This window comes from Seriola aureovittata, chromosome 7 (assembly GCF_021018895.1).
Source record: "Seriola aureovittata isolate HTS-2021-v1 ecotype China chromosome 7, ASM2101889v1, whole genome shotgun sequence".
NCBI lineage: Eukaryota > Metazoa > Chordata > Actinopteri > Carangiformes > Carangidae > Seriola > Seriola aureovittata.
The window spans coordinates 26663102-26949668 of record NC_079370.1 but is presented as its reverse complement, the minus strand read 5'-3'; the positions used below and the strand labels follow the sequence as shown (position 1 = coordinate 26949668).

The window sequence follows — 286567 nt, the reverse complement described above, 5'->3', positions numbered from 1 at the left end:
GCTACATCCTCTCTGCGCGTTGAGGTTTTAGGAATGAGCAGAGGGAGGGAGGGAGGAAGGAAACAAGGAAGGGAGGAAAGAAGAGAGAAAATGGAAATGGGAGGAAGTGTGTAAATGAAAGGGTGGATGAGAGAGGAGAGGAGAGGGATGGGAATGAAAGGAAAGATGAAAAGATCGGCTGGGGGGAGGGATCCCCCGAAGGGTTGTGGACTGAATCAATGAAGCCTCTTAGCTCAGGAAATATTTTTAAGTATAGGAATCATATGTATGATAAAAAAAAACCAACAAAGAGCCTGGTCATGAATTTGTGATGCTCTACACTTTAGGTTACAACCCAGCCACACAGCTGGCGCCACTGACTGTGTGTCAGTGTGTTTTAAACAGACAGGCTGGCAGGGAAGAAAGATGGAGGTTAGGTGGAAGGGTGATTGACCGGTTGTCTGCCTCACTGTGACCTGTCATCTCCCCCACAGTTCATCCATTCATCCTCACTCTCACCTTCACCCCCTCAGGAAGATCTTCATCAGTCAGACTGTTGGAGCTTCGCATTAAATGAATTGACCGTGTTTATGTTCACTGAATGATTCCGATTTATTTGTTCTACGTGAATCATAAATTCATTTATGTCGGTCCAGTGGGAACGAGCTTCTCCAGCTATTGCACATGATAGTAAAGGTAAGAATCTACTGTATATCTACATGAGTTAATCAGCTCAGTAAGATCAGTGATTAACAGCTGCTAGTTTTCTGTAAATCATGAGTCACACTCATTCATTTCAGCTCAACTTTGCTCTGGATAGTATTCATTTATTTACACTGCAGGTACATTATCTCTCAAAACAGCTTTTTTTCCTGGTGGTGGGCCGATCGCCTGTGTGATGATGGTGCACCTGGTTACTTGTGTCCATTGTCGGCGCTCAGTGTTGGCGTAGAAAGCAGTGTGAATGGTGGTGGATGGACCTGTGGCGATTAGAGAGGCCGGGTGTTGGACCGTCCTATCAGAGGCTCCACTGAGTGATGCTGGTCCGGGTCGGATGGGCGACATTGGGCGAGGGCGGGTGACTGAGCTCTGCCTATATATTACAGTAGGCTGCTTCTAAATGCTGGAGACGGATATGCTAATGTGGCTACGTCAATGTGTGTGCATGTGTGTTTGGAAGAGTGTGATTGAATGAATAACCAGTGAACCATGAAGGAAGGTGAGCCAGAGGTGTGTGTGTGTGTGTGTGTGTGTGTGTGTGTGTGTGTGTATGTGTAGGAAGTCTTGAGCAGCACTCTTAAGCTGGTGTGAACTGTATGGTTTCGTCTCTGAATGAAAAGCACAAAAAAGCTGTTTCTATTGCTAATCCCTCATTATTACTGATGTGTGTTCAACGTAAATAATTTCATCATAATTCTGATATTCCTCAGTTTATTTCGCTGTTAAATGGTGAGAAATCCATTCAAAAAAGAAGAACCATATACCAACCATTACCGTTTCAAGAGTGAGAAATGAAAGCATTTATGCAGGAACCACGGAAGGATGTAGAATAGTAAGAAAAGTACACAAGCAAACAGTCTTTGGTGTAAAGACGGCTTCTTTTGTGGTGGATGAAAGATTTGAGCAGGAGAAGAAGACGAAGCAGCTCACAGCGTCCACAGCTCCGTCCTCCATTTACATCTTGAATGAGAGAAGCAGGCCTCCAGTTTGAATGGATTTCAGTGAAGGGGAAGTTTTTTCTTTTCTAATGTGCTGCGCTGGAGTTCATACCCCTGATACGTGTCACTCTTCAGACCTGCAGCGTGCGCCACATATGGAAAGAGGCAAATTCACAGCTGTCGTCGAAGAGTGTGAGCTGTGCGATAGAGATGAGGTATTGATTCCCATCTCACCGGGGGCTGTCACAGTGTGGACAGTGAAATTAGCACCTCCATGTTTAACTGAACCTTCAGCTCTTATACATTTAAACAAATGAATTTCATCTTTATTCCCATGAAGTGAGATTCAGAATATTTAAGTGCAATACTGTGTTGAAAACTAAACAAAGTCTTTGTTATTACTCAGGTAAGCCACGAACCAGCCCGTAGTTATGCTGCTATAGGCTGAGGCTGCTGGAGGAACTCCCATGATGCACTGAGCATTTCTTCTCTCTCCATGCATTCATATCACACTGACACTACTTCACACTAATCATCATCATCATTCCTTTTGTTATTGTTAGTAGTAGTAGTGGTAGTAGTTGGTGCTGCTATCATTGTCCTTGTTATTATTAATAACACTTTAACACCTTTAAGTGTCACTATTATTATTATCATTATCATTATCATTATTATTATCATTATTATTATTATTACCAGTGTGAGGCTTTGTCCACATTAATACATTTTAGTTTTAAAAGTCATCGCTTCCGATACGTTTCCTCCTGGTGTCCACTCACAAGAGACTTTCAGATAATCTGCTGGACCTGTTTTATTTTAGAAAACTCTGGGGTTGTGTTGTAGTCTGGACAGGAACTATGAGCTTTGGAGACGGTGACACGGAGAACACACGGTCGCTCCCTGAACGGGTCTTATCTGCCTCGACTACCAGCGCTGAAGCAACAGGATAATGAATCACAGGTGTCACGGACCTTCTTGACTTTGCTAGCAGCTGCGGTTCAGTTAAATTCTACATTCTAATGCGACAACTGTCTTTACTGCTGCTCGTCCAGAGTTTTGACTGTGACTAACCAACAGCAGAGTAGACTGCAGTTTACACCGGTACGCACATGCCCAATGTGATGTGTGTTTTCTGGTGTGTTATTCTGTATGGGGGTTATTTCTGTTACAGAGCTGAGATGTTTGCCTGGACACAGATCGATTAAGGTTTAAAACACTGGTTTGAAATGAAAACATATTAGTGTGGACGTAGCCTGACGGAGACAGTATATACAGCTGTTTGGCTGTTCCTGGTGTCTCTCTCTCTCTCTCTCTCGTCTTTCCCCTCTTTCTCCTCTCAAGCCAGCCGAGCCCCCTCCACCCTGATTCTGGTTCTGTTGGAGCTTTTTCCTTGTTGATTGGAGTTTTTCCTCTCCACTGGCGCCAAGTGCTGCTTATTGTGGAACTCTTGAGTTTCTCTCTATAATATTGTCTCAACCTGACCCTGTAACGAGCCTTGAGATAATGTATGTTGTGATTTATAATATTCCATTCTCACTAAAATGTAATGTACTGAGAGACATTAGTCTCAAAAGTCATGACTGTCTGTGGATTATTTATTATGTTCACAAATGCATCCTATAACCCATCATGAATAAATGTCAATACTCCATATACAATCTCCAAGTTCATCAATATCATCATATTTGCTAATACTTCCTGTGGATATGTATGTGTGTGTGTGTGTGTGTGTGTGTGTGTGTGTGTGTCTGTGGGCGCGCGCACAGATCACCTGACACATGGTTACATACTGGGTTACATTTGTGTGTAGTGTTTTCAGAGTCAAGACATTGTTTGATCCAAAAATGTTGCATTCAAGTGCAGGAGGAAAACTCAGATGTCTTACCCTTACTTATGTTTTCCTCCTAATTATCTCATGGATTTTACAAATGTCACTACATTGTCATCAGAAGCCAGTATTTATCCTGCATATGTTACAGATTCATGTCTCTCTTTTTATTTCAAAAGTCGAAAAACGTGCATCAGAGCTTCATATTTTATCAAAACATCATTACTGATGTGTTCCGTCCTATTCTTTTCTATTTTCATTATTGATTCATTTACATATTGTTTTTCAATTGTTTAACTCAGTCAAATATCAGTGCCCACCTCTAGAGACCAGGATGACGCCTTTAAATTATTATTGTTATTACTAATAAATTAAACTTGATTTGTCTGACCAACTGTCCAAAACAATATATTCAATATAAATTAAATTTACGAGGGAAAAATAAAACCTGCAAATCTTCACATCTGAGAAACTCCAGCCGGTGAATGTGTGACAATCTTTCTGTATACATGACATTAATGATTAATTATCTAAACTGTTCACTCAATCATCACACTGATTAACGGTTTCAGCTCTATAAATATTCATGCTTACATGTAAAAGCACTCAGATGCAAACTGTACAAACAGAAACCTGCAAACCTTTGTCTCATTTTTTAAATCAAAACGAGAAGCAGAGCTTCACTCACCACACATATGAAAACACATACAGCAGATTCCCGCAGCTTCCAGCACCATACGGTGAAGCTAATGGGTGCTGGGGCTCGTATCGACAGGCTGCGTGATTGACAGATGCACAAAGAAGCCCTGCAGTCAAGGCTGAGCCGGCTGCAGCCATATTCCATGCGGTGCCATTTACGTGCCGCCATGTGTAGTAACAGGCAGCTCGGAGACCCATTTTTTTGCCACTACTCTTGTGTAACAAATTGTGTCATTAACCTGTTTAAGCTTGGTAAACGGCGTGGTAAGGTAAGCGGCTCTCTTCGGTGGAGATGACGCTGTTGGACGACGTTCAAAAAAATGTGAAGTGTTTCCTAAAGCCTTAAATTCATTTACACATCGCTGTGGCGTTCTGCTGCAACACAACATTCTGTATGTAGCAAGCTGTGTGTATTCTGTGTGTGTGTAGTGTGTGAGGAAATGTGTACATGCCAGGTGTGTGATTGTGCACATACATGTCATCATCCATGTGACCCTGTGTGTGGTTGTAGCTGCAGCAGTAGCTTTAGTCTCAGTGTGAGTGAGTTGGTATGGGTGAGGTTGGCGAGACAAGGCGCTTCCTGATCCTTCGTCCTACTATCAGCTACTGTTATTAACTGTGCGTTTTACATCTTTCACTGTGTGTGTGTGTGTGTGTGTGTGTGTGTGCCCATTCAGGTATGGATGTATGTAATACAGTATGACTGTGCAAAGCTGAGATATGAGCAAAGACCAAAACATTTGCACATTAAATGGTATGTGTATGTCTGGTCACACAACTGAACTCACATATCTGCACACACACACACACACACACACACACACACACGCACACACACACACACACACACACACGCACTTGATCAAGATTGGTAAAAACATGTATCAGTGACTCAGATAAAGCATAGGTAATCTGTGTTGCAGATCACTTCACGTTAAGGATATGTGCTTAAACAAACTGATAATCATGAGTAAACTGCATTCAATTACTAAGTAAAACTATTCTATATTCTATTTTCATTTTCAAGTATTTACAGAAACTAAAAAAAATATGCTGTGATGTAAAACACTGTCAAGTCAAAGCCTGTTTAATCATCTTTTGTAGTGTTGTGATCTTTAGCCTTTGTAACTATAGGCTTAGCTACATTATTACCTGAAGCTTCTTGGTGGTTAACATCATCATGGTAATTATACAATGTACAAAATATCTGATTCGGCAGTTTTTAAGGGCTGAGACATGGACACTTCTCCTGATACACACATACACACACACACACCTCTAACTTTCTAGGCAACATTATATCCGTGCACATGCTCTTGTTTTTTTTCATGCGGCCATGATCCACTCACCAGGTTTGGCTGTAAAAATAATCAATTCTTTGCTAAGCAGCTATTGTGCAGTTATATTCACGATTTTAATGCCACAGCCTCTGCTGTTCTTTGTTTATAGTATTTTCTGCAGTGTAGACAACTTGCTTCCTGTTAACACCAGCACACATATGCCCAGTGTACGTGGATGGTCATGTGATGTGTGTTTTCATGTGTTAGTCTGGACCGAGATTATTTTTCCGAAACAGAGCGAAAACAGTTGTTTGGTCAAAGATCGTTTGAGTTTTCTAAAACACTGTTTTAAACGTAGTAGTGCGGACGTAGCCTCTGGGGGAACTACTGTTAACCCACTTAATTGCATTGCATGTTACCTCTTTGCTCTTTGCTGTGCACTGCAGGAAGACAGGAGGGATGACAAACCACTGGAAGCTAAAACATTACACACCACGCTGCATTCAGTGAGTCTTAACGGGTAACACAGGAAAGAAAACAACAGTTAAAGTCTCAAATGTTCCTTCAAGGTATAAGACTCCAAATAAACATTTAAAACCAGTTCTGATGGTGGTTCTTTGTACCTTGTGACGATTGCGTCGTAAAACCCTGGAAGAGAACTACTGAAGTTGAAGAGGCTCTGAGGAGGGAGAGGAGGAGAGAGGTGTTATTTTTACGCGTACCACTGACACTGATCTATATACAGCACTGAACACTGCTCCCCGGTGTCTGCCCATGTACACATATGGTACGTAAAGGTTTGAGTGAGTAAAAATTACCAAAATTATAAGATTAATAAATTTTGTATTATGCAACATTAGCATTTCAGTACAACTACAAAGCAGTTTAATTGTGTGATGTATTTACAAGGTAAACACCTGAATTCACCCGCAACATATGGACATAGGAAAATGAAATGAACACATAACAGTGATTTTGGATGTTGAACACCAACGGTACCAAGACACCTCAAACATAGAAATGAAAATTGCTTAAAAAGAATGTTATTTATGTGTTTTTAGCACCAGCTCAACAAATACATAATAGCAATGATCGCAAACCAGGAAGTTGTGTGCCTGATTCATTTTGTGCAGCATCAGTTTGAGTGTGTAGCCACATTTCATCTCATTATTATCCAGGAGATTTACATTGATGAGGCCATTAGGATGCTGTAAGCCCACTCCTCTGCCTGTGTTATGATTACATAAGCTAGCCGCTATATTAACTCACCCATTAGGAACAATGCTGACGGGACAGAGAAAAGAGCAGCAGGATACGTAAAGATCCCACCAACCCTGTGATGATGGTCTGTTTGTGTCCCTGTCTCATATTTACTAAATGTTGCTTTTAAGTAAAATAAGTGTGTTGCTGAATTGATTACATGGGCTTTATTGTGTTTAAGGGTGTGCAGTCTAAAAGGCTTTCGCTTACTGAAATGAACTATTCCTTGCACTGAATACGGTCAGCAGGTTTACTGCAGCCTTAATGCAAAAACCAAAAAAAAATAATAATCTGCCTTTTAGCAGCGGAGACAGCGTTTTATTTTGGTGCATTTTCATCTAGCTTATTTGCTACAAGTTTTAAGACTGAGAAAATTTGAGCTACAAAATATTCCTCTATTCTTGATATGAAATAAAGTCATGTTAATGTTACCATTAATTAGACCAGAGCTGTGTCCCAATACAGGAGATGTGTGGCCTCAGTAGCCTTTGTTTTGTTTTTTATATAGGTGAAAAAACTGAAAGTGACAAACAGAAAGTGATTTTAGGAGTGTGGGTTTGTGTTCTAATAAAGTTGATTATATACAATAATAATAATATATAATAATATATGATGATAATGATAACACAATAATAATATAATATATGATAATGATCATCGGGATGGTAGAAATCTCATTCATGTAGTAAGGGAACACCAGGCATGGGGGCCCCAACCCAACCACGCATCAGACAGCCGGGGCAGCCTAGCACAGGTTGGAGGTATTGTAAATAGGGTGACCAGGTGTTTTCATAATGATTTGATGTTGTTTTTCAGAGAAGCTGTGAGTTTTTCTAGATTCGAATGATTTGTTAGTAAATTGAGCCAGTCGGTTGTGAATATTTTTGTTCTGTATTTCCAGTTCAGTAGTATGGTCTTTTTGGCGAGGGTATATGTAGTGTGGAGAGGTTACCAAGTAATGGTAGTCATGGAACATGCCCGGCAGGCAATCAATGTTCCCGGCTCCTGTCAAAATGCTCAGTGTTCATACTTAAAAGTCCCCGAAAACAGTTAGCGTGCCACGCTAGCTTGTCTGGACGTGACCCCTATCTCCCTACCGGCAACCATGCTGTCAAGCCCGCAGAGGAGAAGGAAGTCATGGTGCAAGAGGCACTCGAGGCTAGCATCAGCTGGGGTTCCTCTCACAAGGAAGACGTCCTAGAACTGGGCTATGGGGAAGATGAAGATGAGACCTCAGATATCCTCACATCAGAGGACGAGGAGAAGACGATTTCTTCATCACACCTGGAGCTGCAAAGCCTGAGCCCTTCATCGCACCTAGGGATGGGGATGACAGAAGCATGCCAACTTTTCCTCTCCCCATAGACCTGCTGGACGTGTGCAAATGCGCAGACCCTGGCCCGCTGTCGTAACGGAAATCAACAGATCCCGTTATGAGGGGGAAGAGGTTGCCCCTGGCTAAGAGCGCGACAAGACAACTTCTGCCAATCTTCCCGGAAATGCTAAGTGATGGCGCATCCGGCGAAAGGCAGCCTGTATAGCAGCAGGAAGACGATACCCGGCACCTTGTCCCTCAACTGTGAAGCAATGGAAAGCCTGGGTCTCTTGCGTATGCTTCGGATGGAGCCGCTGGTCACGGTACACCTCCATCCTCGGCTGTCAGTGTCAAGTCGGACCGGTTACAGTGAGGGCACTCAATGTTCTCTCACTCCTCATTGCGTACCAAGTAGTGATATGTGATGAGTATGAGAGAACCCAAGACCCAGCTTAACTGGGAGGAAACTCTTCATCTCTGATTTATGCCTCCGTGTTCAACGTTGCGCAGTCCAGGCCACGGGGAAAGCACTGGGAACCGTGGTCTTACAGGAATGAGCGTGATGGCTTAACCTCGCCAACCTATCTGACAAGGAAAAAGATGATACCCCAGAGGGTATCTTCGGCTCTGCGCTGCCCTCCAAGTAGCAATGATCTGACGCCAAGAAGAAGGAAGATAAGGTGCTCCAACTTTGTCTCCCTCGCTAAGCCCCTATTCCTCCCTCGCCTGTGGAGCGAAAGCTACAGAGGCTACTTCTCAAGTGCTGATTCTCCAAAACGGCCAAAACCTCAGCCCGTGCTGCCCCCCTCCTCCAGGCAGAAGAGCAGACCTGACTGGCCCAGGAAAGCCCCAGCCCCTGCTACAGCTTTGCTGTTTCAACCTGCCTTAGCCTGCCGGCCTGGCAGACTCTCTCCCGGCCGGTGAGGCAACTGGCCGTTCCCTATTTGCCAGAGCCGCCTGCTTGGCTTTCAAGTGTTCCTCCCCGGGGTCCTCCAGGCCCACGATGTCCAGCTGCCACGGATTGTACCAGAGCGAGCCGGGAGGAAAAGACACATTGCTGGCGAGGGTTTAGCTGTTGCCCCTCTCTCATGTCCGCAAGCACACACACGTTTTCAACAAACTGAAAACGAATGTTGTGCTGCTGTCGCAACCAGACCAAATGCCGAGGGCGCAGCTTATGAAAAGGCAAAACAAAAAAATAATAATATAAGCAGTGCGGTGGCCGCACCGCCTGATTCCCCCTCATGAAAAGCTGCGGCTTAGCCAGGGAGATGAGCCCCGCCGCCAGAGCCTTTCGGGGTTTCATGGGCTCTGAACAAAATTCTCAGGAAATACAAGTTCAGGATACTCACGCATGCATCCCCACTGCGTTTAGCACGGCGAGACGATTGGTTCAGCTGCATCGAGCTCAAAGACGTGTTTACACATTCCCTTTTAGCCCCACACAGAAAGTATCTCAGACTTGCTTTCCAGGGGATTTGTACCTCGTTCTTCCTTTTGGCCTGTCTCTCAGTCCGAGGGTGTTTGTACGGTGCACAGAAGTGCCCATCGCACCGCTGAGACACCAGGGAATCCGCTTAGCAATGCATCTGGACAAATGGCTCCTATTGGCACAATCGGAGTTTCTGTCTCGGGCACTCTTGATTTCTGCTCGGTTTCTCTGCAGGCGGTCGTGCAGAGGTGTTATCTGCCGGTGTCTCTTGCAGGTTGATGCGAAATAAACTCTAATGCTCTTCACTTGACTATAAACTGTCAAAAAGCTTGAAAAAATGAAATGTGATAATAATTAAAAGTTACAAAATTACTCTGAGACACTCCTTTTTTTTTCTTCAGTTGGTTTTGACTTGGCTTATATATTAAAAGATCGCACATGAAAACAAAAGGAATGTTACTTGCAGCACGTTACAAAGAAAGAACAAAGGACACGGACAAAACGATAAAAAAAACAATGGCTAAGAGCGGTTGCTAAGAGCTGACAACTTAGAGCCAATAACTTTGAGCCCGTGGCTAAGAGCTGGGAGCTAAAAGCCATGTGTGAAATTATCACGACTGTTTTATCCCCTGGGGGCTGGTGCACGTTTTCGGGGCGTCACCCATCTTCTCCTGTGTTTCAACTTGGATAAGAGAGTGATTTTCCACGGAACAATTGTTTAATTCTACAGTTTACCTATAAACTTGCACATCCATCTTCCACCATGACCATAAAACATTAAATGAAATAACATATAAACCTAATGGCACTAATAAAGACAGACAGGAATAATACAAATTTACAAATTTCATACTTTCAAAACCTGAAATTAATCATAATACAAGTGGTTAACTGATCAAACAACACAATAAACATTTCCTAGAGCTAACAGTCTATAAATGTGGATTATACATTATAATAATGATAATAAAGACGTGGATGTCTATAATGTCTGCTGTGTGAAGGATGTTGACAGTATGGTCACATGAAAGATATTGTCTTGAAACCTATATTTAACCTATATATATACTGTAACTCAGCCATTCCACAGGATAGACTGGGCATTGACTTATTGCATAGAAGCATCACATGCTTTACAGAACAGTTAGATATTAAATTCTATATTCTTCCTCAGATTTGTGTCTGTGAAGAGAGTTCTGCTGGTCACTGCTCAGGATTTGAATGTGGGTTGTAGTTTATGACTCAGTTATTTAACAGGGACAGAGGGAAAGGGGGAAAGACTAGTTTGTATGTGAGTGTGTATTCATATATGGCACAGAGAGTCCAGGATTCACACCTTTAGTGATAATCAGTCCTTTTGATGTTACCTTTCTATATACGAAACAATCAAATATCATTAGACAGAGTCTTATTGTTACAAACTGGAGATTTTGCCTATATTCTCCACTTGCCTGGTGTCCATTGGTTGATCCTCTGGAGCTGACCCTTTGACCCTTTGTCTGGTTGAATGTCTCTCTGACATGCTAACAGCATGGACTGTTGGTGAGAGAAAGGTCCTTTGTCTCTGTTTCCTATCAGTTTGATAGTTTGATGGTGGGAAGAGTCACAAAGTGTCAATTTTGGATCCATAACTCTGCATGTCCTTACAATGAACTTCTTTACTGGCTGGTGACTGATGCCAGGCCAGATATGTACGCTACAATGCTGACAGGTTTTGTTCAGCAGGATCATCTTCACTAATGAACACACCTTCATGATGTTTGAAGCCTAAATACAATCAGCAGAAGTAAAAAGCTATTGTTAGACTATAAACCAACTACACCACGGTCACATGACTTCAACATCACCACCACTAAACTTGATTCAGACCTTCTACAAAAGCCTTTCCTCTTACAAAGAAGACATCAGGACTGGGGTATTTACTAATGTGTTTTATGTTGTAGAATAAAATGTGAAAATATCTTGAGCTTGTGTTAACCACAGACCTTATTTCAGACATTGGACCAAAAAAACAGGAAGTGCAAAAATTCAACTAATTTCCAGCTTTTAAGACTCATTCCTGCAGCACTCTATATGCCCCTCCAAAGCACAATATCAACTGGCTTGATAAGGAAGGTCTTATTTCATTACACTATCTCGAGTCCCGGCCTTGAAAACAGGTCCTCTGTCAAAACCTTGCTTACAGATCATCATTATTTCACATCCCTAAATTACCACACGGCAAATCTGGGGTCATGTAATAATCCAAAGTAGGAATACTCTTCACATTGCACAGAGAGGAGAAACCAGACACATTTTTTCCCCAGGGTCTTTAAGCAGGTTAATCCAGCCATGACCACATGTGTTCATATTCATTTTACAGCAAGTCTGCTCTTCTATTCATGTGGACACAAAGAGGTTGAGAAGAGAAAATACTCAGGAATAAAACCTCATCACTGCCTCTCATCGAGGCTCGAGTATGAACCCATAAGAGTCTCTTCATAGAGAGGCTGAGTCACACAGGACACTCAGGAGGAAGACTTGTACTGGCAGAGCAATTAAAGATGAGGGAGATAAACTGGAGCAGTATGAAGTGGACGTTCTCATCGGCGTGATAACTGATTGTCTCATGTCCTACATGGCTACAGGCAGTAAGCAAACAAAGAACCTCAATTACTTTCTCTGTGAATCAGATCAGGTGTTTGTGTATTTTGTTATATTTGTTTACGACACCAACACCACGAGGTGATAAAGTGAACATATTCATATTAATCAGTGTTGTCTGGGCACATATGATATAAAAATACATATATGAGAATTCATATTGAAATTGCTGGTGTATAATGCATCATGTACCATGTATCATGTAAGATTGTCCACAGCAGCTACAGTATAAACCAGCACACGTGAAGGCTGGATGGTGGGTACTGTGTTTTCAGTGAAAGCAGGTAGAAGCAGCCGCTGAAGCACGTATAGCTGTTTAAGTCAACAACAGCATTTTGCAAAAGCGTGTATAGGTGTGTGGTTGATAAAAAGCTAGTCTGGATGTTGCTAACGGCCTCTCGTTCCTACCTGTTCACTGTCTAACATTAAAACTGTAAAATCATCTTAAAAATGTGCTAAAATCCGCAAGAGACTTTTGAAGGTAGAGAATTGTCGTTATAAATCGTAAACCCACTGTGCAGCCTACAGTAGAGAGGAACTCCTTCCTCATGTTTTTGAGAGACAAGAAGATCAAAATATATTAAAAAATAATAATAATGATAATTGGTTAAAATAAACCATTACCATATCTCAGTATCATTTATGAATTTTAAATACATTTTCCCCCCTTCCTTGGAGAATATTCCCTATTGAAATTCTGATTAAAAAGCTCCAACAGCGACACCTGCAGGAAAGGAAGGAGGAGGCAGGATCTCTTATATCGGTTTAATGTAATTCATTTTTACGCTAATCTCTTATTGGATAAAACACCTGAAAGCAGAGGACATCCTCCCTGACCAATCAACAACAAGAACACATTATTGACATTGTGTTGGTCCAATTATGATTTGTTACGAACTGGTGGTAAAGCGATAGATAGATTCATACAGGAGTAGCATATTAGAAAATTAATTGTAACGGGTAAACACATTACAAAATGTTTTAAATTTTTTTATTTAGGCCTCTTCAACAGAATGCAAAATTCCTTTTTGCAGATTGTTTGGTTTCCATCAAGCAGTAGCTGGGTGAATGGAACGATATTGAATACTCAAACATTGCCTTCAACCTGCTAAGCTGCTAACCAGCTAGTCCAGGCTCAGGGTGAGAGACATGTCGGAGGAGGAGGAGGATCCAGTCACACCGCTAGCTAGCTGATGCAACACTTTCACTAAATCGTTTATTTCTCAGTGTCTGAAGCAGATAGAAACATGAAATAAAATGATTTGATACCTTAAAACCTTTGGCCTTTATTGTAAATCATTACCTTTACCCTAATGTTCATCATAAAAAAAAAAAATCAATAAACATTAAAAAAATTGAACTAAACAGAATGTTGATAAATATGCTTGTTTTTACCAGCCATATCCATTTTCCAACAAAAAGCCAATGATTTACAATAAAGGATGTATAAAAGATGATTCATGTGTCTATTTGCTTCAGAGGCTGAGAAATAAAGGGTTTAGTAAGTGTCAGTGGTTTTCGAGGGCGCCTTAAATTGTAATGGGTGAAGCTAACCCATGTAACCTCAGCAGGATCATCGGTTTACTGCTACATATGTTTTTGGCATTCTGTATTCTGTTCAACAAGGGCTTAGTGGAAATAATATAGTATTTAAGCCACATCAGCACATGTGGATAACTGCCCTTCGGGTATTTCATTAGATTCTGGACTCATGCCCTTTAAATATGTTTTATGATTATTCATAGCACCAGTTCAATAAATAAATGATTGCTGCTGTGGAAGCACTGTGTTATATCAGTACAGTGTGACCACAGCAGTGTCATAAAGTTGACAGTGAAACACAGAGAATTGCATCAGCTGGGCTCATTTTACATGTATAGCTATTCTGGACTTAGCTGACCCAGCCCTTAACAAGGACTCATTACTTCCCATCAGTATTACCAGTGTTGGTAACTTTCCATCTGTGCTGCATGAGTGTATCTGTGTTTTGCAAACACCCCTCCAAGAGGACTGCAGGTGGAACTATCCTGTATCTCTGAGTCTCCATCGCCATTAATATGACAGCCACCAGACACCAGCATCCAGCCACCAGCTGTCCACTTGTCTTATCCCGTACCTTCCTACATAGTGGTGAGCCCCCCCCCCCCCCCCCCCCCCGTTCATCTCTCTCTTTCTCTTTCTGTGGCTGACCACATCAGCCTCTGTCTGTGCATATTTTATCATTATTACACACAGTGTGATTCAGCAAGGTGGTGATCAGTGTAACCGTCATAAGAAATATCTGCATTGTCACTCATCATCATCATCATCATCAGCAGCATCATCATCAGCATCATCATCATGACCAGTCACAGAAACATCATCATCAATGAGTCAGGTCACTGTGTCATCATCCTGAAGAATACAATACAATCAATCTGGCCTTTAAATGTATGACTCGTCCTGAAATGACATTTGGGAGTCATCCAGAGACCCAAACCTTGCGCTTGTGAGCTCATGTCAACATCTGTCTCTCTCCACAATTTAGTGTCTAATGAAGGAAATGTGACACAAAATACTTATTAATGACTAATTTGTATGAGCAATTACTATTCATCAGTTACTGTGGCATTCTTCAAACGATGTTCCTCAAACAAAATTAACACATGTACAATAGACCTCTTTCACAGCAGACTAAATAATAACATTGATGGCTGAATTCCATTCAGCTGCTTCAGTTTCAGTGTCCTGGTTTGTGCACACTGGCTCACTGTCACACTTTTCATTGCCCAAGGCCTGGTCACAACAGAAAGTAGCATCACATACTTAATCTGCGTCTTTGTGAAATATTTGGTTCCAGAAGCCTGGTGATGTAGTGATGATGGTAGGGACTTTAAGCAGTGACAGTTTAAGTGACGGCTACAGTGCCTGTATACATTCCAACACGTTGCCGTAGTAATGGAAATCAAAGATTGCAAAGCAACATTTAACTATAACAACGGCTACTTCACTTCTTCAGGAAACCGAGGTCACTCTGAACATTGTTACAATATGTCTCTTAAAATGGCCTGAGAGCTCTTGATATTTGCTTTGGAGACAATTTAAAAAGGAGTTTGTACAGCTGTCTGTTACTTCAGCACCATGGACAGCGTCATGGTTTTATCGATACACAGCACAGTTAGGTTGTGGGCTGGAGAAGGAGGATGGCAGATTAACAACAGTTTGTGCAGTTTCGTCCTTTTTTCAGTGGGGTTAGCATCACCCACCCCCCACCCCCAAATTGCATACTGGAACATGAGCCTGACTAGCTGCTTACTGTGGTTGCCTCTCAGCATCTGACATGTCAGCTGTTGCCAGTGCTACTAGAGAAATCGCAGGTATCTGTAACAATATACAAATAATCCATAAAACATATAAACGAAATGACAGTGTGAAATATGAGAAAAAACGTATAATTACCAGCTAATTCTTTAATGTATCACAGGGTACGGCAAACTAGTCTGTAGTAGACAGTTGGGCTGCAACAGTAGGAGGTTTCGATGTAGAATCTACATCATTGCTTCATGCCTTAGCCATCTCTTCAACCATTGCTGTGTAAAGTCCATACTAACAGGGCTAGTGGGTGAAAAGTGGGGCTGACAAGTTAATTGCTAACAAGCTAGCCATCCAGAGTAGCACCAATCACTAACAATAGTTAATACTTTTTACTCCTGGCGTTTTGTTCACCATTGTATCATTTCATTCAGTAAAAAGTTATTTAAAGGCAAACTATGAAGGCTTAGTTATGAACCACTAGAAGTGGGTGGCGGTGTATGTATCTACAGAGACCCTGCATTTTGCCTGTATTTTCTTATTATCTTCTTATTTTGTTATGTTTTGTTGTGCTACCTTCTTATTTTCTTGTTTGTTGTTGTGTAGCATCCAAGTCTCCATCACTCTCTGTCTGTTTCACGGATGTATGCGGAGCTGCAGGTCTGTGTGTGTCTGTGAGTGTTTACAAGCAGCAACTGACAAATCCTGCATAGTATACCTTTAAGTGTAAAATAAGGCTCTCCAAGCTAACAAGTTTGCTATCAGTCAGTTAGCAAACTTTCTAGCTCCTTAATTGAGTTATATATTCACATCTCATTACTGTCTGCAAACCATTGCTCTTTTGTGTTATAGTTTTTACTTTAATAGAGAAGGTTAAATGAAACCGGATGTAGCTGATAAGATACAATTAGCATCCTCAGAGATCAAAGATGCTTTCAGAAGACAGGCTCAGACCTGCACCCACAAAGACAATATGGAAAAGCAAACTGCATACTCAAAAGACCAATCTAAAGATCCCGAAAATCAAAGGAGAAGATCAAACATAAGAATCCTTAATATTCCAGAGAAGATGGAAGGATGGGACACTGTTGGCTTTCTGGAGCTGCTCATACCAATGGTCTCCAGAACAGAAGAACATATTGACTCTTGTCACAGTGGAAAGGACTCACTGCACTGGCAGAATCTCTGACACACCTCGACCCAGGAAACAGGAAGATTTGATTTTACCTGGATTAGTGCTAAATTAATGAAAAGGATTAATTCATTGGTGTGAAAAATATACGAGAAAAGACCATGTACACCCTGTTCTACTAGGCCAAGCCATGCATCCAGTCACAAATTCTTCTCCTCAGCCACTGACCCTAAATCCCTACTCTTTCTGGTTTGGGGGGCCTTAAAGTAGACTTGAACTAGTTGCACTATTGAGGACTAAATTGGTCCATGCCGTGTTCAATGTTAAGTACATAGTAACGTATTGCAATCCGTGCATATGATGCCACTGTTTTTGTTGTGGGGTGTTGAAATCATTTTTGGGAAACTTCATTTCTATTTTTGTCGATTTGGGTCCAGGCTTTGTTCACCAAGATTTAAGGTTCTGTCTTCTACAGCAATACACACAGACTAGTTAGCACAGATGAGGTGGTGTTTGTTTTTTGGTGGACTCTTGTTGGGGCATGGTTGTCTCTGTATTTCCATGTATTAACACTACTCAGCATACACTGAACTCAGAACAGTTAAAGTCCACCCTTTCTTTCTCCCCCAGGAATTTAGTTTAATCATTCTAACAGTGACCTAAATTCCACCTCAGACAGATTAAGTTTGGGCACTGGACATTTTATACAAGATAATGAACAATGTAGAGAATTCTCATCCAGATGCTGTTTTTATCGTGGCTAGGGACTTTAATGGGTTAGGGTTAGATATACCTAGATACCAACACATTTATTTTAAGGGGCCAGTTAATGAACACACGTATTGGGGAAAAGTATTAACTGAATTAACTGACATGAGCAAGATGAAGTCAGCGAGAGGTTCTAAATGTCGGTTTTGATACTTTTTTGCTTAATTACCCAGACCTAGTTATAGTGCGTGTTGGTTTACAGGCCAGTCATGCCCGGTCCAATATGGAGGCAACATTAGCTGTGTCCCAATTCAGCATCCTTCAGAGGACATGGTCTACTAAGGTATGGCCCTTCATAGCCATTGTAGACCATGAAAGCCAAAGCGAAATGAGATGGTCTGGCCCACAAAGGATTCTCAACTTGCGTCACCAGCTGTGCCCTTCCTATTGTGTCACAAAGTGTGGCTCCTGTCGCCTAGCAACCTGGACAAAACATAACTTTTTTTCACAGAAACTTGGAAACTTAAAACCTGGTTTTAATAGTTGTTCCATTAGCTGTTGAACTGAGCTGAAACCCAATACTTACATTTAAAAGTGTAATCCTCTCTGTCAGTGCTTTCATTACCAGTGTGCGATGAATCTTGGGATAGGTTGGGCCACACAGAAGAACACATCTCTCAGTCGCATCTGAAGGAGACTTCAAAATGGGACAGTCTAGCCACTGCGCTGTGACGCAATTGGTCTTCAAATGCAGCCTCTGAAGGATACGGCCCCTGAATTACTAAACTTTTTTAATAGATCAAGTTTCTGCAGCTGCTGTTTCAAAAATGATCAACTCACTTATATCTGCAAGTCTTTACATAACGGAGAGTCCTTCGTATTGCTATTGAGCTAAGCTGCTGCCTGCCACGTTTACTCTCACTTTTGCTTGGCATATTACAATAGTACGTATCATTATTATTATAATGACTCCAAATCTTCAATATGTTCATCCACAGACGATTCCACTTTGTGTTTTGTATTTGGCTGATCACAGATCGCACCCAGTTGGTGAGATACTAGGGAAGATTGGCACAGAGTATTGCTCAGAACCTCCCGGCTTCAGCCATGTTCCTGTCGGCCCCTGAAGTTGGACACAGCTATTGTTTGATCAAAGCTTGTTTTTGTTCTTCTTCTTTTGTTTACTTCAACAGTGTTTGGCATCATTAAATGTAGAATCACTGCCATCAACCAGAAAGAGCTTGGTCCTCCTGCATTTGTGAATTTTGTTTCAGTCTGAAAAGGAAGAGATTCACAAATCTATACTTTACAAATAAATGAAGATAATCACAAATATATGTCCATTGAAAAACGCTAAGCTGACGTACAAATGATGATATATACAAATACAGATTTAGAGAAGAAATCACTCTGTACTTATTTTTGCATTGTGTTTAACAAGTTATCTAACTTGTCATTTGTTTGTGAATAGTAATAAGTAATAAGTAAGTAATAAGACTGTTTTAACACCATAATAATCACCTGACTCTGCAGTTCCCCTTAGCTATATGGAGCATTGTAGCATCTGTCAGCTCATCGTTTTGGTTTTACACCCTGTAAAAACGATTCTCATCAACCTTGTTTCTAGTTACCTAGCTGTTTTCAGTGCTCTGGACCAAACAGCAGGCCGAGTTAGCAAACTTAGCAACTAGCTGATAAACATAGTGGAGCATTTAACCACTTAAGAGCCAGATGTTTTTCTAATAAATTGGTGGAGAGAACAACGGAGGTAAAAGAGCATGAGTAGTGAAACAGGTGGACATGTCCACATAATACCAATGACCGTGTTGAATGTGTAAATAACTCAAACTCAAAATAACTTTATTTATCCGTCAGGAACTTCATTTGTGTAAAAGCGTTGCATAGTTAGAAAAAGGAAAAACACAGAGTAGACAACAAACAAGTACAGCTTAGCTAATGTAAAACAGTTTAAGATAGTAAGTGTGGTTAAAATAGTCCGATAGATAAAGGTGACTGGGGTCATAAGGTCAAGCCCCAGGCTAATTCAGAAATTAATGAGTTGGATGGATGTGGGCATAAAAAATAAGGTTATATTTTTGCTAATAGGTTTGCCATTAAGTGACCAAAACTTCTGTTAATGCAGTTTTAAAGTAGAGATGACAGCAGACAAGAGTTACAGCAGCACCGCTACAGAGTTTCTTCAGTAGCCTGCTGATTGCTCAGTCTGTTCTTACTTCCAGCTGACACTGTGAAGTAACACAGCATCGTTCATCAGTGTGTGTTCATCAGTTATAGTTTAAAGGAAGTATATCAGAGGGTCAAAAGAACAAGTCACTATACTTGCTCATCCTGCATTTACAGTGTTTACAATTGTTGATTGATTTCTGATGTTGTTAGCACTCCATCTACTGCTTATTACAAACGTTATTATTAAAACTTATGTGGTTGTTATTGAATAATACTTTGCAAAAAGCAATTGAAAGAATACTGCATATTCTGAAGATATTCATTAATTCTATCAGCAACACTCCTCCTGTAATGCATGTGCGCATAATCAATCAAATCACATATTTATATATTAAAATCACTTTTTTGCTACAAGTCCTGAGTTGAAAAGTCATCAGAAAGTGGGAACCATATGCCTTCATGACACAAGACATGCTATAGTCTCAGGATTGTACAGCATTAAACAGTTGCAGCAATCAATGTCAGTCAGCAACTTGAGATATTTTGCATTTTGCTGCTTCATGCCTGAATGTGCATCAAGAAACGCCATGGAAACAATCAATCAAGTCTGGCAACACACAGGGCTGCAAATTACCCCACTGAGAAGCACACTGCGATTGACTGCATCTGTATTTTTCATGATCTAAACTGTCAGTTGATTTGAGAGAGAGAGAGAGAGAGAGAGAGAGAGATGACATCTCGGGTTCCACCCTCCTGCATGTTGTCTGGACTGAGTTAAATCTCAGGATTTACAAAAAGATAACACAACATGCTGGAAATCTTGGTGATGTCTGCAGTGATATCTTATTTGCTTTTAGCATTATGGTGCTCGCACCATGGAGTCCAGAGAAGCCAGACTGTACAGTGATCTATTCAGTGATCTGCAGAGTCATCGCAGACTATCTAAGTCTCTATAGTTTTGTTCTGTAATATAATAAACCATATTAAAGGAACAGCACATGTACGTTTTACTAAGGTATTTCCCTTGGTGTTGTGCTTCATCTGTTTGTTACTGCGAGGCTTCAGAGTGTCTGTGATTCTGAGAGACAGGAACACAGGATCAGCGCGGGTCTGACTGCCTGGCACCAAGAAACGGCTGAATCACCGGAGCGTGTCCGTGGGCCAAACACGTGCTGGAGAACACACACACTCACACATGCACTCTCTGTCTCTCACAAACACACACACACTCCTCGTGCATACTATTAATTTTTACTTTTTGTAACCACATCCTTTTTTTTTGATGATGCACAAATATCAGGAAAAACATTCTTCTTGTGTGGTTTTGTTTTAAAGGAAAATATGAGAATATTATACAGAATGTATTTAAATTAGATAATCTTAAATTTAGTTTCAGTTTACAACAGTAGTAGTAGTAGCTTTTTATAAACACTTATCTCTGTGGTGTTATGTGAGAAAACAAAACTTATTACATAAAAAAGTGACTTGTCTCATTCAGATAACGTGATTTTCTCATCATAACACGATACATTGGTCATTGTTATAAAGAGAAACTTCCATATGTTATTACAGTCTGTCTTAAATTCAGATTGGCTGGGTTATGATTTTTTTAGTTATGTCACTGCAAGAATTTCTCTAGTCTGCCAGACCGAAGAAGAGTTATTATTTCTGGTGTTGTGTCCAAATCTGTTCCTCCATCGATATGTGTTTCCCTAACCTTAGCATGTAATCTTATCCTAAACCTAACCACAGAGGGGGATGTTACTCAAAACATAGCTGTAATGAGAGGGAAACACTATCCTGACAGGGGAACAGATTTGGACAGAAAACCTGTATGTGCTGCATCAACTTAACCATCTCTGGTTAAGTCAATGCATTAAATTAAAGCCTTGGTAGCCAACCCAGTAGCTAGGTAGTTCATGGAAAATGGGAAGAAGCTCATTTAAAGCTTTTTGTAAGTTTTGCTATTGCTACATAGCTAACATTAGCATTAACAGACGTTTACCTACCAGACTTGCCAAGAGCTTCAGCCATTGTTTTGTTTACAAGACAAAAAGTTATGATACGTTCTCTGAGCAGCGATACTGTATCGGAAAGTAACGAAAGTCGAGTCAACAGGGCCAGAGCTAGCTGGTTAGCATTCTAACATCATTAGAAGAGAAGAAGTGATAGAAATAGAAGCAAAACAAAAGGGATGATTTCCACCTCTACAGACAGAGCTTCTTCTAGACTGATAAGTAAAGAGCTGTTAATGCTAACGTTAGCAATGTAGCAATAGCAAAACTTACAAATAGCTCCTTAAACGACAAATGGTTGAAAATAACGACTACATGTGGTGGTTAAACCCGGGACAAACTTCGGATAATGGGAAATCGAACATGCAGAGCAGGAAGCACATTGACAATGCAAAAACCTGCCAGCAGATTCCAATTAACAATTTCTGCTCCAAACTTTCCACTTCTAGCAAGGAGGTTACAATGGGTAATTTACAGCCAACGACGCCATCATCTAACCTGTGACAACTTTGCGGTTCTACGCCAACACAGCAGAGCCGAGGTTATTTGGGTGCTGAGGACTGTGACAGGCCACAACTCATTCAGGTCAAATAAACTGTAAGAATAAAAATATAGGACAGTGATGATATTCTTGCGTGTTCTTTTCAATAAAACACATTTGGACAATGTTCCTAAACTACTAGCTATTATTTCATGTTATTTTACCTTGCATGTCATTTTGAACTGACATCAATGAGTGTCATTGGAAAGAGTATATTCCCACTTTTGGTGTGTATTTCCATTGCATGTTTGGTCTTAAATTATTTTAAAGTGGTATTAAAAAGGTCTTGAAATTAACTTGGTTATACCTTTAGACACCAAGTGAACACAGGACAATGCTGTCTGACTGCCTCACAAGCAGGGCACCATAATGTTGTTCTGTTGTCATAAATATTTATATTAAAAATATTAATATTAAGTAATAACTTTAAATTAAAGCCCTCGGGGCACTAGCCTAAAAACATAGGCAAAAATAGCCAGTATTGGTTCAGTCTCAATTTATTACTATTAATCTGGAACTCTAATAATTAACTTAATAACTATAACCAAATTACCATATCGACAGTAAGACATAGTTATAGGACTGGAGTTCTAGTAGTAGTAGTCTGAGTAGAGGTTGGCAATACTAACATTTTTACAACATTAACCACACCAGTAGTTAAACTTAAAGACACTTATTTACAGCATAAAATACACAATGTCTGCCGCATGCAGGCCGTAGAACTGAGACGTACTACAGGTATGTGTGTGAACGTAACAAGTACTCAATTGACTGTGTGACTAACCACAACCTAAGAAAACATTACAACAGCAATACATTTACTAATATGTATGTACACGTTCATTAACGAAGGTCAAGAGTTTGGCTGCTTAGCTGTGCTAGGTGAGGTTAGACACAGTCCTTGGAACAAAAGAGAGAGGTCCTTTCTAGTGTTGTTATAAAGTCCAGTGGCTTCCTGGTGGAGTGAAGTCCTGTCTGGTTGTGTGGTCTCTGTGTTGGAGAGGAGGTTAGCTGGTTTCCTCTCTGTTCTTCTTACAGAGTTAGCTGTTCCACGATAACTCTACTGTGGCTACTGTTGCTTGGAAAATCAGCTGGTAGACTTTGGGTGGTAGCCGCTGACGCTGAAGTTAACTTGTTCACTCTGTGTTGAAAAGTAGAGTGAGGGAGGATGTTGTAGTCTGCTGTGGACAGGCCTGCAGAAAAGCTGGTGCAGAAAAGCTTCCAGGTAGCCTCGTGTTGACCTGGTGCTAGGAGCTTTGTTGCTCCTCGAAGAGCCAAGAGGGAAGAGGAGCTGCTGCTTTTGAGCCAAGCCAAGGAGAGAAGACGAGAGAATAAATAAGGGGATCTGGTTTTGTCTGGTGACACCCTGGGGGGTCACGTCACATACTGACCAAGACTGACTGATCAGTGAGGTCCCAGGGGGAGGGTCCTCCCCAGTGAGGAACCGTATAAGTGAGTTCCTTTGTCTGTAGAACAAAAGAGCATGTGGTCACCAACAACTTGAATGTACTGAGTCCCAACATCAGTTATCATGGTTTCACTGACGAACAGACACTTGTTCGCTTTCCTGCTGTAAGTTAGATGAGAAGATTGACGCTAAAAACAAGGCTACAGCTTAGCTTAGCATAAAGACTGGATAATGGGACAAATGCAGAATTGTAAAAAGGACAAATTGTGATTTTATAGGGGCTATATGTTGGACTATTTCCCTACTGGTTGCTTGACAACAAGAGGCAGTCAGGCAGTCTGGCACATAACCTCGAAGAACTGCAACTTGTTTTTGCAACTCCGCTTTTGTAGAGATAAAACACACGAGATCTGTTGTGTTAATTAGTGCGCTGTAGAGGTGGTGGTATGCATTTTGTTAATGTTAGGCAAGGGTTTGTGCTAAGCCAAGCGCGGACTGACGGGAGAACAGTGAGTTTCCCCAGTGGGCCGCCGGACAGTTGGAAATCGATTGGTGTGTGACTTGATTGACTGGCCCTTCGTGTTGTGTGCTTACTGGGCCAGATGGGGGTGGGGGGCGGGGGGGCCGTTTTACAGTGAGAGAGAGATAGGAAAGTCGGGGGGGGGGACTGATGGCACACGCTCTCGATCAGGTGAGCCCAATGAGACAGCCCTCAGAGCCCTGGCAAAGCACCAGTGACATGTTAAGGTTGATGATGATAAGCCTTATTTGGCTACCTTGCTTTTTAGCCACATCAGTCTCAAATGAACAGTTACACAGGTATCAAAGAGACATTAATATGATGGCTGACTGATTTTTGTTTGATTAACTTAGAGACTAACCTAAACTCTACGAAGAACAACAAAAATGATAAAATGATAAGCTTGTCCTCGGATTTCTCAACATGCTGTAGCTACTGTCTAGTTGAAATTAGCCTGTCATACCTTTTTAAATACAATATCTATTGAAATGGTCTTTAGAGTGGTGTTTTGTTGCCCTCTCGTAGTTGGCCACTTTTTTGCCCCAGTCCGCCCCTGTGCTTAGCTAAGCTAAGCAGCTGCTGGCTAAAGCTTCTTATTTACTGTACAGACGTGAGCGTGACTATTATTTATGACAATTTATCCTGTTCAGGGTCCCAAGGGTGCTGGTGCCCATCCCAGGTCAATATGGGGTACACTTGGAGAGGTCAACTGACTATCACTGTCAATCAATCAATCAAAGTCAAGATACACACCTGACAAATGTCAACAAATGTGATACTGTGAATAAAAGACAACTAATAAGTAACATACAGTCCTTTATGACTGTATACACTGTGATTACACAGATGCAATATCTCATCAACTTTTTTTTTTTTTTTCAGCATTTATTGATAAACCAATGTAACAGCAAACAAAACTCAAAGCTCTGCTTCTTCTTTCTCACATAAATTACAGAAACAAACCATGCAGAATCCTGGATGAGCTGCAGTCATGATCATAAATGTGACAAATGTTTATAGTGGCAACACCCTAAAAAAGCAAACCCCCCCGAGCCCTCACCATAAAGCAGGAAATCAAAACTGCAATCATCAGACAGAGCGCGGGAGAAGGGAGACGTTTATATACAGAGATGAGGGTGGATTCATAGAGAGAGAGACTCAGGGATGTAAACGGAGAGGTGGAAACACAGAGAAACAGAAAGGAGACACAAAGAGAGAGGGGGAGGTGCAGCAGACTATAGGCTAAAACCGACTGCTGTGTTTAATTGCTGTAAAATAGGCAGTAAGCTTCTCTTCCCACCTACTCTTAGCGTTGTTAATATGCTGTTAGCCTCTTCTCCTCCTCCTCACCGCCAGTCCCCTGACACACACACAGACACACACACGCACACACACACGCACACACACACACACACACACACACACACACACACACTCACTCTGCATATTTATGTGCATCCACTAATGCACACATGCATGAACACACATACTGTACACTGTAGTAGTGACACACTACAGGCTTGGATGTACAAGTGTGGAAAGTCAAAAGGGTCAAATTCACATGCTTAGTGTTTCCATACAAACACATGCACACACACACACACACACACACACACACATCGCGTCTATGTGTGTGTGTGTGTGGACCAGGCATTAAGCAGCTGGGGGTTTGAGAAGCTCTGACAAGTTTGGGCTGTTCAGTAGCTGCTTCCTGCCTGAGAGCAGCCGTTACGCAACAAAGGTGGCTGCTGCTGCTTCTGTTGTGCATCTACATAAAGTCTCATACGGTTAACTTTCTGCACACATACACACATACACACACACACGCACACATAGGTGGATGCAGATTTTCAAACATGCATTCAGTTCTTTTTCTCTCCCCCTCAGGTTGCTTCCCCTACCATCCTCCCTCCCTCCCTCTCCTCCCTCGCTCCCACTCCCCTGCATGTTAACTGAGCCACAGGATGCTGAAGGCTTTAATCAACGTCGCACAATGCACATTGGGCTCTGTGGTGAAGATCGCTCTCCATTCCACTCGGTCCTCTCTGCCTGTCTGTCTGACGACGGCTGCAGCTGTCTGAATCATAGGACCTTGCTGCACGGGACCATAAACAAAAAGGAATCACATTTTCAGATAAATGTCACATCAACATCGATAAACTGAGGCAGTAGAAGCTGTAGAGTTCATATAACCAGTCAACATGGCATTAACACAGAGCTGACTATCAGCTGGATAAATCTAAACATTTATCAACAGCTTAAATTTAGTGACAATGCCAGTTCAAGAATCAGATCATCAACCTTTAATCAAAGGTGAAATGAAAAATACTCTAAGCTGCTGTTATATCACCATTACACTACATTTAATGGTTTTGTTTTTACCTTTGTTTGTAATATGTGTCCTGCTTTTAAAATCACTCACTGAACTATTTATAGAGATCTTCACAAAATGTCTTCACTTTCAGGAAGAGCCTGGTGCAGGGTCAACTGTCACTCTTTTATTTAAAAGAAGATTTATTTATTTATTTATTTTACTACTGTGCCACCTCAACCCTGTCTCCTAAAAAAGATGCTTATATATGGCTAATTTACAACAGCAAATACATTTTGAAAGACAGAGATGTGCAGTCACATATGACAAGACATGTTCATTGCCAGTGAACATAATCCATGCAGCAGTTATGTGGTAAAACATTTACAGAAACATAATCTCTATGAGGCAGTTGGACACATGCTGTAGTTGCTCCTTCACCTCTAATTCTTAAAGGCAGAAAAGTTGTGAGTTGATCCTTCTTGATGCTCAAAGGTAAAATTACAGATTAAGAATACCAACACTAGTTATTTTTCTTGTTTAGAAATTTTGTTGTTCTCATAGTTTTTTGCAAACCACGAGAACAAACTATGCAAAAGAGGATTAAACTATAAGAACAAAAAAAAATATTATAATAATTGCACTGCATTTATGTAGCTCTTTTATAGTCTTCACAACCACTCAGAGCGCTTTGCACTACAAGTCACATTCTCCCATTCACACACACACACACACTCACACACCGATGATGCATCAGGGGCAATTTGGGGTTCAATATCTTTGCCCAAGGACACTTCAACATGCGGACCAGAGGAGCCAGGGATCAAACCACTGACCCTCTGATTAGTGGACGATCCACTCTACCTCCTGAGTGCTATTATGTAACATAAGAAAAATGAATGTAACATTTCAAAGTTACTCAGTTTCATTCTGCAGTCCATCTTTTCACTTTAATGTATATATTGAATTGTATCTCACTAACAGACAGAGGTCCGTGATGGTAGATTAGGACATTTTATCCCCTGAAATGCTTTTATAATCAACAGTGATTAATACTGTACATTTCACACAACACAGATAGAACAGATCAATCCTCCTCTCTCTCCTCGGGGGTTTCTGGGACAGTTCCCAGCTTCTTTTGATTCATCTCTGATTATTGGGCAGAAACAAAGACAAACAAAACACTGAACGTGGAGAGAGAAGTGTGAGGGACAGCTGGAAGGCACGAGGAGTCACAGGTGTATTTTGAAAAATCAAGGGTTTTATTTTACCCAAATCAGACAAATTATTTTAGAAAAACAAGCAAAAGGTTCTGGGCCTTTAAAAGAGGTCAGATTAACAGAACTAAACTCAGGCTGTGATAGCAAAGTAACAACTGATCTAACAGAACTCAACTGACCTAACAGACAAAGAACAAAAGGGAACATACAGTATGTATGTACTGGTTGATCAGACCAGCTGTACACACTAAGGGCCTAACATAAACACTAGCACCTTAACTAGGTGTGTGTTAGAAGGAACGGATCATAGTCATAGTCAGATTAAAACTTGACACCATCGTCTTCATTGTGAATGAATCATGCCACCTTCACATAAATAAATTAAGTTGATATGTTAGAAAATATGCAACATACGTTACAAACATTACAAACTGATACAGTGAAGATACTGAAAATAACCTTTGACACTTCAAGGTGCTTCCAGATTAATGCAGCCAGTTAGTGGTTAGAGGACTGTGTCACTTCAGTTTCAGTTAAAACGATAATTTAGTGTTGAATACCCACCTATAAACAATGGATACATTTATTATAATCATATTGTGACCATAGTAACAACTCATATGCCTGCAAAGTTGCAAAGCAAGATGGCTTTTGTTTGTCCTGTCTCTGCTTGTTTGTCAGTTTTCATAACATGTGGTAAATGTGCAGTGTAATAATACTAATGATGTTCATAATCACTTATTTCTTAATGTATTTCTTAAGTTGCAACTGATTCTTTACTTCACTTTTACTGTGACATCAGAATTAAGCTCATTTAACTTATTAAATTGATTAGTGTATTTTGGTTAAGTCCTCAAAGGTAAGTCTTTCCCTTCGGCAACCATCTTGGCAACGCCCTCAGGCAGTTATTTCAGGGCAACGACTCAACTTCCCTTTCAATGGTCACCGGGACCTTAAAACTGCATGTATTGAATCACCAGCCAAATCTGATAAAAAAACGCTTTCGTTACTTTGCCCTGATTTATATTTTTTCCACAGGTTATACTTCTACTAGTTCAACTGTGTAGTTCCGTCAGTGCAACAACACAAATGGCTTGGTATCAGCTGTTGTATAGCAGACAATAGGGATGTTGCCGTAGTAATGGAAATCGCAAAGCAACATTAAATTCTAACAACGGCTGCTTTACTTCTTCAGGAAACCGAGGTCGCACTGAACATTACTACAATATGTCTCTTAAAATGACCTAAGAGCTTGTGATATTTGCTTTAGAAACAATTTAATATCAAATGAGGAGTTCGTATATCTGTCTGTTACTTCAGCACCACGGACAGCGTCATGGTTTTTTCAATACACAGGAAAATCATCCAGATCATTTTGTGTCTTTTTTTCAGGCAAATTATTAGATTCAGTCTTTTGTAGTAATAACCCTAGCCCTAATAACATACACTGTAGTGATCCTAACTTATGGAAGTGTTGTTCTCATGGAGTGAAAATCACATCTTCAGTGATTTCAACTTTTGCAATAAATAGAAACTTTGGAATCGAATCTTTGGAGTTTTGTGGAATATTGTACATTTCTCACTACTATCTAAAATGTGTTTAGTCCCAAAAAATCTTTAGGTAGACAGCTGAGCTAAGAAGAACAACTGTGGGTTACCAGCTCCCAAACCATCTCCATTGTTGTTTTACATCAGCTCTGACATAATAAATAAAAGCTGGAACATTTCCAAGACTGATACCTTAAAATTCGTTTGCAGACACTGCACAGTGTTTCCTGCAAAGAGTAAATAATCACGTTTTTGTGCAGTAGTGACAATTCATCATAACCTAAACCACAGCTCCTTAATGCCCCCCCCCACACACACACACACACACACACACACACACATCTCTGCTACCTTCAATCACTTTCCCCTCATCTGCAGCTCTAACAAAAACAAGTCATGCTCCTTAACAGTGAGCTGTTTCAGATTTAACTTGCAGTCTTTAGCAGACGTCTCCCGGGAGAAGCCTCTTATTGTGTAACAGGCTGTCTGCCCGTCACAGTGCTGCGTGTAGGTGTAAAATGCTGCGGCATAGGCCCACTTCCATATATACGACCAACATCTCAGTGTAGACGAAGAGAAATCTTTTCTTTCTCTTTGTTCATTAGCATTGTGATGCATGATGTGCGCTGCTTGACTGAAGTGCTCAAATGAAGCACGTGTGCAAAATATTCCACCGAGGCTTTTTTCAAAAGCACAAAATAGGCTTCGACAACGCCGCTCCTCGCCGAGGAGATGTGCCCAGACCTCAAACAAAGCCCTAACAATGCAATCAAAACACCATTGCTTGCTTCAAAGCCAGCTGGTATAAAATGCCTCATTGCCTCTATGCCTGTAAGTCCTGTCTAAATATGTGCCGCCACATTTGCCCCCTCCTTTTTTTTTCTTTCACCCTGCATCTCATGGATCTCCTCTCTTTCACACAAATCTTATTCACAGTTTGCATTCAGTGATCTGAAGGAAGATAAATAGAATATTTGGCTCCTCGTCAAAGCTGTGGGGCCGAGCGAGCTGCAGCAGTGCTGCTGCCACTGCTACCGCTGCGCCTGTGATTTGTCACCATTTCACAGCAGCAAGGGCAGCTATTTGGGTGAAATTATGGGGCTATTGATTGCAGAAAGAGAGCAGTTTTACTGAGAGCAGCAGAGCAGGACCAGAGGCAGGCTGGAGGAGTACTCCCACTTCATTAGCTTATAGTGTGTTAGCTACCTATCTCCTCTAGCCTGCTCTCTTCTTCCCCCTTCTTTTTTACTTGCATCCATCTTTTCCTTTCTTTACCCTCTCTACCACCTCTCATTTCTATCGGAGTTTCACATTAGCATTATTCCTGCCTTCATTTGCTAAAACACCTCCTTTTTCTTTCTCTTGAAAAGCCATTATGATTCATCTGAGCCTGGAGACATCAGCTGTGTCTGTCTCATTTCTCTCTCGGTTGCTCTCAACTCTGCTTCCTTTTCTTTATCTCTCTTCTTTTACTGAAAACTTTAAAGCTGTGATTTGTGCATCATTGCCAAAAAGCTTCTCTTATTAAATTCAGCCTCTTTTCAGTTGTTCTCGCATTCCTTCGTCAAAGGACACAATTTTTGAGTCATGCCTCAAGGTATAAGCTAAATCGTGGGGACACACACTGATGAAGACCCTCACACCAAGCCAAACATTGGCGTTTATTGCTCCCATATTTTTTTAGAAAGTGCTCCAACCCAATCACAGCGTGTGGTGTTTTCTGTGATGGACTGGAGGACTGCTTAGGGCAGCAGGGAAGCAGTCAGACAGACATTCTCCGTCAGTGTCAGATGCTGAAACCCAATTGTCTGTATCCTCCAGATATTGCATAACATGCAGCGAGAGAGCTGGAGCAGCCACAGTAATTAGCCCATTAACCCTAATGTGTCTAAATCATCTGGACAGGGAAATGGCTTAATGTAGAGCACAAGCAGACATTCCACTTTACAGGACCTGCTCCAACCTGCAGACACACATTATGACAGACATAAACCAACCTTTACTTTATGTGAACTAAGATTATTCCTCTACATTCACCAGAGCTGAATAATAATTTGTTGGGAAGTTGATTAGCTCATTCGCAAAGATTTTACAGTATAAAATGGAATAATTCTTTTTTTCTAATTGACAAAAAAAAAAAAACACATGGATGGACACAAAACCAACAATGTGTTGAATTCAAGACCTCCCTAACCTGTCTGTGACAAACGTCATTCAGACAGGAAGAAATAGGGCATTTGTTCGGGACTATTTTCAGCCTTAGACATTTGGTGTTTCTAGTTCGCAGCAGGACGGTGTGTGTGGCACTGAATCAAAATAAACGACAGTGTGTGTGTTCATGGTGCTGAAGGAACATGTCACTCAGTACAATGGTGTGGTTTATTGACGATAGATATAGTGTACTTAGATCAACAGACAATACATTTTAGTTGGATCAAGTCATTGCTGGTTTTTGCGTCATGTCTGCCTCTTTGTTTGGACTCTTTACGTTTGGATGTTTGTTTATTTCCTGTTTTATTTTGGAATTTCTTTCCTTAGGTGTCCATTGTTGTTTTACTTCCTGTCTTTGTCTTGTTTTTCCTCCAGTGTGATTGTCTGGCCTGCCCCAATGTGTTACACCTGTGTCTTGTTATCTTTTCCCCTTGTTCAGTCTCTGTGCTCCCAGTTCTTCATTTGGCTCCATAAGTCCTAAATGGGCTTTTTGTAAGTTTTCTCTGCTACCAAACGTGGTTTCTTGTCAGGAGATTCAGCGATTGTTGCATTTACAAGACACAGTTACAATATGTCCTCTGAGCAGCTACGTCTTCATTGCAGATTGGAGGCTACAGTGAGTCAATATCAGACAGAGACAAGACGGTCCAGGACTAGCTGGTTAGCATGCTAACTTCAGTGGAAGAAAAACTGCTGTTCATCCCAGTCTTTTTGACTTTGAGGCTTCATTGATAGGTACAATTGACTGTCTTCTGCATAACAAGTGAGTGTGAGAGTGCTTCCTATTAATACGTAAAGGAAGCAGATATAAGGTGAATACAATTGGTCCAAGCACAGAACCCTGTGGAACTCCGTGAACATGTACAAACTGAAATCAATCTGATAAATAGGACTTAAACCAGCTTAGTGCAGTTCCTTTAATGCTAGTCAAACATTCCAGTTTCTGTAATAGGATGTCGTAGTCAATGGTATCACATGCAACACTAATACTTAACAAGACAAGTACAGAGCCAAGCCCTGTCTGATGCTGTAGAAAGTCATTTGTACCAGTGCTGTCTCTGTGCTATGATGCTGAAATAAACTTGTTCTGTAGAAAGTCGGTAGAAAGTACTGACAACTGCTTTCTCAAGGATCTTGGAGATAGAGAGGGTTAAATATTGGTAATAGTAGGCTTTTTAAGAAGAGGTTTAATAATGGCTACTTTAAAGGACTGTGGTACACATCCTGTTAATAAAGAAAGATTGATCATATCTAGTAAATAAGCGCTAATTAAGGGTAAAACCTGATTAAGCAGCCTAGTTGGGATCGGTTAATGGTTTAGATACTTGATGGAGGCTGATGGGAGAAAGACTAAATATGTATCAGGTTTACTGCTGTTTCTAAGGATCCGGTGTTTGAGGATAAATCGCTGCTGTTTGAGGGCAGAACGTCGTGAATTTTGTCTCTAATAGTTAGAATTTTATCATTGAAGAAGCTCATGAAGTCATTACCACTGAGAGCTGTATGAATACATGGATCGATAGAGCTGTGACTCAGTCAGCCTGGATACAGAGCTGAAGAGAAACCAGGGGTTGTTTATTTTCCTTTATTATGATGAATAATTGGCTGCTCTGGCATCACAGGGTCTTCCTGTATGTTTGGAGACTTCTTGCCAGACTTAAACTTTCTGTTTAAGTGTCAGATAGAAAAAATAAAAGATGCAAAGAGAACTTAAACAAAATGTGATTTTAGGCCTGGGACTTAAAGGAACAGGTAATTTATCAATCAGCAATACCAAACATCTGCTGGCTCTAGTCTTCAAATGTGAGGATTTGCATCTTTTATTGATCTTATATACATTTAGAATGAATCTTTTTGGTCTTTTGTTTTGTAATTTAAAGTTGCGAAACAGCAGTGGACATATTTGACTTATTTCATAGATTATAAACTACTTGAGTAATCAGAGAAATAACAGATTAACCCATTAAGACCTGAGTCTCCCTCTAAAACCTCAGCACTGTTTGAAAACAGCCTCCTAAAATCTGAAGGTTTTCTTTTTTTATAATGTTTTTTTTTTAGTATATTTTTTGGGGCTTTTTATGCCTTTAATTGATAGTATAGTGGAGAGAGACAGGAAACGGGGAGGCAGAGAGGGGGAATGACATGCAGCGAAAGGCCGTCCGATGCGGGATTCGAACCGGGGCCAACTGCAATGTGAAATAAAAACCATTGTGAGCTTGAACCTTTGAGTTCTATTGTAAATCATGGGTGCCTTGGAAATTGTATATGGCTGGAAGAAGCAAGCATATTTGTTAACATTCTCGGTTCAGTTCAAATTTTTTTTAATGCTTATTGATTTTTTTTATTATTGATGTACATAAGGGTAAAAGCAATGATTTATAATAAAAGTCAAAAACCGTTTTTAGTTCAAGTCTCTATTATCTGCTTCAGAGGCTGAGAAATTAATGTTTTAGAAACAGCATTGCTTCAGATTGCTTAGATAGATAGTTCGGTAATACTGGCTCGTTGATCCTCCTCCTCCTCCTCCTCCTCCTTCATGCCTCTCACCCTGAGCCTTGACTAGCTGGTTAGCAGATTAGCAGGTTGAAGTCAGTGTTTGAATCTTCTAAGTCATGTTTTTATCCAGGTAACTGCTGTAATCGGCTTCAATATTGCTCCCTTTGGCCAGGTCATCAGCCATTCTCCGAACTGTGACATTAAAAACGTTTTTACAGGTAAAAGGCAAAAGAAATACATTTCCTATAATGGATTTCACCTTCCTGACCCAAATTCTAATCACAATGGATTTCATCGATCACATCTTAAAAATGACAAAATGATATACTATGCTTGTACGTCTCATTTGGTTTTAACAAATTAAGGCATAGTCTAAGTTTATCTGTGAGGTAAAACTATAGCCAGCCTTATTTCACTGAGATGTTTCTACAGCCAGACCACTGAGGCTGTTCTCAAAGTTAACTGTTGATTCAAAAGCATCTACAGAGAAAAGACAGACTGACGAGTTTTGGCCTGAGGTAGATGGAATTTGACATCTGATGTTATCTAACAGAAGTTATCTAACCCAATCACCCCTGTTAGTTAAATGATGTTATCAACTGTGAATTGCATATTGATCAGCACATCCACACTGATCAAGATGTAGCAGGAAAAGGATGATAGTAAAACCTATTTTCTTTTAAGTATTATTGCACTAACAGACCCCCCCCCCACCCCACTCAACATCCCCGGCTTCTATTACATCCCGCTCTAGTAATACATCCACTACCACCCCTATTGCTCTCCTCTTAGTTGGGGTGTGTCCATCCATCTCAGCGTCTGGCAGGGCTCTTGGTGGCTAACGGGGGCTTCCCATTGCATTCAGCAGCAGAGCTGTCCAGCCAGCACTCTCCCTCATTACCCCCATGCTTCTTCTTCCTGAAAATGCACTTTTAAAGCACCTTAATTGCATTGGGGAGATAACCCCGTGGGCGCAAGACAGGAAGCCTTGGCCATATAGAGCTTTAAGGGGCTGAATGGGTGGAGTGTGTGTGTTTGTGTGTCTCTGTGTGTGTGTGTGTGTGTGTGTGTGTGTGTGTGTGTGTGTGGTGTGTGTGTGTGTGTGTGTGTGTGTGTGTGTGTGTGTGTGTGAGAGAGTGTTAGGATGGGAGGGTGGAGAGCTGAGGCTCTTTGCGTCAAATCAATGGCCCATCCAGAGGCTAATGCAGCTCTGGGCAACTCCTCAGGAAGCATTAAGACTATTAGTGCAGGCCTGGCAGGAACACACACACACTCTCACACACAAACACACACAGATGCAGTACACACACACTTTGCCTGTCTGTGATGGGCACACACTGATGCATTCACATTATCTGAAGATGCAGAGGAGCTGAAGCAATTTGGATGTCGGTCATAAATGCACTTGCAATATGTTTTCATGCTTGTTCTTGTGTTGTATCAGTGTGTGTGTGTGTGTGTGTGTGTGTGTGTGTGTGTGTGTCTCAGTGTCTCACAGTGGTTAATGGCTGGAAATGTGTGAATAGCCCTGATTTTTTTAAGCTTAGATGCTATAAAAAATCATATGGGGAGAAAACTGGTGGACTGTTAGTGCAGTGTTTCCCATACATTGATTTATATACACCACCACGTATTAATTTCTATTCATTTTTTTACTATTTCAAATGGGTAAAATCATTTCATTGTATAGCTGTGCGCAGCGCATTGACTCGCTCAGCCCTTCCTTCCCCCGCCCTCTCTCGCTCACATAAACACACAAAGCCGCTAGGTGTGTGTGCTGGGACTGGGCTAAACTGTAGACTGTAAATAAAGATGGATGTAGCCTCTGTGACATCACCCACAGGTTTCTGAAGAGTGATTTTGAAGCTCTGCGTGAGCTGCTCCACTGTTGCCATTTTGGCAGTTCCTGACCCCACCCCTGACTCCCAGCTAATCCCAAAATGGACAAAGAGGTGGGGCGTGTGTGGAGCTGAGACTTCGGTGCACGCCAGTTTGTGGCAAGCATACGCTCACCTCCCTGTCACTTAAAGAGGCTACACCCTCAATTATGCTGAACTTGTGGTGACAGGTTATAAACAGTTGTCATGAAGGAGGAAATTAGCTGCAGAGACCAGAACTGTTTTTGTACCAGGCTGTAAACATGTTTATTTCTGCTGTAAAGTTGGACATTTTAACATGGGAGTCTATGGGGACTGACTCACTGTTGGAGCCAGACTCTAGTGGTCATTAGAGGAACTGCAGTTTTTGGTTCTTCGGTGTTGGCTTCATTTTTCATCCTCAGAGGTTGAGGCTTTGGCTAAACCCTCACTGACCCAACTCCAGCTGGTGAGAGTTGTTATTTGTCGGGAACAGCGGGAGGTAATGGATCTGTTTATATTGTTCAGTTGTTCATTAATCACATATTACTTGTCAATTAAAATATTTGCAGTGGAGCATCTTATTCGAGAGTATTATTTAATAATTAAGAAAGACCCCATCAGCTACAGCCACAAACTAATTCTGCCGGAGACACTTGTGAATTTTATAGTGAGAACTGGTCATTGAGAATGGACTGTACATCAGTAAATACAGCACCACGTTTTAATTTTAGTAGTTTTTCTTCCTTTATTGGATCTTCCTGTAATAAAATTGTGTAGATCTGAGTTGATGGCACAGACTTTTAGGACTTTAATTAGAATTAGAATTTCAGATGCAACAAGAGCAGAATTTAATGGGGCTATTTGTAAGTCTCAGTCGCCAAACTTGGTTTTCGGCTGGGAGTGGGTGGTGGTGATTGTTGCTTCATATGAGCTTCTGTCACCTCTGGAGACAGCTGTTGGTGAGTAAAGGAATGATGTTTGATGCTGAACTCACATTTCCTATAGACTGGCAAGTAAATAGTGGTTAATGCTAACATTAGCTATGTAGCAATAGCAAAAATTACAAATAGCTCCTTTAATGTCTTTCAGCTCATTGTTTTGGTTTCATGGCCTCAAATGTACTGTTATGGTTTACTCTCACTGTTCTCATGAGCATTATTTCAGATCAGAAAAACAGAGATATCACCTTTTTTATTCAACACATTTGTCTTCCAAAACTTGGCACCTCCATTACCCACAGTACAGCTCAACTGGCGACGGAGATTTGGGTGAGTTATAAAACTAGCAGCTAACGTAGCTTTGTGTCATTGGTCTCATGCTGAAATGAGAGCGGGATTCAGAGGTGTGGCAAGATGACGTCCTTCTACCCCCAGATTATTATTTTCATACTTGTATCATACTTTCATGTGTGAGTAAGTTCCCCTTTAAGGTTGTTGTTGGTGAGTACTGCCCCCAAGTGGCCAAAAACAAAAAAAGATTGGTGCAGCTTTAAGCTAGTTCTTATAAACCCAATGACCAAAAAACGGTACGCCTGGTTGCCAGACTCCTGCCGGTTTTGTGATGATTGTTACACAATAACATTATTAATATTTATTAATATTTTAATGAAATAATAATGTAATTGGACACCATGAAACCACCATTATCAGACATCTTCCTGTCTGACTCAATCCAGGTTCTTTATATGGCGCATGATGTTTCCAGGTATTCATCTTAAATCGAATTCACAAACGCATTAACTGTAACCCTTTCTTAACCCTAATTGTTGTTTATTGTTTTTTGTAGTTTCCATGGTAATACCTACTGTTCCTCGGGTCCATATTATGTGCACATTATTATAGACAGTTAGTGGAAATTATTCTCCCTCTCTCTCTCTCTCTCTTGCTCTGTGTGTGTGTGTGTGTGTGTGTGTGTGTGTGTGTGTGCTGGGTCAAACTGCAAAGTGTGGAGCAGCATCATCATGTCTCATTGTTTGTTGAGACTGGAAATTCTCACAGTCCAGTAAGCATCTCCCCAGATACCAGGATCCTGCCTGCAGTCTCAGGAGTGAATCATGTGTTGGTGTCTTAGCCAGTGCATGTGTCTGAACATGTGTGTGTGTGTGTGTGTGTGTGTGTGTGTGTGTGTGTGTGTGTGTGTGTGTGTGTGTGTGTGTGTGTTATGTATGTATGTGAGTGTGTGTGCTGGTGTGGGTGGGTGGGTGTTTCTCTCTCTCTCTCTGTTGGTGGTTTGTCGCCCCTCGTCTGCCTCATCACAGCTCAATACTTGCAGTGTCGGGGGTTGCGACATAGAAAACCATGCAGCTATTAAATATGGACACTGACTCACTGGCACAGCAAATTAATAAAGTCTGGAGAACACACACACACACACACACACACACACACACAGAGCTGAGGGTGCTCAGACATTGATGTCTGGAACTGCTGTTTCACTGCCAGTGGGTGAAACATCTTCCAGGTGAATGCATTTCCAGGTTTTTATTAAAGAAACTCTGTCAACAGGTCTGCTGGCGTTCTGTTTGTCCCTCTCTGGGAAGGTTAATTGTGCATGAACACTTTTTTCCTACAATGCCTTGCTGCACATTTGAACAGTTATATGTATTCACACCTGACTATGGTACAGCCAGCAGCAGACTGGAGTCCAGACATACATTTCTCTGTGGCAGAGCCGCTCTCGATGAATTTATTGTGATTACCAAATTTGGATGTAATGTTTTTGTCCTTCGTGGCAATCTGACAGTGCACAAAATTTTTTGTGTTAGACCCCTGATGAAATTCAAGTGTTTAACCGTGTTCAGATCCATATGATGTTTTTCCACCTAGAGCTGCAGTGTAGCAATGACAGTCTATTGAAAACAGATTCAGGGTTTCCTACGTCAGCAAGGATGTATTTTAAGAACAGGAAACGGTGCCTCCGCTCTGCCTTGCATCCAATTTTTCCCAGTGGCCACTGGCAGTATTGGACCAAAAAATCCCCTGCGGCCCAAAAAGCATTTTTCCCATAGACCACAATAGCAAAAGGTAACAGTAGCAAGAGTAAAACTGTTGACAGGACACCAATTATTAATCTTTATATTGTATATTTTTAGGCGATGGACTTTTAATCTTTGTAAAAGTTTTCGAAAGCCCAGAAAAGTTTTTTCACCGCTGTGTACATGCACCCTACGCGCAGTCGAGTTTTTCTCAGGAACGAGGATGTTTGCTAGGTTAATGCAAACGTCGCATGGATGTACAGAAGTTTGTGGGAAAACTAATTAGCGACATAAAGAAGAGTCTTTGTTTTCACACGTCAAGATATTTAGATTTTGTGATTTGCGTGGCAGTTACTGGTCACTTGTCAGCCTTTGTTCTCCAACGTTATTGTTTTTTGCCGCGTAATGACTGGATTCACTGATATGACACTGTAATATGGTAAGTCATTTACCTGATAGGTGATCATTCCTGTGACCTGTGTGCCAGCAGTGTCTCATCCTGACTGAAGTTCACCAGCCTGTCTTCTGCTCACAACAACCACATTCATTTAGTTTATGGCTTAAACTGTCTCAGTGTGGTAAAATTATAACTAACCACTGGGTTGGCGGTGGTGGCTTGAGATGGTGAACCCTGCTCCCCTTCTCCCACCGGTCCCTGAGGGAAGGAACTGTCATGGACGTCCTCATCATCGTCTCTCTTACTCCCCACGTCGTCGTTGTGTTCAGTACACAATATGCTAAATGTTTAATGTCATTTATTATCATTTAAATTAAATCCTTCTAACAAAATCCTTTTGATTTATTTGACTTCATTCAATCCAAACATCTGGGACAGTAATGTACTTAATGAAAATACCTGGGTTCTGTGACAGCTACAGTTGTGGACACTGAAATTCTGCAGTGTTGTGGAAATATTGTGTTAATAAGAGTCACACCATGCAGCCTGAAAGAATTTGTGTATGAAGCTGCCTATAAACTCATCCAATAAGGACAATTATTAAAAAAGAAGAATTTTGCTGACTTAACTAATTCCATAGAGTTCTGATTTCCATTTTAGATGGAGAATGTTCCGTGATGAACCCACATCACAGTTAGTGTCCTTCTGTCCACATACAGTTAACATACGTGGTACAACAACAGGCTGTAACAAACTACATGTGGCTCAGTTTGGCAGAAAGCAGTCACAAATACAAGAGCTTCACTTTCACATTTTCTGTACTAATTTTACTTATACAATATGGTTTTTAACAGTGACTTAATGAATACATATATGTAAATACGAATAAAACTGAAAGGCTTTGGTGGATCAAAGTGGTGAGACGACGAAAAATAAATCATCATGGACAAAATATCAGTGTAAAAACCAAAATCAGCACATATTTATTTGATATGTTCCACTATAAATTCGTAAATGGTTTATCAGGCAGAGATAGGAGGGAGAGGACAGTGTTGTACTGAAGGGTCGGCTTGTGATAGTCGAATGGAAACATGTAACATATAACTGTGGAAGACAGTGAAAATAGACAGATGTCTAAGTAATCACACTGCAATTTATAGTTAATGATAGCACTGCGCAGCTTTAAAAAAAAGAAGAAAAAGACGTGCTGTATGAATATGCTTTTCAATATAAAAAGGTAAGAGATTAAAGCCCTCGTAATAATTTTATCTGAATCTGAATTGTAATTATCTGTCACATGCAGCATCAACTTCTTATTAAAAATGCACAAGACAGTTCAAGTACAAATAAATTAACTTTCAACACAAATTATCCATGACGATTGTAGCTTTAACATTAACATTATCTTCATTGTTTGTTGCTGTTGTCATTTGTATAAATCCATGGTTTCAAGCCCCAAGCAAGTCCTGTAGAAGTCTTATTCCTCGTCCATGAAATTCACTAGCATAGCGTTCACAAACACGTAGCGCCAGATCCAGAATGCTGTTTGCTCATCCTCATAGCCAGAGGCACGGTGGGAGTTGACGCTACAGCGCATATTCAGTGGCCCGAATAACACGGAAGTAACCCGGAAGCCAGAAACGTTTTTGGTGTATGCGCCAGGCGGGCAATTTCTATAGAACTGAATGGGCGCCAATATCAATCCAGGATCCAGGATCTTATAATACATCCATGATACAAAGAGCCAGAGTTTGCATTAGCACAACCACTGACACTGTGTCAGCCACTGCCAGTTACAAGCTAACAAACAGAAAGCTTGTGTTTTTATGACTTTAAACCTGCTGCATGTTTTATTACTGTCTATTCTAATATACAACAAAAGACTAAACTTGATTTCCTTGTTAAACTTAAAAAGAAAAGTCACAGAGGCAACCAGCTCACCTGCTGTGGAGTCAGCAGGTGCTGTGGAGGTCTGCTCTGTAGTCAGGGGTTGCAGTGGATGTCGTCAGAAAAGACCCCTCTACTTCCATCAGGAGCATCATGAGAAAGTCTTATCTTGACATCAAAGATCACTCCGACCCCTGGCAACAGTCAGCTTTGTACTTGAGACTTTCTTTTTCATTTTGTCTTATTCTTCAGTTTGCATATGTATAGTTTATGAACCCATATTTTGTTGACCAAATTTACAGGTTCCAAAAATATGCATTGGTATAAAAGTTAAGAAATGTAGGTTTAACATTTTAGCACTAAAACCAAAAGCTAGAGTAAACATGTGAAACACTTAGGGCGGTTCAGACAACTCCCACATCATTTGATCCAAACACTTGGTATTTATGGGAGTAAATTACAGCTGGCAGAACAATACCCACCTGCAGGCCCAATCCTCACTCATGTCAGAGCTGTGTTTGGTCAGCGAATAAAAGCAGGCTGACCAGGGTTTTTCATGATGGAGGACGTAGCAAGCAGCGGGTTTTGACTGGATAGTTCAGATTTCACAAGATGAGCTCCAACATCAGCATCATCTGAAAGCAAGTTAAGGGGTAAAATACGTAGAGCGCATACCATTAAGGGTTAGTCCTAACCGGAGTGGCTTGGGCTTGAATCTGACCCATGGCCCTTTTTTCTTTTTTTTTTAAATTATTTTTTTGGGCCTTTTTATGCCCTTATTGGTAGTACAGTAGAGAGAGACAGGAAATGGGGAGGTAGAGAGAGGGGGAATGACATGCAGCAAAGGGCCATTCGATGCAGGACTCGAACCGGGGCCGACTGCAGCGAGGACCTTAGCCTCTGCACATGGGACGGACTGAGCTACCAACTGACCTACTCGACGCCCCGACCCAGGGCCCTTTGCAGCATGTTATCCTGTTTGCTGTGCAAGCAATCCCACTATATGTTCTTGGCGACCATTGTAATAATAAGAATAAGAATAATAATAAGAAGAAGAATAGTTTATTTGTATGGGACTTTTCAGTACAAATAACAAAGTGCTTCACATTAAGTCAAATACAAAACATCAAAACAAATCAAAGTGAAATGCAAATGAAATTAAAAAGACATCACACAATACATATTTTAATAAAAATGTGTCTGAAGAAGTGAGATAAAGCAGGGAACTGACTCAGAACCTGATCTCCTGTGCTAGCTGGATTGAAACTTTAGGGGCCCTAACGGCAAATGCCCCATCTCCTTTGGTTTTTAACCTAGACCTTGGAACAGCCAGAAGTGAACTACCAGAATATCTCAGACGGCAACCTGACTGAAATGGGGATAAAAACTCAGACATATAGGGAAGGGTCAGCCCAAACCCGGTCATTAAAAGAATTTTAAAATCAATCCTAAAATAAATGTGTAGCCAGTGTAGAGATTCTGACACCAATGATGTGGACACAATTTCTGGACTGGTTGAGTAGCCAAGCTGCAGTGTTCTGAACTAACTGTAGGTGGTGGATTGATTTTTGACTGAGACAAGTGTGCAGACAGTTGCAGTAATCAAGGCAGGAGGAAACAAAAGTGTGGATCAGTTTCTCTAGATCTACAGCAGAAATAAAAGCCTTGTCCTTGGCTATGTTTCTCAAGTGATAAAAACATAATTGAACAACTTTCTTGTAAAACACAAATCTTGATCAAAGATTACTCCAAGATCTTTGGCTGAGTTTGTTAATTGACCTAAGTTTTAGCCAAAGATTTGAATGCTTTTAGCAGGTGGACCAAGTACAATGACCTCTGATTTTGTAAGATTTAATTGTAAGAAATTGTCTGATATTCAGTATTTTATTTCAGTAAGACAGTTGTTTAGGGTTGCTATGTTGGACTGGTTACCAAGTCGGATTGGTAGGTAAAGTTGTGTGTCATCAGCGTAGCAGTGAAAATGAACATTGAATTTATGGATGTCCCCGCCGCGCTGGAGCATATAAATGGAATAAAAATCGGACCCAGGATTAAACCTTGGTGGACACCGAAGGGTGAGTTAGTGGAGGATAAGACTGAGCCAGCCATCAACACAGAGAAACATTTATTAAATAGATAGGACCTGAACCAGTTTAAAGCCACACCACTGATTCCTACCCACTTCTCCAGTCTGTTGATTAGTATGTTGTGATCTACTGTGTCGGAAGCAGCGCTGAGGTCTAACACAACTAAAATCACCCAGTAAAGAATCATTCTAAAGCTTAAGAAGAGTTGTCTCAGTACTGTGGAATGATCAGAAGCCAGACTGGAAGATTTAAAATAGATTATTATTTGTTAGGTGTGCTAGTAACTGCTTGAACAAAGCTTTTTCTAGGATTTTAGAAAAAAATGTTTAGAGACAGGTCTGTAGTTTTCCAGAGTGGTGGGATCCAAGTTAGGTTTTTTAAGGAGAAGTTCAATAAGGCCAGTTTTAAAATAGGCAGGGACAGAGCCAAGGTCAAAGAGCTATTAACAATTGATAAAAATAGAAGGACCAATAGCAGGCATAGTCTCCTTCAGTGGTCTTGTAGGGACCTCATCCAAAGGGCAACATGAAGACTTCATTTGTTTAACCATCTCAGTGAGTTTGAACAAAGTATTTTGTTTATTATTATATCTTCTGCTCACCTAACTAGTCCCGCCCCGATCGTTGTAGAAACTGCATTCGAATGCTTGATCGGGAGATTCCAGACATTACTTTTCTCAATGATGTGTAATTGTTTCCATAGAAATTAATGGATGGAATGTTCAGAGGCAAGAGTGATTGACATCACACAGACAGTGGGGAGAAGCTGTTCAACTCCTCTGAAAAATATCTGTATAACTCGTCCTCACAGCCACAAATTTCACTCTTCACACATCATTTACTCCCACATCATAGACAAATATGTCCTCTTTCACACAATGTGACTACCGAAGCACAGACACTTGAACTATGAGCTTCAAAGTGGCAGGAGGACCATTCAACTGCCCTGTTGACTCCAATGTTAACTGGGACTGGAAAATCAGAGGGAAAACTGGAAGTGGGCCATTTTTGAAATCTTTGTACCTCTCATATTTTTGACACCACAAATAAATACTTTATATCACTGTGTTCAGCAGAGTCTTCTCTCTCACATTATATAACACTTGAGTGATAGGAGTTAAAGTCTCTGACTGGTAAGCATGAATGCAGTTGGGCCAAACAGCTGATTCAAATCAGCTGATTAGATTCTGAGGTGTTTATCACACTTTACTGACATTTCTGTCAAAGTGCTGCTACAGACTCTTCATGCACACCACGTACAAGACACATGGATTTACACGCATTGCAACAGTTTTCACTGGAAATATGTTTCAGAACAGTTTTAGTCAGGAAGTTCACTTCTAGTTGACTCAATACACACAAACAGACAGTCATGTGTAGATCATTTCAGAGGACATTAAATTGACTTGCATTCATTTGTGTGATACATACAAACACACAAATACCAACACACACACACACACACACACACACACACTGCTATTTCGCTGTAATTCAGACTCCACTTGAAAAGGTTTTCACAATATAAACAAAAATAAAAGATGGTGATGTGAGGATATATAATATGTCATTTAAAGCATTTTTTTTAGTAGCCAGCAACAGTTCCAGAAGACATCACAGCTTCTGCAGAAATGGCATTGTCTAGTGTAATTTAATAATTACAAAAATATTGATTGATTATAGCCGCTTTAAAGAATATCAAACAAAATTAAAAAAAAAAACAGCATGTGCAGTTTATTTGTAATTGGGGATGTAAACTAAAATGTGACCGCCTGTCCTCAGTGGTACAACTCTGTCTGGTTGCCAGGCACAACTGAGGGACTGTCTTTCAGGTGAAACAGTTTGGACGCTGTACCTCCTGCTTCGGACACAGTTGTTGGGAAGAAAAAAAAAAATTGTTAACGGACTCTCACCAGCCTCTGTGATTTCTTCCTCTCTTCCTTCCCTTGCTGCTGCCTCGCTGCCTCTTCCTCTACCTGCATATCTTTCTCCACACCCACCTGTCTTCCTGTCTGTCTGTCACCAGCCAACATCCTTGCTTTCAGCAGGGACTACCTTGGTTGCTATGGAAACCCAACCCAGGGGCTCTGAGTGTGCCTCACCTGAGTGGTTCCAGACTGACAGATGTACAGACGGACAGAGAGACAGACACGCTGTGGGCAGGTGTGTATCATCATCAGCGCTATCACCGCCGTGAAGATATCACCATGGAGACCTGCGTGTACGGGGGTGTGTCGTTGTGGGTGCTGCCTCGCCTGGCAGATGCTGGAGTGGGTGACTACACACCTCCCTACCTATACAATATCATCGCCATCATGTATTATGGATACCCCCCCCCCCCCCCCCCCCCCCCCTTTGCTGCTCCCCTGCTGTCGATCGTAGCCGCAGAGTATTTTTAGGTGTGTATTTCTGTTTTCTTCACATAACTTGACACAGCCAGCTTCACATTGATTTTGGCATGCAAGATCTCTCCCGCTCTTTCTCTGTCTTCTCCACACCTCCGTCTGCCTCTTTTCAACGTTCCCTCTCCGTTTCTGCTCCTTAGATTTTCCCTCCATCTGTTTCCCTCAGCTACTATCCCTGTCCTCTCTATTCATTCTCTCCGCTCCTGGCACTTTGCAGTCTTTCCAGCGCTCTTCCTTTTCTTCTATTCATCTCTCTCCTTCCTCCGCTTTCATATTCCCTGTGCCATGTCACAGCAGCTGAGGCCTGCCATGAGCAGAATATGTGGGTACCTGTTTGTGCGTGTGTGTGTGTGTGTGTGTGTGTGTGTGTGTGTACAATAGGACCAGCAGTCCTGTGGGGTGGGAGGCACAAACAACGTCCACCGGGCAACAAACAGTATTTTTCCACTGATGCTAAAACACACCACCATTTGGAGAAGAAAGAACGGATGTGGAGGGTGGGGGTGGTGAGAGAAGGTAAGAAAATGAAAAGAAGATAAGGGGGGGGGGGGGGGGCTTGGATGGTGTTAAAAATACTTCTCTGTTCCAGATGCTTTTTATGCTTCTCTTAATTCTTGTGTCGCATGTTTCTGTGTTCAGGTTCTTACAGGCATCTATGGTTCTTTTCAGATGGTAAAATTTCACCCAGCGTGGTCTCTGGATAGTTCAGTCTCTTTTCATGCTGCAGAAGTCAGCACAGGACCACAGACTACAGCTGTGTTGATACCTGGGCATGTTGGGGTTAAAGGAAAAATCCATTCAGCAATACTTGAACCACAAATTTCAAGAGATCAAGAAATATTGTGTCCACAAGAATGGGACAAATGGACAGACAACCTGAGAACAATACGTCAATATTCTGTCGCCGGCACGGAGGCATAAAAATATCCAGGCTATAATAGTTCAGCATTTTTACAGAACACACCTTGTCCAAAATATAAAAGCAATGTTTTAAAAATCATATAAAATAAGGAATCGTTCAGGAATCGTAATCAAGGTAAAGGTTTGTAGTTGTGATATTGATTTGAGCTCATATCATCCAAACCTCACACATATTCAAGGAGAAATCCATGAAGAGGGGATACAGCTCCTCCGACAGACTAGAACACACTGCAGCATCTCTGGCTCAAATGACTGAAGAACAAAAGCAACCGAGTAAATTCAAATTATCTCCTTTGTCTCAGTTGTGCACTAATTCTAACTTTATGTTTGGAGGATATTCACATTAGACAAGATCAAGCACGTTCTTTAAAATACTTTAAAATTTGACATGTTGCTGCTCTTTCTAATGATCTAAGTCTTAATATTGAATTCTGCAAAGGTGCAGTCAAAGATAAATTTCAACTACAGGGCACAATAAAGTTGTGTGGTGCAGGTAATAAAGTTACATGATTTTTAAAAATGTGAAGTCAATGGTTACGAATGCCAGCTGGAACAAAGAGGAAAGAAAGTGTGATTTGAGGAGTGGTGCTTCAGACAGGGTTTAAAAAATTAACAGGCAATAACAAGCATATCTTTCAATATGAAAGGAAAACATTTTTGCAAACTGTTGTCAAAGGTTTCTACAGAGCCTGGCAGGTGTCACAAGAAGACTTTGTTCATTTTAAATTAAGGTTTTGGAGCAAACAATAGTGTTCAGACCCAGAAAAGAGGCTGTTCATTAGTTTCTTTGGGCTGGTTGGACCGGAGCCCGGGACAGGCAGGAGGACAGGTAGCTGGACCAGGAGCGATGGTTGACGCTGTGTACAGGAAACAGGACACAAACACAGAGAGAAGGGGACACAAGGGGACGATGGAGAGGTAAAGTAGGTGAACTAACAGAGGTGCAGTTGACAGATGTGCTAGCAGCTCTATGAGGCTGAACCACATTAAATGAGCATCAATCATAGTACAAACAAAGACGATGTAAATATGACATTTATGTTTGGTTCATGTATTAATCTGAAGAAGGTTACGCTCTCCTCACTGGTTTCCTCATGATTCTGTTTTTGATGATACAACCACATTTCCAGTTCATCCAAGTACAACATCCTTTTTTTTTTTGTTTCCACTCCAGGTGGATGGAGGCAAACTTAAAGCCTAGGAACCATGAATGTCTATACAACATTTTAAACCAATCCATGTTGTGGATGTTGAGATTACCTGCTCATGGCAGTGAAGGGATAGAGGGGCTGAAGGCATGTTATGCTCCTTTGATATGGACATGCTCTGCTCTGTCACATATATGTGGTATACAGTGCAAATTTATGTATATTATGTTAACAAATTGACTGATGACTGACAGTTTATGCAACCAGAACTGAGCTGTACTACTGAGAAAAACTTCCAACATGGCATCACAGCTCTATAAAAACAAGTATGGACGGGATAGGACGACTGTACTGAATGCATTGACATACACAGTAGATGATACTTTGAAACAATGAATGCAGTTTTTGTAGTCATCTCAACACCAAAATGCTCCATTTGGGAAATGTATAGGACACTCATGAGGAAGTAGACAAAGCTAGTTAAAGGAAAATACCAAACAGATAAATAACAAAACTATATCACGAATGTAATGCACTAAACACCCTTATTGATTTTTTTCAATGAAACCATTTACACATGACAGTTTGTTAAACCCAGGGTCTATTCTGCTGAAAACATTCAGTCTGTAACTTTTCTCACATATTAGCTGTCGCCCGTCCAGCCTGCCGTTTGCCGGCTCTGTTTACATCCAACAAATCACGTCTCACCACACATTCTGTAAAGCAGCTGTCTGAATCTAAAACTGTAAAAAACCACTAACTGTCATCTCACTGGTGCTGTTTGTGTGTCCACTGACACCACAATACCTTTGTGCCGCCGAACAAGACGGGGGCCTCGAGAGAAACGACTGCGCTCCATCAGTCATCTTGGCAGGAAGAAGATCTCCAGTCTTCTCGCCACCAGCTTGGACTCCATCAGGAGACTTGAGCTGTCATTTATTGAAGTCTCTAACTGCGAAAACCTTTCCTGTAAAAGTGTCTCTCAGAAATTTCAATCATGTGATAAATGCTTGACATCCATCGCTCAGTCATATTCTGACTAAACCACAGTAGTGTATTCAGTGTTTACGGATTCATTTTTCTCCTTTCCTAAAACCACTAAACGCCTTGATAGACTAAAGTTCATTGAGAAAAAAAATGCCGCTCCATAACTCCATAACTTAGTTACTGCGGATGCCAACTGAACATTTGCTGCTGTTGATGCTTCACATTAAAAACTCTCCACTGATGAACCGGTGTGATGTATCTATATCTTTGCAACCAGCAGCCTGGAGTCTTTGCTGGTTGGTAACATGTGGGTAACATTTGTTTTGCTATGTTTCACAGAGCCAATAGATCAGTATTATTTTGTCCTGTTTGCTAATGTTTGTGATAGCTAGCATAGATTTGACCAATTCCAGTTCAGTGGTCAATATTAATTAATATTATTTTATATTAAAAAAGTCCAATGTGTTTATCTATGAAATTAAAAATGGGACGGTCCTGGTCTCATGTATGTGTGTTTTATTGTGATAAACTATGGTGAGGGACAACTGACAAAACTACGAATCCCTGCCTTGAAGCAGTCATGAAAAGCGATTGTCTATCTATTCCTCGATTATTTATATTCCTTTAATCAAAAGAAACAAAAGCATTTTTCATAAAGGTATTCCAGGTTGTGAATATTGTCATGTGAAGTCTATTGCAGACAGTTGGGCAACTTCTTCATCACTTCTTCCGACATAAAAAAATTCTATTTCGGCTGGGGGGTTTTGGGTATGTTTGTTTTCGTTAGTTTACTGCCTGGTTATGAACTCCTAACCAATGAGTGAACCAGCTGACCTCTTCTCTGCCTAGAGACGACAAAACAAAGGAAGAAATATGTGATTGGATAACTCCATTTTGATGATATTCACTTAATTTCTGAAGCAGCTATAGCTAGCAGCCAGCTTCTGTGTTGGTCAAAACAAGCGCAACGCTAGACGTCTGTTTTTAATTCACATTTGAAAATGGGGAATTTTTCAGGGGCAGCTTCTCGTTATTGGTGGCATGTCCCCCGACATTCGTGAACAAGAAGCACAAGGCTGCAGGGTGTTGCAGAGTCACTGAGGTTTCATACAGTAGGAGAAACAGTACTGTGTGACAGTTTGCCACTGACAGGACACACCATGAACTGAACGTGATCCCATTTGCATGAAATGGATGAAACCTGATACAAAGTGACATGGCAGCTCAGCTGTCCTGCTGCTTTCTCCCGTGGGTCGATGCAGAGACGAGACCAGAAACTCCTGCATGTGAATTTCAATGCTTTTAAACAGAACTGAAAGTAGCAGCGTGCCACAAAGTCAAAGCTTAAGACAAGAGACAGGTTTGTGTTAATGTGTGTTTGTGTTATTGTGTGTGTGTTATTTCCTGTGTGTGTGTGTGTGTGTGTGTGTGTGTGTGTGTGTGTGCGCGCGCCTGGCAAACTAATTCATTAATCTGGTTGACAGTTCTCTGTGAACTTGGCAGTACTGTCGGTGGTGAGGAATTACAATGAGACAAACTAGGTGTTGTTCAGCGGAGACGTGATGCACCTCTGACATCCTGACGCCATCAGAGGCGTTTAAAAAGGGCAAGATTGTGTTTTGGAGGAAACGAGGGGAGACAAACATGAAAAGAAACTAAAAGAACAGCAAAGAAAAAACACCAGAGAACACCGGACAAATCTTAACAAATAAAATAATCTGTCCATCCATCCATTACCTGTACTGCCTATCCTTTTGAGAGTCACAGGGGGCTGGGCCTAATCCCAGCTGACACAGGGCGAGAGGCAGGGTATACCTTGGCTGATACATAGAGACATTCACACACACAGGCAATCTAGAGTCACCAGTCAACCTGCATGTGTTTAGACAGTGGGAGGCAGCACGTAATTTTTTCGCTTGTTTCCCATCATGCTTTCTACTTTTCAGTTATTTCTTTCCCATCCCCAGTAGGCGCGCCTCCCCAGCCAGTGATTGGCCAGCTTGGCACTCCCAAATATAAAGAAAAAAGGAAAGTTGTTCTGACTTAAAGGTTAATTTCATCATTTGTGTTCATATAAATAAAAGTGAATAAAGAAAATAAATCAATAACCACAAAAAGATAAAGGGAAAGAGATGAATAATAGAACCTAAGTAGTTGAGTGACTATATAATATGAACTATTGGTCAGTATATGCTTTTTTTTCTTCCCCCCTCCCTGCGCTCCCCTCCATCCTTTTCCCTCTCTCTTCCTTTTTTTCCTTTTCCCCTCCCCCCCTTTTTTTAAGGGGGGGGAATATTTGTGATGAAACCAAAGTGATCATTCTGTAGTTCACTTTCAATTCTGTGAAACTTTTTAGTGTCTTTCTGCTCATTGTTTTGATATTTACGGCCTGAAACTGTTTTGGTTCAGTCTTACCAACTGACCGTGTGCTGATTGAGACTCTAACCGATCTAACGCGGTACAGCCTGTCTATATTGACAAAGGTTTAAGCATTCACTCCTTCAAAATACATTTAGAACCTTCAATGGCGGGCCGGTGGATTTTTTAATAACAAATGTATAATTTATTTGAAATGTCCGACTTCTAAACGAACAAAGACATGTCACATGTCGCGTGTAAACAGCTCACAAAGTAGAAACTGCATTTGGCATTTGGCAAGGAAACATCAGTATAAAGTCTGTATATTGTTTCTCTGCAAGTGGCATTCATTTTTAAACAATGTATTATTTTTGTCAGACGGAGCATTTTGTAACTATGCAAATGATTTTTTAAAGAATATTGAAGCAGTTTGTATTTTGTATAATTGCATTTCCACACAGATCCATTCCTAAATGTTGAGGTGAGTTAAATTGATATTCTGTTGATTACACTTATTTTTTAAGTCACTGTCATCACTCTTGATAAGAAAATAATGTGGATGTGATTATTTATATACACTGTTGCTCATAAAATTAGAATAAAATATTTTTTACCTCTTTCCATGAAATGATTGTGACAATGTGATTTATTCTTTACAGATAAAGTGTATATCTTCTCAAAACTTTAGTAGTCAATCTCTTCCAAACATATCACAATGAAAATTAAACCACAATTAACCTTTACAAACTGTAATCAGGCTTAAACAAAATTGGGGCTTTGTTTAAACTTTTCAGCCTTGGTCAGTTTAACAGGAAACACATATTCGAGAAGATTTCATGCATATGAATGTCCAATATTACTTTTTCAAATGTCACACAGTCACTAATATTGAGTATGGCCACCCCTGACACAGATCAGTACATTAAGGCGTCGTGGCATACTGTCCACAAGCTTGTTGATGTTGTCAGTGGGCAGGGCGTCCCACTCTTCGGTCAGAGCCTGGGCTAACTCCTGTAGAGTTTAAGGAATATTGTCCCCCTCTTTGATGACTCGGCCTAAGGCATCCCAGGCATGCTCGATAGGCTTCATATCAGGGGAACTAGCGGGCCATGGCATCTGCTGCACCCCCTCTGCATCAAGAAATTCTCTCACTGCAGCTGCCCTACGTGCTCTGGCGTTGTCGTCTTGCAGACGAAAGTTGTTCCCATAGACCCGTCTTGCATGTGGGAGGCAATGGTTCTCCAGGATCTCCCTGTACATGACGGCGTTGACGTTTCCATCCAGCACCACCAATGGTGTCTTTCCTCCATAATGAATACCGGCCCATACCATCACTGAGCCGCCACCAGCTTGAGTGGTTTCCTGGATGCAGCCATGGCGAAGGTTTTCGCCACGCAATCGCCGAACCCGTTGTCTTACATCTGTATGGTTAAGGATATAGCGGCTCTCGTCCGCAAAGATAACATGTCGCCAGTGCCCAAGCTGTAATCTTTTGTGCTCCCTAGCCCAGCGAAGTCGAGCAACTCTGTTGAACAGTTAGGCGAGGACACTTGATCATTCGTCTTGCTTGGTAACCATGCTGAAGCAACCTTCGATTTACAGTTTGGCGGGAAACGTTGATTCCATGGTGTCTTCTCCAGAAAACGACGAAGGCGGTTCGCTGGCATTTTCCGGTTTCTACGGCACAGATTAAGCAGTTGCCGATCATCTCGTCTGGTAGTCAGTCGTGGTCGTCCTGGAGATTCTCGTGGCCTCAAATGACCCTCCTCTCGATGAACTTTGAGGATTTTACAGACTGCACCCTGGGATATTCCAAGCAAATCAGCAATATCGGCTTGTTTGTGTCCATCCTGTCGGAGTGCAAGCACTCTTTGGAATATTGCCAGTGGCGTTGGACGAGGCATAGCCAAGGGAAGTTCTGTGTCAAATTTGGTTGAAAATTATTTCAGACAATTCTGAAAACGTGGACCTATTGCATACAGGCTTTGAGCAGGAAATGGACAACACAGCAAATGTCTTGTCTTTTATAGCGCCAAACAATTGTTATGCATGAATTCATTTCACCTGGGTAATTGGGACACATAATATAATCATTGCACCTGGTCAAAAGTGATTACTGATGCATTTAAATAGGAACAAACAGAGGATTGTGTCTGAAAACCAAATTATTCCAACTTTATGGGCAACAGTGTATATGTGGCCTGAATATTAGCGTTAAAATACTTCTTTGGAAACTTGCTCTTTTGGATTTGTTAGTAAGGAATTTATTGTGATATAATGATGAAGTAGTTAATGAAGGAATAAAAGCATACTCAGTAACAACTCTGTTTGATTTATCACTTACAAACTATAAATACAACCACAATATGCAGGTGGTTTTCACTTTAGTTTCCAGTACAGTTCTGTTCTAATGTACCGCTAATTACCCTGTAAGGAAGAGTAATAAGTGCTTATTAGATTCTAATAAGCTCTAATGATTGTCCAGCAGTGGGAAATAAAGGTGGATTATTTCACTTTAGTTTACATTACAGTTCTGTTGTAATGTGCAGCTAATTACCCTCAAAGGAAGTGTAATTAGTGTGTAACAGTGGGAAATAAAGATGTAATGTGCTGGCAGCTTCTATAGCCTAATGTTTGTGACATATGGGAGTAGAAACTACCACTACCTACAACCTGCACAGCACTGTGGACAACATCCAGGCTGCAAAGGCTTTGACCTTAGTTTACACAGTTTTCTTCTAATGAGCAACAAATGATCAGTAAGAAAGTTAAATGATAAAGGGCAAGTGATATATGCCAGATATAATATTGCATTACATTCCTCTAATTACAGCTGTCTAATGAAGCTGTAGGTCCATGAAGGAAGTATTTAATGTGAAGTATTACAGCATAATTTTTAGAATAGTGTCTAACTGTAGCATATTTTTGATCTGATATGACACTGTATTTTATTTTTCATTAGACTAGGATCTTGTAAAACGATGCTAATAGTATATTAATTAATTACGATATAATTTGTTGTAATAGTGTCTAAGAATAATTTATTTTGGTTCTGATATGTAATTATAGGCGGTTTATAATTGCAGCATAATTTAGGTGTAGTCTCTAAAAAGGGTATAACTATGTTTGTTTAATGTCTAATAAAGAACATATTTTTATGGTGTTGTCTGATTTGACACAAACCACGGATTGTTACATCTTATTATTGTACTGTAAAATAAAGCGCGGCCCATTAATGTCACAGCACACAAGTGTGCGTTCTTACCCATCAACTTCCTCCCACTCCCACTAAATCTAAAAGTATCTCACCAAATTCTAGGTAAATGACAACACAACACAGACTTTTTTCTTTCTGCAGACAACAGCCGGTCCTCCCTGTTTCAGTGCCATTAAGCAAACTGTCAATCACAAGCCTATAGCTTACTGCTCGTCTGTCATTTTTAGCTCAAAGAGAGGAACAAACACAACAAAAATCATGCCATCTGACTGAGTACACACCAGCAGAAAAGACTTATGTGACCGTTTGAGTTCCCTTTACCTAGTCAGAGTTGTGGATTGGCAGCACCTCTTAATTACAGCGGTAGAATGCAACAATTCACCTTGTGAGTAAGCTCCATCTGTAGAGATACAGATGTGCGGGAGGAAACATAAGGTACAGCTTTCTCCACTGTGATCTGTAAACATCAGTTATAAAGGTTCCACCTCCGTTCAGTTAGTGGCAGTGAAGTGCCCACTTTATTGCTTTTACATCTCCAATCACAAGCATACGCAAATACACACACGGAGGAATGGAAGCACACCCACACAAGCTACTACATCTTATTCAAATTTTGTTCAAGCCTCCTGCTCCCTCGGGGCAGTACAACATTACAACAGTGGGTGGTTATTATTTCTCTTCTTCATCACCCTCTGATGCTGTCATACATAGAGGAGCACCTGAGGGGGGTGATGATTCATAGAGACCCAGACTGCGGTGGAATAAAATGGGTGAGGGAACATCTAAAAATTCAGGTTTAACAAGCAGTTTAATGCCCTTATATTTTTATTCCTGCAAGCTGCAAGCGGATAACAGTACCTCTGAGTAACACGCTACCTCTCAGTCTGCTGTGTCACTGTGTCTGACAAAATGATGACTGGAGCTTACAGCAGTGCCACTGATCTCATTCTGATGAGGTCACAATCAGCTACACCCTTGATGGTCAGAGGAACCACATTTCTCATGGGGGCACCTGTCTTCTTTCCTGGCAGCAAAATGCAGAGGGTGACTGGCTGACTTCAGTGATGATCTTTGCTTGTAAATTTCAATTATTATATTCATTCCAGCCTCTGTGTGAAGTATGGACGTAGCCTCCATGAGATCACCGACAGGTTTCTGAAGAGCGGTTTTGAAACTCAGAGTGAGCTGCTCCACTGTCACCATCTTGGCAGTGTCTGACTCTATCCCTAACTCCCAGCTAAACCAATTGGGCGCCGAGGTCAAACTCCAGGTTGTTGGCTAATGTCAGTGGTAGCATTAGCATCATGGCCAGTTCCCGCAATCACTGGCAGTGGCTAGCAGTGCTAGTCCCTTCCCTGCTCCTCCTCCTCCTGCTCCATCACCTCTTGTCCTAGCTTGTCCTCATCTTCGTCTGCCTAAACCAGGCAGGTGGAAGAAGTGGGGGAAGTCCTCTTCCCCCGCCGGTGTCAATGAAGTGTCGGACTCGGACTCGCCACCAGCCAGGGCAGCCGCTGCGTCACCACCACCAGCCAAAGGGTCCTGCCGACATCTTCACAGCCAGAGATGAGGATTGTACACACACCAGTCTGGTACAACACAGCATCGACACCAGAGATGCACACCCTATCCGCCTCCACCCCCGTCGCCTGCCCTTTGCTAATTGGGCTGCAGCTGAGCACTGGAGTCGCTGCATTGTCTATTTAGACATCATCCTTGCCCGTGCTTCAGATTTTGATAATGCCCTGGCCAACTTGAGGGATGTCATACAGGCCATCTGCCAGGCTGGTCTGTGCCTTCATCCCAAGAAATGTCATTTGTTTTTTGTTCCTTCTTGAGTCATGTTGTCAGTGTAGCAGGGTGTCCACCGACCCAGCTAAGGCAGCTCTAGTGAGGGACTGGCCTGTCCCCCACAACGTCGGAGAAGCACGAAGCTTCCTCGGCTTGGCTTCCTACTAATTGCATTTTGTGAAGGACTATGCCACCATTGCCAGCCCACCACACTGACTGACTCAAAAAGGCCAGGCATTCCAGTGAGGTGATGATTACACCACCATCTTTATGCGGCTTCAATCAGCACTCATTGAGGCTCCTATGCTGTCCTATCCAGACCACATTGACGCCAATCATGTGGGTATGGGAGTGGTGCTATCCCAGGAGGGGGAGCATGGTGAGCAGGTTGTCGCCTACTACAGCTGCTCTCTCAACCGACCAGAGAGGAACCACTGTGTCACTCACTGAGAACTGCTGGCTGTCGTAAGAGTGCCCTGCCACCTCCGATCCTACCTCTACAGACAGAGATACCTTGTGCACACTGACCATGCCTCCCTCACCTGGCTCCTGAACTTCAAGGAGCCAGAGAGGCAGTTGGCACAATGGCTGGAGAGGCTACAGGACTACGACTTTGAGATCCACCATCTGGCTGGCTGTCTTCATGCCAATGCAAACACCCTGCCCTTGCGAGGAAGCAGGGTGCAGGCACTGCCAGCCGGGTGAGGACATAATGCAGTGACCCCTGTGGTGGCAGCCTTGCGGACCCCCCAACTGGATGACAAGAACATTCCTCTGGTGGGTAGCAACAGCAGCCCCTAGGTTTCACATCCAGCCGCAACTGACAGCAAGGGAGGCATGGAAATCATCAACCTCCAGGGGAGGTTCAGACTGAACCCCTGGTCTACTTATTCCAGCGTTTTCCAGCTTGTCCACGACTTGGTGGGGCCAGGTCTCTTTGGGGTCCTCAAGACCCTACACCGGCTCTGGTCCCAGTTCTACTGGCCAGGATGTCGCCAAGACGTGGAGCTCAATGTTCATTATTGTGACTCCTGCACTGCTCAGAAGGGACCAACCTGGCGCGCACACACACCCCTGCAGCAGTACCAGGTGGGGGCCCTGATGGATCGTGTGGGTGTAGACATCCTGGGCCTGTTTCCTACCACCGACCAAGGGAACCGATATGTCCTCATGGCCATGGACTACTTTACCAAGTCACTGAGATGTTCTGTCACTTCAGTGTGCCTGAGGAACAATATAGTGACCAGGGGTGGAACTTTGAGGCCGAAGTGTTCGACAAGGTCTGCCAGCAGCTGGGCATCAAAAAAACCCAGACAGGGTCCAGTGACGGGATGGCAGTGGTTAAGCTTATTTGATTTAAATAATATAAGATAAGAATAAGACTAAATCACTGACTTGGCTTAAGCTTTTAGTGTTCATGTCTGGACAAAACAGGAGGATGACAATCTTTAACATACAGCTAAGTTCTTTATGGCCCAACAGTCAGATGGATGTCTACTCAGGTTACCTGACCTCAGTCCAGTAGACTTCAGATAGTAAAGACTGAAAAGATTTGACCCCAGATGTTACACATTGTGGCTAAAGTTTAATTACCTGCTCAAATTATCTTTTGTTCACTGAAACCGACAATTTCATACTATTTGTGATATGCACAGCATGTTTCTATCTGGAAAGAAAATATGAATTTATTCCCTGGCAACGGCACTCAGATACTGCCTAAAATACATGGACTGGGTATTGGTGAGTAAACGAGTCTATGCAACGATCTGATACCACATAATTTATCAATAAACTTTACTCTTTCACAAATGAATGCCATGCAAGGTCAGGGATTAAATCAATATTGTAAAGAAAATATGGTATTGGAACATCTCTAATCATTGATTGGGTTGAAGATAGCAATGACGATGTTGAATAATTCAAGCAGAGCAATGTGCTTTGCAGAAAAAGGCTGATGCATCAACGTTTATGAATCTAGACTCCAGAGCAATGCGAGGCAAAGTCACAGTCTAAATGGTAATGCAGTTTGTGCATGTGTGTGTGTGTGTGTGTGTGTGTGTGTGTGTGTGTTTACATGTGTGTGTTTTGTGCGCTTGGTAAGTCACAGAAGGTCTGGCCTGCCTGAGGGTGGTACTCACGGCTCGGTGTGAAAGATATGGGGGTGGCACTGCTGAACAGCCTGAGAGGATACTCTGTCTGAGGTCTGAGATGGAGGGAGGATGTGAAAAAGAGAGCGAGAACGATATATCCACACATACACATAGGCAGCTGGGGAGTGCCTGATAGAGTGAGGGGGGAAAAGAGGAAGAGTGAAGAAAGGAGAGGAAGGGAGGGAGATAAGCGCCTTAGAGGGTGGGAAAGATAATGACAGATAGGGAAAGCAGGAGGCCGAAAGTGAGCGAGCGAGACAGAGACAGAAAGAGAAAGAGAAAGAGGGAGATATAGAGGAGGCGAGAGGCTGAATTTAATAAATTAGATCAGGCGCCTTGCCGGTTTCCTAGCAACCCAGACAAGACGAGCCAGGTCTGGCCTGATCTGTGCTCCAGAGTAAAGGTCTTTTTCCTCCGCCTCTTCTTCCATCTCCCTATGCTTTTTCTTCTTCCTCCTGCTCCTTCTCCTCCTCTGCTCACTATCAGCACCTGACACAATCACTGTTTCAGTCATTGTTACAAACGAGTATATTTAGAAGCAGATTCATGTGCGACTGATCTACAACTCAGAGACTCAGAGGAAACAGGCTTTTGTTTGTTTGTTTTATTAAGATCCCCATTAGCTTTTGCATAGCAGCAGTTATTTTCCTGGGGTCTAAATCATTCCGATGTGACAATAAAAAAAAATATACACAATCACAATAACACAATATAGTGACAAAGATACATACACATCACAATACAATAACTCAAAAATAGACACATACATCATAATACACAATACAATAACACACAGATACAGTATATTCACACACACTCCCTCGCATGAGCACTCACATACCTGTATGTGCGTGTACATGCACACTCCAAAAAAACGCTCAAAAAACATATCACTGTATATTCATTACGCTTTTATAAAATAAAATTACTCATTTGTCCTGCTTATTTAATTTGTACTGTACTATTTCTAAGGGCACCTCCAAGAATTGCCACCTTAACATGGTTGAAAATTGGTCTCGGGGAGGGGCCAAACTCATTCATACAATTATTCACATATCACCATCATCTAACCCGCATCAGGGAAACCGTGGCCCCCTCTTGGAGTCTGGTGGCTGTGCCTTGATCCATGGTGTCCGGTTGGGCACAGCCCGAAAAGAATTACATAGGGATGCCATCCTGTGGGCCCACCACCAGCAGGGATAGGAATCGGGGTTGGGTTCTGCTATCTGCGATAACTGAAGTTGGACTGTGTTCTGGAGTCTTATTTTTAAGCACTAGATAAGTAGATTATGCCTTTAGCATTCTGTCGTTCTCAGGTAACTTTGAACCACGTGTCATTTCATTATTCCAAACTATGTCACCAGTTCATTTGTCGTTCAAAGTTCAACTTTACTCATCTGTAATGTGTTCATAATTAACGCCTCATTTATTCAGCTGCTTGTACACAATTAGCTATAAATAAAGTCTTCTTTATCACCAAGTCATGATCTTGTTTATTCCTTCCAAACAGAGAGGGAAATCTCTGTATCGAGAGTTCAGAAAGTTCGGATTATTTGGTTTGTCTATTTTCCCTCAATTGAAGGTGGTGCCCCAATTTTCAACGAGTGCAAACTTAAATTCAAGTGTAGTAGTTGCTAGTTAGATCAGCTGTTTGGGGAGGCTACTGACCTGATAGACTCAAATGTGTAGTGACCCCTGTCAGCAAGGATGTCTCATGAATCCCAGGGGAGGTCAGGGAAATGAAATCCGAGTGGGCCATGATTAAAGCCTCTATTGTGGAGGCGACTGCAGCGTTGTCGTCAGAAGGTTGTAAGTGCCTGTTGTAGCAGCAACCTGAGAACCCGTGGGTGGACAATGTTGAAAGAGGGTGTCAAGGTGGGGAAGGAGACCTTTATGGTCAGTTCTCAGGGTTCTCCTAAAGCAGCAGATGGGTACCAACAGGGGCTGTGGCTGCAGTGGTCACAGATGCAAAAACGTAGGTGTGGGAGGAGTTTGGAGAAGCTATGAAGAAGGACTTTTGGTTGGCCTCAAGGAAGTTCTGGCAAATCATTGGGAAGGGAAAGCTGTACTTTGGCCCAAGCTGTGTTCAGCAGTGCAGAAGAACTGCTGACTTTGAGTGGGGATATTGTCAGGCGACTAAAGGAACACTTTCAGGAACTCCTAAATGCAACCAACATGTCCTCTAAGGAATATAAAGAGTTTGGAGACTCGGGTAAAGCATCACTCATATGTCTGACAGCGGTCTCTGAGTTAGTCAAGAAGCTCCGCAGAAGCAAGGCGCCATGTATGGATGAGGAGTGCCAAGATGCTGAAATCTCAGGACATTGTTGGGCTTCCTTGGCTGACATGCATTTTCAGTGTTGCATAGAGGTCTGGAACAGTTCCTGTGGACTGGCAGACTGAGGTGGTGGTTCCCATATTTTAAATGGGGGAGCAGAGGGTGGCTTTAGTTATCACTTAAGCACACTGCTCACCTGTCCGGGAAAGCTTATGCCAGGGTGCTGGAGAAGAGGCTACGAACGATTCACGGAACTCAGATCCAGGAAGGGCAATGCAGATTCCGACCTGGGTGTCGAAAAGTGAAACAAACTCTTGTTCCTGGAGTGGTCATGGGAGTTTGCCCATCCAGTCTACATGTATTTTGTGGACTTGGAGAAGCTTATGACCATATCCCGCAGGAGGTTTTGTGGCGGGCACTGTGGGAGTATAGGGTGCCAGGGACGCTGCTACAAGTCATCTGTTCTGTTCAATGAGGATGAATTGCTCCCTTCGGGTTGGGAGTGAGTTGCTGGGAGCTTAAGATCCTTGGGATCTCATTCACGAGTGGAGGTAAAATGGAGTGTGAGATTGACAGTAATGTGGGTGTGGTATTGGACCATTGTGGTGAAGAGGGAACTGAGCCAGAAAGCAAAACTGTTGGTTTACCAGAAGAATGAGATCGCAAATATAAGCAGCTGATATTAGTCTTCCATAAGGGGGCTGGGCTCACCCTTACAAAAAGGCTGAGGAGCTCAGACATCTGGAGGGAGCTCGGAGTACAGCTCTCTAAAAATAGATGTAAAAAGACGATAGACTACATAAAAGGAAACATTATTGAAATCCTTTTACTCAATGAAAACCCTTTTTAGGTGACAAAGTGGCAACAGAGTCATACACATTATACATGTATGTACCATAACCACATGCTTTGCAGAGCCCTAATTGTTGGTTGAAATACTGTCAGTTAAACTCATCTATTCACAGCAGTCCAGTAAGATGGCATTAGTATCTCTGTCCATACACCACAAAAATCACACATTTCATGTCATTTTTTGTCAATTATACTGAATTATACCAGTGCAGCAAGATCATTTTAACCTGTTTCCAGGACAAATCTACTTTTTCTGGAATCAAGGACCATATTTATGTATTGTGTTGCAGCTGTGTGCCTTATTCTGTGTTGCTTGAAAATACAGAAAATACTTACTAAATACTAAAACAAATAACATATTCATACAGAAACATGACTCAATAACACAAAAAGTATTTGATGGATTTTTTCACTTTCAGTTTTTAATCAGACCTATTTATTGTGGCTGAGTTTTGAACAGTGCGCAAGTAGCTGAGAAAGAAAACGAATCAGGCTGCATGCATGTTGCTATCAGCGCTGTCCTGGGGGCTCATTGGAGCATCGAACCTGCACAGTTGCAGTGAGTCACAGCAGAGCTGGGGCAGACTGTGGCTCAGATCTGCATTTTTAAAAGCTGTTTGATAGCTATCTGCTGGAGGAGCTACAAGGCATGACACAGCGAAACAGACAGTTTGTAAATGACTGGAGCTGCAGTGCATTGCTCTGCTCTCTGCAGTGGCACCAGTATTAGAATATATTCTCTGTGCCCTCATGCCTGCTCCCTCATCAACTCAGAGCATCGGTGGCCTTCGTATGGACCTGATGTTCTGACAATGATGCACCTTCCATCTGATTTGACTGTGACTGGATAAGTGAAAAAACTCCGGTAATCAATCCTGTGATTCATCAGTGGGAGATTCTGAGTCAGTGGAGTGGCTCACAGGTCTGTGGAGGCCCCACCCTGCCATTTTCTGTTTAATGGGCTCATGTCAGAGGAAGGATGGCATTGCAGTAGCTTTATAGTGTGTACCCTGAGGTGTCATCTAAAGTTAATTGTTTGATATGCAACTAATGATATTGATAAACCGCCAAAGAAGGCTCTGGTTTCACAGCCTCAGTGGATGGTGATGTATTTTCATGTATAAGCCCCCAAATAAATACTCCTCAGTGTGCGGTATATACTTTGTATGATGTAGTATTCCTTTACAAATCCTGATGGAGCACCTTAAAGAAATGAATGAGATTCCTTCAGTTTCCTCATCAATAGAGGAAACTTCATTATACTCACCTCAATGTCCAAACAGCTGAGAGGGACAAAACTGGCTCCACTGGCTTCACGTGGCTCAGAAATACTTTCACATGAGCCTGCATCCTCCTCCTGCATCAATATATATATATATATATATATATATATATACATATATATATATATATATATCTTTGGCAATTGCTAAAATGGAACCGTGTCATATTATATGTTGGTTTCAGTTTGTTGTCTTAAAATGAAATAACAAAGGTGCGAGATATTAGTGCAAAAAAGGGGGGAGTGCAGCTGTTCCCACAAGCTCCACATCTCCTCTTCTACACTTGAGTGCCCTCCGGTGGTGGTGTTGGGGAACTACATCGGCCCTTTACTGAACACAGGCGCGTAGGAATCATTCCTCTCTCTGGCAGAGGGCTGACAGCTCTGAAATGATAAGGGGAGCTGGAGGAAAAATATTGATTCATCTGTCACTTTTTCTCCATTAAAATGAAAAGCAAAAGAGGGGGAGAAGCAGAATGAAAGTGTTGCATCGCAGATTAAACATATGATGCAGGCGCGAGTCTGAGCTACATTATTCATGTGTGACAGAAGACAGAGCAGCGAGTGGACCGTGGTTATACTACAGCAAACATTTTATTTGTGTTTACACTTAAAATAAATAGAATCAGGAGAGCTGTCACAACAATTTTAGGAGCAAAATAATTTATGCAATACAAGATTTTTTCATATTTACAATCACTGAGAAGCAACTGGCTCATGAAACTAAACACAAAGTCCTATTTCCCTGTGTCAAATTAGCTCCAACATTAATGCTGCTGTGAAAGACTTCAGTTAAATCAGTTAAGCATCAAGCTGACTTTCTTCCCTCAGCCTCTTTAAACTCTGCCTTTTATATTATACACAGATTAGATCAGAGCGTTTCAGTAAGGAAATCACTAGGCCTCAATCCTTCCTTTCAAAACTAGCCCCAGAAGAGGAAGAGATATTTATAATATATAAAATGATATATATATGTAATCATTATATCATTTTATATATTAAATATATAATATAAAATCATATGATTATTTATATATTATATATAATGATAACATATATATATATATATATATATATGATATTATTATATATATTATATATATAATGATACAATGATTATATATATATATATATATATATATATATATATATATACACACACACACACACACTTATATATAAATATATATAAAGGTTTAGCTTAGACTTTCCAACCATGAACCTTTTCATGCTTGGTCACCTCCACACCCCCAGTTTGCTTCTGTTAGTAATTTGTGGTGCACAGGCCTCCACATCATCAGGGCTCATTGATTCAGACTTCAGAGAGAGACCAAGTGAAACCGGAACTAGTTCTAGTTACACAAATATACTTGCTCAGCAGTTTGTAGTGTTTAGTTTACTCCATTTGTCTAGTAGTTCTGTTTATATGGGACTTTAACAAAAAGCAGTATGCAAAAATGTCACCTGGTTGACATATGCAGTTTTTCTGCTTTTATATTGAAAACAGTCTGTTAAATAATTAGAATTACTATGTACACTGTAGGATCGTTAATATATTATTGCCAATTTCACGATAGACCAGTGCTGTTCTTTACTGGCAAATATTTGAATAAATTAAAAGATGTTTGTAGGAAAATATTGACTATAAACAAAAAATATAGATATACTGTTTTAATTTTTTTTTGATAGGGAGGGTTAGATGTTGAAGCTGTGATGAGAGATTCCAGCTAAAAAGAGATATCATGTATCTGAACATCATGTGTCTGAACTTAGACCCTTTAAACCTTAATGATTCAGAAACCAGTGACATATGAGATCTGTGTGAGTGTGAGTATTACACCACATCCAGCTGATAATATCTGTACAGACAGACATCTGCATCACTGACAGTGACATGTTCAGTCCACATTAACCTGGGAGAAAGACAGAAAAGTGGCTTCACACCAACAAAGTCATTTAGAGTTCCAGTTCAGTTTAACAATAAGAAACTTCAATTCACTGGTTTTTCCAAAATGATTTTAAATGATAAAGTTTGAACTTAATCTTCATCTGAGACTCAAAATCGACACATAAATAAACAAAGGCAAATCTCTTGAGGCAGCTCATTGTTACAATAACAGTTTGAATCACCTCTGTGCTGACACACTGACACACAAACATACTCCATATAAAAGCCACATGTCTCGTAGATTCCAGTTTATTCCTGCTCTGGACCAAAGCTGATCTGGTTTATTCAGAAACATTAACAACACAAACAATCAGAGAGCACAGCTGCTACAGAGCAGAGCAGATCAATATGGGCAGCAGATGCATTTATAGCTGCTTCCTGGTGCTGATACTACTGGTGCTGGTGCTGTATACTGAAGAGTGTATACACTTCCTGTCTGTGTCAGCATCATATGGAAAAACCACAAACCACAGGTGAAGCTCTGCACAGAAAAAACCTGACACACGACACTGTAACTGAGCTTTCTGATTCTTTTTCACTCTGATATCATTTATCTGACTATATTAATCATATTCCTATTGTATATAAAATTATAAAATTAAACTGTTGTTAAATGCATATTTACCAAACATATACAAACACCAAGAATATGATATCAATTCACCTTTGAAATATCTTCACGTTATTAAAAAATACTTTTTAGAAGGTATTTTTTACATATTTGGGTCAGAGAGTGCGGGCAGCTTAAGGCAACGTATGGACAGTGATGTGATGAACACTGAGGCTCTGTGGTTGCTCATGTGCTCAGCAGAATTTCATTGAATCGATGAAATTCAAAATGCCTCATTTCCTGGTTTCTCGGCTACACTGGGAAAAGGCAATTCTGAGAAAACACTGTAGAACTAATGCTCAAATTATAAACCAAGAGGCTGCAGCGCCACCCTCCTCTGTGTGTGTGTGTGTGTGTGTGTGTGTGTGTGTGTGTGTGTGTGTGTGTGTGTGTGTGTGTAATTAAAAAATAAAGAAATAAAACAAAAATGTGATTCAGGCCGGTCTCATCTGCGTGTGAATGCTGTTAAATAGCATGAAGTAGGGGACTTGGTGAATGATATAAAGCCTGTATTCACAGAGTTTCTGAGAACGCGACTGAATCACTGCTCCGTTAATGCGACATGTGAACATCAGCGTGTCATGAATCGAACTCAGCTCTGCTCCTGTTAGAATATTTATTATGTTCCATCTCCTGGTTCCTGCCTCGAGAACGTGAGATCCTGATCCTGTGGTTCTGCAGCAGCTGCTGAAGTGATGCTCCCCTTTTTCCTCCAGAGTCCGGTCCCACAGGTCCCCCCCCCCCCGGCCCTCCGGCTTGTCTCCTCCTCAGGCCACTTTAACACACACCTGCAAAACTCGCTTGTTGAAGTCGTCTGGCTGGTCGGCGTACACGTAGTGTCCGGCTCCGTGGATTGTCTGCAGGAGTGAGGACAGTAAGAGAGGCAGGTGATTAAAAACATGGCGGATTAGGTTTATTGATTCAATAAAACAATGATGGAAAGGAATTCTCAGTTTTAAAATTAAAAACACAGTTATCATTCACAAATCAATGCAAATATCAGATAAACAATGTGGTTGGCAAACAACATGGCTGCTGCTGTTTGTTTATGAGGGCCCAAGCACTGAACGTTGGGAGAACCCTATTGAAACTGTTGTTTACTGCACACACGTCAGGCCTGGTGAAAATGTTGATGTTTTGATGTTTTTGTTCAATCGCGCTCCCTAAACAAGTTCAACAAGCCCTATGTTTCACCTACATGTACGAGATGTGGTAGGCACATGTCACATGTCACATGCGAAGACCTACAAAAAAGCTTTCGTTATATATGATGTCACATTGAAGTTGACCTTTGACCTTTTGGATATGAAATGTGATCTCTTAATTTTATCCTTACAGACATTTGAGTGTCATAATTAACGTGTGAATTTGTGAGTTATGACCAAAAACATGTTTTGTGAGCTGATGGCGCTCAGTTTAAAATGGAATCTGCCGATGCCGGCTTTGCTTCGCCTCTTCCCCGGCTCACAGCCCGACCGTGCAGTTCTGAGAACTTTCTAAAAAGCAGTTGTGGTATCTGTAAGTGAGAGGCCTTTTTTTTGTGAATTCTTTTTTCTTTTTCCGTTAGGGAGGCAGGTGAGAGTCCTGTATTTTACTTTTGTTTTTCTGTTAGAGGAAGTTAGAGGTAAAACTCCAGATGTTTTGTTTGATTTTTTTCCGCATTGCTCACCCAACTCTTGAAAATTAAAATACTTCTGTTGGACTGCAAATTATTAAGTTAAAGTTCAAAAATCTATCAAACCCAACATCAACTCTAAACAGGAGAAATGTAGGAAAACTTCATAATAACGTACAGAATAAAGTATTTTCTCTCATCCCGGACGCCATGAACTTACTATGATCTCCACACGAGACTGTGGTCTCATCTCTTTGATGGTGCTGCCGGAGTTGCTGTCAATGCTGGAGCGGGAGCCGTAGACGATGGTGATGGGGATGTGAGGCTGCAGCTGCTCCATCCTCTGCAGCATTGGCCTCTTGGCATAGCCATAGGGAATGGTCATGCTCTTAAAAGCTGTTTCTCCACTGTGACAACACATGAGAACAATCATCACAACCGGATAGCTGATGTCAAGACATGATACTAGGTAGTAACTAAGGTAATGAATAAATTGTCTTCATTGCAGTTATTAACATGAGCAGCAATAATGAGGCCTGACAGGGGAACAGAGATGGAGGAAGACCTTGGGGTTTGTGCGTTCAGGTGGTAGATGTACTCTGACACCGTGTTGTCACTGAACATGGAGGAGAACTTCCTCTTGAAGTCAGGTCTCAGAGTCTGGACTAGAGTGGGACCTGCAGGGGCCAGACAAGCAGACGCCGACATGTCAAAGCCAAGCATGACGAGGCCGCTTCATTATGTTACGTGATTATGAACAAGGCGGGTGAGAGCGCACACACACAGGAACCAGACTTCATTTGTCTTCTGGACCAAAATCAGCCTCAGAAGAACATGTTTGAATTAGCAGCCCAGTCATATTTAATTTAAGCAATATCACATGAGAGGGAGTGATGTTGTACTGAATATCAGCACGGCTGTGATTCGGTCATAGGTATGAGGCCGCTTGCTACTTTGTCTAAACGTTACCTCAGGTGTGCGCTGAAGTATCCAGGCTTCTTCTCTTCATCCTCTTCTGACGACCAGACATCATTTAATTCAAATGTTATTTCTGGAAATATTTTCATCTTCCATCTCAAGTTTGTTACAATCGAAGACAGATAACGTCCCAGTGCTGTTGTGCTCTATATCAGCACTCATGGAATCAAATTAGTGGGTCGGAACTAACTGTTGTATAATCAGTCCTATAGCCCAGTGGTTCACATCAAGGACCCAAAACTGACACAAGTAAGACCACGGACCCCCATCTGATAAGATTTTGTCCCAGGGTCCCACATCTGCTCAGGCTTTTGCATTTAGATGTTTGATTACAGAAAGTGTTTGAAACCCACGGCCAACATAGTCATACATTCTGTCATTAGCTGTCTCTTAATTCAGGGGCATCATCCGTCATAGGCTGCATTTGAAGACTGACTGCGTTAGAGCAGCGCAACTTTCAAATGCTCATTAAAAATGTGTCCCATCTTTTGCTGGGTAATGAAGGCTCCAACAGCTGGATCCTTCATGGCCCAACCCATCCCAAGATTCATTGTGTGCCAGTAATGAAAATAATATGGCAGCAAAACAACAGTGACAGAGAGCCTGAGGATTAGACTGTTAAATGTAAGCATTGGGTTTCAGCTCAGGTCAACAGTTTACAGTGGAACTGTTAAAACCAAGAGCCTTTAAACCTCAAGTTTTTGAGAAATTTTTTTTTTTTTTCAAGGTTGCTAGGCGACAGGAGCCATGCTTTGCAATAAAACAGTAAGGCCGGGGACAGCTGGTGACACAAAGCAAAAATCCTCTATAGACCAAACCGTCTGATTTCAGTTCGGCCTTCATGGTCTATGAAAGGCCACACCTTGGTAGACCGCGTCCACTGAGGATGCAGCCTCTGAATTGGGAAACAGCTCTCATTTATGGAGGGAATTATAGTGAAAATAAATAATACTCATAGAACCTCCTCAAGAACGTCTGGGGGTCCCCGGACCCCACTTTGAGTGTAAATGTGCTCATCATGGTGTTGGGTATAACAGTGGTTCTCAGTTTTGTGTTTGATATATATTGTTATTTGTCAAACATTTTCTCTCTCTAAGCTTCAAATGTTGAGTCATTATTTTACCCTGCACTCTAATTTCCAAACTCCTCATTTTAACAGTCAGTCCTATTATGGCTGATACTTCTGTTTATTCCATTTTTCTGGATGTTCTGTGCCACTGAAACTACTTCATCTCTGGGAATATTAAGATTTCATCTGCTCTAATTGATAAAAATCCAGTTGTGTCTTTGCTCTCCACTCTCACCCAGTGGTCCGACCAGTCGGAGGCCAGCCAGCGGGTTGAAAGGACTGAACATGGCCCCGAGGGCTTTGATCCACACCGGGATGGGACGGTCGGCCTCTACTGTGTCCGGGCGCTCGGGGAAACCCCAGGGCTCCACCAGGAAGATGTGCTTCACTCTGCAGACCAGAGACAAAGACAAAATGAAGTTCACCTGCTGTTTGGCTTCTCTAACATTTTGTTACATGAAATGGGTTTTTCAGGCCCAGAAATATATCTATATATTACATGACTAAAGGACATGGCTCTGTCTAAAACCTGCCTCCGAGTGCCACTGAGCTAACAGACAAGTCACATCTTGTTTGTTCAATCTGTTCAAAAACCAATGTGTAAAAATGACACATCTTATTGTCTCCCCGAGGTTGCCAGGCAAACATGTAACATCTCTAAGAAGTCATGGGCAAGGTAAGCTAATGAAGTCCTTGTTCCAACTTCATTATTTACAGAAAAGAGTGTGAGTTCAATCTTTTCATCTGATGCACAGTGAAAAAAGAAATAATTCCCAAAATGTTGAACTCTTCCTTTTAATATTTTTCATCTTGATTTTATCTCCTATAAAATGATCTGAACTGGAAAATATCTCTTGCATCACACATTTTGTGTGTGTGTATGTGTGTTTTTGTCTTTTTTTGTTAGTTTTTCTACAATCTAGGTCATTGTTTCAATTGCTTTATCCAACAGTCACTGAAGGTATGATGCTATCTCACATAAGTTTCAACTAACAATGCTAATGGGAGCATATGCACCGAGGCCTCAGCTCCACACACGCCCAACCTCTTTGCCCATTTTTGGATTACCTGGGAGATAAGCGGAGTCAGGCACTGCCAAGATGGCGACGGTAGAGCAGTGGGTGATGTCACGGAGGCTATCTTCATTTACAGTCTATGGTTTTACTTCCATATAAACTGGTTTAGATGGTTTGTTTACAGCCTGTCTGATTATCTGACTGCTGTATCTTGCCCTGTCTGACTTTGCTGTAGCCATGTTACTGTGCACATAGATTTCAAAAATGACTTTGGTGAATACAGTGCTGTTGTAACCAATAAGGATGATTGGAGAAGCTCTGCAAATATGTTGGTTGGATATCAGTAAACCCATCTTCAACCATCCTCACATCCACAGGGTGACAGACAAAGAACACTACAGTAAAGACACACTAGCCACACGCCAGAAACTATCCAAAGTCTATGCCAACTGCACCACATTGACCAACATTACACCCAGTACAAATAGTTTCTATTATGTCTCGTTATAAGTAAACAGGAAGCTTTCTGTTCAGGCCACAGCATGAACAATGAGCACAGTTTAGCTTGAAAAAGGACATATGTCCCTGATCAAGAGCATCTTGTGTTGTAACTTAAAGTCCGTTTGGAACACTCAGATATTATAGGGCAGGAAGAAGGAATATTTTAGCGTTAGTGATGAAGGAGGCTGATAAGGGATTGAGGACATTTTATCAGACATCCCTCGGGTAGAGCTGAGCGCATGCTGGACGCTCGGCGCTGGAGACGCAGCAAGAGGAGATGATTCAGGAGAGATAGGGGCTAGTGGGAGGAGAGAGGCTGCTATTATCACTGGCTGCCAGCACCTACATCGACACAACTATATCCTGTACAGATGCTGGCATGTTCTGCTACAACCATGTTGACACTAAGAGGGCAGAGTCACTATTCAAAACACTGTTCAATGCAGAGTCATTTTATCCTCTGGGCAGCTTCTGCTTCATTTGTTCTTTTTTCTGTGAACCGTTAAAGGTTAATTCTAGTTTATTACAACTTGGGTCTCCAGTTAAAACTCCATATTTTCCTCTTCTGTCTTTTATTTGAAGTACTGATCCATAAGAAGATATATTTGTAGTTTTAAGAAAAAATACTATCACAGTGTAGTTTTACATCTCCTCTCTCAGGCTTCTCTCTGGAGCTCTAGTGACAACAGGTCAGTGAGCCAATCAGAAGAGAGGAGGCTCTGAACCTCTCTCCTGATTGACTGACTGTTTTCTGAGTGATCCAATAAAAATATAGCAGATTTCAGGTAAATACTCAAAGAAACCTTGCAAGGTTGGATGGTGGGTCCAGGTGGGCGGGGCTTGGGGCATGGCTGAGGGCAATGACTGCTTTGTTTTGACATCACAAAGTTACAGAAGTCCTTCAGCTGGTTTTAAGGCTCAGTTTCTGAATACAGGCTGTGTGCATTTCTCTGTGGACTGAGAACTTTGATACTTTCACAGTATTAATATAGAACCTAGACCTGATCTATAATCATGCATGGGCATGGACATCTACCTTTATACTATATGGAGCTTTAAAGTCCACTTAGCGGCTAGTACATGGACCTTTCAACCATATTATATGGTCTTCTTTAGCAGATTAATTCTGCCGTATAGATAGAAAGATACTTAAATCCATCAACTTGAGAAGTATGATGAACTTGATAGTAGACAGTCGATTATTTAGACAACCAGCAGTCACAAAGCGACATTAGCATTTGGAGTCATGTTCCTGTCCAGTATTCCCTTGGCTCTTCACCAACTCCTGAGAGAAATATCCGGCTCTTTAGCTGCTAAATGCCCCACTATGTTCACCGGCTGCTCTCTCACTGCGTCTGTCTGCTGTTGCAGGTACTGGACAGTGGATTTTTAAATCCTCACTGATAACAGAGTAGCAGGAGTCAACCAGAACTGGAAGGAAGAAGTGCTGAAGGTGCAGCTGCAGATTCAGGTGATAATTCTCTGTAAGTTCATCACTACTAGTGACCCTTTCATATTCTTTTAAAAATATTGATTATAGCCACTTTCAGTACACTCAGTTAGATGTTCAAAGGAGAAGATCGCAACTTATTTTTATTTTAAGTTCTTCGTCATTTATCTTTTTGCTCCCACACACACTGTCTCCTAAAGCCTTCACTGTACACAAACCTTTATGTATACCCGTACAGTCAAATCCAATACAACGGTTCTTTTTTGCTATAGAGGTGCTAATTAAAATATATGTTTCAGGACTGAGGTCAAAGTTAGTGACGGTGTTCTGGTATTCTGCCCCGATCATGTATGTAAATGTGGAGGACACAAAACCAAAAATAGAATGAACATATAATTGAATTTACACATTGCATTGTGTCAATAAAGCTGCAATAGATCGTACAGGTGTACCTAATAAAGTGGCTACTGTGAGCTCACAGAGATTGTAATAACCCTGACTTATTCTATGAATGTGTATTGACAGGCTCCAATAAGATTATAAAGCATTTTCATTGGGAATATTCTCCTTTAAAACTTAAATCTAACTGCCAGTCATTTATGAAACTAGCTCAACTGTGTTACTGTGTGTTGCAGTACCTCAGAGCTCTGATGCTAATTTATCAGTACAATGATGCAAATTCAACTCAATTGAGTTTTATTTATTTAGAGCTGAATCATAACAGAAGTTATCTCAGGGCACATTTCATATAGAGCTGGGAGAGAGAGAAAGAGAAAGAGAGAGAGAGAGAGGGAGACCTGCTAATTATCATTATAATTATTATTATTATTATTATTATAAGTGATTGAGTGTGAGAGACTCGAAATGGTATAAAGAGGAATGTGATATGTCACAAAGTGCTGTCCCCTTCCTCTTTATACCACTTCGAGCCCTGGCAGTCTCTCACACTCAGTCACTTACCAGGTGACGTCAGTTAAGTCTGTGAGGGTTTAGGACTTAGGCCTCAGGCACCAGATATGTACATACACACACACACACACACACACACACATATATACATATATATATTAAAAAACCAAACATCTGAATATATGAATCTCCTACTGCTCTACATCTTGTCCAGAGCCACATACAACCATCCTGACAAACCAGTTCCTCCACCTGGGCCTACTCTCGGTGCGTTTTTCTTCATACGTCCTATGTAGCTCCTCAAACATCCCTGCCCACTCTTGCTCCTTGGCTTGCAGGACTTTTGTTGACTCTTGAAGTTGGGCCTGCAGCTGCTCCTCCGCCGCCTTCACAACAGCCTGGAGCTTGACAATTTCCGCCCTCTGGCTTTTCAGCATATCCTCTTTCTCCTCCCGAATCTGACTAACTGCAGTGTCTGTGATTTTCTGTAACTCACTTATCTTAAGGCAAACCACTTCCTCCTCCTCTTTTTTCTCAGTAAACTCTTCATCTTCAACATGGTGGTCTGATTTCAGATTCTCCAAACTGAACTGAAAAACCTCTTTGTACTCCTCATGTTTGGTTACCTCCTCTGGCTGAAGCTCTGAAACAGGTTTGTCTGTATCCAGGCTCTGCAGGAAGGTTGGTCCACTATCTGTGTTGCACTCTACGGGTTTGTTGTCCTTCTCACTTATCTGGACCTGTATGTTCTGTCCGTCAGCAAAGATATCCATGCAGTCTGCGTAGATGTCTTCACTAGTCTGCTCTTGCAGCTGTTTCTTGGCATTCTGCAGTTTGCACCTGAGATCCATATTAATTGCATATTCCACACTCAGTTTGGAGGCAGAGGTTTCCTCGACGTCCTTCAGTAGATGAAGGAGATTCTGGTTTGTGTCCTCTATAGCTTTATCACTTGTGACCTGCATCACTAAACCATTAACTTGGGTTTTAAGCTGCTTGATGATTTTATCTTTGGTTTTAAGGTTGTTATTGGCCCTCTCCTGTTTGTTTTCGGCACAGCGCATGCTACATTTGAGAGAAGATATTTCATCCCTCAGCTCTCTCTCGCTGAGAGTTTCCTGTGTTTGTCTGCCCTCTAGCAGAGCCAGGACTGCATACAGGGTTTCAGCTCTGGTTTTCAGCTTGGCCCTTTGAGGTCCAGAATACATCTTAAAGAGCATGGCCTGTGCAGACTGTAATTCTTGCGTGACTTTTGTGTGGTAGTTTGCAACATAATCCTGAACACGGGCGTCCAGACATTTAACGGTTCCTGTTGCCATCTTTCTTTTTCTCTTTGCGATAATTTCTGATTATGCACACTGCTTCTGTGAACAATACGTGTGTAGTAGTCAATGAAAGGTCAATACGCTAGAGGGAGAGGTATATCTATTTACACTAAAACTTCAAAGGAATTCTGTAATGACATCACATTCTGTTATGACATCAGAGTTCAGTTCAATAGAACACATTGTTACCATGGTAACAGCAAGCCCCTTTTCAAAGCTATTGTAATCATAATCACCCTGTATACAGCTGACTTTAAATACAACTCTGATTCCTGCCACATCCAGAAATACTCAGATGACACAGCTATTGTGGTGCGTATCAGGAACAGCAGGAAGAGGAGTACAGGGATCTGACGATGGCCTTCAGTGAATGGAGCGACAAGAACTGCCTCCTTCTGAACACCTCCAGGACCAAGGAGATGGTCATGGACTTTCGGAGGTCTAGGGCCACCCTTCAGCCAGTCAACACTCCAGGGAAGGACACTGAGGTGGTGCACACTTATAAATACCTAGGTGTGCACCTGGACAGTAAACTGGACTGGTCCCTGAACACAGATGCCGTCTACCTGAAGGGGCAGAGCTAGCTTTTGTTCCTCAGGAAGCTCAGGTCCTTAGCCGTCTGCAGTGAAGTGCTGCACATGTTTTATCAGTCAGTGGTGGCCAGTGTACTCTTTTATGCTGCAGTCTGCTGGGGTGGCAACATGTCTGACATGATCACAAAGAGACTGGACAAGCTGGTCAAAAAGGCTGGGTCTGTGCTTGGCAGGAGTCTGGACTCACTCAGGACTGTTGTGCAGAGACGCATGCAATGTAAGATGGAGGCCATCTTGGATAATACCAACCATCCTCTCCACAACATTCTTGCAGGACAGAGAACCAGCTACAGCAGCAAACTTCTCATCTCACTGCGCTGCAGAACCGAGAGGTTCAGGAGATCCTTTGTTCCCACTGCCATCCGGCTGTAGAACACCTCAGCCAAAGACAGTGGATCATGAACTTGACTAATTCAACTATTATTGTTTATTATTAACTACTATTAAGCTGCTGGACACTTGAATTTCCCCAAGGGGATGGTTAAATTATCTATCTATCTATCTATCTATCTATCTATCTATCTATCTATCTATTGCCTTCTTTCACCCTGAGAAGGTGAAGCATAGAAACATACAGGTGAAGAGTAAAAGTGAAACAAAAACGATTACTGAACTTTGTTGACAGTTGAGATGACATCTGGTCAAATGTTTATAAGGAATCATACAGAATTATAGCAGCTCCTCATACATAGTGTTGTGCATTATACCCTCCACACTGGCCTTTGTAAGGTTGGTGGCTCTCTGTCCCTTGGAGAAGGCTGGCTGCAGGAGGAAGATGCTGACTAGCCCATTTTCTTCTACTTAAGAATAATTATCTGCCTTCTTAGAGCTTTAAGAGATTTCAGTTTTTGACTTTTAATAAAGTTGCAAAAATACTGAGCCCTCAGAGGCAGGTAGCGAGTTTGACTCCCGGCCGGCAAGACCCTTTGCTGCATGTCTCTCCCCTACTCTCTCTCTCTCTCTCCCCCATATTTCCTGTCTCTCTCCACTTTCTCTATCAAAGAAAGGCATAAAAACCACCCAAAAAATAACTTTATATATATATATACACACACACACACACACACACACACACACACACACACACACACACACATATATATATATATATATATATATATATATATATATATATATATATATATATATATATATTACAAAAACCTGTGTCTACCTCTTAAAGTCCGTCAGACTGAACTACATCTACTTTGCCCTGGTATAACTTTATCACACCAAACTCATATCAATGAGATCTGCACTAAATGATAAAAAATTCCTTTTAAAAAAACAACACGACCCTCCAGTATGTTACGTGACATCCCGTGACCTGCACTCACCTGCCTGGGTGTTTAATAGAGTATGACACAGCCAGGTATCCTCCCAGGTTGTGTCCCAGCAGGATCATGGACTCCAGACCCACTTTAGCCCTCCATTTCTCTATAGACTCCACAAACTGGTCCTCTGCCTCCTGGGCATCTGAGGAGAACAGGGGTCTGCTGCTCTGTCCGAAGCCCAGCAGGTCCAGAGCGAAGACGGGCCGGTGCTGACTGAGAGCGTCCAGGTTCTGAGCCCAAAGGCCCACGCCACCTCCGAACCCATGGAGCAGAACCATGGGGGTTCTGTGTTTAACGCTGTCTCTGCTGACAATCAGGGTCCACAGCTGGTTGTCGCTGGAGACAGGAACGTGCTGTTTGGAGAAAGGACTGTTTACACCTGTGGAGACAGTGAAGGGAGGAGTGAGAGAGTGAAACTGAAACACCGGACAACTTTTCATACAGACGTAGACAGAACTGATCCTCACCTCTCAGCATCATGTCCTCTGCAGACTGAAGCTGGCTCTGAGAGGTGGGACACCATGATGGTAACCAGCGGGGGATCCAGCACCACCTACACAGACAAAAGGTTCATGAGCTTCACCCTTATGACATACAGATGTGACCTGGTGTCACTGAGGTGTGGCACCAGGCTTAAAGGATGAAGCCAGAAACAGAGGAATGAAGCAGCAGACCAGAGGGCACAAACTAAAAGTAAAGCTGAACAATAAGCTAAAAAAAAAAATTTCAGTTGGAACAGTCATTTTTGAATTTCATTTTCAGTGAAAAGAATATTTAAATGATCATGATGTGATTTTTGTTGGGGCCTTCTACCAAATGAACATGTTCCTTCACATGTGGAGAAATATGATTTGAAGGCTGAGGCATCTCTGCGGCATCACAATGCTTCATTTATACATTTTTACCTTTATCATAAAAATTGCAGCTCCTGCTATTTGTATATTGCACTATTGCCATTTTGTGATTTTGATAATATTTTGAATAATTGTTCAGCCCTATTAAAAAGTAACTTAAACCAACATGGCAGCATCAGGACTGAATGTTAGCACTTATTAGCCTCTGTACGAAGGAGAGGGGACTGGTTTCATAGACAGCCTCTGTCGATGACTGACTGATGGTGAATGTCATCTTTTTTATTTTATTGATCTCTATCTCATGAAGTAAATAAAATACATTTATCATTTATCATCATTTTATCAATATTTCTGTTATTATTTTATTATTATTCCAGCTCATTTTCCATGTTTGCAATGTTTTTTAATGTTTTTCATTTCACATCAATGTTCACATCATGTTTTTATGTTCATTTTATGTCCTTTTCATTTCTTTCTCTGTAAAGCACTTTGTGCGACATTTCTGGTATGATATACAACCTGCAAACAAGGCTATACAAATAAAGTTTTATTATTATTATTATTATTATAGGTCTCATATAGTACGAAAGGTAGATGTCCATGTGTTGTTTGATTATAAAGTAGGTGTAGATTCTATATTTAATATACTGTACAATATTCAGACACTGAGCCTTAAAACCAGCCGTCAGAACTTCTGAAACTTGTGATGTCACAACAAAGCAGTCACCACGCTCAGCCATGGCCAAAGCCCCGCCCACCTGGACCCATCATCCATCCTTGCAGGATTTGGTTTCTCTGAGTGTTTACCTGAAATCTGCTGTATTTTTATTGGATCACTTAGAAAATCAGAAAAGAGGCTCAGAGCCTCCTCTCTTCTGATTGGCTCACCAACCTGTTGTTACTAAAGCTCCAGAGAGAAGAGTGAGAGAGGAGATGTAAAACTACACTGAGATGGTTTTTGGTTCTTAAAACTACAAATATATCTTCTTATGGATCAACACTATAGATAAAACACAGGAGAAGAAGAGAATATGGAGCTTTAAGTTGTTTTACTGTGTTAGCTCATCAGGCTGAAGAATTGAAACTCGGTGTATGAAGCCTTCAAAATAAAGTTTCTGCAGCGGAAACAGATGAAGAAATAGCAGAACAGGAAAGTCACCAGGCCCGGTAAATAACTCCACACACTTCTGTCACATTCAGCCCATGTATTTCTCTCTCTGAATGAAACTCTCCTTCTCATACACACACGCTGCTGCCTCCTCCTCATCCTCATCCTCATGTCAGTGCCTTTTAACGTCACCAGAATCAGGACCATGACTGTGTCTGCATCATCTAATCTTCATTTCAATCATCTCACCTATGTGAACTCACCTGATCCATCACTCACGGAACAAAAGTGAAACATTTCAGCAAATGAGCAGCAGGTGTTAAAGCCAAATGACCCTTTATTATAATAAACACATATTTTCTGTATTATTGCATTAGTATACTGTCTTGTTTGATGACTGTAGGTGCCGCTTAAAAGATAATCATTGTTTGTGCGTGCAGTTTGTTTCTGTAGTTATTACACAAAAACACAACCAGCACAGTTTGTCTACCCGCAATGGACTGGACAAAATATTAGAAACACCTCTCAGTGTAATGCAATAATATCCTTGAGGTAGGATTTGTTACAGTGCCGTAGCATTAATTACAGCCACAGTAGGATTACCTAAGGAATTACTAAGGGAGGCTTTCTGCCAGTTGCTGGAAAGTGGACCAGTGACTGCTCCAGACCAACTGCTTGATAAACCAGGTAGTTAATTAAAACAATATGTTTGCTGCTCACTCAGGCTCAGATGAGTCATAGACTGCTGTAAAGCAGAGAACCATAACTGACATGGTTTTATAACTATTGGACACACTGAACAGCCCATTTGTACACAGTGGAGGCTTCAAGTTTCCTCATCACACTTGTGTAAGTCGAGTACTGGACCATTAATGGCTCCAAATTAGTTGTGACGTAAGAAAGTCATTTCCCTGCGTACACATGTCAAGAGAGAGAGAAACTTTAACCCTTTGTATTCTAGTGTCAAACTCTGTATCTACATCATTCTGCACAGTGAAGCAACTATAAGAAAAACTAATTTCTCAGTGAACAGGGGCCTTAGTGTTCATCTAAAACATGAACAGTCTTGTGATTTAAGGGGCTACACCAGGGCTCTGAGTGGTCTAGCCCACTGGTTCCCAACCTGTGGTATTAAACTATTGGTATTGCAAGTGGGCCACAAATCAATGCAAATCGACTGCAAAACAGAACTATTTTGGTGAAAAATGTAATTATACAAAAACAGTCATTATAATAATATTTTCACAATTTTTAAACAAAATGATCTTTAAAAATGTTGAAAAATATCCTTTAATTTTATTTCTCGTAGTAAGTCCCACATCATATACTTGTTTGCTATCTCAGTCTTATTGCGTCTTAATTTTACATCCATGGCAAAAACTGGAGAATCAGTGGATACGTGGTTATGGATAGGTGGTTAGCAACAGGAGGAATTAAAGGAAAGAGTGAAGAGAGTGACTGTTATTAAAATAAAAAGTTCTCTGAGAACATATATTATTTTTCCTCCGTATTGTCATGAGGTTGGATGTGGGACATGAACATTTTAAAGATTTTCCAGGGGGGCATGAGCTGGAAAAGGATGGGGACCAATGGTCTAGACCAAACTTCAAAACTTACTTTATTGTCGTGTCCACATAGCCCCACACACTGCTGGCCAGACCGTCAACACCAACAACAGACAGCATTCTCTGAACAACCCTGAACAGAGTGAAACAAAAAGTGGATGAGGGCAAAGAACACTGACTGACCGATGACAGAGTAGATATACAGTTGTCAGTATGAGACAGATGTATATGACAGCAACACATTCACAAGTGAACAGATATTCAGTATGTCTAAACCATAATCTGTGGCAGATAAAGTCTGTAAATTTGCGAGTTCACTCTTTCATATGTGACAGTATGTTTCTACGTCACTTTCATGTCAGAGCTTCACAATGTTAAAGTGTTTACTTTAACTTTAGCGTAGTGCCTGACAGTTGGCAACTTGTTTAACTTTTGTTAGTGTTTGCAAAAGCATCTACACACAGAATAACACTGTGTCGTTGGGATACCAAATAATGTGACTCACTTACCATCGCCTGCATTGGTTGGTTAAACACTTTCCGTGAGCAGTGTAAGAGAAATTACTCACCCTCTGTTTGCCGTCTTTGCCTGCTCGGCCATACTGTTGCAACTCTCCTCTGCGGCTTCCCGCGGTCACGTGTCCTCAGAGACTCTTGACGTACAGTCAGCGATTGAAGAGGTTTGATTTGTTGTTCGGGGTGACTCCACCGTGCGGCGACACGTCCGAGACGCTTCGTGTCCCCGCCCATGGCACCGCTTCTTTTTGTCATCTATAAAACAAAACAAGCGCACCCAGCGTCAGAGCGTGAGGCGGAAGTAGCTTCTCTGTCAAATATCTAAACAAGCTACTTAGCAAAGGAGAGAGCTCTGGTAAGTAGGAAAACGACACATGTAGTTTTAAACTGTGAATAATGTGCACATGTTAAGGTAACAGGGGGTTGTATTGTTTGCGCTGACAGCCTTGTTATACCGTAAATGATACGTTTGTATAAAACCGTAGTTTTGCATTGACTCATCCTGCAAGTCATTTAAAATGTTAGCAACATAGTTGGAAGTGTTTGGCTTGATACATGTGTTCTTTAACACAGGTCTCTCTAATACTAATTCAACGTATATGTTAAAGTCGTAAATAAATACAGAAAGAAATAAAAGTGTAATTCAGTTCTTCATTTAATATGATTTATTAAAGTAATGTAATAATCTATTTTAAATGGGGAGGAAGTAAGTAGTTTTTACTACATATAGATAATTATTGCAAAATTAAACCATATGGATGAAGCATGGAATTATACAATTATCTTAACATAGATATTGAAGCTTTTAAATTCAAGATTAAAATGTTGATTAATTAAAAGAAAACATAATAAACACAACATAATAAATAAAATGAAATAAAAATCAACTGCAGTATACAGATAACAATAGGAGGAAGACACTAAAGTGCACGACAATGACAAATGATATTTTATGCAGTCATGAAAATTAACTTTGGTTTAATATTTGAGATACTTTAGTGTTTAAAATTGCTGACCACAGAGCAGATGGAGGAAGCTTTATATCCTCCTTACATGCAGATGTTTTGTAAATATCATTCAGATGCATTTGCTGGTAACCTACTGTATTTGCAGATATTTTGACCCTGGTCAGGTTGTTTACTCAGTGCTTAGATTTTCCTTTTTCAACACAGCACATCCAGATCAAGTGCCCCCATGAGCCAAGACAGTCAGCCAGAATGTACACTACCAGGGGACTTGAATTGACTCACCTAAATGAAATGCTGTCATTTGCAAGCCAAGATGTATGTTATGTTACAATGATACGTAAAATGTAAATAATATTGGTCTGACCAGAGAAATTAAAATGTGTAAAATACTAACCTGGTTTACCTTTTAAATGTAGTATGCTCAAAATTAATTTGTCAAATTGGGAGCCAAACACAATTTTACTGAATTAGAATGAGAATTTCTTCACATAAAACTGCCACACACACTTACACACATGCATAAAAAGTAAAAGTAGCAAAAAACAAAAGTTATTCCTCTTCTTTAGTTAGTAGTTGTAAGTATATTATCGTGTGAAGGTGAAGATTTATGAAAATCATTTGTAGGTGGGCAGGTTGGGGTGGAATTCATTGAGCATCATTCCTGCTCAGTCTGTCTTCCTTATGAGGAATCCAATAGGGATATTTTATCCAACAAAATAAAACAGAATACAGCAAAAATAACAAAAATGAGGTACTTGAATATTGGTAAGATTGCTACTTTAAAAACAGATATTAGGTATGTTGGTAAAAGGCGTGGTGCCCCATGACTACCTGTGTTTCTCTGTGTTGCTGAGCAAAGGGAGAAAATAAATGTAATTTCATTAAATCTCAGGCTCGTGGTTAAAATCATAGCAAGCACGAGGCAGCAGTGATTGGTTTATATCGGCGGGTCTCAGCTGTAACAGTGAGGGGTTGTTGGTGGGTGTGACAGCTCAAGTTGGCTGCGCTGCTTCGTGACGTGGAACATAACGAAGTCCCGCTGGGTGGGGGAGCCTCCAGACACTGAACCACAGACATGTCGTTTAATCTGTTTGTTCTCAGATCAGCAGGGCCAACTCCCGCCCCCGAGGCTGGAACAGAGCCGTGTCCCGCACAGACTCAGATCTGGGTGAGTACCGATCCGAGCCGCCGGATACACGGACCGTGACGTACGGAGTCAGCGGTGTGGATTCGTTACGGAAAATGATTCCTGCGCTTTCCAGGAGTCATTTTCCACTACTGCATTTTAATAACACGCGTCGCTCCTGCACGAGGCCCCCCCCCCTCTGTGTGTGAGAGAGAGAGAGCGAGAGAGAGTCAGTCAGTCAGCTGTTTCTGTCAGTCCACGTGTCATCTGGTCACCACAGTCCTCACAGTTCAAGGATACTTAGTTTATGGATATAAATAATTCACCCTGGACAGTAGATCATAGGAATGAATCCACTGCTGATAATAAGGTCACGGTTGCTGGGAGTTCACTGCTCTGGGTTGAGCAATGTCTGACACACCCTGTGTAAACCTGACAGTGAATATTTACTTTAACTTGTCAGTCATGACAAATGACTGATACTTAACAGATACATTTTTATTCAGTAAAGACATTTTGATTTAGTCAGAACAGAAGTACCAAAATATCTGGATATGGATTTAGTTTGAGGCCTATACGGTAAACTCAGCAAGCATTTTATTAGGAACAGCACACTAACACTGGGTATTTCCTCAGTTCTTCATGTCATGGATCCAATAGATGTTGAAACTTTCCTCTGAGACTCCTCTGCATCCCAGCTGGGTTCACTACTTTTTTGCGTCCCCTGGAAACACATCTGTTATGCTACTTGCAGCGCATTTCTGTATTTGGTTGTGTTGTGTGCATTTACAGCACATCTGTTATCAAATTGATGAAGATGAGATTTTTTCTGAATTTATTTTTGTTTGCAAGTGTTTTTTTAACGTGCAGTGTGTTGAGCTCTTTAGTATGGTGGCCAACAAGGGCAAACGTGCTGCAACGGCCCAAAACACATCACAAATTCAAAAACGATGCAGGTTCAAAAACACATACGAAAAATACAAAACAAAACAACGGCAACGTGCTGCAAATGAAAAGACTTGCTGATGGAAGCCAAAACAAAGACATTAATAGCAAGCATGCTGCAAATACAAAAACACAAAAAACCCCAAAACAAATGTGCTGTTAAAGCGCGTTTGCCCTTGTTGGCCACCGTACTTCAGTACTTTAGTGATTTAGCTTTGTGACATGGAGCATTTTCCTGCTGGAAGTAGCCATTAGAAGAAGGTAAACTGAGGCCATGAAGGGATGAATATGGTCAGCAACAATACTCAGATCGACTGTGGCATTCAGACCATAATTGATTGGTATTAATGCCTAAAGTGAGTCAAGAAAACATTCCCCACACCACCATCACCAGCCAGGACCTTATACATTGCATTGCTGTCACATGATTGGCTGATGGATAATTATATGAATAAGCAGGTGTACAGGTGTATGTATTTTTATTATATTTACATTTATTACATCATTTCTATTTAAGATTCTATTTTTTATTTTCCTCACTTTCTCTCTGAGAAGCACCACAGGATGTTTTCTTTGGTCACTTCTCAATGACTTCGTGTGCAGGTGTCCTGGGAGAGGCGATGATGGAGTCAGTCGACAGCAGTGGCTCCAGGTTCACTCCTCTGGTGGTGCTGGAGCTGTCTTCAGACACTAAGGAGGAAGCCATTGGATGGCTGCTGAGCAGGATAAGAGACCAACAGCGGAATGGAGGTACTGCACTCAGAGATCTCCTTCTCTCTTCTAATATTTGTTTCTGACATTATGGTCATTTCAACGAGTGCTATTTTCCCCAGGTGCCGAGCTGCTCGTGGAGCAGCTGGGACCTGGAATCGCGGCACAGGAGAAAGACAACCCCAACATGTTCCTGGTGGGGGCCTCCCAGCAGAGGCTGCTCTCTGGTGCTGAGGATGTGGGGCTCTTCAAGGAGTTCAGTGACGGGTCCATGAGGGGCTTCACCTGCGCCAACAAACACAACTTCAAAGACTTTAAAGGTAAAGTCCAGGAGCATGTCTATGCTTTGGTTTGTGAATATTTCTGCTTTAGAATAATGTTCAAAACTGTAGTTGAACTATGGTACGGTAACAGTCAACCAGTATACACACAGGGTTGTTCTTAAAGGTTATGTGACGTGGGGTTGTGTTACCTGCAGTAGATGCAGATCAGCTTTTCCAGTTTAGAGAAGCAGCAGGAGCACCAGCACAGAAGCTGAGTGATGAGCTGCTATGGACAGGGTCAGCAGAAAAAACTGTTTAAGCTACTTAAAAATGTGCACAGAAAAAAGCTAATATTAGTTTAAGTGTTCACTTTATTTTGAATATTTTCACCACTTTATCTGCCGTTAAACAGCCCTTTACCTTTGAACTACAGTTTGTAAACTGCTGAACTACCGTATTCCTATGCGCAAACACAACTACGGCGTGCACTGTATTACTCCACAGATCAGCTGTCTGGCTCAAACAGAGCTAAGTGTAAATGTGCTTGTGCATAGAAATATTGTATTTGAATGGTTGAAAAATGTAGTTCCAAAGTAAATATTCATAATAAAGCAACACTTGAACTGATATTACCTTTTTTCTGTGCACATCTTTTAAGTAGCTAAAACTGTTTTTTTCTGCTGACACTGTCCATAGCAGCTTCTATACTGGTGCCTCTGCTGCTTCTCTAAACTGGGAGCTGATCTGAATCTACTACAGGTATTACACTAACTATGCGTGACTACCTCACACAAACCCATGTAAAATGACCTGAACTTTTAACATTTATTCATGAAGTCTGAGGTATGACTCTGTAAAATATTCAATGACTTAGAGAAAAAAGCTGCAAACTCTGTTTATTTATTATTTAGTAGAATAATGAGAATGAAGGCATATGACTCAGTTCACAGACCCAGTTTCATTTTTGATTTAGTTCGATGTTGGTGAAATATCCAGGTTCATTTAACTCAGAATCTCACAAAATTCCTCCTAAACATTCATTTTCTCTCTTTTCATTAGAAAAGAAAAATGTGCTGAAACTTTCACCTCTGGAAAAACCTGTTTAAATTCTTTAAATGTTAATCTTAATAATGTTCATTTACCTTTTCTTCCTATAATTTTTTGAAAGCAAAACCTTAATTCATTTGTTATTAGATTTTGAAAGCTTACAGATTAAATATCTGGGTTTGATATAAGGTCGATAAGATTTGATCAAAATTTGATTTGAGCTTCAATGATTTCTTGATTAGCTGCTTGACAGAAAATTAACTAGCAACTTTTTTGATAATTAATTATTCATTTAAGTAATTTTCAAGGAAAAACTATAATTTCAAATGTGAGGATTTGCTGCTTTTCTCTGATTTATATCAATGTAAATCTAATCTCTCTGGGCAAGACACTGAAAGGTGTCACCACTCTGAGAAACTATACTGGACATACAGGTATGTCACTAATAATGAAAATAATCTTTAGTTGCAGCTTTAAAGTTCAGCTCCTGGTTTCTAACCATCACAGCTGAAGAATCCACAGAGCTGGAGGAAAATGAACTGTAGTTTCGAAACAAACTGTTGTTGTAATTGACACAGTTCTCATCACAGTCCGTCACGGTGACTGTTTGCTGTTGGTCTCTGCGTCTACAGGGGATGGAGACAGCTTCCTCAGCATGGCCGAGTGTCAGTACATCGTGAAACATGAGCTGGACACATTAAGAGCCAGAGATGAGACTCATGTACCAGGATACGCCCAGGTCAAGCTGTACCCTGGGAAATCTATCAGTGAGTGTCTACACACCTCTCACACACAATTTTACACACTTTGAAATTCAGTAAGGTTTTGTTGTGATCAGTTCAGTGATATTTCCTGATTCGTAAGGTGTTTAACTGGAGCAGGTGTCTCCATGTGATTATTTTATAGAATATTTACTATAGGACAGTAAGTACAGATATTTGGATGTAAAACTACATCTACTTTACTTTGATGAGGCATTTCATCCTTATCACTCAACCCTGAATAATCAGCTCAGGGGTTAGTTGACTGACAGGAAGATAATGGTCAACCATTTTGATAAAGGATCAATCAAGTCATTTATACATTGGCTAGTTTAAGCTTCTCCAGTGTGAGGATTTGCTACTTTCTTCTATTTTATATCTTTATAAATTGAAAATTTTGCGGTTTATTTGAGACAAAAAAAATCAATTTAAGGTCGGGAACACACTGGCTGCATGGTGGCTGCAGAACATCTTGGTGTTCATTTTGGTGCCCATGTTATCACTATGGCTCTCAGCAAAAATAGACAGAGAAAAGACCTGTTGATGATGATCATACAGGCAACACCTTCCATTAGATTTTTATCTAGGCTGTCTAAGCAGAATCTGAATATGACACAGACATGAATATAAATATTATATTTTTATGCCTCCGCACTGGCGACAGCTAGAGCCAGAGGCATATTGTTTTTGGGTTGTCCGTCTGTCCGTCCCATTCTTGTAGATGCGATATCTCAGTAACGTCTTGAATTTGGCACAAATGTTCACTACGACTCAAGGATGAACTGATTCGATTTAGTTGGTCAAAGGTCAAGGTCAGTGTGACCTCACAAAACACTTTTAAGCCAGCACTCAAGACTTCATAGCAGTTATGACAAGATTAAACACAAATGGTTCATATTTTTTATGACTGGATAAACAGGGATGTAATATTTAGTGAAATTTTCTGTCAAAAATAAATCAGAGGCGGCGTTGTGTGGCGCAGTGGTCTAAGCAGGCGCCCCATGTGTAGAGGCTACAGTCCTCGCTGCAGTCGGCCCCGGTTCGAGTTCCGCATCGGACGGCCCTTGCTGCATGTCACCCCCCTACCCCCCCCACCCCCCCGGCTCCCCATTTCCTGTCTCTCTACTGTCCTGTCGAATAAAGGCATAAAAAGCCCCAAAAAATAAATAAAAAAATCAGAAATTAATTCATAATGGAAAGAAATGCAACATTCAAGTAACCTCATGTAGAGAGATAGAGCAGCAGCGATGCAGCAGTGACGCAGCCGGCGTAAAGACGTCACCTTGGACTCTTGAAACTTGTAATGAGCGTTTTTCATTATTTTTCTGACAAACTTGTTTAATAGGAAAAATAATCAAATCAATTAATCTAGAATGAAAATGATGGTTAAATGCTGCTCTGAATGAAGAACCTGAAACCAAACCTGTTCCTTAACAGTACCAATTAATGACAGTGGTAATTGTTGTGTACATTATACAAATGGAAAATAATTCATAAGCATAAACCACTGAAAACTGAATCTTACATTATTTCTTCTTCTTTCCGTAACAAATGTTTTTTTTCTTGAGCTTCATTTCTTTCTTTCTTGTGACTGGATTTACATACATTTACATATTTCACTCAGCATAATGCAGTTTCTCAGAAGTAGTAATGGTTTTAAGTTGTAATTAAAGAAAGCAGCACAACTCTGCCTTCACCCCTTGAACACAGCCTCCAACCCACCCCCAACCACCACCACCACCCCTGCCTCTGTACCTCCCTCCCTCCCTCTCTTTGTCTCTCTCTCTCTCTTTCTCTGTGGCTGCAGTATGGAAACAATACTTATGCAAATGCAGTGAAATATTCCCAACGAGAGATAAGGGAGAAATGAAGTTCCAGGGGCGATAGCAGAGCCTCTATTCACTGCCTGTGTTTGAGAAATTGGTGTTAAAGCAGAATGTAATCGTTCTCAACAAATAATGCACTCAACAGATGGCAGATGAGATGATAGAGCTTTTTGATGGAGCTGCTCTGTATTAGACAATAGGAATTATTGTTATAGACAATGCATTGTGTACAATGGGCCTCTCTCCTAGCTATTGTGTGCCTGTCCTGAAAGCTTCAGTTTCTGAATTAAGAAAATTAAGCTGCGTATTTACTTAGTTGGGAAAGTTCCATATGATTCGCTATTAAAATACCTGTATACAACATTTTAGCTCATCATGATTTGGATTATTAAATAAGTATGGTGTGATAGAGGGAAGGACATTGAGGTGGTGCACACTTATAAATACCTAGGTGTGCACCTGGACAGTAAACTGGACTGGTCCCTGAACACATCTACCTGAAGGGGCAGAGCCGGCTCTTTTTCCTCAGGAGGCTCAGGTCCTTTGACATGTGCAGTGAAATGCTGCACATGTTTTATCAGTCAGTGGTGGCCAGTGTTCTCTTTTATGCTGCAGTCTCATCTCACTGCGCTGCAGAACAGAGAGGTTCAGGAGATCCTTTGTTCAAACTGCCATCAGGCTGTAGAACACCTCAGCAAAAGGATGTGGACTAATGTAATTATTATTGTTTCTTTATTATTAACTGTTATTATTATTATCAACAATGAGCTAATGGAAATATGAATTTCCCCTAGGGGATAAAGTATCTATCTATCTATCTAGCTGTCTATCTGTCTATCTGTCTATCTATCTATCTGTCTATCTGTCTATCTGTCTATCTGTCTATCTGTCTGTCTGTCTGTCTGTCTGTCTGTCATACATATACATACATACTGGCACTAAAGTAAATTGACAACACAGGAAGTAACGTGCTGTTTTCTTTATGTCTCAGTCCGCAGACTTCAGTCCAAAGGGATCCTGATCCAGATGTTTCCTCTCCACGAGAAGGAGGAACTGAAGAGACTGTCTTTTTCCTGGTACAAAAAGGTGAAGTTGTCCCTTCAGCCTCTTGGTAAGTGAAAGAATAGTCACCATTTGAGAAAACATAATCCAATTGTTATATTATAATATTTTTATAGAAGATTTTTGTCACACCTTACATTGTTAGTCCTCACACATCCTTATCACAATGCTCCATCTGCCATTCATTTCAGAGTTGCTCTTTCCCTTGGTGGATGTTTTTGACTGAAATGCTCTGTTAGTGCTCTTACCCACTTCTTTTCTCTTGGTCCTCTGTCAGATGATATCAGACACTACTATGGTGAGGGCCAAGCCTTCTACTTTGGCTTCTTGGAGTACTTCACCTTTGCCCTGGTGCCCATGGCCCTCATTGGAGTGCCTTACTATCTGTTTGACTGGGAGGGCTACGACAAATACGTAATCTTTGCTGCGTTTAATTTGGTCTGGTGTACGGTTATACTGGAGGTAATGAGAGTGATTTTTACTTATTTATAGACCAGAGTCATTCAGGCACTTTTTAAAAAAAAAAAAACAAGCTAAAAGGCTTAAAGGAGCCGTTAGTTTTGCTATTGCTACATTGCTCACATTAAAAGCTGTTCACCTCCAAGTTTAGAAGAAACGTTATGAGTTTAGCATCAACCTTCATTCCATTACTCACCAACAGCTGTTTCCAGAGGTGTAAAGAAACACCAATGTTAACCCTGGTTTTACTTCTATTTCTATCACTTCTTTCCTTCAGAGTAACAAACCATGGTCATTCGGTATAAGAGATATATTTATGTAAAAATGAAACAATATACTTATACTGACCTGATACAATATCTGACACAAAAGAATATGAGATCAAAATAAGTTGAATTTCATTTCATTTCATTATAAAACTGTGTTGACATGGGTAAAACCTAGTCTTAAGAAGAAGACAGGCAAAGTATTTTAAAAGATTTAAAATTACAATTAATTTGTATTTGGGGGCTGTCTCCAGTCTTTAAGTATGTCATCTAATTATTGTTGCTCTTAATATGCCTCATGAGATTTTTTTTTTTTATATAAGCCGTTGTTACACTGAATGACATCATAGTGAACGTCTTCTGTAAATTGTGGTAAAAACGTATCATACATCACACATATCATCGGATACATTGTAATGTACAGGGAAAACACAAAATTTTAAGTTGTATTACACTTTTATGTTTTTGACGCTTGAAAACCCCTTTGTGTTTTGACCTTCTACTGAAGTTAGCATGCTAACCAGCTAGCCCAGGCCCGGTCAGACTTTCTCGTCGCTTTCTGATACAGAGTCACTGTAATATTCAGTCTGTCCTGAAGACGTAGCTGCTCAGAGGACGAATTATAACCTCTTGTATTGTTAATACAATGATGGCTGATTGGCAAGACTGTTAGGTAAACAGCTGTTATTGCTAATGTTAGCTATGTAGCAATAGCAAAACAAAAAGCTTCTTTAAAGGGATAGTTCAGGTTTTTTGACGTTGGGTTGTGTGAGGTAATCATGAATACTCGGTACATTACCCACAGTAGATTCTGTTCAGTGCACTCCCAGTTAGGAAAGCCAGCCGGCAGTATCCGATATTGTGGCAGAGTGATATGTTGGTGTGCAGAGTAGTGTGTTGGTGTGCATGTGATTTACAGACTTTTAAAAATGAAACAATCCAATATCCGTTTAAATGTATGCTTCAGGTAGAATATTTTCAGCAGTTTATCTTCCTGTGAAAACAGCACTATCCTTTGGCACTACATTTTTCAACCACTGAACTATTCCTATGTACAAGCACACCTACGGAGCGCACTGCATTACCCTGCAGCTGCAGGTGAAATGAGTAAATCAGAAAGCGGCTTAATACACTGCACACCGTAGGTGCGCTGGTGTGTCTCTAAAACACGTTTTTTCTTGTGGCCCTGTGCACAGCAACACATAGCTCTGCCACTCTGCCGGGTGCTGCCGGCCGGCTTTCCTAACTGGGTGTGCAATGAACGGAATCTACTGTGGGTAATGTAACGACTATTCATGAGTATCTCAAACAACCCCACGTCAGAAAACCCCAACTATATCTTTAAGGAGGAACTTGATTATTAATAATTTCTTAAAAAATGAATAAGTGAGAATGTAACCAGATGAATGACACAGGGACATTATGTTGTAGCTTTAATGAATAACAATACAGTCATGAGTTGAACCTTTCCTCCACCAGTTATGGAAGCGGTGTAGTGCCTCACTAGCCTACCACTGGGGCACACTGAGCAGGAAGAAAGCCTTTGAAGAACCTCGGCCTGGTTTCCATGGTGTCCTCGGGTTCAACCCTGTGACGGGCCGCGAGGAGCCTCTCTACCCCAACGCAAAGAGGCAGCTGCGGATCTACCTTGTGTCCGTGCCCTTTGTGCTGCTCTGCCTCTACCTGTCCCTCTACGTCATGATGATCTACTTTCAGATGGAGGGCTGGGCACTCACAGTCCACGATGAGGAGCCCACATTCTGGACGGGAATACTACTGTTCATCCCCAGTATCATCTATGCTGTGGTCATAGAGATTATGAACCTGATCTACAGGTATGCTGCGGAGTTCCTCACAGAGTGGGGTGAGTTGTCTAAATCTGTTCTTTTTTAATGAAGAGTGGCAGTGCAGAAACAACATACATCAAATCAGACACTGACATGAATTCATAATTTAAGGCATCTATCAAGCAGAAATGATCCCTTTCCTGCTTCTCATATATGACAATTATCTGCTTTTGTTTTCAAAGATAGAAGATATGTTAAGGTTTAGGACTTTATGTAAGAATAACAAGCAGTTTAAAAATTCCACCTTTGACCTTAGGAATTGGCCTTTTAATAGAAAAAAAATAAGTCAAAATAATGTTTAGTTGTGTATTACATGTATTACATTACATTACATTCATTTAGCATTCACCTCGTATCATGGCAAAGTTTGGCAAAGTTGCAGAGAGATTTTTTTATGCCTGCGTGCTATCAACAGTCGGAGCTGGAGGCATTATGTTTTTTACAAAGATGAACCAAGTAGATTTTGGAGGTCAAAGGTCAAGATCACTGTGACCTCACAAAACATGTTTTTGGCCTTAACCCAAGAAGCTGAGTGGGCTCCTCATGACCACAGGGACATGTACACACATTTGTTTGACCATTAGTTTTTGGTGAGCCTGTTAGATAGGACAACAGATTCTTGTGGCTGTACAGAGCTTCTAAAGAGAAAAGCTCTGTATACCTGCACATTTTTTTTTACTTCACTTATTTTCACTTATTCAGACTGATCAGTTCTCTGCACAGGTTGAAATATGGGTGGAACTTTACTGGAAACTATGTGAGGTCACTAAACTACAAGCACCAGTGAGAATGATAAATGTGGAAGCTAACAGGGTGTGGGAGAAATGCTAATTAAGCCCAGTTTCTCTAATCGGGTACTGAACGGTGGCACACCAGCTGTTTTCCACCAGCTGTGAAAAGCAAAACACCTGCTGTGACATCACTGATTGGGGAAGGGTAACATGATTGATTGTTTCAACCCAGAAAGAGCAACACAATCTCATTTACTTTCTGTTTGATTCAGTGTTGATTTAGCACTCCACCAGGTTTACAAATATTAAAATTTAAAGCTCAAATTATGTGTTTAATGTAACATGCTGCATCTGCTGTGTAGACGTTTTGTCCATCCTCTTTTTGCAACAATAAGAAATCACTCTTACAATATGAGCAGAAAAGACCCTTCATTTTTGGAGTTAAACCTGTACAAATAATATTATTATTAATATGTTAAACTTCTCATTACAAAACATTGAGATGTTTCGTTGTTTTCCCTTTGTTAGACAAAATGAATTGGTAGTAAACTGTGGATGTGAAAACTACGCTTCAGTGCATTCTGTAGGATGAGGGAGGAAATGTGATGCGGGTCATAGAAAGAACTGCCTGTCATTTGTTTTATGTGACGTGCTCCAAATGTTTTTTTCCCCTCTGTGCGTTTAGAGAATCACCGGCTAGAGTCTTCATATCAGAATCACTTGGTCCTCAAAGTGTTAGTCGTGAGTATAAAGGACTTATGTTTTTCAAAATATTGCCAATTTCATCCTTCAGTGATCCGACACTCACACTTATCATCGCTGGCTTGACACTTTTCTCTGCAGTTCAACTTCTTCAACTGTTTCGCCTCGTTGTTCTACATCGCCTTTGTCATGCAGGACATGGTGCTGCTCAGACAGGTAGGCCCGGGTTTTCAGTTTCTTCTTCCACTGATTTTCAATATTTTTTATTTGTTTGTCTCCTTGTTTTGTTCTCATTTTGTTTCTGTTTCCTTCCTTCTATCATTATTCTTTTATTTCCTTTCTTCCATTCTTGATTCCTTTATTACTTCCCTGGGTTCTGTCTTCCACATTTCTCTTTTATCTCTTTCTTTCCCTCCCTCCCTTGTTTCCCCTCATGTTTCCTCACCCTACCTGGTTTCTGTTGTTTTCTTTGTCTTGGTTTTCGTCTGTGTCCAGAGTCTGGCCACCCTATTGATTACTAGTCAGATCTTGAATCAGTTCATGGAGGCCTTCTTGCCCTACTGGCTCCAGAGGAGACGCAACAAGAAGATGATCCACAAGGTCCGGAAGAGAAAAACTCTGGAGGACAAAGAGCTTCCTCTGGCCGAGCAGGTCCGGCTGGAGGCTGACATGAGCACGTACTTGGTAGGTGCACATGGTCTTTTCTCTCAGTCAGTTTCAGGATTTGAGTATCAGGTCTCCATTTGTGTTTATATGTTGATCCATATGCCTGTGAGATGTTCTCTCCCTCTCTCAGGGAACATTTGACGACTACCTGGAGCTGTTCCTGCTATTTGGTTACGTCAGTCTGTTCTCCTGTGTCTACCCTCTGGCTGCCGTCCTGGTGGTGTTGAACAACATCACTGAGGTTTACTCTGATGCCTTCAAGATGTGTCGCGTGTTCAAACGACCCTTCTCTGACCCAGCAGCAAACATAGGAGTCTGGCAGGTGGGACATGCAAAAAGCAGGTAGCATGTATGCGAACACTTTTGTCAGAATGCTTCAGCAACTTTTATAGATTCATCCATATTGAGTTTTTTGACACTAAGGTGGCAGTTGATGTTATTTTTAGGAAATAAAAATGTTCTTTATTTTTAAAGTGCAGATTAAACCAAAGCTTCTGCTATTATTGAACAGCTTGAGGACAATAAATGCACAGCCTCCTTGGGTCCAATTATCCACTCTCATGGTTTCTCATATCACCGCTATGCAGACGAAACCCATCTTTACCTGTCAGACAAACCCACGGATCTCAGCCTGTCTCTCTGACATATCCACATGGATGAAGGAACACAACCTTTTAAACTAAACCTCTCTATCACTGAACTGTTAGTCATCCCGGCCAATCAGCCTCTTCATTATGATATCAATATTAAAATCACCTATTCATCTCTTACCCCAACCAAGGTCTAGAGAAACCTGGGTGTCATGTTTGATGACCAGCTCTCCTTCTCAGACCATGTGGTTGCTCTATACAACATCAGAAAAATCAGGCCTTACCTGACTCAGTATGCCCCCAGCTCTTGGTTCATACCACTGTTATCTCTCATCTCAACTCCTTTCCTCCACAGTGAAACCCTTACACATGCAATGCATTGAAGGGTTGAATGGTTTTCAATCAGCCTAAAAGCCCATGTCACTCCGCTACTCATCGACGTCCAATGGCTACCTATCCCAACCCAGCTCAAGGCAGAGGGAAGACCACACATGACTTAAAACTAACTTTATTTTATATAACTGAAAAATAAATTAAAGGCAAACAAATAAATGAACAAAAACAACAGGGAGGGAGGAAGCCAGGGAAGGGAGAGAGACTGGCTGACTACCACCAGCTTATATAGTGTAGCCAGACCAAGAAAGCTGAATCTTCCTGAAAACTGAACTCCACCCATCAGGCTCCTGCTCAGAGAGGGTCGTCACACTACCAATGGCTGCCTGAATCAAATTCAACTCACTAATGCTGCCTTCAGAGTGACTTCTGGGTCTGCTCCATTTACTTGAATCATTCAGCCTTGTGCTCCTTCTCGCCACTGTGCTCCTCGAAGGAATGTCGTCAGGCATCACCATCCCTGATCACAAGACAGTCTCAGTCCAGACTTTTCAGGTCTGTGGTTCTATTAGAGCAGGGTGTCCCTCTCTATCTTCAAGAATCTGTTGAAGGGGCGTCGTATAGCTCAGTTGGTTGAGCATCCGCCCCATATACAGAGGCTAAGGTCCTCGCTGCAGTTGGCCCCAGTTCCGCGTCGGACAAGCCCTTTGCTGCATGTCATTCCCCTTCTCTCTGCCTCCCAATTTCCTGTCTCTCTCCACTGCTCTATCAATAAAGGCACAAAAAGCCCCCCCCAAAAAAAGAATCTGTTGAAGACTCCTCTCCTCTCCTAACACCCCAACATGTCTAACTAGCTCTGACTATTAACTTTTACCTACCTCCTTGAAACTATTGAATACAACCCAGTTGAAGCTTTCATGACGTCCCTCACTTGTAAGTCTGCCAAATGAATAAAAGTAAATGACACATGTATCCTCTCTAGTTACCATTATTCACTTCTGTGTGAAATGTTATCTGACTACACTGTCCATGAGAATATTACACTTCTGTCAGTCTTATTTATAACATGCTTTCCTGATCTGAACTGTTGATTAAGAGCGAGGTGTCACTTACCCTACACCGTGCCCAGCTGGTTTCCATTTTTGGAAACAAATCACTGACTGTTGCCGTCTCTCTGTCTCCGTGTCCAGCTCGCCTTTGAGGCCATGAGTGTGATCGCTGTTGTGACCAACTTCGCTCTGATCGGCATGTCTCCAGAAGTCAAGGCCTACTTCCCCGAATCAGAGACACAGCTCATACTGTGGACAGTGGCTATAGAGGTAAATCATGTGCACATTCATACACAAAGACGCAAGACCATGTACATGCACACATACGGTAGTGATCCACATAGAACAGTGCACCTTTGTGTGGTGGTCACACAACATCTGTGCAACAGAGGTATTCTAATTGTGTTGGTATGACTGATTATAAAACAAGACTTGGCTTGTCCCATAGCCGAACAGCAAGTGCTCAACCAGCCTCAAAGAGACAAGGACAAGTCAGTTTGAGTCGACCTGAAGATTATTATAGGAGACAGTCAAAGGTTTTTTTTTTTCATTTGATCAGATTGACTTAAAATGCAACAATTTGCCTTATTTAAGAAGGCCTAGGAAGAAAAGTACATACGCTCTTGGGTGTATCTGATACACCACATGAATGGACACTTGAGTAACTGCTTAACATGGTTGAAAGCTACCAAGGAAAATAGTAAATCTTTCCCTTTGCTTCCTTTAATGTCAGCAGAAATCTCATAATAATGGAGGAAGCACTATTACTTTGCAGTGACCACGAAAGGCCACGAGGCAAACTTACATTCAAGCACAACAAACAATCACAAGGTTTACAAATACAGTAATACCAAAAACCAGCCATCGTCCAAACAGTCTCATTTCTTTAACACGACTTCAATAGTCTGATTATGATTAAATCCCCAATTAAGGCAATGAATAACATAGAGTTGGGAGCATAGCAAGACACCGCAGTTCATAATATGAAGAATAACCCACGCAATCACACCGCAGTCTGTTCAGACGAAGGGTCCAGTGAGGGTCCCCAACATATAATCCCCCTCCCCCATTTAATACATACCAGTGGAATGAAAATAATAATAAAGGCCATAGTCACAACCTGTGTTTAGATCATACGTCAATAATAACACTCTATATGTACAGCATTTTAAATATCTGAGGGAAAATAATAAAAGCCATGTTCACCATCACGATTGCCATTCACACAGGTGGAGCTTAGGTGATCGTTACGAATAAATCCTTATCTGCTTATCATTTTTGTTAATTGTAACTCACTGTACTCTGCACTCTGTACAGCAGCTCCCAAACCCTGCAGAGTGTTGTATTAGAACCATCAGAACCTACAGCGGTATGATGGTACAAAAGCCACATGGACAAACAAGTTGGCCCCAGTCAAAGACCAGATGTTCACTTCCTGTCCTTAGAGGAAATAAATGAATACACCTGTGTGGATGTATTACAAGTTGTGGGGCCTTCAACTGAAACATGGAGATACAGCCCTTTGCAAGCATGATGCTGTGGCTGAAGGGCTGTTGAAACTTCTTGTGCACTAGATGGAGCCAGAGTTCAAATTCAATCCATGCAGATCTGAGAGAGAGAGAGAGAGAGAGAGAGAGAGAGAGAGAGAGAGAGAGAGAGATCTGCATAAATGTTTTTTTGCACTATGCATCCCTGTCAGCCTGTCATTGTTTAAGCGTGTGTGTGTGTGTGTGTGTGTGTGTGTGTGTGTTACTAATTTTGGCATCACCCTGCCCCGCTTTTATCTGAGTTTTATTCATACAGCATTACGACACCCAACACACACACACAATGTGTGTGTGTTTCTGCTGCTCAACAACCTCCCGGGGGAACGATTGTTCTCGACATCCAGTTATCGTGTCATATAGTCGACTGTTACTGTACTTCACTGCTGCTGTGGCACAAACTGGGTCATATTGATCATCTGCATGTTTGATTGGATGTGTGGTCTGAACACACACAGGTGATTGATAAACTTCTTTTCTTCATCAGCAGCTGTGAGGATAAACGTGTTTACCTAAACCTTCTTTTGGTGAGAGATGGACTGAGTTTATTTCGCCTGCGGGTTTAAAGCACTGACTCTTTTAAGGTGTCCACATTATTAATTTACATTCATACAAAACACTACTCAAAAATACAGATAGAATAGACTGAAAATATCTTGTGCAGTTGTGACAGTAGTGGCAAAGTGACTAAATGAAATGCTCGTGTTCAGACCTCTCTAACATTTTTCTGTCTTGGTTGTGATTGGTTGTCTGGCCAGCACAACTGTTAACCAGAGCTTTTTACTAAATCTGCTGTAAACATCAATTATCTTTAGAGAATGAACTCCAATGGAAACTTTCCAATCTTTAAGTGGAACTCACTCCTTCTAAACTGCATGTTGGATGGTTGCATAGAGTTTGAAGTCCAACAGCTGAGTGCAGCACTATGAATGTCTCCTAGAAGAGCCTTTCTAATCCTCATTTTTAAATAATATCATAACTCCTCCCTCTCGATCACAGCCAGCTTCTCTGAGTGAGGCTCTTTGGAACAACATTAACACATTTTTTCCAATAGTGTCTCCAGTAAGTGACACAAATAACAAAAAACAGAGTTAAAGAGGGAAACAGTGCCTGATTACTTTCTCACTCGCACTAACCAGTTAAAGTAGGTGTAAATGTTGGATTTTCGGCTTCGACACTGATGCGTCCTATGTGACGGGGGGGGGGTTGTTTCTGACGCTTTCCAAACAGACGTACAGTTTTGAAAGAGTATAAATTAAAGCTCTAATAACAACAGGTTGGTGAGCCAATCAGAGGAGGGGAGGCTCTGAGCCTCTTTTCTGATTGGCTGACTGTTTTCTGAGTGATCCAATAAAAATACAGCAGATTTCAGGTAAACACTCAGAGAAACCAAATCCTGCAAGTATGAACTGTGGGTCCAGGTGGGCGGGGTTTGGGGCATGGCCGAGAGTGATGACATCTTTTTGTGACATCACAAAGTTACAGCTTGTTTTAAGGCTCAGTTTCTGAATACAGGCTGTGTGCATTTCTCTGTGGACTGAGCGCTTTGATACTTGCACAGTATTAATATAGAACCTAGACCTGATCTATAATCAAACTACACATGGACATCTACCTTTAGACTATATCAGACCTTTAAGCCTCACTCAGACCAGTTATACTCCTTATACTTTTTCTACCAATCTAATGACACTAAGTGCCATCCTCAGGGCAGACTTTATATGACAACTTAACAAAATCTTTAGGACGTTGACTGCTCTGTCCGTCACTTCAGTATTTTTTAGTCTGGGTTTTAGTCACATTCTCCTAACAGGGAGCGTGCCACCTCTCATCCATCCCCACTGCCTTCACACTCTCCTGGACAAGGTGAATTTTTATAGCCATAGACACAGGCACACTGGCCCAGGAGGCGGAGTGATGGTCTCTGTTTGACTTATACTCTGCCCCCTCACCTGAATAAGTAGAGGAGGCGAGGTGCTGTTCTGGTGCACACAGACAAACCCAGCTCCCAGCATGCATTAGACTATCACTCTCTCCCTTATGATGTGGCAGTGTGTGTCAGCAATCCATCCTGCATGATATGACACAGTAGATCAGGTAGACCTGTCTGTGTGTACGTGTTAGTGCGCCCTTCTGTGGTATACATCACAGGCTCACATCAATGTAGACGCAGAGAAAGGAGATGGAAAAACGGTGAGGAGGAAAGGGGTTGAGAGGAGAACAGGTCGGTCTGATGAGGGAGAAACAGTGTGTGTGTGTGTGTGTGTGTGTGTGTGTGTGTGTGTGTGTGTGTGTGTGTGTGTGTGTGATGAACCTGAGTCACCAGCTGATTGTACATCTAAGCACGTTCCACCCTGTTACCATTCAGCACATTTCCTTGAAAAGAGCAGGCAGGCTATTAAAGAGCTGTTCAGTGTACATACACACAGATGCTGCTTATTGACAGAAATAACCGTTAACAGGCCTGTGAGTGCTACTCTATTCAGTCACAGATGTTTAATCATCTCACAGTTTCATATTATATTCAGATTACATTTTCCGTTGTTTTAATCTTTGTTCTTTAAAGAGAGAGAAGACTCAAACTAAGGGTTAAAATCAAGTCACTCAGCCCCTCTTATCTTGGTTGTGGGGTTGGGGTGGGGGTGGGCTGGAGGGCAGCACCTTGTTGCTTTCCTGCAGTAGTGCTATGATACCTGGGTAATTACTGTATAGGGCTTACACACATCAGTGAGCAGTAACCAGGCAACCGGCCAGCCTGCCACAGAAACAGACAGACTTTCTTTCAGAGTCACGGGCCTGTCTGTTATAATCTGCTCCTTTCAGAACAGGGACTCTGAACCTGGTCTGCTCAAAAACGAAGGGCGGACAGATCAGATCAGATCTGACGCCACAGCAGTGTCAGAGTTTGACTTTTTATGGACAACAAGCAGATGTTTTCTTCATTTGACAGAAACCTTTATAACAAAAACTCTGAATCTTATCATGGTTGTGTAGCCTGTGTTGCATTGTATAGATGTTTTTTGACCTCCTGCACTGTCCTAAATCAGCAATGCAGGTGTCTCATCTACTCATGAATTATCACTTGACAAAGTTGTTATGAGAAACATTTTATCAAAAGTTGCCTGTGTACACATTGAGCAGATATTAACATTAATGTTTCTGGCCACCTGTTTAATTCAAAGTTCAGTATTCCCTCTTTTTAGCTCCTTTATTGGTCTCCACCATAGACTGTAAATAAAAATGTACATCGCCTCTGTGAATAACCTACAGGTTTCTGAAGAGTGGTTTTGAAGCTCAGAATGAGCTGCTTTGCCGTCGCCATCTTGGCAGTGCTGGACTCCGCCCCTAACTCCCAGTTAATACAAAAATGGGAAAAGAGGTGGGGAGTGTGTGGAGCCAGTTTGTGGCATACACTCACCACCTGTCATTCAAAGTGACCATGCCCTAATTTATACATAACTTTAAGCCTTAATAAAATGTAAACAATCAGTCATATAAAAATTCACCCCCGTACAGTTGTCATAAAGGAGGAAATTAGCTCTGGAGACCAAAACTGTTTTTTTTACCAGGCTGTAAACATGTTTATTTCTGCTGTAAAGATGGACATTTTAACATGGGAGTCTATGGGGATTGATGGGAGTGTTTCATGTTTGGCCACACACCTCTCTGAGTTGCTGCTGCAGCAACTGAGTGGAGACTATTGGCTTCTCTGAACACACCTGCTCAGTTAGCCTCTACCAATAGCCTACATGTGAGGCATTTAGGGGACATCTGTAAATTGTAGCTGCAGAAAATAACTTCGGTAACACTATCCCCCTCCAAACCGTGTCTCTGAGCCACTGCATATATATCGGTCCTCCACCACAGCAAGTGAATTCTCAGCATGTAGGAAAAATGTCTGTCCGTCAAATGTAATTAATGATGAAAACACCAGTATGGACATAGATTTGTCTCAATATTATTTGTATGAGCAGATGAACAGACTGTTGAGAATTGTTTTGGTTGTTAGTGTGTAATAGTAACAGCCGATTGTTTTAATTTTATGTAAATGTCTGACTTCAACTGTACTGTGGGGTTGAGATTAAAACATTAGGTCTGAATGAGAATTCAGTGAGTGCTAGCAGAGAGCTCTTTGTTTGCTCTGTCTGAGCTTTGTGTGAGATGTATGAATTTTTTAAACTAAAGGCTGGGATGAGAATAAATTTAGTTCACAGAGAGAGCTCTCTGATGTCTTTGATAAAAAAGAGGCACAAAAGTTGAGAAAATCTGAGAATTATTTCAGAGCTTGATGAGATCTAATTTGAAATTTAAAAGGATTATAATTTGAGATTTAATTTTGGATTCTGGATTCCTCTGGTAACAGAAGCTTTTCGGAGGCTGTATGGTAGACAGCTCTACTGCCACACACACAAACAAACACCATCTTACTTTTTTAATATTCACCTTCAAAATTAGAGTCTCAGCCAGGTAAAAAGAGCCTAGTGGAGTTTCTGTTGGGCAGCTCTACCGCTACACACACACTCACACACACTCACACACACACACACACAACACACACACACACACACACACACACACACACACACACACACACACACACACAGTGGGCTCAGAGCCACAACTCTTCTGATTGGCTCACTGACCTGTTGTTACTAGAGCTCCAGGGAAAAGCCTGAGAGAGGAGATGTAAAACTACACTGAGATGGTTTTTGGTTCTTAAAACCAAAATATATCTTGTTATGGATCAACACTTAAAATAAAACACAGGAGAAGAGGAAAATATGGGAACTGGGGAAAAATGTTGGAGTTTTAAACTCCACGGTTTAACTTTTGAATTATAAAGGCTTGTTCTGTTCCCGTCAGATCACACATGAAATGACAGAATTAGTTGTTCCTCATCAGTTGGATTGATGGTGGATTGAAATGCTAATTTTCCAATTAACAGAGAATGGGTGCCATGGTAACAGCATTAAGTGCTGAATACTGAGCAGTGGAAGTATCAGTTGTTCTGTGGTCCACTTGATTCATGCCAGTCTTGGCAGCAGTGTAGCTGCTCTTGTGTGTCAAGGTGGTCTTCCTCAGGTGAAGACGCCACCTAATGTGGTCTGGGGATCATGATGCTCATCATCCAAATGGCTAAATTAACATTTAGGATTTGGGGGGTCACTTTTGCCTCAATTAGAAACTTTCTATTTTGTGTAGAGGAGGACTCGGAGTAGAAGAGACATGGTGATGATGGTGATGATGATGGTGTTGAAGATTAATCACACAGGTGATAGAGAAGCTCAGTCAAGTTCCTTTGCCAGTTTAATGTACTCAGTGTTACAATGATAATGAAAATACCTTCAAACTTGGCATCTGAAGTTTGATCACATTCATTAGTCAGAGGAAACAGAATTTATTGTCAGACCTTGAAAAGTGAAACAGCATTTAACCCTCCAGTCCTCATCCTCTCACTGTCAGCCTAACCTTGTGCTGCTGAACACTCAGAGATATAAATTGGCCTTGAATAGCATTAGCAATCAGCTAAGAGCTGGAGTGTTTATTGTGCACTTTAAATCAATATGACAAGTCACTAGGATCAGGGATTTCTCTGCTTCTTCTGCTTTAATTAGTGGAGCTGCCACGCTGACTGGAATGACAAAATCTCTTAGTCAAGAGTGATGTTGGTGTGCCTCCTCACAGTCTGAGGCACAGATTCATTACCACGCCTCAAAGTTTTCTCTTCGACAGCTCTTTGTGGAACTAAATTGAGGCTCTACATTTGTTTTTGTATTTCCCAGAAACCTCAGTGAATGTTCCCCTGAGAGAGATCATTGGACTGTTGGTGTAGGTCAGTTTAGTAAAATGATATGTGATGTGAAAATGTAGGTTACAGTTATAGCCTGTAAAGTTTCCACATTAAAATGTCTAAAAACAACTAGACTTATGTTCTATATGTTGTTGAGTTGTCTTCTTACATTATGACAAATGTTTCCATCAATTCTCAAACCAGAGAAATCTGTGATTTTAATCATTGGAACGCTCCGTGTCATTTGGTCACCTGTCAATGACATCATATTTCTTATCATCATCTCATCTGTCAGTGTTGTGGTTTCCTGCCAGAAGCACTTACAGCCACATACACTTTTTACACCTTGGTCGTTTTTGACTAACTTTGATCCAGATGAAGGATTTTACTCATCTGACGTCTGGATCTGAAGTTAGCAGAGAAACAAGCTGAGGAAATGTTCCGCTTCTTCACTACTCTGCCAAATGCTGTCTTTTGTCATTGTTTTGATTGCGAGACCCCTAGAGGCAGAAGTTACAGACTGTGTGTATTGTATTGTTTGAAGCTGATTAATTCACAAGCAGTGTGATGTCAAAGTTAGAAAATATTAGACCTAAACAGAATCATTCATCTTACCCAAATCACTTGGTTCAATAAGGCTGAGACCTTTTCCAAACACACACACACACACACCACACACACACACACACACACACACACACACACACACACACACACACGCAGAGTCCATTACTGTAATGAAAGAAACAGGCACTGAAACAACACAGCTGATGGCAGCCAGCAGTAATCCAGATGGACTGGCACAGGTGTGTGTGTGTGTGTGTGTGTGTGTGTGTGTGTGTGTGTGTGTGTGTGTGTGTGTGTTCACACGTGTGTTTGGTGGCCAGTTGGGAATCATGTTGGTCAGCATACACATCCTCATGGTAACACACACACACACTTTTGACTCTGTTAGGAACAGCACACTAACACTGGGTAGTTCCTCAGTTCTTCCAGTCATGGTTCCACCAGATGTTGAAACTCTGGTCTGGAGACTGGGGGGGGGGGGGGGGGCACTGAAGTTCACTGAACTCACTGTCATGTTGATGAAACCAGTTTGAGATGACTTTAGCTTTGTGTCATGGAGCATTATCCTGCTGGAAGTAGACATTAAAAAACGGTGAGCTATGTCTGTGAAGGGATGAACATCGTCAGCAGCAACACTCAGACTGTGACATTCAGATCATGATTGATTGAGATTTAGAAGAAAACATTCCCAACACCATCACGCCACCACCTCCAGCCTGGACTGTTGACACAAGGCAGGTTGGGTCCATGGCGTGTCCACTGCAGCATCAGGTCTCTGTTCTTGGTGACAGGAAGTGGAACGTGATGTGGTCTTCTGCTGTTTTGGTCCATCCACGTCAAGGTTGGACGTGTTGTTCACTCTGAAGCATTTCTGCTCAGCACAGTTGTAAAGAGTGGTTATCTGAGTGACCATAGCCTTTCTGTCAGCTACAACCAGTCTGTCTATTCTCCTCTGACCTCTGACCTCTCTCATCAACGCAGAGCTGCTGCTCACTGGATGCTTTTTCTTGTTGGCTCCATTATGAGTAAAAACTCTAGAGACTGTTGTGTGTGAAAATCCAGATCAGCAATTTGAGAAACAGTCAAAGCAGCTGTCTGACACAGACAAGAAGCTCAAAGTCAAAGTACTAATAAAGTGCTCAGTGATTGAGTTTTACCAGTCTTCTGAGTTACCTGTTTTTATGTACATACAGTAGCTCCAGAAAGTATTCCTTCACGTTTTGCACTTTATTGTGTTATAGATTTAATTTTAAATGGAAAAAGTTGTCATTCCTGCCCATCAGTCTACACTCAATAATCCAGAGACAAAGTGAAGAGGTCTGAATACTTTCTGAACCACTGTATGTTCTTTTTTCTTTTTGGTAGGCTGGTTTATTGTTATATTTGTGATATGTCTTTCATTGTCCATCCATCCATTTTCTGCCACTTATCCGAGGTCAGGTCTCGGTGACAGCAGGTCAAACAATGTAGTCCAGACGTCACTCTCTCCAGCAATCTCCCCAGTTTTCCAGCTCCTCCTGGCTCCCAGGCCAGATGAAATATATCATCTCTCCAGTGAGTTCTGGGTCTATCCTGAGGCGTCCTACCAGCTGGACGTGCCTGGAAGATTTTCACTGGTGGGCACCCAGGAGGCATCCCAACCAGATACCTGAACCACCTCAACTGGCTCCTTTTGATGTGAAGGAGCAGCTGCTGTACTCCCTCTGGATGTCAGAGTTCCTTACTCTGTCTGTGAGGCCGAGCCCAGACCTACTGATCTACAGACCCCTACTGGGGAAACTTCTTTCAGCTGCTTGTATCAGCATCTCATTTTTTCACTCACTACCCAAAACCAAAAATGAAGCCAATAGTGAAGAACCAAAAACTGCAGTTCCTCTAATGACCCCTTGAGTCTGGCTCCAACAGTGAATCAGTCCCCATAGACTCCCATGTTAAAATGTTCAACTTTAGAGCAGAAATAAACATGTTTACAGCCTGGTACAAAAACTGTTTTGGTCCCTAGAGCTAATTTCCTCCTTCATAACAACTGTGTACATTTGACTTTTTATTAAGACTTAAAGTCATGCACTGAGGGCGTAGCAGCTTTGGTGACAGGTGGATGAGTGTATGCTTGCCACAAACCGAATGCACCAAAGTCTCAGCTCCACACATGCCCCTCCTTTTTGTCCATTTTTGGATCAGTTGGGAGTAAGGGGCGGAGTCAGACACTGCCAAGATGGCGATGGTTGAGCAGCTCACTCTGAGCTTCAAAACTGCTCTTCAGAAACCTGTGGGTGACGTCACAGAGGCTACGTCCATCTGTGTGTTTCACTGGTTGACTGGAGGTAAAAACCCCCAGGAAGGTGAAGGTGGTTGTAGTTTAGACTCAGAGCATCACCAGGGAAAGTACAACACACTCACAGAAGCAGGAAGTCACTGAACACATATTAAATATGTTTGTCAATCTAATATTTATTGTTTCATGTGAGAGTCAGAACTGACTGTTCTGTTTAACCAAGCTGCCAAAATGCTTCTTTTATTTATTTGTTTGTTTATTTCTCGTCCTCATTGAGCTTAACATTTGACAGAGGTCGTCTGTCTCATCCTGCCTGCTTTGTCTTCTTCTGTCCTCTCTGATTTTACAGCACATTGTCCCATGAAAACCCAACCAAGTTTTTGTTTTTTCTGAAAACAGGATGGAAGTAAAAGCTGAACACAAAGGTCCCTGAGGTATTTGAAACCCTGTGATGTGTGTGTGATTCTGTGATTTCAGCACGCTCTGCTGGCCTTCAAGTTTCTCCTGGCCTTCCTCATCCCAGATGTTCCCAAACACATCCAGATCAAACTAGCCCGGCTGGAGTTCGAATCCCTGGAGGCCCTCAAGAAAAAGGTAGAATAATACACTGAAAGCTTTACCTTCCCTGTAACATTAATTTATACTGTGCATGTTCTTACCATTGATCAGTTTGGGGTCATTACTACACACATGCATCAGTCCTGAAGAACAAAGCGACACCATGAGCAACTTGTTTTAAAAAGCTGCAGTGTATGAGATGCTTCCATCATGTTTAAGGCTTCACACAGAGGCTGTTGGCTGTCAGGTTTGTAATCAGCTCATTCAGCAGCTTTTTCTTTTCACTTTGTATTAGCGGAAACAGTCTTCACTGCCAGAGAAGCCTGTTTACTGTAAACTGTGTTGAACAGCGGCAGCTAGAAACACAAAGACAAGCTTAATGTCTGGCAACAAAAAGTCAAAGATAAATAAGTTTCGACTGATCTGAGCATTTTCATTCAAACATTCATTAAGACGCAGAGCCCCAGACATGGTCATAATTAACAATGAAAACCTTTCCCTGTGTGCGTCATTGAGACCTGTAGCACACGCAGTTCAGCTTCTGATGGACAGGAGAGGGACTAAGGTCCATTTAGCAAGGCAGCGAGCAGCATCACGCCTCAGTGACTCTGTTGGAGAGGGCGGGAGCTGCTGACTGTATTGATGCAGACCACAGACAAGCTCATCAGCATTAACTTTGTGTGTGTGTGTGTGTGTGTGTGACCAAGTCATGCTTCTTTTTCCATGACTGCTGTTTCTATAGATCTGCTTATTCATAACCAAACAAATGAACTTGGTGCTGCTCATCTCTTCCAAGTAAATCCGTGAAAAAATTACATTGCAAAATGTTCTAATATCGATTCCAGTATCCAACTATAAATCGGGGAGTTTGCCAGGTGACTGACAGGCACATTTTGAGCAGACTGCACTAATTAATCTGAGTCTCCCTCTGAAACCTCAGCAACAACCTGAGGGTTTCCTGAAAAACGTTCACTAAAACCTTTATTGCTCAGCCTCTGGAGCAGATAGAGACATGAAGTAAAAACTTAAGCTTGAACCTTTGACTTTTATTGTATCATTTATCAGTGACTTTGCCTTTGAAACTGGATGTTGCTGGAAAAACAAACACATTTGTTAAAATTCTCAGTTCAGTTTATGTACTAAGCAAAAACAGAATATGATTTATTTGTTTATTTCATCATTTATTTTGCAACGCCAACACAAATAGTTCCTCAACTGGACTGGTGCTGGACTGTTGCTAAGCAACACATAAACATTTTCCTGACCTGCACATTACCTCAGGTGTGCGCTGAAGTATCCAGGCTTCTTCCCTTCATCTTCTTCTGACGACCAGACATCATTTAATTCAAATGTTATTTCTGGAAATAACATAATATCTTTGTTTGTTACAATCTAAAATAGATAACGACTGTTAATTTAACGCTGATTAACGGTTAATAGATCACCTGTGAAGTGGAGTGATACATGTAGTTAAAAGCCCCAGTGCTGTAGTGCTCTATATCAGCAGTCATGGAATGACTCTCGTCCAATCAAATTACTTGGTCGGAACTAACTGTTGTATAATGTCCAAATTGCAACGGTTAATAAGTGAGTTCATGCAGGAACAAGTTCACACGTGGTTCAGACTTGAACTAGTTGCCGCTCAGATTGAGGTGGAGCTGTGTGTCGATATGAAGAGTAAAGAGGCGTCCGTGCAAGTGAGGAAAATAATAATGAGACTGAGAAAAGAAAACATCTGTCAGAGAGATATCAAAGGTCATTGATATTATTAAAAAAAAGAATTGAATTTTGGTTCTGCCCAGGACATACAGTACATAGCTATCTGCCAGGACCTGTCTGCGTCCTACATCAAGCATCAATGCAACAGCAGCTTTGTCTCGAATCAAAGAACGTCTGTTTCTTTATCTGCAAGCAGCACACACAGCCTCAGCTGAGGGAGGGCCGAGCCGCTGCACCTTCAACAGCCCCAACGAGACAATTAACTCCATAAAAAATGAGCTAGCATGCGCAGCTGATGTCACAGCAGCGTGAACTATGGAGCGCGGTAAACGGTCAAAAATGTGGCTTCACTTTAGAAAAGAACTCGACACAAAGTGCAGAGTGTGAGGGAAGATTATTAGCCGAGGCAAGTAGCACAGCGTGGCTCTAAAAACCGAGCGGTGCTTGATCTCTTGTTGCTCCATCACATCACGTTTTCTAAAGCTCTGCACCTGAGCATTGGTCCAGGATCAGTTTGATGTTCCTTGTGATTACAGTTTAACTGTGTGATTCTTGGCCAGGGTATTATTTTCTTCTTGAAAAACCTCGATTCAAGAGAATAATCTCTTTTACATTCGCTTGTTTGATTGTTAAGATTACCTCTGGACCAGGGGCTGGATGCACAAAACTCTGTGTAGATTCATGACTAAAACTATGTATACACACAAAACCAGAAACACACACACACACGTTCTTTTCATCAGAATTATGAAGCCGTGCGTTCTCATGGTTCCACTTTATAAATCTCACTCATTGTGCACGAGCCTCATTTCCACTCCCACAGTCAGCCATGAGTGGATGAAGACTCTCCCTTAATCAGTCAGTTTGTATAAAAACAGTCTGTGCCACAAGTTATAGAGAGAAGAAAGACGGGAAGGACCTTCATTTACTGGGAGAAGAGAGTCTTCATGAGGCTCCACAGGCTCCAACACTGTGATTATTAATATTCAGACAGTATGAAACAGTTACAGAATGACTCACAATAAATAATCAGGATATTAACCGATGCTGAAGGAAACACTGAGAACAAACAATTATTTCTGTTTATGAAATGTAAAACTTATAATGATGATAATGAATGAAGTTCCGTGAAGTTGGTTATTTTATTAGGTGTTAAATTATGTGTCTCAGCTCATTTCACTTTGGGAAACCGTGTGTCACATGACGCATTCGGTGTTTATAAACACCAGTTTACGTGAGGGAAGTGGCGTGATGTCGCGTGGCGGAATCACAATCGATACAAAACCCCACCTCAAACAAAGTTGTTGAGCCCAACAAGTACAGTGGGTTCTCCCTGGGCTCATCATAGTAAAACAAGAGCAAACACACATACACACACACACACTTACCCATCTTGAGGCTGTAATAACCCCCCCCCCCCCCCTGTCAAACTACCAGCCTCCACACAGTGTAGACAGAGTGGGGATCTCATGTGTCCATTACAGCGTTCTGCTCCATAGCTTCACATTGAGCATGAAGCGTGGGCTCCTGATGCCTGTCCCAGACCACTTTACTGAAGACGAATGGCGTGCCCTATGTTAATAGTATTGATATGGCTCCACAGTGAAGCATTAGCTCGCTCGGCACCGCAGCCATTTGTTTGATGTGGACTGACGGGGCTGAGTGCTTCTGTGATGAGCTCGTTTTCCTCTAGTGTGGTTTCTCTCAGGTTTCTGTACAGCGCCATTTTACAGGCTGAAGTCTTTACAGTGTGTTTATCTCCGAGAAGGAGAAGAAGAAATGAAATGAGTCTGAATGACATTTCACAGGTGGTAAGACCTGACGGAGAGACTGGCCCAGAATAAAGTGTTGATGCTTCTTGTGGTATTTGCCGGTGAAGTTTGGTTTGATCAGTGTTGCTCTGCGCTCTCCTGCTTTTGCAGAGGCAGCTTCATGGAGGGTGAGTAGCTCAATGTGTGTGACACTGGTTTGACTTTGAGTAACTGGATGATATTAAACATTTAAACAAACTAATGATCTAACTCACAAGGTTTTGTTGTGAATCTGTGTACCGGCTTAAAGTTTGATGTAAAATTAATATATCGATTAATATCATCATTGGCATATTTTATAGTCCGATCAGTTAATACCTGACTCCATCACACCAAACCGGCTGTGTGCTTTGGGACTTGATGCTTAAACTGTGCTGGTGTGTTTTTATTTGTTTTGCAGTAGATGAAAGTGTGTTTGAGCTCAGCTCCAGAAAACATGCAGGCAGACAGAGAGGAGTCAGGTGGCGAAGAGGACGGACACCGAGTCTCAGGAAAGATTTGATTCTGTCTGCGTCACAGAATGTGAAATAATTGACTTCTGTATAGTTCATTCGCAGTGCAGGACATATCGTGCGCATGCTGCACAGAGGAGATTTAAAACATCCGGGAAAGTAGTGAAACTGCTCCTTCACTTTAGATATAAGGCAATGGATTTCCAGCATATGTTAATTGTTGGGTAGATTGCATATCTACCACAACAGCCATAGTAATATTTAATGGGAGTGGATGAGGGCGTGTGGCGCAGGTAATGATGAAAGTCTGATAAAACTCTGCAGTGTTTGTGGGTTAGAGATGCATCCATGATAGATTTCGATGCTACGACTATAGTCTGAGGAATAATCAAGGTTTCATGATTATTATGCATTAATTTATGTTTGCGCTTTTTTAATTAAAGAAAGAAACTTACAACATCTCTTATACTGCGTTGTTAACAACTGAAATGCGATTAATTAAAACCCATGGTGTAGTGCTGGAAGTTTACAAGCTCCTCTGCAACACTTTCCTCTACAAACCTCTGCTGCTTGGTTCCTCTGCTGTTATTAAGCTAATGAATCGTTAGCGTAGCCTCCATGTCTCCCTGCTCGCTCTGTTGATGAGTGCGGCACTTTCAGCTGCTGCGCCGCTGCTGTCACTGGGTTTTCGTTCTGTGCAGGTTGCGCTGCATCCCTATTATGGGTGTCATGTGACGACTCGTGTCGTGTGACTTAAATGTGGAAAGAGTGTTTCCGTTAGCTTACAAGTTTTTTAAGTTTGCGGTTTGAAATTACGCATTAAGCCAGTTAATGAGCCACCGCGTCCAGGAGTCATGTGCCAAAAAAGTTCATTCATATAAAAGCTGGAAATTGTTCTTGTGACACGGTGAGAAGGAAGATGGCGGATCGAGAAAACAGAGCAGAGTGTTTTCTTTAAATCCCTTCAGTGAAACACGTCGTCTGTTTTGTCTTTTAGTTGACGACAAGGAAAAAACACGGATCAGGATTAATGTGCGTGAGAGGAAACTGAAGCAGCGTCAGAAATACAAAGCAGCAGCAGGTTGACAAACATGTGGATGTAGTCAGAAGTGATGAGGTACCAATTAACTGGAACATGTTGTAGGATTTAATGAGTTATGATTATCTCTTTATTACATTAGAAAAGTAGACGGGGGCATTTGATTTGATTAAAACGCAACAAGCTGCCCTCTCACCCCGGTCGTTCCACACAATGATAATAATAATGGAAGGAGCTCAGCAGCTCACAGTCAGTCACATGGGGTATGTAGGATGAGGTGGAGAGGGACTCGTGTTCCAGCAGGAGACACTTGATCACACAGATAAGTGACTTTCTTGGCTTCTCCAACGACGAGTCACCTTCGAGCGCACACGGCCACCTGAGCCGATCAATCACAGCAGAGAGGAGATCCTGTTAAATCTTCACCCTGACTTCGTTAGACAGAGAGCCAGCAGATACAGCCGAGAGCTTTCCGTCTGATGTCATCCCACATGTATACCCGGCGCCACGGAAACAACAGTGGGAGAGGTGAGTTTATGCTAGAGGAAGAGAGGAAGAGTCATAGCTGAAGTGTTGTATCTCTGCCATGGAGGAGGTGTGAGGTGACAGTGAAGCTGGTCTGAAGCTGGCTGTCTGTGAGATGACTGAGGATGTTATGCTGCAGAGAATCAGCTCAGGAGGTTGAATATTTTAGCAGCTGTGAGAGAAAAGTTTAAGGAACCAGTTCTGGTTTGTGAAAACCGGTTAATCAGAGGAGACGGAGGTTACTGTGTCAGCTGGTAAATAGATACTCAGTAGCCTCCGTCACCCCTACCCCCTGCTCCATGATGCTGCTGGGTCCGGGTTTGTGGTCGGCTCTTCACTCCGTCAAATGTGGATGAAATCACTGAGCACTGTGTGTGTGTGTGTGTGTGTGTGTGTGTGTGTGTGTGTGTGTGTGTGTGTGTGTAAGGCTCTGCTTCTTCTCTCTCTGATCAATACTGACATATCAGGACAATTAGCAGAACATGTGGAGCAGAGAGCTTTGGCTCCATGTGCAGGCCCCTGAGGTCAGCAGGGTGAGCAGGGCACAGGCTGTTATGTAAGAGATCATCCACAACAAGCAGCACAAAAGCTTCAGGTGCAGTCTGTCACTGTCTGTTCTTGGAGCCGCGGCTTTAACGGACATGCTGGGACATAAACTCTCCTCATATACAATATATCTGCACATTTGGAGGTGAAATATAATAATCAATGAAAAGTGTCAAAATAAAAGTCGTTGCTTTCTCCAGCTTCCACCGTCACACGGCTTTGACTGCGTCTTAGGTGGAACGGATAGTCAGACTTCAGATAGACTGAGTCTAAATCCACCTGCTGCACAAAGCACTTTAGTTCTTGACTGTGGTACAGTGAATTCTGGGTAAATGAAGACAAACAGACAGAAAAATGGCTGACCGACGAACAGCATCCAACCGCTCAGCTCTGTTTACCCGCAGCAGAAAATGTTTGTCTTGTGGAAGAATTCAACAGTTTCAAGGACGTTTTTACTTTGGAAATTCAGTGAAGAGTGAAACAATAAAAATGAAAATCTGATTTGAAAATAAATCTCTGCAGTCTCTAAAAACCTTCCCTTCTCTTCTCTCTCTCTCTCTGCATAACAATGTTAGCAAACCACAGAGCCATGTTCTACTGTTTTTGCTTCTACTGGTCAGCACAGGTGTCACTGATTGTTACCATGGTAACACTGGTCTCAGGACTGAGTTAGTCAGTCTTTACTCTAGTGAAACAGTCTGACTAACATCAGTCTGTTTAACCCTGAAGACTCAGCTCTGAAGCCTCAGGACGAAGAGCCCCCCCCCAGAGCAGAGGGGAATTATTCAGTGAAAAATGAACAACATCAGCAGCACTGAGTGAGGGGGTGTCAGAGTTTGGCTGGTGTAACTCCAGCTCTTCAGATACCCATGATCCTCGCTGATATACGTGCTGTCAGCAGAGCGGTACAAACAGTACCTGCCTGCTGTTCCTGTTTGTCTCTGCAGGATCCAGACAGCCGGCCCTCGGCCCCTGCAGGGTCCGTCTGCAGGGGCCGTCTGCAGAACACTGTCCAGGCCTCTGCTCAGCTGCCGTCCCGCTCTGCTCATGTTAGTTTTAAAAGTGCGCAGCCCTCACCGCTCAGGACTCCGGTCATTCTGGGACACAGAGACAAAAACTCTGTCTCTTGGTGGTGACCTCTGGATCAGGTGACACCAGCCAGTGAAGTGTGTGCGTGTCCTGCAGGGTCTTCGGGGACAGACGGTGCTCGGGCTTTAAGAAGTGCAAACAAACCTCATTATTAATGATGCGTGTTATAGATTTTTCATCCTGCCGTCACTTGTCAATTCAAATATCTCTACTGTTGTTCTTCCCAGCAGAGAGTCTGGGCTTCGTGTTTCCAGATGACAGTGGAGCGAGATGTTGTTGAGGTTTTTTCTCCGCTGGATATATTCATTTTTCACACAACTCAATCTCAGCGGTGGAAGATCTCAAACCTTTAATTAATAATCAAACAAAAAAAGTTGATGCACAGCTCCATGGTTTCGGTCAAAGTGGCTCCTGCTTCCACAGCACCGGTCGTCACTGTGATCATGGTAAAGGCCTTGGTGGACTTCAGGCAAACTGATCTCTGCACGCGTCTGTCGTCTCGACAGAACGAAGCTCTCTCTCTGAGACTGTTTCTGTCTGAAGGCAAACACCGTGTCTGCTGCACTTCACTTCATCACGTCGTTCCAGAAAGTTCCAGAAAGTTGACTGAGACAAACATTATTCTTTAAAGCTCACTGGTGGAGGGCGGAAGGTCGCGGTGTACGTGGTTTCTGTCAGGACAGCGTCTCAGCATCGTTTTCACCTGTTGGTCCACACTCACACTGTTAGTGTGCTCTGGTTACTGAATTGTCAAAACTAAATCCACTTTCATGTGAGAGTATCACAGAGGAGTTATCTGAGTTTGTTATTCTCTGTGACGTTGCTCATCGTCCACTACAGGTGGCTTGTCTATGGCTCAATATTTCAGCTGTGTGCTTGTTGCGACGGCGCTACACTGACGTCCTTATATTGTTCTGCTCAGAGTCTTTGCTGATGGGACGAGAAACACAAGCTGTATTATTTTTCCAGAGTAAATTGGAGGTAGAAAGTTGGTGTGTAAACTGTGATGGATGTTAATACAGTCAATTATCTGTTGGCCTTTTATTCCAGATAAATCCGAGTTTGGTTAAAACTAAGACTGGTTGTGTTTTTGCTCAGTTGGACTCCAGATCTCAACAGTTAACTTGTATTTTATTATTATTAAGGATGATGCCCAAAGATGACAAACGTCTCTAAATGTAATAAACCTGAAACATCTTTTAAAGCGCCATATTTTCCTCTTCTTCTGTGTTTTATTTGAAATTTCATAAGAAGATATATTTGTGGTCTGAAGAACCAAACACCATCTCAGTGTAGTTTTACATCTCCTCTGTCAAGCTTCTCTCTGGAGCTCTACTAACAACAGGTCGGTGAGCTGAGAGCGATGACTGCTTAGTTGTGACATCACAAAGTTCCAGAAGTCCTGACGGCTGGTTTTAAGGCTCAGTTTCTGAATACAGGCTGTGTGCATTTCTCTGTGGACTGAGGCTTTGATACTTTCACAGTATTAATATAGAACCTAGACCTGATTTATAATCAAACTACACATGGACAGAGACCTTTAGACTGGATGGAGCTGTAATGTAAGTAGTAGAAGGACTCACACAGACTCTCTCACTGGGTACGCACACATGATCACATGCAGCTGGATGGTGCTTTCTTCCTCTTATTCAAATAGAATGCAGAGCTCATAAAGAAGTATGGATGCCAACACACACACACACACACACTCTACCTTTCTGTAGTGAAATACATTAATATGACTGTTGCTGTTTGTCGTGTGTTTCAGAAAATGCTTGAAGCCTCGGAGCTGGGGAAGATGCAGTGAGGAGGAGAGGAGAGTCTACAGATACTGACGGAGCTGCAGCAGCTTCAACATCACACTGTTGTTTACACATCCACACGTTTGTATTATGACATGAACAACTTTATTTTTTGAGTTTATGCGGTTGATTTTCATGCACATGTTTATCTGCAGCGTCTTCACAGCATCACTGAAACTTGTCATTAAACAGAGTGTACCTCTGTACCAGGTGTATTATAAATGAGACGTACTGTAATGGGGTTATACTTTGGTTTGGTGTAAACGTGGGATAAATGGGTAAAATGGGTAAAAGTCACATGTCCAAATCATGGATGAATGCTGTATTATGACAAAATATTCTATTGAAAATATCGATTTTTATATCCAGGATGGGTGGATGTAGTTTTCAGTTGTTTGTTCTGTTTCAGTCACGGTGGGTCGGGTTCAGTCAGGACTGTGGTTTGGGATTATTTAACTGTCAAAATTTGCCTACCGTCCAAAAACGATTATGAAGGTGTTATAACCTCACACACTTCACCAATAACATGCTGGCTTACACCACAGATAAACTGAGCTTCAGTACCGCAGCTGCTTGCAACTGAAGACGTCTTACTCCCAGTTCTGTGCTCCGAGTACTGAAGCAAAGAGAGGCCAAAAAGATTTAATCTGCAACCCAACGCATAAATTAACCACAACTAATATGGCATATTAGCAGTCAAATATTTTACTTTGAGAAATGTTGTTTTGTCACAGAGGTGACGGTCTGTCAGTCATGTGATCTTAAATTTCTAAGACCTAGCAACAATTCAAACCACATAAATTCAGCGGGATGATTTTCAAAGTAAAATGTTTAATGCCGTGAATTTCAATTTCAATATTATTTATTTATTATTATTTTATGGCCTTTCTTTGTTACCATATCCAAGAGCTTGTGATGAGATGATGTTGATTTTGTATTTTCTCAGCATGTGATGTGACCAGGGTATTACCTTATAACTACGATAATTACTTTGTTTCTTCCAGTGTTGATGAAAATGACTTGAAGCTTTAAACCTTAAATTCTTATAAACACCCTGGTGCCTTGAAATGCGACGCCGATCTCAGTGTTTTATATCCTGACATTATTACTGACGGTTCTGTGCTGCTCTTTGGCTTCAGTAAACCTATAAACAACAAGATGAAACGTGCCTGTTTGTTCTGTTACTGGGTTTTACTGCTGCAGGCCCCAAACATGCTTCACACAGTCTGACCAGTGTCATGTAGTGGAGGTGAAGAGGCCTGTTCACACAAACCTCTCAGAATAAACCAGGAGTGTGTTGTCTGCCCTGGAAGCTCCTGCGTTACTTGAGTGTCGAGGCAGAGCGCTGAGTGTGTGGAGAGAAAACCTCCTCAGTGTCACGTAGTGTGTGTGTGTGTGTGTGAATCATCACGGAATCTCTATTCAAGGGCTCTGCATCCAGTTTGTGTAGCAAGAGCAGAGAGGCGGCTCAGAGCATTTTTGGCAGAAACCTGGCGAGAAGAAAAAAAGACAGACAAAAAAGAAATGGGTGGTGCAAAAAAAATAAGAATTAAAAAAAAAAAAGAAAAGAAAAAATGCTGGCACAGGATGAAGCTGAATGCACCAAACTGACGTAGTGGAAAGATCTGTGGCCACTGATGAGGCGGGATCCAGCGGCAGGGACAGCATTAGTGATGCATCGATTATTATACACTAAAATTACGTATATATATACATTATAAACAACAGTTTGCAACATGTTAAGACACAAAACCATCATTAAATCACATTCAGATTAAAACAGACAGCATTGTAACTATCTGAGCCCTCTATTGACTGACTGTACACATTTTGGTAGTCATAAGTATTTTGTGAGTCCAGCTCTGACTTGCCGTCAGCAAGACATCCTGAAGTGGCTTGAATGTCTTGAGCATAATTTGATTCTCTTTACCACAAAAACATTATTAGTGTTAAAATTACTGCCAAAAAAAATAGGGCCTCTCCATCACAAGTCCCGGGCTGAATTACAGTCCCAGTACATCCCTGGCTGTGAGCTAGCACATTAGCAAACATTTGAATCAGAAGCTAGCATGCTAGTTTGCTCTGGACCACACTCATGTTCATGTTCATGTAATAAGAGTATAAAGATAAAACACAACTGACGTACATCGCCTTTATGTCTGCGAAAAAGTGAAGAAAATCTAAATTTGACAGCCTGAAATTTGGTCACCGTCTGTCCTGTCCCAGAGGTCAAATCTGAAATGCCTTCAGGGTTTATAGACACACTGGAGAGAGTTTCATGCTTTAGTCATAAAATGCACAATAACATTTACAAGCTGGTGGAGGCTAACAGAGAGAGGACATCAGAGGGACATGAACTGGGCTCCTGCATGAGAAGTTCAGCGGTACAGCAGGAAGAGGTGTTACGAAGAAAGACCCAGCAGACGACACGTATGAGACAGTATTCCACATTTTATTTTTGGATATTACCATAGCTATATGTAACATCTGACAACAGGTATCAACTACAGAATAATACACTGAATATTCCTGTCAGTTCCAGCTCCTCTCTCTTTTTTTTTTTCTTTTCTTTTTCTTCTTCTTCTGTTGCTTTTTGGTCCGGTACGTTTCTGCAGCTGATTCTGTTTCCTCTCAGAGTCACTGAATGTCAAACACTGAAACACATGCACGTCGTTCACCTGGATACAGCTGAGTAAGACAACAGTCAAAGACCTGACGCTATGAAGAAAATCGTGTCGTTTTTCTCACACGGCTTTATTTTTAGCTGAGACACCCATACAGTATTACTAATTATCATAAGGCTAGATTACAGGACAGCTATGCACCAAGAGGTTCACTCTGCTGTTCTAGATTAAGAGAGAGAGAGAGAGAGAGAGCACCATATTTACAACTTTATGTACATTTGGTTTTCAAAAAGAAAACAGACAAAGAACCAAAGACAAAAAAAATATTTCAAACAGCTTTTTCCTTTTTTTCTCTTTTCAGTTTAATGTAGCAGTTTTAAGGCTGCACACGTTTGGGTTTAAAAAATGAAACGAATGACAAAATGTTTCTGTACAGATAGCTGCAACACACTGTTTAGCTTATTGCCAATGCCCTTAAAGAATCTCCTCTTTCTTCTCTCTCATTTGTTCATCTCTTGGTCTGCTCCTTTAAAGCTGTGAGTCGTGAGCTTTCTCTCCTGCACAGGTGATTTACAGAGAGTTCAAGTATTCAGACCCTTCACCTCTTCACATGTTGTTACGTTGTAGCTTTATTTTCAAAAAAACTGAAACATCACGTTGACATAAGTGTTCAGACACTTTTCTTGAGTGTGGACTGAAGGATTTTAGCGCAAGGCTGCAACATAACAACATGTGACCAATGACGGGGTCTGAATACTTCCTGGACACACACTTTAACCAATGAGATGTCACATTAGCCCCTGTCAACATGTTAAAACAGCAGATCGCTCAAAGAAACAAAAATGTACACGTTTTAAAAATAAACTTTACTTTTCAACAAACTGTATATACACACAATCGACACACGAGTCGACACACTGCACACACACACATGTGCAGCGAGCTTTGGGTGACACGTCAGTGCAGGTGGGACCAACAGGAGCCAGCAGAGGTCGAATCACAGCAGACTACGTGTGTTTTTGTCAGACGCAACAAATATCGTGTATCAGCAACAACAACACGTCATGAGTAAAAAAATAATACCTCAGATTTAAATAAGTGGACAGCAGTAACGTTATAAACATGGTTATCAATGTAATCAGCTGTTTGCTGCCACAGGAGTGCACACGTGATGAACCATCAGTTTCTCCTCTTTCTCTCCAATTTAAAAGCTGAACTGAGACACTGTCCCGGTTTAAAGGGCTGTGTTTGTTGGAGGTGACGTTACAGCTGGTTTTTAAAAACTAGATCTAACCGGGTCAGAGGTCACTCACATTAAAACCTGTCCTCTTCCCTGAAGTGGTCAAAGTTCTGATCTCACTGCCAGCTCACACTCAGAGGTCAAAGGTCAGAGGTGAAGGAAGGAAGTGTTAGTCTGTTACCATGGAGATCTACTGTATGTTTCTGCAGACACGCAGCAGAACATCAGGGTCAATGTTGAGGATGAAGCTACTAATGAATCAATATTACAAGAATTTTAAAAGGAGAAAAGTCTGGATTACAAAACTAAAAAAAGACCATTTAATTTAGAATAATGTTAAAACTTATAATAAAGTCGTAGTTTTACAAAAAAGTCTCAAGATATTTCAAGAAAAAAGTTTTAATCTTAACAGTGATTTTATTAAAGCTGCAGTATGAAACTTTCTTCCAATAGTTTTTAGCTGAAATATGCTACAACATGACTTAATGTGGAGCCTCACTCTTCTAACCAATCAGAGGAGGACAGAGTCAGGAAGCGGGAGCTCACAGCTGTCAATTAATACATGAACACACCTTTGGTCCCCTGCCCCTCTCACACTAAGGCTTCAGGTTAGTGTTCGCAGTAACAGCAGCTAGGAGCTGATCATGAGAGGAAATGATCAAGTCAGAACTTTATCTCTAAATAACGGTATTTTCAAAATATTTTTGACTTTTATTCTACAATTATAACTTCATCTTGAAATACTACAAATATTTTTGTAAAAACTTATGACTAAATAGTTAAAACTTATGCAAAAATACAACTGTTCTTGTTATATTATTTGTTTTTTGGGGTAAAACTACAACTTCATTCTCATTTTGACTCTTGTTTCTTTCACCTCTGTGTTTCCATCAAATCAAACCTTCAGTCATTTTTGTTCTAAAACCAGTAAATAAGAAAATATTAGTTCCTCTCATCCGAAGCAGCTGGAGATGTAAAAGAAGGATAAAAAGAAAGATATAAAAGATAAAAGCAACATGAACTCAGAGGAAACACAGTGAGGAGGCTGGAGCTCAGAGACGACAGCAGAAGGCAGGTATGTTGACGGACAGGTGAGGTCAGCTATCTGCTACAGCAACACAGGACAGAACGTGAAAGGTGGAGTAGTGTGTTGAGTAAATGATGTGAAGTAGGTGCAGAGGTCAGAGGAGGGGCAGCGTCATGTGATGGGGGTGGGGCTGGAGGTGGGGGGGTGCGTGTGCCTCAGATCACCTGGCAGCAGCTGGCGGGGGCGGAGGTACAGAGCAGACCGTCCCTGGAGCCTCCACCGCGCTGGATGTTCACAGAGATGGTCTTCTCACAGAGAGGTAGTTGGAGCATGCCGTTTTTCAAAGTGCTCAGGTTGCTGTGAGCGTTCCTGTCGCCCGGCCCCGACCGCAGGCCGGGGGGGTTGTGCGGCGCCGTTTTGCGGTGGTGGTGCTGGGCGGAGTGGGTGCGAGGCAGGGCGGCGGTGGTGGGCAGGGTGATGGTGTCTAGGCTCGCCGAGGAGCTGATGCACATCCTCCAGGCGGACTTCTCCTGGATTTTCACACTCCCGCCTGAGAGACTGCGAGGGTCTATGATTAACTTCCCCTCACCACCTCCTCCGTCCACACCCCCTCGGCCCCCCCGCCCCCCGCGGTGGTGCTGCAGCTGCGAGCTGAGGCACAGGCTCATGAGCTTCAGACTCTCCACCAGCTCGGTGCTGCGGCTCGCCGAGCGGGCGGAGCGCGACAGAGTGCTGAGGGTGGGGTTAGTGGTGCTACTGTTGTTACAACAACTTGAGGGGCTGTCCTGTCCTTTGTTACCCCCTCCTCCTCCCCCATTCCCTCCTCCACCGCCGCCGCCACCCCCTCCACCTCCATTCCCACCCCCTCCAGGAGGACTCCGGTCTGGACCGGAGGAACCTCCGCCCTCTCCGGGAGGCTTCCCCTGCCCTGAGCTGCTGCCTCCCCCGTTGCCTCCCGAGCTGCCGGGGGGGCCCTCGCTGCTGTCCCGTCTGTTCCAGCCGTAACCGAAGCCCGAGTCTTTGTCCAGACGTCTCCGGTGGCTCTCTGAGTCGTCGTCGCTCGTCTCAGAGCTGGAGCACGACGACCCCCTCCCCTGGCTCTTACGCCGGTGGTAGCGCTTCTGCGTGGACCCCGGGGACGAGGAGGAGCTGGCCCCCGTGTTCAGGCTGGTGGCGTTTCCGGCCATGTTCATCTTGAGGCGGCTGAGTTTGGGCGGCAGACCCTCGTCCATGTCGAAGTCGTCGTCCGACTCCCCCTCCTCAAAGATCTGGTTCAGCACCGGTGCGCTCTTCCTGGATGTGAGGCGATTGGTGACGGAGGGGGGCTTACGCCGCAAGATCACCTGGGTCGGGAGGGGAGATGGGTCCTGCTCTTCCTCCTCCTCTTCATCCTCCTCCACCCTGAGAAACAATCAGATGTTAGATTTTTATTGTAACAGGACAGAATCATAAAGCAAAACAAAGTTTTAAAGCCACTGTGTCGACCCGAAAGCAGCTGCTGTGGGTCCAGACCTGGTATCTACAGCTGAAATGATTAGTTGATTAATCAATTAGTGGATCAAGTATTTTGATTAAGTATTTAGTTAAGTATTTCTTCAGCAGGTTTCCGCTTCCAAATATGAAGATGTGATCAATATATTTCTAAATCTTCAACACGTAATATTAACTTTTAATTTTTTTATTTTCTATAGACTCAACAATTAATTGTTTAATACAGAAAATAACTGACATGAATCAATAATGAAAATAATCAATAGTTGCATCCATAGATCTGCCTGTTTCATTCACTGAAAATGGATTTCAAAAATACTTAAACAGAAAAACCAACAAACAAACAAAAGACACAAAATAAGTAAAAAAACAGATCCAGACCGATCAGACCTGAACAGGCAGGTTCGCTGCTTGGCTGATCCTGAGGTGGAGGGACTGGGGGCCCTGATGGTCCCAGAACCAGAGCCAAGAGCGGGGCCCGAGGCGGCAGCACAGGCTCCCTAAAGAAATATTTTCAAAAGAACAAAATAAATTCCAACAGGTTGTTGAGGTGTCCAGTAACTATGGCAGCAGAAAGTCAAACAGAGTCAAAGTGTTGTGGTGTTAGAGGTGAAGCTCCAGGTGAGGACGCGTGTACCTGAGCCGGCAGACCCAGAGAGTCCGTCACCGTCTCCTCCCGCCGGCCCAGCTCCATCAGGCCCTTGGAGCGGTGTCCGTTCAGCAGGTTCTCGGCGCTGCGAGCCGGGGACTGGGGGCCTCCAGCATGGGAGATGGAGGACGCCGCCAAGCTGTCCTCGATGTCCTGGTGCATGTCCACTCTGGTGGGCCAGGACTGCCTGTGGAGACCAGAAACATAACAGATAGAGGGGGGAGGGGGGCCTTTTACTTCACTGCTTTAAACACAAGATTTAGCTTCATCAGTAACTGGTTATCAGCTGGTATATATGAAGAGACCAGTTTAGAACACGTGTGATGGCCTTCGCAGCATGTCTCAGCACAGAAGACGCACTACCAGGTGAACCACCAGGTGAACCACCAGAGACAGACTATAGCTCTTATTTAGTCCCTCACACAGAGCACAGCCTCCGTCTGTGTCTCCATCTATGTGTGTGTGTGTATTTGTGTGTGTGTATTTGCGTGCGAGAGTCACATGCACATGAGTTCATGATTGAACAAAAACCCGAACTCATTTAGTTGCTTTAGTGCCACAGGATGGTGTTTAACCAAGCAGCTGTAGCCAGCTTTGAACATCACATGGAACACGTGGAGTGATGGCTTCTCAGAAAACATATTGCAGCTCAGGACTCAGGCCGACAGGAGGCTGCGTCACCCGAAGGTCCCACAGCAGCACCATCAACAAGGCACCGGCTCCAACAAGCTTCAGAAACATCAGCCTAAATGTACATTGCCGAAACCAATGCAGGGTCGCAAACACCAACTTGATCATTCTGGGGTGTCGTGACTCGGAAAGGTTGAGGGCCACTGTTATAGAGCACAGAATAACATCCAGTCCCCTCCACTTACTGGTAAGATGAATGCTACTCTGTGCTGTTTACTAACTGATAATCAATGATGTAGTATGATAGAGTTTTTGTGATCCAGCTGGTTCTGCTGTGAATGATGCTGGTATGTGGTAACACTGACGGGTGCCTGGTTGATGGGGGCAGGTTTTGTCAGACACATAGCTGATCTGAATCTCTGTGTAGAGCAGAGCAGGAATGTGGAGGGAACTGAGCCAGTGTTTCACACCACAGCTGCCTCACTCCTTTCTTCCTTATTTGTTCCTCTCCTCCGTCGCTCTTCCTTTTATAACTGTACATCACCGTCCTCCTCCTTTAAAGAGGAACAATGTTGGCAAGGAAGCAAAGGAGAACCACTTAGACAGATAAAGGATGAACTGGGATATATGATCTTCACTCAGCTCACCGGGGGAAGTGGAAGAATGTAAAACATCAGTCAGTTAGAATAATGATGGAAAATCTAAAACACTGTGCAGAATCTGCTCAGAGTTCAGACTCTGTCCCCGGAGCCCAGCAGGTGGAGGCTGCAGGTGGAGGCTCAGTCCACACACAAATGGAAAAGAAACCTTTGGAGAACTGACCCAGTCTGAAGTAACTGTGGCTGGAGTGAGGCAGTGGAGCGACACAGGTCCATTTACCCTCTATACTCAGCTCATACTATGACTCAGTCATTATGATGATGAGTTGTGATAGGTCTTACTCACACTCTTAACTTGTTCATAAAAAAAACAGCAGGGGAGGGGTCGCTCCTCTGGATCAAATAGAAGCTGCGGCATCTTGTTATTGCTCCGACAGTTTTTCTTCTTTACCTGAACTGGGCCTTGATGTTGCTGGGGCTGGACGAGCGGGTCTGGACCTCCTTCTCCTGCTTCTCCCTCAGGATCCTCTCTGCCAGCAGGTAGTAGGTGGCTGTGATGTGGTTGTACTTGTTGGTCTCCAGGGCTCTGAAACAACACGGACACATTACAAACATAATTATATAGAAAACAAGACATAAGAGAAGAGGATGAACAGTAACAGATGGGCAGTGGCAATCCTGGACTATGGGGGGCCCCAGACAAAGAAGCCCACTGAAGAAGCCCGCACCACCACATCACATGCAGGTTATCCATAGACGATAGCACGGGACCCACTTAAGGGGATTTTGAGGCAGCAGCAGTGCACTATAATTGTCTTTGCAAAATTTACCCCTTTTACGCTTGGCGGGCCCAAACATTTGCCTGGGTTGCCTCTGCAGATAAGTGTCTAAATTAGACATAATCCAAAATAAATTAAACAATTCCACGATTTATGTGAAGGTGTGTGGTTGAATTTGCTCATTTGTTCCTCTCAAAAGGAAACTAACAGTTATTTTCTCTACGAATTGTTTTGTTTATAAAATGAAATAGAAAACAGACAAATGTTAGATTTTCCCACATCATTAGGGGATGTCTTAAAATGTCTGGTTTTGTCCAAAACCAATAGATTTTCAGTCTTCTGTCATATTCAGAAACACTGTGAACTCACCAACCAACAAATCTGTGATTTTCAAACATTTACTAGAGTATCAAAATGGTTTCAGATCAATTTTCTGTTGATCAACTAATCAATAAACAAATTGAAAGGAAGTGAAGTTTTCAGGACAACAGCTCAGGACTGTGTAAGAATGGATTCATCCTGAGGGAAAAACTGATCTATGTATGAAATCATGTGAAGCCTCAACTTGTACCTTATGTTATCTTATCTCTGAGAGATGAGAGATAGAAGAAGAGAGAAAACTCTGCAGCAACACAAACAACAAAACAACAGTGAAGCTGAAAAGCCAGACTGTGGTTGAGCTTCCTCCACAGACAATAACACAACACTGTGTCAGTGTGTCGTCAGGTGCAGGTCTGTCTCTCAGGTCCATCAGATGAACTGAACAGACCTGCGGACGAGACAGGAGACATAAACATCCAAGGCAAGAAAACACCTCTGTGATGACTGATGTGGTTTTGAGGCATCCTGTCCTAGAACATGATACCAGTGAGAACCTGCTGACCTCTGTGACTCAGACCTGATGTGTGAAGTCTGTTCTGAGGGAAGAACATTGTGCAGCTGGTAGGATCACAGCTGAGGCTGCACATTAATGAAACTAATGCAGCCAACAACTGTAAACACAGAGAGTGACAGCATTCGTCCTCTGTATATTTGCTTGTACTCAGTGCCTGAGCCTCACAGGTAACCTCCACACTGTTACAGACACACCTCAGAGCCTCAGGGTCAGAGCTGCAGAGATATTTATCAGTCATAATATGTGGTATTCTCATCCAATCACTGAGTATAATTCTCTTTATTTGTACATGTGGTGACCAGTTAAAGTAATAAGATACTTTTTTCAATGTAGTAAGTTCAGTGTAAGGGATTACAACAACGACATTAGTTACTCAGCTGTTTCTTTGACATTTGGGGGTTTGATGGAGGTTAATGTCAATTTGATCTCTGTGCTCGATGGGCAGACTGGTCTGGGATGTGGCTGAGGGGTGGGGCAGGTGGTACGTCTTCTACCAGAAGAGGAGAGAGGCAACTCCAGCTAATACCTAGTCGTCTTACTGTTCTTGGCCACAGTTACATTAACATTCAGGGGTCACCTCTCTGTTAGAGGTGGAGGGTGTGTAGCCACACTGCTGAGGGCAGGACTTCTGGAGAGCTGTAAGCAGTCACAAGTAACACAAGTAATCTTAAGGGTTGCTGAGTAATTATTAAAGTAATGCAATTCATTTTTTTACTTCAATGAGTAGTTAATTACAGTTTTGAAGTAACTTGCCTGACTTTGGTGGTGACAGTTGAACAGAGCAGAGTCTCTCTCTCTCTCAGGTGTTTGGTAAATCGTAAACCTCTGTGTTATGATATGTTGATGAGACTCTGTTGTTTCAGAGAGTTAAACATTACTAATCTTACACTACACTTTTGTTAAATTGAACTATATAATAAAAGTGAAAATGGAGATGGAGTGCATGATGCACATTTTTAAACAGTGCTTTTTATTTACCTGAATTGTGAGAAAAGATGGTGTTGTGGTTGAATCAGGCTCATGTCATACATTCTCATTTTCTCCCATTTCTCATTTAAATCATATTTTAATAGGAAACATCTTTGTGTTGTTGTGATCTGCATCTGTTTAATTTGCTATTGTTTACCTCAAGTCATTGCGATATTTTCTTTCTTGTGCACATTGAAATGCACATGAATAAAATGGTTTAAGGAAACGCACTTAACATTTTTTTTTCTTTACGTGTTTGTGCCTGTTATTATTTGAGGCTTCCATTTATGAAATCCTGCTCTTACTTGAAAACTAATAGTATTAACAGCATCAGGCTGTTACATGATACAGTGTAACTTATCAGACCATACCACCACTTTTTTTTTTTTTAATCATTACATAATGTTCATACAGCATATGAAATGAACTGAATTTTATTTATAAATACAAAAAAAGCTGTGTTACTTGTTAAAATCAGAAATAGAAGACAACAAATGTATGGATGCTTCACTGTGTGTCAGGCTGAGACATAAAGAATTTAATATCTGGACTTACTGAGAATAAACTCACATTAAATCCTCAGGAAACTGAACCGTGATTAGAAAATAGAAAAGCAGAAACTGCAGCTGAACTTCCTTCAGAAATGTGTCTTAATACATGAGGTACAGCTTCATTTCATCACATGGGGCAGAACTGACTGACTGACAGGCCTAAAGTATGAGAACCAATCAAACCCCTGCTCTGTAGCTGAGTGAGTGAGAACCATCAGACCTGGAGACACAGCTCTCTGTAGCACACAGTCTGTGAACGCTGAGCAAGGTCTCTGCTGTATTACACTTGAGCGTAAAGTGAGCCACTGTACCAGACAGGAGAGCACAGAGTGTAGTGTAGGGGCGGGTCTGAATTAGCGTTCACTCTCATTTACTTGTCTCATTGTAGACACAGTTATTTCTAGTGTTTTCCCGCTGGTCTAAGTCGCCAGCTCTAATCAGCTATATTGAATGAGATGTCATCAGCTCAGGAGATTAAAAGGCACTGAGACAAACTGAGTAAAATATAATCCGTGAAAATATTGACACGACTGTAACTGTACTGACGAGTGCATTGCAAATATATTGACCTATATTGCTTAGGCAGAATGAGTATGACACTGTATATCTAACAGCTCATGAGCTTTGTGGCTAACTAATTTACAACAGATAAACTGTGAGCATGTGTTTCATAGTGGCCGTGAGGGTTATACTGAGCAGGGAGCTGCTGTTCATTTTACTGACTCTTTCAAAAACTAAAATAAAATCAAGTTTTTCAGTGAGCAACAGACCATATCACCTAACCACTGTGAGACCTCAGAGGATTACTACAGCAAAAACAGACATGGCCCACGTGACTGCAGTCAGACGTTTTTAAGTTACATGCAAGGAGAAATAAGGGGGTGTGGTTTATTATCATTAAGTAGCGTGAAAATGATCACCTCACCATGAAGACACAGATGACATATATTTATATTATATATAATATTATATTTTTCTGCTCTCCGGGAGAGGCTGGGCTGCAGGTACACAGCGCACACGCACACACACGGTGCAAACAGCGCGGCAGAGGCTGCGCCGGACACTATGAAAGAGTATTAGGGCCATTGATGAGAAAAAATATGAGAGGAGGAAGATTTTTTTTTCCATCATGCACTTCTTGAAAAATGTTGAAACGTCGGAAAAAAAGTAAAGATAACTGAAGCTCACAGGAGTTGACGACATCACAGTTCAAATCACTTCACTCTAAGTCTTGTTTAACCAATGTTATTTTGTGATTATTATGTTTTATTGCGCACAGTGAGATCAGTCACAAACATGTGAAGGATTACTTCATGTGTAAGGGTTGTCTGATCATTAGTAGACAGAGCTTTTTCATATCTTTTGTCCTTGTAGCTGATAAATACTCAATGCTAAATCTGGACTTATTGACTATGCCAGTGTCATTTAGATTTTCTGGATCTAATCGACTATTCGATAAGATTGTCGATAGAAACATAGTCATTAGTGGCAGCCCTAATTGAAACTCTTCATTTTGACCTCAACTACACACCTGTAAAGTTTCATGACTGTATCTTTCTGTGACACTTTTATACTGACAAATCGGTCCACAACATACTGGCTGTGCTCTGGTGTGCACTTCATGGGTGTGTGTATTGGTTCTGTAGAGGAAGACCAAGGTGAGCTATGAAACAAAGTGTCACACTGAAATCAGCAGCTGTTCTCTTTCTGATTCTTCTAATGTTCCCCTGCAGCTCCTCTCCCCTCCCTCAGCATGGAGCAGCACAGGAATTCTCCTGCAGCTGCAGGGAGGAGAGTCAGTGTCTTTCACTTTAACCGCAGCCGTCTATTAGTGTCAGTGTGTGTGATGTGGCTCCTCACACACGAGGACAGTGAAGTGAGACAGAAACAGGTTGACCCACATTCTATGGAGGCACAAAATGGAGCAGTGTGACTGCTGTCAGTGTAATTACATGATGCTGTCTGCAGCTGTGAGTCCAGTTCTCACTGATTAATGATTGTGGCTCAACATTATTCACAGCTGATTTACTAATATATATATAATCTCCTGTTTGTATTCACCAAACAATAAATGTGCTCTGACCCGACATCATAGGAGAATTCATACGATTTCTTTTAGATGTTCAACAACTACAGAGACATGAAGCAGCTTCATGGTCGGTCTACCTGCTGTGATCGGTGACAGAGATGGAACGCATGTAAAAGTTATTGCACCATCACAAGAGGAGGAGGTAATTGTAAACAGGAAAACAAAATCACACCATCAACACAGGTTGTATTGATGCTGCCTGTACAGTTGTAAACATTGTTGTTCAGTGTTCAGGATCTACACACGAAGGCTCATATTCCAGCTGGATGTCACCTGGTGGGACAGAGGAAATGTTCTCACACCTCAACCCACAGCTGGGACCACAGCTACATTACAACAGGTACAGCTACAACAGACTGTGGCTAATAGGCTGCCAGTTAGCTTTAGTTAGGTTGTCTAGGACAGGTTAGTTTTATTTTTTTCTTTCCCACTGAGAGAATTGAATGTAAGTTTTTATAGTAAAATGAAATTCTCCTGGGTCGACACAAACCTGATCATACAGATGCATTTTGGAGAATGCACTGCTTTACTAAACAGCACCTGATCTGTTATTATTTAATGTGTATTAGTTTTTTTCTCAGTGTTTTTTATTATTACTGCGGGATGTTGAACATGTGTTTTCAGCGGCACAGATGGTCTTTCATCAACCAATCACTGTGGTTCCTGCAAGCGAGCTCATCCATGAAAACTGACATCAGCCATAGCAACAGAGTCGCACTCTTAGCTGAGGACTTTTCACTTCTCCTTAGTGAAAGTTGGTCTCAGCAGCTTTGTGAATAGGGCTTAGGAGAAAACTTTTAGTTGGAAACGTTTGGCGTCACTTAGGAATACTCTTAGTAGTAAGATAAAATGCTTTGTGAATACGGGCCCAGAACCAGATGAAGGCTTCATGAAGACCAGCACAGTCTCCAGACTTGAACCCCATGGAGCTAGTTTGGGATGAACTGGACACTTTCTTAACCACATTTCTTTCCATTGTAGAGAGAATGACAGAGAGAGATCAGCTGCAGGAGTCAAACATTCAGATTCAATGATTTGCTGTTTTTAAAATATCCAGTTGTTTATTTGTTCTATGGTTTAATGTCAGAAACACTAACACACTGAATGATAGAGAGAGAGAGAGAGAGAGAGAGAGAGAGAGAGAGAGAGAGAGAGAGAGAGAGAGAGAGAGAGAGAGAGAGAGAGAGAGAGAGAGAGAGAGAGAGAGAGAGAGAGAGAGAGAGAGAGAGAGAGAGAGAGAGAGAGGATGACCTGCAGCAAAGGGGCACAGGTTGTACTTCTGTGGTTAGGACTAATCCTTCACGGTACATGCTCTACCAGGTGAGCCACCCGGGTGCTGCAGCAGTTTTAAACTTTTGCCTGGTAGTTTAAACTGATGATAACTGTTAAAAATATCGACATTGATTAATTCTAAATTTAATTGCCCTTTAGATAACTTAATAAACTACATGTAAGCCGTTGGTAAAAAGGTCAAACAAAAAAGAGTTTTAATCTCATCACGTTTACATTTTATAAATGACGGGGTCGTAACAGTCAAACAGGCTGTGGATTTCACTCCTGCCCAGATTCAGAGGACACAACCAGAAACTCCTCTACAGCTCTTAGTATCATTGTGTTGGTAACTTCTTACTTCATATGATCTCTTGGTTAATATGTCCATAAACTGGACCAATGGAAACACCTCTGCATTTGTTCATTAGCACCACATTTTCTCATGCTAGAGCCCAGTCCCATATCCCTAGATTTACTCTGTGATGTGAACTGAATATTTCTACTCAATACTTTGTGATTGTTGAGGCAAAGCTGTAAGATCACATCCAATAACCCACTGTGCAGTGTTTTAACATTCACACTCATGGACTTCCTGAATGTGGTGTAACCTGACAAACTGAATGTTCTCAGTTTGAAACTGGTGTTTTTGTGGTTATTTTGGATGCTGGATGTTTTTATATAGAATTATATGGACATACTGCAGTTTGGGAATGTTGACTGTGACATTTTACACAGACTGAATAATCATGCGTTCTACTAATGTATTCATCAATAGACTAAATCCTATGTGGCAGGAAAACATGTTACACATCATTTCCAGTAACAAGAATATTAAAGTTTTAAATGTGGGCGAGTGTGGTATTTGTAGAATATCCTAGCCACATGCTAACAACCTATAGATACTAAAGGACAAATGATTAGGTAAAAACTGACTGATTATTAGTAACTACTCTGACCCAGCCCTGCTGCATTTACCATTAACCCTGCTTTAAAAGAGAACGTCTTACATCATAAGGATTTAAAAATGTGAGAATGCCACACTGTGTTCAAAAGCAAGTATAGTATACAGTAAGTATAAAATCAAGCCTATATGGGAGCAGTGTTAGAGAGCAATGCCAATGCATGTTTCCAGCTTTAGTGCAGCACAGTGTCTGTACAGTAGAGAGGAAGTGAGGCCTGCAGCTACTTACTCGACTATGGCTTCTCGGTCAGCAATATCTCCCAGCACCATGCGCTGGATGATGCTGTTGTGTTCCTCTTCGGACAGGTTCTTGTGGGAGACCAGGGGAGTGTTGTATTTGGTGGCTGGGGATGGGTCAACCCCCTGCAGCCAGGTGTGTGTCTCGATTTCATCCAGGGATGCTCGCTGCTTGGGGTCCCTTTGAAGCATCCGGTCTATAAGACTGGAGAGGAGAGGGGAGGGAGAGAAAGGGAGGGAGAGAGAGGGCACATACTTTAACTTAATCTGAGTTTTAACTTCACAGAATTCATGTAAAAATATCAGCTTTATTGATGTGTGATGGAGGGATGTGGTCTCCATCTGACCAGCTGGCCATTTGGTTCTGGTTGTTGCTGATTTATTTTGGCAGCCTGAGTAATGAGACTTGAGCATTCGTCCTGCTTTAGAGTGGGAACAGGAGTCACTTCAGAAGAAACGGGTGCTTGAAGACCCAGCAGCACCTGTTGCTGGGTTACCCATGCTGGTAAAGTGCTGGTGCTGGTTGCCCAGGTGCTAGAAAGACTCCATCTGCTCCACCGCCTGCAGCTCCAGCACTGAGGTGCGAGACCCATCAGGACCAAACTGTCACAAGTAATGAATGACCGATCAGTCTGACTGTGATAGACGTGTTTGTGTGTGTGTGTGTGTGTGTGTGTGTGTGTGTGTGTGAGACAGAGAGAAGGGGGGAGGATCAGTATGTGACTGCAACAAATAAATCAATGTGCGGGAGTCTAGTTTCCGCTGGTTTCAGTCTAGTGTCAGCTGATTCCAGCCTAGTGTCAGCTGATTTCATACTAGTGTCAGCTGGTTTCAGTCTAGTGTCAGCTGGTTTCATACTAGTCTCAGCTGGTTTCAGTCTAGTATCAGCTGGTTTCAGTCTACTGTCAGTCTAGTTTCAGTCTACTGTCACTCTAGTTTCAGTGTAGTGTCAGTTGGTTTCAGTCTAGTGTCAGCTGGTTTCAGTCGAGTGTCAGCTGGTTTCAGTCTAGTGTCAGCTGGTTTCATACTAGTGTCAGCTGGTTTCAGTCTAGTGTCAGCGGGTTTCAGTCGAGTGTCAGCTGGTTTCAGTCTAGTGTCAGCTGGTTTCAGTCTAGTGTCAGCTGGTTTCAGTTTACTGTCAGTCTAGTTTCCGTGTAGTGTCAGTTGGTTTCAGTGTAGTGTCAGCTGGTTTCAATCTAGTGTCAGCTGGTTACAGCTGTTTATCTGTTCTCGTCTCTCCTCCTCTCTGTGGTCACATACACAGCATTTTAATTCAGTTGAATTAACATTAAAGCTTCTCATTTACATGTAATTCTGTTTGAACTAGTTTGAAACAGTGACTGAAACATGGCCGATTAAGACTACATGTTAACCAGCAGTCACTTCAAAGCTGCTGCTAAAATCCTGATTTTATAATCACAACGTCCTCTGACAACATCACCACAAACATCAGTTAAAGGCAGAGAGTGTATTTACTGTACAATGATCACTCACAGAGAAAGTTTGGGGAGTAGTCAGTCAGTCTGTCAGTCACACACATTCATGTTTATACAAGAAATAAAACCAACAGGCCTTTAATGACAGCTAGTAGTGACATTATTTTAGACTAATAATATATACAGCATATAACATATACAGTGCATACATATATTTGGGGGTCACATAACAATCCAGTCTAGACAGACCATCTGTAGACAGCGGTGACATGTTCAGACTGAAGTCCACTCTACCCCCTTTCTGACTGTTAATGCACAAACTATGTGTAAATGCTGCTGTGGAAATTGTGACTTTACTCTGAAGGATTCAGGCCATCAGATTTGTTACTGCTGCAGCTAGAACACATTCACAAAGAGGATTTGTCAGCCAAATCTAAACCACTAGGACTTCAATATCTGGTTTCTGTGTGGGGAGATTTGTACAGAAATTTTGATTTCACTACATCTGTTATTCAGGGAATCTTAGTCTCCCACTGTAACATTACAGAGGTCATGTAGAACTGATCACCTTTAGTCATCAGCAACCTAAAGAAACTCAGCCCTTAAATCTTTCTGCTCTTTACTCTTCTGCCGATGTTTTCTATGTCTTTTTCTTTAATGTGTGTGCGCAATGGGAGATGCTGAGAGACAAAATACATCTTCCATATCCCTTCATGTTAGTGCCTGACTGAAGTTTTAATATATTTAACTGGTTTTTAAAATTAGTCCTTCCCCACTGAGGTTAAGATAAGTCTAGCATTAGATCTAACCTAGTGACGGTGGATTTAAATGTACTCTTCTGCAGCTGTGCCCAGTTACATCATCTGTCTGAATACTTTGCTTGAAATGAACAGCTCCAGTGTCCCAAACCTTTAAAGCTGACAGTTGTTTGCAGGAGGCTCTGTAAATATTCCATCAGCCTCTCTGTGTGGACGCATTCAGTTCGAGGTGTAGCCAATATTTCAGACGTCTGCTGAAGCACAGCTGCTTGTTCAGGTGTAGTTTAACCTGTTGTGTTGGTGTCACACGGTGTGTGGAGCAGTAACAGATGGAAGCTCTGAATATGTGGGGTATAATGTAAAGTGACAGCCTGAGCTCAGGATGTGAAAGTACAGCTGGTCAGGTGGCAGCTTAAATTCCACACAAATGACACTGTTGAGAGCTGAGATTGCAGTTTAATAGGATTAAGTGGGATATGGATTCTAGTGATTCTACTGAAACTAACACAGGAAAAAAAGCATCACGCATCCAGACGTCAGCCATCTTTGTCAGTTGTATAATGAGGCTGAAAGCTGAGATTGTACATTCTGCAGATGAAAGATCGACAAAGAGGAAAAAGAAACGGTGTGTGTCAAGAAAACGGTGAAAATACAAATACTTAACTATTCTGACAAACCGTTTCCAGTGATGCAAAGAACCCACAGTCCTGCAGTCCGACTCAGACCACACATGAGGTTACGAAACAAACACTAAAAGCTAAATAAGCACCTTTACTGGTATAAGGCTTATCATGACATCTGCGCGCACAAGCACACACACACGCACGCACACACATACACACACACACACACACACACACACACTGAAGCTGAGAAAACTGTGCAACCACCATCTAATTTTGGCTCCACTGAATAAATCTTTTTCCAATTCTATCAAATCCCCAAGTGGGTTTGTGGTGGAGTGTGAGCAGACTATGGGATGGAGGCTACAGGCTAACAGGCTGGGCCGAGAGTGCTCTGCTATCTGTCAGTCACACGGGGGATTAGTCAGAGCTCGCCAGGCTCCCTGAGGACTCAAACCGGCTCCAGCAGAAGCAGCAGCAGGGAGAGTCTGACTATCTGCACACAAATGCTGTACTGCTAAAAAATTATATTTAACATACATTTGATTTCTATATATTATAAAGTTAACATGTATTAAAAAATATATAACGCACAAGACAAGTCCTTGTGCATTTCAAAACGGGAGAAGAAGTGTGTTTTTTACTGACTCGGGGAAATAATATTACAAAATTGCATGTGTGAAAGCTGTTGATCAATACTATGAATTAAATTTTATTTCACTTCCTACTCTATAATCCTCAACAATACTTAAACAGTGTCAGTATTTTGACTAAAGAAGAGGCCTCACTGTGTTGCATGGAGAGCATCCTCTTTCTTTCTTCACAAACAGTCTTTTATCACTTTGCTAGTATCAAAAACAATTCTCCTGAGAAACGAACAATGAAATTTAATTTGTCATTTCTTTTAACAATGAATATGGTCAGTGCACTTTATTCTTAAACAAATGTGTGACTGTATATTTGATCTGTGTTTACACTGCTCAGAGGTAAAAACTGTCATATGTGATTTGTTGTCCAAATGCAGCTCTACGACGCGCTGATGTTTTTCAGTTTTGGATGACTTGTAGTTTATGACAAACGGCTTCATCAGGCTCCAGATACAGGGAGCTGACAGTCAGTGTTTGTATTGTTTCATGTGAATATTGATAATAGTATAAAAAGGTGAAAAAATACCACCTTAAGGCTTTTTACATATCAGAGTATCACAACACATGAAAAAATGATCAACTGTCCAATCAAAAATATGTTGTCACTTCAATAAAGTTTCGAACCACAAAATGACACAATGAGTCCCACTTCTGAGGCTACGTCCATACTACCATCACTATCCTCCATATCAGAAACAATCTCCATCCACCCTAACACACCTGAAAACACATATCACATGACAATTTACCAACACTGGGCATGTGTGTGTTGCTGGACAGGAACCAGTCTCAAGTTGGTTAGTTGCACAAAATACTACAAACGAGGAACAGCAAAGACAGATGTAGCATTAAAATGCTGAATTCAACTGAACAACAGCTGCTAGCAAAGACAACAAGGACGGTAACACTTCTAATTCATTATCCATGTTCTATTTACCACTGGTAATCAACGCTGACAGGACCCAATCAAGAGGAGAGGCGAGTGTCTGTGTCACTGTTTCCAAAGGTCTCAGTTTCTGTCCATCCAGACTACAACACAACCCCAGAGTTTTTCTGAAAGTTAACTTAAGAAAGTTAAGTTTGGAGTAATGTTCATTTCAGTTCAATTTTATTTCAGTCCTTATTAATATTTATACATAGTCAATACACATAGAAAAACACACCAATATTGGCTGAAAAGGTGTAGGCTGAGGCTATAGCTTATTACACCTCCCCTCGCTACATAACGTTACATGAATCGGCGAGCCTCTCACTACAGGCCAGCGTATAGTCACCCAAAACAGGAACGAAGAGAAGCAGAAACAGAATGAACTTTTCACCACTAAGATTGACACTGACCTATGTACAAACAAAACACTCAACAAGAGGCGAGACTAGGGGTTCCAGCGTGTCACATGTACAAAGACCAACAGAGAAAATGAGAAAAAAAGTAAATAAAAAAAACATTTCACTGCTACATTTAGGATGGCTGATCTCAGTTTTGTATTTATTTATCACCCTATTTTTAAATATTTTTGTGAACTACACATTCTTATTTCATAAATCACAACTCATCCACATGTTTTCCCATTTGACAGATATGCAGTTTCTTTAATATTGGTCCTTACCCTTGTTTTTTTAAATGTACTTATTCCCCTCAGTTCATACAGACTCTCTTTGATCTCAAACAGCCTCTGAATCCAGTTTGGGAGTAAGTGATTTTGTGCTTTATCTGTGCAGTTTTAAAGTCGACCAGATCATGAAATTTTAAAGCATATGAATGAATATGCTTTAAAAGCCAGGCGTCAACGCAGCAAAAGAGATGTGGTTTATGTAGTAGTGTGTATGTAGCCTGAGAGGAGCCACACTGATATCAGCCATGCTATGAAGCTGATTTGTCAGTGGACAGAGGAGACCAGACCCACTGACCCACTGTCAGAGGATGGGTCAGAGGGTCTGCATGTTTGCTGAGGTTTTTTATATAGATATATAAAATCATAAAAACCAACAGCTGTTTGACTTTTTAAACCATTAATAGTCAAACACCCTTCATTACCAGCTACTGGCTCCAGCACCTGTGGCCCTTACTGGACTGTAGGCATTTATTAATTAGAGCATGTGCTTATTAGTATCTGAGTGTAGTTTATATGAGACCAAAACAGTCAGGAGATCTGATGTTCTGCTGTCATGTAGCTGTTCTGTTATAATTGGCTGAACCGTTCTTATTGCAGACACATAACACACTGAGTCTTCAAAGCAACAGAAAACCAACCACTGTTACACAACAAGCAGCAAAGGAAGCTTGAACTCTCAGCGTATGTGCTGCTATAACCACAACTCGCCTCCCCTACAAATGGATGCCTTGTCTCATCCCTCTCTCTCCCCTGGGACCTATAGAGCCGGAGCTTGAATAGAAGCTGAAGCCACATGAGGCTGTCTGCTCGTATTCTCTCCACTATAGGTTGCACAAACTCACACTGGTGTATAAAAGCTAGTCCACACATTCTCAGAGGAAGGTGCATGTGTGTGAGATCCCATCAACCCACGAGCTGGAGAACATGTCAGTGTGTGAAAGGAACCGAGAGAGAAGAATTAGCATCAGAATAGTCCTGATGTTCTCAGTCAAACAATGGCATCAACAGGAAATGAACTGACGCTCCTGCTGATGTGTGTGAAGTAATTAGACAAAAGGAGGTTGAGGGTGTGTGGGTGGGTGTGTGTGTGTGTGTGTGTGTGTGTGTGCAGCCCATGCGGTTTGTACAGTAAGGACAGGAAACAGAGGAACACAGTGTTCTGCATGGTTGTGATTGGCCCAAACACAGTCGACACCAACACAATTACCATGTCACGCTGAGAGAAGAACAGGATCTACACTGGGTTTGTTTGTCTGTATGTTGATGGGGGTTACAGTGGCTGTGGGGGGGGGGGGGGGGGGGGGCCTGAGGGGGTATAAAACAAAAATATTGTTTCAAGTAATCGTTGATTTTAATTTCTACAATGACAAAAAACAAACAAAACTCAGAAGGGGGGAGCAGGGCTGAGAAAAGGAGCTGGTGAATAATTAATTAAATGAGACGTGAAAATGCATTTCGATGAGTCAACAGGGAATAGAGAGCAGAGAGGCTCACACACACACACACACACACACACACACACACACACACACAGGAATGAAAACACAGAGAAGAATATGGAAGACTGTGGATCCAGTGACATGGCACACAGAGCAGACTACAACACTGTGGACTGTGGTACAGACTCAGCAAACCGTGACCTTAACTAGACCAAAGTCTAAATCTGAGTCCAGAAAGAACCAGAACAACCGGTCAAAAACAGTCAAAGGTACACTAGAGTCCAGAACCCTGTCCCCCCACCTCTCCCTCTCCCCTCACCTCGGACTCCTTTTTTCTTCTGTATAATATAAACAAAGGTCAAATACAAAGCACTCAGCTGATTAGCACAACAGCTCACCTCAGCCAGTGTTCAGCTGCTTGCCTAACTTTGGTTACACTCAGTGTAGATGGTGCCTCCAGTTCCATCTGCCAACCTTTAAACACCCACAGCTCTAAATACTGTGAAATGTCACCATCATTTAATGGTAGGTGTGAAAATGTCATACAGGTGTCAACAGATTAATGACTTGGCAACTGTATACTGGCTTAATCAGTGAGACTGTATGTTCCAGACTGTGTCTTGAAGTAAAAACTGTAAATAAGAGAAAAGAGACAGGAGTGACTTTGTGAGGTACAATCAGACTCAGACACTGCAGTCTACTTTGCTTTGCTCTACAACAGTTTCAAGTCCCCCCAGAATAGTCAGGTTGGTGTTACTGACAGTAAAGCAGTTATCTGTACATCCACAGGTAGACTACAAACAGGAACTGATAATACTGAATACAACATACTTTTAATGATGCCACATTGCTAACATGTAAACAAACAGGCAAAAAAAAGTTGTAGCCCACAGTGTAACTCACTGACAAATATACTTCCTGTTTACATCAGACGCTGTAGTTTCAAAACTGAGAGCAAGATCATCCCCCAAACTGAAGTGAGACAAATAATATAAAGGATGTGAGGTGAGCAGGGGTGGGGGCACAGTGTCAGAAACTCCTGTTTTACACTGTAATGGTGTGAGAGATTCTTCCAATATTGCATCAGCAGCTTTGAAGCTGCTGGTTGTTCCTGCTGTGTCACCAATAACTGACCAGAGAGAGGAGAGAGCCATGCTCCTGTTTCCCTCTGAGACACACTGAGTATCTCTGTGTTATGACTCCTGTTCTCCACCAGTCTGTTGACCTCTATTTCACAGAGAAGCTCTGCTTTTCCAATTAGCCATGAGTCACAGAGAGCAGACATAAAAGAAACAACATTTGTTCCTCCACAGAGCTTACACTATCCTCTCTATATATTCAACACATTGAACATATAAGCATTAAAACAGTTTCTAAACAGTTCTTTTCACCTGTATCAGCAGCTCCACACAGAAGTGAATTTCTTAGTGGAACTACTGACTACTGGAACTACTATCCACTTTATTAATCAGAGAACTACCACCGCTTGCTCAACCAAAGTCAATGAGGTACTGACAATTCCTTTGGTTTTTTACTTCTCCTCTCTGGGTTTGTCCTGGTTTAGATCAGGGCTTCAGTGAAGTGAAACGGGCGAGGAAAAAATGTCAGAATAGGAAAATAAAAAAGTTAAGCTTCATCTAGAACACTGTCGTCAGTGACACCCTTTGTGGCTAGATACAAACATTTATGGTTGCAAGCCATTAAACAAACGGACTGGACTGATGACGTCTCCACCGTTAACAATAAATTAATAACAGCAGCAACCACAAAGCTGACACTCTCAGAAAGCTATTATATAATAGTAAACACCACTGACCAACGTCAGCGTGTAAGCAGAAGCAGGTTGTAAACAAACCAAACGGAATGAATGAATATGATATTATGTCTGTCATATGATTTACACTATGACTGAGCACAAACTTAGCTCATCCTTTGGACCACATAATATCAGCTACAACGTAATGACTGAGGATCTTATACAGGAGGCATCCGTGACCCAGAGAGTCCAGACCTCATTGTTCACCGATTCACTTATTTAACCCTTCCTCTGCTGCCGTACCATTAAAATAATTGGAGAACCTGGAGAACACCTGACACCACTGTCACTTTCTGCCACCATATATATTAGCTGGAGCACTGTGTGATATGTGTGATAGTGTGATATGGCTGGATAATTCAGCAGTGACTGATGTGGTTAAAACATAAGCCTGCAGCTCTTCTGCTCTGAACTCAGCCCATCAGATTGCTCACAGCTGCTTCAGTTTAGCACTTCAATCTAGTCACATCTCTTCTTCAACTCAGAGGAGATAAGCATTTATTTCCTGTGTCTAAAAATAATCTGATGCCACTGCTTATGCCAACGTAACCCACTCATTACTGTTGTGTCAATTCAAAAACATATGGGTGTTAGACTGAGTGAAAAGTTTTGGTTTTCACCTCTTACAGTTTGTCTAATGTACAACTGTTTGACTATCTATAAAAACAGGTCTTCTGGGGGTGTTGACAACAAATTAAATGCTGTAATTTGCAGAAAAATATTAAGAGAACTAGAATCCCCGCCTCGTGGTTGTATCCCACCGCCAACCAGTGAAGTTGCAGGAAATTTTCTGTTCCTGAGTTACAGTTGAGGTTGAGTTATGTCCATCTCTTTATACGACTTGAAATGCTTCTTCATACAAATTCAACCCAGCAACACAGTTTAGCTTCAGCTTGGGCAGAAACAGAGTCTAGTGAACTGAAGAGTTTTTGCAGAACATTATGATGTCACAGCGAAGTTGACCTTTGACCAATTGGATATAAAATGTCATCACTTCCTTTTAGACATTTAAGTTATGGTCAAAAATAGGGCTGGGCAATAACCTGAATTTTATTTTGGATTACGATTTTGGCTTCCGATTATAAAAACAAGATAATCGAGAGAAAACTATTATTGTGCCGCATTCTGTTTCACAACAAATTACATCTCCCCCACAAAAGGCATCTGACATTTTCGGTTCCGCTCTCGGTACTGAAGAAATTAGGGAAAAAGATTTCGTATTTGTTATTACAACATAAAAGTTCTCTTTCACATTCACCAACTGTCTGATTAAGACATTCATCTATGATGCATTTCGTGGTTCCCTACGCAGAAGTTCATCTGCATCTCTCTCTCTGACCCTGTGCTTGAGGGGCGGGGCAGCGCTCTCACACTCACTGGTGCACTGTGCAGCACGCGCATACACACACACACACACACACACACACACACACACACACACACACACAAAGTCAATGAGAAATCGTGTTGAATAATCATGATCTCAATATTGATCAAAATAATCGGGATTATGATTTTTGCCATAATCAAGCAGCCCTAGTCAAAAACATGTTTTGTGAGGTCACAGTGACTTTGACCTTTGAGCAACAGAATCTAAGGCGTTCCTGAGACTGCCAGACAGACGGAGAGATGGACAACCTGAAAACATCACACCTCCACCATGCCTGTTGCCAGCACAGAGGCACAATAAGGACATGATTTATATGTAATCAACAGAGCCTCATTAACCTGAAGAATAAAAAATGTGAACAACATATTGGGGGGAGTTAAAAAAAAAGAAAAAAGAAGAAGCTCTTCTCTTGGTTAATCTTGGCCACATTTGTTGGAAAAGTGATGCATTGATTCCGCTTCAGAAGCTCCCTCAGTATATGAGAGAATTAATTAGTACAAAATTAAGATTGTGATCTACTAATACACATGGTTAATTATGCAGCTGCTAATTTATTTGCCTAACTCATCTTGAGAGTGGAGCATGTGTTGCTGTGTGCAGTTGGACTCTGCTGCTCTGCAGCTGGGCTCAAACTGCTTGAAGGGTTTTAGTCTGTGCCAGCTTCTGCAGGGCCTGGAATAAATCAGAGAGACTGCTGCTGTTGCACAGCAGCCCAGAGTACCAGAGCACCACCACACTCTCTACTAGCATGTTCAGAGAGGGTGCAGCTCACAGCGTGACACTGTATGATCCTGTAGAGCTGGTTCAAGCTTCACAGGACGGCGTATTACATCAGTGTTGTCAAGAAAGTCAGAGTTATTCCAGAAATTTACAAATAATTACACTGAAACAAAACTTTCCACCTGACTGAAAAATATGAGTATCTCAAGTGAATAGAAATGTTGGCTTACAGTTAACCAAGTAAATTATATTCAACTGTGTGTTGAATTTCAGATGTATTTTTTCTTACTAGGCAACAATGTGAAACAACTGCAAAACAAAAACAGTTTTTTTGTGTGAAAAAAATGTTTTTTTTCTTCTCCTTGTTTAACAAGGAGACCGATTCAGTTGTTGTGATAATTTTATCCTGTTATTTTTTATTTTGTGAGCTGAGGTGGTAATGAAGTTAAACAATGATTAATAGAAGCTTGCTAATGGTAACATAAGTGCACATATACATAGTCATATAAAGTAAATAATTATACTGTATAAAACGGAATAGTTTAAAATAAATTAAATTGGGGTTTGTTGAACACCAAACATTGACAGAGTTAATATTTCATCCACAGAGAATGGCCTGGTGCATTTACATATAAATGATAAACTGCTGTGAGAATATTATGTGATATGTGTTTTAAAAGAACATGGAAACAGGGCTGAGCAGGATTCAAGACTGAAATAACTGTTTAAAAAAAGTGATTGTGTTAAAAATAGGGCTGAACAGTACAGAACAAAAAAAATAATTTGCGATTATTTTGACAGATATTACGATACTGGTAATTTTTTTATTTCATATTCACTGAAAAAAATATATAAAAATGACGATGATGTGATTTTTGCTGGGTGTTCCTTTACATCTGGAGAATATGATTTATAGGCCGGGGCTCTTCTATAGCTTCATTTATGGTCTGTTGGGACACATTTTATATTCATCAAAAAAACTGCAGCTCCTGTGATTTGGATATTGCACTCGGCCATATTGTGTAATATTTCTATTAATTGTTCACCCCTGGTTAAAACATGTTTTACAGACAAGGTGACACAATAGCAGCTGCACAACGGTGACCTGCTCTCTAACAACCTCACTGCAGTATGGTTAAAGGTCAATGACCCTGACTACAGACAGCAGGTGAGCTTAATTGGATTGGCTGTTCTCCAAACCACATATACAGAAGTCAACTGTAAGAGAGACACAGACAGAAAACGACAGAACAATCCTGGCAACCATCACTGGGGATACTAAGTTCGTTTTTCCATCGCATGGTACCAACTCAACTCAACTACTAACTCTTGGTACAAGCTGCTTCCTTTTCCGGTGCAGATAGTACACCCTTAATGTGGCGACCAGTTACTGTGGTCATTGTTACTGAAGTGCCAACACACAAAGCTAGTGTGACGTCATCTTCAACGTAACACACACATGTACAATGGAGGATATATGAGGGAAACCAAACAGAGAAACGTCTGCTCCTCCTCATTGACCACACTGTGGTTTAGTGGGATGCCGTACCAAAAGTGTAACAATAAGTGAGAGAGATGTACCAGGCTACAGTGAGTGGTGGACAATCGCTTGGTTTGTTCAAGACGCTGTGTTGCACAATAATGATGCAGCTCAGATTTTTTTCATCAACCGGAGGAGCTCAGTGATCCTCGCGTGTGAGTGCCGTGAATGTTCCACTCACTCTTTGCAGGCGCTGGAGACGTGGGCCGGTACGGTGTATTTACAGTCCATGATCATGGTGAGCGTCTCGCTGTCGTTAGCTTCCTGGAAGGGCGGCTGGCCACACACCAACATGAACAGGATCACACCCAGACTCCAGATATCTGAGGAGGAGGGAGGCACAGAGAAGCAGTGTGAATACATGTATACTGATTGTTAATTACAGCAAATCATGTGTGAATATGACAAAAAACAACCACACGCTGAGTTTAGAACAAACACTAGCACCGATAAAGCCTATAAAATCATTTGTTTTAAGATGGATAGATTACTGAGTTAATTCTACACAATATGAAACCTTGTCGTCTTAATACAGATCATCACTTCTTAAATTTATAGGACAAAAACAATTCTATGACATCGTTATATTTGATGATACTGCATCAATTATTAATAGTTTAACACGCAAAGATTCATGGCAGAGAGTGCTTGACAATGTGTTGTGTACTTGACTCTTCCTCCACTAAAAACGTAAACTGAGACAGGAAGTGGTGTAAGGCTGCACCGCTAACATTAGCATTAGCAAACCTGGTTGACAGTAACATTACCACCGATGGCTGAATCTGAAAGAGTTAGTGCGGCTAAACTTTGGACTCATTTTGGTTTCTACAGTAAAGAAAACACTAAGGAGATCGACAAGAGCCGTGCTGTTTACAAAATGTACCAAAGTCAAATACTCTGGGGACCCTGGGGATCTTCATTGAAGGTAGCGTTTGAGCACATTTCACATTTTGTAACCTCGAGGAGAAGAAGCAGCTCAATAAGACCCATGTTATCTGCAGCTTTATTTTTTTTTCTTTATAGATTTTTAAGATCTGGTCATCATTGTGGCGTATGTCGTGTAGAGAGCTAATAAAAAAAAAAAATGAAATGGGCAAAGAAAACATTCCACCTTAAAATTGTCCAGTAGCTGCCGAGAGCCTCTGAGTTGCTCAGAGGATTTCATCATGTGATCTTAGTTAACTGATCTATGTAATCTTGTCACCATAGGAACAGTGGTTACATAACCTTTGCAACGAACCGCAACTTAACGGTACGCATGCTTGCATGTGCACATGTCATTGTTGCACTCCAGTACTTAAACAAATAGCACTACACCTCTGACCATCATACATATATGAAATATATAATGTTATATACTATATGACATATTACCATTGATTTTGATTCAAATCATGAGATTTTCCGAATGGTGCACCCCTACTGAGAGCAAACCGCTCTGATGTACAGCTAACAAAACAGCTGTACATCAGAGTGGACAAGTGGATCCTTCTCAACTCACTGTGCAACCACAAGTTCATACACTGAAGTTACCACAGACCTCTACTAATGCAGCCAAAATACCTCAGTCAGTTCTTTATTCTTTCAGTGGCAAAGATATGTGCTCTCAGTGTTGTTGCGTGGAGCCTTGTTTCATCATCATACCCTCCCAACAACACGTCACTGACATCCTGTGTCCAGGATGTACAGGCAGGTAAAAACAGAAATGGTGGATAAGACAGAGTTTGACATGAAGTCCATGATGCCACGGGATCCAAACAAGGAGACAATGAAGGGAAGTCACTGAGAGAGTCTGGTAAACAACATGGATGGAGGGAAGTGTGCAGTGAATGTCAGGTCTTTCCTGTCCCCATCTCATTTGTCCCATGTGATTGTAACCACTCCTGTGCTCTCACAGCTGTCTCTACACTGGTCGACTGTTTGCCTGCGTAATGCGCCTGTTTCATTGAAACCCCAAAACAAGTTCTCATACATGGTGCTATCATGCAAAAGTGTGTGTGTGCTGACAGTATAATGCATGTCAAGTCAGTTCATCTGTGTTAGTGGTTGTTCAAGTGTGAGTATGCGCTGTTGCTAGTTGCACCGTGAGAAAGCAAACTGTCGGCATTCAGAAGCACTGGGCCATTCAGACTTTATGCAACCATGATCAACAACAATGCATGCGCACGCACGCATGCCTCGCTCCAGCAGTGTGAACAGTGGTAACAGAGCTAACAGGAGGAGGGTGGGAAACAGACTCCAGCATGCAGCTAGGACAGTGACTCACAGACACAAACACACAGGCACAAACACAGAGGCAGACAATTGACCAAGTGCATTAAACATATTCTAGTCTTACTTCTAAACAAAGACCAGATCTATCTCCTCACTAACTCTTTTGCATCTCATATACAAACATGTGTAAACGAACTCGGACTCCTCCCTCCTGTCTGACAGAGGAGCAGAGCCAATTCACTCAGGCTGGAGGAAAAAAAAGACATCACGGCGGCTCCAGTCAAATATTGGCAGCTCTGAGGTAATTACCATGATGAGAGTTTTTAAGTAACTTTCTAATTAAGCACAAATGCTCAGATGCCCTCGGTACTTAATGGGTTGGCAGACTAAAGCCCTGATGAAGCAAAGGAAAAAATGCCAGATATGAAAAAAAAAAAAAAATCTAACTCTGTAAACGACTTTTTTTTAATGTATAATTTTTTTTCCACCGATGCTTTTAGCTCTAGGCTTGAGTCAGCTATCTGTTAACAGTGATGCATTATGGGTTGGACATACTGTATCTTCAGATCCAGCTGAGCATTCATACAGACAGTGAAAAAAATAAACAGGACTTGAGCTCATGGTGCTCGAGGGAAAAGCTCACCTGACTATGTGATCTGTTTGGTTTGGATTTTAACACCCTCCATCAGATTCAATGTCAGGGACACCTGTATCCGTGTGGCCACATGACTGCGGCTCTCTCTGAGAGGCTCTCTTCTCCTGTCTGTCAAAGCCAGCAGGGTCATGGTCTCAGATTGTCCCTGAGGCCTGTTTTATACCAATCCACTTACCCATGTTCACTCAGCAGTAATAAAATAAGAGGACAATATAAACAGTGGACACAGTGTGCATAGAGAAGAAGCTGCAGCTGCCAGTGGTCCAGTTACAGTCTGCTTTATGAGAGCATCCACAGCACAGCCCAAGCTACAGAGCAGTTTAGAGGATAAACTGCTGCAGATGGCGTTTGTTCCCAGAGAAGGAAAAAATGAAAGGTATTAGCAAAACTGAGCCACTGCTAAAGCTGAACAAATGGGGTGTTACAGGGACAACGGAAGCAAATGATGGTTTAGTCTAAATGCATCAGAACAAAGCATCAGAGAAAGAGATGATAAACATCATGTATCTCTACAAGCACCAATGAAGTGTTCTACGTGCTCTTCGTGATCAGCGTTTCCACGTCTATAATATTTTCGACACCCTGACCAGCTCTGCTCCAGCTCTGTACCGAGGTCTCCTCTGATGAATCATTAACAGACATGGATGTAGAGAGAGGTTGGCTCAGCATTACTTCAGTGTAGCAGCTTGTTGCTTATTGTACCAATTAGGTTTCCTGGATGTGTTGACAAATATAGGATCAGGTCAACCTCTGTTCTCGCACTGAGGGAGGCTGCACATAGCTGAGTGCGTTTTTCCACCTGGGACAGTTTCACCACAAACCTCATGAATCATGGACTGGATGTTCTGGCTGAGAGCTCGGTACAGACCATCAAAATGTGGACTACACCTCTTGAATCCTGCTCAGCCCTGTATGTTGTACTCCGTCCAACAAGCTGGCACCAACCACTGTGAGAAACACACCTCTCACTCTGACCAAACTGTTAGTGGCGGAGTTGCATCATGGGTTATTAAGTTGCTAGGTTTTGACAAGGAAGAAGATGAGGTGGAATAAAATAGACAATACAGCTGGTTGTGTTGCTTTGAGTTTGATTCTTTTTACTTAATTTTCCATCATGAGTGCAACAATGTTATAGGAGTGTAATGCCAAATCCATACAATGCTCTGGCTACAGATGTACCTATATTATAGTATAATGGAAGTGATGACCAAGTTACCATTATAAAATACCACTGTCTCAAAAAACGAAAGGCAGTAACAGAGAAGCAAATGTTAATAACAAACAGTCAAACTTTGGGCCCCTTCCTCTCTCTAAAAGGACTCCAGCACCACAAGTGTTTGAGTCTACTGCAAGGGGAAGGAAAGCCAGACAATCTCACGTAGGCTGCTCTGTAGGAAACACGTTAGAGAAACTAAACTACCCACTATCAGCTCTGACACAGACCTTACAAAACAACTCATCTATATCAAATATCTTCACCAATGACAACTTCAACATCTGCATTTCCTGAGAATGAGATTGCTGCATCTGCTGCCGTTGTTTCCAGTTATTGAAATATACAGATATAAAAGTCTTAGTCAAATAAAACATCAAAAACTGGCCACATGGTGACGCTATTGCAACAACCTTTTACTATGACTACAGAAAGTTGAACTGCGCTGACAATACCCATAAAACTTTGTTAGCAAGTCATGAAAACATCATTACATGACATCTCAAATGGCATGGGGCAGTGCTCTGGGTCATACAAACATGGTATGTACCAAACTTGGTAAAGCTCAGATGAAAGATGGAGGATAGGGAGTCAAAAGTATCTCTAGCAAAAACGTTTGTATAAAGCAAATGGCCTATGTAAAGATATCAGCCAACACATTTTGCAATGTTTGTTAGCTACCATTTCTGATTGTGTGAAGCACTGAAGTATGGGGAGGCTGTTCACCAAAATTTTTTTTTTTTTTTTGTTGTTTGTTTTGGTTTTTTTAAATGCATGGATCGAAACAGGAACTTCTAAAGCTGCACTGAAACAAATGTAGACAGGAGCCAAAAGGAAAAAATATAGTAAGTGTTTTCCAGAGAAGTTAATCAAGCTACAGTCTGACACGCCCACAACTCATCTGTCTTCCAGATGTGATGCTTAATTCAGCCAGCATGTTCAACCACAGCTGGCAATACAGCAAAACAACTTCATCTGGTGTCTTTCAGACAAAGCTGTACAAAGCTGCTGTTCAGGGTTTTAAGTCATAAATTCAAATCGTTTAGGCTCATTCATCAGGTCTTTATTTTCCAAAAAACCTCCTGCCCAGATGTTGTTATAGTACGAAGACATGGTAAACCTGGTCTGGAATTCATGTAGTGGGACAGAGCTCTGAGACTGATCAGAGTGACAGGTTGATATGTTTATATTTTTATATAACTCACCTGTTTACATCATCATTATTATTATTATTATTATTATTATTAAGGCTTAAAGTTCTGTATAATTGAAGGCATGACCTCTTTGAGTGACAGGTGGGTGAGCGTATGTTTGTCACAAACTCTTTGTCCATTTTTGGATTACCCGGGAATTAGGTCAGGCACTGCCAAGAAGGCGAAAGCAGTGCAGCTCACTCTGAGCTTCAAAACCGCTCTTCAGACACCTGTGGGTGACATCACGGAGGCAACATCCATTTTTATTTACAGTCTATGGTTTGCAACAAGGAAAGGGAACTGTTTCAAACCAGTAACAGCCCTGAATCAAAAAACAAAGGCAAAGGCTTCTTCATTCATTTCAAAGAAAAATGAAAAAGAAAGGCCTGTAGTGTGGAGTGCACCTCAGAGCGTTATGATAATGTCTTGTCAGGTAAAGAGGAGAAAACTTATCGCTGCAGTCATTAACTCTGCAGAGTGATTAGATCAGCATCAAGTGGCTAAACTGAGCAGATTATTGTTTTAATTTCAGTGGTTTCTCAGAGATTCAGACCTTTACAGTATCACAGTGTGGGGTCATCATAGATATTTAACAGATGCTCAAATATAATCACATATGTCATTTGTTAAAAAGTGTACATGCTACAGAGAATATTACTTTTATTTAGTCTTAACAGTTTCACAGTTGACCGAGGCACAACTGAGGAAAGTGAAACGCTAAAAACACAGGTAAAGGACAGTCCCACAGTATCACTGTACTATACTGAACTACACTGAGTTTATACTGAGTTAGAGGGTGTTCCTTTATATAATTTACAGTCTCTGTAGCACAACAATGCTTCAGTTATGGTCTGATGTGACACATTTTCCTATTATCAAAAACATTGCAGCTCCTGTGATTTGGATATTTTGCACTTGGTCATATTGTGATTTCGATAACATTTCAATTAATTGTCTAGCCCTAGTTACCATGATATATGATACATGTCCCTGCGATTAAAGATTTTGGCCACATCACCCACCCCTACACTGGCTTTCACCTAATGTTGTGTTCACTTATTGACATAATATGATGATAAAACTACATTGGGGTTTTGCTATATACCGTGACCTTGACCTTTGACCACCAAAATCTAATCAGTTCATCCTTGAGTCCTAGTGAATGTCTGTGCCAAATTTGAAGAAATTCCATCAAGGTGTTACTAAGAATGGGACAGATGGACTGAGAACCCGAAAACAATACGCTGTCTTTTGCATCTCATATGAAAATTGGCTCCACACCAAAACTCTAGATGATGTGCCGCAGCAGCGAGGCATGAGTGGCGCCTCAGACACGTCTCACTCAGGCTGTGGCCCCTCCAGCCTGTTAACATGGACGCCGAAATGAAAACCCAAGAGGTTCCACGACCGTCACACACAGGTGAGGTAGAAGTGTGTCCACAGAAAGACACCACAGTCACATTAATGGACAGCAGCTCTAGAGGCTGTCACCAGCATGTACAACACTGTCAACCTGAAGGACACTCAAACATTCTCTTAAACCCTTCACTCACACACACACACTCATTACATCAACATAAATGGTGCTGTCACTGGCAGACAGAGTGAAGACGACACTGTGACAGCTGTGGATCTCCTAAAAGGCCTCTCTCTCTGTCAGATGCAAACCTGCTGAAGCTCCGTGTATGACATTCTACACTAAAGTCATACACTACACGTCTATAGAAACATATCTAATGCAGATGTTTCCACACAGATGCACTGCATGGTACAATGAAGCAGCTAATATCCCATCATGCCCTGTGGCAGGTATAGAAGCGCTGAGCAGGCCAGGCTGATTCTAATTTTGTATCAAGAGAAAAACATCTACGTGACTTCAAAGAGGGTTCATTGTTGGAGATTCAATCACAGAGTTCATCAACTGTCTGGAGTTTCCATAGTAGCAGAGACTGAAGCGGCATCTGCATTTCGCTCTAAGTTTAGCTCTGAGTCACCAATAAGTCGTCCACAGTTACACACAGAGGGATGTTACAGTAGAGCTGCAGTGATAAACCCTCATTACAGAGATGAATCTACATCTGAGACCACATCAACCCACGTGACACAGTTACTGGAAATGACTGTAAGTGCGCCGTCCCCTCTGTCAGCTTTCTCCGATGACATGTTAGACAGTGCTCTCCACCATCATCATCTAAACACCACATGAGGGAATATGTTTATGAAAAATGGTTCATCCTCCAGTAGATATCAAAGACTTGGAGAATCAACATGGTGTATGTACATATATGTATATTTTTATGCATTGCAGTGCTGCCACGTGATTGGATAATTGCATGAATAAACAGGTCTACAGGTGTTCCTAACAAAGTGCTCAGTGACAATATCTATGTAACATACAAGCCAACAAACCTAAATAAAAAGAGCCAGAGGGAACATGAGTGGGTGAGAGAGAAACTTTTTTTGGACCAGTTTCATCTGACTGAAAGGCACCAACAGAAACACACACACACACACACACACACACACACACACACTCAGGAAGTGGTAGAAGACCAGATGACAAACAAACTGCAGTGGCTTCAGGTACTTAAGGCTTCCTCCTCACAGCCAACACCTTGGTGCTGCTCGATTTGCAGCAGTCCGCTATGAACAAGTCAAACACAGCTAGGATCCACACTCACTGTCAAATACAGGGTTTGAGTGTCAATAATATTTTCGTCCTTTAACTGATAGAAGGACTGAATCTCACTCAAGCACTTGTCTGAGGGGAAGCAACAAGTCTTTCCTTCAAACCATCAGGGTTGTGTGGAGCATTAAAAGCTCGTCAAATTACAGATTCTGAGTCCAAATTGTACTTACAGGATGTTGACAAATAAATTCAACAGAACATCATCTCACTATATTCCATTCTATGGAATCAGTGGTTGAATATATCACAGAGGAAATTTACTTTCCAGGACTCGACATCACAAACATTTCACTCATGTGATTGTGCCGTTTCTGTTGTAAAAAAATTCCATGACGCATTGTCATTACAAAGGGCCCTCTACACACCCCTGTGTCCACACCTGTAGACTTGATGTGGATCAGCTTAGAGGGGCTGTGGACCGCTGGCTGAGCTCAAAATGGTCCAGAAGACCTGCTCACGAAAGCTGCTGGACCAGTGAGATCCTTCAGTCTTTTCCATACGGAGGTTCTACGTGGGCGGCCCACACATGTGGATGAAATGACTCAGTTTCATCTGAGCTCAATCTGACATTAGAATCTTATTTCAATCTTATTTCAAACTACCTACATTTGGACATCATGGATGAGTTGGGTCCACTTAAATGTGGACTAGAGGTTTCTCTATAGCTAACATCTACCACCAGCCTGCATGTGAGGTGTTTAGGGGACATCTGTAAATTGTAGCTACAAAATTAACTGTGTTATGTTACAGTCTCCCGCTATAAACTGTGTGAGGCTCTGTAAGCACATTGGTCACAACTCGCACCACCCACAAGTAAATTCTCCACCTGTGGGAAACAGGTCTTTTTGTCTAAATCGGATGAGCAGAACTAAGATTTATACCGTTTATACAGTTTAAAGCAGTTCAACATAATTACATATTTATGAAATAAATACAGGTTGAAGCAGAAATAATTAAAAACCTAGTGTATTGAAATGAATTATTTCACTCTGCCTCTAAAGTGTGACAGCAGCCTTGAAACCTGGGGGCATTACATAATTAGACTGTACAGCATGGTAATTCTTTACATCCTGTTGAGAACCTCTGACATGTTTTATTCACTCTCATTCTCTGTCCCTTCTTTTTGCCATGATGTTAGCCTGTAGTAGCATCAGAAGTGAGTTGGTAATAAATAGATCAACTGATCATGTTGACATCTAAAGACTGCTGCAGGCGCTGGACGACAAGTGACATCTCAGACAGAATGCAGGTTATCAGACCTGACTCTGGACATTGAGGATGGAAGGAATAAATAGAGCAGACAGACATCCCACAGCTCTCTCACTCTGTTAGCAAGCACAAACACTCACTGAGGCCGGAACAGCTTCCAGCAGGTGAAAAATAATCGTGCCACAACTTTTTTTGTGGAGAGTTGTGTGGGATTTTTTTTCCTGTGCCATCCCAAATGTTAATTGTATCACTGGGGCATATTCCTTCTGCTCGTCCTGCCAGTGAGAGAAACAGCAACAGATGTTGAAAGAACTGTGGCACACAGGAACCGCCAGGACTCACTGATGCAGACAGTGATCACTGATCAGAGAGGGAGGGTGTGTTTTGGCACAAATGAAAGAACATAAAATAGTATAACATGTATGTGTATGTAGGATCTGCGCTCATGTGTTAGTGAGTGAGGGTGAGTGAGACTGATAGAGGAAGTAAAGGAGGAATCCGCTGTCTCTCAGTGAGGACCAGAGCTGTTGTTTCTGAATATGGATGAGAGCCAGAGCCCCAGAATAAAGTGCAGCTCTCTCCCAGGTATCTCCTGCCTCATGTTGTCTTATATTAGCATGATGGCTGGGGGCTGCTCCCCTCATCTGAATATCAAAGACACTAAAATCCCTCACTCATAAACTACTAACATGGTATTTACTGGATATGACATTTACTTAGAATTATGGATGGTAACTAACAAGAACTGTCATTATTGATTTATATGTTTTCTTGATTAACTGTCTGGTGTATAAAGTTTCACACTTCCCCAGAGGCCAAGGTGACACATTCAATTTGCTTGTTTTGTCCGACCAGCAGCACAAAACCAAGAGAGAAGTTTACTCTCTCATTAGAGAGCAAGACAGTCACAGCCATGCTAGCAGCTCTGTGAAGCTAATGTCAGCATCCTCATGTACTAAATACGACACGCACAAAAATGAAATGATATTTTGTTTTTTTAAATGGTTTGAGTTATTACTGAATGTATCTGGTCTTCTTCTCAGCTCAGTGTGTGAGTCTCTGCTGTGTTTTGCTGCCATTTACATTTGGCTCTCCTGTCCTGTGCTTCATGTTTCACCTGTGTGTGTCTTAGCCCCTCCCCTCACGCCCAGCACAAATCAGAGGAGAGATACGTCGACAACTTGGTATGTTAAGTGCAGTAAAAACAAGTGTCAGAAATCTCTCTAAAACAAAGCTTAGCAGACGTTGACCCAAAACGTATGAAATTCAGGATGACATCATTGTTTTTAAACTCACAATCTGGTGACAGTGATGAGGATGCTAGCAGATACAGCTGCAAAGAAAGACCCCACCCCCAAAGCAGTTCACCTCAGGGGAAACACTGTTATACTTCTACTCTACTGCATTTACTGTAGCAACTTGTACAGATTAAACCCAAAAAGTATATACAGTAATAGAATTTAGAAGGATGGTGCTGGTGTATTTTCAATAGTGTTGTATTGCTGCTTTTACTAAACTAAATGATCTAAATATTTCTTCTAAGTTGAGACTAATGGGATTGTCATTAGTTTTAAAAGGTATTTGGTCATAAACAAAAAGTATGAGACAAACTGAAATTTGGACCTGACGACAGCACAGATGACTGACCAACATGTCTATCCCTGTAGTAGAGATGAAATGGTTACTGGTTTCATGCTAAGTCATGGTACAAATGCCAGATGGTTAGTATTACCATTAAAATTCTAATTATCACTGTGATAACTGTGGTGGTTTACTGTGGTTAATTTGACTCACATTATGTTCTGTACAGCATCAACCAGGGTGGATCAGTGATTAGCACTGACAGCGTGCAGCAAAATGTTCTGGGTTCAAACCCCGGGCTTGGGGCCTTTCTATGTGGAGTTAGCATTGTTGGGACTCAGTCATTCAATAGACCAAATGTTTCTTTGCTCCACTGGACAAAGGAATTCACACCCCACAGTTCCTCACGGTTCACACCTGGGGATGACCCTTCCCCCCCATGGACCCCACTGGCCAGCCAGTGTGGGCCAGCGTGTGACATGTGACCCCCTAAGGTGTCACAAACAAAACCAGTCTTCTAGACCCCTTCTCTCTCTCTTCCCTTCTTGGCTTGCTCTGGAGAGCAGCTCCAGCCCTCTCCTCTCGGTTCTTCAAAGGGCAACAAGGCCCCAGCCCAGGTCAGCTCTGCTACCTGAGAAACTAGCTCTCTCGCCGGCCTGCAACCAGCAGCCTGCAAACACTCTTCTCCTCCACAACAGCGACCTGCTTCGGATTAACTGTGAGTGAACCAAATCCTCTTCAGAATCAGCGGCTACAACACAAGGCCAGCTGATTTTCCAAGCAACAGGAGTCGTAGCAGAGTTAGCATGGAACAGCTAACTCTGTGAGGGGAACAAAGGAGATACCAGCAAGCAACACAGCCAGACAGGACTTTATTCCACCAGGAAACCCCCCAAACTCACTGGACTTTACAAAACACTGGAAAGGACCTCTTTGCTTGTTCCAAGGATTGGGTAACGTTAACGGACTGGGCCTTACCTCTCCCAGCACAGCATAGCTCTGCGTAGCTAATCAGCAGAAGTCTTAACTTGTTAATGTACTCGTTGATTGATGTCTTGTTGTTGTAATGTTTGCTTAGGTTGTGGTCAGTCATACAGTTAATCGAGTACTCGTATGTTCACACACATAGCAGTACGTCTCAGTCCTAGAACCTGCATGAAGCTAACCTCCCCCCTCTAACCTGGTACCATTAGATTACATGAGCTAGGCTAACAAAGAAACTCACACCCTCCCTCTCACACACACTAGGTGGTCTCAGCGGCCATTTTAGTAGTTTCTTTGTTTACCGCCATCTTTGTAGTCTTCTTTGTTCAGGTCATGTGGTCACAGTGACCACTTTGAGTCGGCCATCTTGCCTTTGTCTGTGTCCCCACAGACACACACACACACACACACACACACACACACACACACCTGTATATGCTAGATTAGACATTGTACTTTACTCTGCTCCATTGTAAATAAATGCCTTTTAAGTATAACTACTGGTGTCTTTAATGTTGCACAAGCGTGAATATTGCCAACCTCTACTCGGTAGAATTCCAATCCTTCAACTGTAACTTACTATTGATTTGGTAATTTGGTTATAGTTAGTAAGCTAATGGTTAATCAGAGTTCCAGATTAATGGTAATAAATTGAGACTAAAACCATATTGGCTATTTTGCCTATTAGTTTAGGCTGGTGCCCCGTGAACTTTAATTCATTTTAAAGATATTATTTAATATTAATATTTTTAATATTAATATTTCCTTAATTTGTGATAGCCAATAAATTGATAAACAACCGAAATCTAACACATTTGGTGTCCAGCTCATGAGGTAGAGTACTGTTAACATAATGGTGCCGCCCGTGTGAGGCCGAGTACTAATGATTTCCAGTTACTAATAGAGCTCAGACCCAACATAATGGTGCCCCGTGTGAGGCCGAGTACTGTTGGCAAATATTCATAATTGTGCAATATTAAATTCATAATTTGGCCAAAACCGCAAAGGTTGAAAAATTTTTAGTCCACCACGGGAGTAAACGTCCAGGTGTACTTACAAACAAGTGCACTGTGGTGAGAATTGGTTTACTAATTTTACCTGAAGTAATATTAGACGTCCTCCAGTTATTAATAGCTAACACTTAAGCCGTAGTATCAAGAGCCTGCTATTGTTGCTAACAATTCCAGTTGAGTTTATTCTGTAGGAAATGTAAGAACCTCAGTTCAGCATTTGAATACCACGTGTTCAATGCTATCTAGTAAAGCTGTCAGAATTGCTGCTCCCTTTAACATTAAACACTGTGTGCCGACAGCCCTGTGTAACACAGAGAGCTTATACCTGGCTGTTACTGCCAAGCATTTCAGCCTGAGTAAGAAATAGAGCCTGAGATAGAGCCACAGCGTGCTATCAGCCCTGTGAAACCCAAGTTCTGCACCTAGCTGTTACTGCCTTGCATTACAGCCTGAGTCGACTTGAAGAGATAATCTTTGGACTGTTACTGCCTTGCATCTCAGTCATTGCTTTTTGAAACATTTCTTAAGCAGACAGTAAACCTGCACTTGCCTTTACTGTCCTTAATCTTTATGCCCACTAGTGTAGCTGCCCCTCCTCCACAGGAAGCTACCCCCCATAGTGTAGGCCACTGCATTGTTTAGTTAGGCTAGTGTACTGCCAAACTACACTACAAGGTGTCTCCCAGCGCAACACCACAGCCAACTACATTGACTTCTTGTTTTTTCTGAAAAAAAAACTTGTTTAACCTCCCTCTTTCCCAGACACAACAATGGAGAACTCCTGTGTAGAGCAGTTTATTTCTTCCCTAGCACAGAGCCTGAAGCCTGGCTACCTAGAATTTATCAGCAAGTTAAATTCCAGTGAGTGCAGTAAAGAAATAGACTTGCTACTCAGTGACAAAGGTGATGCTCAGACTGCATCCAAAGGCCCATTGTTAAGATGTGTACTGTTGAACTTCCACAGGCAAACCAGCATTTCACTTCAGAGCCAAGCAGCCCTAGAGGAGGAGGTAAAATCGCTTAGAGCTCAAAATGCTTTTCTCCTCCAGGAAGTTAAGGAAGCTAACAAGAAAGCCATGCGCTACTTAGGAGACCTGCATGCAGCAGAGGTAGACCTCTGTTCACACAAGGAAGAATTGTTAAGGGTTAAATCAGAATGCTTTGCTCCACCACGATCGGTCAGTGCTTGTGATTCTGGTTTCTCTGCTTCACACTCTTCCCTTAATGACAGGTTAACTCCGCCTCCACTCAGAGGATGGGACAAATTCCCAACTGACCCTAAGTCCTGGGAAATGAAGTCAGCTCCTCAACCTCCACTGAGAGACAGAGGTTACACCCACCTGACTTCCCATCTTCCTGAAACTGACACTGAAGAGACAGGTAGTTTATCCGGTAGAGGATATTCATGTTCCCATCAGCCACTGATGCATAACACTTTCACCTGTGCTCACCCCTCCAACAGAAGGACCAAAACTTTTCCGGACTGTTCAGCCTCCTCTCTGCACCTCCATAAGAGTGATGACTGCTGTTCAGCTCCTTCCTCTAGTCCAGCTAGCATAGTCTCGCCTTCATCAGTAGGGACCTCACAGTGCCCCCGCCTCGAAGCGCTTGAGTTATTAGCAAAGGACATTGAACATTTTGATCCAGACAGCTCTGATCAACATATTGAAAACTACTTTAGGGAGTTAGATCACAACCTAATTGATTTGCCCCATGCAACCCAAAGGGAGAAAACTAAACTTGTGTGGAAGACCAGCTCAAAAGCAGTCCACAAGTTTATGCAATCACTGCCTCCCAGTGTCAGAGATGACTACAAAGAGCTCTGTCAAGCACTGACAGAAGAATTCTCTCCTGCTGCAGATGAGATAGAATCTTTGGTTGCAGCTTCTCAAATCAAACACTCCCGCCATGAACATCCCAATGACTTTTACCAACGTTTGAGGCATGCATATTTTCAGGGTAGGAACACACCAGGCTTAGAGCAGAACTCCACCTTCAAGTCTTTGTTCCTACGAAACCTCCATCCCTGTGTACGCACTCATGTTACACTGATGACGCATCAAGGTAAGCCCACCATGCAGGAAATAAAGAAAATGACAAAAATGGCTTGGGAAACCATGGTCAATTCCAAGGCAAGGGGGAAAACAACTGAGCCTAGCAACTCAAACACCTTAGCGTCACACAGACATGTAACCTCAAAAGATCACCCTCAGAACAGATCGAAGGGGGGTGATAAAAGGCCACATATGGGTGCTGAGCGTAACCGCCACGCCCACCAAGTGCGTAGAGATAGGCACTCCCACAATAGGAGCAGGAGACGGCCTTATGCAGAAATTCTGGCTCAGACACAGGACCAGTCAACACATGGATCAGACAATGACCACGTCATCTCTGACCATGTTAATTCAGACAGTGACAATGCCTCTGAATGTTCTTCCTTCAGCTACTCAAAGTGCTACAGCTTTGTGCCACAGGTTAAAGAAAACTTAAAGCACCGGCGCTCCAGAGTTCGCCGCACTGAGTACTGACAGTAAGTAGGCTCAGGGTACCCTACACTCTTCCAGATGGACACAATGGGTTTGTCAGCAGCAGCAAACTAAATTCTGAATCAAATCAGATACAAGTTTAGGACACTGCATATACATGGCACACTCACCCAGACACTCCAAATCTTGTCATTCTAGGTGCCACCCTCTATATCTCACCTTAACAAACTAACATCACTGACTTTCCTGTCCTCACTAACACCATGAGTAACTAGGAAACATGTTAGTTGTTTTACACTATTCGATCATTGTGGTTATTATCTGAACTCTGCTTTGTAACCTGATTGTTCTTGCTTAGCCAAGATAGATAGTGCTGACAAATGCCCGGATGTTACCCGTTGAATGAAATGACAAATGGACTATACATTATGCTCTCAGGATGACACGTCAGGTGGCATCCTGACAACAAAGGGGGGACTGTTGGGACTCAGTCATTCAATAGACCAAATGTTTCTTTGCTCCACTGGACAAAGGAATTCACACCCCACAGTTCCTCACGGTTCACACCTGGGGATGACCCTTCCCCCCCATGGACCCCACTGGCCAGCCAGTGTGGGCCAGCGTGTGACATGTGACCCCCTAAGGTGTCACAAACAAAACCAGTCTTCTAGACCCCTTCTCTCTCTCTTCCCTTCTTGGCTTGCTCTGGAGAGCAGCTCCAGCCCTCTCCTCTCGGTTCTTCAAAGGGCAACAAGGCCCCAGCCCAGGTCAGCTCTGCTACCTGAGAAACTAGCTCTCTCGCCGGCCTGCAACCAGCAGCCTGCAAACACTCTTCTCCTCCACAACAGCGACCTGCTTCGGATTAACTGTGAGTGAACCAAATCCTCTTCAGAATCAGCGGCTACAACACAAGGCCAGCTGATTTTCCAAGCAACAGGAGTCGTAGCAGAGTTAGCATGGAACAGCTAACTCTGTGAGGGGAACAAAGGAGATACCAGCAAGCAACACAGCCAGACAGGACTTTATTCCACCAGGAAACCCCCCAAACTCACTGGACTTTACAAAACACTGGAAAGGACCTCTTTGCTTGTTCCAAGGATTGGGTAACGTTAACGGACTGGGCCTTACCTCTCCCAGCACAGCATAGCTCTGCGTAGCTAATCAGCAGAAGTCTTAACTTGTTAATGTACTCGTTGATTGATGTCTTGTTGTTGTAATGTTTGCTTAGGTTGTGGTCAGTCATACAGTTAATCGAGTACTCGTATGTTCACACACATAGCAGTACGTCTCAGTCCTAGAACCTGCATGAAGCTAACCTCCCCCCTCTAACCTGGTACCATTAGATTACATGAGCTAGGCTAACAAAGAAACTCACACCCTCCCTCTCACACACACTAGGTGGTCTCAGCGGCCATTTTAGTAGTTTCTTTGTTTACCGCCATCTTTGTAGTCTTCTTTGTTCAGGTCATGTGGTCACAGTGACCACTTTGAGTCGGCCATCTTGCCTTTGTCTGTGTCCCCACAGACACACACACACACACACACACACACACACACACACACACCTGTATATGCTAGATTAGACATTGTACTTTACTCTGCTCCATTGTAAATAAATGCCTTTTAAGTATAACTACTGGTGTCTTTAATGTTGCACAAGCGTGAATATTGCCAACCTCTACTCGGTAGAATTCCAATCCTTCAACTGTAACTTACTATTGATTTGGTAATTTGGTTATAGTTAGTAAGCTAATGGTTAATCAGAGTTCCAGATTAATGGTAATAAATTGAGACTAAAACCATATTGGCTATTTTGCCTATTAGTTTAGGCTGGTGCCCCGTGAACTTTAATTCATTTTAAAGATATTATTTAATATTAATATTTTTAATATTAATATTTCCTTAATTTGTGATAGCCAATAAATTGATAAACAACCGAAATCTAACACATTTGGTGTCCAGCTCATGAGGTAGAGTACTGTTAACATAATGGTGCCGCCCGTGTGAGGCCGAGTACTAATGATTTCCAGTTACTAATAGAGCTCAGACCCAACAGCATGTTCTCCCTGTGCCTGCGTGGGCTGTCTCCGGGTGCTCCGGCTTCCTCCCACAGTCCAAAAACATGCACAATTAATTGGCGACGTGCCCATAGGTGTGAATGTGTGCATGTTTGTCTCTGTATGTCCGCTAATGTCAGCTGGGATTGGCTAAAGCCCCCCACCGTGACCCTGTGAGGATGAGTGGTATAGATAATGGATGAATGGACAGCATCAACCAGCAACAGTCTCCCAGATGTGGGTTTGTTATGTGTCAGTCAAAACATGGCAGAAGGCAGAGGGAGCGCCGCTCTGGAGATTTCTCAGCTTTCTAAAACCTTTTTACACCAATGTTAGCAGGTAGAAGCGGGTTTTTCAAAAGCGACTAAGCTCTCTTAGAGGGAATTGACTCGTTTTACACTGGCAGACAAGTTTGCTTTGTGTTCGGAACGATCTCACATGCACACAGATCGCACACACAGATGCAGGAGAGAAAGAGTAAGCTATAGCCGCCGAGCCTCCGTGTGAGATGCTTCGATCAGTGATCGAGTGCTTTTAAAAAGAGCTACAGCTCACTGTCATCCTCGAGCACAGTGTAGCTGCCGTTTTCCTGGTTTAACAGCATCGTGCTGGACAGGTGACAGGTGTGTCTACAGTGTCTGTGCTCTGAAAGGCGTTATAGCACGGATTAAAAAAAAATATGCTATTCCCTTGTTTACGGAGTGGGCATGCAGCAGGCAAACCCAGTACTGCTACTAGTCCCTTATGATTGACTGATTTGATTTGAATGATTTCAGGTTGTGTTTTATTACTTTTTTAACATTTTCAGTGCATTTTAATACTGATAACCGTGATCATTTTGTTCATTATATTTGTGATACTAAATGAAATATCATTTCATGTCTACCCTGAAGATGTGCTACAAAGACAACACAGGCCTCTGAATGTTGTGAAACAAAGTCAGTGCTTCTGTTAGCGTCCTTAGCAGCTAATAAATATAATAACAGTGACCTGACAGGAAAACAAATCCATGCAGAGAGCAAATCATCTATCATTTCTCCTCTGCAGCTAATTAACGTACCAACATATAATTACTCATGTGTTAGTCCAACATAAGGAAGCCAGCACTGGACTGAACAAGACCTACTGTGTATATGATCGTGTATGCTCCTTGAATACTAATATTTACTCATAAAATCCCTTCACAACAGGGCTTACAAAAACTGTAATTGTTGGAGCTTATAGTTTGAAAGGAGACGATGTTCACTTTGAATCATAAACCACCAGGGTTTTTGATCTGCTCTTATGAACATATTTCATTCAGTCATGGTTGGAGGTGAAATGTGGGTTATGTAATGAAACAGCCCGGGGCCCTCCTGACACCTGCTGCAGTGTGTAAGAAAATTGTACAGGTGTCACAACCGGGTCAAAGAGCTGGTCCCAGCAGTGGCCTGCAGCACATACACTCCTTCACACAGACGCGCGCGCACACACACACACACTCTGTCTTTAAGCTATAACCTCAAAAGGCTTAAGCATTACATACTCCTCAGGTGAATTTATTTGTGTCTTCAACATCGTCTCTTGTATTTGTCTGCATTTATATGTGTTTGACCAAAGCCAGTGATGGAGAGGGGTAGGGATTAGAGGCAGAGACCCCCAGGGACCACAGGAGTACTACCTCACACCTGGCTTACTCACATTCACAGCATCCGTTACCATGGCAACACTAGTTCCCGATCTCAAACTAGAGACTGAAATGTGCCTCTGTCAGGCCCTCTGGCAAATCTGTCAACACATACACACTGACACACAACAACATGGCAGCCGTACACATTGCTATTTGTAGATTCTCAGCCTGGGAAAGTCGGGCATGTAAACCTACAATTATATCTCACATTTACATTTGAAGTGCTGTGTTCCCAAATGATTGACTAACAGAAGAGAATTGAATTAATTTTCATACCAGCAGTGCAAGCAGCTTGTATGAAACTGAAAACTATGAAAATAATAAATACAACTACACCATAAAATTTTCTTTTTCTATAAACAAACAATGAGGAAACAGGAAGTGAAGAATAAAGCCCCTCTGCATTTTTATATCTTATATATATCATATATATACCCACTAAATCCTCCAGTCAATCCCAGTCCTAAAATTGCCTGTCATGCCTACATCTCTCATCTTGTCCTCTTCCTGATCCCCATTACCCCAAATACATTTACATACATGTGTACGCTGCGATCTACTGAACATACCCTTTTCTTCTCTGTATTACAGTGGCACCATGATACTTTATTTAGAATCTTGTCCTCTCCTACTCTGCATTCAGAAGTGATGTCATGATACCTGACATTTTGGTAGTTGGTACCTAATTCAATACCACAGTAAAACAGAAACCAACAGAGGCTGCTGCACACACAGTGTGCTAAAACATACACGCACACACACTTCCATATAGTGAGTGTACAGCAGTAGTTTAAACTGACTAACGAGGTGACAGACCCATGGTGTGAAAATATTCATTTAAGAAGTCAGTGTTATATTCTGACTGTAGCCTGTTAATGTTGTGAGCTCCCCGCTCATGTTATTAGCTGTAGCTATGTTAGCCTAAACAAGCTAACGTTAGCTATCTCCACACACCAGTCCTGGTGTCTCTTTTTTACCGCAAGTCACAGTGGACCTGTCGCTGCACATGCACCTGCTTCTTCTCTTTGAGTTTGATGTCATAATACAACACCTGTATGGTTACTATACTGCCCTCATCAGCCCTGGAAGAATCACATTTCCAGAACCTACGACATCTACGGTACCTTCAGTACCGACGCTTCTGTAGAAAAACATTCAGAAAGTACCCTCAGAATTTTGGCATTGACTTTAGATTTTTGAATACACCGTCTGTCAGCCAACTACTTTCTCACAGTTCTAAGTCACATCACCGTCACTTTTGATAACCTGATAATCTCATGACCATAACTGGAGGATTTTAGTCATGAGACATCTGGATCTTAAGTTATAAGAGAAACAAGCTCAGCTCCTCCATATGCCCTGTGAGAAACATTGATTTTTAACATGAAACTAGTTTATTCAGTGATTTCACTGGTTTTATTCACCTGTTTTTTTTTATTTTGGAGGAGACCTCTGTGGATAATTCAGCTGCTGGTAAAAAACAATGAACACTGAAGGAATCCAAACAAGCTGAGCTAATGTTAGCGGCAGCTACACCAACAGCCCGCAGCTCCTCCTGACGTCCTGTGTCCATCAAAGAAACACCGAGTTTTATGTGACACTGCTATATTCAGTGGTTTAACCAGTTATAGTGTACATCAGTAGGGCAATATGACTTAAAACGTTGGCTTTTATTGTAAATCATTGTTTTTAAACATTATGTTTGTAAACATTAAAAAAACAAACATAAAACATAAAAATAAATTAACTGAACTGAAAATGTTTTTCCAGTCATATTCAGTTACCAGGTCAAAGACCATGGTTACAATAAAAGTCAAATGTTTAAGCTCTCACATGGTTTTTATTTCAGTGAAACCCCTCTGGTTTTAGGAGGTTGTTGTCCAACAGAGGGGACGCCTCAGGTCCTCATGGGTTAAAGTTCTGATCTGGATAAACTTTTTAACTCCCTCCTTTCAAATAAAGTGTTACCAGAAGTCTTCACTTCAGCTGATGCGTCATTGTTGAGGTTAAGAATATGTGTGGAGCAGCAACAGGATTCAGTCCAACTGACCAGCCTGTAAATTATCCCACAGACATGTTAGTCTGCATGTTTGAGAGACTGGTCATTCAATTAGCCTGCCAAGCAGCCAACTGGGCCGACCCAGTGGCCTGTGATGATACAGAGAGACGGGCATCACTGCACACAGCAGCACCACCTCTACTCTGTCACGGATCACTGAAAGGAGTAATTACACTTAATCACCTCTGCTTCCTTGCCTGCTTGTTGTCCTCTCTCTACAGTGAGGGAACAGTTCATCAAGCAGCTCTGTCTTTGGTTAGAACACAGGCCAACATAATTTCCTGTCTTCATCACCTCTCCTTCATAGCTCTCATTTTCAAAGGGAACATGTCTCCAAGACCTTATTTAGTCTGGGACAAAGGAAAGTACTAACAGGATCTAAAATCTTCATCATGTCCATCTCAGCTGGTAGTGGAAGGAGACACTGACAGCCAATGAGAACACAGCTGACTGATTCACTGGTTAGCTGGCTCACTGAAGGCTGGCCAGATGCAGTACAGTGCTGGCTGCTTTATCTGGGATGTGGACTTGTGGATAAGTCAACCAGAGAGAGCTTGTCCCACTCAGCAGCTCAGTATGTATTAATAGCTGATGTGTCAGATACAGAGCGGTGGAGACATCTGCCACCCCAACCTAGACTGCTGTTCAGGAAGTGGAGGGAGTGGAGAAGATGTCAAGAGCACAGGAGAGGACAGGCCACAGTGAGATGGAAAAGTCAAAATGGAAACAGCTCACACCGAGGGTGAAACCAGATCCTGATGTAGAGCCTGGCAGCACACTGTGTGACATATCACCCACCTCCTCTGCCTCCAGCTGAGAACACACACACCATGCTGTAAACTTTGGCTACACATCTTGGCAGTGACGAATGATACAGCTTCAATTTACAGTGTATCATGGCTTTTTCAATGGAAACAGTGGTACATCATGATACTGTAACATATACTGTAATATCTCTGGGAAGTCAAAGGGCAGAGCTGGCTGCTAATGTAATCGTACAAATGCTGCACACTTTCCCATTTGCCTAGGTTTGTTGTTGTGAATCATAATCCAGAGTTTGTCTGGTCGGGACAGAAGAAACAACAGATTCAGACTGATTCACTAACAGTGTCTGTGTCACATGAGGCAGTGTGTAACCTGGCTGACTTACAGACAAGCAGCAGCAACTGGTAGCAGATGGTAACAGCTCCTCTCTGAGCTGCTATCTCACAGACAAAGGCAGAGCTGTGTGTCAACAGAACAGATGCAGCAGAAGTCATGATTTCATGACTGACCCTAAACCCCCTTTGCCCCCGGTCAAAAAACCTGCTAAAACCCGCTAACATCTGGCTTTTGTGGGCAACGGAGAGGGATGCAATCAGCAGTGATGTAAGCACAACACTCAGGTGAACACGCACATTTTCTCCCGGTTCAGAGCACACACACACTGTAGACAGCCCTGTCACCTGTCCAGCATCGAACCGTCTCACACGGAGGCTCCGACACTGACAGGAGCTCCGACCCAGAGATGAGACGTGACAGATCTGTTTTAACATTTTGCACAGCGGCTAGCAGCTCACTCTCTCTCCACTGCATCTGTGTGTGTGTGCTCTGTAACTGCATGTGTGCGTGTGCTCTCCAGCAAACTCGGCTGGCAGTGTAAAAGGAGGAATGCCTTTTTAAGCGGGTTTACCTGTGTTTAAAAAAAATCATCATATCCACTAATTTTGGTGTAAAAAGGGTATAACTAACCCTTACTCATCTTAACAAAGTACAGATGATGACCTGAGACATGAGATGAGATTCCTTTCATATCTGCGGAAAAATACTAAACACTAAACATGTGATTCCAGCTTGTCAAATGTGACAATTTGCTGCTTTTCACAGTTTTGCAAAATTTAATATTTTTAGGTTTATCTTTGGTTTTTTGTACCATTTTCTGAAGCTGTATAGACCAAGCGATTTATCTGTTAATCACAAAGTTGTCGGTTTAATGGATAATGAATATAATAGTTAGCTGAGGCAAGGAATTAGAGTTTATAAGACTAAGACTGAGTGAGGGGATGGAGGAGTAGCATTTTGCCAATGCATCAGCAGTTACAGCTTGGTCCACACTGCCTGTGTGAAGTGAGCATGGTGATCACACAGAGTCTTGGTTTTATCAAAAGAGGCCAAACAACAGAAAGTGCACAGTTGTTACAGTTATGTCAAGTGGAAATCCAAAGGGTGTCCTCCACAGCTGTCCGTCCACAAACTAATTCCCTGCTGTAAAATCTGTACCTGGGAACAACAGGCCCAGAGGAAAGTGAGCTAATGACTGTTGTAGTCAGCTTACTTTTACTGAAAATAATATGGTGCCCGAAGCTGCCGTGGTAACCGCATCAGAGCAGGTGTGTCAAACTACCTGTCCCCGGGCAATGCTATATTACTTAATGTGTCCTAATCTTATTGTTAACTGATGGACGATGAGTGAAAGACATTGACAGTGATGTGAAAAACATTTGGCACTATCTGTTATGAGTAATGTGTTTTACTGGAATTATAAAGGGTGTGACCATCAGTGCCCGCAGCACTTACCAATCTATTCTCATGTTAAAAGCTGAAGAAGTTCAACATGACAGCTGAGAACTGTAATATCAAGATGATGTGTAAGTCACAAAATTAATTAAACAGATGGTGTAATTTTGTTAATTGATTGAGTTCTGTGAGTCTGATCTGAAGCACCACAGGGCTTTGAGCTAAATGCTAACATCAGCAAGTTAAATTATAAATGTCAACACTATTGTGACTTGTGGAAAATACAACGCCAATAAAATGTAATCATCTGACAATTTATCAGTTTTTCAATGCACAATTTCAATTATTTTTTTGTGACTTCCACCCTTGAAGCCACTTTCCTGAAATGATAAATATTAATTCTGTGTTGTCGATGAACTTAAGTTAAATAACTTAACTTACATTTTTATGTAGTTTTAACTGTGTTAATTTCTTGTTGCTGCCCTCTTGTGCTGTTATCACCAAGTCAAATTCCTGTGTACATTTGTCGAATAAAGTGACATTCTGATTCTGAATGTTGACAGTCGTCTCTGTTTTCGTCATATCACCACCCTTTTAATCATATCAGCTTTGAATTCATCAAATCACTTGATAATTTATCCCTCAATTTTTCATTTCACATGTATTTTCATCACCTCCATTTTTTCAGTTAATGTTCGTTACTTCCACTCCTCATGGTTTCTACTCACGCTCTTACAGACTGATACTCACTTCAAGTCCTCCAATGTGGCCCAGTACATATGCTAAAAGAATGTGGCCATATGCAGCTCAGACCACCTCTGAATGTGTGCATGTTAATGCAGGTATGAACAGGGCCTGACTGATAGCTGACCAGGTGCTTAAGTCAGCCTCTTTCCTTCCTTGACTTTCAAAATCACTTTTACAGGCAGTCATACAGACACATATCAGCGTAGCCACTGTCTTTCACTGCTTTGAAGTTAGTACAAGAAGCAGTGAGAAAAACTAAAGTCCCACTAAGTATGGACATCTATTACTGTTTACCTATACAGAACAGACCGATTGACAACATGTATTGAAAGTAGAAATCCTCACATTAGTGTGCTTCTGATATTCCCTGATATGAAGAACGAGACCAAACCTGCCACCTCTGGGGTCATCAGTATCAATGGAATTAATGGAAACAGAACCTGATTCATATGTTTTCGACATTCCCATCCACATGCACCACTCCTCCACACCTTCTCTCCCCTGTCCTCCCTCTGCTAGGTGTATATTTCTCAAGAGAGTCACTTCACAGGGTTTAAGTGGGACACGCACGCACGCACGCACGCACGCACGCACGCACGCGCGCGCACACGCACGCACACGCACACACGCACACACGCACACACACACACACACACACACACACACACACGCTAACTCCTGAGAAACTTCATTAAGACTGGACAATCTATTCAATGGTAACTCTACACACGCTTTCATGCTCCTTTCACTCTAGTCAGTGAAGGCAGCACAATTACTTTATTCCTGAGCAGGAATTCCAATCCAAAGAAGCAGGATGTCAAACTGCAGAACTAACCAGCTGTCATGACCTATCATTTTGTTTTTATGTTTACAAAGCAGGAGGAATTTTTCCTTCCCCTAAAAGCAGTGTCAACCAACAACACAAACCACTTCTCAACTCTTTCCCCATTCCTTCCATACCTTGACTCGTAAACATCTGGGGTTTGGCAGGTACTCAGCGTGCCAGCACTTTATACAACTCTTATACAACTTAGCTGTAGACCTGCTGGGCCTAAGTGAAGGTGAAAACAAATCGATAACTAATAAAGGTACAGCAGGATCAAAAATTCAGACTCAGCAGTGAGAAAGACAGACAGGAATTGCAAGGGGAGAGTAGGAGAGTGACATGCAGCAACTGGTCCGACCATTCTTTCCAACTTTCCAGTGCAACTCAGGTTTTTCATGTGCAAATTGAAAATGCGCATAAAAAGGAAAAATGGAAACACACTTACAGTGGCTTCACAAACAGACCCCTTCATTTTGTGTTGTACATTTAATTTACAATCAATCTATACCCAATAACCCAGTCAAAACTTTGACCTTTGACCACCAAATTCTAATTAGTTCATCCTTGAGTCCATATGAACTTTCAAGGCAAATCTAAAGAAATTCCCTCTAGGCGTTACGGAGATATCATCTCCATGAGAATGGGATGGATGGATAGACAGATGTACAGGCAACAAAAAAGTATAACACCTCCAGCCATGGCTGTTGCTGGCACAGAGCCATAATAAAGTGTGCAAAAAGTGAGGGGATCTGAGCCCACTGTACTGTCATAGGACACCTGATGAATCTGATGAATGAATAATATTAGTAACACCTGTGCTTTTTTACGATAACAAGTCAAAATATCTGCTATGAAAGACGTCTGTTGACTGAGGCCTGACCATGAGAGGGGTAACTCCTTTAAGGAGCACAATTAGGAGAAGTGACTGTAGTGGAGTGTGTGTATTAGTGTGTGTATGTCTTAACATGTCCATCTTTTCATCCTGGTCTCTCACCAGAACATGACTCAGACTCGCAGATGAATAAAGGCAGTCAGAGCAGCAGGGTCAACTTTCTGCATCAGCACTGAATATAACTTTGTGTTCATCGTCCATCACAAACTACAAAAGAGAAATTCCTCTCTTGACTGGTTTGTAATATCAGCAGCACTTTTCATTCACAAGAAGGTAAAATCATAGTCTCTGATTCACACAGTGGTTGCATGAATGAACTGGTAGCCACAGGTTACTGTTACACACCAGGGTTCACCTTCGACACAGCGATGCTCGAATGGGTTAAAATCCATCGAACAAAAAGTGGAGATGAGACAGAAACAGTGTTACACTGAAGCTAAACCAGATCATACTTTGTTATGACCATGTCTCTTATTTGTGCTTTAATATGGCAGATGTCCCTCTCTTCCCCTCAGTGGCAGTGTGTGTGTGTGTGATGATGATGATGAAACAAGTGAGGCCCTGTGGTTTCGAAGGGATTGTCACCTCTGGATTGGACCAATGGCTGACAGCAGTCTTTTTAAAGCTCAGGTGACAGCCACCTGTCTCTCCTTCACCTCCAACAAGCAGCATCTCCTTCTCTGTATTGTTGAGTGTTCTGTGAGTAGAGTTATCGTAGATGAAGCCTTTTGGAAAGCTTGCCAAGTTTGTTAAATTAGTATATTGAGAGATATTGATTGACTGGATGAACAGTCTGGTTGGAGTCAGAGGCCCTTCTTGTTTGTGGTTCGGGACGTTAGGTTAGAAATTTGTCATTTCTTTATATTTTGTTTTCTTTCACAGGAGCATTCAGGGCAGATTAGTGAACTTCTGTTTGTTGCTTTGGGCATGGCTCAACTCTTAAGCTAAATAAACTGCTACTCTGAATTTCTGACCTTTGACACTTAGCAGCTGGCCTATCTTGGGAATGGGAAGAGTGGCGGAGTCACACAACATGTTATGTCTAAGTTTCCCCAAGAGCAGGGACATAACATATGTAGATAATTGAAACCTACTCTGATGGCAAAGAAACAAAAGCCAGCAGGGCCTCTGAAGGCTGTCTGAGACCCTGACCATTTAACACGTCACTGAGTCAGAAGGACCAGTGTTCAGAAATGACCAGAAAATCAGGACAAATTGAGATACTGTATTTCCTAAAATAAAAACTACAAGTCAATTAATAGCCGAGTCTCCTATAATGATCAGGGGGTCGTCAACACAAATAAAGGTCGGCCAGGGAAAAACAAGGGTGGATAAACTCCTGGTACCTGTCATATAATGTGCATGTCAGTTAAGCATGATGTAAATTTCAACTGCTTTAATTTAATAACTTCAAGAATATATTCATGCTATGCTCAGAACTTTGTTCTGGATTATGTCTTAAGCCTTTGATTCATTCATCCCCTTTGCTTTGTTTTGCTTTGCTCCCATCCAGCTGTTGTTACATATGGTATGCTTGCAAATGTTTCACAATAAAAGTATTGGGGGGTGGGGATTGTATCAACTGAAAAGCTAGAGGGCTTTTAATGTGAAGCAGTTACAGGAAGTGATGAGTTTGTACTAACATCATAATACAGTAATGTTAAAGGGGCAAACGGGAGCGGATCAAAACAAGGCTTCTTACCAATATATGACTGATTATAGAAATAAAAGTCTGTTACCTTCTGCAGGTTTTACAGAAAATGCATACACATACATCTATTGTTCTTATGATACAAAGCATTTCTTTCTGAGCTGACAAACATGACTCATGAATAAATGCATTTACCCGAAGAAGAAGAAGAAGAAGCAATTACATCAACTATTACTTTAACCCCTCCCTGATGGAAAGATTTACAATATTTTGTTTGGGGTTGGAGAGTGCGTCAGATAATGAGGAAGCTGGTCTTTGTCCTGGTGGTGTGAACCAGTTGAATGAGTTCTAATCACAGCCAGCCAGTCTGTGTCAACACAGGACTGCGTAACTGCAGCATCCTGCCTCCCTCTCATCCTCTCCTGGCCCAGTCCAAATAATAGCATGGATTAACTGTTCTTCCCATCTACTGGCAGCAGGAAACAGTAACCACGACATACACTATGTGGACAAAAGCACTGGGCCACCTACACATTACACCAACTGGAGCTTTTATGACATACCATTCTAAATCCATAGGCATTTATATGGAGTTGGTCCCCCCTTTTGAAGCTATAACAGAAATGTAGGAAATTTTTGCCCATTCATCCAGAAGACCATTTGTGAGGTCAGAACTGACGTAGGTCAAGTTCTTCAACACCAAGCTCACCCAACCATGCGTTTTATGGACCTGGCTTTGTGCACTGGGGCACAATCATGCTAGAGCAGAAACGGGCCTTCCCCAAACGGTTCCCACAAAGTTGGAAGCATAGAATTGTCCAAAATGTCTTGGTAAGTTGAAGCATTAAGATTTCCCTTAACTAGAACTAAGGGGCCTAGGCCAACCCCTGAAAAACAACCCCATAGCATTATCCCTCCTCCACTTAACTTTACATTTAGCACAATGCGGTCAGGCAGGTAACGTTCTCCTGGCATTCGCCAAACTCAGACTCGTCCATCAGACTGCCAGATAGAGAAGCGTGATTCGTCACTCCACAGAACACATTTCCACTGCTCCAGAGTCAAGTGGTGGCGTGCTTCACACTACTCCATCCGATGCTTGGCATTGTGCTTGGTGATGTAAGGCTTGTATGCAGCTGCTCAGCCATGAAAACCCATGCCATGAAGCTCCCGGCGCACAGTTTTTGTGCTGATGTTAATGCCTGAGGAGGTTTGGAACTGTGAAGTTATTGAGTCAGCAGAGCGCTGGCGACTTTTAGGCACTATGCGCCTCAGCACTCAGCGACGCTGCTCTGTAACTTTTACGCGGTCTGCCACGTCGTGGCTGAGTCGCTGTGGTTCCTTAAAGCTTCCACTTTGCAATAATACTATTCACAGTTGATCGTGGAATATCTAGGTGGGAAGAAATTTCACGAACTGACTTGTTGCAACGGTGGCGTCCTATTACAGTACCAAGCTCGAATTCAGTGAACTCTTTAGAACAACCCATTCTTTCACAAATGTTTGTAAAGGCAGACTGCATGGCTAGGCGCTTGATTTTATACACCTGTGGCAATGGCACTGAATGAAACACCTAGATTCAATGATTAAGAGGTGTGGCCCAATACTTTTGTCCACATAGTGTATACAAGAGCCCCTCCAGCCCCTCTCTGAAGACAAGGTTCAGGTTACTTCATGGTTCGTGCTAAACAGCTTTACAGGGGACAGGCGCACATACATACGTTGATATGGGTCATCAATGGGTACTTGTAGACAGGAACGCTCAGCTAAAGAGAATGCTGACCTCTGACTAAAATCTTTAGCCTGTCTGAAGGTAAAACATCACCTATGTAATGAAAGTACTAATTATCATTAACTGCACTACACTTTATCCTGCCACCACTCAGAAACATGAAGAAATGCAAAGGCACGGAATGTGGTTCTCAGTTATGCTGAAGAGATGATTGTCATGTTTATCTCCCAGACATACGAACAAACACACTCCTATCCTGTTGTTAAGTCTAGTAGATGACGAGCCTGCTCCCCAGGCCACAAGAAAAACTAAAGTAAACCTTTCTGTGGTCTGAGCTGCACATGTGCAAACAACAAACACTTTCACCTCAGAGAGAAAAGACTGTAAAACACAGAGGACGAACGAAGGAAAATCCATAATGAGTGTTGGTGTGCACCAGTCTTTCCTCTCTGAAGTTCCCTGATATGAGAAGCACTTGACTGGGCTGCATATTGCTGGAAAATGCACAGAGAACACCTTTCTAGTAAGCACTTTCCCCTCATTCTTTATAGCAACATACACACAGGGCTAATTGCTCTGATCACAACAGCCCCTGCAGCACTTGTCTAAACTGCACTGTGACGCACAGAAGAGCACCAGCAGATAAACACAGCGCCAGAGAGTGGCCATCAATGGCTCCGAGTACACTCAACCCAACAGCTGCAGAGGGCTGTGACTGTACAACACAGCCAAAAGTAGCACCTATGAAATTGCTACCAGTGCCTGTAAGTACATCACACACAGCAGCCACCTGCCAGAAAGCGCAGACAGCTAGATCTACTAAACAGCTCTGCTCAGCACAATCATGTATAGTGAGTTACATATGGACAGTGACTATCAATAATCCTGGGTGAACAGAGGCAAACGGCCTCTCCGCACAACCGCTGCAGATGGTAATACACTACAAATTCACAGAATGGAAAAGGCATTTCATACAGCTACATAACAACAAAATACACATACACAGGGTTCACTTTTGGCTCGATGCTCTGGATACTCAAACCTCTGTTCATAAATCCCCCTGCAGCATCTGTAGTTGCACCAGAACATAGTTTAATACAGTGAAGAGCAGCCAGTATAAATGATGACTCCATTTCTCCAGACCCCAGTATTGGTCCAGTCTTAATTTTGCTCATAGATCAGTCTCATGTTAGTCAGACTGTTTCACAAAAATAAAGACTGACTAATTTTAAGCCAAAGACATTAGACACCTTACCTCCAGGCTAACTCAGGCCTATGACCAATGTTACCATGCTAACAATCAATGATACCTGCAATGACCAGTAGGGATGATTTTCTAATATTTGAACAGTCATTAAATTTGAAAAAAAAAATCGAATAGTTTATGCAACTGTCATGTTAATTTCCCAGTTTTTTACTGGCATCTGGTAATGTAACAAGCTGTATAATATCACAACGTGAAAATGCAGAACATAACTACCAAACTAAATCAGTACTGCCAGGAAAACTGCCCACCTCCTCACATTGATCCCCTGGACTGGTTTAAAGCTAATTCTGTCTTGTCTTTGGTCAAACCTTTAACTAGAAATTTACAGCACACTGACACTTTGCAGTCTAAAGCCACAAAAGAAAAACTGAGGGTTTTGTGAATGGGTATCAAGCATCAATCAACATGACAAGCATATGCCTTTTACAAAGCACCACAACTGTATTTTCAAAGCTGTGAGCACTAATCATACCTCAGTTCTAAGAACTTTTTCAAGACAAGTGCTGATTAATTACTTTCAGGTCCAAAGGCCTGACTTTTCCAATGTCCTAATTTGAGGAATATACTGTCAGCATGTTTTCCTACAGTACTAACTAACTTCTTTCATCTGGCAAGAGAAGCAGAAGTGCTTAAAAGTAAAATGTCCAAGTACACACAACCAGAGAAGTTAAAACTGTCAAAATTTTGATTTGAAACAGGAAGTATCTAAACAAAGAACAAATAAACAAGATGAACCATCTGACCAGATATCTGATACTGAAAATAAAGTATTGACATTTGATTTCTATTCCTACTTAGTTTGTAACTTCAGTATGTTGAAGATCATAGAAGAAGAAGAAAAGATGTCAGTGCTTACAGGATTTTAACAAACCCTGGTCTTTCAGTACTTTTATTCTAAGAGAATATCTTGCTGTCTCCCTGCACCTGGTGTTATGATTTCATATCTGTAATATTAATCCCTGCATGAGAACTTGTTAATTAAAATACTTAACCTTCGCATTCAAGACAAATAGAAATTCAAAATCCAGTTCTACAAAGGTGTTCATAACACTGCTCATATCAGAGTTCAGTAGGCTTGACCAGCCTGGCTCCTGTAAGAACCCCATGTTCCCTGACCATCAGGTCCCTGTGCACCATATGCAGCCACTCACTTCATGTATTCCCGCCAATCAACTCCCTTCATTGTGAGCAATTGCTCAAGCAGTACAGGGCAATACTGCAGAGCAATATACTACCACCTTCACTGTCCAGGGTCTATCATATCACAGTTCTTCAAATGAGTGAGTGTGTGTGGGTTTGTGTGTCAGGTTCGATTTGAAATTAACCACAGTTTCCTCATTTTCTCTTCAGTTTGTGAGAACCATGACAGAAGAAAGGGGAAGTAAATAAAACATAGGTGACTGCTTTCTCCACGACCATAAACAATCATGAGGCCGATTTCAGACTCCTTCAGAATTAGCACCACATCAACAACCACACCAGCTGCAAAACAAGCTTAACTGAGCATATCTCATTATCCAGTCCACGAGCTGGACCTAGTGCTATGAAGCTACCTGATGTGAAAGATATCATATCAGTCATGGACGGACACACAATCCGTCTGTCTGCACTCTGTCAGCCCTCATAGAAAATCAATGAGCCAGTTAATTTAGTGCAATGGGACACCCATGGACATCAGTGCTAGTAGAGCTGACCTTGTAACACATGGCCTATGGCAAGCTGCAAAATGATCAGTGTCAAGTACTGCTACAAGCAAACAACTAGAACACATAGTCCAGCTGTGAATATTCAGTGCAGCACAGGCCCCTGGCACATGATTGATGGCTGCTCTGTACTGAAGTTATCTCAACCCAAGAAAAGCCATTACACGTGTCCAGGCTCTGTAAGCAAACCAACAGCCAAGGTGTTACAGCAAGGTGTGAAAAAAATGTGTGAAACAGATGCTAGCCACAGTGCCAACTACATTACACTGCTGTTCTGAAGCTGGATTTAATATGACTCTGATAAAGATGTCCTGTGTAGCTTGATGCCAAAAGCCTGTGTTCTGACACAAAGATAGGAGGTAAGGGAGTTAATAAGTGGACTGGACACTGAGCTGGCACCACAGGCAACAAGCCTGGTCCGCCCAACTCAAAACAGAGAATGGATCATACAAGATAAAATGATTACAGTGCCTGGGTGAAATCAATATAGTTTCCTAAATGATCTGAATCAAAGATCTTGCTCGCATCCTGTCTGGTAGCACTGTACTATAACTCTGCCTTGTTCTAATTAAGAGTGTGACTCATCTCATTACTTTAGCATCACTCATCAGCCTACATGTTTTGCATACCTACGGCTGGAGCATCATACTCATCGCCCAACAGTATTTCTGGTGCAGAGTACGCCAGAGATCCACAACTGGTTGTCAGCTTTTTCCCCGGCTGAAACTTGTTACTGAATCCAAAGTCAGTGAGCTTGACCAGCCCTTGTTTCTCGAAAAACACCACATTCTCCGGTTTGAGGTCCCTGTGCACCACGTGCAGCCGATGGCAGTAGGAGATAGCATGGACAATCTGGGCAAAATATTTCTTGGCCAGCTCTTCGTTCAGACCCTCCTCATGTTTCATAATGTAGTCAAACATATCCCCTCCATCACCTAGCTCCAAGATGAGGTAAAGTTTGGTCTGAGTGTCTATCACTTCATACAGGCGCACAATGTTGGGATGTTGGACCAGCTTCATGCAGCGGACTTCCTGGAAGAGGTGACCCGTGGCCACAGTGTCCAGCTTAGTCTTGTCGATCACCTTCACCGCCACTTTCTCCCCGGTGAAGACATGGCGTGCCAGCTTGACCACAGCAAAGTGGCCGCGACCCAGCGTCTTGTCAAGGTCATACAGGCCAGCAATCTTGCCATCATAGCCCCGCTTGAAGCCTGCCATAGCTATAGAGTGCGATGGGGAGAGGGGAGCCCCCACTGCAGGTAGGGACTGATTGGCTGAGTCCTGTGAGTCCAGCTTAGTTCAGTTCATCAAAGGCTGAAAAGAGAAACCCATGGCTCCGGCTTCCTGAATGACATGAGAAACACAGAATTACTACAGTTACAATCAACACTGACTGAGTCCAAATAAGATTTACGACATTTGTCTGACAATACTAATACACCTGTCCACTCCCTTTCTCATCATGAAGCATTGTGCAGAATAATGGTTGGCTATGTTACAGAATGAAATGCGTCTCATTAAGAGCATTGTACAAAAAGTATATTTAGCTTAACGCATAAAAACTGCACCCTGAATTCCCCCCCCCCCCCCCCCCCCCCCCCCCGTTTGCCGAATATTGAGAGGAGGCGTAGCTGTTGTTTTGACAGAATGGCTTCTGCACGGTCGTTAGCTCATTTATCCTCATGTGCTGCCTCGTCCTGCTACAATGAACCACGTTAAACTTTCCTGAAACTATAAATAAAGGCTTCCCATGGTCGCATGTAACGTCCGCTGTCCACTGAGTTTGACAAACTAGCCCAGAAGTCAGCTGCATAACGGGCCCAGCGGTAGCACAACCAACTGACGTTAGCCAAACGTTACCAGGGGCTAGCTCGTTGTACATTGATTGATCAACGTTAGCAATCTGACTGACGTTAACTGCTTTCCGTCTTTAACGTTACGACGTTGCCTGCAAATTCACAAACCCACCCGTCAATGTGCTCTACACAGACACATGTATCCACGTAACATAGCGCTGACCACACAGGTACACCAGGGACTGCTTTAAATATCTCACAGCTAGCCGTGGTTAGCATGTAGCATGTAGCAAGCTAAAGTTACTACGACTCGCTCAGCTCACCTCTCCAGCCTGTCTTCGGTAAACATAAAGCCCTGAGTCCGGTCTTCGCCGGGTGCCTTGGAGTCCTTCGGGTGCTGTCAATTGAAGCTTATCGCAAATTATCAGAGAAGATGAGGGTGGTGCAGCCTCTCGGTGGTGACCGCGGCACTCAGGAGGTGCCTGTGCCCAGGGTTCGTTCGTAAAACGAGGAATTGCATCGTTGGCAACGGTCGCCCTAATCGGAACGGTTGTATCCTCCCAGCCGAGGCGGTAGGGCTGTGATGCTGCCTTCACGTGCTCAAAAAAGTGTCGACATTTCCAAAACGGTCACACTCACAGAATTACCATAAAACACCATACCATAGACTGTATATAAAAAGCACCGTACACATATTTGAAAATCACCCCCACTTTTCAAGAGACTATGCATGACATCGTAATAAACTCAGCTAAAATTCTCCCATTAAATCTATTACTAATTCAAATTCCAATAGCTTTCAAAAATGTTGTCGAAACAGTTTAAAGAATATTATAATACATTAATACAATACAATAAATATTAAATATGTGTTGCATACTTAAATGTATCTATATACAGATTCTATATATCACATGTAGACTGGTATTTTTTCAGAACCAACAAAAGCATAAGAAATATTATACATTGACACATTGAGGGGTATTCAGGTATTTACGCGGACTGCGTGAAGGCAACATAAGAGCATCACCAATTACATTCAACTCTGACGTCAAACAAAGTCTTTGGATTGAGAAAGGCTGTAGAACAGTTTACCGAACAATAAAAAAACGTGTAACAAGTATGTGATTGACAAAGGATCGTGTGTCTTAATGAAAGGGAGCGTTTTAAATTAGCTTGTTCTGTGATATGAACATCAGGACTTGCAATCTGTCGCCCCATAATCTACGGTTTTATACAAACACGTCACCACCCAACATATGACGATCAGTCACATCATAGCTGGTGATAAAATATTTTCACTGATTGCGCTTTTGTGCAGTGGATCCGTTTCCTGTAAGTGCTGAGTGGTCTTTTCAATAAAGGACGTGCAGTGACATCTAGTGACGGACGGAGACAGACGTGTTATGACCTTTATTTGACTTACCTGAGAGTGTTCCTTCTAAGAAAAATTTGGGGTTGGGTTGGAGGCATCACCAATTGTTTCCACAAAGTAATACTTTTTTTATTTCTTTTTTTTAATTTTTATATCAAATACTGACATGGAGTAGGTTCCTTTCCTCCTTTTCCTCTGCTATAGCTGCCACAGAGAACTCCCAACCTGCACCATGTGTGAGCTGCTAATATTCCTTCTCAACACTACTGTATTTCTTTGCATTACCTGATTCATTCAAAAATTGATTTTCAGTCATTTGTGTATTTTAACTTTTTGCATGGCATGATAAAGTATGAACTTAAAGTTTTTTTCTTTGAACTTTGACCTAAAGGTTTACTGCTGTATTTACTGTAGTGAATATTAAGAAAAACATAATCAAAAGGGTATCATCTTATTTTTGACCACTTAAAGTGTTAGGCACAACAACGAGGACAGGAGATGTAGTCTAACAGTAGAAAACAGCCCCATGTGAGAATGTAATAAGGTAATAAAGAATGTTAAAAAGAAAGACGCCCAGATACATTACTGTGTAAACTTTTAAGGTGCTTCAAATGTTTAGATTCTTACCCAGCATGCAACACCATCAGGGAGGTGTCTGACTGCAGCAGGACAATGAGCCTAAAAATACAGCCAGAGTCATGGAGAACTATCTTCAGGGAACAGAAGAACAAGGCGTCCTGATACAGATGGTTTCGGGCCCCACAGAATCCTGATCTCCGCAGCATGGAACCAGTCTGGTATCACATGAAGAGACAGGAGACAGTGAGACAGACTGAGTGTGTTCCATTTAGTTTTTGTTCTTTTTATTGCGCTTTTTTATGAAGTTAATTGATAAATGAAAAAATCCAGATGTGATTAATAACATTAATGATTGCCCAGTTCCATTTAGGTGTCCTCTTAACCACGCCCAGTGAACCGGCATCTGTCAGCTTTCACACATAGTTGGAATGCAGTCATGATTAATGTAATTAGCTACATCTCTGCTTTAGAGATGCATAACAGATGTAGGTGCTTCCATGCACATGGACTGCATGACACAGTTAAGCAGTTTGCAGGCTATCATAGTCCGTAATGTATAAAAATGCTAAAGAGGGCTGAACTTGATTTTGGATCAAGATGAGATGGAGAGAGGAAAGTTCTAAATGAGTTTGGAAGGAGATTGATTATCGGGGCAGAGGTGGCAGCCAGGAGCTGCAGTCACACTAAACCAAAAGTAATCTGTCCAGATGAGTCATCCTTCACCATTATACTGAAAAGTGGGTGAATCAATGTGTGCTGTAGACCCAAAGAGTACAGACCTGAAGTGATTCATTATGTTGAGTAGGTCAGTTTCCTGGCATAGTCTGGGGAATTGCCATTATTGAGAATTATGGGGATTTACCGGTATAAATAAATTAAATAGTTATTTTGAGTGATCACCTTTATCCTATAATGAAACAATTCTATCCTGACGGGAGTGGTGTCTTCTCTCCATACACAGGTTATAACCCAGCAGACGCTGGACTTCAGTAATGGGGGAAAGTCGTTGGACTCTCACGACCATAACGTCCAACAGATGTAAAATTTTGGAAATGAAAATTGGGTTAAAACGTACCCAGATAGCAAAATATATCTGGCCCATACTTGGGCCACATGCTTGTTTTCTGCTGGCCCAGTACAATCCAGGTTCCAAGGCCCAAATCTGGCTCATATGCAGCATGATTGTCATATGCTACTTCCACATCTGAACCAATTCTGACTGACTCTGCCCTGATGTGGAGGTATATGGGGCAAACTCGGGCAGAGGACCAAAACATTTGTTGGGCCAGAAGTTTCATTTTGCTATCTGGGTAATGTTGGCTAATTGACATTGTGACGTTCAGCAGATTCTGAGTTTTGGTCATCATACCTCGCAACGAGAATGTGGGTATTTTACATGTCAGCAATATTAAACAGGCTCTGATGTTTCTGTTCTGGAGAAATTAAGAAAATACATCTCATATTTATCAATGCAAAATAAAAAATAATCTTTTTTACAATTTATGTCATGTTATGTTTCTGTTACAGACATTCATCTATGATGCATTTATCCCAATCCAGATGAGAGCTCGCACACAGAGAGAGAGAGAGAGAGAGAGAGAGAGAGAGAGAGAGAGAGAGAGAGAGAGAGAGAGAGAGAGAGAGAGGTCAGCTCAGGACACATCTAGGATGCATTTGAGATCTGGCCACATGTGGACACATTCTTCATTAGCAGTGTGAACGCAAATGTGTCCTGGGCCACACTGGAGGACCTCATACTCAACCGATGTCCTCTGCCACAGTCTAGCTAGTCCTGCCGGTTTCATAGAGAAATGCTGTTTTCAACTGCCTAGCTCGTAGTTCATCTGTCATTACCTCAGGTATGTTATGTGTGTTAGCAGTGTGGTGCCCACACACAGAGTTAACTAAACTCTACTAACATGGGTTAATGATTAACCATTAGTGATTTGTTCAAAACAATGCTGTTGCTGCTTGCTTCTCAAGAGGGTTCATCTATATACAGTACATGTGATAAAATAAAGCATGTTAATGCAGTTCTTATTTTTTGCTTTTTTCAAGAATAACAAAAAGAACTGATAAGAGAACCGTTAGAGTACTGGATCGGATCAGTAAGCAGTATTGGTAAGATTAGTAGTACCTTTAAAATCCTAACAGTTCACACATCAGAAATTTGGAAGACATAGGACTTTTGTTACTTAACAACACAAATTAAAACAATCAAAATGTTACCTGTCATCAGTCCTAAACTCAAACTGACATCCTGACATTGAATGTTGGTCACCTGATGTCCAACCCAATGAAACACCTATGGAGTGATATGATTGACGCCCTCCACCACCACCATCATTAAATCACACATGAGGGAAGATCTTTATGAAGGATTGTGCTCCTCCAGTAGAGTTCAGAGACTTGGAGGATTGATGACAAGGAGCATTGAGTCTGTTGTGGACACTTTTAGTACGACGACACTACTGAGTCACATTATGTTGGATTTTCCTTTTGTTTGTCATCTGTCTGAAGGTATGTTGGGTTTCAGCTAGCGTTTAAGACAAAATTCTACAGGCCGTGTGTGTGCTTACTGAGTCTGCAAATAGCTCCAGTGCTTTGGATATTATGTCATACACACAGCAATAGAAACATCACTGACAGTGCCACCTGCTTTTCTTTTTTCAAACTCAAGATGGGGGTGTTGCTTTGTGTTTGATTTGCCACCACACAGTGTTCTTCTCAGGAGGTTTACAGGACTTTGTTTGAGGGAAGAAATCTAGTGTGTGTTCTCCAGATAAATGACCAGCACATATTTCCTCACATCTGCCAAATGACCTGTTCCACTGGGGGATTAACGGACTCATTTTAGACCTTTTCCCTTCACCAATAACCTCAGAATAAAACAGAGACAGGGCTACTCAAGAATCTCGGGTGGGTCACAGTTCTTCACTGTGTCATGGATATGTCATTCATTTCATTTTCTTAATTTTTAAAATAAATTTCATTTCACACAGAGACCTTCATCCTTTATTATTAAAAAGCAACTGGACACATTTCAAGATCACATTCACCCAGACTCACCATGACCTTTATATTCCTCATACCAAGGGCATTAATGGAGGTCTTCTTCTGGGTTTCTGCTTCATCTGTTAGGCAGCAGAGCTTCGGTGAAATGTTAACTGGACTGGGCTGCACTTTTTCCACAGTAAAATGAATGGTGGCTTTGAATTTAACTGCTTCAGTTTTAGGGTCCTGGTGTTGTTCATGCTGGCTGACTATCACTGCTTTGGCTTACTGACACACCTGAATAGCCTGGGGCCATCATTAATGTTATTAATAACACCTGTGCTGTTCCTATGCTATGAGGAAGGCCAATGCTAACACTCATTATTACTCATGGTTCTTCTGGGTGTCCAAGCATTTGCTTTTCCATGTCCCAAGAGATACATACATATATATATCTTTATATGTATATATATAGATATAGATATATATGTGTCTATGTATAAAAAAAAGACATATTGACAACAGAGATACAAAATTTCAGTGATTTACTGTAAATACACATCCAGATATTCTATGTATAAATAACAATAAGTGTATATTTAAATGTATCTAAATATGTGTTCAAATAGCCTATACAATCAAGTACACAATAAAATCATATTTAATTATACGCTCGTGAGTGCATTCTATAATAGTAGTTAAAAAAGATATATATAACAGTATATATACATTGCTGGATTGTTAGCCTATAGGTACATTTTGCTGTTAATACTTTTAATTAAGTACATTGTAATCGAGTGGTTTTAGACCGTGGTGTCTGTTTCTTATGTAAACGATCTGAATACTTCTTCCACGACTGTCATAAAAATGAGCACAAAATTCGAGGATTATCACGTGCGACAATTAGAGAGGTCGAGTATCATCGCGAGATTTGAGCGCGGGATTTTCCCTCAGCGGTAGGTGGAGACTGGACACAGCAGAGTGAAGTCGGTGTCTCGGCAGCTCCGCTCTCCGTCTCTCTCTCTCTCTGTCTGTTGAGAACCAGCCGAGCCTGTAAACAACACCGAAGAGCCCCGGCTGTTTGTGGGAGAATCTCATGACTGAGCCCGCCGGTGCTTTTACCGACAGTTTTGGCGTCCGCCGGTGTCCCTCCGTCCATTTCCACCTCATGTCCCGTGTTCCTGTTCAGGATCGTCTCTGCAACACACTGAGGCACTGATGCTGCCGAAATGAGCTAACGTCTCAACTGTCTGCAAAGACAAAAGCATCACTTTCACTGAAACCCGAGGTAAGAATGAACGTACAGGTCGTGTTTGTATTTGTTTGTGCGGGGTATCGTTCCTGTGTGGATGAGATCCTCTCAGCCTGACCGTGCTCTGCCTTTGCAGATGTTGGTTTATCACAGACAGGAGCGTGTCCACTTCAGAGAGAATCCTCCATCCGATTCACAGTTGAAGATATTTTTATACACGTGTGTAAATATAGCATTCACAGCCTGGAAAACACATTTACACATGTAGCTATCAGTGGGTTAATATTGTATTCCTGCTACAATATCATCAAAGCCATTCTATAACATATCAAAAGTGAGTTTCAGGGGTGTTAAATGAATGAATTATTTTAGTCAGCAGACCAAATTTGTAATTCGAATGAATATAAAACATTTTATTACAGTTAAACACATTTTCAAACAACTACAGTAGAATTGCAGTGTGTTAAGGTGTAGATGGTGGTGAGGTGGTCAGTAATAGGGTGGGTAAAAGCTGACCTCCAGTCAGTGATCATCTAAAACAAACAGTGATATGAAGAGATGAGAAATAATTCACCATTTATCTCAGTGTGGTCAATTTGAAATTTCTTTTCATCAATTTCATAATACTATCTACTATTTGTGGATCTTTGCTTAAAAGCACAGAATGTAATTTTCTGCTGATTGGGGTCTCTCGGTCAAAATAATAAAAAAAAAAGAGGGAGTTTGGTGATGTCGTGAAGTAGCGTGGGATTATGGCAGTTTGCAGTCAGCTTCTCCTGGTTAGGATTCCTTCAGTATCAGTTGTTCAGAAGGTTTTTATCGGCAGCCTATGTATCCACAGATATGTCTTCCTCTCCAAAACAAACAGACCAGAAGATTAAAGCTGGTAGAAACACTGAGAAAAGCTGTTTCACTTTAAAAATCAGTGTTTCTCCAACACGGTTCTGCAGGCACTGGATGTCAGGAAGGATGTGGGAGCTGAGACTGTTGTTAACGTTTTCTCAGCTTGCTTTTCTGATAATTTAAGATCCAGACATTTAATGAATAAAATCCTTCATCCAGTTGAAATATATAGCGAGAAACAACCCAGATTCAAAAGGTGTATCGCCATGACGCCATTGACAGGTAACCTTGATTGAAATTACAGATTTCTCTTGGTTTGAAAATTGCTGGAAACATTTGGGGTAATGTAAGTACACAACTCAACAAAATACACAACATAGTTCTAGTTGTTTTTAGAAACTTTAATATGGAAAAGTTACATTTTCTACCTTTTGTAAGGAAGCTATTTGTAAGTTTTGCTATTGCTACATAGCTAACGTTAGCATTAACAGCTCTTTACTTACCAGTGAAGAAGAAACGTTCAGCATCAAACTTCATTCGTTTACTCACTAAGAGCTGTCTCCAGAGGTGGAAAGCAACTCTCTCATTTTGCTGTTTAGCATGCTAACCAGCTAGCTTGGTCTGGCTGGCCCCTCTCATCCTTTTCTGATGCCGAGTCACTAGCTTCCAGTCTGCGCTAAAGAAGTAGCTGCTCAGAGGACGTATTATAACCTCTTGTATTGTAAACAAAACAATGGCTGAAGCTCTTGGCAAGACTGCTTAAGTAAAAAGCTGCTAATGCTAACATTGGCTACGTAGCAATAGCACATATCTACGATCTAAAGATAAAATGGAGAGTAAATTGAGTTTTAGTGGACACACCTGTCACACTGCATCCAGGTGTTTGTACCCAGCTCTTTAGTGTGTATTTAGTAATAGTAGCAAGGTTCAGGAAATAAATCCAAGAATGATTTTTTACTTTACTTTTATTTTATTCATTTTGTTAGTGTGCTACACTGAACAGTTTGATGTTTACCTGTGTTGACATGCATCTTCTTGTCTGTTCCACAATAATAACACCAGCGCTGTGTAAATAAAAATACCATAACGCTGCCTTGTGTGGTATTAATAGTCCCTCTGCTCCCAGATGAGATGTTATTTTATGTCCCTGGAGTTTGTTATATTCTAAAGCGTGTTTCCTGACTCAGACTAGACAAATAGTTGTGGCAAACAGCCCGAGGTCTCCTGAAATGGGAAGTTTCATTTAATATTGATGCAGTCTGTTTTAATCCTCCTGCTGTCCAAATGAGGGTCTTGACCCCAGAATACATGTTTTACAGGCTGTTGCGTAGTCTTACAAGGCTAGCATCCCTATGTAGGCTTGGATTGGCTGCACTAGCTGTCACAACAGTGTGTAGATTAACTGGAATTGATCTAATTAGACCTGGATTACATCAGCACATGTGATTATATTTTATTTGTCAATTTCCCCTTTTTCCCTCCTTCCCTCTTTCATGTAGAAATGAGTGCAGACGTTCAACGGGGTCTTCTGTTACAGACCCTGGAGCTCTCCCCATTAGACTGTCACTTTGATCTGCCTTTCTACGTCTTGTCTTTTGGAATAATTCACAGCAATTCTGTGCAACTTTTTACAAAGCTGAAACTGACAAGTGCAGGAAGAAATGAGGTTTGGTCACCCTCTGTGAATACTTTTGCATTTTCAAGGGAAAATATGCTTTCAGTCTCATCTCTAAAATAACTGATATTCATGTATTTCCACATCCTCGAGCTGCTGAGCAGAATTGACTTGCATGGCTTTTCAAAGTGTCACAGTGGATGCAGTCACACAGCATGTGGTTCAGTGCTTTGTCAACACATTATGCATCATGGTAAATCTAAAAACATACTGTTTTAGGTCATTTTATGCCTTTTAGGTGATCATAGCTCAAGAGGCTCGTGGAGGAGCTGTGCATGCGCATCAAGTCTTCAGTCGTGAGTGTCAGACAAAGGCAAGGCAGGATTTCTGGCACAGTGACCTCAATATGCAACTAAAAAAGGTGCATCCAATAACAGGCTGATGTCATTCTAGACTGCGTCTGTGTGAACGTCTATGCTGCAACAAATGACTCTTTATTTTATTTTTTCAGAGTTAAAATTTTCATCCAGCTGTTCATCCATGTTTTCTTGTGTTTTTCTCTGCATCTTGGTTAGTAAATGTAACACTGGCTCATAAGTGATTGCTTTGTACTGTTAGATGTCTAGTATCTTATCCACTGAGTGGGTGACGCTCCTCGATGGTTCCCACAGAAAAGTTTCAGGAAACAACTTTGCACAGCTCCGTATTGTATGTGGGGAAAGTTAACGAGATGTATATTTGCAAAATAGTCTTTCCTCTTTTAAAGCTGAGAGAGTCTGCTCAAAATCACCTTTGATGAGGCATAAATCTCACCTTTGTGTCACTTGTCTAAGTTTATTTTTGTGTGTGGACTGGACTCATGATTGCCCTCTGTGGCCCATGTTGGGAAATAAATGGAAATAAAAGAAAATGTGAAATGTTTTCAAACAGTTGTTTCTGTTTTACTGGAGAAAAGACTTGAAAGATGAAAACTAACTGGTTTATTTTGCAGAAATACCTCAGGTAAAGAGCAGTGCACTGCCAGTTCCCTAGTGAGTCAGGATGATGCATGTTCTGAAGTGTTCAGAGACTGGTCTCTAGCCTTAAATGTAGTTTAGGCTCAGGCAAGAAATCTTGTGTTTTCAAAGAAATTCAAAATCTTTCTAAGTCGACAGAACCTCTGATCATCAGAAAGCTGTTATGAATTATGTAGGCTATAATTTGGAGTCTTTTTTGACAGTAATGGTCCAGTGAAAGGGATTACAAGCTTGTGGGCACTTGAGCTGTCTAAAGATTCATGTTTCTAGCAGACTCTGTTTTATTTGGCCTGTGTGAGGTGTCAGGGACGAGGGGAATACAATAGCCCGAAGCTTCATCCAAATAAGAAACGATTTATTCAGATACATATCTGAGAGAGCTAATATTTATTATGTGATATATCCATTTCCATTGATTTATCCATATCAACCAAGTCAGACCTCACTGATGCTTTGGAGTGTCAGTCAATACAAAGTCCTGCTGTGCAGCCAAACATTATTTTTAATTTCAGTGGAGATCCCAAATCTTCCAAAGGTGTAATTAATATTGAGCTGGGTTTAGGGAAAAACATATAGATCGAAGCACAAGACATCTAGAATAAGATGAATAAGAAATTCTGATGAGTTTTTGATATACAGGTCGTAGTCTTGAAATTAGTTTAACCAGCCTTTCTGTCGATTTCTTGTCCTTCATTCTCGCCTGAGATTCTGTCTTGGGTTTGCAGTACCTTGAGAACAACATTAGTAATTACTGATTGGGATTGTTTTTTCTACTAAATAACCTTGTATCCAATACCCAATTCCTTCAGTATCTTTAAAACCAAAATATGGCTGTGAAGATTCTCCAGGTCCAGGTCATGGTATCTCTTAAAGCTTTACGAAGGCAACTGGACTTGCTCGAGGTCGAGCAAATCCAGTTGCCTTCAAAGATCAAAACATGCTTAATGCATCTGTCTCATCTTCAGGTTCAGTGTGATGTCATGACAATTTGTCAAAAAAAAGACCAACGGAGTATCAATTCTTCCTGTACATAAACAATTTAAGTGATTGCCCCATGTTAGGTAGCTAGCAAGTAGCTTGGCAGTTGCATTGTGAATGACCTCTGGGGCCCTCATAAATGAAGCATAGGCACAAAAACCATGAATATGCCACTTCCCACACATAAACTGGTATGGGATAGTGTACAGTGAGAATGTACACACCTCAGATTCAGATCACGTGTACACACAGTTTTCTAGATATGGCCTGGGGTTGGACACAATCTTTTCGTTGTCAATGAATAAAAATTTTTTCTGAATAGAGACAGACTTTGTAAAGTTTGTTTCAGTATGAGCGGCATAAATTACTCCATTATTGATCTTTCTGATGTGAAATAATGAAGACTTAGAAGTCACCGTTCATCATGGTTTTGAGGTACTTGTGATAAATTAGTTGTACGGTGCAATAAAAAGTTGCAGTCGCGTGTAATGGTTGTGTGTAATGACAGCTGCTCTGGTGCTTGTGGAGACTCCCGTTGATAGAGTAGTTCTGATAAGGAATGATATCGGAAATGCCTCAGATAGAGCCTAAAATACCTCACTCGGGTATTGGCAAGTACACAAGTCTATTCACCAATCCAAAAAAGTAGCAACTTTGAAGTTTCAGTTCCAGATAAAATGGCAGTTTCCTGAAAATCAATTTGTCTTTATTCATGTTTTACAGTGTTTAACCTGGGCCATGCCATTCAACAATGACAACACCTCTTAGGGCTTTATGAAGGGAACTGGACTTGCTTGAGGTTCTTGAAGATATTTCACCTCTCCTCTGAAATGCTTCTTCAGCTCTTGCTGGCTAGTGGGAAGTTCCAGGCATTTAACTTCCTGTGGGGTCGTTAACACCTTGAGGGTCATTGAGGAAAGTTGTTGAGCCACCCAGGTTTCAGAACATCTCTACTCATTCACTCAACACAATCAATTTCTAATTATTGACGGAGCTAATGAGTACAAGTAGTGGTTGAGTGGGAACAATGTGCAACCTTGAGGGTCGAAGTGAGGTAAAGGTGTCTTCACCCATGTCCATGTGGGTCCACGTGGACGTGGGACCATGTGTGCAGGTGAACGAGCGAACATGACACTTATTGTCATAAAAATTGAATTGCACATGTGTTTACTGTCTGTTTGGAATACTGCATATCCACCCATAAGGTAGTTATGCGGCAGAGGACACAATGGTTTCTGCCCCTTCCCCCTCTCCCTCAGGATTTGAACAGGATGAAAATTGCTCTGGATTCTCAGGTTACCCAAGTTTCCGAAATGGATGGTGTCAGCATCTTTAGAGATCTGAACACTTGTATCTTCAAGTGTACATCCAGCCCTAGTATTCTATTTCTGTCCCTTTCTGGAATATTGCCTGTTGTCCTGAGGCAGTGTTGAAGTGCTGTGCTGTGGTGTTTTTAGTGGATGTCCTTCTCACTTTGTTCCTCTTTGTCTGTCCGTCATTTTCACGCAAACACACACATTCTGCAGATTGTCCAAATCAGCCTCAGTTTCTCTAGCGCCCCTCGGGAGAAGAGACAGCACGATGTTGTGTACAGTCTTGTTCCTATATCTGCTGTATTTCAGAGGGCGTAGTGAATTGTTCTTAGCAAATGATATTAAGAAGGACGAAAATGTTATTAAGAAGCAGACTATCAATCAGGCAAGAAATCAGTCTCTGTTTGGAATAGTCGTCAGACATGTCGTGTGTCTAACAAGAGACCGGGGGCATTTTCTGACACTCACTGCCAGTCATTAAGAAGCAGGCAGCCTATTTTTCACCACTATACTGAACGACATTGCACTGCATTTATGTAACAGAACAGTGTGTGTCTGTGTGTCTGTCATAAGCTATTTGTGGGGACAAATTTAAAAGGACCAGTTAACTGGGGACGGCTTGTCCAGCTGGGGACAAAGGCTGTGTCTACATTTGGGTAAAAGCTGATTTTTGGGTCAGTAAGCAGGTAGGGTCAGGATTAGGGCTAGGGTTAGGGTTAGGCAGGTAGTGGTTATGGTTATGGTTATGGTTATGGTTATGGTTAGGGCAAGTATCCAGGGAATGAATATAAGTATATGTAATGTCCCCAAAAGTGATCTATGACAATGTGTGTGTGTCGGCGCCTGTCTGTCGAAACATGTTTGCGAAGCAGTTTGCAAAGAGAGAAAGAGGTTATGAGACTTGTCTTTGTACAGCCAGATAATGGCTGCTGGGCCATTAATTCTCCACAGAGCCACACTGAGCTCCAAGCAGCGTGATCCAACCTGACAGGCCACATTTGGTCTGGGGATAAAGATGACAACGAGTAAGGACGCATCATTGCGGCCAGAACAGATCAGCAATCAAGTGGCCTAAAGGAGAGAGAAGCAGGTAGAGGGAGGAAGAAACAGAAAACGGGACTAAAGTGATTCAGTCGATGTTCTTCTGTTCCTCTTTTGAAGATGCTGTCAGGGCTCTGAGGTGATTTAAAATGGAGAGAAATAGGGGAAGAAATGTAGAGAAAGAGAGAAGGTTAACCTCAACATTGGGGGATGGTTGAACACCGGGGGGGGGGGGGGGGGCTTCAGAGCAGGGCTACTGCCACCACTCCCCCCACAGCCCCCTTAGCTTCGACTTTCCAGGATTCTCATTAAAATGCATTAGACTCTCCAGGCTGCCCTGCACCGCCTTCCATCACATCATCGGGGTGCTTATCATCTCCGGAGCAAACAGATATGCTAACCAGTGACACTGGGGACGCCAGAGCTTGAGTGTCAGCCTGGAAGGCAGCACTGAGAGTGTTGACTGACAGGAGGGGTGGTCTTCTTAAACTGACTGTATGTAGGATGATGAGGAATAAAATGGTCAACGAGACATCGCAGTTACACATGAGTGGACTTTTACACAATTTACTTTGATATAGTGTACATGCAGAGCTGAATCATGATCCGAACTGCATCCACTGCTCAGTGATGTTGGTGTTCTGGACTTTGAATTGGCATCATGGGTTAGGATTAACTCATCAACACTGGATGAGAAATACATGCATAGTATATATTGTTTTTAAGATGTGTGACTGATGAAATCCAATGCAGTTGGCAGAAATTTGTGTCAGAAAAGCGAGATCCATTATGGGAAATGTATTTTGTTTTGTGTTTTAGCTGCAAAAAAGTTTTTAAAATTGCAGCAGAGTACAGCAGTTACCTGGATGAAAAAGAACAATGACAACGACTTAGAAGATTCATACTTCAGACAATGACTTCAACCTGCTAGCCAGTTAGTCAAGGCTCAGGGTGAGAGACATCGGAGGAGGAAGAGGAAGAGGAGGAGGAGGAGGAGGAAGATCAGCTAAACAGTATCACAGCTAGCCAGAGTTAAAGATTCACTTGATGAAATGCTGTCACTAAAAACTTTATTTTTCAGCCTCTGAAGCAGATGGAGACATGAAAAAAAAAAATCTGAGACCATAAGCCGTTGGCTTTTATTGTAAATCATTGCCTTCGTCCTAATGTTCATCAACTTTTTTAATTTTTTTTAAATCTATAAAAAAATTGAACAGAACTGAGAATGTTTATATACGCGCTTGTTTTTCCAGCCATATACAATTTCCAAGGCAAAACCAACGACTTACAATAAAAGTCAAAGGTTTAAGCTCAGAAATGGCTTTATTTCATGTCTCTATCTGCTTCAGAGGCTGAGTAATAAATGTTTCAGTGAATGTCAAGTTTTCAAACAGTGCTGATGTTTTCGAGGGATATTTAAATCTTAGTGGGTTAATAGAGAATTTGTGTTCTAGAGACAGAATGGTTAGCATATGACAGAATAAATGGTGCCATCCGGTCGGCAGCAGTGTCTTACTGCTGTGATGCTGACATTCCCCCCAGCGGTTAATAAAGACTCATCCCCTCTTTGCTTCGCTTTTAAGATAATGTTGCACCATTCACTTTTATTTAACCACTGTCTGCTGGAGTATCCACAAAAGTGGTTTGCAGACAGGAGTCAATGTTACAATCACACCATCTCTTAAATAAACGGAACTTCCCATCCTTTTAGCCACCGAGCTAAGTAGTTTGCTGACGGACCGTATCTTTTATCTTGAAGAGCTGTTGTGACTAATGCAAACATGCTCCCAGTTTGTTGGCGGTTGACCTGTTACAGTAGTTTGACCACTAACCTTGTGAGTATTGACTTTATCACCAAGCTTTCGGCTCTTGGCCCCGTTTTAGTTCGAAGACTCTGGGGTTACGTTGTAGTGTGGAAAAACTGAGACCTCTGGAAATGATGACGTAGACACCCACGGTCGCTCCCTTAAAGTTTTTTTACCATTAAAATCTTAATGATACAAATCCCTAATAATGAATTACAAGTGTTACTGATCTTGTTGTCTTTGCTAGCAGCTGTTCAGTTAAATTCTGTATTTTAATGCTACAACTGTCTGTTCGTAGCGTTTTGTGCAACTAATCAACTGCAGAATAGACCACCTGCTTCCTGTTTACACCAGCACGCACATGCCCAGTGTAGGTGAACGGTCATGTATGTATGTGTCTTCAGGTGTGATAGTATGGATGGAGATCATTTCCCATACAGAGCTAAAACAGTCGTCTGGGACAGAGATCGTTTTCAAACGTAGTAGTGTGGACGTGGCCTCACTTGTGGACGTGTCAACACTTGCAAACTAGCAGTTAGCGGCTCAGTTAAAAACGTGTAGCTGATTTTAAACCCTTACTGCGCCAGAATTAGGACGTATAAGCTGGGGTTTTCAAACACAGCTAAACCTGCCAAAAAAAATGTAGCAATGTCATCACATGCAGTTACAGAGCACACACACACACTCAGGCAGAAGCAGGGGAGAGAGAATGAGCAGTTAGCTGCTGTACAAACTGGTAAAAATGATCTGTCATGTCTCATCCCCGGGTTGGTTCTACTGTAAGTGTTGGAGCTTCCGTGTGAGATGCTTCACTTGGTGATTCTGTGTTTTTATTACAGCGGCTACCTAGCTAGCATAGTGCGTACATTCAGTTCTTGAAGAATACATTTCAATAAGTCACTGTTTATGTATTCATACAGAGGACAAACTGATATTAATAGACAAAAATTGATACAATGCTGAGCTAAGAAACCTACCTCCGACACATCTCTGGAACTGGCCAAATCTTTACCAGCGGCACTTACCCACAACGAGAGGACTCTCCCTAGCCAATCAATCTACATGGAGACATGAATCAGTACAATTGTTACAAAATATCACAGTTATGGAGAAATGCCTTATCTTACTGCTGCTGTCTACCTCAGCAACATGGCTGCTGTTATGCTTGTCAGGAAGTTGTGACCATAGACATTATATTTGGGAGCTAAGGTGCTAGAATGCTGGTTTTCAAAGTGGGATCCGGGGACCCCCAAGGATCCTTGAGGGGGTTCCTGGGGCTCACTATAATTCCATCCATATGTAACACAATGACAGAATGTATGACTGTTTTGGTCGTGGCTTTAAAACACTTTCTGTAATAAAACATCTAAAAGCAAAAATATTATCATATGGAGGACCCTGGGACAAAATCTTATCAAATGGGGGTCCATCATGGTATGATTTGTGTCAGTTAATTGGTCCTTGATGTGAGAGACCACTGCCCTTGAAGAAACTGAACATACACAATATCTTATATCCAGAAATGTGTCCCTCAGAGAGGATATTTTCTACATTGCTGCATGTATAGTATGTGTGTTATTTCATACTTTCAGACAGCTCAAGGAGAAATATTGTACATGTAGGCGGACTGCCTCAAGATTTATTGAGCAGAGAATCAAACTGCAGAGGTTTTTTTTTAACTAGGTAGTTGTTCACACCTCAGCCAGTGTGTGAGGCAGAGTGGTGCCTGGTGATGTCTGCTCAACTCTGCTTTTGATTTTTTGCTTGATATACGTGTTGAGAAAATAACTGTCAAAACTAGTGTATAAACTTCATCCTAATGAAATCCGACATCCGACCTCCAGCTTATTTCATTTTAAATCTCATGTAATTATTTGGCTGTCATGAAGTGATAGTCAGTACAAAGTCAAATGTTGATGTAACGCTAACAAGGGGCTGAGAGCTCTGTTGTTACTCACACACAGCTGTTGCTCCAATAAACCGACTGAACATGACCTGCCCAGGACCAAATACAGACAAATACAGCAAGGACACAGTGAGGAAAGTAGAACAGCAGATAGCAGCTATAGAGCCAACCGTTTTTATCCCAGGACCAGAGCTTAAAGGTCAAATCCAGTCTAAAGGTCTCTGTCCATGTGTTGTTTGATTATAAATCAGGTCTAGGTTCTATATTAATACTGGGAAAGTATCAAAGCCTCAGTCCACAGAGAAATGCACACAGCCTGTATTCAGAAACTGAGCCTTAAAACCAGCCGGCAGGACTTCTGGAACTTTGTGATGTCACAACAAAGCACTCACAGCCATGCCCCAACCCCACCCACCTGCACTCACCATCCAACAAGGCAGGAAATCTGAAATCTGCTGTACTTTTATTAGATCACTCAGAAAACAGTCAGCCAATCAGAAGAGAGGAGGCTCTCTTCTGATTGGCTGACTGTTTTCTGATTGGCTCACCGATCTGTTACTAGAGCTCCATAGAGAAGCCTACACTACACTGAGATGGTTTTTGGTTCTTAAAACCACAAATATATCTTCCTATGGATCAACACCTCAGATAAAACACAGGAGAAGAGGAAAATATGGAGCTTTAAAGAGAGTGAATACTGGAACGGGAAGTTATTCTGTGTTTCCTGGATGTAGCTGTATGCCAACATGTTTGCTATACGAACAACTACAGGATTATCAGTCAGTCAGTTTCAATTCAAACAGATTGATTGATTTATGAAGCAGGTCTTGTTTCAGTGTGCTTTTTCTTATGCATTTAATGTGTCTGTTGAATTCTGTTTATATTTCAAAAGAGCTCTTTTCAAAAGTTTTTTTTTTTGTCAATTAAGTTTTATTGGAGAATCATTTGACAGAAGGTGCAAAGATTATAACAGCTGATTTATGGTTTCCAGGTTTTTCCAGTGTATTCAACAATACAGTGACGGATAAAAGGGAACAAAACTGAAGCGTACAAGAAAATAAACTACTTAATCTGTCTGACATGTCAAAAAGGGTCAGAGGCAAGGAAAGGGAGACCTCACCAGGCCTGACCCTGATCCTTTACATAGCATCAACTGCTCCTTCCCAGTTACCTGATAAAAGGTGTGTAAGCTCATTCAGACATGACTGTGAGGACAGAGCCTGCTTCTTCTTCCTGAATATTAGGACACGCTTTTAGCTGTTAAAAAGGTAGTTTTTAATTTATAATATCATTTTTCCCAATAACACGTTTTATTTCATAATCACACTTGTCCTGTTAGTGGAGTTGTGACACCTTTCAGCCAATGACGGTTGTAATGAATTCCAGATGTGACCTTTTCTTTATCTGAACATTTTTATTCTCAGTCAGTATCTTGACTCTTTTCTCGCTCCTTCACTCTGCTGACAAAAGGAAGAAAAAAATCCTCTTCTTGTCCAGTTTAAATTACCACACACACACAAACACACACACACACTTACAGACATTAGGTTAACGTGTTCCTCCTTTATCCTGATTTTAACCATCATGTTCTGAATACCTCATCTAGAACCAGAGAACCTCTCCCAGGGTCCAGGTCTCTGTGTGCAGCCTGGATCGTGGTGATGGAAATGAGGACGTTTTGTGCTGCTGTGGCGTCTTGCAGTGTCTTTGACATTTCCAAGCTTTCGGTGTCTTGGCTCAGGCTCGCTGCAGAGGGCATTCACATGTGTCCCTGTGGGAGCCAGTGTGCAGTGAGAGGGATTAAGCAGCACTGCTGGCACTGTGAGCCTCGTGCTGCCCTTGTCCTTGCAGACTGAGGAGGCATGCGGGAAGCTAATGTTAGCCCAGCAGCCTCCTCTTCACACTTCATTTCACTTTATTTTGGCTGCCGCATCAGCATCGAGGCGGTGCTACAGCGCACGCTGTCTGTGGTGCTCTGATTCTCATTCGTTCTGCTTTTCCGTGACGTTTTGTCATTAAGCTTCTTTCTCGTCTTGTTATGCAGTAAGTGATTTCTGAAGGATTGCTTTAGACCATTTATTTGCATATAAACGAAGTGTTTTCTCCCTGCTGCTTATCCAGATTCACTGTCTTCTCTTTGAACTTATGGCTTATCCAACAACGACACTCTCACACAACAGTATTGTGGGTTATAGTGAGGTCACCAGTTGAGGAGCCATCAGGGCCACAGGCTCGACTGTGGACCTCCGCCTCTGGTCATCATTCAGTGGAGGGTGGTGAACAGTTCAGGCTTAAAATAAATAAATAATGTCCACGGTCATGGGAAGGGCACTGAACATTAGTGTGTACATCATGCAGCTCTGTGCCTGGTCTCTCTCTACCTATCAGGCTAATGAGAACAAAATATAGCAGACAGAGGAAAAAGAGGAGTTTTATTTTCTTATTTTTTATTTCATACATTTATTTATTTTCTGAATTTGTAACCAGACTAATTTGAAAGGAGAGTAAAAGCTGAAAGTTGTTTTCAAATCTTGACAGCATGACCAAGTCCAATGATGTCCAATTAATCTGCAGCTATTCTGACAACTGAAAATTAAGTCTTTTTTTTTTACCAACTCTCTCCTCTGTATCTGTGAGATCGGCCAGTCCACTGCTGATACCGATCATGTTTGGCATGCATTGCAGATGGCGTACATAAAATCAGTCTCTCACGCTTTTTAATTTATTGGAACTGTCGATGGACAAAACCGACCAGGAGCTTCATTCCTGTCTTCAGTGTGAGCTCCACAATGACTGACCTATGAAATCACACAGTGGCTGCTGAGCTATAAAAACTGACTCGACAGTGAGCCACAGTCTCAGCTTTGTCACGAAGCTGCATTCTCCTTGCTCTTCCACTTCCTCGCTCAGGCTTTGTCATCCATTATTTCTCTGAAGCTTCTTGAAACCCATCACTGTCACAAAAATAACAAAATTAATTAGATACTTAATACTTAGTTAGACATAGCTATCTAATATATATGTGTGTGTGCGTGTGTGTGTGTGTGTGTATATATATATGCAAACAGTTTGAACAGTTTTTTTTTTTTTTTAAAGCTTTCCATATAAAAACAGACTTCCCTACTGTTGTATTTCTTCTGTCACCACCTTATCATCATCATCATCATTATCTTCATCCAGGAAAATGAACAAAAACAGTAGTTATCCATAAGGTGAATGTGAAGCACATAAAGTGTAAACATACATTAGTTACAGTGTGTTTTAATCACAAAGCAGACGACAGATAGCGACATCTTTCTAACACATCTGTTGTTCAGCAGGAAAACTTGTTACGTCCGTCGTCCTTCTGTAGCAGCTGCACGTTGCTGCATTTTGAACTGTCCATATTGTGCCTGTGCGTTTTCCCTTCACAAAGAGTGACCCTGCTGCCTGTGACATATTGTACCGGCGGCGATGTCAGAAATAGCCCAGGGACTCAGCTCAGCTCCGGCAGAACAGAGGCGGCACGAAGGAAACGTAGGAGGGAGCGGGAAAACAAGGAGAGAGTTCGAGTACGAGGGAGCAGGAAAGTGTAAATCATGTAAGAGAGTAACTGGGAATATAATGACACGGTCTATAAAGTAAATGTCATGACAAAGTTAGAGAAGTAATAGAAATATAAAAATATGGGATATTACTGAACTGAGAGAGGAAAGAAAAAAAAAGAGTTTATCCTCATATCTGGTATCATATCTGTGTGTGTGTGTGTGTGTGTGTAGTTTAGTTTCTGCCTCGAGAAGGAAAGAGTTGCTTCAGTGTCATATCAAAGCACTGACCTGAGGTCGTCCCTCTCCCTCCTCTCAGCTGTGTGCAGGTGCATATTGATATGAGCACAAATTTGCAAAAGGGAGGAATAAGATGACGGGTGTTGAATTCATGTGGAAACCTTTGTTGTAAGTCGGTTAAGCCAGCCCCTGGATGGTATTTAACATGCTAGTTGCCTCATGTGTGCAGCCAGCTGCTGGCCGGTAGCCGTTGGTTTCAATGACTCACTTGTTCTCTCGTTATGCAGATGAGCATCGTCGAGAGCGATACCCTTGTTCTTGTCTCTGTGCCTCCTCAAAGTGTAATTTGTCTTGATATATCCAGGGAGGGTGACAGGGGCTGTAAGGTTAGGAAAATGTCTCATTTGTTTGCCAAGGTAAACAACTGCTATTCTCACAGGTGAGAGCTGAAGCCTGCTTTGATGAATCACTGGATTGTGTTGCTTACATAAAGAGCACTGCAGCATTTTACTGTAGGCCTGGCTATTGTTGTTATATTAGTGCTTTCTTATATCTGCTGCACTGGTGTTTTTAGGGTTAGCTTTATGATGAGTTTGTTCTTTAACTGATGTCCTTCCTTCTCTCCCCTCCTTACCTCCCCTGTCCTTTCCTCCCACCTTCCTTTGTCCTCTCCTCTCCTCTCTAAGTCGTTGCCTGGCGGCAGATGTCTCGTAGCTTCCCTCAGAGCTCAGAGGCCAGTTGGAGTCAGGGGGCGGGTCCTCAGCAGCAGCAGCAGCAGCAGTGATGCGAGCTTCAGTCGCAGGCTGCAGGATGAGCGTGGGTGCGCTCCTTAACGGGCTGCTGGTCTCCGTGGTCGCAGCTCTGCTTTGGAAGTATTCCAAGCTGAGCGAGCACGCTGCCCTGCTGGAGGAGGAGCTGCACATGACACGGCAGTCCCAGGAGCTCTCGCAGGCCCGCATCGATTACCATGTTGCCCTGCAGGATCTTCAGGACCACGGCACCCGCATGGTCTGCACCGGGAAGATGCACACCGACCGCATCTGCCGCTTCGACTACCTCTGCTACAGCTCCGAGGCAGAGGAGTTTGTGTTCTTCCACTCCAATTCCTCTGTCATGTTGCCTAACCTGGGGTCTAGGCGCTTCCAACCCGCCCTGCTGGACTTGTCGTCAGTAGAGGATCACAACACCCAATACTTCAACTTTCTAGAGCTGCCAGCCGCGGCTTTAAAGTTCATGCCCAAGCCTGTATTCGTACCAGACGTGACGCTGATCCTGAACAGATTTAATCCTGATAACTTAATGCACGTATTCCACGACGACCTACTCCCAGTCTTCTATACCATGAAACAGTATTCAGACTTGGATGATGAGGCTCGTCTGGTGTTCATGGAGGGGTGGAGTGAAGGCCCGCACTTTGACCTTTACCGACTCCTTAGCAGCAAGCAGCCACTCCTCAAAGAACAGCTAAGAAACTTTGGCAAGCTAATGTGTTTTACCAAATCTTATGTTGGCTTGTCCAAAATGACCACATGGTACCAGTATGGGTTCGTCCAGCCGCAGGGGCCTAAAGCCAACATTTTGGTCTCAGGGAACGAGATCCGGCAGTTTGCCAGGGCTCTGATGGAGAAAATGAACACCACCAGGGCGGAGGAGGCCGAGAAGGACGGAGGGAGCGCTGAAGACGAGAAGGAGAAAGAGAAGAAGGATGATTACATTGTCGTGTTCAGTCGCTCAACAACAAGGCTGATACTTAATGAGGCGGAGCTAATCATGGCGCTGGCCCAGGAGTTCCAGATGAGAGTGGTCACAGTGTCCCTGGAGGAACAGTCATTCTCCAGCATCGTCCAGGTGATCAGCGGCACGGCCATGCTAGTCAGCATGCACGGAGCTCAGCTCATCACCTCACTCTTCCTCCCCAGAGGAGCTACTGTGATGGAACTGTTCCCCTTCGCTGTGAACCCAGAGCAGTACACCCCGTACAAAACCCTGGCCTCCCTTCCAGGCATGGACCTTCACTATATCTCCTGGAGGAACACTAAGGAGGAAAACACCATCACCCACCCAGACAGACCCTGGGAACAAGGAGGCATTGTTCACCTGGAGAAGGATGAGCAGCAGCGGATACTGGCCAGTAAGGACGTTCCCAGGCACCTGTGCTGCCGCAACCCAGAGTGGCTCTTCCGGATCTACCAGGACACTTTAGTGGACATCCCTTCCTTCCTGGAAGTCCTGAAAGAGGGCATGAAGACCAAGCCCAGCTTGAAGAAGTCAAAACCGGCCAGCACGGTCCACCCAGGCCGAGTCAGAGAGCCTCAGTGTCAGACCTCAGTACAAACCACTAACGAGGCCAAACTCACAGTCTCCTGGCAGATCCCGTGGAATCTGAAGTACCTGAAGGTAAGAGAGGTGAAGTACGAGGTGTGGATCCAGGAGCAAGGAGAGAACACCTACATGCCTTATATCCTCCCCCAGCAGAACTACACCTTTTCAGAGAACATTAAGCCCTTCACCACCTACCTGGTGTGGGTCAGGTGTATCTTCAACAAGAACCTCCTGGGCCCGTTTGCGGATGTTCTCATGTGTAGGACCTAGTACAAACACCTCGCCAGTTTGTTGCTGCGCAGCTTCACACAAAGGTTGAGTCATGCTTGTTCCAGACAATCACATGAAATCAGTCAGGACAATGTTGTGACTTGTTTTTACAAACCTAGAAGAGGCTGTTGGACTTTTTCCCGCCCAGCGCCGAGAGCACAGTGACTTCTGGACGAACTGGACGAAGATTTTAACCACAGGGTCAGAACTCAACTCAACAGCCGTTAATGAATGGAAAGTATATTTCATGTAACTATGAAGGAAATAAAGTGCTTAACTGTGTTTCTACTGATAAGAACAGAATTCAGATCAGCAGATTTATTTATGTGCAGAATAATATATAACACGTTTTTTTAGTTTTAGTCCGAACACTGGTTCTTTACCTTTTACAGTATGCAATGTAGCTTTTCTGTGGAGAGCTAGAGAGATTTTAGATTAGCAAGATTTCTTATGTTTTTTGACTTGTCCAATGTTTACTGTGTGTGTGATACCTGTGTGGCTTAGTTTCCCCACTTTAATTTCATACACCATGTTTGCATAAATGAGCCAATACCAAAGCAACTTCTCCCATGTTAGTTCAGCCAGTCATCATTCATGCCATATCACTCTTTCATGTTATGATCTCTCACACAGACGGTGACAAGTTAAAGGAAACGACGTAAAGTGTCTCAGTCAGGTGTTGTTGTCTCCACATCAGCTTCATTGCTCCAGGTCTCTGACCTATACTGGAGGACCAACCGTTCTTCATCAACATATTCCCTCATGTGGTGTTTAGATGATGGTGGTAAGAGCGCTGTCCAACATCTGCCATAGTGCAACTGGACTGAGATCTGGTGACTGTGAAGGCCACAGCATATGATTGACATCATCTTCATCCTCATCAGACCATCAGTGACCCCTGTGGACGTCAAGTCAGTCATTAAGATACAGAGAGAGAGAGAGATAAGTGGAGAAAGTGGGATAGAAGAGAGAAAGAGAAATAATTATTATTAGAATAATATGTTTTTTATATATATATATATATATACACACCACCCTTTGACTTTAATTGAATACCACTCTAAGGGGACAAGTGGACCCAAACCATGGCAGCAAAAGTGGATCTCCTCGCTGTAGGGGTCCAGCATTCAGACCTGGAGCAATCTCTTGGTGTAGACCACACATGACCTCACAGACCTGTGGAGAACACGGTGAAGGACGAGTCATCTCTGCAGACCAGAGCCTCTGGTTTCTGCTCTGTAATGAGGGTTCATCACTGCAGCACTATTGTAACATCCCCTCTGTGTGTAACTGTGGACGACTTGTTGGTGACTCAGTGTGATCACGCCCTGCACTGACATCCTCGGTCACCTTCTGTTTTTCTTACATATTACACTGATGTCTGACCCTACTCACTGACGTCTGTCCCATAGAGCTAAATGCAGATGTCACTTCAGTCACTAGCTGTGTTTCCACCGCAGTTTTGCGCAATATACAACCAATTCTTTTTCAGAAAAGTCGATAAAACACAGTTGTGAATGGTCTGTTTCTAGTGATGTTATGTGAACAAAGCTGGGTTTTCTCCCTTCAAGATATCATTCCAAGTAAACGTGGTGACGGATTTGCAGCATCTGCTAATTGTTGGGACGAATGCGTCCACCACAGCAGGTGCTGTAGTATTTGACCGAAGGTGACGAGGACGTCTGGGGGCATGTAATGACAGGAAGGCAGCGGCCACGTATCAGGGATTTTTGGGAGATAACGGTCTGCAATGTTTTTAGATGTCATGTGACTTGAAAGTGGAAAAAGTCTTTCCGTTTCACTTTTGCAAAAAACAGTTTTGTCGAACAGTCTGAAAAACCACCTCGTGAGTGAATACTTTTTTTTAAATTCACGTCTTTCTTTTACTCGTTTTTAAGTTCGCAATTTCAAATTGAGCAGCTTAATGAAAACACGGCTATTGTTACTACGGAAACACCAGTTTCAAGTTCCAACAATGAACCCTCTTTGAAAGTCCCTTTTCCTCTTGCTACAGAATCAGAATCAGCTGGGCCTGATCAGCATTTCTATACCTGTCACAGAGCAGCTATAATTAATGGTACCAGGCAGTTCACCAGTTTTTCCTTTAATTTCTCACCGTCTGATTCAGCTTGAAACATTGTCTCTAAAATAACATCGTAAAAGGTTTGTGTAACAGACGTGTCAAGCAGGAGTTTTTCTTGAATGCCACTCGAATCAATGAAGACTTGTGTAATTTCAGATTGGTTAATGGAGGATGTTGTGCTCTGTAACAGCATCACCTTTTAATGATTTCCTCATGTCTTATAACTGGATGAATAAATACTCTTCTCTAATTGGCGCTAATTACAAGTGTAAAAATTATAACTGATGTGGTCGTAGAAATGTAGCAGATGGTTTATAGACAACACACTGCCACCAACATATTGTTTTATAATGTGCCATTGTTTTTATAGTGTCATTCTTATTATTGTCCTCGAAACATTACACTGGCGTCTGTAATGATTTGGACTTTGCCATGCGTTTTCAGTTTTTCACCGCACTAATATTTCCTCTGAAGTTCTCGGATGCAGTTGTGTTCGTTCATTTGTGCACTTTTAAGAGATTATTTGGAGCCATTGTGCAGGATGTGATTGTGTAGATGTGTATGTGTTTGTATTGTTGTTAGATCTGTGTGTCCTAGCTCAGTGGAGACGCCGTACTGTTTGTGCTGAGTGAAAGAAGAAGAAGAAGAAGAGTGTCTCTGTTTTCTACATTAGCAGTACTTGGAGTTTCTTTGTCAGATCGAATAAAGAAGCTTATTTCTTACCCGTCTGTCTGGATTAAAATGCTTTTTTGTTTGTTTTTTGACAATAAAGTTATAACAAAACAGATTATAAGAAACATATGAGGATACTATTAGAGAAAACACAATTAAATAAACCTTTTATCTTGGCACCAAATTTTTCTGCTGGAAGGAAGAACATTTTCTTTTGAACTTGTGCTGTCGGGATTTTCTTTTATATTTGCATTTCCTTGTTTGGAAAAGGTTAGATTAATGTCAGTCTATGGTTCCATCTTAACAAATAAAAACTGTACAGCTATTGTGTTCCAAAATTGTACAATTAAGCTTCAAAGAGAGTGAGATGAGAGGATTGATCATGTCTCATCAATGTCATGTCTGTCAACACGACAGCAACAACTTAGCCTGAAGAATGGATACACAAACAACTGGCTTGTTTCTGTCCTAAGATAACAAAATCTGCCTGTCAGCACCTCTTAACGCTCTTACTAATTATCATGTTGTATCTGGTTAGGTTCATTTGAGCTCAGGTTTTGGTTTTACGATGTCCCACATCCCTGCTGGCTGCACATTTTCAGACAGTCTCATCCTGGAAGAAGAAAGCTTAAGAGAGAACCAATTGTACAGTCTCGCCTCCAAGCTCACCTCCACTCAGCCGGCCAGTCAGCGCGTGAATGATCGATTGTCAGTTGCAGAACAGTAAGTCGCATGAATTGTTGGACAAAGCCCCCAGTTATGATGTCAGAAAGGTGCCGGGGGAGGAGGTCTGTGGGCTTTTTGTCCATCCAACAGGCAGCTCTAATGGAACATATTGGCAGTTTAAAATGAAGGTTTGGGTTATTAGACGTGGGGTTGTGTGAGGTATTTATCTATAGTCAGTGTGTTACCTGCAGTAGATTCAGCACAGGGATGAGCTGCTGTGGACGGGGTCAGCAGAAAAACCTGTTTTAGCCACTTACCCACAGAGAAAAGCTAACATCAGTTTAATGGGACGCTTTATATATTTTCACCGCTTTATCTGCCGCCAAACAGACCATAAAGTAGTGAAACTGTTGAAAATGAACTGACTATAATAGATATTAGCTTTTTTCTGTGGGTATTTTTTTTAAAGTGGCTGAAATGTGTTTTTCTGCTGACCCCGTCCACACCAGCTCATCACTCCGCTTCTATGCCAGTGTTCCTGCTGCTTCTCCAAACAAGGAGCGTGCGCCGAATCTACTGCACTTAATACACTGACTATAGATGAGTACCTCACACAACCCCATGTCAGATAACCTGAACTATCACCTTTAAATCCCTGTGTCCAGCCAACAAGTCGTCCGGCACGACCACAACCCTGTCGTTACAGCTCGGTTTGTTAGACAAGATGTTGTCAGACGCAGGCTGTAGCTTCATATGTAGCCTATAGACATGAGAGTGGGATCAGTCCTCTTATTTCACTGTTGGTAAGAAAGTGAACAACACTCTCAAGTTCACTTTATACATAGAGGGAAGCTGCTGTGAAACCCCAGAGACCCCGCATGCTCCAAGTTCATGTGTGCCAGCTGGTTTGTGGTCATTTAACTGAGAATTTGACAACATCAACTGACATGAGAAAGGCCTGACGGGCTCTGCTTTAATCAGGCCCTGTCGAGGAGGGGCCCAGCGACAAAATCTAAATTTAAGACCTTTAGCGATTTCAGATTCATGTTTCCTGATGGTTACAAGTTCATAAATTCATCTGTTTTTGTTTTTTTTATCAAATTACCACACAGCCAATCTTGGACCACATAGGACTGCATTATAGACACTGTACACATTGGGAGGAATGGGGGGCCTCACAGCTAATTTAGTCCTGGGGCCCCTGAGCAGGTTAATTCATAATCACATTTTATATTTCATTTGCCACACAAGAGGAAGTGCAGACTGGAGCCTGAGGCCACAGTTTACCATTAACCCTGAGTCCAACAGAACTCTGAGTGTGAACTGTGGATGAAAGCTGGGTGATCTGTTATCTCTCCTGCAGCCGACACAGCTCAGGTCAGATTTTATAATCACTCCGTCACTGACTGAGGGGGAGGTGCACATGTATCAGTCACTGACAAACAGTTTCACATGTTTCTGATTGGAGTAGATGAGTAACAGTCTTCTACAGTGGGAGGAAAACAGTTTTAATTACCATCATCATTTAAAAAATCATTCAGTAATTAATTGTACTTATTCTTGTACGGGGTCACTGTGGCCTGGAGCCAATCCCAGCATGCATTTGGCAGAAGAAGTGATTACCAGTGCTTTGCAGGACCAGCCGTCGTCCACAGTCCAGCTCACTTACTGAGGTTGGACAGCGGGTGGAATCACAACGTGCTCTCTGGGAATCTAACCACGAAAAATCCACTTTATTATCATTTTGGTCTTGTATTTGATGAAGATTTGGACATGAATTCCGTCCACAGAGACATCACTACACCAACGTCTGACTGGGCAAAAACACAAACAGTCAGATAATGAGGCTGTAAACAACGCAACAGTTATTATCTATGTGACCGGGTCATACTTCATACACCCAGAATAAACTGGAACCAGAGACTGCTGCACCAAAATATACATTTATTTACAATACATGGAATAAAAGGCTTGTCTACTTTCAACAAGCAGCAAGGGAGTTTCTCTATAGGAGGCCTCAGTGTAGGCCTTACTAAAGGAGTGAGGCGGTAAAATGTACCATAGATGTATGAACCCAGTCAAATATTAAATGAAAAAGCCAAGGAAATAAACAATGTGGGGCACAGTACACGAAAATCTCAAGGCACGGAAAATACAGTGGTTGGCTCTTCTCGCAGGGTCTTTGTCTAAAAACTAAAAAGTAAATAATATATTTTGCTTAACTGGAGCACAGCAACCTCCCCCAGTTAGAGACATACAGGTGACTGGAGTCTATATTTATAAAAACATGTGTTCATGTTGCAGTAAAGGGACTAAAATTCATTTAAAAACATTTCTTTAATTTGATTTAATCAGCTAAAAGAAACACATAATTGTGCTTCAATTTCCCTGTTAGAATCATGTTTTTTAACCGTGTAAAATACCAACTCAAGCACCAAAGAAAGGCTGGCCTCAGCTGCTCACATGTACTCCCCCACCTCTTTTTATAGACTCTGCTCCCTCACCAGGGTCCTAATGCTAGACTCTTGTTTCCTTCCTGTCCACATCTAGATCAGTGGTTCTCAAACTTTTTCACATCAAGGACCCTAACTGAAAATAGACCACAGACCCCCATCTGATAAGATTTGGTCCCAGGGTCCCACATTCTATTACAGAAAGTGTTTAAACCCATGAATCAAAACAGTCATACATTCTGCCATTGTGTTACTTATGGATGGAATTATAATGAAAGTAAATGATTCCCCTTTGGACCTCCAGGAACCCCCTTAAGGACCCTTGAGGTAGACCACTTTTAGAACCACTGATCTAGATGATCTCAACCAATTTATCTCGAGGTGAAACTGAAGGTGAGTCTTTCTGTAAAGCCTCTGACAGCAGCATCTTTTATAACATTACTAAGAAAAGATACTTTCCTGACCTCATTACCTCGATGGTGATTTGTGTGTTTTTACACAATTAACCAAATTATTATGTGTAATATACACTGTGTATGGAGCCATTTAGACTGAAATGTCATAATGGATGATAATTTAACTGATATTAAGTGAGATAATGTGAGGATTAAATCTTTATTCAGGCAGGAGCAGATGTGTTTTATGGACTTCCGTAGATACTGTATGTTTCCTCTCTACCTCAGGGACTGGATGCAGCAGCACTGTCAATACATCAAGCACCACACTGGGAACACGTCTTGGATGTCAGTGTGTGTTGTCTTTCACACTCTGCATATGCATGTGACCTTTCTCTTACTGTGTTAAATAAACTGTGTGCACGCTGCCCAGGAAACATGCTAACAAGTGATCAGAGTTGAAAAAGTCCACAGCGGCTCAGTACACCATTGGGTTGCCATGGCAATGGAGCGATCTGCTGCCCGGTCAGAGCTCAGGCTCAGCCCAGCTGTGCAGCTCTGCAGCTCCCATGGTGCTCTCTGTTCCCAGGGCTATTTTCTGCTAGCTTAACCGCAGAGACGAGATGCCACCTGACAGGTGCAGATGGGTAGCGGCGGGCTAAGTGACAGTGGCCTTCCCTGGGGCTGGATCGGGGGGGGCACAGCAGCACTGAGAGATGGACTGTTGTGTAATGGAGTGTGTGAATGTGTGTGTGAATGTGTGTGATAAAGTACATAAAATAAAATAATTGCACCAGGTGGGTTAGGAGTTAAAAGGACATCATGTGAACATGATGAGCTGTGTAAGAGTGAGACTGACTGCAGATCAGTTCTTACAGCTGATAAGATTAATCGTGTTTTAACATGAGCCAAGATTTTTCTCATTTCCCTCACAAGAATGAATATTTGAACAACTCCCCAGAGTAGATTTATCATCATTAGGGATGGAATTACATGAAATAACCTTCCAAGTATGTTTTCCCTCCTCCGCTCTATATCAGTGTTTTATTAGCTTTAGCACAGAACAGTGGAACAGGAGGAGCTGTGACAGGCTGGTCTGTATTTCAAGTTGTCATATATTATACTACACAAAAACAAACACAGAGAGACATTGACAGATATAATATACACACACTGTGTGATGCAAAAGGTTCCCACAGCGCACACTGTGGGAAACACATTTTAATCTGTCATCTAAATATCCAACATCATATGCATCTAATTCACAGAGACACATTTAAATAAAGTAAGACAGGGTCATGGTCAGATTTCTTTGCATCAAACATCAAATGTCTGTGTTGTTTCCACTGTTTAAAATCTCTGCAGATCTTCAAGTTTCCTTTATCAATCACCTCTGCTCATTTAGATCTAAGAAACCAAAGAAAAAACTCTTCTCACTTTTATTCAGGGATAATGCGGCCTGGCTGTGCACTAGCAGCTCAGAGCTGAATCACTTTTTATAAAGTATTTAAGTAAAGTATTTATGGAGCATGAGCAGCGTCCCTCTCAGATTACATCAGCTGACCCTGAATGCTTCCTGCACGCTGACAGAAACCATCATGGACGCAGCTGATATGTTTAGCTTCAGTGTTTAGAATATGTTTCTTTTAATGTTAAACTAATGGAAGACTGACACTCTCTTATTGTAAGATGTAACATGATGAGTGTAACACAAGTGTAATACAGTATAACGTTTAAAACGGCTATATATTAGTTTTTCTATCGCTACATATCTAACGTTGTGAGTTCAGCACCGTCGCCATCTTGGCAGTCCCTGACTCCGCCCCTAACTCCCAGCTAATCAAAAAATGGGCAAAGAGGTGGGGCGTTTACACACATGGATCTCATCTTGGATCAGCTGCTGTCTCTCTCTCCCCCAGTCTTAGTCGTAGTGTGTGGCTAGAGGATGTCTTAGACTTTCTTCTGCGTGCTTGACTGTTTTCTGTTCCCGCTACTTCCTCCCAGTTCTAACTGTGATGCCTGCAGAGAAGACTCTGGTTTCAGTCTATCACCTCTCTACCTCTGGTGATCTTAAATTCCTCTGTCAGACTAGTGGAAGAAAGCTGCAGTGTGCATGATGGGTGATGCTGCTTCAGCTCTTTGGTAGGCCCAGCCACCTGCAAAGAACCTGTCTCACATTACACTAGAGGCCCTCCATGATGGTCACTGGAAAATCATATAACACAGGAGTGACCTTGAACTTCCAGCTCCATACGAGCTGACTGGACCGTGCACTGGCCAGTACGAGGTCTGTGTTCCCTTCTGAAGTACGGTGTCTGTTGCTGACCGTTTAGGTTTATGTGGAGTGAATCCATGGGTCTACGACAGTCTAGTACTCCTCTATTCTCCCACTCCACTGCTGTGTGCTGTATACAGCCTGGCGTTCCTGGGCATTCTGCAATGTATGCCCTGTATGCCTTCCTCAGGAGGTGTGCTGTCAGGCGGTTAGCAAGAATCCTGAAAAAGACCTTATGGTACATAAGTACTCTGCCTTCAGCACATGGTCATGGCGCCTCCTGTACCACCCCTCCTCCATGGGAGAGAGGAATTAACATCATGTTTTTATCCCTAAGATCCAACTGTCAGTTGACCTTTCACTAACAGCCAAGCTGTATTTACTGCCTGATGACCCCAATCTTGCTCCCCTGTTCTTCCTCACCTTGTTTAAATCACTGCTGCAAATGTACACATCATTACAAATAAAGCCTGAGCCCGTTAAGCCGGCAGCAGTGACCTACTGTATGTGAATGAAGTTTCCAGGTGGATTTTTTTTCTGTATGCTTCCCCCATCACGATCCTCCAGGAGGGAGCCTGGACTCACTAATGGGTTTCTGGCTTTTCACAGAAACAACGTGCTACTGTGAGGAAGGTGTAAGGTTAATCTGTGTGTGTTTGAAGTCAGGGCTGTGCTTTATTGACTCTCCCTCTCTTCTCTCATCGCTCTCTTCATCTCTCCTTTGCTCTGTCTCTCTCTGTCTGTTTTGTCCAAACACACACACACACACACACATGCACATTCTCACACAGTATGTATATCAGTGCTTTGAACTGTGAACCTCTCTGGTGTTTGTATTTTTTCTGCACCTCTCTATGATCTGTGATAAAGGTTATGGTGACTTTGGGGGATTACAGGCCAGCGAGTGTGTGAAGTTCATGTTTCAGTCGCTGCCACTGGCTGAATGATAATAGTTTTTCACTTCATTAGCAGAGATTTGTTTCATTTCACTTTCATTAGTATGTGGCTATTTTTAAATGTATCAGACAGATGTAACCACTGCAACTGAAGGCTAACACCACTGATTCTCATATCACAGGTGGTCACATGATGCATGTGAGTTGATAACAGCTTTTCTGTGGGGATATTGACTTTTATCTAGTTTTAAGCCACATACACTTTTTACACCTTGGTGGTTTTCAGCTCTATATTTGAACCAGATGAAGGATTTTAGTCGTCGGACGTCTGGATCTGAAGTTATCAGAGAAACAAGCTGAGGAAATGTTAGACAGCTCAGCTCCCAGCTGCTGGAGACGTCCGGTCCTGTGTCACTGAAGAGCGTCGCCGAATCTCTGATTGTTAAAGGGAAATTGTTTTATTAGTTTACTGGTTTTAATCCCATTGTGGTGTTTGTTGTGGAGAGGAGGACACTGCTGTGGATAATTCAGCTGCTGGTGAAAACCTGCTGAACGTCTGCTTCATAAGTTATCAGAGAAACAATCAAGACAAAGGTCAGCATCAATCCCAGCTCCAGCTCTTCCCCGAGTGTCTGTCCTCCGTACAGCATCGCTCCAACACTGACTTTAAATGTCAAACTGCTTCATTCAGTGTTTTTAGAATCACTGGGTCTGTTTGATTTCCACAACCACTGACACTGAAGGAATCCAAACCGGGCGGAGCTTATGGTAATGGTGGTGAAGAACAACTACCATGATCCAATGCTATTTCATGATGTCACCAAATGCCATCTTTTGTTATTGTTTTTATTGAGACCCCTAGAGGCAGAAGTTACAGACTGTGAGTTAGACACAGTCTGATGTAACTCTGTGTTGTGATTTGGGAGAGCAGATACACTGGTAGAAGAACACCCATTCAGACACTGTTGGATTACCATAATGCAATTCAACAGTGGTGACTTTCCAAGGTCCAGAAAATCATATTTCCTCTGCACTGTAGAAGGACTCTTGCTGTGGCAACTCTCCTGTCAGTCATGGGTTATGGTGACATTTCATACGTGCAGCTGCGACTCTGAAGCCCTTGGAAACTGTTTCTCAGTCAGTATTAAGACTTATTACTGGTGATAATTATAATACTCATCATTGTGAACTGTATGCTAAGGTTGGGTGGTGTGTTCTGTCTGGAAGGTGGAGTAGACACTGGGTTTTATTTAGATTCTCTCTGGTGTCTTACCCACTAATATTACTTCACTGCTGTCTTTCAGTGAGGGCTCTCCTGAAACACACTCAAAGAAGTGGATTACGTTGCAGGTTTTAGAGAGAGGGTCTCTAGAGGGGGGACTCTATGTGGGTGTAACTGTAAGTTGCCGAAATCACACAGAACCACACAAGATGTCAAAACGAGATGTTGGCGGATTGCGTGACGATGACCGTAGCCGGACACAAGAAGAAAAGAATAACTGTTTTAAGCCTGTTTCTCTATGATTTCAAGAATAATTGCCACTACTGCACACAAAATATTATCAGAATCATCAATTCACTGTGATAAACTGTCATTTGCCACCCATCCATATAGTACATCTATTCAATAAGTGAAGGAGCTCAGGTAAAGAAGTTGATAGTCAGAGCTACTTAAACATGTCAGGGAGGTGTTAGGAGAGAAGTCTCTCTGAAGAGATGAGTTTTCAACAGATTCTTGAAGATAGAGAGGGACGCCCTGCTCTGATTGCATATAGCTTGTTCCACCATCAGGGAACCACAGACCTGAACAGTCTGGACTGAGACTGTCTTAAGTGCAGGGATGTTGATGTCTGACGACATTCCTTGGAGGAACACATTTGTATTTGCAGTGACAAATGACCTTAGATATCGGTTTGATTTGGCTTCTATAGGGAAAGTGTACCTCTGAATGGAGAGGGTGATGGGGGTCTGCAAAAATGACCTTTGCCCCCTGAGTGGCTCTGACTTGATAAACATGGCCAAGATCATTCAAATTAGTGCCAGTAATTTTTTGGCAAAGTTGAACAATATTTCCCAGCCTGTTTTTGTGAACCATGCCATACCGTTACCAAACCCACAGATCACTGCAAAAGTTAAAAGTGACTCAATAAAAGATGAATGAAACATTTTTAAGAGCGATCTGTCAACGTTAAAACCCCTCAGCTCTCTCAAGAAGAACAATCTCTCGTTGACCTTTTTTGCAGATGAAGTCGGTCAAAACGAATGTTATTATTAAGAATGTGAAACTGCTCTTAGGTTCATTGCTGGTGATGCCTGTAACACTCATCACTGCAACCTGTATAAAAAGGTTAGAGGGTCCATTCTCTTCAAAAGGCCTGATTTGCATATGTAGTTGTTTATTTACAAGGCGCTTATTGAAAAACTGCCATCATATCTTACATCCATGTTAGTTTGGTCGACTGGACCACATTACACCAGGATTAATAACTGGCTTATGCTCCGTGTCCCACAAGTGCGATGTGTTGCTGTGCACAGAGCCACGAGAAAAAACATGTTTTAGAGGCTTTTAAAAACGCCCACCGAAACAATCATAATTCTGTTTAAATGTACGCTTCATGCAGAATATTTTCAGTGGTTTAACATCCTGTGAAAACTTTCCTTTGGTACCACGTCTTTTAGCTGCTGAACTACCATGACCCTGTGCACAGCAACACATAGCTTTCACATAGGTTCCTGCAAAAATCAATAAACATCTCCTTTGTCTTCGAGACATTGAGTTGCAAGTATGAGTCATCGCACCATTTAATGAAACTGTCCAAAACTGGACCATGGCCTCCTTCATGGTCCGGCAGGAGAATAACAATCACAGATGCCGTCGGGAATTAATCACTATTAACTGCTATTGCACTTTCTGCTACTGTAGAACATTGATAGCACGACCTGGAGTTCAGTGCTTACAGTTCACCTCCCACTTCAGCTCCCTTTACTGCAAACGCTTCAATTTACCCTTGAAATCCCTTTCGCACTCACAAGCTGTACTTAACTTTAGCTCATTTCATCGAATCATCTTCAGCCGACACGTCAGCAGCTTTCAATTCTCGTGTTTAACTAACATTAGAAGTCCTTCAGAACCAGACCCTTTAAGTGACTCTCCAACTCCTTTCAACGCCTTCAGGCGAAGCATCAACTGTGTTCAGCACTCACACTTCAACAGTGTTGATTTTGTCAACGCAAATTATGATGAAATACGTCGTCAGCAACCTCTTTCTTCCCATGAAGAAGAAAAGACGCTGACGAGATGAAACTGAAGTCATGACGCAACATCGCTGACGAGAAAATAGGGGACTAAAATAAAGTTAAACGGACTAATAACAAAATCTCTCCTGATTTACAGAGACAAAAAAAGAATGAATGATCCCAGTTAGACTCTGACTTAAGTGGAGACAGTTTGTCATTAGCATCATTTTCTCTTTTCATCTTTTCCTACGTGTGAGAGAGAGAACGAGTTGTTATGGTGATACACTGCTCATCATTGTTATAGCGATGCACCTAAGGGACGATCTGTGAGTTCAGTGTCATTCTCCTCTCTTTGTTTCTCTGCTCTTTTTCCCATCATCCATTCTGGGCCGTCTCAATCCATCTCTGGATTTCACCCTCTGAGCCGGGGAAGCCATTACAGAGACATTGGCATAAATAAGGAATGAAGTGGTGTACCATTACCACACACACACGCGCACACACACACACACACACACACACACACACACACACACACACACACCTTTGACATCCCCACACTCCTCCATCAGAGGAAGGGGAGTGCAGGACAAAGATGTTCATGTTTTCCTTGAAGGAGGAAAACGCAAAGACACAACAGTTCAGAAGATTGGGAATTATTATTCCAGAAATGAGTCCAGTAATGAGCAGTTGACAGTATCAATATGAAAATAAATATAAGATTTATAACAGCTTATAGAGGCCAGCTGTCAGGCTTCCATGAATATTTCACCTCATTAAAAGCAGCTCTGGATGAGTGTGACCTGCTCTGCGTGAATATTTCAGTCTATGGAATACGACATCACTCTGTTTCTCACAAGATTGAGTATGTTCCTCAAACATCATGATGTGCTTTGAAATGCTGTAAATATTTCACTTTTCTCAGCAGTCTGTCAGAGGGAAAATAAAAAGGAGAGAAATCACACGGCTAATTACACCCCCGGGCGGCCAGAGTTATTACCTCGGCTTATTCGACGCATTAAATCATTTGGTTGACTGGGAAATAAATGGTAGGAATCGTGTGAGCAGGAGGAGGATCCTGTGGCTTTTAGCTTTCGGGACTCTGGTCTTCCTTTAGTACTGACATTTTTAGTGAGTCCTGAGGAGATGTCCTGGGGTTTATGGTTTACCCCCATGGAAACATGAATGTTTTCACGACAATCTGCCCACTACATCACTATGTGTCAAGTTGATGCTTTGGCCTGATGGTGGCACAAGTGAAAATCTGCTCAAAATAGAAAGGGTTCATTCTCTGGGGAGCAGGAATGTGCTCAGTAAATATCATGGAGGTCCATCAGCAGCGTGGTCTATAGGGATGACGATGTTCCTCAGTTGGTCAGTTGGCCCACCACTTCAGCCAAATTGAAATATTTAGACAGCGATTGGACAGACTATATTCAGATATTCATGGCCCCCAGAAGATGAAGCCCACTGAGTTTGGTGATCCCCCTGAGTTTCAACCAGTCCTCCGACCTGAACAACCACACAGAAGGTTTTTTCCAACCCTCTGATACAACCCATAGGAGTCTCTCCTGAAATAAGAAACACGTGGACTGTACTGAGAGCGTCGTACCGGACCATTGTCACCATGGTTACAATCCATGGCTTGGTAAGGTTTAGGCAAAGATCATCGTTCCGGTTGAAATAAGTACTACCTAAACATTAGACAATCTTTGTCGTCATGGTTACAATAATAACAATGCGGTTAACATTGCTCCTGTCATAATTACTATGACCACCAGGTGTCGCCTAGCAACATAACCTAACTGGGTCATACTAACCTGCTGCACAGACGACCTTTTCATCTAGCCACCAACAGGTCAAGGTTTTGACTTATCCAGTGAAATATCTTCACTAGTGGATGCTTCTGACTAAGATCACAATCCATCACAAGAATCAGAAAAGGAAGTGGATTGTGTCACAGTGTCTTGGTTCTCAGAAAAGGGACTTGAGATCACGAATCAGGAGGCAGATGTAAGAGTAGAGTCTTTACTTAGGAAATAAGAACAGGGATAGAAAAATCCAGATAGGCAAACAAATAAATAACACACAGGTGAGGTCAAAAACACGATCAGGATTCAAAACAGGCGGGAAAAGAGCAGAGAGCCGGAGAGCTGAGCACCTGACACAGAGACGATCTGGTAGCGAGCAGGTAGAAATGGACCAGTATATACAGCGTACTAGGAGCTGATGAGGGGATGAAGAGCAGGTGAGTGGGGAGGAGAAGGAGCTGCGGGTGATCCTGTTGGTAGTTGGGAGGGCCAGGGTCTAAAGTGATAGCAGGATTAGAACATGTCGAATGGCTTTCTGCAAATTTGTCAGCTGCACATTCAAGCTGCCAATTTCCTGTTCTGCCACATCAAGATGTTCTACTGGATCCAGGTCTGGAGACTCAGAGACTCAGAGGAGACGCACTGTCACCACCACCAGCCTGGACTGTTGACACAAGGCAGGTTGGTCCATGGACTCAGACTCTACCATGTGCTGCCTGAGCACAGATCCAGATCCATCAAACCAGGTATTCAGCTGTCCAGTGATGGTGAATCTGTGTGCACTGTAGCCTCAGGTCTCTGTTCTTGATGACAGGAAGTGGAACCTGACATGGTCTTCTGCTGTTGTATTCTATCCACATCAAGGTTGGACGTGTTGTTCACCCTGAAGCTTTTCTGCTTCTCCTCCTGAACTCCATCACTCCATCCTCCACTCTGATGCTGGAGCTCAGCAGATGCTGCAGAGCAGTTTTTCCTGACCTCAGGTTCCATTAACAGTTCCAGAGAATCGTCTCCTCTCAACAGTTTGTGGCTCCTCAGACAATCACTCATTAATCTCTTTGTGTAATTGGTTTTATTGGCTTTTCACACCCATTTATTTGTATTAGATGGAGGATGCTTGTGTTGAATTATCGCATGACTGATGATGCCCATTAAAGAAAATACTAAATACACATTTTTCTTTGGTTAACTTCATAATGTTTAACTCTATTAGAAGTAATTTATTTAAATGATTAAAGAGTAAAAACTAATTTGTGCATTTCAAATAATCATTATGTCATGGCTCGGCTCTCAGGCACTAACGCTAACTCTGCCTAGAGGCTGTGGCAGAGCCAGCGGGCTGCCACAAATAATCATCCCTAGCTGAGTCTGAGTTAAGTTTTGTGTCTGTTGAGGCGCTGCACAGACACCAGGAAATTCAGTCAAGAAGTGGATGGAGTCTGGCACAGCTCCTGCAAATCCGTCCAGAGCAGGTGGAGACTAATGAGGAAGTCCACCATGAGACCTGTGACAGGTGTGAGGAGGTTCAGAGGCTCAGACAGGTGAGACACACAGCAACAGTCGCTTCACCGGCTGCAGATTTATGTCGGTGACAAACAGAAAAACATTGCGATGGTGCTTCGATCAGGTGTTCGTGCTGTCCAGGCCGACGTCCCGCTCACACTGAGTCTTTACAAACAGACCAGCAGCTGTGAGCATGATGTTACTCACACTGACAGACAGTTGTAGTGATGTCATTCTACATCATCAGGTGACTGACAGCACGTTAACATCTCTCCTGTATATTTATGTTCTTTCTTTTAGTATTATTATCAACAATCAGAAACAGTGCGAGACAGAACATAGAGCTGTTGTACAGTAACATTAGACGCCGTTACTGCGGCATCAGTATGTCACTTTCGATTCACTGCCAGACGACACAGACACAAGCTCAACACGCTGCAGTTTCAACTGTATCTGACTAATTAGAGAAAAGCGTTACCATGGTTACAAAATGATTTGCATGATGGTGTAGATTTCTTCTGCAGATTGACTGTAAGATTCCTGATCAGTTCACCATCAGCAGATGGATTTAAAAAAATCTATGATCATAAACTCCTAAGGCCAAAGTCTGACTGGAACCAAGGCGCCGGTTTCACACCTTCCTGGTCTGACTGTTTAGTCCAGCGTATACTCCGTTTGATTGACAGCTGTCTCACCTGCCCAAACAAGCCACAGTAACTGGGTCAAGGCACCAGTTCAGTTTAACCAAAGCAAACAGGTCGAGAATGGACTGATAGAAGTTTCTGGAAGAAGGTTTGATTGTTCATCATCATCATCAACATCATCATCATCATCGTCTCCAGAGTGAAGAAGGTGTCCATAAAGACTGATCTGCAAGAAGAGGACAGATTTAGTGATATAGTGAAGTGGTTGCACCTGAAGAGGCTGGAGCACTTGACTGTGATAAAGTCTAAATAATCTCTCTGACTACTTCTCCTCGACCTCGATGGAAAACATCGTGAGGTCAAGGAAAGATGAGAAGGAGAGTGCATAAGGACTTAGGAAAAAAATCGGACTGCTCTTACACTTTTTACACATTGGATTTTTTTAAACCAATGTGATTTATAACACTATGACACATTAACAGATAAGCAGCTGAGTACGGGCCAGGATCAATTATATTCAGACATAAGTAGACTACGTAGAGTTTTGACCTTTTTACATTTGTTAAGAGGGGATATTATTTTGAACGGTTTTGAAATGACATTAAGGTAAAGATTGTTATGATAATGATAAACTCAATATACTTGTTCTTCTCACCTGGATTTAAAGAGCTTTAAAGAGATTATAGATCTGGGCTTCAGTCAGTCAGACAGAGATTTCCATCAGTTCTAGATCATGTCACAAACATAAAACAGCTGCTGTGGTAAAACTACAACGGTGCATCACTTTAAATGTTGCTGCAGCAATGAATTGTGGGAAGGCATTTTCTCCTTCCCTTTCATAAAGGAAGGTCCAGTGTTTCCTAGGCTAAAGGAGATAAGATAGGAAGCACTGAAGCTCCTTTCCTCATCATGTAGAGAAGTGGAGCAGCTGTGATCATGATGCTGCTCAGAGACTTCAGCTCATTTCACTCAGTTTCAACCCTCATAAGAGAAAAAGACCCTGTCCTATCCTCCATATTACACATACAAAATAAAATGAAAGCGTATTTCAGCAAAAATTTTACTCACAAAAAAAAATTACTTACAAAAATCTTGCTAGCAAGCTAATGTTAAGATAAGTAAACAAGTAGACTGTTGACTTTTACAGAACCTTTAGGCACCTCATTCATAATAAATAGTTTACAAATACATTGTGTTTTATGCAGAATTTTTCACATTACATGTTAGAAATTGCACAAATGAAGCTCTGAGGAAGTTTAATGAGAGTTGTGAATTTAACATCCTATTGGTCTCAAACAAGATTAAATTGCAAAATCATTGAACTCTGTCTCGTGGGTAAAATTCTCTGGAAAGATATGTGTCCTATCCCAGAAATGGACGGCCATCTTATTTTGACATTCCATGTGGCTAATGGGATTTTTCAAATGAATGGCCCCAGTGGGATAAACATGTCCGTTTTGTTGCTTGTGTCCTCATTTGAAAGATTATTGCAGTTATGTGCTGTGCTATTACAGATTCCCTCTGTTACACACATATACAACGTTACTGACGCAGATGTTAGTTACAGATGTGACTTTGAAATTTCTGCCAGTTTATAAGGCTGTTTTAAATCTTACTCAGTGAATCCATACATTAAACCCGTGAGAGGTTAACAAACAGAACGCGCTGTGGGAACAAACATATACAACAGCAGCTGACCAGAGTGTTGGATACTTCACTGGATTAATAAACTGCTGCACTGGCAGCGCTCAGCAGAGGAAACAGTGAAGTCAGTGGCTGACAGGCTGCAGGAGTCAGGAGCGTTAGCGGTGCCAGCCTCATTGGCAGCTCTTCAGGCAACAATAGCCAGGACTCTGAGACCAGACCGGACAAGCCGGGGCGGGTTCATGTCACTCAGCAGCTCGCCCTCCACAGGAAGAGACGGCTTATTTACATTATTCATTGCACTCAGGACAGGGAGGGGAGGGGAGGGGAGGGCAGGGCTGGCTCATCCAGAAGCCAGAGAGATGTGATTGTTGTGGTGTGTTTGCCAACACCAAGGTCAAGAGATGAACCATCAACTGTCATGACGGCAGGACGCTGTCAGGTAAGAAGAAGGCTGACTACAGGCTGCAGGTAACATGTTAATCATCAGAAAAGAGCGAGCCATAGACTCAGTGCACAATGTTCTATTCTTTAAAGAGCTATTAAACACACAAAAACAGAACACCTTCATAAATAAACTGCATATGAAGAATTAGTTTTGACAGCAAAGCAAATAACATCTCCAAACTCTTCTGCTGTTTCCAGAGATAAAATGGGAGTTTTAAAGTTGTGCATATTTTGAGGTAAAACACAGACACACTAGCACCACTCTGTGTCCCATTCGCTTCTATTGTCAAGCCTATATAGTTTTTTTCTTTGTCTTCACTGCAATCGGGAGCATGCAGCAACCCGCCTGGAGGCCGGGTTTCCCCCTCTTCTTCCCTCCAATCAAGGGTTTTTAATTTGGGTGGATCTTGATTTAGGGCAACATTATAATTCATCTTACTTATCCTGCTTTGGACAACTCCCAGACCATCGAGGGATTCTGTCCACTGAGGAGAGACAAACTTCGTTCTCCTCACCCTGTAAGACAGAGGGAGGGAGGTCCTGCCCCATTCTGCCCCCACCAGGGGCCCCAACATGTCGCCCACGGGCCAACATCCACGCCCAACACAAACATCTAATATAAATAATGATATATAACATGTAATATATACAATAATATAATAATACAAGTGAAGTGAAGTGAAGATATGTCATTGTAATGAATGAGTGGTCATATGACGTCAGAAAAATCAGCTGATTTCATGTGATTTGATGTTTTTCAGAGAAGTTGAAAGTTTTTCTACATTTGAATGACCTAGTAAACTGAGCCAGTGGGTTGTGCACACTTGAGTTCTGACTTTCTAGTCCAGCGATATTGTCTTTTTGTTGATGGCTAATGATATTAATACAAATGGTTTGTGATGGGAGGGTGTATGTAGTGAAGAGAGGTCACCGAGTAATGCAATGACTGGGCAAACGTCGAGCCTGAATGACCCAGAAACGAAAGACCATGTCCTGTCGTGGTTCTACCTCCAGCGAGAGCTCAGAGTCCACGTCACCTCAACTGTGCGCTGTGAATCTGACAACAGAAACGATGCAGTGTAGAGCTGGAGAAGTCACAGCATTGATCTCATACACTGTTAGCAGTCTATTATCGGTTGATCAATATGTATTTATAACCCGCATCCTGACTGTGACATCGCATTCTCTCTCAGGGCGGAGTGTGGTGCAGTGTCTTCAGCCAGAGGTAGACACCCCCACCCCTCTACAGCTGATGCTGAGATGTGTGTAGGAGATGGGGGCTTTTTAAAGCTGCACTAATCAATATTTTCATATTAGGAACTGATCAAATGACTGAGTAATGTCAAAGAGGTCACATGAGGTCAGTGTGTACTCTGATAATCGGGGGGGGGGGGGGGGGGGGGGCTGTGGTTGTCTTGTCAGGTAATCCACAATCCAGGAAGTGAAGCAGGGATCCACCCCCATCCCTTCCAGTCCGTCTCGTCTCACTTCCATCAGAATGCACGCACAGGCACGAGGAAACACAATTCTTTTACCCAATTTTCATTCCTGCTACTTCCAGTTTTTCTATAAAAAAATAAACATAAACCACATTTTTTCTCAATTAAGTTCGGTCCACCATTTTCCCTATTGTTTAATCAATTACATAAAAAAATATCATCAACCTAATGTAAAGGAATTAGTTGCCATGCTTTAAAACATGCTTTTCTAAATGACACGTGTTTTGGGAGCAGGACTGAGAAAAATGCAACAATCTTATAAACCTAACTAAAGATGCACTTATATCGCTTATAAACCTTGTTAAAAATTAAATAAAGTTCCCTGAGACTGAGCAATATATATTTAGTATAGTTAAATATGTGTGTTATTAAATTCAGTGTTGAAACAAAGATTTAAAATCAATGCGGGTCGGCACCTGCTGTCTGTCCTGCACGCTGCCGACTGGTTAATACGTGTCAGGCGGGGGGCTAATGTGTCGGCTCCCGTCAGGCCGCTCACCTCTACAGAAGAGACAGGTGTCTGCGGAGACAGCAGCAGTCACCTCTACATGAATCTTCACAGCGGCAGCATCACATCACAGCAGCAACACGCTGAGCTCACATGAAAGATGGAGCACGTGTTTCAGTGCTTCAGTGAGGAGCTACAGGCACCGAGTGAATGGAAGCCGCATGAGAGGATAAAGATGGTGATGGTTTTAAATATACATGATGATCACTACAAGACTTTAAATGTCGATTCTTCCTGTAGCTGCAGATGAAGACGTGGCGATGCTGCTCACAGTTTACACAGGCCAAAGCTGTTTGGTGGAGGCTGGCTATTTCTGGGACAGGAAACAGCCGACGTCTCCAACTGGTTTCTATCAACCCAATATATTTTCTGGCTCGCAGCCTGCAGCTCCACCACAATTAGTTAATACTTTCCACACAGAGGGGTAATGAGGGAGCGGTCGGAGGAAAGTGGGCTGAGGAAAACAGCGTTTTGTGCCCTGCTGTTTCCTCATCCTCTGTCTGTTTAATGTTGTTTTCATTCTGCTCGGTGAATCAGCGGTTCCCAAAACACCAGAGCTGTTATTAATACACTGCTGTTATCAGAGTGAGTGCTGAATGAAGAGGCTGCTATTTGTGGGCTGCTACAGAGTACAAGTGAAGAATTAGCTCTTTTCTGCAGATTCACTATGGCTGTTGTTCTGACCAAGAGGGTCTGTGGTGGTGAGTCACACCTTGGCTTGGGTTTATACTGTGGTGGTAATCAAAGGTATAGTTTCCATTGAGAAGGGGGGACTGGGGGCTAATGCAGTTTTCCTTATGTTTAACTCTACGGGCTCAAATCAGTAGCTGTAAATCAAAGGTCAAAGGTCAAGATAGATAGATAGATAGATAGATAGATAGATAATTATCCCCTAGGGGAAATGTGTCCAGTAGCTCATTGTTGATGATAATAATAATAATAATAATAATAATAATAATAATGATAAAAATAATAACAATGATTAGATTAGTCCACTTCCTTTGGCTGAGGTGTTGTATAGCCTGATGGCAGTGCGAACAAAGGATCTCCTGAACCTCTCTGTTCTGCAGTGAGATGAGACATTTGCTGCAGCTGTAGCTGCTTCTCTGCCCTGCCAGAATCTTGTGGAGAGGATGGTTGGTATTGTCCAAGATGGCCTCCATCTTACATTGCCAAACACAGACCCAACATTTTTTACCAGCTTGTCCAGTCTCTTTGTGTTCATGTAGGACATGCTGCCGCCCCAGCAGACTGCAGCATGAAAGAGTCCACTGGCCTCCACTGATAAAACATGCGCAGCATTTCACTGCAGACATCAGAGGACCTGAGCATCCTGAGGAAAAAGAGCCGGCTCTGCCCCTTCAGGTAGATGTGTTCAGGGACCAGTCCAGTTTACTGTCCAGGTGCACACCTAGGTATTTATAAGTAAGTATCTATCTATCTATCTATCTATCTATCTATCTATCTATCTATCTATCTATCTATCTATCTATCTATCTATCTATCTATCTATCTATCTATCTATCTATCTATCTATCTATCTATCTATCTATCTATCTATCTATCTATCTATCTATCTATCTGTGGTTGTCTTGTCAGGTAATCCACAATCCAGGACGTGAAGCAGGGATCCACCCCCATCCCTTCCAGCTTGTCTTTAAGGAAGGGGGGGTTGGATGTTGTTAAATGCACTTGAAAAATCAAAAAACATAATCCTCATGTAACTACCTAGCTCATCCAAGTAAAACTGGGTTGGTGGAGCATGTAAAGGATGGCATCATCCACTCCAACATGTTCTTTGTAGGTGAACTGTAGGGGTTTAGTGCTTGTTCAACCTGTGGCCTCAGAAGGTGGAGAAGCAGCCGCTTCAGGGTCTTCATGATGTGTGATGTGAGGGCCACTGGTCTGTAGTCATTTATCTCAGCCGGTCGTCCTACTTTAGGGACCGGAACAACACATGATTTTTTCCACAGGACCAGGGAGAGGAGGGTCTTGATGTTACTCGTGATCCAGGGTTTGTTGTTTGGAAAGCAGTGTACAGTCCATGCTGGTATTACAGTGTCCATACAGAAGTTAATGTAGTCCGTGGTACATTCAACCATTATATCAAGGTCAGGGCCCTTCTTCTTATCATCTTTGTGTGAGTCCAACAGGACATCCCTATCTGTGCACTCAAAACAGTCTTTTAGAGACTCACTGGCCTCCGGGGTCCAGTTCCTGAATGAGCGAGTGGTTGCAGCCTGCCTCAGTACACAGGGCTTGTAGGAAGGCTGAAGAAAAACCAGATTATGATCTGATCTGCCAAGTGGTGGTAGAGCTGAGGCAGTGTAGGCCTCCTGGACATTTGCATACAAAAGATCAAATGTCTTATTTTCACTTGTGGGACAGTCAACATACTGAGTGAAGCCAGTCAGGTGAGAGGTGAGAGTGACATGGTGAAAATATTGCAATGAATGCATCAGGGTGCTGGGTCTGTACTCTCGCAACAGTCTCGTGGATGACGTCACACGCGACTGCAGGCTCTGACGACATGTGTGAGAACTGCCTTGGTACATAGTACGGTCTAAGACCAACTGCCAACAGTTCAATATGCCAAGAGCACATCTTCTCCTTCACTGTGATGTGACCAGGGTTGCACCATCTATTGTTCACAAGCAGAACCAGTCCTCCACCTTATTTCTTCCCACTTGCTCTGGAGTCTCTGTCCGCTCGTACTGCAGTGATGTCGGGTAAATCCACGCAGCAGTTGAGAGTGTTGTCGTTTAACCAGGTCTCTGTGAAACACATGAGACTACACTCACGATATGCTCGCTGGTTCTTCACAAGTGCCTCCAGTTCATCACACTTGTTAGCCAGGGAGTTTACATTTCCCATGAGGATCGATGGTAGAAAAGGCTTATATCTCCATCTCCTAGCCTTTAGCTTAGCCCTGGCTCTGCATCCACGGTACGGCTTCTTCAGCTCAGCTGTTATGGGATGTTTAACTCCATATCTGGTAAACTTTAAAGCCAGGAGTTCTTCCTTCATGTACATTATTTTCTCCTTCATCAGACGAAACAACAACGTAGAATATAAAACGTCAATCGTCAAAAAATATACTAATATATAGAAATAAATTACAAAACAACTACAAGCTATGCAGACTTGCTGCCACTTGCTGCCAGTGCATCATTCGAAAAGGCCACTGTGACCTCACAAAACAGTTTTGTCCTCTTGAATGGGATGTCTCAAGGCCACCTCGAGGGAATTTGTTTAGATTTAGCATCTAAACATTCACTTAGACTGAAAGGTGAAGTGACTAGAATTTGGTGGTCAGAGGTCAAAGGTCAAGGTCGCGGTGGCCTCACATAACTAATTTTTGGCCATAACTCACAAATTCATAGACTAATTATGACACAATTCAACTCAAATGACTATAACGACAAAATGAAGTGATGACATTCTATATCCAAATGGTCAACTTCACTGTGACATCATAATGTTCTGTGAGAACACTTCTGGTCATTATTCAATGCTGCAACTCAGGAAGGAGAGACTGTGACCATAGTTGGCAACTTGAGACTTGGCTGCAGCTTGGCTGGTGGAGGAAACAACCGCGAAAAAGTAATTCTAGTTGTTTTTTTTTTTTACTTTTTTTTAATATTTCATATAAATGGGATGGACAAAATATTAGGGACACCTCTCAGTATATGGTTAGTTCATATACAGTGGTGTCCAAGAGTCTGAGACCTGACATATTGCTCCATAGCAGCTCTAGCATCGCTCAATTTCATTTACAAAGGCGAGTAAATGGAGCCACTAAAAACACTGAATCCAGTTCAGCAGGGAGTCTCTTTAAGTCTCGAGTCGTCGTGTCTCTCCTATTTCTCCTGAAAATTTGAATTTTAGGAGAAAGATATGAGAAACAACATTTCAGACCAAATAGAAACTAAAATGAGAATCTCAATTCTCCTGAGCTTAAGAAGAGCAAGCTATGAGCAGTAAAATCTTCCTCCTGGGATGCATGCATATATGTATGTATGTGCATGATAGCATGCATGTATGTGCAAGTGCTTGGTACCAGTAGTATGTATGTGCAAGCGAAGTATTCAGTTTTAGCCTAGGCAGCTTCTCTTAGATGTTAGCAAATTTATCAAAACATTATTAGCAGAAAGTTTTGCAAGCTGAGATGTGTAGTTTTATCTTTTAAGCCCCCAAGAAACTAATAAGTGAAAGTAAGGAAACAAGTGAGAGAGAGATCCTGGAAACTGGCTGAGTAGAAGTTTGTTAAAGTCAAAAATACAGAACAGCCACAAACAAATCTCGGCAGCGATCACAATGTGACAGAACAGAGAGACAGTTTTAAATGCAACAAGACTAAAGCTCCCTCTCTGTGTGGAAGCAGACAGAGGAGACAGGGAACAGAAATCAGTGTGTAGGAGAAAATGAACAGCAGAGACCTGAGGCAGTGACCTGCTCCGTGGAGAGAGGCTGAGAGCAGCTGAGCTCTGTTAAGGCCTTTATTTATGGCTCTCTGTCGCCTGCTGTGAAAACATCATTATTAGCTGATGGGCACCAACTTAAAGTGTGTGAATGTTCTTATGATGGCAGACAACTGGCAGCAGAGAGTGTGATGTGTGACTGGAGCAGAGAGGGACTGGGGTTTACATCAAGATCAACACGCTGGCATCTCTGGATTAGGTGATGATGATGATGATGATGATGAGGATGATGAGGATCAGACAAATCAGTGTGTGACAGTGTGTGAGCAGATATTCTTGTTAGGAACAGTTTGTACTTTAAAGTTGTGGACAAACACTGGTGAAGGAAATAAAATCGCTGCTCTGTCCTGGTGGCAGCAGCAGGCAGATTCACTGCAGATGATTTCTCATTACAGCCAAATATTTATATGATAATACGTGTTTCATCTTTTCAGTGAAGATATTTACTGGGGAACTTTATGGCCCTGTTCAGACCTGGTATTAACATCTGTCTCAGGTGATCCCATCACAAGTGGACAGCTCTAAGTTCAGGTGTGAACGCACCCAAGAAGCAATCAGGATGCACTTGGGATCGGATCACTCAGACCACATTCAGAGGTGGTCTGGACCACATGTGTCCACATTCTTTCAGCAGTGTGAACGTGAATGTGTCCTGGGCCACACTGAAGGACCGACTCCTCTGCTGACGTCCTCTGTCTCAGTCTGATTAGTCCAACACAGTTTGTAATGAACCCAAAATATTTTCAAATGGTTAAAACCTGATTTCAGTGTAGAGCTGTGTGCAGTGTGATGACTCACTCAGCTCCTCCTCCACACATAGACACAAGCACATTGACAACCAATGGTCGTCTGTCGATTGGCTAAAAATGCATACCTGTTTATTTGCATATGAAGCAGGAAGTGAGATCCGAGACATATATTAAAGCCAGGTGTGAACTGATGTACTCAGAGCTGACCACTTGTGATTGGGTCACTGAAGACGCATGGTAATGCAGGTCTGATCAGGTCTGATCAGGTCTGGACAGGCCCTGTGTGAATCAGATGGTGAATTAAATACAATCTCCTCTGTTTTCTTTGTGTTAATCTCAACACCATTATTATCTCTCCTCTCAGCCACCTTGTTCAGACCATGTTGGTGCAGCTGAGTGTCACATACACAGGCTGATTTCCTGTGTCTGTACAGCAGCTCTGGAGATCCCCAGCAATGGCAATGGTGTTATATCCAATTAAAATGCCTTAGGACCCAAAAAGCAGAACACATGCGAGTACATTAGATTTTATTGTTGAGAGCTGTTAGCTTGGTTTGGACTGGAAGAAGGTCGTGGGGGTCTGGCAGGCGAGGGATGGTGGAGCTGAGGTTCTGCTGGGCTGAGGAGGTGGCAGGGCGGCAGGCAGGCGGTGAGTGACTCTGTTGGATTCGTCGGGGAAGGGCAGGATGGAACCGGAGCTGAGGCAGGCAGACAGGAGATGAATAACCCTGAGGCACAAGGAGAGTGAGGTTCACTTTGCGAACCCTCCTGAAAGATTTCACAAAGTGACCAATCACAACAGACTTTCAGTTGATCCCTACGGTCATCAAATCCTGCAGCTTTGACACAGATTCCTTTCCTTCATTTACATGAGAAACAGGTTCATACTGTTTCAATGACCAACACAATTTCACTCTCTATCACATCCTCAGAGTTGTCAGTCATCAGAGTGTTTGTAATAAAGTCATTATGACAAGGAATGTTGAAAATGTTGAAGAGACAAACTCACCTGGTGATAACTGGAAATAAAAAGGTGGAAATGACAACATCAGTCAGAGACAGGTGTCTGTTCAAGTGGAAACACTCAGTGGAGGCACAAATGCATGAAGTCCAATACTAATAATGTATAATGTGTTTTTGGTGAAATGTGTAAAAACATTTTTTTACTGAAGTCAAGGTTAAAGGCAGTTGCACTGGATTACATTATATTGAATTTATTATATTGAATTTTTTGTCCTTCCACTTCACATAAATGTGGATGAGAACATTAGAAACACCTCTGAATATAAAGTATTCCAGGAGAACAACACCTCACAACCTCAATGTTAAAACACATCATCAAATTAACACCTCTGACAGTGCAAAGTAAACTTAATGGCACAGCAGTTGTACTGAATTGAGTTCAACTGTACAGGTGAACCAAACAAAGTGACCACTGAGTGAAACAGTGGCCTGTAGATCTGCTCGGCCTGCGGTCTGGAAAATGAAGCCAGTGGGGACGGCAGTTCACAAACCAATGGGTGAAGTCACGGTGGGTTGGTCATTTCTAGCCCTCACTCCTCCTCAGCAACCCCTTCTCATCCAAATACCTTTCTTTGGTTTAAAAACCAAGATGGCGACGCCAAATTACAAACTCAAGGCTTCAAAATGGCAGTTCACAAGCAATGTTTGATTTCCATGTTAGCTGTGGATAAAACATAGCTAGACATGATGTCAGTATGAGAGAATTCCAAATTCTGATAGGGTTCATATAAAAATATAAAATACTTAAGGTGTGCTTGATTTCAGATAATCAATATAGGCATAATACGTTACTTAGAGTGAAGCGTCTGCTTGAAAATGAGCTCCATGACCTGCAATCTTATTATATGACTAGCTTAATAAGAGAGTAGCTTTGATGCATGAGGCTTAATCATTTTCGAATTACGGGGGAGCTAAGGGGAGCTCTGCTGCTCTGAAAAGGACATGAGCTCCCTTGAAAGCCTCCATGAGACATTTAGGGGGAGCTGTGACAGAAAAAGGATCACTTTTGTGTTACAGATTATATTCATATTTTCCATATGTTAAGGTTCTTGAAATAAAAATATAATATGTCAATGTGTTTATTCGCTGATTACATTCCATTTTCTGATCATCTGCCTCCATTAATCAACACAACACTAGTTTAGGTGAATTGGTGAATAAGTGAACAACTGTGTGATTTTGAACACAGCCATTGACTTCAATGGAAAATGAACCATGATTGTTCTTTCTTTAGTGCAAACACTGTAAGTAAGTGTGTAAAGCTTTCCTGCAGGCTGAGGAGCATTTTAACATCCTGTCCATGAGGAAGTTTCTGAATGTCTGAGTGACTGAAATGTCACACAGTCAGTCCTCCATCAGGACTGGTTTTCACCATAATGAGATTATGAGTCTTTACAGTAGAAATCAATACACGGTAAAGTGAGTCCAGATTATGTTGTAAGCAGCAGTGTGTGTTCTCATGAACCCGGGAGTCTCTGTGGATAAATATACCCACAGTAACAGCACTGAAGATGAATCTGATGTAAAATTTGATATCATCTTGCAGGAAAAACATCCTCATCATCTCCACGTCCTCCTTTTTCCACAGAGCAGGTCTGTGAGTCACATGATCACATCACAGCCTCCAGGTAGCAGCAGCACACCTGTGGCTCGTGTGACAGTCTTCAGCAGATAAAAGGTGCGTTCGACTTTATGTGGCACTGTGCAGCGCCGACTTGACGTGATGCGTGCTGGACTTAACACTTTGCATGCTGGTTAGAAATTTTGTCTGACTCACCAGGTCACATGACATTAAAACCTTGCAGGAGAAAAGCACCTTCAGTTTTCCAAGTCAGACGGCTGCAGTTTTTCTCCACCAGCTTCACCGACTGGGAGCCACCTCTGCGATGACGGCACTTAATCCTGATTGGCTGACTTGTGTTCAAAAGTACATTTTTTATGTCAACATATTGTTGTATTGTTCCACATTTACAGAATCTAATGACTCTGAAACAACCTGCTGACTGACTGACTGACTGACTGACTGACTGACTGACCGACTGTAGAATCTGGAGAATAAAAGCTTGTAGAATATGATACAAAGACTGTAGACATGAAGATGAAAACAACTGAATCAACAAACATTTTTTCTTCAGTCAGTGATGAAGTCTGGTCGTGGTTAACTCAGCAAACATTTCAAACGAAATGAATCTTTCTTTAAAACTTCAACCAGACTTCAGATCTGGTGAAGAATCTTCTGCCTCATCTCTCCAAAATGACTGGCAGTGGAGGAGTTGGCTGGGATTGTTTTTTCTCCTGTGATGAACACAGTGTATGGTCAATCACGTTTTGCATAATAGAGGAAAGTTGAACTGACTAAAAGGACTGAAGGACTGAAGTAAATGCACTTAGTTTCTGTACACCCCAGCTCTTTTATGGTTATCTCTATCTAAGGGAAAACAATTCATTTGATGTCCTCCTTCTGACGGCTCTTTTTTCTTTTTTTACATATGGACACCAGCACTATAGTTTTCATTTCCAGCAGAAAGCTGTAAAACATTATTATCATTTTCAAGCCTATGGTTCTCAATAAAACAGAAAGATCATAAAATCGTTATTTCTCTATAAGAGTTGCTCTAGCAGATATTTCACATGTGACCTTTCCCTCCACACACCTTAACCATAGTCACATATTGAGGGAAACACTCATCGTTTTTAAATGAAGAAACAGAATAGCTCTTCAGTTTTCCACAGTGAGTTGTGTGAACAACATCCTGCTGCGACACAGGTGAACTCGCACTGCGGGAAGTAGACTGTTGTCCAACCTGACTGAAGTCGTTTGATACTCCGCCCCTGAAGCTCACGTTGACCGTCAAGTCATGCGCAGTCAGCCGAAACTCCAACGCATGACCTTCACCACACTGCTGCGTGATGGGAGCTGTTAGAGATGAGTCATGGTTGAGTGGCCGTTTGTGTTTGCCATCTATGTCTATGTCTCACTGCAAACAGGAACAAGGCTAATACATACATCAGGTAGAATTTACCTGCGAGGTCAGTTAGTTTTAATGATACTGACAGCAGCTCACACAGTCCAGACTTTAGAGTGAAGAAGAAGAGAAAGTGAGTGCTCACATACAACACTGATACTGAGCACATGGCACCCACATGTCCAGTACTAGAGGGAGTATTCTGACAGGGATCATGGGAGTTTTACTGACTGAGCGGCGGGTGATTTAGTGCTTTTTGGTTGCCATGAGCACTCAAAGTTTAACCATCATTTCAGGCTGCAGCAGTAAATGACTGTGACATCATGACTCGTTTGTTCATTTCACCCTGACAGAAGAGGGCGACACACACCAAACGAGCCAATAAACAAATGGTTTATTTAAAAGAACAGTACATTTAAGAGGAAATCTTAAACCAACAGTGGCATCAGGATAAGATCAGCAGTGTAGGTGAGTGCGGGAGTGAGGAAGTGCGATGTTGTGTGATGCAGCAACACAAACCAAATGGAGGAGAGAGAGAACAAGAACTGAGGTTCACCACGGTTTTTAAAAGCAGCACAGGTCCACAGGGTCCTGGTGTGTCAGGACCGCTGACCCTAGGCCACACCCACCTCTAGCACCTGCAGAGAAAGCAGCCACAGAACCCAGGCTGCAGGCCCAAAGTCAAGATAATCTCCTTTCTAACCGCTTCTCCTCGACCTTGATGGAAAATGTCCTGAGGTCAAGGAAAGATGAGAAGGAGAGTTCATAAGGACTTAGGAAAAGAATCTGACTGCACTTACTCTAGGATTTTTTTTTACTAACTTTATTTCTAACACTTGGTCGATGAATCCTCCTTACCGAACCACAAACACAGAGTCAACAGGACTGAAGTGTTGAAATAAGATGACATGAAAGAAATATGTTGCACCTTTTTCATAATAAAATACCCACAGTTCAACACAAGCACATGCTTTTCCCTCAGCCAACACACACAGCCTGTTATGTTTTTTCTTAAAGGGACAGCACCCTCTCGAAAAGGGCGAGCACCATGTTCCTTCCCGATCCACAGGCACTCAGGTAAGTCCTATTTTAACCTTATGAAAAAATGAATCGTCAACAACATTTATATAAAGCAAGTTAGTTTAACTGAACACAATTATATTATTAAATCAACAAGAACATTTTCAGTGCTCTATGAATACAAATACAGAGAAAGTTGAGCCAATAAAATAATAACTGAATAAAAATAAGGAACTGAGCAAGAGACCAGAATTAATTATGTTTAGACATAAGTATTTAGTTTCCTGGCATGGGAACATTTTCATATATTTGTTAAGTAGAGAAAATTCATTTGTTAATGCTTTACACAGGGGAGGGGATTTAGTGAAATTACATTTATGTTTTTGTTATGATGATGATTAAAGAGAAATCTATATTTATGGATCGGGGATTCAGCCAATCAGACAGAGATTTCCAGAAGATTTGGATCGTGTCACAAACACAGATGTGATGTTGTGTGATTCAGCAACACGAACCAAACGCCAACCAAAACCAAATGTGGGGAAGAGAACCAGAAAAGGTCAAAACATCTTTTTCTCTTATGAAGGTTCAAACTGAGTGAAATGAGCTGAAGTCTCTGAGCAGCATCATGATCACAGCTGCTCCACTTCTCTACATGATGAGGAAAGGAGCTTCAGTGCTTCCTATCTTATCTCCTTTTGCCTAGGAAACACTGGACCTTCCTTTACGAAAGCAAAGGAGAAATGCCGTCCCACAATTCCTTGCTGCAGCAACATTTAAAGTGATGCACCGTTGTACTTTCACCACAGCAGAGCCACATCAATGTAGAAACAACAGAGCAGCTGTTTTATGTTTGTGACAGTGTGTTTGTGGTTAGGAAAGGAGGAGTTATTGTCTTTGTGTTATAAAGTGCAGTCAGATTCTTTTCCTAAGTCCTTATGAATTCTCCTTCACACCTCATAACGTTTTCCATCAGAGTCAAGAAGAAGAAGGAGATTATTTTGACTTTTCAATCGCAGCCTGGGCGCTGCCGACCTGCTGATGAGCCTTGGTCACACCCACCTCTACTGCCTCCAGAGAAAGCAGTCACACAAACCAAGCGGCAGCCGCACAGGGCGGGGAGGGTCGTCACGGCAGCGGCAGTTCCTCCTCCCTGTCTGACAGTGTTGTTATTCATTTTGTTGGTCTGTTGGTACAGAGGAAAAAGATGCAGACCCCCCCCCCCCCCGAAGCCAGTGGAGGACTGCAGACTCTCAGTGGTCTGAGTCTGACACATGAAAAAAGGAAAAACATTGAATGTGAGTGAGATCAAGTGGGGATAAAGAGAGGATCACACATTTGAACCATTTCTCATTAGAGCCATTTATTCAGTGATGAAAGAAGGAGCCGTAGAAAATGTCATTAATCCATGAAGCAATAGAGTGAGAGGAATTTTAATTCAGAGCTGCAAAGACATAAAACAGACTCCGGTGATCTCATCTGCGAGACCCAAACACCAGAGCATGTTTAGTGACATTTGAGCTGAGATGTGTCAGACAGAACAGCCTCACCTCTGTTCCTCCACTAATCACCTGACTTTCAGCCTTTTCTTTCATCTTCTGCTTCTCTGGCTATTTACATGTAGGTTTAATCTCTCCTGGACCCCTTCACTGTCACATCGGAGAACAGATCATCCTATGCGTCTCTGTGTAAACAGCCAAAGAGCTGCCGAGTGACTATTTTCACCTGGGTGCAAATAAACACTCTGAAGATGAAAATGTTTCTTGATAAAATGAGCGCTCCCTGTGGAGGAGGAATCACTGGTCTCTGGTGACATGTTACTGAGAGCAGCATGAAAAACATGAAGATGATTGAACATGTCATATCAACAGACAGAGCTACAGGTGAGGTGACCAGGTGCTCGCAGCCTCTGGCTGTCAACAGTCGACACTGCAGGACAGACACTTTTCTGAAATCTGGCAACGGCTGTGAAGAAACCAGGGAAGGCTGGTTTATTTGTCATCGTTTACGCTGTGGCTGTGGCTGTGGCTGTGGCTGTGACTGTGACTGTGACTGTGACTGTGGCTGTGACTGTGGCTGTGGCTGTGACTGTGACTGTGGCTGTGGCTGTGGCTGTGGCTGTGACTGTGACTGTGACTGTGGCTGTGGCTGTGACTGTGACTGTGACTGTGGCTGTGACTGTGACTGTGGCTGTGACTGTGACTGTGACTGTGACTGTGGCTGTGGCTGTGGCTGTGACTGTGGCTGTGACTGTGACTGTGGCTGTGACTGTGACTGTGACTGTGACTGTGACTGTGACTGTGGCTGTGGCTGTGGCTGTGACTGTGACTGTGGCTGTGACTGTGACTGTGGCTGTGACTGTGACTGTGACTGTGACTGTGGCTGTGGCTGTGGCTGTGACTGTGGCTGTGACTGTGACTGTGACTGTGACTGTGGCTGTGGCTGTGGCTGTGACTGTGACTGTGACTGTGACTGTGACTGTGCTGTGGCTGTGACTGTGGCTGTGACTGTGGCTGTGGCTGTGGCTGTGACTGTGACTGTGGCTGTGACTGTGGCTGTGACTGTGGCTGTGGCTGTGACTGTGGCTGTGACTGTGACTGTGGCTGTGACTGTGACTGTGGCTGTGACTGTGGCTGTGACTGTGGCTGTGACTGTGACTGTGACTGTGACTGTGGCTGTGGCTGTGGCTGTGACTGTGACTGTGACTGTGACTGTGACTGTGGCTGTGACTGTGACTGTGACTGTGACTGTGGCTGTGACTGTGGCTGTGACTGTGGCTGTGGCTGTGACTGTGGCTGTGGCTGTGGCTGTGACTGTGACTGTGACTGTGACTGTGACTGTGGCTGTGACTGTGACTGTGACTGTGACTGTGGCTGTGACTGTGGCTGTGACTGTGGCTGTGACTGTGACTGTGGCTGTGACTGTGACTGTGGCTGTGGCTGTGACTGTGGCTGTGACTGTGACTGTGACTGTGACTGTGGCTGTGGCTGTGGCTGTGACTGTGGCTGTGACTGTGACTGTGGCTGTGACTGTGACTGTGACTGTGACTGTGGCTGTGACTGTGACTGTGGCTGTGACTGTGGCTGTGGCTGTGACTGTGGCTGTGACTGTGACTGTGGCTGTGGCTGTGGCTGTGGCTGTGGCTGTGATGGTCCTCCGGCTCATTCTTATTCTGTTTTTCATTTGTGGTGCAGCAGATACCTGGAGGGCGGAGTCCTGTTTAGATCACCTCAGCTGGAAACACTTAGACCCAGTGCTTCTGACCTGTGAGAGGTCGCCTCTTCAGGCTCTCTCTCTCTCTCTCACTCTGTTCCTTCACATTTGTAACTATGTGTTCATGCATCGAACACCTCCTCTCACTCACACTCATGTACACATGCACCCACACCAGAGCACCCACGCACCACTCCTTAGTGTCTTTGTGTTTGTTGTACTATTTATTGTAAAAAAGAATATTCTTATTATTCACCTCATTGTCTTTCCCTTGCTTTTTGTCATGGCCTTAGAGTACGGTGGCCCTGAGAGCTCACTACACTGCAACTTAAGAAAACACATGTCAACAGAAAAAACACAGACAAATTCAGAAATCAATTTGACAACACATGAGCTGCAAATAGTCACAACACAATTGAACAAGTACGTCCAAGCCAGGTCAATCACTTTTTTTTTCCCTTTATTCCATCACGACAGCAAGAGAGAGAGAGACAGGGAGACAGAGAGAGAGAGAGAGAGAGAGAGAGAGAGAGGGGGGATGACATGTAGCAAAGGGCCACAGGTTGGACTCTAACCTGGGCCGCTGTGGTGAGGACGCCGCTCTACCAGGTGAGCCATGAGGCGCCCCCTCATCACTTCCTTGTGTGTAGGAAACACTTCTGTCGTGTTGAGAGTATTTGCAGCAACACGAGTTGTCAGACTGATGAAGGTGTTTTCTGAATTTGTTTTTATCTTGTCTAATTGCATGTGTTTTTCTGAAAGTGTGTTGAGCTCTCAGGGCCTCTGTATGAGAGCCAGGTCGAGACAACGGCCAACAGGGAGAACTGGTCACCACAAAGTCACAGGCAATTCAGATTTACCTAGAATATGATGCTACTACAAGGAAAAGGAAATACAGCTACAACAAAGACTGGGTAACTACTTTTAACAGGTGATTCTCAGAGAGATATTAGCCAGAGTTATTATATATTATATATCTGACATGAAGCGACTCAGAACATGTGAGTTAACATGTGGTTCAAACGGAGACGAGCTGATCTATAGATGCATTCCTACTGAAACCCAAAGATGATTCCCGGACAGAGAGAGAACCAGCAGCTGAAATAACGAGCGTTCACCACACTGAGCAGCTCAGCGTCAGAACCGTGTCCCACAACATCCCACACAAAAAATAAACGCTCTTTGCTCCACATTTGCTTCGCTGGGATCTGATCACCGTAGCTACAGGGACTTTTCATTTGATGACTCTTATGAGTGGGATGCTGTGGACGTGAGAGTCTGTGTGTATTCAGCGTTATTCCAACAGGACGGAGGCGCCGACGCACCTCCAGGTTCATGTTTGATTTGTTTCCAGAGGAGAATCATGTTGATCTGTCTGAAGCATGAAACATCTCAACTGTTTCAGATACACTTTTAAATGTTTCAGCGACTTAAATGTAGATTTGTCGTCTCTTGTCGTTTTCTGCTGCACAGTCATAGATTTATAACCGACATGTCAGCAACACTTTATAATAAACCTCTTTGTAGAGGGTTCATCAGCTGTAACTAATGCCTTTATTAATGGTTAATAAATGATTTACTGATTCTTTACAGATCAGTTGTAAGTCAGTGAGTCGTCTGTAGCAAACCTTACACAGGGAGTCAGTGAGTGGACGAGGACGTTCTGAACGCTGCTTGTGTCTTGATGCTCCTGCTGACTCACACATCAGTGTGGAAAGTGACAACAGACGACTTTTGGGATTTCAGTTTGACTTTTGGACAAAATCATCACTCTTGGTTTTTAATGTGCATTTCAATACAAATGTTGTTTTTTCTTTTACATCCTGATGTTGTCTTGAATCAGCTGAGTCGTTTAAATCCTTCAGGATGTCTGTCACCGCAGAATGATCTGTGTTTGACCACAGTGAAGCCTCGTCATCTTCAGCCCATCGACCTGCAGACGCTGTTTAACTCCTGCTCTGGCCGGCTCGGCTCAGTCACAGATCCCTGTTGAGCTGCAGCTCCCTGTCCCTGATGTGCCGGAGGAGGATTTTCCCTCTCTGCTCCACCTCGTGGATGAGAGGCCGGAGACCGCTGAGCCCACCTTGGCTGTCCCAGAATTCCCTGTCTGTGTATATGGAGCGCAGAAGAAGACTCTCCAGGCATCCAGACTGGAGCACCGACACCGCTTTCTCTGGAAACCTGACAAGACAAACAGAGTTAGATCCGATGTGTCTCAGTAAAACCAGGCTCAGACCACAGGAGTCTTGAAATCCTAATCAATTTTGAATCATCATTTCTCCAATCTCAAACATGCACAAGATTTTAAAATAATGTATAATTACTAATGGAAAGAGTCATCAGGGACCGAAGCACCACCTCACATGATTTCATGTAAAGAAAATGAGTCTGTGGTGCAGCAACTTGTTGTAATGGAAAAAGCAAAAGCAGGAGGCTGAATGAGTCTGGATGAGACAGTGGTTGTAGAGTTGAGGTCAACACAGGTCGTCTGTTCTTCAGCCAGAACTGGAGGTGAGATTTTAAAGTAGTCTGTAACTCCTGCCTCTAGGGGTCCCTCAATCAAAACAATAACAAAAGACAGCGTTGGGTGACATCATGAAGTAGCATCATGGGATCATGGGATCATGGGATTATGGGAGTTGTTGTCTTCACCACCATTACTGTAAATTTCTCCCGGTTTGGATTCCTTCAGTGTCAGTGGTTTCAGGAAATCAAGCAAGACCGGATCTGTGAACCCCTCACATCACCAGATAATCTGGGCCGAACATCCGTCCCGACCAAGATGCAGGAGCAGATTTCTCCTGTTGTCTGGAGGGGTGAATCAGGGTTAAATCAGACCCAAAGTCCTGTAGTCTGAGTCCGGCTTTCTTCTACAAGAATAGAGCACTATTCAATTCAATTCAATTCAGTTTTTTTTGTATAGCGCCAAATCATAATATACATTACCTCAAGGCACTTTACAGGGTAAAGTCGAGACCTTACTTTATTATAAAGAGAAACCCAACAGTTCCCACAAAGAGCAAGCACTTTGCGACGGGGGGGGGGGGGGGGTGGCGCTGGGCGACGACTCCCTTTAACAGGAAGAAACCTCCAACAGAACCGAGCTCAGGGTGGGCCGCCTGCCTCGACTGGTTGGGTTTGCCTTTGCCACTAATGTGGAGAGCCTCTTTAACAGACCCTAGAGGCTGTAATTCATTATATGACACAATGTAAGTGTGGAAATTTTGTTTTTCTAAAAATATTATTACAGTTTTTCTCAGTCGATTGGATGCAGTTCACTCATCAGAAACATCATTCTACCAACTCTTAATGCAGTTCTCAAAACAGTTAATGTATTTCTCATAACACTAAATCACCTGTGCAAAAGCCTCTAAAACAACCTTGTTCACGTGCAAAGTCAGTCAGTCGCTTCAACATTGTCACCAGTGAATTCAACCTTTTCACCGGAGCTTCAGACTTAGACTCCAAATGTTTTGATAAAAACCTGACTGACTTTAGAAAAAGAGAACTGCAAAAAATATAGAGTAAAAAAATGTTCAGACACAACACTGTACTGCACTTACAACAGTAACGTGTTGAAAAAATAACTATATTCTGTTTCAACATTGCATTGGTGTTTATTGTACTGTGAACATTTCAACCTCTCAACAGATCACTGTCGTGTCACTTTACAACACTGTATGGAAATGTATATACAAGACTACAGACGGAACAGCTTTAGATTTTTAGTTTTTATGATATTTTCAATGATAGTTTCATTTTGCAGCAGATTTGTGGCACTTTGAAAAAACCCAGTTCAGAAGATGTGTGAAATCAGTGAGAGGTCTGTCATTCTATCTGATGAAGGTACAAACTGTTTTCATGAGCTGTCAAAGTCAGATGAGAAATGCATCAACACAATGAGAAAACGTCTTTAGTAGTGAACTATGCGTGGATACAAAGGAGGCTTGTACAAATACAATGAGACGTGCTAATTAGTGTGGGGAAATGATGAACTGTTTTGAGAGTTGTGAGAATGGCGTTTCTGATGTGCGAACTGCATCAAAGCGATTGAGAAAAACCGTAATGTTGTTTATGTTTATGTGAAAAGAAAAAGCTGCAATGTTTGCTCTGAGAGTGACGCTAGAAGGCAGAGAGTGATTCAGGTCCATATGATGAGACATCGTGTGTGAAAGGGTCAAAGAAGGGTGCGTCCTCTGGGAGGCCATACATGTATTCACGTAATTGCATATCATTATTTTTCATTAGTGTACAAGTGGAAATTTTCCCAGGGAATATGAGAGCTCATCCTTGAACTGTCGTGTTTGCAGGAAGGTCAGGAGGTCACCATCAGGAAATATCCTCTAGGAAGCTCAGATGTCCTCACCACATTCACCAAAACTCATCTCAAGAGCTGACTTCTCTCTTTATGTGCACAGGTTCTGTGTCTGTGTGAACAACCACGTCTCTCCATTTTCTGGTGTCTGCTGTGCCTCAGGGGTCAGTTCTAGGACCAACTTTATTCTGTTCATACATGCTTCCGTTTGGGCACATTATTCAAGAACATGGTGTTTCTTTTCATTTTTATGCTGATGACACACAATTGTACCTGCCAGTTAGACCCACTGACCCAGGAATGCTGAGTTCTGTTAATGACTGTTTGTGTGATGTTAATACCTGATTCTTTGGTTGAACTAGGAAACTGAGATCTTTGTTATTGAGTCGCAGCCCTTGTTAAAACAAATTCTGCCATGGGTTGGTTCCCTGTCAGACCAGATCAAGCCTGTTGCAAAATGTCTCAGCATCTGGTTTGACAGTAATCTCAGTTTTGAACAGCATCATCACAAAGCTTGTACAATCACGTTTTAGAAATATTTCTAAAATACCAACTTTTTTGAACTTTTAAAGACACAGAGACTATTTTACAGACTGTACAGAACTCTGCAGCCAGACTTTTAACCTGAACCAAGAGACACGTACTGGCTCCCAGTTAGAATAGATTCTTAGTTTTTTATTCATGACTTTTAAAGCTCTCTGTGGCCTCTCTCCCGGTTACATCTCCGACCTTTTAGCTACATACTCACCAGTGCACTCCTTGAGATCCTCATGCAAAGGTCTTTTGTCTGTTTCAGAGGCCCAGCTAAAATCTAAAGGGGACAGAGTGTTTGCAGTCAGGGCCCTGAGGCTCTGGAACTGCCCGAGGAAATCAGGTCAGCTGAGTTCGTAACCTCTTTTAAGACCCTCCTTAAAACATACTTTTCCTGGTTGTATTTTCCCTTGGATTGTTTTATTTTTCTTAAAATTACTCTGTATTGTTTTTTATGCACCCGATTGTTAGTTTTTATCTGTTTTTCTTCTCTTTGCAATCTATTGATTTTACTTTTCTCTGTCTTTTCAAACACTTACATAGATTTTGAAGTGCTTTGAGAAGCTCCATTTCTCAGTAACCTGACATTACTAATGCAGAAAATGACGTGGACTTTCACATGCACGATCCTGGATGCCTGAATCATGAATTTTCCTTTTATTTTTCAACTGTTTGCTCATAACCAAGCTGTTAAAACCTCCCTTGTAAGAAGTTGTTATAATGACTCAGGCCTGCTGCTGGTACAGTCAGTTTCATCCATCCTGTACGGTGACTGTTAAAGGTTCATTTTCAGGTCATGCACACAACATGTGCAATCTATTGAACATAAGAAAGAAAAATGAGTTATTCTCTGAAAAAAAAAATCCTTTTTTTTTGCTCCCCCTGATTCCGTGATGAGAAACGCTTCAACATGCTAATTCAATTCAGTTTCAGTGCAGGCTAAAAACATGTAGGAGCATCTTATGGAGCAGCTTGTTAATCCGCAGTGACAGACAAAGGGGGATTTCTATCAGACCTGATTCTTGCAGCACGTTGAATAGGAGGCTAATTGAACGCACACTAATCTAATCAGACAGACGCTGTAACAAAACCCTGACAAGCTTCCAGTGGACGTTCCTGTGCTGCTCATTTGAAAGCCGTTCACTGGGAAAATGTGTCGTTAGATGTGTTTTATTTTTCCCTTCAAATGTTTCCTTACATCAGTGTTTCTGCCCGCTGTGAGCCAGCAGTGTGTTTGTGACGCCGCTCAGTGTCTTTTATTGAGACTTGATGCGGAAATTAAGCAAAAAATGTATCTCAGATTTATTTCAGATAGAGCTTTGTACTCACTCGGCAATCCCTTCAACCAGCCTGAAGTTGAGGTTGTTGGTGGACTGATGTGGTCTGCCGGCGTTGTCTATGAACACCAGTCTGGAGGGATCTGCCTTCCTCACCTGCACACACACACACAACACACACACACACACACACACACACACACACACACACACACATACACATATTGATTTATTTATTTTCAATTCAATCATTCAGTCTCTTTTCTTCTTCCATTTTGACTTGAGCTGAAGGAAAGTGAACTGAATAGATTTACAGTTTTAATTACTATTAAGAGGAACACACATTTTAATGTCACAAGGAGACGTATATTTGCATGAATTAATAAATCATGAAGTGAGTAATTTGTGCTCCTGAATTAATAATTAGTGCATTTTGCTAAACAACAGCTCGCGTTGTAACACACTGTGTGCTTTAGGGGAATCAAAATGACTTTGTTCCTCAGAGAAAGTGGCTCATGTAGGTGAAATTTTCCAGTCTAACATCTTTAACATTTTATTTTGTGCTGCTTTCGTTGCACTCTGGTACTGTAGCCTAGTAGAAGAAGAAGAAGAGTGGAGGGGAACAGGACAAATATAATGAATGTGATATTAAGGATTCAATATGAAAGAATGAATTCAGTTGTTGTGACCTCATTAGCTGCTAGCTTGATGCTAACATGCTATGGGGACTAGGCTTTGGCTGATATTCGCTAATATCCAATACGGTGATATTTCCCACCATATCTGACATTTTTCATAATATCAGGAGAAAAAAAAGTGACACATAAAACTTTGAACTGCTGTTTAGTGGCAGCATCACTTATACCTGAAACATAAAATATAATAATATGTGTTATCAAAAACAAAAACTAATTTTGTGGGGGGACAAATGACTGCATGTAATCATCAAATAGCTCCTTTTATATTATGTTCTGTTAATTCATGTACACAAAGTATTAGTTTCAAACACAATTTAGTAATCTGTGCAAATTACTTATTAATTTGTATATAATAATTATTCATTTGAGAGTAAGATTTATTCATTTGTACCTGCCAGAGTTGTTAATTACAAGTATTCAGCGGTGAGCAAAAATGATGTTGGATGAATAAAGACAGTTATGCATCTAATAAGCAGAAGACATTTTGACTTGTAGTAAGTAGGAGGATTGCAGGTGCATGCTACTATCCCATGGTTTGAACATTAAGTATAAACAATATAAAGGCGAATATATATATATATATATATATATATATACTCACTCAGGTTTCAGCAGGTAAGTGATGAGTTTCCTGCTATGAGTTTCATGCAAACAGCTCTATCTAGTTTCACATATTGCAGCTAACAATGCAAATCATAGGTACAGTAACATAATCAGCTCCCCCCTCACAAACATCTGCCGCCCTGAGAGCTCATTCACCAGCTCTGAAAAACACATACATCATCATTGCTGGGAGCGTAATCTAAGCTTCTCGCTGCATCATTTAAATGTAGATCTATTCTCCTGTGTTGCCATGGAAGAAAACAAACAGGGCAGCCGAGGTGGATTTCATTTTCTTCATTCCCACTGATATAATGAATAATGATTTTACAATAACAGAAAAATACTGATATTTAAGTTTTCAGATTAAACAACAATCTGGCTGGGGAGGGAAAAAAAAAGCATTTTCTCTTTTCTTTTTACCAGCACATCAATCAAAGCTCAGATCAGTGAAGTCGCGCTTTGATTTTTCATTAGTCTTTGTGTCATTAATGCAAATCTGCCAAAAGGCCTCGTAGCGTTTTGATAACGGCACAGAAAGAAAACATCCAACGCCTGTGTTTCTTTGCTACATACCAGGATGTGAACCAGCAGCAGATCCTTGGTGTTGTCACACTTGTCGTGCAGCAGGTTCTCCACACACACCTCTGTTGGATCAGGTGTGAAACCGCAGCAATACCTGTCCAGACGGTCGTGTACCTGCACCAACACACACACAAAGAACACACACACACAGAGTAATTAGCTTTGACAGTGTGAGGTAAACCTGGTGTTTGTTGTTGCTGAAGCTGTTGACACATGGGAATCATTTCCAGCTGGGAACTCAAGCAAAATCTTACTCTGTGGTACTATTTGCCCCAGGTTTTGCCCCTCAGGCTGCGTACAGGCTGCACTGTGTTCTATGCAGACGTTGTTAGATTTGTATGCATCCATGCATCATGGAAGATTTATCCTATAACTTTATTGACTCAATGCTTTCAATGCTTGAATGCACAGTCGGTAACTTCTACCTCTAGGGGTCTCTCAATCAAAACAATAACATCATGAAATGTTGTGGGATCATGGCACCACCACTTCTCCTGGTTTGGATTCCTTCAGTGTGGTTCAGCAGGTTTTTACCTGCAGCTGAATTATCCACAGAGGTTTCCTCCTCTCCATAACAAACACACCAGGTGATTTAAACCAGTAAAAACACTGAATAAAACTGTGTTTCATGTTAAAAATCTGACACAGTTCAGTGTGCACAGAACGTCTCGGAGTGACTGGGAACTAAGCTAATAATTTTGAAGCTTCTGTCAGATGAACATTGACACATGATCATAGAGGATATGATGTCACTGACAGGCGACCAAATGACACGGAGCGTTGCCATGATTAAAATCACGGATTTCTCTTGTTTGGGAAAAACATTTGTGATAATGTAAGAACACAACTCAACAACATATAGAACATCGGTGTAGTTGTTTTTAGACATTTTAATGCTGAGTCATGTTGAAACAAGCAGCCAGTGTCAGTCAGTCATCTGGCTTCCAGTCTGACAGATCATCTCATTCAGTCATCAGTGTGAAAATTAATGCCATGCACACTGAAGTTTAGTGTTGGTGTGGACGTGAAGCAACAAGTGAAACAGATGAGGTCAGTTATAATGATGAAACTGTGGTTTACAACCAACATTCACTCATAGATGAAGACAAACTTTAGGACTCTGTTGAAGAGATAAAAATAAAGAGGGAACGAGGAACGTCTCAGGAGATTCCTGTGGTTTGGGGAAATTTTACCCAACATGACATCTGCACAAGAGATCTGAAACACTACTGACACGTCAGTCTGATGTCTGACTACACAGATTAATCTTAAAATCCTGCAACGTGGACTTTACTTTGAGCTGCATTCACGGACATATTGTTTCACTCCAGTGTTTGCATGGTTGGTAGATATACAGGTTAAATTAAGGTTTCATTTCTTTTTAATCAGAGACAAAAGCTCAAAACTTCAAGGAAAATTCCAATCTATTATAATTTTGGCCTTATTTTCAAAGTGCCTATGACAAAACATGTACAAAACATACACAATACGTGTGATGATGCTGATTATACATTAATTGTTTGGTGAAATGTAATGGAATTTATTTGAAAGTAATAAATCTGAAATCTACTTGGAGCTGGCAAGACTAAAGACTTGCAAATCTATAATTTTCCCACGTATGCTTATAGTGGAAAGTCTGAGTAATAATCTATCTTTTTTCTTTTATTCCAGATAAGTCCTCCTCACTCATGTTTCAAATTATTGTGGGGGTTAATTAAGATTTGGGCCGCACCAAAAGAGATAACAACAACAGTTTGGGGGGGTTGAAACATGTATCCTTCTGACCTGTAATTGTCAACATTACAATATATTTGCCATACTCATACCTGGCAGACACCCCTAAAGTGGACCATACCATTCATTAACCTTGATGTTAGCTGAACGTCTCGTCTGTCTGCCTCACTCTGTGGCTCACGTCTTCTGATCTCTGCTCCTCTGTGTCAGGCAGACACTGTAGGTAAATGTAGTAAGTGCTAATGTTAGCTAATTTCTAAATTTAAAGTTACAGTAAGCTAACTGTTAGCTAGGTGATTTTCATTTCCAGTGTTAGCTGGTCATTTCATTACCAAAATAAAATGTCATATATGATCTACTGTTACAAACACTGGTGCTCAGTCATGAGCAGTGAGACAGTGACAGATTACTTGTAGATATGGTTTGACTCAATATAGAGTTTATTATTTATGTTTAATAGTCTTGAGTATTTACATTTTTTCATTTGATGCTACTTTATATTTCCACTCCTACATTTCAGAGGGAAATATTGTACTTTCTACTTCACTACACTGACAGGTTTAGGTAAACAAGCAAGATACTGTAAGAACTGTAATGAGTTCCCTTTCATCTGGAGAAAAAGTTGACCCTTCTCATTGTCATTGCTTAATTAGCACTCACACACTTTCAAATCCTGGTTAGTTCTAAGCAAAAGTATGAAAACCATAGTTGGAATTTAAAGGAATTATCTTTCATCTTTTGGTGATAGGAACTTGACACTGTACAGTATCTGACCCTGGTGGATGAACAGCTGCAGTAGAAATGGATCCAGGCTGTGGGAAATCACAGGATAGAGTTCTTCAGTTGTGAAGCTGATGAAATGATGAACATTACAACAGGATCTTGTCAGTGTGAGAGTCATGTGATTCACTCCCTGTTGTTAAAGTGAGACACTGACACGCTGAGACACAAACAGACTTTCACATCTTCCTCAGGTCATTACAGAGTTTGGTCGTTTGTGTGTTTGCTCTCTGTGTGTGTATGTACGTGGGTTTTGTGTGCACTGGTGCACTCGTGCATGTGTGTGACTCAAACAACCCCGGTGGCCTCAGGTCAGCAGTGTGTGTGTGAGATGGAGGAGGTGTGTGTGTGTTTTGTTGAGCAGTAAAGCTCCACCTCCATTATTTCTTCTCACTTGTATGGTGTTTTTAGGAGACTTCTCACCCTGCTGCCACATTTCCCTCCCACACTGGAACACACTGATTCTGGGTTCGGTCCAACAGTTTTGTGGAGACTGAGCCAATATTGACTTACACTGCCACTGAGCACCAGCGAGCCTCAGGGAAAGACAAGATGTGGAGGAGGGCTAGGATCAGAGACAACACCAATTTAAAGTGGAACAAACTGTAAAGTGAACGTGTGGAGTGTCCATACTCAGCACACACTGTGATCTGATGTTAGCGAGGTTGATTAACGTGGTTCTTACAGTCCATTCCGCCTTATCTCCCCTCGTCTCCTCACACACGCTCTCCTCCATCATCTTATCTGTTTCCTAGTTTCAGTCCTTGCTGCTGAGTTTGTCCTCTGCTCTGTAAATGTTCACCACTCAGTCACAGTGTGGGCAGTCTGTTCTTCTCTCTGAGGTTTCTGCAAATGAAGTTTGACTTGTAGGAGCTGCCCTACAGCCACAGTGGCTAATTCAAACTGAGCATTTTTTATTCGGCTTGCAAAACAACACTGTTACAAAACTCTCATCTGTCTTAAGTTTTAAAGTCCCCAAAGTCTTAAAGGTGAAGTGTTGATCCATAAGAAGATATATTTGTGGTTTTAAGAACCAAAAACAATCTCAGTGTAGTTTCACATCTCCTCTCTCAGGCTTCTCTCTGACAACAGGCCAGTGAGCCAATCAGAAGAGAGGAGGCTCTGAGCCTCTCTTTTGATTGGCTGACTGTTTTCTGAGTGATCCAATAAAAATATGGCAGATTTCAGGTAAACACGCAGAGAAACCAAATCCTGCAAGGTTGGATGGTGGGTCCAGGTGGGCAGGGCTTGGGGGCGTGGCTGAGGGCAGTGACATCACAAAGTTACAGAAGTCCTAATGGCTGGTTTTAAGGCTCAGTTTCTGAATACAGGCTGTGTGCATTTCTCTGTGGACTGAGCGCTGTGATACTTTCATAGTATTAATATAGAACCTAGACCTGCTTTATAATCAAACTACACATGGACATCGACCTTTAGACTGTATGGAGCTTTAAGTTCAGACAGGAAGAGTATAAGAGAGGAGGATTTTTCACAGTGTGGTATTACAGAGGCAAATCTTAACTAACTTCAGGAATCCTATCTGACTTCATCCTGTCTTATCTCAGTTTAGGAAACACTAAAGACTCAATCAAATATAAGTTATCAACTTTTCTGTCTGTTACCTAGCAACCGGCACTACTTCTCTCATCGGATCTCACTGAGGTGTTGTTTAGATTTCTCATTCAACGACAGTAACTTAACTTAAAGACAAAAGAGTTAGAAGTGTTGCTAACATCTGTAGAAAATTCCAAAGACGTTCTTTTGGGAAAGTTACAACAACTTAATGTTATCTCCTGTAACTCAGGAGATAAAAGGGAGAGAAAGAGTGAAGCAAGGTAGCCTCTGTCTACTAATGAGTGTTTCATCCTGAAACCTCAACACATCGTTAGGGTCTGTCATGAGCCTCAAAAGGCTCCTTCAAATGTCTCCTTCTTTTCCTGGACATTGCTAGGTGACGGAGCCGTGCTTTGAAACGCAACGGTAAGGGGGAGCACAGCTGGTGATGCAGGGTAAAAATCCTCCGTAGACCAGACTGTCTAATTTCCTTTGTGATGTACGACAGATAGAAAAGGCCACACCTTTATATACTGCATAACTCACCTGTAAGTTTTATTAAGGCTTAAAGTTCAGCATAATTGAGGGCGTGGCCTCCTTGAGTAACGTGGGTGAGCGTATGCTTACCACAGACCAGCAGTCACTGAAGTCTCGGCTCCACGCACGCACCTCTTTGCCTTATTTGGATTAGCTGGGAGTTGGGTGGACTGGGCTACTGGCAAGATGGCGACTCTGAAGCAGCTCACTCTGAGATTCAGAACCGCTCTTCAGAAACCTGTTAGTGACCTCACGGAGGCTACGTCCATCTTTATTTACAGTCTATGATTGGGACACAGCTGCTGACTGTGCTTTGGTTGATTGATCCTTGCAGCAGGAGCTGCTGGGTCTCAGTCTGGAGCCATGTCCCTTTCATTTTAAAACCTGCACTCACGCTGTCACCTTATCCTCAGTTCCTCTCTCCTCCCCAGGGCACCCTCCACTGCCACTGTGTGTTTGTGTGAATGAGCAAGTGTGTGTCCTTCATACTGCTCTTCCTGCGCCTCTGGTGTCTGGTTCCCTGCTATCACAGCCCGGGGAGGTGTTAGGGGAGCAGGTAGGAACAAGTGTTCAGAGGCACGCTCATCGGCTCTCAGCAGATCAATAGGAGGCTATTAGAACTTGGCCCTGTTACAGGGATTGACTTTTGGCAGCGAGGGGGAGAGAGCTGCCTCATGGGTTATTCATATCCAGCCCCACACACACTGTAGAGAGGTATTAAATACACATTCCTTCTCAGTGTGCTTGCAGAACAAAGCAGGACAATATTGCTACTGCAGGTTGTAAAATCAGTGACAGGGTGTCAGAGCAAGCTCTACAGGAGGAGGTGAAATGTGAAAGTAACAGTGAAACGCACAACAGTGCCGCTCCTGAGTGAAGGACTGAGCTCCGAATACATTTACAAGTACATGCTCATGTATGACAGCCACAGTAAATACATGAATGTTACACAGAGGGCTGTTTCTGAGTTAACCAGTGAGAGAGGAAGGGACTTTAGTGGAGTCACATGTTGAACTCACTCAGAGAAAAGAGTGACGATGACGATGGTTCCCGTGGCCTCTGTGATCAACTCTTCGGCATGAACTGGATTAATCCAACAGCTCACTTAAAATGAGCAAATATAATATATCTGATAGATCTGATTTTTTTCTGTTTGTTACATAAATGATTCTGTAAACCTGTCTATCTATCTATCTATCTATCTATCTATCTATCTATCTATCTATCTATCTATCTATCTATCTATCTATCTATCTATGTATCTATCTATCTATCTATCTATCTATGAATGAGTGATTTAAAGAAACAGCAGTCTCCTGTGGTGTGCAAGTCCTGTATTTTGTCGTCACATCCATCTAACCTGACCTTCATCTTTGGACTCTGTCGCTCCTTATACGACATGACCTGACAATGAAACCTAACTATGGGTTGTAATTCGCTACTTGTACAGATGACCCCAGGGGTTCTTTGTCTCCTTTGAGAGCTTTAAAAATGTATTGGACAGATATATTTGTCCACATTTTTTTTTTTTTTTAACAGTTGTTCCTCTTTTGTAAGGCTGTATTGTGTATCTGAAAAAGTCTTTTTTGTGTTGAGTGTCATGTGATCTTGTAATACCGACTCTGGCTGCTACACCAAAATCATCCATCAGTTTTGTTTTTTGGCTTTTCAGCCTTTATTGCTTTTTGAGACAGTAGAGAATGACAGGAAAGGCAGTTAAGGGAACTGGACTGGATTCGAACCCAGGCCACTGAGGTCAGGACTGAGCCTTGCCATGTGGTATGTGTTTAACCAGGTGAACTACTAGGGCGCCACCAGCCATTGAACTTTAAAGTCCAACTGAAATCAAATTGTATGTTTTGTCTGCTCCTTTGAGAAAAAAATTATTTGATTTCATGATGGTGTTTCCCAGTTTGGCATTCACTTGATGGAATATCCAGTATCTGTCCACCAATATGGAGATCTTAATTCCATGCAGCCGATCAGGCCATCAGCTGAAATGACTTTTTAAAGGACAGGTTGTAATAGGAATGTTGTTAACAGCAGCTACATCAGTATAGCACAGAAACAGCAGTTCTAGAAGAGTCATTAGCAGCTGACACCTTATTAATCGAGCTCCACTCAAAATGTAAATCTAAAGACGCACACACACACATACACACACACACACACACACACACACACACACACACACACTAATATCCAGACTGAGAGCTGTATTGGATTTTTAATTGAACCGACAGCAGCACATCAAAACCCACAGACACTGACACACCAGTACCACACACACAAACAAACAAACACACACACACACACACACACACACACACACACACACACTTCTAGTATGGTATTGCTCATTAAAGCATTATGTAGAAATAAGCCTCTGTAGGTTTTCATTAGTTAGAAATTAATTATCTGATCTAATAACACTCAGGAAGAAAGTCAGACTCTCTTCTCCATCTCATTGTTTCAATCAAGGTTCTTTTTACTGAGCTGATGGAATAAGCTCTACTCACTCCCTCCACGTCTCTCTGGACGAGCCGAGGAGCACTGAAGAGCTTGTGAATTGTCTCACTGTATTTCACACCATACAGAGCCATAGTCAAAACCTCCCCTTCCTGAGTTACAGTGTTAAATAATGGCCAGAGGTTATGATGTCACAGTGAACTCGACCTCTGACCTTTTTGATATAAAATGTCACTTCACCTTATTGTTTTTAACTGTTTAGCATATGCCTTTGTAACTATGAGGTCACAGTGACCTTGACCTTTGACCTTGTACCACCAAATTCTGATCACTTCATCATTGAGTCCAAGAGAATGTTTTTGCCAAATCTAAAGAAATTCCCTCTAGGCGTTATATTATATATAAATAAATATATATTGTTCACGAGAATGAGACGGACGGACAACCTGAAAACACAAAGCCTCGGTATAAAATGTACCACAAGTCACTGAGATATGAAACATGATGGTTGGGGCTGTTGGTTGGTTGGTTTGTTTGTCAGCAGAATTACACAGTAGAACGGAACCGATTTGCACAAGACTTGATGGAGGGATGAGGAATGAGTCAGGGAAGGGACCTCTTTCCTCAACATTTTGAGAATGTGTATTTTTCAATATTTTCATCAATTTCCCATGAAATGGTGTTTGGATCATGATGTAAAAATCATATATATATTATTGTTGTTTAGCTTTACGAGATTTTTACAGTTTGGTGCAGTACTTTTTGTGTGATCCTGCCACACGAGACTCAGGAGACCCGGTCTGTAGCAGGAGCTGGTTCCTCCATGCTGCTCAGTACAGCACCTGGGTCAGCTGGATGTCCTTGAAAATACTGCTGATCTCCCACCTCACAGTTCACTGGTCATTACGCTGCACAAGTCCTGTTTGTGACTTGGTGTAATCTCTAAGTTTATTTAGCAAACTGGTTGCACAATAAATACACTATGTGGGACAAGAGAGGATTGATGTTTGAGAATGTTATCAAATCAAACATTTGATAGGATTTCACTCATAAGACAGAGGGAGCTACACACCTTACAATCTCTTGTCACACACATACACACTCAGTGGGATACGAGTAGCTCACAGCTGTTTACCTTACCTCAGTGTACACCTCAGCCTCAGCAGTTCATTCATTACAGGCTTTATTAGCTGAGCAAATGAAGATGTTAACTCTTGTCCCTCCATCTACTATAAGTGATGTGTTGTTCAAACTATTCAATTATATATAATAATTAAACTTTATTATAATTAGATGACACATTGCATATCATATATTGGGGAGTACAGCAGGTCGGCTGCTGATCCCTGGGATGGTGGTTTGATCACCGGTTCCTCGAACTCAGGGTCAAGAAGGGCATCTGGCGTAAACCTACACCAAATCAACTCTGCAGATGGTGCAGACAACAACAACAACAACAACAACAACAACAACAACAACAAATCATATATCATGGGTCATTGCTGGAAGCAGTGACAGGACTGTCCAGACTCCCCAATCATCAAACAGAAACAGCAGAACTTCTTGTGTTTTCTTTTAGGAATTCGTAAAGATACAAAACAAAACAGAAACAACAGGAAAACATTTGCTCCACATAAAAGTGAAGGAGACCGTTGTGCTTGAGGACAGACAGGTATTCTGGATACAGCACCTAGATTCTGGAAAGCTTCCCAGTCACGCTCTGGGGAACCATCTCATCACACAGAGACACCTTCTTGGTGATGCTGCCAGCAAACAATGCAAATGTGATGACCCCAGCTGTCTGAGCATCAACTGCTGGCTCAGATTTTAGAATCTGGTCTAAGTCTGTCTCATATAACAGAAGCATCACTTTGATGCAGACAGTCAAGGGCAGCAGAGTGGCTCAAGCAAAGATTCTGGCTTCCAGTCTGACCCAGTCTGCCAGTCGTGGTCTTTCTGTTTGGACTCAAACATGAAGAATGTTCTCCACTGATCTACAGGTGGCAGGAACATGACAAGCTGTGCAGCAATGCACCAGCAAAGGCAGGAAAAAGAAGGTTGATAGCAAGTAATCATGCTGGAGTTAAAATACATTACTTCCACAGGGCACCTTTAAGATGACCAGGGGTCAATTTCACAAAGATATTTCAGACTGGTCTGGAGTGTTGGTCCAGTCTTTTTAAATCTAGGTTAAAGACATATTTTTATTCACTGGCCTTTAGCTCGCTAACCTCCAAGTCCATTGTCATGTTCATATTGAGTATTTGCTTCTTGTTTGTGTTATTATACTTATATGTCTTTTATGTGCTGTATATATTGTTGTACTACATTTGTTTGACCTGCTTATCTCATTTTAATTGCCCTTTGTACAGCACTTTGGTCAGCTCAAGCTGTGTTTAAATGTGCTATAGAAATACAGTGACTTGACTTGACAGTCTTAATTCTGCTTATAGATAAGTCTAATAATCACAAAAATAAAGACCTGAGTCACCTTACCCCCAGGCTAACTCAGCCCTAAGACCAATGTTACCATGGTAACCATCAATGACACTGTGCTGACATGAGCTAAAACAAAGCAGCTACTGTATATAACATGCCTCAGTCCCTTATTTCTTTACTGTGGAGGAGCTATGGAGTGAAGTCGATTAAATTGAGAAAAAGATGAAAGCAATACACCCACTGTGTGTTCACACTGTGACAGACTGCAGACTGTGTATTTTCCCTATGCATGCTGGGATACAATATACTACACTACAGGCTCTGCGGCGCTGAATATGCTGAGCAGGAGTACGTAAACATGAATGGACCGACAGATGGATGGATGGACAGACAGATGCACCACCACTGCACAGAGTCAACAATAAAAGTCACTGGCTACCAGGTCAACTGCACAGAACCTGTGACGTTAGAAACTGCTGACAGTGCAATAAACACCAATGACGATCACATCAATAGCCTCATTACAATAGCAGAGGCATTCATATTGACCCATAATACATGCTTGGACTGCATTTTGAGTAACTGAATCACAGTTAGTTCCAACCAAGTAATTTGATTGGACGAGAGTCATTCCATGAGGGGGTCAGCCCTATGTTCCCACAGCCCTATGTTCCCACATTTCTTAGAACTTTTTTTTCACAGAAATTTTTGAAAATTAGGGTTAGAGCTGTGGGAATATAGGGCTGTGGGAACATAGACACGCTCCCTTCCATGAGTGCTGATATAGAGCACAACAGCACTGGGGCTTTTAACTACATGTATCACTCCACTTCACAGGTGTTCTATTAATCGTTAATCAGCGTTAAATTAACAGTCGTTATCTATTTTAGATTGTAACAAACAAAGATGAAAATATTTCCAGAAATAACATTTGAATTAAATGATGTCTGGTCGTCAGAAGAAGATGAAGGGAAGAAGCCTGGATACTTCAGCACACACCTGAGGTAACACCCAGCTAGCTAGCATGCTACCTGACAGTTTACTAGTAGGTTAGGTAGCTCACTAACTCACTAAGTAAATTTGTCTTCTTTCACACAATGTGACAACCAAAGCTCAGTGACTCACAGAATTTGAACTATGAGCTTCAAAGTGGCAGGAGTACCTTCCAACTGCCCCATTCACTCTAATGTAAACAGAGCAGAAAATCAGGAGGAAATCCATGCCATATTTTTGAAACAACAAACAAATATTTTATATCAGTGTGTTGAGCAGAGTCCCTCTCTTAGAAAATATAAAGCTTTAAGTGATGGCATCTAACGGTTTTTGATTGGAGAGCCAGAGATTGAGAGGTATGTCTCACTATAGTCCCTGTTTTAAACAGGTGTACCTAGGGAGATACCATCACTATGGCAACCATTAACTGCAGCTGGCCACACACAGCTGATCCAGATCAGTTGATTAGACTTGTACACACTCATTAGCACACAGATACACAGATAAACAGACACATACGCAGGCACTAGTCATCAATCAATCATTGTAGTTTAGCTCCAGCTGTTCCTGAAACTTTGTAGTTTAACTGGGAAGGAACCCTAGTGTCATTTGGCCTCTTCCTACACATTCTTTCTTTCTGTAAAAACTAATTCAAACTTCAAACAGGTCACAACATGTAAAGAGTTTTACTTGTTGATTCAGCTTTTTCTTCATATATTTTCTTTACTCTCAGTTAAAGTTTCAGGGATACTTTAACCATGCAGAAAGCAATGCAGCTCAGTCTTTCTGTATGTACTTCAACTCTTTTATACAACATGAAACACCTTTAAACATTTTTCACTGCTTATGCAACAGTTTGAATTCTTCAACCCATGTCTCTTGTCTTACCTGTAATAAGAAGTCAAAGAGAGCCAGTCTCCCCCACTCTGAGTGGTGGACTCCCACACATCGTCCTGACCTCAGGTCTTCTTCACTCCCACAGTGGACCTGCAGCAGCTTCTGGTACTGCACCCAGCTGAGTGGGACTGAGTTCTGGTCATTGTCTCTGTCAGCGAGGTGCTGAATATCCGGGTCCCACCACAGTACAGGTCTGGGGGTGCCGGTGATGTACCGATACGGTAGAATGTCACTGTGGAAAGTCCTCAGCACCGCAGGGAGACTTCTGTTGAGTCCCAGAACTCTGTCCAGGTGGAAGGCAAAAACCTCAAACCAGTCGTCGGTGCGTTTGATCAGGGAGCAGCGCCCCCGTTGGCAGCGCTCTGTATGGGTCTCTGGATGTCTTTGCTCTTGTCTCTGCTGATGTGAGACCCTCCTCTGTGGTGGCTGCTGGGATGGAGAGATAAAGTTATAAAGCTTTCCATTTATTTTTCAATCATAAAACACCATTGTGTAGTGAACACCACACACAGTGTCTGGTGCCTCAGGCTACAGTCAGGAATATTTGTTGTTCGAATGAGCAGTGACTTAATAAGACCAGCTCTGACACACAGAGAGGGGGGGGCTTTGGGCGACAGGTGGTGATGTTTTCTACTTTAAGCTCTTTAGCTACAAATAATTATACTTTGTCATTAATGTATACAGAACAATAATTAGAAGTGCCATGCAGCTTGTTTAAGTTATGAAAACACAAGTCTTTTAATGTTACAACATCATTGCATGGTCTGCAAGTTTAACAAATAAAACTGACTTTATTCTATATTTTTCTTACTGTCAATAAATCCCACAAAGAGACTGAAACTAACAATGTACTTGTCTCTATTTTCTGACTTCCCCATTGTTTGCTGCACTCAGCCAAAAGACCACTGGCTCCCACTGAAGTCATACATCTAAGAAAAACTCAGCTCAACTTAATTTACATTCCACAGTTCTTTAAAACAGTTGTGTTCCTCCGAAGTGGAGATCAGAGATCAATTGAATGGAGAAGTCACAGCTGATATTAGACTGATTGGACTCGCTCATAAAAACTGATGTTCCTTCTCAGAGCTGCGAGTTGGTGCCCAGTGAAGAGCTTCACACTATATCTTTATCTTACCAAATACACCTGGTTTTATAGTGATCAACACTCCCCATTCAAAGCCAATATAAGCAGTCAGGTGCTGGTTGGTCGCAGGAACAACCAACTAAGAAGCCACAGGTGAAACATTTCACTCGCTCTCGATAAACTCCAGAGAAATCATCTCAGTGTGCAGTGGTTAAGTTTGATTTTCACACCTGGTTTCATGTTGCTTCCATTTCCACTAACAAGCTGCGTCGTAACATAAATGACAAAGCCTCAGTCATTTCCTCAAACAGCTGTGGACTGCAGGTTTTATCAAGCATTGCTCGGAGAGAAGGAAACAGTGAATTAACTGAGGTTTATTTTCATATGTGGATTAATCAACACTTGGTGCTTTAGTCAGTGTTTACAGCAGCAGGATGTAGCAGTGTGTGTGTGTGTGTGTGTGTGCAATTGACTCAAGGCACAGAGGAATAAGAAATGTCAGGGATACACACTAATGACTTGTTTGAACGACCAGTTCATTGGTAGTTATGGTCTTTTCATGGGATTTATTGACAGGATAATATAGATTCCTATATGGTCTTAAAAACACTGCACCAGGTAAGCTAATAATCTTCCCACAGAAATAAGACTGTGATTATGTTTGACTGGTGCATTTAAAGGATAATTCCGGTTTACTTCAACATGGTAAATCTGGACTCACCACCTCCTGTCGTAGAGATTCAGCGTACAGCTGTGTGAGCCTCGTACAGCTGTCACAATAAACATGATTTTTACAGGAATCACTCCGAACATTTGTCTCTGACTCTGACTGAAAGTAAACACAGAAATTACAGTATGAATTCTAATTTTTAGGGATCTATATCTGGAGAAACTTGCTGGCTGACCTAATCAGTTGTCATGCAATGGCATGTATCACCCTGTGAAGTGTTATGAGTCCTTTCACTGTGGTGAAAGGTGCTGCAGAGGGTGGGACCTGTAGCTTCTTGACTTGGAGAAACAGATATGTCCACGGATGAAAGTAAATCCAAAGGTGTAACAAGAAGCCGTGCTTCCCCAAAATCATCTCAAGAGAAGGCTGAGGTCGGCCGGACAAACACTCACCCCTCCATAAGGAAAGAGGAGTGATTACAAACTGGCTTCTAGTGTAAGTCCTGAAGCCACTGCGAGCTGGATTAACAATGCTGGCTGAGAGAAAAAAGTTACCATTGTGTTGGACAGTTATCTAAAAATAAAAGAATGTGATGTTTCAGAGTATTGTTATACAGGGTTATTGTGTCAGCCAGCAAGTTGCCCCACATATGTTAGCCTAATGGCTAATCTCAGTGTTTACTCTGGGTGTTTGAAATGATTCATGTAAAAACTACAATTACTGCCTCACGGTTCTTTGCCTCCAAGCTGGTAACAGCATTGAATAATGATGATGTCACAGTGAAGTTGACCTTTGACGTTTTGGATGTAAAATGTTATGACTTCATCATTTTATCCTTATAGACATTTGTGTTAAATTGTGTCATAATGAGTGTACAAATTCTTGAGTTATGGCCAAAAACGTGTTTTGTGAGGTCACAGTGACCTTGACCTTTGACTGCTAAATTGTAATCAGTTCATCCTTGACTCCAAGTGAATGTTTCTACCAGATTTGAAGAATGTCCCTCAAGGCGTTACTGCGATATCGCGTTTATGAGAATGGGACGGACGGACTGACAAACTGAAAACATAAAGCCTCTGGCCCTGATTGTCGCTGGCGTGGCGGTATAATCATGCTTATTTGGTGAGATGTAGGTTGCTCTGATTTACACTGGTCTGTGTGGGTCCTCATTTCCCTGAATCTCTACAACAGAAGTGGCAAGAGCAAATTTAGCACAACCCACAGAGCCACAGCAGCCACATGGGAATACACCAGGCTGGAGAACAAAAAAAGAACTGAAGAGCATTACTTTAAGAAAAGTTACACTCCTTGATCTCTTGATCTCCCTAACTACTAATTAAAAATGTACCTGTTGTTCCTGAGGTTCCAGTGACACCTGGAGCACCTGTCCGTGTGCAGGCACCCTGGCCTTGCTGACCACCGCACCCCCGGCGAGGAGCTCCATCTTCTGGATGTCATCTTTGCTGAGCCAGGGAAGAGGCCAGAGATCTGGACTAATCCTGACCCTCCTGTGGTCACCGTCTGGGAAATCCTGCTCCGTGAATCTCCGACACCAGCTGCTGTCATCTTCCTTTACGGCGGCCTGGGGCCTGGACGATGCCTTCCTATGGTCCAACGACTCTGAATCCTTCTGCGATTCAGAGGGACCTTCTGAGAGATTATGGTGTTTTTTGAGATCCCCGAAGGGCTTTTTCACAGCCTGCTGCTCCTTATCAGATTTCCCAGAGTGCTTTGTTGCATGTCCGTGTTTACCCAAAGCCTGGTGAATTTCAGCTAACTTTGCTCCTGCACGGCTGCCATGTATTTGCGCGTTCCTGTTTGTGTGTCTGTCCCGGCCTCTGCCTGCCTGTCCGCCTGCAGCTCGTCTGTCAGTCGTTAACGTATCTACTGCAGCGGGGAAACGTGCTGCTCTGGATTTGCTCCTTTCAAGATGAATGTCTGTGTGAGCAGCGGGCCTCACCACAGCACTGTGGTTGCTTGGTTTAATTCTATGCTCTGGCCCTTTGTTGACTGTAAACTGTGGGAGACGGGGATGGTGATGAGGGGTTGGCTGCTGGATGGCGCCTGAAATCTCTTTGCTTTTGGAAGCGACGCCTTTGTTTTTGTGTTTTCGGCGCGAGTCTGTGTGACTTCTCTCGATGCTGTTCTTGTCATTAGACTGTTTTCCAGTCCTGCTTCTCCAGGACTTGTCGTAGATGTGAGTGAGTGGCTGCTCAGGGGCAGTGGCTGGAGAAGCCTTTACGACCCCGGGCCTGGATGTGAACCCCCCAGCGGAGCTCAGGGCACGGGACGATGACCGCCGGCCGATGTCAGCAGGCGGTGAGGGGAGGGGCAGAGTGATAGTCATCACTGAGATTGTGAGGAGGAGGAGGAAGAGGGGGTACAGGAGGAGCAGCCATTTTTGACCACAGCAGAGCTTTGACCACACTCTCCAGGCCTGCAGAGAAGAAGAAAGGCAGAGAAGTTAGAAGGAGACCAACAGAACCGTAATCACAACGACGTGGTGCCATAAATTTAAAAGATGGCGTCTGTTCAGATTCCCGTAGGGTTAACCAACGGCTGCACTCAGATCTCTTGGCTCCAGAGATGTGGAAAGTAAATGTGTTCATGATTCACACTCTGCGAGGGGAAAGGGAGAAAACAAATAGTGCCACGGCACATTATTCTGTTCTGTGATATCACAACAGCTACATGTGACCTCTCAGTGTTTATTACCCAAAATGGAAATGAGAGAGTAAGCAGGAATTTGGTGACGGAGCAGGAGCCGAGCTCAGAATGTCCCTGTTTCTGCAGCACAGATCTGAATACACAAGCAGCACAATATAAAGCCTGTGTCAGCCGCCTGTGTGTTTCCAGTGTCTTACAGCAGAATTAGATTTATCCAGCTGAGACCAATACGATTGTGGCATGCCCATAATTCAGTGCTGCCTTCTGCACGCAATGCACAGGAAGGGGGGGAAGCCATATTTCACACAATCCCCCGTCACTGACCCAATATGGCTTTCTCTACTCTATCCCATTAGAAAAGTGATGTTGCTGTAGGAATTCAAAGTCCTGTTTCAGCTGTGTAGTACTCAGCCTTCTGAGACGGAAGCTCTATGAAACCAAAATAAAGCCTGCTAAATATTTATTATGGAGTATTTGAGCCTCCATATGAACACTGCAAGTAAAATCGTCTCAGTGAGGGCAAGCATTTCCTCCACAGACAGGGTGGCCCACCAGTGGAAAGATAAACAGTAATAGGGGAAGCAGATCCCAATAATGAGGCGTCCTTTCCTTCCCAAAAAACTGGAATCAGGCCCGATCGACATGAGCGACTGAACCACAGTCTGAGCTCTGTGTGAATGCCCCACTTTTCAGCCTCAGCTGTGAGAAGCAGAAGGTGAAAGCTGCAGTTTTCATTTCTCAATAAAACGAGCGAGATAACTGCAGCCGCTCCTCTCTGCCCCTGACTGCTCCCTCTCTCCCTCTCTCTCTCCCTCTCTCTCTCTCTCTCTCCTTCATTTAGCTGAAGGCAGAATGAAGGAATGTTTCAGACCCTTGAGACGTCTTCCCCGTCTTAGTGCCGTTAACAACATTCCCAGATCCCTCCACCTGTGAAAGGATCCCATTATTCTTCCAGCGGACTGGAATGCCCTGAACGCGGCTCCCTGTGCAGGCAGCTCAAGTCCTGAGAGAGCCTGACACATTATACACACTTATACAGTTTGGCTCCACAGGTCTGAGACCACGATCCCATTCACCTGAATCAGTCCCGACTCACACATATTCTACTATTACACAAACCATCTCCTTTATGTTGCCAGAATCTATCAGAGGTGCAATTTAATGCCACTGAATGACTGTGTTTAGTGTGAGTCACAGTGAATACATGTCATCAGTGCTTGGGGGGAGGTGCAGCCTCCACTGACCTCTGAGTGGCTTTTTATATTTCACACCACTGGGTTGGATTTCACAGCAGATCTGCAAGATCGCCCGCCTCTGCCTCGTCACAGTGACTGAGAGAGAAGCTGCTCACTTACATCTGTTCACCTGTAGTGTGATAACATCAGAGCAAGTCGATCAGCGCACAGTGTATCTGCAACTATTTTAATAGTAATTAATCATTTCAGTTTTTCAAGCAAAAACGCCAAATATTTGTTGGTGCAATTTTTGCTTAGAAATCCTACATTTTTCACAATTTTTATGCCTCATCAATTAAAGTTTTTCCTTCCTGGACAAAACCCGCCCAGAAATGAAAGCATAAAGAAATGTAGCACAACAATGAAATGACATATATCAACTGCTTCACATGAAAAGACATAAAATGAAAATAAAAGCATGTAAAAAGCATTGATGTAAAGTGAAAAACATTAACACCATTAATGTAAAATTAGATAAAAATAATGAATAAAATACTAAATCATTAAATACAAAGACATTTAAAAGAAGTGCTGAGCAGTGCATAAAAGTGGCGCAAAATTTCAGAGCTACGTAGTTAAAGGCTAAAGGGAAGAAAAAAGTTTGAATCTTTCTTGTAAAAATACTTAGTGATCTTCCTCTCTGATATCTATAGTTAGTGTGTTCCACAGCTTTGGGCCGTAACTGACGAAGGCTGCATCCCCAATTTTCCTACGGCTGTTGTTAGGAACCTTCAATAAAGCAGCAGTAGATGATCTCAGTGTTCTCGGAGGTACACAGTTAATCAGGGAGTTGGCAATGAAGCTCGGTCCTTGCCCATTAAGGCTTTTGTATATTAGGAGGAGGCGCTTGAAATCAGTTGTCAGTGTAACAGGAAGCCAGTGCAGAGCAGTTAAAACTGGACTGATGTGCTCTCTTCTCTTGCTTCTGGTTAATAGCCTGAGCTGCAGAGTTTTGAATGAGCTGAAGACTCTCTGTAGTTTTTTTCAGGAGCCCAGTAAAAGGTACGTTGCAGTAATCAAGTCTGCTTGAAATGAAGGCATGAATCAATCTTTCAGGAGCTTTTTGATTTATAAATGGCCATACTTTAGCTGTGTGGAAAATGATGTTTTTGTCACCTTGTTGATGTGGGACTTGAAGCTTAGATCTGAATCCAAGATAACGCCAAGATTTGTGACCTCAGATTGAATCCAGGGAGTCAGTTTCCCCAGGTTATTGAACAGCATTTCTCTTTCTGTTTTGGGGCCAACTAGGAGGATTTCAGTTTTGTCCTCATTTAACTTTAAGAAATTATTGCTCATCCATTTACTTATTGCTAGAAGACAGATAGTAATGGAGTTTATAGCTGCAGCATCATTTCGTTCAGTATGTACAGTTGTGTGTCATCTGCGTAACTATGGAAACATACATTGTCTCTGATAATGTCACCAAGTGGCAGCATGTACAGTGAGAATAATAATAGGCCAAGGCAGCTCCCTTGAGGAACCCCAGACACATGATCTGCAAGACCATGACGTAAAACTGTCTCCCTGTGATGAATGTTTTTTAACCAGTTTAACACAGAGTCAGAAAGACCGACCAACTTTTCAAGATGATTGATAAAGATTAATGGTCGATCGTATCAAATGCTGCGCTTAGGTCTAAGACAGCAAGGATTGAGAATTTATTTTCATTTTTTGAAAATGTAAAAACTGCATTTATGTTGAGAATCTTTTATCCACTGGCATCAGAATGAGATGTGATCTTCACACTGATGCTGTGTTTGAATTGACAACTGTGTGTGTTTGTTAGATAGAAGACTTATGAAGGGACCAACTGAACCCTGGTTTGTTTTTCACCATGGTGCGATTCGTTTGGGCAGGTGTGAAAAAAGTAATTGCACTCGGGTGCAGACCAAAACACCCAGACACTTTCGATGAGGTGGTCTTGGTCCGGTCCCAAACGAACTCTGGAGCAGTTCGTTGTCAGGCCTGTGAGGAGGCCAGGTCAAAGTTAGCATCCCTTGATGAAAAAAAAAGAATGATTAACCAATCAGATGGGGCTACCGTCATGCCACTCCCAAACTGTGATTAGTAAGGACTATGCCAAGGGAAGCCAGCCGCCTCTGGCCTCACACCAACCAAATCATAGCATGTTTACAACATAGACCTTGAAATTTCAGGCGATAACCACTAACCCAACAACATTGGTAAAAAGGAGGGATTCGGACTTTGAATGAGGAAAATTATGGTTGTGCGCAGTGGCTAGCTGCTAGAGCTAAATTTCAGAGGTGATTTTGCTGGCCATGTCTTCCTTTTGACAAGGATTCCTGCTCACTGAACAATCCTTGGGCCAGTCGAGAGGCACGGTAAATCAGACAGTCACATAGATTGTGCTGTGAAATTGAAGCTTTTTGGACGCGTCAGGGTTGACGAGGCTCTGGTTTGGCAAGAAGCATTAGCACAAAGAACCACAATGAACAGGTGAAAAAAACTGGGGTATTCTTAAGAGACTCATGTTGCAGCTTTGCACCTTGCGTGCCAAGAACAAGCATTCAAGGGACACAATCAAGCCGCTGGCAACTCAAATAGGGGTAATTTTGTGGAGCTGGTACATGCATATACAGTTTGACACTCCACTTGCAGAGCACTTAGTATCATCAGTCTTCAGCAGTATGTCAAACACTATACAGAATGACATAGTTGAAAGCATTGCTTGTGTTTTCCAGGATGAGACTGATAAAAAAATAAACATGCACACACAGACATTTCTAACGTGTCAACTCACAGTCGTCATCAGATATGTTAATGAAAAAGCAGTGTGTGTGAACGTTTTCTCTGCTTTTTTGATGTCAGCTCAGAGAGAGTTGCAAAAGCTATAACATCAGTTGTGATGAGAGCCATCGGGAACTACAGTCCCACAAATAAACTCATTTGTCAGACTTGTGACGGAGCAAGCTGCATGAGTGGACAGCATGGTGGAATGCAGGCTTTAGTAAAGTCCCACTGCGCCAAAGCGCTATTCATCCACTGTTATGCTCATAAGTTAAATTTGGCTTTAGCACAGGGCACAAATAACGTTCAGGCAGCAAAACAGTTTTTTGCCAGTCTTCATGTTCACGTTCATGTAAGAGATCTGCATCACTGTGTGAAGTTGACAGGGCTGTGCGTGCACCAGGGGGTTCTGCTGTGAGGTGGAACTTCGAAAGCCGCCTAGCACATGCCATCCATGAAGGACGCAGGTCGCTCCCTGTCGCTAAGATAATAACAGAGCCGGGATGGGACAAAGAGACCATTGGACTGAGTGCAGCCTTAGAGCAAAAACGTGAAGATTTAGATTTTACCTTCCTGCTCGGCATCTTCCAGTCAATTTTCGACCTCATGGAACCACTCTTTCGAGTTCTGCAAAGTAAAATGGTGGACATCAAAAAATGCCAGGATCGGATCCAGAGCACTCTCAGCGCTCTCAAAGCCACAAGAACAGATGAGATGTTTGATGGGATTTATGATAAAACGCCTGGCCGCGGCGATGACGTTGGGAGGACCTGGAGAAGGGGGTCAACCAGCACAAAGATGGAGACAAGGAATCAGTTGCTTCTTTCCGACGTCTTTACTCTCAGATTGTTGAAGGCATAGTAATGCATATGACTCAAAGATTTGCAGACATGGAGCAACTGAGCTTTTTTCGGGCAATGGATCCCACATGATTTGCATTTTTCTGAGGGTCCGCTGCTTTTCCCAGCAGTGAATCGGCTCAGCTGATCAAGACGACGTATCCATTCTTTGATGCGCAGAGGTTAAGGAATGAGCCGCACAGACTGTACAACAACAAGTTGTTTCACAAGCCACCGGGAGAGCTGGTACAGCGTCTTATTGAGGATGACCTACAGGACATTTATCAGAGGAACGCATGTGGATAGGACAGGCTTGTCAACTTGGGCAAAATATCAATTGATTCTGTCTTTGTGGAAGACCTAAAGGCCAGTGGGAAATTTTACGACATGGTTCTTGACCATTTCACCACCATGAAAGACAGGAGCATGGCCTTCCTCTTCAAATAGGGTGAGTGAAATACACGCCACATTCTCTCTCTGTGGCTTTACTGTGTGGAGTTTTTGATGTGGATATATTCAGTTGATCAGTTCACTGGAGTCACTGGTTTATTGTAATTGTTTACACACAGGAAATAAGCAACTCTGACAGCACCCAGAGAGGTTACTATTAGGTTAAGTTACTAGAATAGATGAGATTGTGATTGTTTGTAGCCTCTGCAGGTCTGATACTGGCTTGTTATTCTTTTAGCTAACATTGTATAATGAACATTTGGCCCAGTTTTAAACAATAAGGAAGTATGCAAAATGAAGTTTGTAGGTCATGTGTTCGATTCATGACGCCTGCTGTTACTTTATGATGTGAACATAAAGCTTTAAACGTCTCCTGGTTGAGTTTGTGAATGAATGCTTCTTTTATTCATTATTGAATCTGTACTGTGCATTAAGTGGCTGGTTGTGCATTAAGGTGGGGGGTTGCATAAATTGATAAGATGTTTAGGGCGGTGTGTGTGTGTGTGTGTGTGTGTGTGTGTGTGTGTGAGAGCGAGACATTCAAATATGGTGGTTTAGATCATCTGGATACACTTTTGTCTGATCATGTGATCACGAGTCCTGATATTTGAACCAGAGCTATTATCACAGAAACAAATACACAAGTAACTAAATATTAAAGTGTAAGTATTTTCTCAGCAGCATCCTCCTCTTTGTTAGCGCTTGATTTAGCTGAGCATTGCTAATTAGCTTCCAGGCATATTGAGTTTAGTGTAGCTAAGTGTGAATGTGTCAACACGAGTGTGTGTCATTGATACTCTGCTGCCTTTAACGTGTCTTTACAGCAAACACACAGCCAGGCCATGAAAAAGGTCAACACAGAGAGAGAGAGAGAGAGAGAGAGAGAGAGAGAGAGAGATAGAGAGAGAGAGAGAGAGAGAGAGAGATCCATACAGCTGGAGACACTAAAACACACTGAACTGTTTCATGTGATGATGTTGTGATTTAGTTTTCTTGTGTTTTGACTGCATGTCGTGATCTTTAACCTGCAGAATAAATACTGTGAAACCACTTCTTTTAAACACCAGCGAGTGGATTAGTGGTACACACACACACACACACACACACACACACACACACACACACAGGGCTTTTTGCAGAGATAAGAATCACATTTCCTTTAACAACTTTGTGTTTCAGAGTCTGAGTTAAAGAAGCATTTTATCTTTTCTCTCAGAAAGAAAAATGACACACACATACCACTTTCCTATTCAAGTGAATGGGAAAGTCATAGTCCCTTTACTCTTCAGGTTCCTCCATCTCTCTGGATCATCTCTGAGATGTTTCTACACCTTGACTGGAGTCCACCTGTGGTAAACTCAGCTGATTGGACATGATGTGTAAAGACACACACCTGTCTATATCAGGTCTCACAGCTGACAATCATCAGAGCAGAAACCATGAGGAGGAAGGAGCTGCTGCAGAGCTCAGAGACAGGACTGTGACCAGGCTCCAAAACATTTCTGCTGCATTGAAGGTTCCTGAGAAGAACAGTGGTCTCCATCATTCTGACATGAAGAAGTCTGGAACCACCAGGACTCTTCTAGAGCTGGACCTGGACCAACTGAGACGTCAGGGAGAAGAGAGGAGACCAAGAACCTGATGGTCTCTCTGAGCTGCAGAGATCCTGTGTGGAGATGGAGAAAACTGCCAGAAGGATATCATCATGTCTGGTTTCCTCAAGAAGTCAATTGAATCTCTGAGAGAGAGTCCTACACTCATATTCCCCTAATAACCTCCGCCCCGCCCCCGCAGGCCAGGTGTCTGACACCCTGACAGCTCTCCACCTCTTCTTCTTTTTTCCTCTCCTTTCTTTTTAATATCCCTTCTTCTCTTCACGCTGAGGGCGGCAGGGGAGGTATGCAGCATTAGGTCGAGACACGCAGCAGGTGCTGCAGTCAGCTCGCCTCAGGAGAAGAGGAAGAGGAGGGGCGAGGACGTCTGCGGGCAGAAAACTGTCTCATTACACCATCTTATCTACAAAGACCTTTATCAATCTGTTTAAAGAGACAAGACGGACAATAGTAGAGGAAAAAACACCATGATAAAACTCATGTTAACTAAAATGAATGTGCACAGATAGAAGATAGAAACTGAAGAAGAGAAGTTGCTGATTCTGCGAATGATAATTTACTGACAGTGTATTTGAGCCAGGATAGTGTTACAGTGTGTGATGTAATATAAAATTACACAGGACACAAAATGCATGCCAGTCTGCCAGTGGACTATATTTTGCCACAGCATGCAAGTGCAAAAACAAGCTCCCACAAACAGCTCCTGAAGAGGAGTACATGACTGATACAAACTTAAACAACTTGTTGATTCCTAAGGACAGTGACATTAGCTTGAATCTGTCTCCGATTGACGATCCAGTAAAATCTGAGGAATGAAACTCTGAATATTTGTTGGGTTCTCGTCGTCACTTTCACTTTCCCATTAAAGCTCACAGACTGCATTAGGTTGACCGTTATTAGACATTATCACTTTCCTTCTGTCTTTGCGGTTGACTGGTAGTGGGCGGGGCCTATCGCTCACCTCAGAGAAACAGGTGTATTTGGTGTTGGGTTGTGTCGTCTTTGCTGAACTATTGTTGCACTGAGACACAGTCAACACCTGTTTGTCTACTTGTGTCATGATTAGAACTGTTAAGCCAACTAACTACAGATGTGAGTGCTTTTTACAGTCTCACCACACACACATACCACACTGATGACAATGCAAGGTAAACCCCAACCAACCTCAGCTGACCCTCAGTTTCTTTCCTTTTGGTCACATGCTCATTTAATTGAGGGGGTGACCATGGTTTAGACAATAAAGAGCTGACTGCAGGTCGTAACAAGTAACTACTCATAACTAATAGTAGAAGGTGATGGTTGTGAGTTAAAACCAGTGTTGGGCAATAGCGTGTTACTAGTGAAACTACATTTCTCAGCAGCGTGGTGGTAACATTGCTGTTTTCTGAATCAAATAGTCTTTCAGTAATGAAGCTCTTTCATTGATCAGTAGTTGCAGCTGAGCATCTCTGAAGCTGAAGCACAGCAGATCATTCTGCTGAAGTCTGAAATAAAACTTAACATCAGTACGTGACACCGCCGCCAAACATGCACATATTTGTTAAACCACCAAGCATCAACCTCCAAGGCTGAAAAATGAAGCCAATATTGAAGCGCCAAAAACTGCAGTTCCTCTAATGACCACTAGAGTCTGGCTCCAACAGTGAGTCAATCTCCATAGACTACAGCAGAAATAAACATGTTTACAGCCTGGTACAAAACCAGTTATGGTCTCTAGAGCTAATTTCCTCCTTCATGACACCTGTTTATATAACTCACCTGATTACATTTTATTAAAGCTTAAAGTTCTGTGTAATTGAGGCCTCTTTGAGTTAGGGGTGGAGTCAGACACTGCCAAGATGGCGATGGTGGAGCAGCTCACTCTTCAAAACTGCTTGTCAGAAACCTGTGGGTGACGTCAGCAGACATGGTGCAGGGATGGGGCATGAACCAGCACATTTTGATGGCAATCTGGTTAAAGGGGCACATTTTTGTCAGTTTCTAGTGTAGGAGAAAAAAACTAAGACATGTAGGAGCCTGTCATGTGATGATATCTCCCACTTGGGGAGAAGAACTACAGACGTGTCAACAAACTGTTAAATCAAAATAAAATCCAGTCTTAACATTAACACAATCAGCTCATTCTCTAGGAGCTATACACAGCTTGTATCTGGGTTCACTTGGTTAATGAACGGCTTCACATACAGGATTCAACAAAGGTGTTTAATTAAGACTAATTATCTGGTGTGATGACGAGGTTAGCACTCAGGCTAACACTGTGGAAAAACATGTGAACACTCCCAAGTTGGAATAAGAGGTGTTTTTCCTGTTTTTCCCCTCTCGCTGTCCTGACATTGTGTGAAAGCAACATCAGCATGCTAACATCTGCTAATTCCCACTAAACACTAAGTGCAGCTTCATTGTCATCATTTCTTTTTATCCATATAGACATCTGAATTAAATTGTGTCATAATTAGTGTGTGAATTTGTGAGTTATGGTCAAAAAGGTGTTTTGTGAGATCACATTGACCTTGACCTTTGACTTTTGACCACCAGAATCTAATCAGTTCAACCTCGAGTCCAAGTGAACATTTGTGCCAAATGTGTAGAAATCCTCAAAGTGTTACTGAGATATCAGGTTTATAAGAATGAGACGAAAGAACAGAAAGTCTGAAAACATAATAGCTCCTGCCCGGACTGTCGCCAGTGTCACGGCAAAACAAAGGGCAGAAAATGAACGAAACAAATATATAATGTTGTTTACTGATTAATAAATAGAATCAAAAGAAGGTATAACACTATGAATGTTTAGAAGTTGGCATCAGGGCATCTGCCAGCTGTGAGCAGATGTTACACACTGTAGTTATAAGGAGCCGGTAGTGGAGATTGATTTAATGGAGTCATCAAAGCTGGAATTACGTTTGAAAATTAGGAGGTCAGGAGATCTCTGTCTGAACTGGCAAACACGCACGAGTACACACACAACATCTACCCACAAACAGAGCCACACACACACACACACACACACACACACACACACACACACACACACACACACACACACACACACACACAATCTCTGCTCAAGCAAAGAATTTATCTCCAACTGGATCAAAGAAGATCCACAGACTCAGAGAACAATCAGTTAACAAACTTTAATTCCTTCTGAGAGATACAGAATCCCCTGAGACGGAGACATCATGCGTGTAAATGGGTATCAACCATTCACTAATAGGCATGCTCCAACATGGAAGACACAGTATCTCTCACTCTCTCTCTCGTTCTCTCTGTGTGTGTGTGTGTGTGTGTGTGTGTGTGTGTGTGTGTGTGTGTGTGTGTGTGTTAGAGACAGAGAATAGTCACAACAGTATTTAAAACAGCCACACTTTGGACTGAAATCAGTTAATTTCAATTGAACAGATGATGTTAATTTATTCAGTGTTTTCAGAATCGAGTTCATCTTGGTCGTTGACCAACTGTAAACTGTGTTGACAGCACTGACCTTTAAGGAAAGGGCAGAACTGGAGAGTCCAAAGTAAAGGAAACAACATTACATCAAATTTAATAAAACCCCACTTTGCTGTTTGGGATTCAACACCAGTAAAAAATTTTCTTGGCATCCATTTTGACTTGAACAAAACTAGCTCAGCTTACAATGTCACTGCAGCTTCACCTGAACTAATGCACAGTGTAGCTCTGAGCCAGGCTTGGGCCACATAATGTCTCGATATAGATATAGACAATATTGTTGCAATATTTATATGTAATCATATCGTTGTATTTTATAACAACAAAAAGCCGTTGGACTCTAACGACTCGAACGTCAGACAGATGTTACATTTTGGTTGGTAAATGAAAATCAAGTCGATGTCAAAATCCAACGTGGGCTACTTGACATTGGCTTTTGCTCTTGACAAGAATGTTGGTGTTTCAAGATGGCGTTGGCACAAGACTTTTGGAAGGCACTGAGTTTTAGTTACTTACCAAGTCAACTTCAAACTGACAAAATATCAGCTGTCAGCTGTCGACAGTTATTCTACATCAAATTAACTTTGACATTAGAAGATCTGAAATTGAAATTTAGTCATGCCACATCACAACCTACATTCAACCAAATATCAACATCTAATGATGTTTGTGGTCAGCTGTGCGTCTGCAGGGATAATTATATTGTTATAAATAATGGTGTCATAAGAGCCAGCTGTTTGTTTTATGATATATAAATACATTATTGTATTTTATGTTTCACATATAAGTGACACTAAACAGCTGTTCAAAGTTTTATTTCAGACTCTGCTCTACGGAGGAGCAGGGATGTCACAGGAAAAGTAATGAAGCATTTCCTTAATTTCATATTTAATAGGCATTAAAAATAGGAATTGTAAAAAGAATTTATAAATGAATAAATCAATAAGCTGATAGGGAAAGGAAAGGAAGCCTGAAAAAGGAACTAGAAATTGAAGAGGGAATCCAGGTATTCCCATTTATAAAATGGCTTTTCCAATAGTTTTTCAAATTCTATTATTTATTCATGAATGTATTCATAAATGGTGTATTTAATGAGTGTCTTATGCAGTTTTAATAAAGCCATTTTAAAATCTGAAGCATTTCTTGATGGATTCATTAATTCATTTTATAAATTCTTTTTACAATGACAGTTTATAATTTCTATTAAAATATGAAATTAAGGACATGCTTCATTACTTTTCCTGTGACATCCCTGCTCCTCCATACTGTAGCAGGACAGACTGTGCAAAACTGAACAAAAAAAAAGTTGATATTGATAATATGAAATAAATTGCATATGGCAGGAAATCTTGCGATATTTGACATTATTGAATATCGCCCCAGGCCTCCTTTGAGTAAGTACTGACAAATAAACCATCAGATGATGACACTGGTTGAAGAGATAATTCCAAGTGTTACCCCAGTTTCATCCTGAGGGGAACATCAATGTCCGAACCAAATTTCAGTCCAGGGGTTGAGATGTATGACTCAGATCAAAAATATCAACCTGTTGTTGGACCGAGACAGAAAGTCAAAAGATCACCAAAGTCATTAGGATGGACACTGTCTTGAGAACTTGTAAATCTGTACAAACTTTATGTCCACCAATATAAGATTTGTTGAGACATTTTCCTCTCAGTTGTGTCCTTTCATACACTTTTTAACACCTAAATACAAAATGATCTCCTCATGGATGAATCTGGAAACACTGGTCTTGAGTTTTGGTTGAGCCAAACGACAAGAAAACAAATATGATTTCTGAAGAAAAGAGAAAGAGAGTGAAGAAAAAGGAGAAATGGGGAAGAGATGAGAAGAAATAAGGCAAAAGTAAATCTAAACATCTCAGCATATTGAGTGGGAGAAATGGAGCGTGTGTGTGTGTGTGTGTGTGTGTGTGTGTGTGCGCGCACGCGTGTGTGTCCCTCAGCTGTCAACAGCAGCCTTGTCAGCTGGGAGCGGACGTTAATGAAACCAGTCAGATCTTCTTTCTCTCTCTCTTTCAGACGAACAAAGACGAGCACGGGTGGACAGATGTAAGAAGGATAAAAGAAATGCAACAGCAACGCAACAAAAGCAAAGTGATGTATCAGGACGGAGAACGCAATCAGCCACGACTCACTTCATTTTCCGATCTGCTTGAGTCTGAGGATGATGAAAACACTCGAAACATGAGACGTAAATGAGTCGAGGTATCCAAGATCAGAGCCTGATACCATTCGATGTTTCTACAAAGACAATAATGAGAACACAGGAACACCAAAAATGACATTTGATTATTCCTCCTAAGAAAACACACAGATTCGCTGGCATACAACTTTATCTCGAGTTTCCAATTTTGCCTTCTGACCAAAATCCAAAGTATCTTGCAAAAACTCTGCAGCCAAGTCGGGTTGTGAACTTTTTCCACATTCAAGTTGTAGCTCCTGCCGTATCAGGCCCCAGGGAGCCCGTTCATTAAGCAGCGAAAGGAAGAGGAGGTGAGGAAGAAAGATCTCCTCTTACTTTCTTTGGAAAATGTCTATTTAAAGTTTGAGTTTTAAACAGGAAGGAAGAAGGCATCATTAGTGCTGTGGCTGTAAGGTTTCAGGCTGCTGAGGGTAAAGGTTTATGTTCATGGGGAAGAATCACCCACACACCGCAAACAAAAGATAATTAATAATCCATTTTTAAATCAACTGATGAATCATTCAGTTATAATGTGGAGAAATAACGAAAAATTGTCCATCACAGTTTTTAAAGGAGCTATATGTTAGTTTTGCTATTGCTACGTAGCTACGTAGCATTTACAGCTGTGAATGAAGATGTTTGAGAACCACCGACTCCATTTTGCCCTCACGCACCCCATCACTCCACGCAGTCTTCTCATCTCACTAAGTGTTGAACTAGTCCTTTAACTGTTCCAGTATTAGCAGTACTGTATTTCTAATACAAATCTAAATAGATTTACTAATTGTGAAGTTCATCTGTATAAAAGTGTTTATTTATATTTAAATTTTTCAGTATTATTCTACAGTTGCTGTGATTTTGGATTAAGCGCTGTAGATTACTAATGGATTCATATAATTGAACAGTGACATTGAACATTCAGTCAGTCCTTGCACATTCGTTGAATGTATTCATGAATGCGAGATGATAAACACATTTTTCACCGATATACCATCACCTCACCTTGTGCTGGCTCATTCATCGTGACCATTTGTTGCACCTTTCCACCCAGCTTTGCACCAAGCCTATGACATCCCCCCTATGCCCACAACTACTCTTTTGCAGACATTCAACACAGAAACCATGGTACTAACATATGAAAGGCTGTGCGGAGAAAGGAATGAAAGGAGCAATAATGTTGCTGTATGTTCTGTAGCAGCCCAAGGGCAAACATGCCTGAGGCAAATTAATACATCAGTCAATTGTGGAATAGCTGCAGTAATATGAACAGATGTGATACCAGCACACACACACACACACACACACACACACACGCATACACACAAACACAGAGGAATGAATGTTCATATAGCTGGAAATGACGCATGTAGACAGTTATACACATGGACAAGCAAATGCATTGGTGAGCATCAGTGCAGTGCTGTAAGGGAAAGCACGGCAAGCAGTGTTTGACCAGTTAAAATAAAAAATCGAGATAAATCAGAATGATACCGAAGTGGAAATAATATCTCGTTCTGTCCCATAAAGAATCTGATGTTGCCTGTTTGCATTTGTAATTTACTGCACTCCTGTGGCTGCAGCAGGTTTAATGTCTCTGGAAACTAGCTTGAGTGCCAGCATTTCTTTCCTTATCGTGGGTGTGACCATGTCTCATTTACAAAGACTTGTCAAGCGGAGAGGGGAGCAGCATTTTCAGGACATTATGGATAATCGAACCATCAACCTCTGGAGCTGAAAAATGAAACTAACGCTGAAGTATCAAAAGCTGCAGTTCCTCTAATGACCGCTAGAGTCAAGCTCCAACAGTGAGTCAGTCCCCATAGACTCCCATGTTAAAATGTCCAACTTTACAGCAGAAATATACATGTTTACAGCCTGGTACAAAACCAGTTATGGTGTCTAAAGCTAATTTCCTCTTTCATGACAACTGTTTATATCACTCGCCTGTTTACATTTTATTAAGGCTTAAAGTTATGTGTAATTGAGGGCGTGGCTTCTTTGAGTGACAGGTGGTTGAGTGTATGCTTGTCACAAACCGTCATGCACCGAAGTCTCAGCTGCACACGCCCAACCTCTTTGTCAATTTTTGGATTAGCTGGGAGTCAGGGGGAATTACAGTGTAATCTTGGGGGAGGAGGTTGTTGGTTTTCTGGCTCTTCTTACCTATCAAGTCACCACACACCACTGGCAAGCATACCATATGAACTCCACCCTATACATGTCCATGTATAGTGTAGACTGATTTATGTGTTTCAGTACTGCCCTGTGAATACGTGCGTACCTAATGATTTCCACAGCCATCCTTTATACAGAAGAAACCTGACACTGCTCTTGCTGTAAGTGAGGTATGTGAGTGGTCCTCTGTCCTGATCTCCTGACAGAAACTTTTTCCTCTGAGAGGATCCACTGGATCAAATGACAACATAGACATTTGAGAGAGAATAAATCAGTTAGGAATAAACATTGCCTTAGTGGGGAAACTTAAATGTTGCTAATGAACAGAGAAGACAAGGGTTACATGTTCAAAAGGAACATTTTCTAAAGGTTTTACTACTTATGGCAACATTTTCTCTATGTTGAAAATCTTACATTCTTTAAATGCACTGAACTTCCCTCACAAACTTTACTCTGATGCTGGACTTTATTCCCAGCATCAGAATCCAAACAGCCAATCACTGTCAATCACTAGTGTTACACCACTTCACCTCAGCTAGCTCAGCTTTGGTGCCCACCAGTTTCCCACTGTGCTCCAAGACCTCATCTAACCTCACACCATTATCTAAGTCATACACAATCCATCACAACTATACTTACTTTACTTTAAAGGTCCATACAGTCTAAAGGCAGATGTCCATGTGTTGTTTGATTATAGATCAGGTCTAGGTTCTATATTAATACTGTGAAAGTACTCTAGAGAACTGTGAGGACAGCACAACAAATCATTGGTTCTCCCCAATAACCCTCCAGGACTTGGTCTCTTCACAAACCAGAAAACAGGCAGTGAAAATCATTACTGATTCCTCACACCCTGGACTCATTCTTTTTCAACCCCTCCCCTCAGGCAGGTGCTACAGAACCCTGCATACCAAAACCACCAGACAGAGGAGCAGTTTCTTCCCTCAAGCCATCACCCTCATAAATAGCCGACCAGTATCATCTGGCTAGCTGCTCCTGTTTCTTCAGACAGGTATTGCACCTGCTGTGCCACCACAGCGGAGGTCCAACCAACAAACTGACCGACAGACAGACATTGCCATCCCTACACCCACATCTTTAGCATGGCTGAAAAAAAGACCAATCTGGCTAAATTCAAAGCAGCAGAGTACAAGCTTTTCTCACTTTTATTCCGTAGTATGGGTCAAGCACGGAAAATGCAGGATCCTACAACTCCCATAATACAACTTGATAGTGTCTCTTATTAGGCCTGGCACACAACCATGTCTTCCTAAATCAACGGCACCAGTTTGTAAAATAAACTATATAAAGAATTCGTGGTGTGCACACTAAATGACCCTAATGACATTATCAGGGATCATTTTCTCATAAAAGACAATAAAGAGCTGAGTGATAATGAGCGTCATCAGGACAATCAGCCAATAGCCTTTAAAACAATACTACTGAAAACATGCTGAGTTGCACTCCACTAACTCGTGGTTAGCTTTAATGAGAAACCTAAAACATCTGCTGGGACCGTGAGACCAGTAGAGACATGCATCTTTGTTCTCTCCTCCAACCTTTATTCATTGGGTTCAATACAGAGAGTTGGATTTGTACAAAATGTATCTAGAGTGAGACACAACATATACAGTATGTATATATATATATATATATATATATATATATATATATATACACACCCCAAAGATTATGGGGAAGGAATGTCTTTATATCCTGTCAGTGGTGCCAGCTGTCATCCACTGTCTTGTGACTGTATGTGTGTGTTCTCTCTCTCTCTGCAAAGTGACCTGTGTGCCACCACATGTCAATTGAGTCGCTGAAGTGTGACAGCAGCCAATCGGACCGTCTTCTGCTGACAGGCTTTGGACTGGCTAACTGGTGTGCAGGGACATGTGGTCGTCCTGGGCTGTGTGTACCCCCTGCATGCTTATGCATAGTCCGTAATTTGTATAGTTGTCAGCATACATAAACATGTATGTTTGTGTGTGTGAGTGACAGCAACATTGAGAGCATGAGCACATGAACATCCAATTTGAGCCACACATCTTCATATAACTCACAGTTAGCAGCACACCTCAGCTTTCTGTCTGCTCCACAGCTGAAATCATCAAAACACAGATTCATATAAATCACTCAGAAGTTACTTAATAATAAGGTTTCTGTTTGTAAAAACCATTTTCCAGTCTGGACTGGAAAATTAGTTTCTCGGAACAAAATGTCATGCCCTGTTCTCTGGCATGTGTTTAATGCCAACGCTTCAAACAGTCCAAGTCCTCCTCTCTAATGGCCACCAGACACTGATGAAGACAACTGAGTACTTAACGTGCCTTTAAAAATGTACAACTGCAGTTATGTAAAGTCTGTACATAGACAAATGTGACACTGTGATTATCATAAAAGAGGTTATAATACGTCCTTTGAGCAGCTACATCTTCAGGACAGGTTGGAGGCTACAGTGAGTCGCCATCAGAAAGTGAAGGACTGTGGTTAGCTGGTTAGCATGCTAACTTCAGTAGAAGAAGAGAAGTGATAGAGATAAGAGTTAACATTGGTGATGATATCAGGAATACACAGGCAGGATGAAAAAAGTCAATTCCTGGCAAAAAAGAAAAAAAACGTCCATGAATGCTGCATAAAAGAACAGACATAACTCATGAACAGAAGAAACTAAGAGCTTCAAGTCACTTCACCACACTCCAAAGAAACTTTCTGCATTGAGTCTTTGTTTTGACATTATGGGTTGCAGAGGTGTTTTGAAGAAAATAAGGAAAAATTCAAGCTTTGTTTTTGTGTTCTGGGCTAATAAAAAATAATAAGGACAAAAGTGTCTTAATGTGGGTCTCCAAGGGTAGAGCACATCCTGCTCATTTATTTCTCTGGGGAAACATTTCTTAGTTATTTCAAAATAAATCTTCCTGCAAAAAATAAAAGCCATCTGAATCATTTTTCCATTGCCCCTCGACTGTTTCCCATTTTCCAAACGCTACATCATAATAAAATATGTACTGCAGGCAACCGCGAAATGTTTCTCTCTGCTCAGTGCCAAACCAATCTCACCTTGACATGAGAGAGCTTTGTTAAAAAGTTTTGTTGTGGGTGAACAGACTAGGTGTTTTCTTTTCCTTTGGCTGAGCAGTAAAGGACGCAGAGCTCCATGTGCAGCATGAACAAACACCAGATCACCGCTCTGAAAGTAATTACTCCATGGCACAAGAATCCCTCCTCCATATGTCTGAACTGAGAGTACACACATGGTCAAATCAGTTCCCTAATGCACATTCCTTTCTCCTAAGAGGAAGGTGCTGCATGAGGGGGAACATGTGTGGAGAGAAGCTGCAGCCAAGAGATAACCGAGGCTGACATTTCAGAATCATTTGCTGACGCACAAGAAAACCGACTAAATTTGGGCTGCGGCCAAATTACAAGTCAAACTGCAGCTTAAAACTGTAATTCAGTGCAATCAGCAGATAGTTGTCTTGTGTTTTTTGCTGCATATTTTCTATCACAGCTGCCTGAACCAGCCTCTCCACTTTTCACTCCCTCTCCTGAGACCGAACCAGTATTAAATATAGGGGGTCAATGGTCACCACTCCTGCTTTATTGGGTTTTCATATGTGAAGGACGATTACCTGCCCAACTTATTACTGATGTGAAGCTTAATCAGAGCCAAACATAATGTTATTGAAGAAAAACTAATCACATCTACCTGTTCATGCAGCTCTTGAAAGAAGATATGGGTCAAATAGCATTTAACAAAACCGAGACCCATTTAGACCGAATTCAAACATTCAAAATTCACTGAGCTCCCCTGTAGTCTAACTCATTGCTCTGGATTTTCTGTGACAGACAAGGACGTTCAGCAGGACAAAGTCAAAAGACAAAGTCAGGAGGCAGAGGAGGAGTGGAGGGAGAGATGTGAGGCAGGGATACTGTGTGAAGTCAGATCTGAACACAAAGACATGAAACACACACTGACATCATTCATCGTCCTATCCATCGCACAAAAACGTTAGAAATCATAGAAAAAAAGACACTTCAGATCCTGCCTGGGAATCATCAGGTTGTTAGGTTTTCTTCAGTGTCAGAGTAAAGCAGTGACAGTTGCACACAAGAGCTGCTAACAGGTAGCTTGGTGTTCTTTTAATGGTGCCAATTTGCCAAAAATAAAAAATAAAGGCTAAAAAGTGGCTGTACCTACAGCTCATGTGATGAGCTTTAACAGGGTCTTGTTCTCTGGATGACTTTAATTTGATCATCATCATATTGGTTCACAAACACACACATTTGTTGGTGTTTTCACACAAAGGTTGCAGAGCGACAGCTCTCTCTCCCTTTCATAGTCTCAACTCAAAAAAACTAGTTGTGCTGGATGAACACAAAGTCAGTAGCAAATGAAACGCATAATTATCAATTCATTTTAAGTCAGCCGTCAATAATTACACTTATTTATTTCACAAGTGAATTTAAAACATCTGAGTATCTCTAAAGTTATTACATTTCATCCTGTGGGGGGGGACATTAATATTTGTGTTTCCATCCATCAGATGCTGAGATATATCATTATATATATCATTAAAAATACATGATCGGTCACTGATCACCTTAAAACTGATCACCTGTGTAGTGTAGCCCCGCCTCCCACCTTGTTCACTGCTCCAGCGTGCAACAGGCCACCAAAACAAAACCGTGTGGAACTTTATCAAAGTGTGAGAGACTGATATAACACACGCCATTTGCAATGCATGTCAAAAATGATCGGTATCGGCCGTTGATCGGCGGATTTCCCTCATAGATGATCATTATTGGCGGCAAAAAAACATGATCGTGGCATCCCTAAATAAGACATCCAATAGCTATTGAAATATTTCAGTCCAGAGTAGGGGCGGGTGATCTTGCTAGAAGATCATATGATTTTGGGTAGAATCCGCTACTTCTCTCACAATCCTGTCTTCTGTTTACAAACTGTCTCACAACCAATCACAGTATCACAATCACAGTTGCTTAGTTTGGAGTATTCATTTTGACTCCACAACTTGGGCTGCAGCTGGTGACGGTGGTTCTGGTTCCGCTCAGCTGGAGAATGGGTTTATGTGGCTTTACACCAAACTCTCTGAGGCTGCAGAGCAGAACAAGGACTGCTATCTCCAGCTACCGCAAGCTAGCTGTTTAACATTTAACATGGTCTGGTTAGCAGAGGTTGCACTTTACAAATTAAATATCTAAATATAGAAACTTTTATTTACATGATCTGTACAATACATCTGAAGAGTAGATCACATGCCAAAGAAAGATCATCCGCGATATAAGATCATCAGATCGTCCACAGCTTGTCCAGAGCAAAGTGACGGACCAATGCCATTATAAACTCTTTCAAATGTTATTCCTTCCTACACACCACACAATAATTAAGCATGATTTTTTTTTTTCGAGATAATGTCTCTGTGTTATGAAGCTGTCAGAGGAGGCGCTCTATCATACAGCAGGAAAAATGACCATAAATCCATCCACAATCTAAAGGACAAGTTGCTGCAAGAATAAATATAGAGGGTTTTTCTTGAACTTTACGGCCTCATGGTTCAGTTTGTTGAGACCGCTGGCTCTAATTTATTTTAACAACGCTCAAACTGGAACATTTGGGCCTCAGGGTGAAAAAGTTATAAATGTGGTCAGCAAACTTCATAGCAATCTGCCCAGTAGCATTTACTATTTCTTGTGTACAAGTTTAAAATCTGAGGGGACGGTGAAACCACAGAGAAGGTTTCCTGGGGGAAACTCAGTCTGGCTGGAAACAGCAGACATCACCAGTTGACTGACTGATGGACAGATGAACCAGCCTCGGCAGCCACATGTAAATGAACTTTACATATCTAATTAATTACAGTAAATGTAGCTCGTCATCTCTTTCCAGCAATTTAACATGTACTCAGTTAATACATTATCATATATCATACAATATCGGTTGTTTTTGTCTGTTTATTATTAGTCTTCCGCCTAGAAAAATAAATACCATTTTTCATGCCCAGAACATGTTCAAAATATTTGCATACGTGTCTGGTCTGGTGAAAATCTACATATTTCATGGGTCTTGCACGTGGGATTGGCAAAATGGCTCAATAGTGCCAGTTCAACAAGGCGCACCTCGCCCTGTGTTTCTGTGAACTTCAGTAGGCACATGTAACATGCCAAGAGCTACAAAAAAGACTGATGTACCCGTACCCTAAACCCACCAGGAAGTCAGCCATTTTGAATTTACTCTGAAAGTTTGGCCCCGGGGAGCATAATTCATGACCCACGTGCGCAACAGTGAGGAGCCTGTTCAACACTGCCTGCAGCTTTAATGTCAATCTGTATTTATTTAAAAATGACCACTGTTTGTCCAGATACCACCGGCCTCTGCCTCTGTTTCCTCACACCTTTCTTCCCTCTTTTCCAATCCATCCCTTCTTCTAGTATTCTTCTCTCTGTGTCCACTCCATCCCATCTTTAGTCATTCACTCTGCTACCTGTTACTCTGCACTGTCCTCCTTTTGCCTTGTTATTTCACTGCCACACAAGCACCTGCACATACAGGGGTCCACACACACATGCACACACACATGCACGCACGCACACACACACACACACACATATTGATTTATTTATTTTCAATTCAATCATTCAGTCTTTTTTCTTCTTCCATTTTGACTTGAGCTGAACAAAAGTGACCTGAAGACATTTACAGTTTTAAATACTATTCAGAGGAAGAGATAATGTAGAAAAAGAGTGGTGTGTTTTCAGCTGCCTCTCTCTCTCTCTGTCCAAAGGTTAAATAAAGACACAGTGGACCACAGCCTGTGTAATCCCATCAGACATCTTTAAGTGATGGCATTTAGGACTGTGCTGTTAAAACACTTCGACTATAAAGATCCCCACTGAGTACAAACACTGCTGTGTTACCAAACTCATTCAGGCTTTGTGTTAACACCCCCTCTCTGTCCTCTCCTCACCTCTGCCTCTCTCACTCTTTCACCACCCAACAAGTTGCTCTCAGCTGTACAGAGATGCACAGCAGACGGCTGTATGGACTGTCCCTCTCTGAGAGGTAATCCCAGCTGACTGAACTGGAGCTAAAGTGCCTCTGAAGTCACTTCCACTGCGCTGAAATCTCTCCTCTTATTCTCTGTCCATTTGGTTTTCATTGCTGAACAAATCTACTTCCTCAAAGCTTCAGGCAGCCGCTTATTTGTTGGCTGCTGGTTCTGTGAATGTATTTTCGCGCAGCATTTTTTATGAACTCCCTTACCAGTTTATTTGCCTCCATTTATTGTAAATATGTCACATAAACCTTCAGGCCAGCAGGACCTGGCTTCTTCATGGCCTGGTTCCACTTAATGAAAGGCTTTGGTGAGTTAATTACTGTGGAGGAGGAAGTTTATTTCCTTAGCTTCACATTCCTGTTGATCTGGAGAAACTGCCGTGACATGCAAGGAAAGTGTCTCAGCCATATATATACACAGCTGAAGGCCACAGCAACCAGAGCCGGAGGAGAGACTTTCTAGCACTAATGCTAGGTCAGCTACCTGACAGTTCAGTGGCTCCTTTCCTTGTCTCTTTGCAGCAGAAGCTGCTACTTTTACAGAGCTTATTACAGAAGCTTTTTTATGAAAGTATTTTTGGTGCAAAACAACTGAGCACCTGTGACTGGAATTAGTAGTTGTATAAAATAATCACAGGTGTGTATCAGTAAATGTGAGGTCACAGAGAAAAGATGCTCTTGGAGTTGCACATGATTTTTTTCTCTCCCACAAACACAACACAACTGTTACACCTTCTCTAATTCTTCAGTGCAGGTGCACAAATCCTGTTTTACAAATCACAAATTTAGAAACTCATACGCTCACATCTTTGCTACAGTTGCTGCAGACAATGTGCTGCAAAACACATTCACACACCCGGAAATAATAAAGCGAAGCCTGCAAATCAGAATGTGAATTCATGCAATGACAGTTGCACATCTGTAAAATATTTACTCACAAATCCTTTTTTTTCATTGATATTTTTTATCGCACAATCACGAGTCAATAACTACAACTGAACTTGAATCTTCCGCTACGAGTCTCAAATGGCAAGTTCTGCACGCTCTGACTTTTGCACCAAATGTCTGTGAAATGTGGAGCAAAAGGGATTTGTACCTGTGGCACCTCAAGCCACGCCCACCTCTTACGTAGAGGCTACATAGCAAAAACGCTTATCCCGACTCGCTTCCTCTCTTTCTGGATCGATGGCACCGTTTGCAGTTATGTATGATCCGGCTGCTCCAGCTGGCTGGTCGAAGGACATAATGATGTAATAACAATTATAACATAATAAATATCAGAGTGATGATAGTGAAATGTAAAACTACATGTAGTGCAGTTCAGTCCTCTGAACATTATGCCAAGTTGCCTGGTCCAACCAACATGGCGGTGACGCTGATCCAGCAGCCTCTACGTAAGAGGTGGGCGTGGCTTGAGGTGCCACAGGTACAAACACTTACTTAGGTACAAATCATGTTTTTTAATGAACAACTGGAGCCACCAGGAGGAGTTTTCTTCAAGACACAATGAAGTAAAAAAAAAAATGTTCCCAGCACTAATTCTGTATCTCTGATTTCTCTCGTTATCTGCTGAATTTCTGTCTTTACAAAAATCCCTTTTAATATTTCTATATCATGTCTTATGACTCATCTTCAGCTTAGAGTCATATCACATCAATTTAGCTTCATTAACTGTTAGCTAGTGTGAAGCTAGCAGAGCAAAATATTTTGGTAGGAGGAGTGTTTGGATTTCAGTGTAATGTAGATACAGATTATAGATGTAAATAAAGATGGACGTAGCTGCTGTGATGTCATCTACAGGTTTCTGAAGAGCAGTTCTGAAACTTTCTTTTAGTCTGTTGGTCACTTGTGATGGCAACAGCTATGTTTCCTTGCTTTGCATTGATAGACTGTTAGCATTGCATTGTCACATTTCAGCATCTCTGTTGTAAACAGACAACTCTGTTGTCAACCAGGCTGGTTTTCTGGGCCTGTGATGCCTTGGCCAGTTTAAGGGAAGTAAAAAAAGTTGTCAGTGGTGATGTTCCTGCTCGTCTTGCCAAGATTTATACGACAGTTAGTTCCAACCAAGTAATTTGATTGGACGAGAGTCATTCCATGAGTGCTGATATAGAGCACAGCAGCGCTGGGACTTTTAACTACATGTATCACTCCACTTCACAGGTGTTCTATTAACAGTTAATCAGCGTCACATTAACGGTCGTTATCTCTCTTACATTGTAACAAACAAAGATGAAAATATTTCCAGAAATAACATTTGGATTAAATGATGTCTGGTCGTCAGAAGAAGAAGATGAAGGGAAGGAGCCTGGATACTTCAGCGCACACCTGAGGTAATGAGTAGACAAAGTAGCAAGCTGTGCAGGTCAGGAAAATGGTTGTGTTGCTTAGCAACAGTCCAGTACCAGTCCAGTTGCAGAATTATTTGTGTTGCTATTGCCAAATAAATGATAAAATAAAGAAACAAATCATAAACAGTTGTTGCTTATTTAATAAATATGGCGCTCGTAGAACTGTTGTGTAAAAGCAATATCACACTCCTTCAGTGTGATATCTTATATTTGTTATCAATATCAGCAGCGGGAACTTCATTCAATTTATCAGAGCTGTCCGGTATACTGGATGAAGATGCACCTTCCTTCTGCACCGGGCTTGTAGCACGTGGGGCAATTGTGGACGAATCCCTCCCAGACACCAGGGTAAACTTGTTCTCCTGCAACTGTGTGCACTCCTTTTTGTCAAAACTCAGGATTTGCATGATTTCCTGGATTGGATGGTCTCTTTGAAAAACACAGAGCCCCAGTCAGCCGACCCAAAGCTCGTCCATGTTTCTTCCTCAGTAGAGCATTAAAGGCCTTGAGTTGTCCTGCTTTCCACATTTTCCTTCCCAACTGTACAACAGTCCATGATAGCATGCTACTGCTTAAAGGAGCTATATGTAACTTTTGCCATTGTTACATAGTTAATGTTGCCAAGAGCTTGAGTGATACAAGAGGTTATAATACATCCTCTGAGCGGCTACAAAGGACAGACTGGATGCTACACTGACTCGGTATCAGAAAGTGACAAGACGGACCAACCGGGCCAGGGCCAGCTGGTTAGCATGCTAACTTCAGTAGAAGACAAGAAGTGATAAAAAGAAGGAAAAGTTTTGCTGGAACAAAGTTTGATACTTAACTCCCAATGCTTTCTTTAGACCGGTAAGCCCAGTCAAGAAGCTGTTACTGCTGAAAACATTTGTTCACTATGATAATGTTTATAAATGAAGATGTATTGATTTGTTAACCGTACTGAAACCTGTGTCTCTTTCATTTATTCTCAGAAAACCAGTTATCTATTGATGTTGTATCAGATCTGTTCAGGTGGAGCTGCACGCTGACACTGTGCCTTTTGTTTTTAGCTGATTCTCCCAGGTGAAGCAGGCGAAGGCTTCACATCAACTGTTTCAATCTCATCTCATCTGATCACAGAACAGCAGCCGACAGCAATCTGGCTGCCAGTTAAGATACTGAGGATACTTGCTTTCCAACTCATTAACGACTAAATTCGAGGGTCATGGCTTGAGGTTTCCCCTCAGTAACATAGCGGGACGCTGCACGTTTACGGCTGACGGAAGCTGAGATTTCATGGGTCATTCATGAAGGAGCAAGCCAACAACTGCTCAGTGTGTGAGTCCTCACATTAATGTGTTTGGGTGTGTGTGGGAGGTTGCATGTATTTGTGTAAATGTGTATGCATCAGGGTCGTACTGGGCCGGTGTGCTGCCCTCAGGCCAAATTGTTAATTCTAGCCTTAAATGTGTTGCTGAGGAATCTTTCCAATAAAGCTAATTTGACCTCAGGCAAAGCTTGATTGTTAATAAATAGTTTTTCAATATTTTAAAAGTTTTTTTTCGAAATCCACGTTTCCATTACTCGTTCTTCGCAATGGAAACACACCTACTGATTTCACTCACTCGCTCAAATCTGTGTTATAATGACTACATTATATAATATTGGTGTGGGGGATTTAATGGAAAACTCGTTCCCAAAATATGTTTATGAATTTCTCTTTTTTATTTCTTTTGAAAACAATCTGAAAATAATCTTGTGACCCCCCCCACCCCCCCACCCCCCTCCGCATTTTGAGAAGCAATGGAAAACGTAGTAATAGTTACATGCTGTTTTCAGAAGGACTGTGGATCCCATCCTAGTGTCGCCTGGTCAGACATACTTGTGGTGTGTGTGTGTGTGTGTGTGTGTGTGTGTGTGTGTGTGTGTGTGTGTGAGCGTGTGAGCGTGAGAGAGAGAGAGAGAGAGAGAGAGAGAGAGAGAAAGGGAAAACAGGAAGCTTGGTTGACTCAGTCTGGAGCTCCAAACCACACTCCTCTCATTTTCAAAATGTAATGGAGTGCTCTGCTGATACAGACTCAATCAGTCCAATCAGTTAGAGCACGTCTGCCCTCTATTTTCTCTCTCTCTCACACTCACACACACACACACACACACACACACACACACACACACACACACACAGACACACACAGGCGTAGACGTGGAACAAAGGAAGAAGAAAGCACAGCTGAGAACACAGTGAGCGGCAGCAGGGCAGCAGTCCCTGGTGTTTAACATACAAAGACTCACTATACTGTGGCTACGCAGGGTTTGTGTGCCCAGGACTGAATTCCAATGTGGGCCCCGTAACTGAGGAGCAGCAGCAGTGAGACCTGAGATCTGAAGAGACTGAACAAACTGAGAGGGCAAGAGAGAAGAGAAGAGAAGAGAAGAGAAGAAGAATGGGCAGAGAGTTTCCCTCCTGGTTTCCATGTGGCAGCTCAGACCAGGACTCTGTCTGCTCTGCATATGGAACCAATTAGAAATGTGAGACTATGGGGACTGCGTGAGAGACGGATGATCATCCTTCAGAAGATAGCAAACACTGCTGCGACTTTCCAACCAAGCCGTTTTCAAAACTTTACACACAACCTGGCAGAATGTCGGGCGACATGAACTTAGATCTGACATTACCTGTTTGTACAGAGTCACAGGGTGAATGTGTTTCCTGTCACCTGGTCAGTCCCTTTACCTCCGTGGATAGACAGAAAGGTTGCAACTAAAGCTTATTTTCATCCCTGATTAATCTGAAAATTATTTTTCTATATACCAATCAGTCATAGTCCATATATTACATTCATTCAAAAACTATTCACAGCTGAGAAAGATGTCACATGAACAGCTGCATCCAGTCCAGCATCAGTGTGTTTGGATTTTAAGACGGTGCAAAGAGGCTTCCAGCAAGATCAGGAATACAACAGTTTCACAGAGGTAAAAATAACCAAAGATTCACAAGCAAACATCCGAGGGAAGTCCAAACAAATGAGTACAGATGTGTGCAGCTGGACTGTATTTCTCTATTCTCCTTTCCTTTAGCAACTGCCCTGAGGGTGTGAGCTGGGTGTGGGAGAAGACCTTGTTTTTTCAATAAGGAATTCAGTTCACAGTAAGTTACTTTCATATCACAGCATATAAGCATTATGGTATGGTCCCTGGTTTTGCTTTTGAGTGCCTGATGTGAGCGTGGTTAAAGCTGTGAAATCTCCCCGTCACGCATGCATCATTAGCAGGTCTGTTATTTTCACACACTGTGTAGACTTCACCTAATTTGGCTTGACCAAGACTGCACATATAAACAACCATAAATGCACAGACACAATAGATGGTTCTTACATATCCCATTAATCATCTCAAGGCTCGCACATTGACCTTGTGGCCCTTTGGATGGGGCCCAACCCTGAGGTTTGAAACTTTATGTCTGCGATAATACCTCAGTACTGCTGGAGGAGGACTTTTACTTGCAGTGCTTTAACACTGTTCTACTGGTTTCTTCTATTAAAGTTCAAGTTTAATTCAATGCTACGCTGTGATAAATATCATCATCATCATCATCATCATCATCAATATCACACATATCAAACAACAATAATAAGCATTCAGAACTGCTGTGCTGCTTGTGTCAGCAGTTGATATCTGCCCACTCAGCATTCAGCTCAGCCCGGTCGGGATCAGGACTACAGACTACAGACTGCAGATTCAGTTCTGCAGATTCAGGCTGCAGGGAAACGCTGGCAGAGTCTTACCATGGTCGCGGGCTAAATCATGGGGCGCTCACTCACTCATCCCGTCCACAGCCTGGAGGGTGATGGACCTCCACACAGACGCTGGACAGCCGGTGGTCCTGAAGTTGAAACTCAGTCCACAGCTTTACTCTGAAAATCTCCACTAAGCTCACAAAACTGCGGGGTTTTTTTTCTTCTCACAGAGCTACCTGAGCAGCACAGGTAACACCAACATGTTCATGTTGTTCGCTACAAACTTAAACTTATCGACAGGCTGTTGTGCGCCCAGCCTCCCTCCCTCCCCTCTCCTCCCTCCCCGGGGAACGCGCTGCTCCATGCGAGCGTCTGGGCAGGCTGATTTCAAAGTAAAAGTCTCTGTGTTTTAAGCAGGAACGCGGTCTGCTCGGAGTGAAACCTGAGAAGAGTCCCCCCCCCCCCCCCCCCCCCCCCCCCCCCCCCCCCCAAAATATACAGCGTTTCTCCAGCTGCCAGGAAACCCAGGGCAGACCCGGACCCGGAGAGTAATCCGGACTATACTGAGTCCTGAACGGAAAAACAGGTTTGAAGTACCTATGGAAACGTTAGGGAGGAGAAATAAAGCTGTTAAAGATCTCTTTACAACTGCAAGGAAATAGAAGTTATTCTAACGGAATTCATATGATCATGATATGCAAGATAAATAAAAACACAGAACAAAAGAAAGACCAGTAACACACATCATATTCATTTATCCA

The 286567-nt window shown here is 42.1% G+C and overlaps 5 protein-coding genes across 8 annotated transcripts; 2 read left to right on the top strand and 3 right to left on the bottom strand.

Annotated features, from left to right (window-relative positions):
* Window positions 1-62838: 62838 nt before the first annotated feature.
* abhd5a (abhydrolase domain containing 5a) lies at window positions 62839-79770 on the bottom strand. The gene is made up of 8 exons (XM_056381602.1): window positions 79715-79770; window positions 79199-79279; window positions 76087-76172; window positions 75623-75998; window positions 68727-68881; window positions 67010-67121; window positions 66665-66851; window positions 62839-65686 (listed from the first exon to the last, which is right to left on the bottom strand). The coding sequence occupies exons 1-8, from the start codon at window positions 79744-79746 to the stop codon at window positions 65597-65599; spliced, it is 1119 nt and encodes a 372-aa protein (XP_056237577.1). The 5' UTR covers window positions 79747-79770; the 3' UTR covers window positions 62839-65596.
* A 186-nt stretch (window positions 79771-79956) lies between these two features.
* ano10a (anoctamin 10a) lies at window positions 79957-115899 on the top strand. Of its 2 annotated transcripts, XM_056379898.1 has the most exons (16): window positions 79957-80016; window positions 81731-81797; window positions 83304-83450; window positions 83534-83731; window positions 85354-85488; window positions 88300-88419; window positions 88648-88832; window positions 90575-90959; window positions 92359-92414; window positions 92517-92591; window positions 92871-93059; window positions 93172-93363; window positions 95155-95283; window positions 105668-105784; window positions 109390-109406; window positions 114698-115899. In XM_056379898.1, exons 3-16 carry the CDS (start codon window positions 83321-83323, stop codon window positions 114762-114764), a joined length of 1995 nt encoding a protein of 664 aa, XP_056235873.1. In that variant the 5' UTR covers window positions 79957-80016; window positions 81731-81797; window positions 83304-83320; the 3' UTR covers window positions 114765-115899. The 2 variants fall into 2 exon arrangements, with proteins under 2 accessions (XP_056235873.1, XP_056235874.1); XM_056379899.1 differs by lacking the exon at window positions 109390-109406 and having other exon boundaries at window positions 79994-80016.
* A 1263-nt stretch (window positions 115900-117162) lies between these two features.
* On the bottom strand, window positions 117163-177413 carry snrka (SNF related kinase a). Of its 2 annotated transcripts, XM_056379897.1 has the most exons (8): window positions 177182-177413; window positions 175692-176406; window positions 142908-143049; window positions 130737-130949; window positions 123443-123577; window positions 121751-121949; window positions 121495-121613; window positions 117163-121023 (listed from the first exon to the last, which is right to left on the bottom strand). In XM_056379897.1, exons 2-8 carry the CDS (start codon window positions 176278-176280, stop codon window positions 119838-119840), a joined length of 2583 nt encoding a protein of 860 aa, XP_056235872.1. In that variant the 5' UTR covers window positions 176281-176406; window positions 177182-177413; the 3' UTR covers window positions 117163-119837. The 2 variants fall into 2 exon arrangements, with proteins under 2 accessions (XP_056235872.1, XP_056235871.1); XM_056379896.1 differs by lacking the exon at window positions 177182-177413 and having other exon boundaries at window positions 121504-121613; window positions 175692-176364.
* Window positions 177414-182779: 5366 nt separating this feature from the next.
* On the top strand, window positions 182780-202736 carry pomgnt2 (protein O-linked mannose N-acetylglucosaminyltransferase 2 (beta 1,4-)). Its single transcript, XM_056381693.1, has 2 exons — window positions 182780-183094; window positions 198026-202736. The coding sequence occupies exon 2, from the start codon at window positions 198123-198125 to the stop codon at window positions 199929-199931; it is 1809 nt and encodes a 602-aa protein (XP_056237668.1). The 5' UTR covers window positions 182780-183094; window positions 198026-198122; the 3' UTR covers window positions 199932-202736.
* Window positions 202737-233572: 30836 nt separating this feature from the next.
* gask1a (golgi associated kinase 1A) lies at window positions 233573-286169 on the bottom strand. Of its 2 annotated transcripts, none has more exons than XM_056381915.1 (6): window positions 285855-286169; window positions 256628-257716; window positions 253517-253954; window positions 242114-242236; window positions 240292-240395; window positions 233573-236297 (listed from the first exon to the last, which is right to left on the bottom strand). In XM_056381915.1, the coding sequence occupies exons 1-6, from the start codon at window positions 285855-285857 to the stop codon at window positions 236093-236095; spliced, it is 1962 nt and encodes a 653-aa protein (XP_056237890.1). In that variant the 5' UTR covers window positions 285858-286169; the 3' UTR covers window positions 233573-236092. The 2 variants fall into 2 exon arrangements, with proteins under 2 accessions (XP_056237890.1, XP_056237891.1); XM_056381916.1 differs by having other exon boundaries at window positions 253517-253951.
* Between the last annotated feature and the right edge of the window lie 398 nt (window positions 286170-286567).

Bases quoted from the DNA above. Each gene is read 5' to 3' on its own strand.
- gask1a (XM_056381915.1), bottom strand. The intron at 253,955-256,627 runs GTACATTTTTAA...TCTCCATCCCAG, and splicing joins TGGAACCTCAGGAACAACAG to CAGCCACCACAGAGGAGGGT. The intron at 236,298-240,291 runs GTGAGTACAAAG...TTGTCTTGTCAG, and splicing joins CTGGTTGAAGGGATTGCCGA to GTTTCCAGAGAAAGCGGTGT.
- pomgnt2 (XM_056381693.1), top strand. From the start codon at position 198,123: ATGCGAGCTTCAGTCGCAGGCTGCAGGATGAGCGTGGGTGCGCTCCTT.
- abhd5a (XM_056381602.1), bottom strand. From the start codon at position 79,746: ATGGCCGAGCAGGCAAAGACGGCAAACAGAGG. The intron at 76,173-79,198 runs GTAAGTTTTGAA...TTGTCTGTGTAG, and splicing joins TATGTGGACACGACAATAAA to GTGGTGCTGGATCCCCCGCT. The intron at 68,882-75,622 runs GTGAGTGCAGGT...TCTGGTCTGCAG, and splicing joins TCTATTAAACACCCAGGCAG to AGTGAAGCACATCTTCCTGG.
- ano10a (XM_056379898.1), top strand. From the start codon at position 83,321: ATGATGGAGTCAGTCGACAGCAGTGGCTCCAGGTTCACTCCTCTGGTG. The intron at 85,489-88,299 runs GTGAGTGTCTAC...TTTATGTCTCAG, and splicing joins GTACCCTGGGAAATCTATCA to TCCGCAGACTTCAGTCCAAA. The intron at 88,420-88,647 runs GTAAGTGAAAGA...GTCCTCTGTCAG, and splicing joins GTTGTCCCTTCAGCCTCTTG to ATGATATCAGACACTACTAT.
- snrka (XM_056379897.1), bottom strand. From the start codon at position 176,280: ATGGCAGGCTTCAAGCGGGGCTATGATGGCAAGATTGCTGGCCTGTAT. The intron at 143,050-175,691 runs GTATGCAAAACA...CCTCCTCCTCAG, and splicing joins GTATGATGCTCCAGCCGTAG to ATATCTGGAGTCTGGGTGTG. The intron at 121,024-121,494 runs GTCTGGATCTGT...ATTGTTTCTCAG, and splicing joins TGCCTGTTCAGGTCTGATCG to GGTGGAGGAGGATGAAGAGG.